Raw genomic sequence first — 235,053 nt, 5'->3', positions numbered from 1 at the left:
CGTTTTCTGAGTTTCAGGGAGTCTAATCAGTCGGGAAAGAGTCATTCAAATTGAATCTGAAACTTAAAATTTTTCGGCCAAAAAAAAAGCACAGCTAACCCCTTTGCATTTTTGGCGAAAATTTTCGCGATTTTAAAAAAAGCTGGAATAAATTCTTTCATGCACCATTCCGACGTAATTTTGCGAGAGAAATCGATTGGGCGCAGTCAGAATACGCTGCGATCAACGCATCAAGAGTTACAGCCGAAAAACGAGAACCTGTGTTTTCGACATTTTTCAGCTGGTGCTTTTTCCTTCGTAACTTCTCTCCTGTTGATCCCACGCTGTTTTCGCTGCGTTTTCTGAGTTCCTGGGTGTCCGATTGGTCGGAAAACGGTCATTTAAATCAAATCTGAAACCTAAAATTTTTCGACCAAAAAAAAAGCAAGGCTAACCCCTTTGCATTTTTGGCGAAAATTTTCGCGATTTCAAAAAGTGCTGGAATAAATTCTTTCATGCACCATTCCGACGTAATTTTGCGAGAGAAATCGATTGGGCGCAGTCACAATACGCTGCGATCAACGCATCAAGAGTTACAGCCGAAAAACGAGAACCTGTGTTTTCGACATTTTTCAGCTGGTGCTTTTTCCTTCGTAACTTCTCTCCTGTTGATCCCACGCTATTTTCGCTGCGTTTTCTGCGTTTCAGGGAGTCTAATTAGTCGGAAAAGGGTCATTTAAATCAAATCTGAAACCTAAAATTTTTCGACCAAAAAAAAAGCAAGGCTAACCCCTTTGCATTTTTGGCGAAAATTTTCGCGATTTTAAAAAGTGCTGGAATAAATTCTTTCATGCACCATTCCGACGTAATTTTGCGAGAGGAATCGATTGGGCGCAGTCACAATACGCTGCGATCAACGCATCAAGAGTTACAGCCGAAAAACGAGAACCTGTGTTTTCGACATTTTTCAGCTGGTGCTTTTTCCTTCGTAACTTCTCTCCTGTTGATCCCACGCTGTTTTCGGTGCGTTTTCTGAGTTTCAGGGAGTCTAAATAGTCGGGAAAGGGTCATTTAAATTGAATCTGAAACCTAAAATTTTTCGGCCAAAAAAAAAGCAAGGCTAACCCCTTTGCATTTTTGGCGAAAATTTTTGCGGATTTAAAAAGTGCTGGAATAAATTCTTTCATGCACCATTCCGACGTAATTTTGCGAGAGAAATCGATTGGGCGCAGTCACAATACGCTGCGATCAACGCATCAAGAGTTACAGCCGAAAAACGAGAACCTGTGTTTTCGACATTTTTCAGCTGGTGCTTTTTCCTTCGTAACTTCTCTCCTGTTGATCCCACGCTGTTTTCGCTGCGTTTTCTGAGTTTCAGGGAGTCTAATCAGTCGGGAAAGAGACATTGAAATTGAATCTGAAACCTCAAATTTTTCGGCCAAAAAAAAAAGCAAGGCTAACCCCTTTGCATTTTTGGCGAAAATTTTCGCGATTTTAAAAAGTGCTGGAATAAATTCTTTCATGCACCATTCCGACGTAATTTTGCGAGAGAAATCGATTGGGCGCAGTCACAATACGCTGCGATCAACGCATCAAGAGTTACAGCCGAAAAACGAGAACCTGTGTTTTCGACATTTTTCAGCTGGTGCTTTTTCCTTCGTAACTTCTCTCCTGTTGATCCCACGCTGTTTTCGGTGCGTTTTCTGAGTTTCAGGGAGTCTAAATAGTCGGGAAAGGGTCATTTAAATTGAATTCGAAACCTAAAATTTTTCGGCAAAAAAAAAAAGCAAGGCTAACCCCTTTGCATTTTTGGCGAAAATTTTTGCGGATTTAAAAAGTGCTGGAATAAATTCTTTCATGCACCATTCCGACGTAATTTCGCGAGAGAAATCGATTGGGCGCAGTCAGAATACGCTGCGATCAACGCATCAAGAGTTACAGCCGAAAAACGAGAACCTGTGTTTTCGACATTTTTCAGCTGGTGCTTTTTCCTTCGTAACTTCTCTCCTGTTGATCCCACGCTGTTTTCGCTGCGTTTTCTGAGTTCCTGGGTGTCCGATTGGTCAGAAAACGGTCATTTAAATCAAATCTGAAACCCAAAATTTTTCGACCAAAAAAAAAGCAAGGCTAACCCCTTTGCATTTTTGGCGAAAATTTTCGCGATTTCAAAAAGTGCTGGAATAAATTCTTTCATGCACCATTCCGACGTAATTTTGCGAGAGAAATCGATTGGGCGCAGTCACAATACGCTGCGATCAACGCATCAAGAGTTACAGCCGAAAAACGAGAACCTGTGTTTTCGACATTTTTCAGCTGGTGCTTTTTCCTTCGTAACTTCTCTCCTGTTGATCCCACGCTGTTTTCGGTGCGTTTTCTGAGTTTCAGGGAGTCTAAATAGTCGGGAAAGGGTCATTTAAATTGAATCTGAAACCTAAAATTTTTCGGCCAAAAAAAAAGCAAGGCTAACCCCTTTGCATTTTTGGCGAAAATTTTTGCGGATTTAAAAAGTGCTGGAATAAATTCTTTCATGCACCATTCCGACGTAATTTTGCGAGAGAAATCGATTGGGCGCAGTCACAATACGCTGCGATCAACGCATCAAGAGTTACAGCCGAAAAACGAGAACCTGTGTTTTCGACATTTTTCAGCTGGTGCTTTTTCCTTCGTAACTTCTCTCCTGTTGATCCCACGCTGTTTTCGGTGCGTTTTCTGAGTTTCAGGGAGTCTAAATAGTCGGGAAAGGGTCATTTAAATTGAATCTGAAACCTAAAATTTTTCGGCCAAAAAAAAAGCAAGGCTAACCCCTTTGCATTTTTGGCGAAAATTTTTGCGGATTTAAAAAGCGCTGGAATAAATTCTTTCATGCACCATTCCGACGTAATTTTGCGAGAGAAATCGATTGGGCGCAGTCACAATACGCTGCGATCAACGCATCAAGAGTTACAGCCGAAAAACGAGAACCTGTGTTTTCGACATTTTTCAGCTGGTGCTTTTTCCTTCGTAACTTCTCTCCTGTTGATCCCACGCTGTTTTCGCTGCGTTTTCTGAGTTTCAGGGAGTCTAATCAGTCGGGAAAGAGTCATTGAAATTGAATCTGAAACCTAAAATTTTTCGGCCAAAAAAAAAAGCAAGGCTAACCCCTTTGCATTTTTGGCGAAAATTTTCGCGATTTTAAAAAGTGCTGGAATAAATTCTTTCATGCACCATTCCGACGTAATTTTGCGAGAGAAATCGATTGGGCGCAGTCACAATACGCTGCGATCAACGCATCAAGAGTTACAGCCGAAAAACGAGAACCTGTGTTTTCGACATTTTTCAGCTGGTGCTTTTTCCTTCGTAACTTCTCTTCTGTTGATCCCACGCTGTTTTCGTCGCGTTCCCTGAGTTCCTGGGGGTCCAATTATTCGGGAAAGAGTCATTCGAATCGAATCCTAGACCGAAAATTTTACGGCCAAAAAATGAAAAAATAGCAAGGCCAATCTTCCGCATTTTCGGCGAAAATATTCGCCATTCCGAATCTCACAATGATTTCGACCAAACGATATTCAAGTTTTCGACAGTTCTTCAATCGATTGTCGATACTTGGTAACGACGTAAATTATTAAAACAATTCTCATCAGATGGCATCAAGTTACCTTAACTCTAGATTCCAACACGTGATAGGAAAACAGGAGATTTTGGCATATGATGAGGGATAAGCTAACGACCGATGAATACTTTTTTTCACCATTTCATAAAATGATATTTGTCTAAAATCATCTAACAGACATTTTATAATTGTATCGTGATAATATCCATAATATTAAGAGTAAGATCAATCATTGTAATGATAATCATAGCTAAGATAATAGTTAAACAATATTCCTAATAATAATAATCATATTCGTAACATTAACAATAGTATTCTTGTGGTAGAGTATATGCAACAATTTATCAATATACGCAATTATTTTATTCGTAGTTTACGTAAGTACGTATATACGTAAATAAAATCTATATTATATGTACTGTACAAAGCTTATGAGAGCCAGCACGCGAGTTGTAGCACAGCATTGTCTCATATTATACGATCTAAATTATGGATTATATATATATATATATATGTATATGTGTGTGTGTATGTATATACTGTATATATAATATGTATACTGTAATTCAACTTACAGGCTCCACTGAATTCCTCACACATACTTAGAGGCATATATGAAGTGTATCGGTGTAACAGTGGTCAGATAATCTTATCGTTAACAAGTTTTCACATTTGAAAAGCGGCGCGTGAAGGGGATACCTTTTAAATCCTTCAAACTTATCAACGAACATAAAATCATCGGTCGCCATTTCGAATAAGAAATAAGCTCAAGATAACCCGGAAAAATGTTGATATCAACCCCTCAACACGCCTTTTAGCTCGACAGCAAAATTGTTATCAATTAAGGTGCATTAATTATACTTAGTTGTAGGTATAAATATCGTATGTGTATATATATGTATGTATAATTATATCTTTATTTCTAGCATTATATATGTATGTATATGTATGTTCAACAATATTCACCAATTACGTGCACATAATTCGTATACGAGCATGGGCATGTATGAATAATTATCAATATGATTATTATACTTTACATCTATGTTACTTTAGAGATATAACGATCGTAGTTATAATAATAACAAAATGTTGCACCAGCCCCTCTTGATCGCTCTATTAAGGGAGACATTTCAACAATAATTTTTGTCCGTCGTATGCGGCAAACATACCATGGCTAAGAAAATAACAGACAATGAGATTCGAAGAATATTTGCTGAAGTTATATAACAATCAGAAAATAGTCTGTAAGCGAAATGACCAGCATCATGAGTTTATGAAAAACAGGATTTTTAATTTTTACTCCTATAGCGTTATTCATCCTCGCTATTTCGAACAATTGTGAGAACATAATTCACCGTGCGTATAAGTTTTTTTTTTTTTTTTTTATTCTTTGTTTCACCAAACTTAAATCGTTCACGATTATTTGTTCGTGCTTTTTGACATGATATAATTAATTGTGCGTTCGTACATCCATTCTATGGATGTAAATAGTGAGAATCGTTCAGGATATGTTGTGTATATGCATTGCATATGTATGTACATAACTATATCGATAGTATGATAATATACGGCAATATAATAAATCGATAATAATGAGCAAAATACTCGAGGTGCAAATCCGAACGATATCCGTTATTTATGGTTATTATTAATATTATTAATACAATTATTACTGTTATTACAAGACGCGTCATCTCCATATTTCATATCACGACCCGAGTTCTCGAAGCCTGTAAAACAACTCGTAGATCGTCGGAATATCCACATGTCGTGTTCATTTTAAAAACCGTAGCTTGTACATTTTCGTATGTATGATAATTTTAATAGAAGTCAAACGATAGTTAAAGTACGTTCAGTTAGTATCAAACCGAAACGTCACGGATACTCGTCGTCCGGATTAAATGCAGATTCACTACGTTAAATTGGATAAAACATAAGATATCGCGCGTGTTACATCAAGTGGTAAAATTTGACATTTACGCAATCGTCAAACTGTAAAAGTCGAAAAAAGAATATCGAACATGCCCGGGAATGGCGGATGAAAAGGAAGAAATATCGGGACCAGAATCGGACACGGGTTTCAGAGGTCACGATCGTTCGCTTATGGAATTTCGTCTATCACATATGTTCTGTGACACGTCTCTCTCTCTCTCTCTCTCTCTCTCTCTCTCTCTCTCTTTATCGAGTTGCGTCACGACGAAGGATAGACGGATTAATCACTGCTGCAGTCTGTGTCTCTTGAAGAAAAGAAACCAACAAACTAATCCGATGGTTTATAAATTTCGTAACGCGAAGTCGCGAACCATATTTTGGATATCCGCGGAGTTGGAAGATAAAAAAAAGCAAAAAAAAAAAAAAAAACAGAAAAAAACCAAGAGAATAAATGAAAATATGAACGAATAGTCTACTCGTGACGTGTAGCAAAAAAAAAGAAACAAAAAAAAAACGTGCCCGATATCTAATTGACACAGATTTCGTTCTTTATTATCACGTAGAGACGAACGACGAGATTCACGTCGGCAACGACGACACGGAATCAAACGTACGTTAAAGTACATATATATATAAATATAAATATATATTTATATCTTATGAGATAAAACTGGTATCGAAAGGGGAATAAGTAATGAGGCGGTAAAGTTGATTTAAAAGAAAAAAAATAAATAAAATCAAATAAATTAACAAATAAATGTAAAATAGTAGAAATAAAAAGTAACTTTCAGATAGACAAACGGAATTGCAGGAAGCGTAAGCCGTTCGCATAAGTTCAAGAATTTCAATAGAAACACCAAGAATCCTGTATTTATATTCTTGGAGCGAGAGTCTCGGCGTAGTCGGGTGAACGAGGGTAGGAAAGAACCGACCGTTCGAATCTCTATCTTAGCCGATGCCCGAGGCGATGCTGTCCGTTCCATTCTCCAGCTCCGATTCAGCAGCATCATGCACGGAGTTACAAAAACCGCGTTACGTACAGACGTGTTTGTAAGGTACTCTCGACTATGCGCGGAATAGACGGTCGATGGTAATTATTGTAACGGATTTAAGATGGACGAAAAAAAAAAAAAAACCGAAACTCGTCCGAAAGATATTATCGCGGTGTTGGGAATTGAAAAGAAGAAAATTAAGAAAGAAAAAAAAAAAAAGAAAAAAAGTAAAAAAATTACAAAGAAAAATACTAGGACGTAGACGCGTAGAAACCGCGGCCGTTTTTTTTTTTACAGCGTCCCGCGGTGTAAATGAAACGATTTTGATCCGATCGATTCGTGGTATCAAAGATTTTGCGTTGCGATTCCGGCTCGATGGTTATCATCGCTAGGCAAACGATCTAGATTTTTTAACTCCTGGTTTATTTATTTATTCATTTATTTATTTATTTTTATTCTTCTTAATCGCGTCAATTTTGCAACCAAGAAGGCGAGACGCCTCCGGCTTTTCTCCCGAAGGTCAAAGACGGGCAAAGACGAAGGCATATTAACGTATGAACACGGGAGACGCGGAGAGGCCGCTTCCGCGTTATAAAGAGAAGATAACAATTCGTTCGCCTTTCCTCCGCGTTGCGTTCTCTCGGCAATTACAATCATTCGTCGATACACGAGGACGAATTTTATGCCTGCTTGACTTACAGACGCGATGTTGCTTCTGCTGTTGCTGCTGCTGCTGCTGCTGCTGCCTACTCGATGTACCAAAAAATCAAATCTCTCGTGGCCTCGATTCGGCGACCATCGCCACGGACGTGCGTGACGGCGCTTCTTTTTTTTCAAACCGTTTTTGTTTTTTTTTTTTTTTTTTGTTTTTTTAAATTTTTTTTTTAAACCATTGTTATTCAGCAGAGCCTCGGAGTCCTGAGAGATTGTTGTATCGGGCGTGTGTACCGAGCTAGAGGAATCGGACGGAGAGATCGAGATAGGTAATAATCTTGGAATTTGGATCAACGAATTAACCGACTGACGGATCCATCCGATAGTGTTACACGGTTTTTATTTATTTATTTGTTTATTTTGTTGGCAGGTAATCTCTTAACGTTCCTTTTTCCACACCGAGGTACTTTTATCGTGGATTAAAACACCTGCGCGGGTGTTTCCTTTTTCTCTTCTACCTCTTTCACGTAACGCAAGTAATCATCGATCGAGAATCTTGATCTGACAGTGGGATTTGGAACGAGAAAATATACGTTTGCTACCAACTCGTCTCCGCTCCTTCTTCGATCCTCTTTTCACACTCCGAATATGGTTGGCCGATAAGATGTCAAATTTTATCACAGTGTAGCGGTGTTTTTTTTTTTTTTTTTTTTTTTTTATTCCTGCTTTTTTGTTGGAGCACCTCGTTTGATAATTTTGAATTGAATTTTGGGAATTTTGATCATCTCCATCCTTCTCTTTCGATACACCTTGTCAAACGTTGAAATTAATTTAACATACAACGCACGATTCTCGTTGTCATTTCGTACTTTGTACAAAGTTGTATCGAGTCGAGGGATTCCACGTGTTTTCAGATCATTGATAGTATAACATAGAACGGATAAGAAATAAATGTTTATTTCGTGTTCATAGCGAGGAAAGAAAAGCGACGTTTCATCGAAAACAAAACTGCCAAAGAAAAATCTACCTGCAATCGGGATTGACGGTAGAAAAATGAGTATATATAATATATAATTTCTATCTATAATATACATACAACAACAATTCTCGTGTAACACCGATGAAAATACATTTTTTTTTTTTTTTCATTTATTCGTTTACCCCTCTTTATTTTTTACTTTTATTTTATTTTTATTCTTTTTATATATATTTTACTTTTTTTTCATTTTTGTATATACATATATACGAAATACTGATCATAATCGCGGTCCGAGATTAATCCGAGGGTTGCGAAAAAACTGCCTCTTTATAACGTGGATGATCATCGATGCCGCGAATGAGAAAACAACAAAAAAAAAAAAAAAAAATGACGATAACGAAGATGAATACAGCGATCGATGATGATTGTAACAACGACGACGCACTATGAACGATGAATATAAATGTAGTAGAATAAAATCGCTCCAGGGTCTCTTCATTTAAGGTGCACATATATACATATATAAAATATGCGTGCGGGTTACACATAGGTATATAAATAAAATATTTATACATGCGTTGTGTATAATTTCTCGTATAAACTCGCGCGTGTGTGTGTGTGTGTTTGTTTGTTTGTTTGTTTGTTTTTTTTTTTTTATGAGTATACAACGATCAATTATGTACGCATGTATTAATATACTCGTCTCTTTTTCATCTTCTCATTGTTGTTGCTACTATTATTGTTATTATTATTTACTTATTTATTTATTTATTTAATTTTCTTTTCTTTTCTGTTTTCTTGCGTGTGTGTGTGTGTGTGTGTGTGTGTGTGTTTCACTCATTATCCGTTACTCAGAGGTGGGTGATGATTATGTCGTCGTCTATGTCGTCCTTCTCGTCGTCGGTCTCCTCGGGATTGTTGGCCTCGGCCTGAGCCTGGGCCGATTTTGGATCCTCGGCCAACGCCTTGCGTCTCTTCTGTTTGCGCCTGTGAAGAAGCTCGACTATTGTGTAGCCGATAATACCGAGGAAAAGGACCGTCAGCATCACGTAGAGCTTCATACGCTCGCACAAATGTGTGCTGTACGCGTAGGCTACGACGAAACCTGCGCTTTCCCACAAACGATAGTTTGAGAAGGCAGCCTCCTTGTTGCGCCTGAACAGGGTTCCGTAAAGTCCTGGAAATTGAATGGGGAAAATACGAAATTAAAAGGAGATATTTATTTAATTGTTAAAACGTATTTTTACTTTTCTTTAACCTCATCACGCCAAAGATTCGTCGAAACAAATAATTGTGTTATATTCGAAATTTAATAAACTTCTTACGCTATAACAAAGCGGACGATATCTTAAGGGCATGGATTTCAGTTAACTGAGATGCAAAATGAAAAATTTTATAAGATTTGGTAGAATTCAGTACGAAATACAGTTACGAAGCTACAACTGATCTTCGCAAAGCATCTTTTGAATTTTGAATTTTCCAAGAGTATACCATTTGTATAAGAAATATCTGAGCAAATTGTACGCTCGTGACATCCTTAATTTTAAGTATTATTTATTACGTTGGACAGTCACAGCGTTTAAACATACGAAGCATGATACATCAACGAATTTCAGACGGAGGTCACCCACTTTTTCCGTACTATTTATCAATGTGATATTGCAGAATCGTTTCGAACGTTTCGTCGATAAAAACTAAAAAATTTAACTAACAAAACGACAAGTGGACAAATATGTAACACGCTTAGTTTAATATATAATAACGCATATCCGAAGAAACACTCGAAGCTTGAAATTTTCAGAAATATTTAAAATATGATGTAACTGTAAAACGAATCTGTGACTCGCGGTTTTTCGGCTTATAGCCTCGTAAATTTTTTTTTTTTTTTTTTCTCGCTAAAATTTCGTTCAATGATTTAACGATCGGTATAAAAATTTGTTCGTTATAAATTAACCACGTTGCGTGAAATTTTAAATCCGAAGGGGACGCAGTTTGAGGCATTGAAAAAATCACGAACGTTCTTTCCGGTGTCCGGTGATATTTAGGTGGAGTAAATTAGTCGAATGCGAAAACAAAAATTGATTGATAAAAAAAAGAAGAAGAAAAAGAAAAGGATGACTAGCGAGAGCCAGTCGTGACCCCGAGAGTATGGAAGATGACCAAGGAGATCCAAACCACCAATTATGGAATATATAGGCTTCATTCGCCGTTGCCTAGACATATGCCAGGGTCCCTGAGGTTATTTGGCTCCAAGTTTCGTTCCGCAACAAAATGTCTAATGTCGAAACATCACGGTTGTTAGGATGAATAGTGAGTTCTGTCACCTCGAATCATGAGCATATCCCGCGCTCTCGACATTCGACTCGAAGATATTTAATATTCCATGTCAAGATTTATGGAAATTAAGCAATTACTTTGTAACCGCGCTGAATTAACAGCGACCAAGAAGATGGTCGTTAAAAGTTAGAAAGAGAAGTAGAAGTAGAAAAAAAAAAAAACGAACCAAAAAAATACATATATTATATATTTACCGCGTACAATATGATTTGCATAAAGAGCTGTACATAATAACGTGAATTTACAATACCGCAAACGGTAAATATAGTTTCCCGCCATATTTTATTGTCCCCCCCCCCCCCTCTATTTCGGTGATCCTTAGCTGAGTCAAGAACGTAGATTTCGTTCATTTTTATTTTATGTCATTTTTAATTTTTTTATTTTTTTTTTTTTATTTTAGCATCAACGTTCGCAAATTATCACTAGTGGCAAAGGTTACACAGTGCGTATATTCTATCGATCTTGGTAGAACATACGATCGAACCAATGGAACGTTTAATACCGCAATTTGAATCTGAATCGTGCTGCGAAAGGATGAGCAAGGCACTCCTAATCGGCATTCTTTGTCTAGTGGCCGACTCGAGGCTGTCTGGTGAATATATTTTGAGAGGAGATAAATAAAAAACGAAACGGAATAATAAGAATGAAAAATAATGTCAGCCTCTTCGACAACGAACTGGCCGTGCAGACGCGTTGATGAGCTACGACGAGAGGAATTTACCATCCTTGACCTGCCTTTCGTTTAAAACTAACAATATTACCTACCTGAACAGTGGACGTATGGCTAACTATTCTAAAACAGTGCCTGATGGTTGATGGAAAAATATAGTTCTGGGTAGAAAATGAAAATTAGTTTTCCAGCTGTTACCGGAAAGTCTACTATACGTTGCTATTCTTTCTCATTACGATCACTGTTGGCTATATTTTCTTGCAACTGTTGGGAAAATTTAATGCTTGTGGAACAATGAATTGACGTTAAAGCCTTATTTAACTGAAAAAGTAGAGTGAACCTCACAAACTGATTTTGCGTTGCAATGACCAAAAAAGTATCGACGATAGCGCAAAATGGTTAAGCGTACCTCGTTTTTCGTAATTCCAACGGTATTCGGACAGTTGTTTTAACGATACCTGTTTTACTGAATTTTTCTATTTACCGTAACGAATGAAATTTTTGTCGGTGTACTGTAATAGCGCCCGTCTGAATAAAAATCGAGTAATTCGCGATTTTCTATACTTGTCGCATTCGATGATACTTACGGTTTAAATGATAAGAAAAGAAAAAAACAACGAGCAAAAAATTCAAACAATTACGTTAAAAAAACCCAACTTTTTTACAACGTGAGACTCCTCTGCTAATCTATCATACATTTCTTTACCGTATTTATCTTTTCGCTTTTTTAGGCAAAGTGTCGACACTACACGGAATACCTAAAAATAATTTCCAGTCGTAGGCAATAATTACAACGATAATGATAATTGAAACGAGTAACGTGTCTGTCAATTTTTTTTATCTCCCGCTCACAATCGGCTAGAGGATTCCCGGTAGAGTAGACGCTATACGTTCAAATTACGGCAAAAAGAAAAAAAAAAAAAAAACGAAATCAAACGAAAATTTTTCTATACAAACCCGACGTCATACCTGCAACGAACTTCTCGTTTGTACCTGAGAAAGTTTTTTGCCCTCCTACTTATGCAGATTTCGGTATATATTAGCACTTGTTTAGTGTAAGAACGGAATAAATCTCGTGTGTGTGTGTGTTTTTTTTTCGTCGTCTCTGCGTTCAACAATCTCTGGTCCACGCTTGCATACATCGTACGTACAAACCTTCGCAATTACACGTACACGGGGATTCAGTTCTATTTCCTAGCAACGCTATGATAGTTAATACACCTGCCCACGGATATATTTTACACACACGCAAGTCACACGCAGCTGGCAGACTTTGAATCTCGAGAATAATTATAATCAGATAGTTACGGCAGGATGTGGGTGTCAGCGTACAACCGACTGACTACGATGATCGTTAATCTAATTGAATACCCGCATGTGTTATTGACATCCGTAAGGAATAATTTTACCATGTCGGAGAAAATGCGCGAACCTTTTTTTTGATACCGTCATTATTAAAGAAAGAGAGATCTGTTGTTTTTTTTTTTTTTTTTTTTATTTTATTGTTCACTATATATTTTAAATTTGTTTTAGACAAAGTCGAAACATCTTTCAAAGATTTCATGGTTTATCTGCAATCCAACCAAAATAAGCATCGCTTAGCCTTAATCTTTACTCTTGTATATCATTGAATAGGAACTAAAAGAAAAGACGTTATAAAAAAACAAAAAAAAAAGAAGAAATGAAAAGACGATGGATTGAATTTGAAAAGGTTTTAAACATGGCTAACAATTTACAATGCAACATTTTTTTATAACGTACTGATCTTATTATTAGCATTTTAAATCATTATTAAGTCACATCTGTTAAGAAGTAGCGGTAAGAGGTCCTGTAATGTGGGTTTGCCCTTTGTTTTTTTTTTTTGCTTTTTGGCTTTTCGGCATACAAGAACAATAAAGAACCGATGAATCAAAAGGGTCAATTTATTCGGTTACGTAAACGAGAAGTTAAATTTCTACATTCTATACTCTATAGCCAACATCCTGCAGGGCAATTCTAAGTGAGATATTGTGAAGGGGAAAAAAATCAAATACTTGAAAAAAGTTAACGCGCGTTTAATAATCAACGTTTTATCAACCGATTGAATCTAGCTGCTGAATTATTTCACATATCCATAGGTACATAATACGGCATTATGCATGGTACAGAGTATAACGATAGGAAAGAAGTCGAGTTATGCAACTGGGCGTTATACCCAAGCGTAGTACGTATCTATTTATACATACATATGCTGACGGATGTCTATCTCACGTTACCAAGGCGATACGTTCTTTGAAGGTGTTTATTATTCGGTGAGAAAAATCAATTCCCGCAGTAACGATCATACGCGAATGTTCAACAACCAGCTGCACACTTTGCGGAATTGGAACAATTAGGTTATATTATACACAGCGGATCTCTTCGCATTGGCCATGAGCATAAGTATAATGCCGCTGTTCGATTCAGTATTATACCTATGTACATATGTGAAGTGAAAAAAAAAATAAAAATAAAATAAAATAAAACAGCAGCGTTTCAGTTTTACGGATATCCGCCTCATTCAACGTCGACAAAACACGCCATTCACCCGTAAACCGGCACGGATATCACCTTTGACGTGATATTAATGATGTGGTAAAAATCTATCCACGAGACCCGAAAATTCTTGTACAATGTATCTAATGGAAAGATAGCAGAGTTTTGGAACTCATTGAATCACTAAATTACGAAGATTTGATTTTTCTCATAGCTTTCCATCCAAATAAATCAATATCCAAAGAATTTTATCACGAATTCAAACGCGCCGAACGCACGCTTGCACGATCTTCAAAACAATATGGCGGCGCTCTGGGTGATCAGCTGATTGTTCTAGGTGAAATCACACAAATGAAAAGACACGAAAACTTCGCGAAGACTGTCGGACCTTCGTCACGTTATGCGACGTGAAAATATGGAATGAAAAAGGAATTTTTTGCCACTAACGTTCGATACAACACCTCGTGGAGTAATATGATATTTTCTGCCGCTAGATGGCGTTGTCAATGCGCAGGCGCACCGGAGATGTGGAACAGGCGTAGAGTGCGCAACAGGTGAAGGAATAAGCGATAATGATGGCATTATTATACTCTATGATTCGGGTACAATGCGCGTGAAGGTGATGGTATTATATGTGAGGGGAAATCCGGGTCTCATCGTCAGTCGATACGCTGATCGTTGATTGATGTTTAGAAAGTTTTTAGCGGTATAATAAGTAATAAACGCGCTTACCGTACATGATGCATAACTCTGTACGTGCGTGATCACGGTTCGTTGTCCGACGAGATGAAATATTCAATTTATGTTAAAAAAAAAAAAAAAAAGAAAAAAAGTGTAATCGAAATGCGTGCGCCTTGGGCCTAAATATCAATATTATACTTACGGATATAATCTCGTCATTGTGCGTCAGAGTCGGCCGTTGTGACAACGCGGAAAACAAATTTAACTTGACAGACACATGTCATTGTTTTATTTCAGACTTGTTTTCTTACAGCGTATCGATCATACGGACTTTGTCGTATTTCTATTTCTGATCGATTTCATGAATCTTTTTTAAAAGATTCAGCCGATAAAAATGTACGTATATTCCGCTCGATGTTATTCCAAATAAAAACCTAACCTAACCTATGAACATTAAGCATTTTTTGATACGGTACATGCATCTGAATGTCAACGAATGTTGTAAAGAAATAAAATTACAATTTTTCATGCAAATGCATGAAGAAGATTGTGTAAAATACGATGTAAATATTGGTCAAGGTCCCGAGGAATTATCAATGTTCCAATACTTGAGCTGCGGCTACGATTCTTTGACCGGAAGTAGTGAGAATGTGAGAAACTCGAAAACGCACCTGTTTCGATTAAGTACTCGATTGTTCACGTAAAGGGAGACATATTCCACTAAAAAATTTCGCAAAATGGTTAGGCGTACCTCGTTTTTCGTAATTCGAACGATATTCAAACAGTTTTTTCAACGGTACCTGTTTTACTGAATTTTTCTAATTACTGTAACAAATGAAATTTTTCTCAGTATGTAATCCGATGGTACGTGACATAGGCGTGGCGGTACAAACGTTTCATCCACACACATTCGGGACGGAAATTTTTGCCTCAAACATTACCGAGATCAAGGTCAGTAACAAACTAACGGCTCGTAGTTATAGGAAAGGGGGGTTTCAGGAAGAGAGCAGGAAAAATAGCTGTTACACTACCTACACCGACACACACGAGCATGGCCGCGGGTCTCGAAACGATGAAAAAAAAAGGATCATACCCCCAAGTGCTAACAGGTGTTCGAACCCAGCAGCCATGCTCCAGAGATTGTTCGAGACGTCTGTAAGGTAGGTACGTGAGGGGACTTTTAAGTTCCTTTCAAAACCACAGATCACTTCTGGTCACTCGGTGATACGTACCTCTAAGTATTGAGTAAGTGTGTATCCGGTGATCCTTCTTTCACCTATCCGACGTCACGATCGTTATAGTATCAAATTCATGCGTCGAATGAACGACCTACCGTTACGACGTTACGTAACGGAGGTGTTTGCGATAAGCCGCAGTCACTCCCGAAACGGGAATAATCAATTTCCACAATATTTCCAGCGTTTCGAATGATTTTCGCAAAGTTTGAAAGACGGACGTCGCGTATGCTCGATAAAATTAACAACCGTAGAGTAGGCCGAGTCTTTTAATTGCCGTCTGACTAACAGACTTCCGCGACTTTCAAAATCCATTGATAAATGACGAACCTACTCGATTCTTCATGCCGCTAATGAGATTTCGTGCAACCGGATAATCGGACGTGATGGGTAACGAAAATACTTTATTCCGATCATTTACACTTAATGCTTGTGCACAAAATCACGAGTGGGAGATGGACGGAGATACACAACTTTCTCACCAAACAAATTCAACGCCCAATTTTTGTCTTGTCACTGTGCGGAGAGAAAGCTTGAAACGAACGCGTCGTGATCACGGCAGGAATTATCCTACGAGGATATTCTATACATTTTATGTCACGTTTTGAATGCACGTCCAACTGCACAGTCTGATCGAAGAATTTATGAAACTGAAAAATTTATAGCAAAAACTCGTGAGACGCTGTACACCGAAATTAATCAAGTTGAATTGCAAATAGGAAATGCTAAAATTTCACCTGAAATGATCTCTGAATTCAACCATTTTTTAAGAATCGCAAAGTTATCACGCATCGTTTATCCGTTCTCGACGAGGTGTTGATTCATTGCCACAGTTCATTGATAAACAACATTGTATGAAATCGATGTAACAGACCACGATTGAAAAATGAATGCTTTGTAAAGTAAAGAAAAAAAATGTCTCAGACGATTTTTCGAGAACCGATTTGCGAACGAAACGATGACGATTCGGTAACTTTGCTATTGTGTTTGAAATTTGTGCTCTCTTCGTTATCTATCCTGCGCAAAATAGGTATAATAATTGTTTTCATTCAATTCATTCGCTCTTTATGCGGACCATGATCTCATAACTCGTTTGCGTCGCTACTTTTTAGAGCCGTCCATACGTACCTACTCTCGATACATCCTTATTTTAATGATACGAGCCGTTCGACTTATAAGACGAGATTTTTTACCAGGTGGAGGTCCGGGTCGAGTGGAACAGAAGAGCAACCGGCATACAAACGACGTCTATGGCCACTGCTTGCGGATAAACGGGTATAATGGTAATGCCAAATTTGCATACATACGAACCACTCGGCTCAGTCTCACGCTACCGAGAGTACCTGATATTACTGACGGCATGCTTACAGTGAACGAATCTCAATAACCGAGAAAAAAAAGAATCCCGCCAGTTATTATGTGTGTAGTGAATTTTATTTTATTTTAATTTTTTTTTTTTTTACCTCTGATTAATTCTTACAAATTGAAAGAGACGAAGAAATGAGAAATAAATGAAAAAAAAGAAAAAAAAAAAATTCACGAGATGAATTACCATAAACAAACACAGTGGATCGTTTAACAATCCATGCTTGTATACGTGGGCGTGATGTATGTGAAAATCATGAGGCGAGGTTGATGTTCCGAATTTGAAAAGTTCGGAAAGTGTACACTTCCGAATTGTTTGGTAGCTAAACGTGAAGTAAAGAAATCAAACTTTGAAGAAACAACAAAATTTCGAATGGTCGCGAAAGAAGACGACTCGAAGTTCCGAAATGCAAGATTAAGAAAATTCAAGTTACGATAGAGCAAAGTTCCAAAAATTAATGTTTTGACGGAGCGAAATTCCAAAAAATAAAATTTAAATAAAGCAAAATTCCGAATGTTAAGATATACTCACGCAGTGTAGTTTACTCAACGAGTGGGTATAAAAAGTAAGAAAAACCGAAAATCCAAAACAAAGAAAGATTAAAGTTGTGAAATTTCACCTAACCAGAAATTCACAGAACTGAATATCTTCGAACCATTCGAAACTTTGCTGTTTCTTCAAAGTTTGAATTCTTTCAACCAAGTGTCCCCAGGAAAAAATTCGGAATTCGCCGCCTTCCAAACATTTTAAACACGGAATTTCAACCCGGCCTCAAAATGATTTCCATATGTAGCTAAAAACCATTAATTTGTTGAATAAAAAATTGCGAAGCGAACTTACCGTTAACCTGCGTCTGCCAAACGGCATCGCCGACTCCCCAGAGACCCGAAAGGGTGTAGAAGATGTAAGGATTGTCGGGATGCGGCCTCCAGACTAGAAGCACACCGATAAGAACGGCGTGAACGACGGCGCCAAGGGCCATCAACGGCTGTCTCCCGACGAACTTCATCAGGGATCCAAAGAGGAGAGAACAGCAGGCGTTCACGATGCCAAAACACATCATGACGTATCCTACCTTGTGTACTCCAAGCGCACATGATATGTAAGCCTGAAATGGAAACACAGATTAAGTCCATTTAATGTTCACACTACGGTATATAAAAAGAAACCGTCGGTTTGAAGCGCGTACAATTAAGAACCAAGTCGTAAATCACGAGACTTCTTCTCCTGTTATTATACATTCGTTTAATTTTATTTTCGAGTCGGCCGAATTATCCAGATGGAATTACGGTTCGAAACGAAACGGTTTTCTTCCTTTTGATAACCCGAGGCAAAGCGTTCTTCCTCTCATTACTCTTCCGCTTTGTTGGTACCAAAGTCTAAGTACTCGTCGCGGCCTTCGCTCGTCAGAATCGGACACTGACGTTCACGTTGACTTTGAAACATCATCCTTTGAGTCTCTGACACGAGTGACAGGGCTTCAAGTATTTAATGATGATTTGGCGCCCTGCCAGAAATATTCGCTGAAAAATTTGCAGCGCAGAAAAAGGCACCGGTGAAATAAACAAATCACAAACGCAACGAATCGGTTCGTTGTACGATAAAAATGACATAATTCAAAGTATGATTTTTATCACTGGCAGTTGAGAAATTGAAGAGCGAAATCCAGACCTTACAATTCTTCAAGATCAATGATTAACCACGGATTTGGCTTGTAAAATTGACTATATTATGAACAGGGCTTCATCCTATTCACGTTTTGCAAATTAACTCAAGACGAGCCGTGACGAGGATTTGAAAAGGGGCTGTAAACTTCTGTTTGACAATAGATGGAAAGATGATTCATACATAAAACAAGAAGACGATCGTTGAGTCACGCGTATGTCTGAAACCAATCTTACTCTCAAGTAAATGATAAAAACGAGCATATTACAGTGAGTCACGTGTATAACAACGTTTTACGCAAATTTCAATTGCAAATATTTTTTCAACACGTGCGTGAGTATTTACGTATAACATGCGATCAGGTTACAAAGTAGATCGTTTCATACCACTTATAAAAGCACAAACAATCCCTCTATTTATTGTTACCTCCCTCGCATATTTATCACAAGTTGCGGTTTGCGTATTTCACGAAAACTTTAACAGTATAATCGATATTAATTCACGCTTCTGTAACGTTTTAAAATTTATTTTTTCACGTTAAAAGAAAAAACAAATATATATATGAAACACAAGTGTCGTATGTGCGTCGCTGATCGTTTTTCCATCGTATTCAAGACTGTTCAGAATTTTCTGTTTCAAGCAGCGATATCTCGCTTGTTATCTTAGATACTGAAATATAGTTTTTTCGTTTTGCCGGGCAGGTTTAAAATCTTCTTTCAGAAGAGATTGACGGACGCGTCGGGGGACAGACCAACATTTATACGTCAGCTTTTGAATGGGAACGGAATTATATCTGCTGCGGAGTGACTGATTAATGCTAACGTTTTGAGCTTACGTAACGTACACAAGAGTTTCGTGACCGTAATTAAGGTGCTGGTTTTGCAGCGACCATGCTCGATCATCACGAATATAATAATTACAAAAATTGCGTTCATCGTTGTATCAACGGCGCAAAACTCTTGGAGATATCGCTGAAGGCGAGTTCGCGGCATGATCTTTACGTAATCATCGTTCATGCAAAGGAACGTCGATGTACCAGCGATTGAATAAACGTTAATACTCTTCCGTCTTGTAATTTTTTAAATTCTCATAGTTCATAAAATGATAATTCCACTCATAACCTCGTCCTTCAAGTTCTCATTCCCCACATTGTTGTTGCTGTTGTTATTGTTAACCGCAGATCGGATAAACAGCTATGCTGTCCGATGTGAGCTGAAATGCGAACAAGTGGCGGGGAGTGTGAGGCTGTTATACTTGATCGGGACACGTAGGTACGAGAGGAACGCGTTAAAGGAGTGCTTTGAGCCGCTGGTCGCGCAAACTTTCGCTTCATATCGCGTTTGCAAACAACAAACCAGGGACTCGACCGACCCACTAGAGCCTCCGGCCATGATGTAAGTCGCGAACGCGTTTCGTCACGCAAGAGTACCACACCGTCGACACAACCTGCAGGGTGCAGCCCCGCGGACGTAACGCATATGTCCTTGCAAGTCCGTGGGTGGCTGAATCGTGTCCAACTCGAAGAGGAACCAGAACGGCAGTAAGCCACCAGAAAAACGGTCTGAAATATAGAACTCGTACGGAGTCGAGGAGGACGACAGTCTGGAGAAGAAAAGAAGGCCAAGAGGTACCCAATAATTACGATTGCAATCCGTTACAATCTTTTCCATTATATCATGAGTTCAAGGATATGATATATACCCACGGCAATTCCGATTACGCAACTTGAATAATCCGACCTCCACGCGGTAAGCAAAGAGTAGAGTAAATGAGTTCAAACTTCCAGTTGCACTCCAAGTGGATGAACATATGCCGTATGTAGTTGTAATTTCAGGTTGAATTCATCGCGTTCCGATCGTAGTTGTCACAGGATACGATATCGAAGAACTCCGTACGTCGGGGAAATTGGAATCTTACATTTGGAACGGAGGCTTTACAACTAGAGATTCTGTAGCGAGAGACTATGGACTGGAGAATCGGGATACAGTGCTGAATCATAGACAAGTTGCAGGGTCCGGTAGATCAGAAGAGTAAGGTGCGTGCCTGGAGTCATCTGGGGATTGAAAAATCGACAACGAGTAGTGGTCCAGCGGTAGCTGCAGTTGGCAACAGGCTGGCAACTATCGCACCGATGGTGAGACCCTGTTGGAGACCCGGGCGTATCCGAGATACACTCGACTTCGTGCTGGCGCTCTGTAGGAGCGATAGTAACGCGATGAAAGTAGAGGGGCGATGAGATAGGTTGGAGTGTTGGTAACTTGCACACTTGTTCATCACTCGACCGTAACCAATGATTCGAGAACATAGTTGCATGCCTAAGTCGATGCACACCGAGCTGCGGTACCTACGTTGCATGTCCAGTAACTTCGTTCCACCGATACGTGTGCACGCGGCGCAGTGTTGACCATAGCAACTGAAACCTGGGAGATACGACGCCGTAGAACGAGATATTCCGGGGTCTATTTATACCTCGGGTCGTTCGAACCCCGACAAGGCGCAGCTGATGAAGAAGGCCGAGTACCCACCTCAACGTTCAGGCCATCGGTCTTCGGCACCCAGGGCGCCCTTGCGCCTGAAGTCAGACGGCGTTCCACTGGCGCCGGACATCGACGTACTTTCAATATGTTTACCGTTACTAGGTCTAAAAATAACCTTCTTTACTCCGTACCGATTGCAAGGAATATCCTCCGGCACCGGATCTCTGGTTTTTTCCATTCAGGGCTTTCCCGTTCTTCTAAGAATCTTTCACCCATCGATTAGGCTATCCAGACCCTGCACTCTGGATATTGATCGTTAATGGTGTTTACTTTCACAAAATTGGGAGAATGCGGACTTGGCTGTTTCGCAATTTTCACGATCGGCGTGGTCGTAGGGAAATGACTGAATGTCGTCGGTCTTTGGTCAAATTTTTCTATCCTCAAGGTCGCTGAGTATCCAGGATGGAAGAGGCAACTCTTTTTCAGGATCATCGTTTAACTTGGAACCATGTAACGTCCAACCGAACCTATCTTACTGATGAATTGCTATTCGTGCAATGATGATGCGTGAGATCATCGTTTCCGAATGATTGATGAACTTGAATGAGTATCGGAAGGCTACAGCCATTATCGATATCATTGACTTGTTGCCGTTTGCATAGACGATCCTAAGCAAATATTTATTCTTTCTTCCCAGCAACGTTGTTCTCTTACAACAAAGAGCGTCTCTGATTGATTTCCGGTATTTTAAATAAAAAGAAACATGGTTGGTTCCTGCAAGTTCCCGGCAATAAAGTTCAGCGCAGTTATATCGACAGGCGATATCCAAGGTGTACCTGTACGGCCATCTTGATTTGCGGTGAAGTAATGCGAAGGTTTTTACCGTACATATATTCTCCTACCTTATTTACAATTTCCAAGTAATTCCTTAACCGCTCGAAATAGCACCGGCGCGGCGGACTCGAGTCGACACGGTGTTAGATGGCGGGTTTCCGTTCGTTCCGCGAGTCGCGGACGCCGTGCGAGAAGTTGAAGAATAATGAGAGGATAAACAAGAAGAAGTGAAATAAAAAGAAAACCAAGAGAATAAGAGAAAGAAGAAAACTCGATAAGGCTACAGCCGCACGCTGCTGAGACTCCCGTCGAGTAACTCCTTCCACCTGCAGAGTCGAGGAGAGGTTACCGCCGACGAGGATCGCGAGGCCTCGCTTGCGAGTGCTGGCGCCACCAAGTCACGCAAAAGGAGAAAATGAGAAGACAGACGGACGTGGAGGGTCGAGAGCCAATCTTCTATTCGTTCAACTTCTTCGGATTTTGCGCTGGAAGTAGGTTATAAACAAGAAACTCTGATGTACAGTATATTTGCGGCGCCACTGCTGGCTAATCCACGCCGGTACATTATAAGTAGGGTAAGACAGGCGCAGGCCTCAAGGTGACAGTTTTTAGTATCGAAACTCCTCTATTTTTCAATGCGTCGGACAAGTTGCGGTCTTACAGGCGCACGGGAACTTCGCGAGCAGAATTTTTTGATTCCGTACTATTGCAGGTGGTAAAATTAGGCGCGAATGATTCTTGCCGTCGTTTCATTTCGCCTGAAATGACAATCTATAATCTGCGAGGAGCGAGAACCATATTATCGACGAAATAAAATCGCAAGCGTGCCAACGATGGCCATCTTGATATTATTCCATCGAGTTTATTTCATCACGTGTACATGTAGATCGGTATGTTTGCAATGAAAATTACATGCTGTTCGTGATGCGCGTTCGGCGAAAGAAAATGTCGCATACAATTGTATTCTATGTGATGTTTGAGGAAAATAAGTATTTTACACGTATGCTAACGTAAATATACACCTGCACAACAATCTCCAAATGAAATATTTTCGCCAAACGTTATTACCTACTAATACGCACGGCGTGTTGAACTCGATTATTAATTGACAGGAGTAACATAAAGAAACATGCGTACTTAACACTATACTTCGTCGTCGCTCCGGCATACACGTACACAAGGTAGACGTTCAATTTGTGTTCGCGGTAAAATACCTATCGGGAATCATCGGGTTACTGTTTGTTATTTCACCTAGATATATTTCCAACAAAGACAACTTACTACACGCTCGCAACGATACCGTACAAGTGTCGTTTGACGTAGCCACTAGTATTTGCAGTAGGGACGTCAATTGGGGGCTGAAGACACGTAGCGCTTATTAGTCACGTACAAAGTTATCTGAACGCTATTTTCTTCCGTAAAATCATCACGTATAACGCCGCTCAATTTGCTTAAACAATAACGCGGAACGGTTAAATAGAAATGGGAATTGTTCTTCAAAAGAGAAAACTTTTCGCGAAAATCCGCGAATGTACATTAAGAATTCTCCTATTCATCGAAATTATGATAGTAAAACTTGGAATTTTTCAAGGTGAAATTTTCCAAGCTCCCAGGAAATGTCGCTCACTGTCGCTCGAGTCTTCCTACCAATCGATTAACAGTCGAATAGCGAATGGCCACGACTTCGCGACTAGAAGAGTTGAAACAAAGCCAGCACGCGGAATGGACATTTCTGCAGAAACTGTCGAACATTCCGCGGTGTTCGTGAAGAGGTAAAAAGAAAGACAGCTCGCCGTGCACCCTGTGGCTACCAAAGATACGCGGACAGGGATTTAATTCCCTCAAGCCAAGAAGTTCTTCGTCTTATTCACGGGCATCCGCCCAACTACTTCTAACCACAGTTTACATCGAATACGGTGATTCTGCGCAAGGACTTGTACAAGTATGCATTCATCCGCCTTACCGTATTGCACCGCAGTTATATACGAACGGCATTAGAAAGTGCAGCCAAAGTCAGCCTCGTTCCATCTGCAGGCATGCCCATACACTATTATTAGACGATCTTTGCAATTTATAAAACCAACGTAAATGGCGAAATTCTTTAAACTCCCGTTCCCTGCAATTTACACGTCCGTGCAGTGTAAATCCACGCCACTTCAAGACGGGCAAACGCTTAGCTCAGACTTTCAAGATCACACCTGAAGCTGTTCCGATCATCGCCTCGCTTCACAGCTTCCGGAAAGCTTCGGACCCAATCGGATGCTTGTCAAAAATTTGGTAAAAATCAGCCGCACGGTGTGTTTCGATCTAACGTTGGACTCCTCGTCGACATTTACCTTCTTTCTGTCAACCTGTTGTCATGACATCGTCACTGCAAAGTGCGATAATTCTTACCTGGGTATACTCAGCGCCGATGAAGGCCTGTTCAATGCCGATGAACACCGTGATGGGAATGAGAAGTTGTTGGTAGGGTTTTTTGAGCTGATAGGCGGTGGCAGAGAGAAGTTGGATTCCACTGAGCTCCTGGCTGTCGGCTCTTCGCTGTTTTTCACCGTACCTGAAACAAGTTACGGATAAATTTAGCAAAAAGTTTTCTATAAAGTGCGTGGTGTACGAGGTGTACCAAAGAAGGGAAATATAGGGTATCTCGAGAATCCTTTACAACGGTACAAAACGCAGCGGCTAAACTCGGCTGGATAAAATTACACCGCTCGTATGCAACCAACGATCCATCGATCGGTGTTGGTACAGCCTTGCGACGACCTCGCTGATAGGCAGGATATGGGCAACCGATCGTTAAACGCGCACGCACACGTACACACATGGTGCGGTGTAATTACGAATTTATGCAAACTCGCATCTCTTCTCCTTTTCTAAGAAAAACACACGCACATGCTTGTCCGTAGACATGCGGCCACTTATATCGGCAGCCGGGGAAAAGTCGACTCGCTATTTGAATCCGGTATACGCGAGAACCCGCGAATTTGCATTAGTTACCATACAGCGTGTGTACATAAAGACTATCGTACGCACACGATCTCTCAAAAGAATCGAAGATTTATTCTTTTTTTTTTATCCGTTCAACTATATTTAGACACTCAGATTCGTTCGATGTCGATTCGGCGTGCAATAGATCTATCATAGAGAACTCGCTTTCGTTGCGTTGTGAGAAACAAAAATTACTTTAATAATAATCCACTGCATGTTCAAAGTTTTTATTAACAATCACTCTTTTGTCTGAGGTGAAAATTTTGAACTGTTCCATTGCAAGATCGAAAGGTAAAAAATTTGTAATTATTTTATTTTATAAAAGTTTCCAAATAAGATTCACTATCTCTAGATTAAACGAATAGAAAATAAGGACCAATAATTCGAATAAATAAATAAATAAATGGTTTCCAATGCGAATTACTTTAATAGTACCAAATTCTCTCAAACAGTACTTTCTACTTTATCCATCACGGTAAGTCTTGACCATGGGCGAAACTTTTCCGAATAAACTAATGACAAGATATTGTATACCAGCGGAATACTACTTCCGATAGTTTGTAAATTTAACTAGCTGCAGGAGTGGTAAAATTCACTTTTGAGTATCAAATTATAAAATAACGGCATATTTAGTTTCTAGTCCTTGACTATAAGCACTGTAACCGTTGTGACAGGTAGTTTGAGTTGCCTAAAAAATTCAATGTTATGTAACGAGAGAGGTGAAGACTATATAAACGTGCCAATTCATCCCCGCCCTCTCAGGGAAAGAAAAAAAAAAAAAAAAGAAAGAAAAACGTAACGTTCAGTCAAAAAGTTCACCTTACAAACGAAATTGAATCTGGAACATCAACAGAAAAACGACGCCTAGCGATAGGGTGGGAAATATTTGGCAGACACCTTCTAAGAACCTCACGTGCGGATCGCATCTCGGTCGAAGATCCCTGGAAACGGGTTGAGCTAAATATAGAAACGGTATAAGAACCGGGCCCGATCTCGCTTAAGGGTCTTGACAGCTACGAGCAGGGCGGCAAGGTGTAGGTCCGAAATTAGCCCAAAAAGGAACAAGTAAATCGGCGAAACGCGAATCTTGAGTTACGGGGGGCGAGGAGGGTTCCCTGGTACAAGGCAGGGTATAAGGATCGTTCAGGCGGATCGGATCGACGCTGCGGACAAGAGACCGGACAACATTCCAGAAAACACGTTTCAGTTTCTGGAGTCGAACCTGGACCTCCACCACGCGGGCTTATGCCTCGGCATACCTATACATATAAATATATATATATATATATATATATATATGTATTTTATATGTACGAGTATGCACGTACAATATCTCTGTGCAACAAGTAAACCTCGATGTATTAGCCGTCTACTAATGGTCTTGTCCGTCGAGGTGTGCACTGAGAAAAATTTCGCTTGTTACACAGTGACTAGAAAAATTAAGTAAAACAGGTATCGTTAAAGAAAAACGTTCAAATATTGTTCGAATTACGAGAAACGAGGTACGCGTAACCATTTTGCGCTATTGTCGATCCTTTTTTGGCAATTGCAACGCAAAATCAGTTAGCGAGGTTTACTCTACTTTTTTAGTTGAATAAGGCCTTAACGTCAATTTATCGTTGCACGAGCATTAAATTTTCGCAACAGTTGCAAGAAAATATAGCAACAGCGATCGTAATGAGAAAGAATAGTAACGGATACTAGAATTTCCGGTAACGGCTAGGAAAACTAATTTTCATTTTCTACCTAGAACTATATTTTTCGATTGTGGTAAAAAATGAAAAATAGTCAAGGACTGAGCGGTAACAGGAACTAAAAATTTCTCTCAGTGTGAGAGGAACTTTTTTTCTTCATAGTGCAGCTTGTACAGGTTAAATACTGTGATATAAAACGAGAATTCGAAAGCGGTTGTATAAGCGCGTCATGCTCTTGGCTGAAAAACAATCGTTTTTGTCAAGATTCATTTCAGGCTTCGAATCGATCATTGAATGCGGAACAATTAAGGGAACGATATTCTTATTATATGCCATGAGAATGACAAAAAACAATCGATTATTTTATTCCAAATTAATCGAGTATCATCGATTCATGAACGACGCGATACAGTATCGATTTATGTGATTGAAATTAATATAAATTATTATGATGGTCAGTCAGAAGTGAATTGATGTTCGAATAGCTTGAAAGTCGAAACAGTTGATAGCATAAACATTTCGCAACAGTAAAAAAATTTGTCGAACATCAATCGTACCGAAGCCGTAAAAATTTATACGTATAAGTCGAAAATGCAATCGCGCTCAGTTTATAAAAACCTTGTTCGACTTTTATTTTAAAATATGCTTAAAATTACGAGGCTTTTTTCGCGATGTCGATATCGCAAGTTATCAAATTACGAGAATTGTTTCTCAGAGCTATAAATCCGATTCTCAATAAAAAAAAAAAAACTGTAAAAACTGATCTGTATAAGACGACCAGGAAGTTTGTAAATCGAAATTACGATTTTCCCTTTTTCTCTGTACACACAACTTTTCTCTTGAATGAGAATTCCTTGTTTTATAGAGCTTTCGATCCCCTATAAAGCCGGCATCCAACGATCGATCAAAGTTGCTAGATCGCCGCATCAGCGGTACTAAAAGCGAAGTGCTGTACCTATGACACGATGCAGCATGCATGCCAAGGTCGCAGAGAAATGGAGAACCTGAAATGCTTGCAGTCTGCAAGGTGCACGATCGCTTCGAGCGTGCTGGAGGAGCAGACAGAAAAGAATAGGATTGGATTGGATCGGATAAGATTGGATACATCGATGGCACCTAATAAAATTCACTTAACTTTGGAGAGACTGATTATGGAAAATCTAACTGGCGTGATGTTTAATATTCAAATAAGGTGCGTGTCCCAATTATTGACCTATTTTGGATTTATCTGTTTGATCCTTAGTTCTAAAATTAGCAAAAAATAAATTCACAGTGTCTAACCTTCTAGCGATTGGTTTTATTTCAATTTTCATCCGATCGACTTGAAATTTTGACGTAATTGTTAAAACTTGCTTATCGATTCGAGATCGTGGCTAGACTTTGGAATTTCAGTCCCAAAATTTTTTTACAATATTTGGTCTACGAGGTTAAACCCGAAAAGGTGTTTTCAACTAAAAAATTGTTTCTTATCCGTTACGAGCTGGACAGTGATGTCAGGAGATGTGCCATCGTAAAAGCTGTCGAGTTTGGAGTCATTCGCTACTTATACGCGCCACGCCGCCATTTTGTTATCAATCTCAACGAAAGAATTCTAAAATCTTCTCGAAACTACAAATAACAAAGCTCTCAAATTCAAAGTGCATCAAGTATTTTCATTTTCTGTGAAAACAAAAACTCCTAAAAATCGAACCCCGATGATAAAACAGTTAGCACGGAAGATAAAAGTTTTACCATCATCGGGGTCCGTAGAGTTACGGCGATTATAATCGTCACGCCAAAGTTGGGACTTTTAAAATCAGCCTCTGTAAAGTTGAGTGAATTTTATTACGGGCCGTCGACAAAGGAGGAGGAATAAGATACGTGGATTAAACGCTCGCTTGCTGCGGCACAGTCGCAATTCCCGGATGCCCCTTTCTCCGATATAATATGTTAGTTATTTGCACCGTAACGGTACATGTCATTGAAATACTGTATAAATATACCCGCGCCAATGCACGCGTGGAAAAGCGTGTGTTTCATGCATCTATATATCTGTACAGCAGTTTTTTTTCTAGTGTCGGCGCGCTCACGTCGTCAATATTAAACATGTATCTAATACGTTGTTACAAGTATAACAAATATATACGCACATACACATTCGTGTCCGCTGCAGTTTCATTTTTACAGCTTTTATTTGTCTCACTTTCCGTAAGCGTAAAACGCATCGCAATAATATTGCAATAATATCATCTGTGAAATTATAAACTCGTACGCGTATACATGCAACGTTACAAGTTTAGAGATGACAGATAATCCGATGCAAGAAATGTTTTCTTCAACCTACTTTCATTGAGAAAAGAAATACAGTTTCTTTCTTTCTTTGATCTTTACGGTTTTGAATGTGTTTTTTGTTTTTTCTTGTTTTTTTGTTTTCATACTTCTACCTGTAACCGACGACTGCTGTGGAATATAACGCATCATCTCGCTGCATTAATTACAGTAATTAGTTATAATTTAGGACGAAAATCACGTCACGATTATTATACCGGGACAATCTCTTGAAAGTTGAAAATCAACCGCGCATGAGATAAATAATTAAATCTCATTGGTCGGCGAAATCTTCCCGCAGCGATATTTTTTTCTGCGATGCAGGCCTGCCAACGTACGCAAGATTTGAACGTTTGAATTTTCAAAGAGCATAAGCATTAAATTCCGACCGTTCATTGAAGAATCAACTTTCCGACCCAATAACAAATGCTTCCCAAACGTTTCCGAGTCGCTATCTCAATTATTTGAGATTCTAACCTCGAAAATTCGTATCAACTGCATCGTCGGTAAAAACAGTTTGACAGCTGAAACTCGAGTTGGCCAGCCTGCACGAACAGCCGATAAAACTCGCGCATGCGCGGTTGATTTTCAAGTTTCAAGAGATTGCCCCGGTATATGTTTAATAATTCTGTTCTATGTATTCCTTACTGAATCGTAAAGTGTGTACTTGCAGTGTGTGGATTTCACAAAGCCGTACTTTTCAGCACTTAAAACGGAAAAACAAGTCTGCAGTAAGGGTAATAAACAGTCTTGTTGAAACGGCGGATAATTTATAAGGTGAAATAAATTGGCCAAGTCGTTAGTACGTACTTGCAATAACGATCCGTTTTTACGTATATAAGTATAATAATTTCTATTTTATCTTCGTTGTAAATTATTGCCGCAGTATTTTAACCATCCTCAAAAGTATCGTTATTCTTTTTTCAATTGACAAAAACGTTTGGGTTGCTGCAGGTTTCAGTTTTAGAGAATGAATAATCATTTTCCTTATTTTTCCATTTTTTCTCTCTTTCGCTCACATTGTACATACATTTACTCGCAACACCTCATGGCTTACCACGAATCTCTGGACCCACGTACAACTCGAAGTGTGAGATTTCAATTTCCATCGAGATTTCTCTACAATCTGAATACAAAATTCCCCGTATTTTTCTCACGTGTCTGACGTGTTTTACACCCATGCTGATATCGTCCATTTACCGCGATCCCGCACGCGAGTATGTAATTTTTCATCTATTTATTTTTAAATCAATTCCATTTCTTCTTCTCCTCTCTTCCTCTCTCACGTTTAAGCAAATATTTCCTGTCCACGCACAGGATGTCGATGATATTCCACAAGCACAGAAGATTTACGTACACCTGGTACGTATCGACGCGACGAAGCGTGGATCGCAAAAAGAATTGTCAATTTTCTCCATCTCTCGCTATTACTCGTTTTTAATTTATATTCCAGCAATCGCACCGGGCCGTTTATACATGTGTGTGTAACATGCATATGTGTATACAACTTCGCACAAACTATCAGTAATAAACAGTTTGGTGCCATCCTGTGCCAGCCTCGAGACGCACAAGTAGCGTGTGTTTAATACATCCTTGGCCCCCTGCAGCAGCAGCAGCAGCAGCAGCGGTTGTTAAATTTATTCAGAAGACACCGACGACTCGGCCATTTTGAGCCGATTTTCTTTATTTCATTATTTTTTCCTCCTCTTTTTTACCCTTTTCTTTGGTGGAACCGAGGTGTTGTAAACCAAATGAGCTTTTGCACGCCGTCTGGCGAGGCGGAAGTGAACGTCGATCGTTGCGGAAAATCATAAAAGTTTATTAATTATCAAACAGAGCCAGGATAAATGCTCGAGATTCTTCGTAGTCGTGTGGCAAAGTGGGTGGTGGTTCGTACACGTTGGTATGGGATATACACGAGTGTCTATTCCCATCGAAGGTCGCTTGTATCGACATCGTGTACCGATCGCCAACGATTTGCCGTACGTAACTGCTTCACTACTAAAGAAGTGTCGGTCTGCTCTCTTGTCGCTAAAAACGTGCCGAGTAGTTTGAACAGACTTTGCACACTGGTAATAGCGTAATGGCGTTAGTCGGATCGTTCGTATACTCGGTGAACAATGGCAGGTATGCCGAGAAATCGAGTTACGAGATCACTCGGCAATGATACATATATATATACATATCAATGCGTAAAAATATACCTATATCTCTGACTTACTATGGTACAACCGGAGAAGGACGCCTGGAAAATGTTACAAGAGGAATGAAAAATTCGAAACGCGCTAGTCGTTCTGATACCATTTTATCTTTATTTTTCTTTCCTTTTTTTTTTTTTTCTACTTCTCTTGTTATGTTGAATCGAGTATAGTACCGGTTGTTCTCATAGTCCTGAGAAAATGTAATTCGGTTGCATAAAATTTTGTCTTTTTTCATTCAGAGATGATGAAAACAGGTAACAATGTTAAAATGTTATCTATTTGAGAATATGAAGAGAACGTTAGGTACGAGTGTATATTATCACTCGGTGTACATTTAATTTTGGATGTTGCAATACCGGAGTTCAAACCGTAAATCAGATTGTTCTCAGAATTTTTCAACGCGTTCTTAAATTTATAATCGAAAAATCTTGTCGATCGTGAGATAAATTTCTTTCTCAAATCTTCCACTTTCTCTGAACATTTTTATAAGTATGCAGCGAAAAAAAAAAAAAAAACAAAAACTGACTTACAAAACTAAAACCTTCCTATTTAGTCAGCTTTTTGCACGATAAAATTTCGTAATAAACGTGAAAGGATTCATCTTCGTCTAATGAACTATAGCGAAAATGTTGACGCGTTAATAAACAGCTTCAACTGCATTATAGGTATATCATGTATGTGTTTATATATATATATATATATATCACAGCTGAGAGATGTATTTTAAACTCTTGTGAGTAGGCGAGAGAGATTATATTTACATTCGTACGTGGATAAATTCAGTGAGTCAGGTTTCAACTTGTCACGTGTAGCATTTCGCGCGACAGGTGTGTGCGATATGTATATATATATATATATATTATATACATACACATATACATATATGTAATTGTAGACGCATGTATACACCTACTAAGTAAGTCTATCCGTCCTTGTTCTTATATCTTGCCGTTAACTCATTCAGCTCATTCACTACCTGTGTATTATACCTATATCGAGGTATGCATATACATATACACGTATATATATATATATATGTATATATACACACACCGATACTGTATACGTTATACATGTCAATGATATGCGGAAGATATTTTGCGGTTTGTTGTCAACTTATTCGTGGAAGAATGCGGCCAGCCTTACGATTTGACTGTTACAATCGGATCGCCCGCCTCGTAATATATTATATTGCGTAATAACGCAGGTTCATCAACCCACACTTTTTAGTCTAGTGAGATTTTGAAAGATGATTCGGCTGCATTTGACGCCTGTTGTACTCATCGCGTTATTAATAGGAGGAAAAGTTTTTGGCAGCTCGAATATGATGTGCCATCAAATTGTGCAAGCGATTAGTTTATTTCTCTACGGGATTTTGAAAATTTCACACAAAAGTGAAAAACTCCCCCCCCCCAACCCATTTTTTTTTTTTTGTCAACGAGAAACACAAAACTAGGGCAGGGACGAAGAAAAGAATCGCGGAGCGCTACTGGAATGACTAACCTAAATTTCAATACAGCTGCTCCCCGACAATCGGAAAAGAATAGAAACGGATTGAGAATTTCAATAGGATCTATTCAGATTTCTTTATCCAAACGGATGTTTCGTATTCTTTGAAAAGAATTAAATTCGGATAGAAAGAATTGAATCGTATTGATAATTGCCATCCCTTATTCTAAATAAACAATTGAAACGAACAAGCTATTAGAGGTGTACATAATTCGAGATTAGTCAAAACAATCCATACTGGGTCAGCGGCAAATGAAAGAGCAAACAGTGAGAGAAAAACATTCAAGGCAACAACTGGGCTGCAGGGAAATTAACATTTGCCATACGGTTTACAGGAAGCACGTTACATTGGCGCGAACTTTAAACCATGAAAACAAAGATAACGCCAAACGGAGACTGTGTTAACATATATTTATATATTGTTTGCTCCATAAGTTTGTAAAGCGACTAATTTTTAAACGCCAAACGAGATTGTTATTATTTCCTTGTTTCGTTTCCGCGGTGCGTTGTTTTCGGTATCATACGCACGGCAACGTTGGAAGTGAAATTTTTTTTTTTTTTTCCTTGCAAAACTACAGACAAATACTAAGATTTCGCGCGGATTTTTCGTATATGATCGTCCTTTGTCTAGAATTACCCCAATATTATGCACAAATATATATATATATTATCCCTCAAGCGTTCCTTGGTCTTAAATACTATATATCTGACAATGATAATGAATATGAAAAAATTAAGTGGAAACAAAAGAAAAACAAAAAAAATTAAAAATAAAAAATAAATAAAAAAAAAATTACATTCAGCTCGCAATCAATGACAACGGTTAATATAAGTATAACCAGAGTTTCTGAGGCAAGCTAATTATTAGCGTCAGCAGCGATCAGCTACGCGATGCAAACAACTGGAAGTGTACGTCCACGGCCATTGTAGTAAGCATCTAGACTTGTTAGCAACAGCGGTATACGTCAAGGAACACGGCAGTGTGCTCACCAATTTCGGACTTGTCATGCATTACATGAATCATGCATGCGATGCCGACGCGTTCGAATCGTCTCATCGCCGGTATACATAAATTGTAAAACTGTTGGCTTTCTCAATGATCGATGAATGAAAAGGAAGTGAATTTTTTTTCGTTCTTTATACATTTATAAGAAGAAAACAAGGAGGTTCGATTTTCCAAATTTACTTATTTTTAGAGGATGTGCAAAGCTCACAGGTTAACATTGCGACTCCCGAGTCACATACCTATTGGCACTGATAGATATAATAGGTGCATATGCGGTGTTGCCACTGCTTTCGAATACGATCACGTCCCTCCCGATAACAAAGCGAACGAAGGTTGTTCTCTTCGCCTCGTTTTCTTCATTGTGCTTACACGAGCATATATGGTACACATGCGATACATGCCTCGTTGTACGTGTAAAATAGAGTATCTGTTACGAGTAATGGGATGTACCTAAGTATGGGTACCTAACAGATTGAGTACCGCGATAATCGAAAAACAAATTATCTCAACTAGAGTTTCGCTCACGTAATCGCGATGAACTCGCGAAAGAGAGAAAAATAATTTTAATAATTAACTACAAACACAGATAATACACGAAAATAGTAGAAAAAAAAAAAAAAACTTTTCGACGAATACCAACCACTGCAGTTATATAAACGCATACGTTGTTCGTGAATATTACTATCTGCAGCGAAACCATGTGCAGACGAAATAACAACTGAGCGCGTTCATGCGTTGCCCATCGGATGTCCGCCATTTTGTAATCACATATCTCATATGATGATGAGGGAGGTTCTCTAGGTTTTGCTTAATGAACGACACACACACACACACACGTAATATTTCTAGGCAATCAGAGATCAAACCTGCGGCGTTTTGTTTGCATGTGTAGTATATGGGCATATACGACATATTTCGCAGTATTGGATAACAATGAATCATAGGGGAATTTCAAATGAGAACAAACATAGTTCAAATTTGGATTCAACGCTTCCTGTATGACAGATATAACGGAAAAGAGTCGGGGTGAATTCAACGGTTAAATTGTACGTCTAGGTTATGTTAACGAAAATTCTTGTTATTATCGTAACGTATTATACTCCGAGATGATGAATTGTAAATATCGCATATAATAAACCAGTGCGAAAAAATGTATGCAGAAAAAATTAAAATCGCCATCAACTCGTCTTTTATACACGCATATATTCAGAGTGAATTAGTAACGTCTGCGCGTGCGTCTGTCGTCTGCTAAAAATCTAAAAGCAGTTGTTTCCCAGGGTGGCCAACTGTAAAACTTTTTTTACAACTATAGGCTTCGAGTACAACTGCCAGCGACAAATGTCAAAGTTTTTGAGGTTACGTTCACGACGGTTGGTCACCCTGAGATACAACTGCTCTCGGCTTTTCAGCAGACGACGGACCATGCAGTCGTTAGCAATTCACTCCGTATATTAAATAATGCAGTGCAGCGTTTTCGTGAAACAATATCGGATGCGCGTAAAATTTTTCTTAACGTATTTGCTGACAAACAAAACCATACATATACATATGTACATCATATTATATAACATAAATTTATTTCCATATTCACGCATATTGCACATGCGTAATAAAGTTTACGAATGTGTTACTCAACCCGGGGATACCGTTTCCGCGATGCATAAAACGCGTAAATATGCCGCATGTACGCACGTGTAGTGTAATATATTGTACATATTTGCAGTTTGCTCGTGCAGTCTTGAATAACAAGGGATAAAAAAAATAAAAAATTACGTTTAAATCTCGTGTTTTGTCTTTAATGCTATTAGACGACAGACGTTTACATGACCAAATTTTAATTACAGGCTAATTGCAGAATATAAACACACATTGTAATACGCTCGCAACGTACGTGTTACATAATTGACGCAAGCAAGGAAACTGTTTCGTGTATCGGATGATTTAAGAAGTTCATCGATGCAACGAGCGAAGAGAACAGATTTTAACCTCAATAGGTGTTTCGAAACGAAATCTGACGAAATGTATTTAATTGACTAAAGAAAGCAAACGTAAGAGAAAAAAAAAAACTTTGATTATTAATGAACTTCGTGAAAAAGTAAGAAAAACTGTGAGTTTGCTCGGTCGGTAAGGGTAGGAGTACTACATAACCTACCGAGACCTTATCACGCCATAGTCGTGTATATTCAGTATTCATCCAATGATTTATTATTTGTGTATTCATTTATTTACATTATTTAGGAATACAAGAATAGAAAATATTGAATTCATCGAACTAGCTTAATTTTACTCAGAAGACTACATTTTCCAATATCCGTACAAATTCATCCAAAACACTTCATTCTCATTACTTTGGCATTGTCAAATATTCAATCTTACAACGTTGTAGGTACCAATATTTATCGCGATCGAAAAATGATAATCTTTAATTGACGACTGCAAAATAAAAAAAAAAAAAAGAACCTGTTTCAGTGAATTTGGAGAAAATAATCTGAAGAATTAAATGAGCCTGTGTTTCAAACATGAAATCGAACGAATCTATCAGATATTTGATAGTTTTGAAGTGATTTGAAACGGAACGTCAGTAACTGACCATTACTTTATAAACCAGTATTTTCTATTTTCTTGATTTTTTTATTTTTAAAAAGATCTTCGTAGCTTGTGAGTATAATAGTTTCATGAATATTGAATCTTCGACTATCTCTTACTAGAATACGTAAAAAGTATCGATCATTGGGCAACAAACTTTCTCAACCGCGTCAAACGACGTTCAATGTGTTTTGTAAAAATTGAGATAAAACCGCGTCCGTATCTGAGAATGACCTAGCATATAATACTGCAGCATGTGTGTATATATTATTATACGTATGCTGCGCGTTGTATTCGTGTAAATAAGTGACGAAAATTGACTCTGTTTCTTCATCTACTGCCTCGTTGAAAACGTATAAAGAGTACATATTTGCACACACGGGGTTTCGATATCGTTAATTCAAGGCAACGATCAATTCGACATCTCGTTCGAGCAAGTGACCGTGAAATGTACGTATAATACACGATATAGAGAGCAGTTCAAGGCTGGACGCGGAGTAATTCTGAATAATTTTCTTTGAAAATATGTGCGGCACTCGCAAGGACGCGTAAATTGTTACACCCATTTGTTCGCGCGAAAATAAATTTGTGTCAGTGATACGTGAGCGTGCAATTTTCGAAGCATTTATAGGTCGATGGTTACGAAAAAAAAGGGGTGCACGATAAAAGACGATTGAAAAAAAAAAAACACATCCATGTATTGTGTAATTATAAATAATAGGTAAAAAAGGATCAATAGTTGTTGACTTGATTCTCCTTCTTTGCTTTTTTCCGTCCGTTTTTTGTTTTTTAAATCTTGTACTCACGATACCGGATTAAAAAAACGTTCGTCTCGTCATCGCCCGTTTGTCGAAACACGAACGGACATTTGTTTCGTGTGAATAGCGCGGGTAATATGCGCGAAATAATAATAAAAAAAGAAAAAAAAAAAAAAAAAAAACAGGTCTTATTGTTATTATTACAATTATCTCGGTTTTCTATGCGTCAATCATTCGGGCTGTTTAATTGTTGTATATACAAAGCGTGCAGCCGCGATTTGTAATAATTCACGACTTAATACAGACAGTTCTGAAAAGCGAATTCCGCACAACATCGTTTTTTTTTCTCACTCTTTCCTTCTTTTCGTTTTTTCGGAGTATAACTCGCGTCGCTTTATTATTATTATGAAGCAAGGACTAATCTGTGTCTTATGCATAAAAGATTAGCCAAACTGACATTACCAAATAGTGTTTAAACGCGAAGGCTGCACCCATACGGAGAAAAATAATCCGAGGTCGTTATGTGTAATTCAAAGAATGATCAGCGCGAATATGCCGGGTTTTATGAAATATATATGGACGCGGAAATTTTCCACCATCCCGAAACAAAGAAGATAAAGCGAAGTCCGTAAAGTCGTTACTTCGCAACTGTACGATCGTGTGAAATTGAGTAAACTATTTTTAAAAAAGCAAAGTGTATCAAAATTTTGTTAAAATAAAACTCCTTCGAAGTCTTTTAAACAATTTTAACGATCTGTGATAAACTCACCTCGAAAGCGGGTCGACGAATAGAGCAACTATTATCACCGCGAGCACAACGCAAGCTAGATAAATTGACGATATCTCGTAGATTTCCGAGTCTGGAGGCCTCTCGACGACTTCGTTTGCTCCGGCACCGACGACGCAGAAATTAGCACCGCAAAGCCGGATCTTGTCCTCGTTAACGGTATGATTTCCATCACCGCTGCCGAACTCTCCGTTGCTCAATACTGGAACCAGAATAACGACAGGGGTTGGAGTTGAAATTTTTAAAAAGCAATCGATGATCGCTAAAGGTGAGAATTTAAAAAAAAACCTGTTGGTGTTTTTTTTTTTTTTTTTTTTTTTTTTTTTTTGAAACACAATTTTTCTTTCGGATCGATCGAATGTGTGCCTTGATCGATATTTTCTAAAGAAACGACTTTTACTTTTGGAAAAAAAAATGTCACTCATAGCGGTTTATGATTGTCTATTTCAATTACTCTACGAGATTACGATGAAAATATGAATATAAATTTTCTAATCGCAGATTGTCGTACGGTTGAAGAAAAATTGACAACCAATTGACTGTGATAAATTACAAGTTGAATTAATTATACTGAAAAAAACTGAAGCAATAATTTCAATTAGTAAGAATTTCGAGGAATCGTGATCGCTCGTTTTGCAAATCGCTCATTCGAACTAATTCTGTACATATATTGGAGTGCCATAAAAAAAAAAAAAAAAAATGGAATAAGCAGTTTTTCGATTATTTTGCAAAAATTATGAGTATTCGAATGACGCAGTTGTATAGAAATGATCAGCGATCGGTGATTTAAGCCTAATCGCTTCGGTTGGTTCCTGCTTAAATTGTATTTCGCAAAATAGACATCGCTAAAGAGAGTAAGACGACGCAATATGGCACTTGCAAAATGCACGTTGCTGCTTAAGACGCGTAATTTCCGTGCCTCCGAGTACTCTGAGTTGCAGGATAGAGATAAAAATATCGCGAAGCGTCCATTGACGTCCAAGGACGTCCAAGGACGTCACGTTGGCGACACGCCCGCTGAACCAGGGCTGATGGTTCCCTCTCTCTCTCTCTCTCTCTCTCTCTCTCTCTGTTTTTTTTTTCTCCTTTTTATTCTTATTGCCTTACTTTTCCTTCCTCGAAACTCGACGTCGTTGTTTTTTTCGCTGTTTATTCCCTTCTTCTCCACAAGGAACGCGCGTTTCAACATTTCGAATGGAAAGTATCTAAGAAATATTTTCCTTCATCAATGGTACGCGGTCTAGTTACGTTTTTTTCTTACACGAATAACACGAAAAGTATATTTATCTACTTGTATACCTCTTAATCACAAAAAAAAAAAAAAAAAAATACACGTCGCTCTAAATAATAGATTTGCGACGTTTCTTTTCTCACTATTCGCATTGATTACAATTATAATGATTTATTTTTAAGTAGGGTGTAAAAGTTTTTTTTTTCCACCTACGTACAATAATTCTGTTTTCACCGGAACTTTCAATTATGCAATGTGACTTTTCTTTTGTTTTTTTTTCTTCTCAAATACGGCCTCAGTGACTTTGTATATTATTTTAGGCATATGTAATTGGTAGTTATCATGTATTAGACACGCTTAATCTTCGGTCATAAATTGTATACCTTATCAATGAATGGCATATAAGTTTGAATGAAACTATGACTGTTGTTATTATTTCTACTATCATTATCATTGTTATTATTGAACACTGTTTATAATCAACTACGTAAAAATTTATGGCAAACATGCATTGAATAAGTTTGCCGATATATATATATATATATTGGAAACCGATGTAGAAAAATCATTTCTGGGAAGTTATCGAATTGTTATTATAATTATTATCCTTGTTATTATCATCACCATCATCTCAGCCGTGAGTAGCAACTGGGTCGGATTGTTTATTCGACCCTGTTCACACATCTATCCTTCATCGAGGAAACGATGCTCATATAATTATGAAAGATACAAATCGTAAGAACGTAAGTAGAGAAAGAATAAAAAAAAAAAAAAAAAAGAAAAAACTTCCAAAAAACTTACGCGAATTATAAACGTCTAGATCGGCAAAATAATACAATCAACTACACTTGTGCATATAAAAGTTTGCGCAAACAACTTGTGTATATGTATTTACTCGTATACATGGCTGTGGATACATATTCTTTGCATATATATATATATATGTACACGTAAAGATCATTAAAATTTTAGGTAAGAATCGGCCCGAGGCGTTATTCAAAGCCAAACGATTTTACGCGGAATTGTTATTGAACATTTTGCATTCTTGAATCGTTTCGTTGAGACGCGATACGTAGGTTTTATAGATATATACAGGTATACCGCATATGTATACCACATAATTTCTCGCAAACTACTTTCACCCGTTTTCGACGTTCCGTGCTAATACCGCGTTATACAAGGTATTAACTTTATCGAACAACCGTTTTTGCTAACGGTTCAACGTACAAATATATACATATACATACCAATGTATCTGCATGAGGTTATATATATACACATATATGTATGTATGTACGTATATGTGTATGTATAATGTTACACAGACAGACATGATCGCGTGCCATCGCGAAATGTCGCCGAAGAGCCGATTTCTTTTACGATTCTAAAACGTAGACACACAGATTGTAAATTGACGTAACATATACGATAGGTTTGTATGGAAAAGAGGTCGTATAATCGGAGAAAAATTTTTTTAAAAAATTATCCAAACGTAGAATATTTCTTTACGATATCAAAATATTTCTTTCAATTTTATGGTTATCAAAATAATCATTCAAGCCCAGTTATGAGATTATATCGGATTTTCTTGAGAAATTTTTAACAGCTTCGAGGCCTGAGGGGCAAATATGTCGGTGAATGTGTTAATAGATTTTTGAATTAATTATAATACACCTGAATTCATGAGTATTGACTGAATTAATGAGAATAAACTAAGGAATAACTGAATTATGGAAGATTAAGTCAAGTCAATTTGACTTAGTTTTTATTCGTGCGAGGATTATCTGTTTACGGAAGAACAAAAATTAAATTGAAACTTGGTTGAAAGATTGAATTGAAACTTTTTGAACCTCACTTGTATTGGAATGAATTATCGAGAACCATCGAGAAAAACATTGAAATTCATAAATTGAAATGTATTGAGTTGATCTAAAGAAATATATCTAAATTGGAAAAATTGAATTAAAATTAAAAAAAAAAATTAAGCTGAATTACATGAATTAATTTAAATTATTTCAACTGAAAAAGTAATAACGTCAGGCTAAAAATCATAATTGTATACTGCCAACACGTGTCTGATAATTTGTATTATTGTTATTTGTCGACTATATAAATTCATACAGTTAGTTTTGAGATTATCGAGCATTAGGATTATCATAACGATGTTGTTGATTCCTCTCAAACAATTAGGTACGTACAGCGCGCATATTTTAAGTAGGTATATATTTATATGTATACATATACGCACATACGGTTTTACATATATATTATATATATATATATAAGTGGCAGACACGGATCTAGATACGATGAAAAATACTCTGACGTCGGTTTATCGAACTCGTCGTCAGATTTCTCTTCCTTTTTCAATTACATCGTCATTCCCCTCGACGAAGTTTGATAGAACAATCTTAGAAAGTATCTATAATCCTTATTTTCCTGCTTAGAAATAGGATTTCGAGATCGAATTCTTCCCTCTTTTTTTATAACGAATTCTCTTCCGTTTCATTGTCAAAAATTCTTCGCTTCGCAGTTCGACAAGCTGCATTTTATATACATAATATAATCTTGCCGATTTCCTCATCCCGTATAATTTAAACGCGTTAATCTTTCCACAAAATACACAAAATTTTACAATCAAGGTGTAGGTAAAATAATTTTCTTCAATTTTTCATTTAAACGCATAACCTATTTAGTAATCCTCACTTCGCTCTAAAATATTTCTGTTAACATATACATGCTTATTTTTTTAGCGTAGTAAATTATCTTTCAAGTAATACATTATTACACAGTTTTACATAAACTTTCACAATTCTGGCAGAATCAAAATAATGTCAGTTATTTTATCACATTATACCTCTTTCAATATACATTAATAATATACAATGTACGTATCATGCAAAATAAACTTGTTTCGTATACAAAAAATGTCAAATTTATGACTCGATAATTATCAGAATTCCGTTTTCAACATTGGTTTTTTCATCTCCATTTTACGCGATGCATTAATATCTACAAATAGATGAAAAAAGAATCTCCGCCTCACTTCACACAGATCACGAGCGTATATTCCGATGATTGATTTTTTTTTTTTAACGTAAATAAAAAAATAAAAAAAAAAAGATAAGAAAAAACAACGTTATTCAATCTCTAACAAATAATAGGTATAATAACCAATGTAAAGAACACCGACGTGACGTAAGCCTGACTGAAACGTCAGTCGAGCGTCCGACCATGCATTGAACTCTCTACTGCAGCAGGGATAGGGCCTTGAATGCGATCAGACACGCGACGATCGATACTCGTGATCGAGCCACGTGCCATTTTTATCACGACAATGTCCTCCTTCTTACACTTGAATTTCATTATCATGCCCGTTCGATTTTTTTTTTTTACACAAATCTCGATTCACTAGCTTCGTGTAATAAAGTAAAAATTGATACCCGACGTCATAAACATTTGACGTGAAAGACAAAACCGTCCAACTTCCACATCGATCTAATCTATCATTATCGGGATGTAATATTAGGGAGAAGACGTATCTTCCTGCTATGTAAGATGGCAAAAGTAGGACAGATTCGTGTGCAAGGTTCGTAGTACCGATAACGCCACTCGTGGCGCTGGGTTCGTTAGTTAGATAGGGAATTATGCGCGCGCAGAAGTTTCACGTTTCAGCCATCGGTCGCAGTGCAACAAACGATAGCAGCGCTGCGAATAAACGCTACTGGCACTACACAAACTTTTGACCAAAATGTGGTCCACTTTTGCGAAATGAAGATATGTCTTCTCCGTAACATTGCTTCCTGCTTACTACAAATCGACTTTTGCGGTAAAGGTTACTGGGTAATTAAATTTTGCATAATATTACCAGTTAGTGTACGACATAATTTGTGATATATGCGATACGTTGGGATAATTAGAGGGAATCTTAGCGTGTGAAAAACAGGTGAGACCAGGGCATAAAAATATGAAATAACGAAATCGTTTCGTACGGCTAATCGTTGGCTAGCGAAAATATTTATTTTCGAGGTAACGATATTGGTGGCAGAAATAACGAGCGGTCAGGAAACGCGTAGGAGCGATTAAGATTCGTTTTTTCACTAATCATGGAGGAGCTTGTTATTCGAAACGATCGAAAACCGCGGCAAAGGCGCCTAATTGGTACATGGAACCAATGATAAATGCAAAAATACATATCTCGTGATATTCAGCCATAACATAAATTGCGTTGAACGCAAAAGAGTGCGTGGATAAAAACTGACAGTATACAGGAAATAAGCATGGGTGATACAAAAAATATTATTAATCATTGCGTTTATCGAACGAGTTAGCGGGTCAACAACCAGATAATTTCTTCACGATAAGTTTTCCCAATTTGCAAATTTCTGACAAATATCTAGCCGTGTCAATTCTCTGCGAAATTCAAATTAAAAATCGATAATCGTTTGACACGACAATCTGAGTAAATTTTGCAGTTTCGAATCGAATGACACCTATTTCTGGAAGTTTTCTGGAATTTAATTCCCCTTTTTTCTTTTGATCAAAAATTGACCCATCGTACAGAAAATTCTCGATCATATATTGCTTCCATGTCACATTTCAATTTGTGATAAAAAGTTATCGATGTTGTAGTTCGAACGTCGTTGCATCTTGAGAAAAAACAATTAGCTCAAAAGTTATTTTTAACATAAATGATGATACGTTTCTGATATGCGTGAGGTTGCGTTTCGATTAATCTTATATTTTCATCGAATCCTCTGAATAAAAAATCGTACCTTGCGAAATCGCCTGTACAATACGAAGCAAACAAAATTAAATTTATGCTGAGCTACGCGTCGTCGGTATAAACTACACGCAGGTTACTTTATTCCTCAGTTCACTTTCTCAATCGAGCTGCAGACACCGCACGTTTTATATAAGTTGCGCAATATGGCAGTGGATAAAAGATGTGTCAACTTTCGACGATCGAAAATTATCGGTCATTTATTTTTATTCTCCAGATTGCATCGACCATTGCTTTTACAGTATAACGCCTTTGACATTCAACGTATAATTCACGCTCAGCCCTCTGCGATAATGACTGATTGTATGCAAAGATGTAATATTAATCGCCGATAGTTTTATAAATAACTAATCACATTGATGCAATAAAAATATATACGTACATGTAGATATTCGTCAAATCGATTGAGTATAAATCGCGTCTATAACTTTGTCACGGTTTTGTTACGCAACCAAGATATCCAACAAAATTGTGCGGTGACTTTTAAAGTCGTATACCCACAACGTTCCACACACAATTCGCATACCAAATTTTCCATGAGGAGTTGTGGTCATTTTTTACCAACTCGCTATATGTAATTACATATTGTATACCCGTGACTCGTTTCTATGATGGGCGTTTCGACTTTGCCCGACGTATATTTTATCGAAGTTAACAGTTTATGGGCTTCTAAAATTTTCGCTTACGATTCCGCACGATCGGAGAAAAAAATGCCTGTGCGTTTTTTCCTCGAGTTTAAATATTCCAATCCATACGCGTTTTGGGTGTGAAATTTGTACCGAATAGTGTTAAAAATTCGCAGGAAAATTTACCTCGCCTCGGGTGAAAAAAAAATTTCCTACGCGAACGATCGTATCGAATGGATTTCCGATGTCGTGTGAATCGATCTTTTCCACATCTCGTATCAAGTAATCGAACTTCAAACGATTGTCTTCGGTATCAAATACTTCAAATTGTATCAAGTACACATTTTTAGTCTTGTATTACAAGTAGAGAAGAAACAGTTTGTTTGTTTCTCATCGATAATCTGAACAACTGGTGGACCAATTTTCGTGAAATTTTCCTAAAAGCTAAACGAAAGTCATGTCATCGGAGCCCCCGTAATACCGATCCCCTTGAAATTGCAAAAAAAAAGCGATCGAACGCCGATTTCAAAAGCTCGTACTCGGAAGGTAACGTGGAAAATCGTTCTTTGAAGGTAAGGTAGAAACTGAACTTACCCAAAGAGGAGATGAGGTTTCCCCAGAGTTCAGCTGTCTGCCAGGCAAGGAAAAAGAACCCGAAGAACCGTACGACGATGGCGTCAACGGGCTGATCGGTAAGCTTGGCGTAGACACCGGCGACCTGGGTGAGGTAGGTGGCCTTGGCTGCCCACATGGGCGCTGCACCGAGACCAAGAAGCACTCCGGCGGGCACGAGGGTGTAGAACTTGGGATAGAACTGGGCACCGATGTAGGGAACGTAGCACAGCAAGGACAGGCATAGGGTCCATTTGACGGTGAGCCTCTTTATGACGAAGGTGGGCACGAATATACAGGATAGAACAAGGGCTGCGTAGATGGCAGAGAGCGAGACGGTGCCGAGACCCTCGCTGGCGTTTATGGATGATTGGAGATTCGCGGTACCCTGGAAGGCGGTGAACTGGACCATGAAGGCGACCGATACGGCGCCGATGTTCTTCAGTATCCGCCATTTCTCACTTCGCGAAAGCTTGAACTTACGCGACTGAGTGTCGTCGTCGGGCGGCGCTATTTGCGGTGGCTTCGTTGGTTCAGGTGGTATTCCGTCGCTTCCATCCTCCTTGAAACCCTCGTTTCTGTAACCACCGCCGCTAACAGACACCGTGTAAACCGCGTCGTCGTCGGCCCCATTTCCGCCTCCACTTCTTCCGCCGTCGTTCTGCGATGCCACCATTATCCGTTTTCACTACCTTAATAACAGAGAGAAACAAAGTCGTTTTACATCAACCTTCGTCAACGTCGATTTCAACCAGTGCGCCGCATGTTGTTACGAATTATTATTAGGCTTGACTCTGCATTCTCACAGTCAGATTTTTACACCGATTAATACCAACCGGCGTAAATGGTGAACGATCGGTGCTCAAGAATGTAGTTTGACCCTTTCATTAGGGATGGGCGATATCAGTAAAAAACATCAACATCGAACTATCGATATTTTTTCAATTTTCGCTATCGAACCATCGATATTCTTAGAAAAACATCGAAACATCGATTGTCGATATCGATATTGAAAATGAGCGCGAAAATTTAAAAAAATTATAATTATCTCTAAAATAAACATACAAAAATAATAATTCTAATTTTCAATTTATTTTTTATTCAAATAATTAAAAGCATTTATACTATAACATAAGTAATTTTATCATAGATGGAGTTAAAAAAGATGGAGTATACCCTCTGCAGGTAAATCACTCGACGATGTCGATAGTTCAAATTATTCCATCGACTATCGATATTTCGACCTAGAAAAAACATCGACTAAAAATATCGATGTTTCCCCCGAAAACAATCGATAGTTGAAACATCGATGCATATCGCCCATCCCTACCTTTCATTCGCACATTTTTCAACTCAATATTTTGGCCCGAATTTTTTTACCAGGGAGTTTTTGGGGTCGGTGATCAACAATCTAAAGTCGGAATTTAATAACTTTCAAGCTCAAGATGGCGGATCCAATATGGCGGTTGTAAAGTCGTAAAAATTCTATGATTCCGGCCTGAGCTTGTTACTCGGGGGTTTTTACAGTTATACCTACGAAGTAACAAAGATCATTTCAACTTGTAAATAAACTGTTATAAGGCTAGGAAATGGAAATCTTTGAGGTGAGACCTCAAAGGTGAGAGAGATAATGCAAATTAATTGGCGTGCTAGGGATTTTCGATATTGTTAACGTCATTTTTAATGACAGGTGCAAGCAAGTGATAAGTAACAAAGATGTTGCTTCTTTTTCATCTCCTGCTTTTGCGACCCCGGGTGTTTGGTACACACACTGTGTTTGGTATTGTTGTAAAAAACTGTATGAATAGCTGCAGGTGCTTTCAACGCTGCAGTTCAGGACAACCCAACTTACACAAATGTATTGCAATTGCACGTCGTTTACAGGCGCGCAATAAATAAGAAAACATTGATTGTTGTCACGTCGTTTTTCATCATCAGCAGTAAAACCGATGTATACGCATATGTGTTTGAGTTTCTGTACTGCTACGATGCCCGAGACAGCTCTGCAAATCCAACGTTATATCAAGTCGTACAAAGTGTGAGATGAGGTTTAAAAATAAGTAATAAATTAAGCTCTCTCTCTCTCTCTCTCTCTCTCTGTTAAATGCCAAATATGAAAAAAATCATTGAAAAAAGGTTATATAAAAAAAAAGAAACAAAGAACTCGCGTAGTTTACTCCGAACACTAACGACTTCCGGGGTGAACACCTAGGATGGAATTCGAGGATCAAGCGTCGAGCGCGCGTGTACAATATATAGATACGCACTCTGAGGAAGGCGAACCGAGTTTGGGAGGATGAAAAAAAAAATCACCTTGACTCTTTCTTAGAGTTTAAAAAACGGTGGTGAACGTTTCGAAGCCTGCAAAATGTTGAGGTGTACAAGCCGTCGCGGCGTAGAACGATTGCGTCATACAGCCGTGTAAAATACGCAAATATCGCCTCAGGATCGCGAGTCAATTAACCGGAGATGGTACAAGTCACGAGTTATCGATTTACTTGAACTTCTCTGTACGCCGTTCTCATCATAAAATCACGTGACGGAGAAACATAATTTTAGGTACGTCGCACAAAGGAATCACTTTTTGCCTTAATCGTATAAAGTTCTAATAACCTATAAATGTATTATTATTATTATTGTTTTTTTTTTCACCGATTGCGACGACATACGTTAGAACTTTTTCAACGTTTAATACGTTCTTTAAGCACGTCAGCCGGTTTATCGTTTCTTCTTTTTTTAAATTTACAAGTCGAGCTTGAAACAAAGAAACTAAAAAAGACACGCAAAGAGAATGATTTTTTTTTTTCGGAGATTAGGGATTTTCACTCTTAGAATATTTCAAATTTTGAATCCAAGTTGGCCACCTGGACGTTTCAGGATGATATTGAAAGAATCGATGACGGCATAGAATAGAAATAGAACCGAAGGTATTTCGACGTTGCAAAAAATAATCTCTCGATATAAACATACCGCAAAATGAGGAAAAAAATAATTGTAATATACGTGACTTGAAGTCGGATAATATATATATATATAAAAAAAAAAATTTCCGTCGCTGTTATCACTGTTAAAATCTTTGCTGCGGAGTCGTGCAAATCGTAATTAGGCGACATCTCGCCGTCTTTCAGGTAGTAAAAGATGCTGTTTCACGGATTTGGGGTACGTATGCTAATTCAGCGCCACACATCGCCTTGCGAGATACATAAATTGTAAGTTAGCATATCTGGCCGTCAACTTTGCGGTTACAAATACGCAGGCATACGGAATTCTTGCGTCCATAATCACAACGTTCAACCTTTCGTCGATTGGTCGACGTTGCCTCGGTTGAATAGCGGATTTGCTTTAAGGTTTAAGAGGCTGTCAGTCAGGAACTTGAACCTCCGTGGCACAGCCAAAGCCAACGGGCATTGAGAAGACTAGTTTTGCTTTCCGAGAACTCGTATCGTACCGGATGGCACAAGTGACTGAAGTACGTTGGTACATGTCGTCGGTTTACGTGTACACATATACGTTTTATACCTGTATTCATATTACTTGTACGTATTTACAGTAACGTAAAATGTTTACCCGAAAAATATTTATTCTCATATTTTTTCAACCCTCTAGCAACGGAAAGTTTTTTTTTTTTTTTTTTTTAACCGTGCAAGACATTTTTTCTTGGTACACGACTCATTGGAAAAATTTGTTTTCTTATTTTCTAATTTCAAAACTGAATGAATACGAGGTTTTCTTGATGAGTAAATTATCATTTTTAAATAATCTTCGGGATAACGTACGTGTTTCTTTTTTTGTTTCCTTTCCTTGTTCTTTACGGATTATCATTTCTCTTAATTACATTACAAATTTATTCAAACGGATGGATAACTGTTTGATTAAATTGATTTCATTTATTTCTAATATCGTTCAAATTTTGCTGACGTAATCTTACTTTTGTAAACGCAGCGTCAAAGTGTTTTATAATTTTTTTTTCAACTAAGATAAATCGATGGTAATACCAAATATGTTTTCCAAAAGAAATGCAGGTTTGAATAGTATCGGAACAGATATTTTCAAATTTAGGATCACAGATTTCATCCCTACAGTGTTAAGTTCCTTTTTTTTATTTTTTTTCAACTACCATTCGCTTTCGACTGTCAATAACAGAAATATTGTTTGTATCCAGTAGTATCTGTACTGAATTTTCGGTATGAATAAACAAAATTATTTGAAAAGAAAAAAAGAATAATTCATAATCGCCAATTATAGAAATTTACGTTCAGATTTTTTATCCCACTTTTCTCTCTCCGCATCTCTACCGTAACATCCGGTTATATGTAGAATATACACGGATACAGGTGGACGAATAACGTCAATCGATTTCCGGGAACGGAAATGATCACTGCAGTATATATATATATTATACGTGTACAGACTCTTGCATAAGAGTATTTTCTCTAAAATGAAAGCCCAAAAGTTTGATATGTCGATTGGAGACTACACGTCGTACCAACTTGTGAGTACGACGTCAGTGATCAAGGATTTTTATTTCACTCGCTATAGATCTATGAATGCTAGTATTAAAGCTACCGACGGTGACACGAGAGATGGTAAATAAATAAAACCAAGGTAAGAGAAAAAATAAAGGAGAAAAAAAATATACGTATAAATTTTATATTCGTTGGTGCGAATATATTATCCGCACGCAAATTGCTACGTTATATATCGAATACAGATGAGAGACTATTTCGAGGTTGTTCGGAGGAACCAACTGAACGTTCGTTAGAAGAAAAAGGAACGATTTTCGGATTTCGTTATACTCGATCGCGTATTTGAATTTTTCAGGTAATCGCTACCCAGTCAACCGTGTAACATGTAATCGCGGTGGAGTAATTAAGCGATTGAGGAGATTCTGCAACCCGGGCAAGTTCGATGCAGTGTATATATTTTCACTTTCACGATTTCTACGTTCATTTCGACGAAAGCATGAGGTTAACCCGTCCGAAATTCGTCTCGGGGCGCGAAATTCCACATCGATAAAGAATATACACGCGTGCAGAAATATACCGCAGTAGCGAATCGTGAAAAACTCGATAGCTGAATTTAAGCGTAATCATATTCCTAGATTTCAAAATTTCACGCTCCAGACAATCGTTAGGAATAAATTTTCAACCGATTGTCCAAACAATTGATTATCGCGTGAAATTATCGATTATCTTATACAGACGTTACACCGAGTGTTTGAAATTCGAATACCGCATCGTCTGTCGTTCGAGTCTCGAGCGATGATGATGATGATGATAATAATAATAATAATAATAATAATAATAATGATAATAACGAAAACGATAACTGGGTGGATAGAATAATTTAATCCATTTGAAGCAACCGGTAAGAGCCGGTTCAAATCGGTTTGCACCGAAATCCCAGTTTTAATTGATCTGTGTATGTATCAGCTCTCGACGCTGAACGCTGCAGCACGCATCTTCACGTGCAGCACTAATTGCGGTCCGGTCCAAACTGGTTAGACTAATTTCATCCCGCATTGCTTGAAAGGGAAAGGGGAAAAATAAACAATACGAAGAAGAAGAAGAAGAATTGGTAATCATCGCGTAGCCCATGAGCAGAGCACAATGTGTGAGCCTGGAAATACGTTCAGATCGTGAATCGCGCGCGGTGTTAGAAACGGTAGATTTGCGATTTGCGGTTTGCGGTCTGCGGTTTCGATAGGAGAAAAGATTGGAGAGAGAGAGAGAGAGAGCCAAGCACGGATGAATGGTTTTCGGGTCATATAGTATATCTAAACGCGTCCGCAATCAATTACAACGTGCAATTTCATTCTGCGGCTTTGATTGAAAGAATTTATAAACACCGTTGATTTTTCTCTCGTTTTCTTTTCTTTTTTTTTTTTCTTTACATATTTAAATCGAATTTATACCTTCCTTCGCGTGTGCGTTATTTATATATATGTATATATTATATATATATATGACTTGCGTTCGTGTAATTCGCGTACTTGACCTCAGACTTGACGCCATGTGTTGTACCAGGTCAGTTATATTTACGGTGATAATTCATCTTCGTTTCTGTCCGAGACTGATCGTGAATCGCAGGCTGGAATGACGTAGATTGTACGTGCGATATATCGTTTAATTTTTATTTAGTGTGAAAAATGAAGGTTCAGAAATATCGATGACGTTTTCGTCTGCCCTTGGAATTTTTCTTTCTTTTATTTCTCATTAGCTCTTGCACGATTGTACAGTCGCGTAACTGCAATGCCGCGGTGAAGATGCCGAGAATTTTTTCAGGGAGGCAATTATCGTCGAAAATCCATGAAGAATAAAATGATAAAAATCTTGTGAAGCTTGATCAGCAGTAATAATCGGAAATCTTGTTTTTTTCTTTTTTTCTTTTTTGATCTTTTGATAATAATCATCCGAAATTTTTTTACGATATTTCACGCATTTTCGAAGGTTACACATTGTGCTGTATTTCATACATATTGCATCAAGGTGTTTAAGATATTGTATGAAAATAAAAATTATTCAATTTTCGGATAAGAACCAAATTCAAGTTTTTGCATGGAATATAAAAAGAAATGACAAAAAAGAGAACGAAAAAAAGGGTGCCACTACAGTGGCTTCTGTGTAATACGCATTTTTAGAGTTGTAATCGTCATATCCGCGGGTGAAATGACGGCTAAACATTTCTTGCTATCATTGTCTTCGATATTATATCGGGACCGACGGCAAATGAGTGCCAAAAAGGATTTTAGAGTCGAAATAAAATCGCAAGCGTGTCAACGGCACGGCGGCCATGTTGAAGAACAAAGTGGTTCTCATTTCCCAGTCATATGTTGTACGAGATGAAATTTTCACGACAGCTTTATCTACACTGCAGAAATATAAATTAAAACGTTGAGGTATGTAGAAGTTTCGCTTATAATAACACAATTCTCACATATACGTTGGGCATTTCAAAACTCGTGAATGGGAGACCGGAAACGTTGTGATACGTCAAACAAAAATGAAAGAAGATAAAAAAAAAAAGAAAACGGGTAAGAAAACGAAGAAATAAAAATTCCAAAATAACTTGAGATGCTTTACTCACTACCGTCAACACACTAATTGTCATTTGCATAGTCCCACAAATTATTCAGGCTTCAATACTTGGTATAAATTCTCTCACTCAGGAGCTCAAAATAGCATTTTATGTCTAGGTACCCGAAATGTACGTACGTAGATAGCTAATGAATATATTCCGGTCTTGACGGCGACTCCGTTTATATGTTTATTTCATTAAAACTATTCCATCTTCATAAATCTCCGTAAAATATGTAGGTTGGTTAGGATAAGTTAGGTTAGGTATGCAATACAACGCGTTCTATCGTTTGTTATACATTCTCATCTGAAATTTTCAATAAACATTTTCTCCTTCGTTACAATTTTTTCAACATCCTACTGTTTTTATAATTTTCCTTGTCACACATCTCACTTATCGTTATTATATAACGTATAATACCGCTGCAATGAGGCACTTTATCCATGTTTACTCGTTTACTCACATATAATCAGCATTTAACGGACATGATGCGAATAACTTGAATAAATCTTCGTACAATACCTGTTATGTATACCGGTGTACACGCACCGTCATCTTATATGTAACACATGCTCGAGTAAGACGCAAGATTCCGTTATTTGTCCGGGATTACACTGAACGAATCGGATCAAATGAAAATATATACCATATATATATATATATTATGGGTATGAAATACTCTGTATTGTAATGCGACAGTCAAGCGTATAACTTTACTTTATAAAACGTACTGCATTACGGGAACAGTTACAACAATTAACGCGTTGATTTTCAAAGAGCATATACACGATATGATCATGTCGCGAATTACCATTAATTAAAATAAATAAATTTATGCGAAAATCTGCATCCCGTGGAATTTGACAGAATCGTGAATATATCGGATGGCATAGATGTTCAATATCGAGTGAATCGAACGCCTGGATAAGCGAGAAGCGATATCTGCTTGGGAGTATGATAAATCTGTATGCACGTAGTTACGCGGATATAGATACATATTTATTTATCAGAAAAGCGGTCTGGCTACTTGCGTAAACGCGAGAAAGAGAGAGAGAGAGAGAGAGAAATAAAAGAGGCGTACAACTTGTGAGGTAGCTACAAATGGAGATTGATATAATCGAGTTACACGAGCAGGAGAGTTGGGGAATGTCCGAGATCGACGTGGAGTAAATTGCCTCGTCCCAAATGCATAATTTTCATACTGAGTAGCGATAGCTGTTGCATCTGTAACGAGATGCTGTATAATATAGTTTTGTATGTACGTACGACGTGCAACGCGTATAACGTAAGTATCGTGTAAAGGAGCATTGAAATCTCCGCGAGAGTTGTGTGTATAGATTACAATAGAATATTACGTACATACCAGTGCAGAAGAGCAATGCACATGTCGTATTAAAGTAGATTTTACTATTATTGAGAAAAATTATACGTGTAAAACGTGAAACGGGGTAATTATATTTGGACGATTCATTGCGATAAAAAGAACGAGATTCACGCAGACACAATAACGCAATTAACTGTAATAACGTAATAATAGAGGCGTGATTTTCTTGAAATTATGATTCTGTTCTGCTATTTTCTGTCCTGTTACATATCGCGTTTATGTATAATAACGTATGTATATTGTATATAAAAGCGCGGAAGATGTTGTATGCGCTCTTTTGACATCCCAAGTAACGCTGTATAATTACTAAGATATAAACTTCGAATTAAGCGCAAACAATTTTTCGCACAAGAATTACATTGGGTGAAAAAAACTTCTCTATACACGAGGAGGATGGTGAGGTATTTTTGGTTGACTGGTTGAGCGAGTAATACCTACATTGCATATAGATGTGACGATTAGACATCGGGCATTTGCAAAATAGACGCGTGGAATCTAACACAACTTGTATCACAGGTTTAACTTTTCCGTGACGATGTGAGCTGTGTTCCTGTCTTCTGCCAAGGTAAAATACGTGACGAATTGCCGATTGGAGAACCGATATTTGGCCATCGACGTCGAAAAATCTACTTGGCGAATGTACATACATTTATGTGTACCATACGTACATGCAATCGTCTATAATTGTCACAGCGTATAGAGACGGCCGACCTCCACCTACGCCCACATCGCCTAGGCATTCAGGATCCTATAAATACTCAGGACATTGCCTTCAGAGTCCGTGACAATGATCGGTAACTGCGCAGGTAATTAACCCGATGCTAAAGGAGTGCTGCAAAGTTTCACAAAATTACCAACGATGCACGTAACTCGGGCTTTAAACGCTTCGAGAAAAATGAGGCATTAACTATGTTCAAAGTTCAAGCTATAACAATAAGCATATGGGTTCAGATTAGCTCGAGAATCGGTACGTCTAATGATTTTTCTCCAAAGAAATAAACAAGATTAAGAAGTAGAAGCAGCAATGTCAAGGCCCATTTTAACCTTCACGGAATTGTGGAAATGTATAAGAAATCGAGCGTCATGTGCTTGCATATACATATATGGTTGCTCAAGATACAGCCTGAGTGCACATTTCGCCCACGCGATTCCTATCGGCACCTCTACAGACACACTTGACTAGCCATAAGCCACGACATAGATATATGGAGTAAGACACATTCTACTAACGATAGTTGGAAGCACTTAGTTTTTAGTATAGTTGGCACCTACGTGTAATCTAGCGATTCGATAGCAAACATTCCTATTTACATTGCATGAGACACTTTTGCTTGACGATGAAAACAGTCAAGATATTAACTGCAGTTTTAATGGTATCGTCCAACAGCCGAAAGCAGGATGCAAGTGAGCAGAAGATTTAAATCGTCTGTTCAGAGAAGTCAATTTCGTTTGATACCGAAATCCCAAGTTTCCCTACAACCTAATTTGTAGTCTGATCATGAACCTCAAATATCAATGATGCGAATTTTCGAAGCTTGTATAAAAACGGCACGAGTATTCAGCGCGTAAAAAATGCACGTCGCGTTGTCTAAAAGCGAATTAACATTATAACGATAAGCTTATGTGGCGTACACAGTACGCGAAGGAGTAGCTTTAAGAACGCGGATGCTCGACCGGCGCGATTAGCCGCCGAATTGGATGTCTCGCAGGTATTCACAATCCAGAGTACGTACGGTAGGCGGCTTGTGCACACGCTTCTTGGGTCACGCGTGTGTGGTGCACGCTTGTCATGCGAGACGCGTGGCGTGTCATTCTCCGGGACGGCGGGCACGCGGTGCGTTTGCATCGATTCAACACAGCTACGAGCGCAACGATATCAGCCATATGGGTTAGGTTAGGAGGATTCGTACCTGCGGCCCGAACAGCGCGGTTTACGACTTGTAACCGCTGACCACCCCCCGCGCCGACGCTAATTACGGACGGTATATCGGTATTCGACGCTTGTTTACACCGGTCATCATGCCGTGGATGTGAAGGAAAACGGAATTGATACGATTTAATCAAAGGGTTCTATACGCTTCTTTTCGTTTGTTTGATAGGACAGAAATCAACATGGCCGCCGCCCTGCCCGCTTCGGATTTTGATTCTGCTCTACGATCGTTCGCATCGCTTAACGATCATCGGTTGATATTTCGGGCCAAAGAAGACGACGGCAGGATTTGTTTGGCTATCGTTTTACCAGCGACGATGGTCTAAAAGCTGAAAATTTTGCTTTTTCACTTCAAGTTATTTGTTTCGAGAATTACGTGGGAATGATTCACGTCTTTAATGGATGCACGAGTTTAGTTGGACAGCCGAGTGGAGATTCCGAATGTTAGCGATACGTCGCAGAAACATAGCCTTGCTTACTACGTGTGATTAAGTATTGGGGAAAAATGTATGAGTCGCATTTCGTTGAAGAACTCTCAAAGCTGTTAAGGCACGTTGATTCACCTTATATTTTCATAGAAGAAAACACCAAATCGAGCCGAGCGCATGTGAGCTGAATGTATGGCAACAAAAATATGCGAACTTTTTTCTTTTCCGTTTTACGACCGTGAGACACCTTTAAAAGATAATTGAATGTCGCTGACTGAACACTGGTCATCATCGCGTTAAGCTATACATATCGAAGCTCGGTCTGGTGGTCAAGTATACCTATAGGTACCAATGTAAACGTTTCGCGCGAGGAAAAATCAATTATTGTCGTACCCGATGAATCACACGATACACGCCGGTTTTCTTAATACCAGATCTGTATAATAATAAGCCCCTTTGTGTGTCCGTATGGTCAGTGAGCCATAGGTCGTTCGTTGTACTCAGTCGATTTGAATTACAGTTCGTTATTTGCCACTCCAGTCATGTTTTCCATGGTTTATCTCACCTTCTTCCTTGAACAAGAAATTCCTCCTTCCTCATTCAGCGGGTCGAAAAGCAACAAGGACAAAGAAGCGAATTCCGGATGATCTTTGACGCACCGATTCAGCCCAAAAACACCGATGCGATTATTCAGCTTCAATGATTCGAGTACCTTCAGCTAATTGACACAGGCAGGCGGGTGTAACCGAAATCAATATACCTAAAGAGAACCTGAGCAGCAGCATGTACTTTCTTACATGCATACCTTGCGATTATTAAAGGTACGCGACAGTAATTTGACATATTACACGTGGTCAGCGTGTCATCGGCAAAGGGACATCGTACGAAATGATGTTTCGCGATCGTGCTTTGCGTCTTAACGATCGTTGCAGGAGTCTGACTCACCTCGCTGTAATGCTTGAGTTATCGGCGATTGTGTGTGCCGATTGAACTTTTCCAAGGCGCACGACTCCCCGGACCCGTACAAACAGGTACGCCTGAGCTAACGCAACCCAACCCAACCTAACCTAACCTAATCTAACCTCAACCACAGCGCATACCGCAAGAAAGAATGAGAGGCATGAGTCCACTCACACCAGCTGTCGCGTTCTCTGCGGTCTACAACTCGGCACGAAATTTCTTGCGACATTTCTAATTCGTGTTTACAATATCCACGCACGTGTTTATCACGCGGCGTCTCTCTCACCGCGCAAGGACGCCTTTGGTCGCCTGTCGCTACTATATTCATGTGTATAACGTATACAACGCAACCTTCGGACGAAGTTGACGCGATCGACGGTAACCAACTGATTTCCCCCCTTCGTTTTAGACGTTCAACATTTGGTCGCAGGATCATATGTCGTTTAGTTATTCACAGACGTATGATTTATGGGTGAGCTTTGCGGGCTGATTTTTCAGTTTTAACGATTTCTTTCAAGGTGAAACGACACCTTTAACCATTCCTGCCGTCCTTCGCTTCCGCGTGGAATGCCGATCGGTAACGGGCGAGTGCCGGAAATCATCCTGGAGGAAATATAAAATCCCAAGTGAGAGCCCCGGCAGCCATATTGATCTCGTTAGGCCATGGTCTCAGTCTGTCATTTTTATTTCTTGCTTTTAACGCAAACGTAACGCGAGACGAGTTTACAACAGTCTACAACTTCACGTTCTGTATTTCGTGTCTGACTTTTAAAACCGAATAATTATCCCCACGTTACAGGTAAAAAGACTATAAATTATCACCGATGTGAATGCAGGATAACATATTCCTTTGACTAAAATCTCAACTCAGTCATCCCAATGACGGAGAACGTGTTATTTGCTTAGATTTGCAGAATGTCAAACCCTCCATTAATCACTATATCCCGCACGCACGCACAATAACAAGTAGTTTGTTTAATTAGCTTCAAAAGTCACATTCATTGCCACAAGCACGTACATGTACGTACACCGAGTGACCCGTAATTTCCATTGTTTTTCGTCCCTCGCTGAAAATAATGGAGGAAACCGACCTTACATGTCTTGGCAGAATAAAATCAGCTTCCGCTTTTTTTTTTTTTTTTTTTTGCTTTTTAGTAAGAAGGAGTTAATTTTTCCCTCTCCATCTACGTAATTATTGCATAGTAATTCCAGAACACCGTGTACACTTGTATTTTTTCGAACCATCAATGTACCTGACCGATAAAAATTTCAACCTACACCTATTATTCCGCGTCAACAATACGGATGAAATACGGTCATCGTACTTTCACCATCGCGATTGGTTACGCATCTGTAAAATCCTGCATCGTCAGAGGCATGTATTTGTTTAATAAAGAAAAAAAACAAAATAAAACAATAAAACAATAAGAGATAAACAGGCGAGGGCGAAACACCTGTTATTAAGCGATCGACATCTGCAACTGAGTCAGAGTAGATCTACTCTGTAGATATGTGGATCGGCCGATGATCGTTTGCACAACTGCGTGTCCCATAATAATTCTGACACATTTTGTTTACCGAAATATATTATAATTGTCAAGGCTGTTCGCCCTGTTTCTCCGTCCAATATTTGGATGAATTGCACGGAATATTTCGATTGGCAAAATAGCATGGTAACGACGAAAGTATTTTTTGTGTCAAACGCGTACAAGTATAGTCGAAGAGAGCGGAACCCCTTTTCTTCTCTCGTACTTTTATATCCGTTTTATTTTTTTCCAAGTGAAGGTACGCGTGTAATGGATAGATGAAATTACTTTCGTGTACAGTTCTCGTAATCGTAAAACTATCAGGTTTGATCTGTGCAGAATGTAAGCATACGAAAGGCAAAAGAGAAAGAGAGATCCATGTTTACGAGACAAACTTCCTGTGGCGGTGAAAGGTCCCTGAATGGTATTGTCATCAACAAAAGCTTGTACTACACATTTCATAGATCGAAATTGACCGCTGCTGCTGCTGCTGCTGCTTTTACTAATGACGATTCGTCGAAATCGGTGTTTCATTCTTACCCAAATAATTATTCTCTCGTCAACGATTTTCTCGAACTTTTTTAGTCACTTTTTTCAACGAAAGAAAAACAAGATGAAATCATGAATCCAATTTTTTGCTCACTTTTTTGTAATACAATTCGAGCATCTCCTTCCACCACATTTGAGCCGCACCTGATCGAGAAACCTTTCTAAATTGTATATACACGCAAAACGAACGCCTATGGAATTTTACATTCAACTTTTTAATTCCACGACGCATATGAGCGGAATATATTCTTCTACACGGTATTTAAATCGCCTGTGCATTACGCGTAATAACTTCATCTTCTTTTCATTTCTACAACGGTACAAGCGTTAAACGAAGCGGAACTAACAGCAATCAACGATTTCAGTGTATTTACTCTCTCGGTGTGCACATCTGATCGATATTAAATTGTAAACTGATAACAGGTGGTTTCGTTACTCAACCTTCCTGCTTTCCTTGTTTTGTTATTAAAATTTCCGCAATTGTTAAAGAGGTTTTTCATCTGTTCGCGTCATCAATTAAAACTTTTATACAAGCAACTTGTATATTCATTGATAGAAGCAATTTAATTTGAACCGCCGCTGCTGCTTAGTGAATAAAAAGAAAAGGAATGTTCAATGATTGTAAGCGTTAATTATACATACAACCCAGGCAATATCGGCTCAGCAATTAATTTTTCCCGACGATAGCTACAACCATGTTAAATTTTAAGAACAAATGATTCCGGCCATCAGTCAGACTAATTTCAAAATTGATCGTACGATTTGAAGTAAGGAGTTCGGTTCAACGGAGTTGGGTTAAGCAAAAAAAAAAAAAAAAAAAAACATTAACGACGAGAAATTGTCACTTGATTAAACAGTGCGAAATTTTTGTTCAAATTGCATCACAGATGTACACATAACCGTACTATTAATCCACAGAATGGAAAATTTCCAGTTATCGATTCGTCGCGGCCGAACTGACAAGAGAAATATGTGTACAACGCTATGCAACATTTGTTTGTGCGACAAATAACACATGTCGCTAATTATGTGTCCTATTTGAGTCATTATTTATACCGCGGCTCATTTTCGCAGTGAAAGCCCGAGCCTGGGTCACAGCCTTGGCCTACTGCTGATAGTCGGATTTCATTTTAAAACGGCTTGTCCAACCGTCCGCAAATTTATCATCCGTGAATGATTTTGCAATTTCAACCCCTCCGCAACGAGATTCGGCAATGACAATTTCCACGCATTGCTCGGTCGAAGCATACTCCAATTTACGCGCAAGATGATTTTACACGACAATTTTCATTCCCGCAGATCGTCTCAACGGTTCTTCGATATCCGCGAATCCTTATGTAAACGCAAATTCGAACCGCAGAGCCGATTTCGCGAACTTGTTGGAGCGCTTATCGGCATGGCGACCACGTCGAATGAGGAACAACGTCAAGTTGCGCCGATTGATGTGAGGTGCCTGCGTACGTACGCCGAGGTGTGCAGACCCATCGATATGCAAATCACGTAAAAAGGCGTACACGACGAGATCGTTTAAATGTATCGTCGTGTATAAGTTAAATTCGAAACGATTGATATATATATATATAATATATATATGTATATAAGTTTGTACGCCGAGGAGGCACAATGGCCGACGAATCAAAGAGACCCTGTCCTGATTCCGCCTTTACCCATATCTAACGCTCTTGCATTAATCGCTTACATGGCACTGCACATACGTATGCAAGGGTCGTATGTCACCGCTGCTGCACGCGCTTGTTCGTCACGTGGAAAGGTGTTGGCAAACTTTGCGTTTAAGCTTCGAAGCTTGCGACAAGGAAGAGGAAAGGATAGATGTGGAGGAGCGGGGTAGAAGTTTCGAATTTGAAAAGTTCCGAAAGCGCCAAATTCAGAATCATTTTATGGCGAAACTTAATTGAAAGGCATCAAACTTTGACGAAACATCAAAGTTTCGAATGGTTTGAAACACGACGGTCCAAGTTCGGCAAGTGCAAAGTCCCGAAAGTGCGAAAATGAAAAAATTTGAAACATCCAAGTTCCGAATGATCGAAGATTTTCGGTCAAGTGAAATTTCACACTTTCATCTTTCTTTGTTTTGGATTTTTGATAGTTTTACGTTCGGAATCCGGATAATTGCGATTTTTGGTTCTTCTGATTTTTTACACACGGTTGTTGAGGAAACTACGCTGTGCGAGTATGTTTCAATTTTTCAATTTTTACTTTATTCTTCGCCATTGGGTCTCGCGACCATTTGAAACTTTGTTGTTTGGTAAAGGTTTGATTTCTTTACTCCAAGTTTCGCAACCAAACAATTGGGAATTAAGCGCTTTTGGAACTTTTCAAATTTCAAACATCAACCCAGCTCCGATTTGGACAAATTTTTTCAAAAGCCTTATAGAAATGGAACACACTAAACTGTATATCAATTGGGTGTTATTTCCTGAAAATTATACAACAAAAAATTATTGGAACATCATTTTTCCACTCTATTACATTGGGTTAAATGTAATTATTAGCGTCATGCAGGCGTACTTTCAAACATGATTACGCAATCGTCGATAATACGGAGGCAATATATATAAAAAAAAAAAAAAAAAAAAAAAACGACGTTTATAATTAACCGCGGACACGTGAGTTTAATCAATCTTGAACCGTGTGTCAGATCTTCACGTTTGTAATACGTAGAAAGAATATCGCGAAGTTGCGTGGAAGGCTGAATTATTATAACTAATTGTTTTCGTCGAGTACAAGATCAAAGCGAATAACACCGTCGTCTCGTAAGGCGTGTGAAAATCAGCTATTCCTCAATTAACCCGATCTCTCTCCATCTGTCTTTTTTATCGCCTCAGCCGTTATTTGATACAGCAAAATGATTTATCGCATTCCCAGGAATTCAGTGGAAAAAGTTGAGAACAAGGATTAAAAATAATTCGTTTTAAATACTCTCGAGGATTTTTACACTCTGTCTAATAACGTGTTATTCACAGTCTCACGCAGAAGCGTTTCGAGCTCTAATGGTCGCTCGTAAATCTCGTGCAATTTCGCAATAACGTCGATATCGAAATCTGGTGAAAATAAAAACGCCTCAAATGTAGCCTGCATTTTCGAACGATTTCCTCGGGTAGCGGTCGTGGTGCTTGTTTAGCCTTTGGGCCAGAAACTTGGCCAAGAATTCGCCGCGTACCCAATATTCGTTTGAAAAAAATCGAATCCACAACTCTTTTCCTTTTGGGAACACGAAAAAACTGCGCCGATCGATTCGAAAGTGAACGATGTGCAATCACTGATTAAAAAACACGCCCGCGCGAAATTATTTTTCATTTTTTGTTGCCGTTGTTTTTTGTTTTTTTTTTTTCTTTTCTTTTTTTTTCACAACGTCCGCTTGCCTTTGTTTGCCTCTTTACACGCGTAACACGAACGTGTAAATTTTTTCTTTTATTCTCGTCAAAAATGTTTACATCTGATTTAATCGATTAGCTTGAACGATTCTTGGCGATTTATAATTGTTGTAGAATGGCTTATAGGTGGGTATGTACCTACGTGATTGTGTATAAACGCGTCCTTCGGGATGAAATTACATTTTTTAACGAGCGGAAGTTGCATTGAAATTTCCACTTTTGATTCAATGCGAATAATATTTACAATACCTGTGTATATCCGTTATATCCTGTCCATATTTAATTATTATACTTGCAGTCTCGTAGTTGCATCTGCATTCTCCTCGTTCTCCTATACTATTTCGTATCTCGTATGATGTCTATAGTAGACGTTGTACACGTACGTTAAGTCCTTTGGACAAACGGATTTATTTTTCAAATTAAAAACGCTCCTCCGAGAGCAGGAAAAATTTAAACAATAAACGTAACAGTCGATGACAAGCTTAACGACTGTTTCCGTGCGTACAATTTTTTTTTTTTTTTTCTTCGTCCTCTTAATAAGTTTCATTTCCTTTTTAATCTTTTCTCAGAAACTCGAATCCATATATCAATGACTTGTTTTGTTATTTGATCGATTACAAAAAAGGAAATTTGTATCGATGCGGTGGAAGTTATTTTAATCGGTGCGTTTTTTTTTTTCCACTCAGAATTTCATCATCGGTTTAATTACACCGCAACTCCTGTACTTGAATCATATTTTCGTTAACAAAAATTCGAATTACGGTTCAGGCCTCAAATGCACACAGTATGAATTTTCCAGCATGTATATACATGTAATGCGAGTGCATTACGGCTCGTTTCAGGGTTATATATACATACATATTGTATATGTACATTATATATTGCTGAGTCAGCGCATTGCCCTCGCATCGCTTTTGTAAATTAAGCTATTTACGATGCACCAATGATACACATATCGCGATTGCAAATTTGCATTACCGATGTATAAATTGTTGTTGTTTATTTTTGGAAATAACTTTTGCAACGAAACTTTACGGTGACGAAAAACAATAATACATACCAGAGTGAGAAAATTGTTCGCACCTAGTGAGAAAGAAATTTCGATTCACCCAGTAAAAAAATCAATCCCAGAAATTCAGATTCGGTTCGGAAGATAATAAACCCCCCCGCCCCCCAAAAGAAAAAAAAAAATCGATAAAATGCGCCTGTTTTTTCTTCTTACTTCAAAGTTTTTACGACATGGCGTCAACTCGATCGCATGCGGAAATATTTAACGGTAATAATTGCATTAACCTGCAGGTAAGATATAGAAATTTTATGCGCTCGTGCTCGTACATAAGTTATATGCATAGTACATGTACACACTACGTATACTCTGTAACGAGCAATATACTACGTAATTATATATTCATCCAGATTAGAATTAATATCGCAATTCGCGGAAGAGTGATTGTAAAATTAATTTGCGCGTGCGAATTACGCGTAGATATTCGGTTTCTACAACCGCGTAGTACATGCATAGTATAAGTTGTATTAAAACGAACCTGCCTGATTCTGGCACTCGTGTGAGATTAAACTTTCTGCGAAAGAATTTCGCTCATCTTATGAACATTCGAATAAATAATCTTGACTGATAAACTTAGACGGCGTTATACAAAGAATTTGCACAACGTTGAACCGTGTAGAAATTAATTTATTCATTTATTTTCGCAAAAATTTCGCATCTACTTTTATATACATATATATATGTATTTATATATCTCGCAGAGGAGGAAATCAAAGACAGAGAAATTATAGAAAGAAACGTAAAAAAAAAATATATATATATGTATATATATACATATATCAGAGAGATGAAAATACCGCGTAGACGAATAGCGTTGGAAGGGGAGGAGGAGTCTAGTAGTTCAGCCTTTAGAAAGTCTAACAGCGCCGTTTCGAAACAAAATGTATATATATATACATTTACCGCATGTAGCCCCGAGGTATCGTTCAAATATACGTGCGAATGTATGTATAAGGCACAGGTATACACCTGACTTAGAATACAACGGTGTTAATAATACACACGTTCGTTAACGTAGGTCACCGTAGCTGTTGATGCATAGGACGCGTTTGATTGACTCGGATCGTATGGCTGGGTGAATTCTCAATTAATTGTTACACTACACCGCGATCTTTCCCGAAAATCGGGGGGGGGGGGGGGGAGAAGACAAAAAATCGGCAAAGTACGAGCGCGATATTGACATTTGCGGATGATCGGAGCGCGTTAAACGGTACGCGGAGTGAAAAATTTACGGTGAACTCATTTCTCGATATTAATCATTTTTATAATTTACAGAATAGGCTGATTTTAGCATTGCATTGAATGTCAATGTCTGCCGCACTGGAATATTCGAAAGTTTCACATGCTACCGAAAGTTTAAGGAGAATGTGAGTATTTATAATTTCTTCGAAGAAGAATTATGTTTTTTTTTTTTTTTTTTTTTTTTGCAACCGATCGGCACCGATTTTTTTATTCGATTTCGGGTAAACGTAAAGGGTGAAATTCCTTTGAGCTTATAAGGCAACGGTACACACACACGCGCACGCGCATTCAACAGCAAAAAAAAATCGGCAGTAAGATAAGTCAAACTACTCACGTCTTAGGGTTTTTTACGAAGTCTGCAGTAGTCCGAAGATCGGTAAATCGTGAACCAGCGTCGGGTTTTACTTTTGTCTCTGGGCTGCGGGGCGCGGATGACATACACACTTTAATCGGTTATTCACACAATTCGAATACAAAGTCAAGATCGGCAACGTCATAAACAATTACGACAGGATTAGGATCACCCCGAATTATTTATACGATATATGCGATGCGGATACGTCTACTGGCACTCGGTTGAAACGGCGAGGTGATAACACGTGTAATACGCTCGCAGTTTTGTGCAGTGCTGCAGTGCAGTATACGCGGTAAAATCGTTATGAAAAAAACGGTCTCTCTCGCTCCTCGAGTCGTCGAGCAGAGCGTAAGTAAGTCACGTCCGAACGGATCGGGGGTTCGGAGACAACTGAGCACGAGCCGGACGCACTTTGGAGTGCAGGTTTTAGTTTCCCAAGCCCGGAGCCTGAGACTACTCTCGATAACGACGACGAAGGCGAGCGTTCGCCTCGCCTGCCCGTCGCGATCGGCTACCGATTCGCAACCAACCACCTGCCGCTGCCGCACACTTGCTTATCGTACCTTGTTCGAGAAGCGGCGCGAAAGATCGGTTGGTTAATCGGTAAATAAAAAAAAAAAAAAAAAAAAAAAAAAAATCGGTTCGGTTCGGTTACCGATCTCTTCCGAAATCAACGTAGCTGAGAAGTCTCCTTTTCACTTGACCTTTTTTCGCAGGTTCGATTGCCGATCGGCAATTTTTTGGCCCTCTTTGCTCTCGAAATCGTTAACGTACGAAGGGTGTTCGATTTTACTTGATGCCGGTCCGTGTTCACAACGTTTCGTCGTTCTCTCGGATGCACTCGATCGCGATTCTCGTAAGACTCGACTCCTCGCGGCGAGCACGGCTATACTTGAAGTATCGGGGTTATGACGTCACGGGGAATCGAGGTGCCGATAGCGCACCCCCCACCTTACCTCGCAACGACGCCGGCTCTCCCCCGATTCGTACGTACAATCGGTTCCGAGGTAGGCAAACTTGCGAGCAGCCTCGTGACGATCCCACCAATAACCGCCGATCTTCGACGATTCCAACATTCCAAAGCACAACGCTGATAATTGGCACCCCTCTTCTTCTCAAGGCGGTGATTCGACGCGTCTCTTAGCCAGATGCCCGATGCCTCGCAGTCTCGTCGATCGTTCACGCGAATGTTATTAAATCACGATTTCGGACACCGGTGTTATAATATCGCCGACTGACGGGATCATCGTCCGTCGATCTTAGGGTTAGGTTAGGTTGGGTTAGGTTATGGACAAGAAACTATTAGCTCAAGGAACCGGGTGAGAAGTCGAGTCATCGCGTTATCGGAAATCGATTGTAAATTGTCAATGACTTGAAATTGAATAGCCGGCTTAAGGGAGTTGGTACGAATGTTGAGACCGATATTTGGTCGTCTCAAAACTTCAGCCGCTACCAAAATTTCGCTTTTCGTATTAACACAAGAATTATATTTGATGTTTGAAATTTATAGTACGAATTCACTTCGTCAAAATGACCTTTCACCTCTGTCAGAACCTGCTTATAATTCACGGTGTCATGTAAATATATATAATATATATGCAGCCACCGTGACCGAACTGTAACGTAATTTCGGTGTCATTTAAGGAAAAAATAAAAATAAAAGAAGATGACAAATTTAAAAAAAAAAAAAAGATGTTCAAGCACGTAGACAAAAAATTGCATACATTCATCATTGCAGATTTTACAAATTCCACCTCTTATCCTGCCTGCATCCTCGCGATATCAGGGATAAGGAAGAAAAAAGTTGGTTCATTTCGAAGTTGATCGAATAAAGGCAAAACACTAAAACACGAATGAATGAAGAATTACGCCCACAGGTCCGAGCAACTATACATATACATCTGTGTTTTACAAATGTTGCCGTTATGTTTTACAGCTAATTTGAATAAACTGATTTATCACTTTGTGTAACTGAGGAGTAATAAAAAAAAGAGGAAAAAAAAAAACAACACTGGTACCAAAAATTATTTAGCTTATCGACGAATATTGTGTGCGATTGAATATTATTAAACTGTTTCACGTTAATCTTCGCATTCAAATCCTTGTGGATTACAAAAATGATAATTACGCTATTTATCGTTATTCCCAAAGATAGGATAACCTCAATGAGCCAATTATGTATTCGCTGTACGTGCAATATGAGGTGAAAAATTTGATTCATTTCGATTTAACCAGTTTAAAATCATACATCGTGAATGCAAATTTACATTTCACTGCATTAAGTACGTGGAAAAAAACTGTCTTCCGAATTTTAGCTTCAGTGAGCCGAAGTCAAATTTTCAGGATGAAAAGATGTCAAGGCTGCTTGTCTATCTTATTTTCAAACTTTGCTCACGACTTTTCGCACGAAGGAAAGATGATTCTCGATTCCCTTGGACAAAAATCTGATCTCAAAAATATCAGAGAATCACCATAATATACGCAAATTTCGTACACCGGAGACATTGTAAATTTTTCGCAACAGTTTCGCGCTTCACGAATCGCACGGTTTATACTATTTTATTGAGAAGAACGACGAGGCGCATGGGCAAGGCGTACGCACACATAAATTAAAATGAACTCTCGATGCACCTACGCATTGCGAAAGGTAATGGTCGAGGTCGTCAGCAGCGGCAAGATGCGGCGCCTCCGAGACTCGCGTTGTGAGAATTGAACGAAACTTGCTTTTGTCGCCGCTCGTAGTCAAACACCTGCAGAAAAGAACTGGGACGATAAACGGGACGCAAGGTCGACGATATAATCACACCGCGATTTATCACCGAGGGCAATTATTTGTAAATACAAATCATTAGAATAATGTAAAATAAAAAATCCCTATATTTTTTAAATTAAAGAAACCTTCATAATTTCCGTTTGTATTTATTTTTTTTCCAATTCTGTACAACCAGAAGAATTATGTAAAAATAATGAAACGTGTATCATTGAGCAAAACGAAACTCTTTTGTATCATTACGTATGATCGAATGGAAAGCAATAAACTATATTATAATTATAATTTTACATACAAAATAGTATACTGTAATCCTTACCATTTTTTTTTTTCGTCACAGGTATTTTTCCAATTTTCAGAGCTTGTTCGCTCTTTTTTTTTCTGGATAAGATTCAGCCTTTGATTAATTACAAGTTGGCAAGAGAAAGTCTAGCTCGTCTCGGAAATCGGTGTTCTAATGTCATTGTACGAATTTTGAAAAATTTCGGAAGATGTGTATCAGGGCTTTTCGAATACCGCTTTCGAATTCTCGTGTGAAAAAAAGCTTCATCGAATGCGACAAACCGAATTTCAACATTTACAAATGGATTATCGTACGGTTCGCTGTATATTTGAGACTGACAACCCAATCTCTGACATCGGCAGAACCAAAGCGGTTTTTCAACGAATTGCGAAAAACTTGTGTTGAACAATCTTAATCGCAGTGTTCCAAACATTTCCCAATGTGTGATTACCGAGAATGTGCTCCGTGCGGTAAATAGATTGCTCAATCCGACTGCCTCCGAATCATACAAATCATTCTTCCCGACGTCAATTGCATACCAAAGTTGGACAATTATCCTATAACGTAATAGATTTCGTTCTAACGAGTTTTTACCTTGTACGGCGATATTTGGTACCCAATGGAAATTCCATGGCAGGTTATTAACGCCGGACTTTGTTCCGGCGGTGGAAAATTATTCACCACATTCACCGTTGGCCGACGAGTCACATAGAACATGACGAATAATTGGTGTAACAACGTCTGCGATCTGTCTGCGATATTTTCAGATTTTCGTGCCAGCTGTCGTTGCTTTCCGATTTCATTTTTGCCGAGTTTTGCGGTGTTTTTTATTTTTTTTTTTTTTTTTTTAACAGGTATTGTAAATCACGCGGCATCGTGAGGCGTGTGATCGAAATCGACAAGTTACTTCGATTGGAAATCTCCGGCTACTGCGACAAATTTCAGGGCCATGACCTTAGAGTCACTGCTGAATAACAACAACTTGCCAACTGAGACTGGTCGCTATTATACAAAATGCGAATCGCATTTTGAGTCGTCGTAAATTCATCATTATTTACGATATCGATTGATTTTTTTCCCTCTCATTTACGTACGTGGGAAGTGAATAACAGTTTTACCCTTGCGTGCGTTCATTTTCATGTAAACGGCGTAAACTTCCTCGTTCGCGGATTTCAATGCCGTCCAAAATCCTTCTCTCGTTTCGTATAATGCGTAATGAAAACAGGTTGAACAAATTATCACAGACCTTTAATTAAGGAAAATCTCAGGCTGAGCGCAACGCTTCTGCGACAAGGTTGTTTACTATTTCGACGTCACGTTGTTACGGGTTCAAGGAAATTTTAGATCCCCGTTATCGGGAGATGTCACGCCGTCGTTCCACTGCTCTAATTTTCCACGATTCACGGTGCAAATGTGTTTTTCTAACTTAACGCTACCGCTGTCACATTAGCCGAGAGGAGTTGCAGAAGCTTCAGAATCGTTGGGAAACGGAATGCAAATATTGGTCGTAAGCTCAACTCTGAAAATACAGACGTACACAGATGCAAAGAAACGAAGAAACGAGAGCGCGATCAATGTGGAAGGTTATAAGTCCACTAAAAATGGGTCTGAATTAAAAATATTCGGGTTATGGCTGCATTTTTGTTTACAAGAGTTTGCCACTCTCGAGAACACAAATCTCAAGTCATTTTTGAGCTGCGTAACCGGCGTTTCGAGAAAACAGCAAGATTTAACGTTTTTTTGCGTTTTTCTCAAAAACTTCTATCGATAGATGAAAAATTACTTGACCATCTTGCAGAGCGGAAAATTCTACATCGAATTGTGTCCTCGTATTTCAGAAACGGAGTCCGATTAACGAATCAAGATAAATGAAATTACTTAGAGTAAAATTTCCCAAACGCTGTCGATAAGTAAGATTTCTGTCTTAATTTGTTGATCCGACTTCGTTTCTTACATACGATGACATAATTCTATGTAGAATCTTCCGCTCTGCACGATGGTTAAGTAATTTTTCATCTATCGATAGAAGTTTTCGAGAAAAACACGAAAAACCCCAAAATTTGATGTTTTCTCGAAACACCGACTATGCAGCTCAGAAATGAGTTCGCGCTTTGAATTCCTGAGGGTAAAAAATCCCGATACACGACAATACAGCCGTATCCCAAGTAGCTTCAAATCAGACCTATTTTTACAAGACTATTATAAACAATCCACGTACTTGAATCGCATGAAAACCGATTTTCTAACGACCCTAATTTTTTCATTCCCAGCGATTTGTCGCCTAGAATTTTGCGTAATATTTTTTTTTTTTCTTTCCCCCGATTTCGCATCATCGCCTGGAAAAATCTCGCTCTGTGTCATTATCGTTAATCATTAACGAAACGATCCGTCATTTCTTGGCACATTCGCTAGCGTTATTTAGGACCTTGTCACTGCACGCGCTGAAGCGGGTAGGAAAAAGATAAGGCAGATCACGCATCTGAGACGAGAAATCAACGACGTAAATTCACAAACGCAATTGTTTATTCGCAAATAAAAGCCGCATCGTCGTCGTCGAATAGACGGCAATAATTCATCACTGAAAATTCTCTGTTATTTATTGCCCACATGATTGTACACTCGTTCTATGGCTGCGGGTACAAGACATGATGCATTATATACTATGGAAGTGTTACGCGATACGCGTTAATGTTTCTCATGTGACCCAGGTGCCACCTATTTTCTACATCTTGATACAACCGGTGAACAATAATCATTGTTCGTACGAGTGAATTAAATGATAGAAAGAAAAGAAGAGAGAAAAAAGAAATAAAAAAAAAATCTATAACCAGTGAATTGAACAGGACGGTTTTTCGCATTTGCAACAAGTGGAACAGTTTTTCATCGATTCATCGAGATCAATTTTTTTGCAAATTTTCAAATCGAACTACTCAAAAGTTACTCAACCTATAATATGTATAATAATGAAAATCTCAGTAACGACATTGAGTATGTTGTTGCTTTTTCAAAAGTTCATAGTGACTGTGATTTTGAAATGAAATATTGCGAAAGTTGCGACTCCGGTTCTTTGTTGAAATTTCGTACAAATTGAGCGATCGAGTTCTAATGTTTTCTACTCAATTCCGGTGGCTCAAAAATAGTCTTTTTAATAACATAATCAGCCCGGGAAAATTTTGCTCCAACATTTGACGGATTTTGTTGCGGGGCATAGAAAAAGTTGTGCAAAAAAACACAAGAAAAAAAAAAAAAAAAACTCGTGCAAGCTTCGCAATAACCGTCGAGTCCTGCAAAATCGCGGCAAAATGTAAATCGTTATTACACACAGCGTATAAGTGACTATGTTTGTAATTCATTATTATACAATTCCTCGATTTAACGATGACGCGTGTTTAAAAGTCGTTACACGTTATTGAGAAGTAAGTAGTGAGTATATAAATAATATAATTAACCAATTGAAAAATCGATGATCCGATCGTCGGCCGAGCAAAGAGTGCGCATCGGTTGCTCGTTATCTTATTACATTACTACAATCATATGCAAAGAATGATGTATCATTTCTCTATCATCGTTTCGCATTAACTCGGTAGTTTTTTTCGCGTGCAATTCAGCCAGTTAATAATTAACTAGCTTTTTTCTTTGGATTCTTGGTTCTTTTATTTTTATTTTTTTTTTGTTTCCTTTTTATACTTCTTTGTAATTCGGTATCCGCAAGCTCTTGGGTTTTACGGATTATTGCCGAGTTTATTCCGGGAATTCCATGTGCGATTTTGTATCTTATGACGTAGCGTCGAACCCAAATTCAATTTACAAATTTTGTTGTAACTGTGGCATACGATATACTACGTCGTTATCTCCAAAAAGAAATCACTCGGACTTTTTTCTGTACGTCAATTTCGCTTACCTAAGTTTCGAAGTTGTAAGCTGTAAGACTTGAAATTTTTCCAACGACTTTTTTGAAATCCTGAAAAGTTAGAGAAAATTCTTTTACTCGTAATTGCAAATATTTTGATACCCTACCACGAACAGTTTCTTGATTTGAAAATATCATTGCCATTTGTTTTAAAATCCTTTCCCTTTCTTTTGCCCGATTTCTTACAACGTTCCGAAAAATCTGACAGAACAAATTGACGCTTGACGTTCGCGAGTATCTTATTCATAATTTCCAAGCCAACGTCGATACGTCATTTTCTGCAACGCGGTTAATTTTCCGTAACAATTTCAGATTTTCAATAATTGCTGGACAATTATCCGAAGTAACCAGAGTAACAAGAAGTTAAGTTACCAAATATGTCGAAAGAAATGTTTTTCCGATCTGGAAAAACGTCACTTATTATCCGGGAAAAAAGTGGCCAGAACAATGATTCGTGTTACCGAGTACAAAAATGATTTATTTTATCGTCATACTTGGTATATTGTTGAAATTGAAAGAAACATACAAAAAAAAAAAAAATTCACTATCGTCCGACGCTTCAATATTAAATAGCACGGAATTCCCGGTTTATATTTGCGATCTTCTCAGCCAGCATTACGAGTATTCATTACGAGTATTTATACGTTTGCAAATAAATTAAAAAAAAAAAAAAAAACGGGGAGACTGCAGAAACAACCACATTCATAGGTGCAATTAGTTCTGGGATACGGAAAGGACGACGCAGTTGGTTCGCAAGCAATGAATATAGGATCGTAAGGCCATTGATGAATACGCGACGCTTCCTGTGCGTTTCACCCGCGGCGATCTATTAAACGTTTCATCCTTCTCTCGTCTGCGGTCTGTTCGCCATTTCCAGAGCCTTGCGGAAGTTTCATCTGCCATTGACGTTGCGCAATCGCGAGATATGCATATTTCCGTCCGTTCTGATCGCCGCGTTTGTTTGCCGATTCGCACCTCGTTATATACGTACAGTTGCTTCAAACTGCACAACACACTTTCGCACCTTAGCAAAATCGTGTGTATTTGGAATTGCCTCGTTTTGACTCTTCAATGAATACATTCGCGCAATAAGTATACGTACGTATGTGCTTACTCACGGTATTCCTCTGTTTTCACATTTATTTACACGATCTGGTTACACAAATTTTTTCACTTTTTATTTCCACCTGTTATTCCGACATTGACCAGAGTACCGGTCACGTGAAACGTTGTACCGGCAATAGGTGTAATTTACCAGCCTGATTTCACTCGTTTTTCAATTTCACCGAGGGAAATTTTTAGTTCTGGTTACCGCTCAGTCTTTAACTATTTTCATTTTTTATCATGATCGAAAAATATAGTTCTGGGTACGAAATAAAAATTATTTTTCTAGCTTTTACCGGAAATTCTAGTATCCGTTACTGTTCTTTCTCATCACGATCACTGTTGCTATATTTTCTTGTGACTGTTGCGAAAATTTAAAGCTTGTGCAACGATAAATTTACGTTGAAGCCTTGTTTAACTAAAAAAGTAGAGTGAACCTGACAAACTGATTTTGCGTTGCAATAACCAAAAAAGTATCGACGATAGTGGAAAATGTTTAGGCGTACCTCGTTTTTCGTAATTCCAACGATATTCGAACAGTTTTTTTAACGATACCTGTTTTACTCAATTTTTATAGTTACTGTAACAAATGAAATTTTTCTCAGTGTGCATCGGTGGAAACAACTTTCCAATGGAATTATTAATAATTACAGAGCCGGGTTTTCGGTAATTTTGCAAACATTTTTTGTTCAGAAAACTTGAGGTTTTCAATTTTTGAAAAAATCTCATCATAGTGTCGAAGAATATTAAAAAAACAGTACATTTTTCTCTCGCATTATACAATAAGAACCATATGTTTTGTCTTAAGTAGAGAGCCGTAATTGTTTTTCGTAAAAAAAAATTTCCTTTTTTATTTCGTAAGAGATCAAAGGCTGAACTGTAAAATATTTTGGTCAATTTCACACGTACGAAATACTGTAAAATAATTCAGGTAAGTGCTTACGATTAAAACGGGTACAAATTGTGACTGATTGTGAGGATGATCTTTGTAGGTAATTAACACGAACAAGTAATTTTTCGTATGCACTTAAATAAAACACATGCAACTGTCTTCCCCGTCTTTTGTTTAGAATCTTCTATCTTTTTCTTCTTCAACCCGTGATCCTGAAATCAGCACTTCCAAACGATCGGAATCGGAATGAAAAAAATTAAAAAAAAAAAATAAATAAATAAAATAAACATACATGTACACAGATAAAATGAAATAAAAAATAAAATAAATCGAACGAAGGTGAGATGTTTGCTAGGGTCGTGTAATTTTCCTGGGGTGAAAAAAAAGAAAAAGATCCCGTATACAGAAGCTGTTTGTAAACTTATAAACTTGCCTACATAACGTACGTATAAATAAGCTGCACGCGCCTCAAGTTGTTGGAATTGGTTAACGACTAGTTGATAATACGGCGATAATTGGCGGTAAGTGTTATTGTTAACTAACCTCCGCTATGTGCCGGCATGCCTATTCGGAATTCTGACAAATCTGGAATTCACTCGCTACCGCAGGTGTTACAGGTGGAGAGAATACGCGTAATTTATATTGACTCTTCAAGCGCAATTACAAATCATCGTCGTCATCATCATCATCATCATCATCATCATCATCACCACCACCTTCGGCGATCGTATTTAACCTATTACACGTTATTACAGAAAGCGTTTTTTTTTTCAACCTTCAATGAATAATTCCGTTAAAAAGGCGATTTCAAACTAATTACATTGATTAGGAGACAGTTAATTTTTCACCTATTGTTAGTATTATAATATTTAAACTCGGCTTAAAATCCCTCCGCAAAGCGCAGATGGAAAACGTTTTTTTTTTTTCATATATTTCTATTTTTCAACCGTATAATTAGTAATTACCTTACGCACCAATCAATTCCGTACGGCCTAGGCTTTATAGGATTGAATATGTACAACGTTCGAATATCGAATATACATTTTCTGTATATTGATACAGGTTTTTTTTTTTTTTTTTCTTTTTACCACTGTCAGTTACGTGTGCGTACAATACACATCTGCATTTTATACAAACTCATTGTTATTCCGTGACATTGCAGCGTAGAATTATACATCTTTGCGAACATTTTTTTAAGAAGAAAATTTAAGCGAACGATGATGATGATGGTGGCAATAGTGAGAAAAAAAAAATATATATATATAATAATAATAATAATAACAATAGAAATAACAATAATAATAATAAATAGAGATATCATCGTCAGGAGAAGAATGGTAAACGAAACCTATCTATCTAACTAGTTGTTTGTTTGCTTGAGAAAGAAAAGAAGTTAGATAAGGTTATTGCCTTGTTGTTGGATATATCACGTAGTGCTGGTATTATAAATATACGTACAGTCTATCGAAATACGCGTCACCCGGGTAAACAATACCCAAGAAAACTTGTAGGTACCTGTATACTTGTACAACAATTTTGTACATTCCCATAACGATACATTTACATATTGTAATCCGGCTGTTTTTCTTCGTCATATTTACTAGTCTTTCTTTTATTTGCAATGGTTTCAGAACCTTTAATATAAGTTTTGTAAGATCGAGGGAAATCACCAATCCTGTAGAACGGTAAAAGGAAAATTCAGTGTAAGGTTAAATATTTTGAGAAAAAAAAAAAAAAAAAAAATCGCGATGACGAATCGTCGATTTTAAACCAGAAGCCAATTTACTCGATGACAAGGATTTTATTGTTTGGTGAAAACGATTCGAATTACGTTAACGCCACGAATGAATGGACAAAGAAATTCGTATCTTGTAATTTCGAAGCGAAAAGTATGTTGTGATTTTCATAAGTATTTTGTGCATATCTTTGAAATGTTTCAATGTAACGCGGAAAAATTTCATATGATGAACAAGTATTGAGCAGTAGTTCAAAATGCACTCGATATTGATTCTCGTTAAAACAATATTTGATTTTACCAAAAATAGGATTACTTTTCATTTGATCACGTAATTACTAGCGTTCATCTTTGTTATTGTCTACACGTTGTTTTCCTTTCTTCTTCACATCTTCCGCAAAGGTCACGATAACAATTGATTTTAAATTTATTCAATTACGTTAATGAAACCAGTTGTAAAAATATATATCGCTAACGACATAATGGTCCGTCGTCTGCTATGGTTCAATGCGCATGCGCTACAATCCGAGAGCAATTGTTTCCCAGGGTGACCAACCGTTGTGAACCTAACCTCAAAAATTTTTACAACTTTCGGTGTTGAACACAACTGCCAACAAAAAACTGACAAAACTTTTGAGGTTACGTTCACAACGGTCGTTAGCAATTGACACGGTATATAAGGCGTTCACCGCCAACTCAGCCACTTTTTCTCTCTCTTTTTCTTCATCCTCTTGGATCTCATCCGTAATTGGTTATACATACAGTAGTACTAATTGAAGGTACTCTGTGAATATTTTTCATTTTTTCGATTTACTCGTTTTGGAAATGATTTTTTTTTTTTAACCCGTATATGATGGAATATTGAAGTCGAACAAAAAAAATGTTACATTTTTGATGCCGACATATATCGCATTGAATAGTTCATAGCAAAAGATGACTTTTTGTGTGTTACAATTTTTTCCCCGACTTCGGTATTCCGTGATAAGCGAGTTGAAAAAAAAAAAAATCCATTTCCGAAACGAGTAAATTAAAAAATGTGAAAAAATTCATAGAGAGTATCTTTAAGTAGTAATACTATATGTATAAACAATTATGGAAGAGAACGCCTCGTATATGCGTCATGTAAATACTAGTAGGTATAATTATTAAAGATGCATTCAACAGCTGCAGAGAAGATACAATAATTGCCAGATAAAGACATGTAGCTGGATTTAAATTACTGATATTTCCCGCAAAATCCAACGGATCCATTTCATAAATATTAGGAGCTTCGTTTTTGTTATCTTATATTTCTACAAGATATGGACAGTTGAAACAAAAGATTTGTGATAGAGCTAGTTTAACGGAAGAATTTGATGAGGAAAAACAGCGGACCTGACGTAATTCTTTTCACATATCAAGTTCCCGCGGGTCTCTTATCCGTAGGTAATTTTCAAGGTCAAGCTTAACCCGATAACTGAAGGTAGGGTCAAGGATATTCGACCCAGGCCGCATTAGCAAACCACCCCTATTGCAAAACTAAGCAGCGGAACGAACAAAAGCTCCTACAGTCGCACCTGAAAGAATTCATATGTTCATGTGAAAAAACAAAGGTTCCAATTTCACAAAATTATTTTGTAACAGTTTTTCATTGAAAGTCCGACTCTTGAGCTTTAATTTGCTCTTTTAACCGTTTCATTTCATACATTTGTCTCAGAGTTACGAATTTTTGAACAAAACAAAGTTTTTTCACGACTTTTTATGTTTATTGTTATCTATAGTTTAATAAATTATTTAAAAAAACTTGTATTGCAAAGTTACATCGTGAAGTAGAAGCTTTAAGCGTGGCGCGAGATTTTTTTCATATTTTTAATGAGACGTTTTCGAGGATTTTCAGCACGAGGAAGAAAAAAAAAAATACCGCTACAGTGATCGGGTTAAGATTTTGTATTTCCACAAATGAGAAAAGAGTTTGCGAGTAATCGGAATGATTTTCTTTGCTTATTATTTCTTGAATTGTTATGCACAGAGTACTGTTCAGAGAACAATAAACATTTTCACAACTTTCTCCGGGCTGCTTGCAATTAGTTAAAAATAATTCGTGGAATTACCATGAATCACAGAGCAGTACTGTGATTTATGAAATTTTCGGAAATCAGCTGACGCGGCGCTTCCATGCATTCGAATCTAATGGCAAATCACAAAAACAACCCCTTTTATCCGCTCAAACAAGATGTCCTCAGGTTGATTTTTAAATAGGTTGGTTGACCAAGAATCGATACTATTTATTCATTTTAGTACGACTTAGTCATGGATTATGTACTTATAAAATTACCGTAGGCATTCACAAGCTACGGCAAAATTTTTTCGAATATACAAGATTATAAAATACTGGAGTTATAAACAAACGTTTAGATGTCATCGAATCGTTTTAAAATCCTTTAAGGTAATTGAAAATCTTATCTTAAAACGTTTTTTTTTCTCAATGTTAGCATGTTAGCATCACTAAATATTTTTTTTACAAAACGTTGTGTCGATACTGGTTTTGATCGACAAACAGCAATGTGAACTTGATTGGTGAAGAAAAGGAAATCATTTTTAAGCGACCTTGTACAAGAAAATCGTCTTCTGAATAAATTGAGTCATCGCAGACTTTAGTCGAGCGAATCTACTCGAAATTTCCAGCAATTTTGAAGCAACTTGAAACGAAGCATCGATGTCTAATCTTTCGTTTATAATATTACAGCATTTTCAAGTCTCGTATTTTCCAAAATATCATCGTAGCCTGCAAGGATATAAAAATTTGACAAACACTTGACACGCGATTATCTCGCAACAAAATAGATAAAAAGTATGGATTTTCGGCCAACGTGCACAAAGGTTTATTTTTCCGCACCGCGATTATTCCACGTGGGTATTTTTCCGTGACCTTGAAAGTAATCGGCGCCGAGCGTCACGACGCTCTGCAAAAAAACGTGTGCAGTTTAAAATTTGCTGCGCACACAAGTTCGATTGCCTTTTGAATGTTACGCCGCGGGTGTACATCTCTACATACGTATGCATATGTATTACGTAAGAAAACGGAAGTGACGTCGTTTCCATTGAGGCGTCATGACCTTGATGCCGATCGTGACCTAATCGTTATTGTCTACAGGTTTGGACATAATTGCATCGGTTTATTATAATCACAATTACACAGGCAGGTGTTACGTAGGCATGTAGAAGAATTTAATTACGGACCGACGACATTATCTCGACGCGATATTATACGTATATAGTCGATGTCGATTTGCGTGTCTGCGTTTCTTGATCGTACACCGCAAGTTGCATCTGCGTAGATCTATGAACCAATGTCCGATAGAGAGATTGTATCATTCTCACGGTTTCAGTGATAATCGCAGATACGTACGTGTAATAGAATTGGAATATTTGCAATGTTTGTTTACCGGCGCTTCAACAACGCCGTTATTTTTATAATTGCACCATTGACTTTCAAATCCGCAGCAAATGTATCGACAGGATCGTCACGGCAGACTTGAATACCCATAAATCCAAGAAATGTCAGCGAAATTTGTACGACATAAGTTTATCCAAAACTATGGCAATGGCAAGATGTATTAAGCGAGGTATCAACGATGTAACTGGACGTCTGGCAATTATCGGATCGTAATTAAGTTCACCGCGTTGTGGAAAACTGACTCGAATCCGAAGTGTGGTTACATGTGTGATATAAGGCAAGATGGCGTCGCAATTGGCGATCAGCTGATTGTTGTCGGTAAGTTATCACGAAAGCTGCTATACTATTGTTTTTTTATGCCAGGTCGATGTGGAGAAAAACATGCGATACAAAATGATTAGTAAAACTAAATGCGACACGATTGAAATAGAATATGTAATAATTCGTTAACTATCGACTTCTGCCAGTTTCTGTCACAAATGGTTTGGCTAAATTGACTGTAAACTTTCAAGGCTTGAAGGATTTGCAAAGGAATTGATTTATTTCGAGGCAAAATCAATTCCAGTTTACTGAGATTTCAATTCAAGATTATTCTAGAACCTATAATTCAGCGAGTTAATGGAAATCTGGGAATTTCCAACGGAATAAATTTCTCATTTTCTGGCTAAACATAGAGTAAAAACAACGTTTAACAAGCTGGTTAATGGCGTTAATGGCGCCTTTAGAAGACAGGATGTAAGTATCGTGCGCAGCGATATATTTTTTGTTTTATTCACGTCCCCCATGTAATTCTGTGCAAAAGGCAATAACATCTTTTATCACCTCTTGCAGCATCTTTTCAAGTTCTGTTGTTTTAAGCTGGTTGATATTTTCTTTTTTCTCTCCGATGAGCACAATTACTCATTCATTATGTTCGATCAAAAAAATTCTCCTTATCGTTTTCAATCGAATTAATTGCACCTATCTCGAATAACGTGCAGCGATTCGGATTTGCTTTTTATCGACGTATTACACGAGCGTGTCTGTAAATGTTTGGTAAAAAATGGAAAATCCATAAATCCACCAGCAAAAAACATTGCCAATAAAATCACGTCTCTATAGTAGCGATAAATATATTGATTTAAATTAAATATACTTGATTTTTTTTTATCCAGAGAAATTCTCATTTAATCGTTTTAAGAGTTGTATATATACACAGTGATACGTTTCTTACTTTCGTCTATTTACGCGATACAAAATTGTGTCACTCACCTTTATTCGATTCTTCTGCAAGACATTCTTCATCGAAGATCTAGGAAGGAGATTTTTACGCAACACAATGACGCCGGATATCGAGGTGGGAGGAAATACGTCACGGGCACAATATGTCTGCGAAATTAAAGGGATACGAAATTATTTGGCAAAGGCGCCACATCACGTTACAAATGAGCCAATATTCGAAATAAAAGAACAAAAATATTTTTTCCTCCCATTAACAAACACATGTGAAATAGCTATATTATTAACTGCACTAATGAGTGGTAAACGTTTGATGAAAAAAAAAAAAAAAAACCAATTATATTAGTATTATTAAATTTATAATTTTCACTCAATTCACTGCTGTTTGATGACAAACAAACGATTGTTTAATTGCCAGATAAACCCAGCTATACCAACGTTATATACAACGAATCTTAAACTAAGCAATTATCTACCGTAATTAAGATCAGTGTTAAAATTATTCGCCACCTTCCATTACGGTCGATTTAAAAAAATTTCTACAATTTACTGCAACAACGAATCTTAATTAAACACCTTAGCTGGCGTATATTAATAGTTACATTCGTTTGTTGAAGGCGTGAATTAGACGAAATTAAAAACGCAGTATTCTCGACTAACGCTGAATTACAATAATTTTTATTTCCCCTCCCCACAAACAGTATACATTATTCATCCTATCCTATGAATGAATGGACTTCCACTATATTGACCGTACAGTAGGCATGATAAAAGGCGTGCAAACACGCAATTGTTTGACGGTTAAATTAACGGAGATGCGCAGCAGTACGGAAAGTCGATGTGACGCGTTTAAGATGCGGGCTGAAAATTTTTCCTCCCTCGAAAAGCAAGGTGACAAAAAAAAAAAAAATAAAAAAAAAAAAAAATTGCGAGAAATCTTCTCGACGTCACTCGCGGAGGTGAGAAAAATATCGCAAGTACAGCGGAGGGTGGTAAAACGCGTGCAAACACGCCTTTTACAATTGCACGCGTGCACAAGACGAGTGCAAATAGTTACGATAATATGCAAAAGCTTGCGCGAATCGTTTGGACAAACCATGCCCGTGGGTACGATATAACAGAAAGGATTATGCCTCTGTGGATAACTCGCGGGATTTTTCCGTTTCAGCTGGAATCAGCAGAAGATGCATTGTGAGGAAGACTATATTGTCGAGGAAACTATTAGCATCATCGATGCTATCTGTATAAACGTTCCCATCGTAAACTGGCATTATATACACACTGACTCATCCATTCTCCTCCGAGATCTCGCAGGTAGGTATAACAATAACGATACAGGTATGGTTAATTCTTATCAAACCACGGACACGTGCCGAGGGGAAAAAAAAAATACGACGATAATTCTCGTACTGTCAAAAAAAGCTCGACGTTTTCAACGGAGAAAAATTTGCCCATCGTCCTGGATGTTAAGGACGAGGATTTGGCGAACGGATTTTTCGCCAAATGAATCGTAATACCGAGAAGCGTGGTCGAATCGAAAATTTTCCGTTCCTATGAGCAGATAATACGTGTATATACACCGAGTAAAAAAAATGATTGGATTTAATATATAAATTGATCCAAATAATCCATGCGTTTGTATAGTACTGAGAGCACATTTATTCAACGCGACAATTTATGTAGTTTTAAATTGAAGAATTCCGTATTTCGGATCGATAAAATATAATAATAATAATAGCAATAATATTTACAAGGCATAATGATGGGATATTCTTCCGATTATAGAAGGATATGTCACATAGTACATATCAAACTGAAATCACGACTAACCCCCTTTTTAAAGTTCTCTACGATATACAAATGTTATAGGTCAATATTGGATTACAGTATCTGTTATCAACACGAAATACTATACAGTCACCGAACAAGTGTAGTAGCTTCACTTCGACATAGTTTGGAGAACACTTACCACGTCACAGATGGTTGACAGGATCGTATGAATCTGTATTTACGGATACAGAAGGATTCAGGTATATGAACATCTTTGAAGTTACTTTTCAAGTGGGAAAGCTTGCCGTCTAGTGGACGAAATTCGTACTATGTACTTCAAACGAATCATCATTTCGGTTGAAAAGAAGGGACGTGCAGATCAAAGAATCAGAAGACTGTCGAATCAACCGATATTTTAATTCGGTGAAATAATATTCATTTCGTACAACCAATGATTCGTATATTGTGAGCGCATTCAGAGATATTGAAATGAATTACAAGTGTGTATTTGCAATTTTCAACTACACGTGATTGTTTAAAAGTAAGAAAAATTATATTTCACTGTATTAGTTAATTACTTGAATCAAATGTGACACGTATAGCAATTCAAGAACTCTTCCTTGATTCCAATTAAACATATGCTCATTTGGTGGATGGATTTTCTTTTTTTTTTTGTTTTTTGAAGTAGCAACGTTTATTTTCTGGTTAGCAAAAAAAAAAAACTTCTCAACCGAACTGTACTCTTGTTTCAACGTATTAAACATTTTTTGATTATAGTTATCATTGATTATGTCGAACAAACATCACATTGAGCTAAATATACTGTCTGGCAATAACATTAATACTTCAGTAAGCGTGGGATTATTTTTTCCAATCTCTCTGTACATTTAAAACGACGTGTTCAGCGGTTAAAATACTATTCTTTCACTAATTAACTGAGATTAGTTGATTCAAGCAAAGATGTCGTTCCGAAAGTTCTAGTTTAATCCTACAAAATAAATATGTACTTGTTTGAAATACATTGAGCTCGAAAGCATTTAGTAAGCATTCAAATCAATGCGTAAATATTTTTGTTTCAACTGAGAAGTGGTTGGTTTGAGTAGAGAAATTGTTAAAATCAAATAAACCAGAAGTCAAATAAATGAGCTCTTTCGTTCGATAACTGTATTTGCTCAGTGTACGTGGGAATGTTCTAAGGCATTAAAAAAATTGTTTACATCCATGGGAAGGGGTCTGTTTTGTCAGCAAAAAATTGTCTGCAAAATTGTGATAAAAAAAAACATACGTACACACACGCATTCAAATATAACGACATTGTTAGCCATAAATTTTCGATCGAACAATATTCTACAAACTGGCGACTGATTGAAGCTCGTCACGCGAAGTTTGACACGAATCAACACAAGAATAAAGTGAGCGGGAAAGAAAAAAATAAAAATAGAGGAAATAAACAGCAGCTTCAGAGTTTTTTCGATTCTTATAATTGTTATCGTAATTTTTGGCTGCTGCAGATATTCGGCAGAAATCAGTCTGCAGAGTAATAATTGATGTTTGTACGATGCGCATGAACAACGTGTGCTTATGTATTATAACAAAGAAGAAAAAGAAGTTATATAACGAATTGTTGCTACTTTCTACACATTGTGTCTTCTCGTTGAAACTTGCGTCCTTGCACTGAAAGTGACGTACGTCAAATGACTGGAAAAATATACGACCGTTACCATTCGCGTCAACCATATTTAATGATTTATACAAAAGCTTACACGTCTAGCTGCGAAGGTACGAGACGTGATCGTAATATTTGAGAATAAAGGTAAAAGGAAGAAAGAAGTATTATTATCAGATGAATAAAAATCATGTACGAGACTACGTTATAAACAATTCAGAGATGATCGATTGCTCCTATTATTAGCAGCCACCATATTCGCAAGATAATTTGCAGCTTCGTAGATACGCGGTTGCACGTGTTAAACAGCGATGTGAATTTTGAATAAGTAAGTTGAAAAAAAAAAACAAAATTGCACAACCATCCTAAATTTGTATATTTTCTTAACGTTATTTACTCATGTAGCTTATAAATTGCCGTTGCATCGTGTTTTACGGTGTTTTTTTTATCGCTGCGCGATCCAACATTGCCCAATGTATTAACAAATGTTTATATCGATGCCTACGTACCCAAGTATTTCGTCAATTGTTCACACCCAGTGTTTCGTATGGATTTTTATTCGAATTTATCATTGATCGAAGACGAACTCAATCGTGACATGAACAATCGTGAAGACGCATGCATGGACCCTTGAATAAATTTATGGGAATGGCTCGAATTTCGCCAGCTGGCCTTACCTTCGACCAGTTCGACCTATTATTACCTAACACAAAAAGTCTGGCCCATCCTCGCCTTCTCATGCCAGCTACTTCAAGGCTGGAACTGATCGTTTCCAGGTGAATACACAAAATTTTCTACAAATTCACGATCGATCTTCAATACGATTCGCATATGAAATAGCCAACCCGCAATGCAAATTCCAAAATTGACATATGCTCATAAGCGAAGAGCGTAAATTTGATATCGCATATAATTACGGTGATATCCGTTTACGTAATTTCCGTCGAGATTTTTGGATCAACAAAACTTGGCAAAGGTTTTTTGAAATTTACAAAATTACTACCTGCCAACGTCGATGAAGCTGAAATATGATAATCAGCGTGTGAGGAGACACGAATTCAGATTACACGTAAATAGATTATTTACTGGTATATTTTATCACGCGGTAACAATAATTAAAATATGCGCAAAGACGTGTAACAATACCTAGAAATTTATCAGCTAGATAATATAAACAAACTCATCCATCTATCCCTACGTTCTGGTTGTAATTTTCAAACGTCTAGAAAACCTCTCATAAGCCCTGCGAGCGGTATGATTTATTTCTCATTTATGATACCTATAATCTGATTCTTATATTACGCAATAGAATTTATATAATAGTCAAATGATTCTCGCGTTATACGATAATGGAACGAGCGAAATTTTATTATTTCCTTCGGTAATTGTAAGAGAAATCGAAATGAGCGCGAAATTCAAATTCCCCATCAATGGGATTTTCCGTTGACAAAAGAATCAGAGAATTAGACGGTTGCCCCTGTGCAAATTTTCGTAGCCAGTACTCGGCAAGCAAGTAGACCTAGCTTTTTTATCGACGGAAACCGTTTAACACACAACCCTAGAAATACAAAATCCCACTAGTAACCACGGCTTTAACAACCTTCGATCAATGGATACGCGAATTCGATTCGATCCAGCACCGTGATCGATCGAAAGGTCGCGGAGGCTCGTCGGATCCTTGCAGATATAACGTAAACAATAATAATAATAATAGCAATAACCTACGCAGGTATTTTAGGCGCCAGGTAAAGCGTTTATACTTAGGTATACATATCTATACGTGTATTATTTATGCACATGCAAAACGTTCTCCTGTATCTACGTATGCGTGCATGCATATGTATGTACGTACGTTTACGTTATTTATATACACATGTATAAGATAGGAAAGAGGTGAAGTTGGAATTTTATTACCGCGATGATATTGACCCACAAAAGCCAGCATTGAATGCAAACTATTTGTACCTATATAATACTCATCGACCATCGGCGAATAATTCGATTTTATCACGATCTTGGTGTTCTTGTTCCTCGTTTCTTATTCGATTTCAGTCATTATTCATGTGTACACCATTTTATTTCTATCCTCATACGTTATTGATACTTTTTTGTTTTTTTTTTGTTTGTCAAGTTAGACCACCTGCGAAAATTTTTGTTCACTTGTAACGTCGCGTCGTTGATTCAAATCTCAAACCATGTACAGATTCGCATGGCTATACAATTCCACGAAAATTCATTATTCTTATTCTAGATATATTTTGATAAATGGGTTGAATAGTAAAACGAAAATTTGCGAAATTTCGCAACTTTTTTTTTCTTCTTATTGAAATTCTATCAATGTTATTTCGAACATTTGCACACAAATATTTTTCAGTATAATTTACAGGTGGCTCGATTTTCAACTCTAAACACGTTTACCGGTTCCGTGCAAGTCAAGTTGAATGTTAGCAGGTATAATTGATTTAAAATACGAAACTCTGCGTTCGAAACAAGATTCAAGTTGGCAATTTGTTTGAAGAAAAAAAAAAAAAAAACCGATGTTTCTGAAAATACGCATGGTTTCAAATAGTAGAAATGTCTTATATAACATGAAATCAGAAGTGTTGCAGTAAAGTCGATTCAAAAAAGTTGAAAAACCAACAGGATTTGCAAGTGGTCCGAATATGATTATTACCTAATTACAAATTACCTGTAGGTTTTCCCTGGTCATCTCATTCTTGTGTTTCGATATATGTGCGTGCAGACAAGTTTTTATCTCCGTCGGTTTCGGTTAAATTTCATCTTATTTACTTTGATCAGTTAAGGACAGGCGTTTAACTGAACATTGTACGTTAAACTTGATAACTTCACTTCGCGAACTGTAATAGCAACTCGACATGATATTCTTCTGAGAAAACGAAAAAGAACATAACCACACAGTATTATTCTTACGATTAACTCCGCGAGTCTTGATATTCATCTAGCAGCGTATCCGGATTCGGTTTATCTCTAATAAAATAAAATTATCTTATTTGCACAAAATAATGAAAACTAAAAAGAAGAGAAACAAAGAAACGATCGTGTATGAATTTACCTGTATTTATTGAAAGGAATACGTGCATGAAGCACGATAAATCACGCTAATGTCTGAAAAACTTGAACATCGTATAAAAACATAAAACAACCGTACAATTTACGAGACCGCATTTATTTAGCATTAAATTAAGTCACTGGTCAGAGCACAACGTCTGGATGATGAATGTTGGATTTCTTCCCACGCAAAACCAACTTGACTTCGTGTTTTAAATAATTTATCCGTTGCTTTACTGCTAATCCAGTCATAATTTGAATAAACGCTTTCAGTTTCTTCAGTTGTTCCTGTAAAATTTTCTAAGATTATAAAAATAAAAATGCACAATACTATTGCAAGAATATCTAGCTTTTTAAGTTCAGCTTCACCGGTTGTTCGGCATGGCCAATAAAAAAGTCATTGGGATTTGCTATTCTGACGCGCAGATTCACGATTATTGGTACTTCAAGACCTAGAGCTTTTACAGCACGTGAAGCCAGCAGGATATCACCTAGGATCAAGGAACCTGTTTGGTCGCCAGAGGGAGAAACGAGAATACCATTGGTTATTAGCAAACAAGAATTAGCGTTCATTAACAAAAATTACAATAATCGATGTATTACAATAATTGACTAAATGTTGAAGTTTCTCAGGATTGCGGATAGCTGTTGTGCCTTCTTCTCAATCTCCTGAAAACCGGAGTTCCACGGACCGTAATTCAGGTCCATTATCTGTTTAGCGTGGTCTAAAAATCTGCGGGTCTTCTTCAGCGCGTTCCTGTTAAATAAGTTGCCAAATTGTTATTCAAATTCACATACAGAAAGAGGCGTGTAAACGAAATTTTTCTATTTACTTATACTGCTTCGTTCTCGTGTTCGTTTCTTCCTGCAAATACGGAAGACAGATATCCGTGATCTTGTTCAACTCGTTCGCAAGCTCTATGCTGTCGGTGCCAAACCTTTCGCCAATACCGGTAATTACGTGTTCCAAGTAAGAAATAGAATCCAGCCATCTACCTGTAAGGTGATGAATTTACATCCACGATGAGCAAAGTTCAAAAGATTTTAAATCTCAAAGCTATCCTCCGTAACGTGATGAGAAATAATAATGGAAAAACTATAAAACGAAACAATTCCCGCACCTGATATAGCATAAACCTTTCCGATGAGGTCTAAAGTGTTTATAATGTCCTGATGATGCTTGTAAAGTATGCTGCGCCTGATGTTCAAGCACTGTTTGAGCTTGTTTAACGCCTCGTCATCGTTTTCCATCTCAATACAAACATGAGCCGCATCAAATAGGTTTTGGGCCTCGCGCAGTTCAGAGTTATGGTTCAGAGCAGGGGTTGCCCCGCAATCAAAACAGCTGAGAGAACTGGAAATTTTGAATACAGCTCCGTTGCATTCTAAACATTTCAACGAACTGAATCTTTCCTGTGGATAAAGATTGAGAGTCGTATTGCAGGGGTGAAGCCTTGTGGATATTTTTTAGAAACTGTATTCAGGGGTTACTATTACCAAGAAATACTGCAGTTCAGGATTTGTGCATGCCTCGCATGTGCACGTGAAGCAATACTGGTTTCTCAAAATTTCCTGTCTTTCGTCTCTTGGTGTCCTTCGAAAATGAGGGCCTGATAATATACATAGAATCAAATACCACTGAAATTGATGTTTAGATAGGATATCAGTGAAAGATATCGGACAGAACCTTCGAGCCTTGGCTGCCTAAAGCATATCTGTCGATGTTTTCATTGAGCATGAATGAATGCGTTACAAACTTTCATTTAAAAAGAGGATACATTAAACTACTCAGAACCACAGAATCGCGGTAAAATTTAACACACTATTCACGTACCGTAACAATTGAAGACTTCACCACCGGCAGGGATGTCTTTTGTTGCTTTAACAATGAGATACTGGTCATCGAAACTGAAAAACAATCGTAATGTAATGTAGTAACAATAGCGAATACAGAATGGTTTGACGTAACAAAAAGTAAATGATTACCTATTAATTATATTCGGATCACACGAGTGATTCATCATGCTCACAGCAGGATAAATTCCAGTTGCTATTCTTTCTTGATGCACGGTGGCCACTTTGTCATTCTCCTGTGCGTCTAGGCTCAGTTTTGTTATAGCATGTCCGTTACATATCAATTGCAGTGTGTGTCGAAGAAGAAAAGAACTAACGTATAACTGTTTGCCGCTCTCGGTTGTGACGTCACAGTTAAAGTCGATACTGCTGTCAATAAACTTATCGGCGAATGATTTCTTGAGATCCACAGTGGTGAAGAAGTCAGTGTACATGGAGAGGTACATAGTGAGCATCACTGCTGTCTGGAAATTGATGAATAATAAACTTGTGCATGACGTGATTAAGGTGAATACGTAATGCCAAGATGACGCTTGCATTGACGTAGCGGCTGAAGAAGGAATAGGAATTCTTATCGTCGATCTTTGTTTGAAAGATTATTAAAAACGAATTTCTTTTGGTCACTTACAATGCCATAAACAAGCAGATCGTCAGGGGATACTTTGTCGATGTTTGTGACTAGCTTTTGAACCTCATTGAATCTTTCCTTATCCTCTGTCGTTGACCCGACAAGTAAAACTTTCAGAGAAAGGTGTGCGATACCTATTTGTTGTCCCATTCGCATTTGAGCTCCTGGGCATTCCCATTTGTGATAACCAGACCACGCATTGTCGAGACACTCGCTACTGCAATAGAGCGTACCCACGCACGTTTTGCAGCTGGAATTGATAGTCACAGTTTGATTTGTCGAATCTGATAAATATGGGCTGTCTTTCACAACAAAAAAAAAAAGAAAGTACTTACGGAATAGGAATTGCGCCATAAGGGTGGCAACAATGTCTGCAGAACGAACTGGAATCATTTTGATCCAATACTACAAAAGCAAATGGTTTCTCGACAAATAAGACTTGGCCTTTTTGTATGTCTCTATTCGCTATGACATGTCTTCCTTTTTGTGGTGTGTATTTGCAGTCTAAAGCAGCTGACGCAAATGGAAAATTTGCATTGCTTTCAAATGCTACATCGGGTCTTTGGCATAATTGTGTCCTCGAGCTATCATTTTCTGCAATATTTTCCAGATTTGATGCGAGGGATTTTAGCAATGAAACTTCCTTGAATATATCGTCTGCAATCAATATGAAACAGAGTTGATTAGACTAGCTTGCAGATACTGCAAGTAAAATTCATATTGAAAAACTCCGAGTTCAAATTACATGTATAGCGTACATATCAATATGCGATTATCAATGGCTGACGAACGTTTCCTTCATAATAGTGATGCAATCGTTTTTCAATATGAATTTCACAGCTTATTCGACGCCATCTTTAATCAATGACGCTTTACCTTTTTTCTCTGCAGAAATCTCGTTGCAAGCATTAACAATTTCCTCAACTTTTTCGATAGCTACCTCGGCCATTACTCTATTTTTCAATTTAATGTAACATTGCGCATTGCGGATATACAATTTGTATAGCAACTTTTTAGGGTAGCCGATGTTTATCGCTAAATCGATATCTTTTAGGCAATCCTTTTTCAAATGAGAAATACATACAACAAATTTACCAAGTTACTCATCAATGTACATGTAAATGAGTAGAAAAATATGAATGTACACAACAAATGAGGTTGAAGTTAGTAATGTTAGCGTAACGAAACGTCACGAAGAAAGAAAATCGCTATTTTGCAATTTTCTAATGACTTCAAAGTGTTAAGTTTTGAAACTATGAATTACTTTTGCCTTATTATAATTTACTGCATTTCAGAGATCCCTAAAATTACGAAATAATGGGTTTTCGGAAACATGAATCATTATAATAACGTTGCCAACTTCAACCTCATCAAATTAAAGGCAGTACGATTCAAAAAACAAACTTCAATAAATATTCAAGTTCTTTCTTTTGTGCTCTCTAGTTCTTTCACAGGTCCAATTATAAATTGATTACAAAAATTACAAGTGACAATTACTTGCAGAAAATATTACTCAATTTCTGAATCGTACCATTTGATATTTCCATTACTGAATTCTTACTTTAAAATTATCCATATAATACAATGCTGCCGATCTATTAGCAATAGCTATCGACAATTCATCGGCAACAGCATATTGAGCACTTTTTGTATAAAGTGGAATGCTACTGGCGTAATTCTTCCTTTGAAATTCTTTGTTTCCCAGATCTTTAAGCTGTTTCGCTTTTGACGATGATTTCGATTCTCTAGATTGAAGCTGCTCCTGCAGCCATAGCAGCATCAATTTTCTGAAAAAGAAGTACAACTTGTTAATACAACTTATCAAAATACAAAACACGTTTCATGGGCAAAAGTATTATAAGATTGAAGTTAGTAACGTTACTACAATGAAATATTTCTATGATAACAGTCGTTGTTTTACAACTTGGATTTATCTGAAATTCAGTAAATCGCAATGAAGCGACACTCACACTCATAATTTTAAAAAAATTAACTCTTATGCTTGAAAACTGTTTTGATATTGAAAAACATGGATCGTTTTTTGAGGTTTCGTCACATTAACGTTACAAACTTCAACCTCGTAAAATTTTTAAATATCCAAAATGTAAAAAAGTCAAACTTCACCTGACGTCCGGGTCTCCAATGAGATAAGACATCACCTCGCACTCAGACCGTCTATTTCGTTTAATTTCTTGAAATATACGGCCATTTCTCAGTTTGCAATTAACGGCGTCCAAAAAAGTTTGCCACTGCATGATTCTTCCGTTTTCCGTGAAATACGGAATGACAGAAAGAAATCTCCAGATAGGTAGGTACGATAAACGGAACGCAGAAAAGAAGCGATGCAGGTTATGTTCCCCGTTGATTGTTGAATACCGCACACTTAAATTCGAGACACGCAGAAGTGAACAGCGACTTTGCCAGCACAAACCTGGGAATGGTAGTTACGAAAACAATGAGCGATTAAGTGGGTAAAGGATTAAAGATTGGGACTCTTTCACTCCCGGCAAATGTTTTTTACAAGACGTAAAACTCGCAGATACGAAATTATGATCCCGGCGACTGACCAGCGCGATCAACAACTCGTAAAACTCGGCTGACTCGGTCGATGGGGGGGGCGACGGATCTTCCGGCAATTTCTACGGAGCTCTCGATCCGTAGCGAAGCTCTATTTCGTTTTACCGAGACGAATTAAAACGCTCCGAAGACACAAAGAAGAGTAAAGTATGTTTGTAAACGCGTCGAAAAGGTCGGCCAAGACTCTCGAATCTGCAGAGGTAAGTTTGAGGAACGAGCAATTGATATTCGTCCGATTTCTGGCATCGAATTTTACGCGATCATATCTAACCTCTACAACCTACTGACGTGTTTTATATTTAAGGCTGACGTTCGCGAGGATGAAGAACAGGCTGTCAAATTTCAAGAAATTATCGATCTTCTTGTCGCCGCTGGATACTTTAGAGCCAGGATAAAAGGGCTCACCAGCTTCGACAAGGTTTGCCAGTGTTTGTTTCACTCTGCCGGGTTGGACTGGGTTTGATCCTCAATCTTATCGTCTGACAGCAAGTCAACAGCAGCAGTGAAGTTTAAATTTGACAACTCGATCTCCCCCCACCCCCCTGCTCATCACGCCAATCGTGTAGTTTTAATCGATCCGACGCTCCACCAATCACCGCTGTTGTTTGATCGGAAATGGCCAATGGAAGATCCCAGACTTACACTTCGATCCCAAATCCCAGCGCGGGCTTTTCGAAATGTCCTCAGTTTCGTTGAATTGATGTTGTTAAATTGAATCTAAAAATTTTTCAATCGATTGTACAACACATTTTTAGTTTCTACCTATAGGTGAAAATGAATTTGTAGTTTTGAAATGTACAGATACATTTTTATCTTGATTCGTGCTTTACGTTATTCTTTACATTTATTTCAATGGAACTTGTTCACATCTCTTCACTAGTCGGTTTCATTTCGCTTTTGTTAATCTGTATATTAATTTTGATGTGGATTATACAAGAATTTTACTTTGTTGCAATGTATCGACAAAAGTTTATTCCTCACTTGATGTTTCTTTTTGTTAGGTAGTCGGAGGAATGACTTGGTGCATCGAGTCATGCAACTTTGATGTTGACGTCGATCTGTTGTTTCAAGAAAATCTCACTATTGGTCAGAAAATGTATGATCATTACCATGTGATAATTAAAATCAACCGTCTGTAATAATGGAAAGTAAATATTTTTTATGTATGTTTTTCCAATATCATTATAGAGCTCTGACTGAAAAAATAGTCGCGATGTTGCCAAAAATGAATTGTCCGCATCGCATAGAACCTCACCAAATTCAGGGATTAGATTGCATTCACATCTTTCCGATAATACAGGTGTGTCTGTGCTCCGTCCAGTCGTACCAATTATCTTTGAAAAATCTATCAGTTTCTAAATTTCAATGATTTGTTTAGTGGCTGGTCAAACGATCGATGGAAATGCGAGAGGTGATGGGAGACTTTGTCAGGTCTTATGCTGTCAGTCAATTTGACAAAAATTACACGTTTGCCGAAGACAGCGAAATGGTTGCAAAAAAGGAAAGCATGGCATCTAATTTAAAAACTGTCAAGGTCCGTCTACCAATGCGTTTCAAATCTGAGATATTGAATATAGTAACAAGCTACTCAGATTTATTTCCAACTACTTATGTAATTCACAAAACGTCTTGCAATTTCAGCAAGTGTACAAGCCTCAGCGTTATTTTAGAAGAAAGGATCCTCCTCCGGAAGATGAGGTGGGAAGAGTGCAAAGCACACTCCTGGAGTATGGATCATCGTCCGTAGTATCCTTGTCACCTTCTGAAGTCATTGAAGATACACAGGCGGACGATGCCACCTCAAGTGCGAAGAAAGCGCAGGAAGAAGAGGTGAAAAATTTGTGTGTGTGGATCGTAAAGAATATGTAAACTCGTGCATGGTCTGTCATTTCACATTTCTATATTCTATTTGTACGATTTTTGATTTTGAAAAAACTCCTATACATGTTTTCTACAAAGGAATTTGCTGATATTATTTAATTGTCAGCACGATATGTACTAATTTCGCACTGAATACAATCGCTGTTTGCATTTTTGAGTGTTTGATGTTGTAGAAACGCATAGACGAGCTTATGAAGAACATGTCAGTCGCTGATGATAACGAGGTAAGTTTATGCATCGCGCACACTGCAACTATCGTGTGGATGATTTTTCGTGTTTATTTCGCTGTCTTTCATCAGGGCTTAAATTCAAATTGGTTAATCCCTATAATTTTGCATGAAACAGGGTCGGCTGAGTGCCAGTGCAGTTGGAACGATTGTCGGAATGCAGGCCCAGGAAATAGTTCAAGCTGCAGAACACTACGCAGCGTTGAGTGCCGACATAGAGGTATTAAGAAACAAACCTTTTGCGAACATGTTATGTCCTGAAGTTTTGTCTAAAACCAGGTGAATACAATACAGGGAAGCAGTGTGGAGGGTTCATTCGGCGCGTTAGCTGCTCTTGAAAAACAAAAAGCAACTCTTGAAGAGAGAAAATTGAAAATGGAAAAAGATAAGGAGAATTTATCCAGCAAAGTGTCAGAAGCCACAGAAAAACTCAGAGCTATCGAAATTAAAAAAGAGGAAGTGGAGAAAGATTTCCGCAGGATGGAAGAGTTGGAGACTGAAGAGAATAAGAGGTAGATTATATTTAAAAAAAAGTACGAGCTTGAATGACGGCGATTTTACTTTTCTCCGACACACTAGTTTTCCAACATTATTTTCACCTGGCCTTTTTCAGCGTGCTGCTAAGACTGCAGAAGCTTCTCCTCATTCATGATAGTCTGAAGGAACAAGAACACAAGTTCCGTGAACAGTGCAAATCTGACTTGGCTCAGCTCCAAAGTTTGGTACCGGATATCGAGGGTACTGAGCCTGGGGAAGCACAGTGCGATGTTTCCGATTACGAGGTTCAAAAGGAGAGGGTAAATAAGCTAAGGCTTCAAGTTGCCAAAAAGAACAGAGCCATAGCATCGCTGACCAGGCAGCTAGACGACGTTCCTGGTAGATCTGAGTTGACGCAATACCAGAGACGGTTCTTGGAGCTTTATAATCAAGGTAATATTGGATTCTTACCGTTGGCATCTAGTTTTCATGTCATCTGACACTTTGTTTTCAGTATCTGCAAAACATAAAGAAACAAAGCAGTATTACACTCTGTACAATACTCTGGACGACACGAAATTGTACCTAAGTAAAGAATTGGCTCTGCTGAATTCTATTCAGGACAATTACAACAAGTGAGTTATTATTATTTCTCTTGAGGCTTGTACTTATATTCATTTAGCTTCTGACCATGATAAGGATGTATTCGTTCTTCATTTTACATTATCACTTCTTGCAGAGCAATGGCATCAGCCAGTGGTAAGGAGCAGTTTTTGAAACAATTTGAAGCTATTGTTTCTGGAATAAAACAAAACAAAACGAAGGTACGCATACGATATTCTGGTGTTTAGTTATGTTAATTACTTGCGACAATTTCTTACTTGAATCGAGAAAAGATTTGAGATTCAAGTTCGTGAAGTTAACGTAACGACGCATTCTTACGAAGAATCGTTATCTCGCACCTGGTCCCGGACCATCTGAAATTCAGTAAACCATATTAAACCAGAGTAAAATCAAATTTCGCAAACTCAATTTGTTGAAAATTATTCTAAGGTCGCAAAATACTGCTCTTTTTTTTTGTTTTGTTTTTTCATGGATTCTCATCACGAAATACGAAAACCGTGCTTCATTTTGCAGGTGGAAAAAAGGTGTGCGGAAGAACGGGCTCGCAGAGATTCTCTGAGTCAACAGTTGGTTACTTTGGTGGAACAGCAGCGAAAATACGTAGCGGCAGTACGGCAATTAACCATCGAGTGCCGCAAAAATGAAGCATTGTTGGCACAGCTTCGTGGGCCGTAGTTTTTATCAGTGGGTTGTTGCTATTCTGCGTATTATTTAACTATATCGTAATGTGATACATGATGTATATAATACACCGTCGTAATTTACACCACATAAGATTATTATTGTTATCGGTAGCGAGTGAGTGTTGAATACGATTGTATAGCCGAAGTAAAATTGGTCATATCAATATTGTTGCAGCAGCATTTTAATTGAGTATGGACTGTAAAAGATGTCACAAACATTTCTTCTTTACAACCTAAGTTTTTGAATAATTTACGCCAATTTCTGCATAATATTCTCTACAACTGATTATTTAAAAATACATTTGCTCCTTTGCTTTGAGCACGGATTCAACAATCTTATCGTTTTTTCACTAAATGGCCAGCGTGGTCTGTTTGTTATCTGAAAAAAAAAGGGATACATAATTTGGATGAAAGATCATTTCAAGTACATAGAAACTATATGTTTGGTTTAAAATAATTGAAGATAAGAAATTCAGAAAATACCGTCGCTCAATTCTGGTTAATTTTCTTCAAATTTTGCATGTATTCTTGGTCAACCGCCGAAATGGTAAACAGGAGCAGAAAGAAAAAGCTGAAACACCGATTACATGATTTTAGATACAATCAATTTATTTAATTGATTTCTTACGATTGACATAATATTTTGAAACACAGTTTCAATATCTTAAGAGTTAAAAATGAAATTACATAATATTCGTACTCCATTTTTTTTTTTCTTTCTTTTTTGTAACGATGGAATAATTCATTTCATAATATTTTCTTACGATGTGACGTTTTTGAATGATGTATTTTTAAATCGGGAGTTACAGTCTTTTTCTAAGGGGTTTAAGGAGGGAGGAAATGCACATACGATCATGATTCACTCAATTTCTTTTTTTTTTTTTTTTATACAATTATTTGATTTGCACTCTTTTGTTCATCAGATGGCATCTGGTTTTATGGCATGAAATGAATTATATAAACTGAAATCGTAACGTTCTGTTTGTATGAAACGTCATCGAAAGACAGATCACACGGTATTAAATCTTTGTCCCGCATAATTGTATAATTATAATTACCATAACTGAGCATATGTATCAAAATTGGCAGTATATATTCGTAAACAGTAAGAAAATATACAAAATCACTCGATCAGCTGATAAAAGATTATTTCACGCAGATATAGATTTTCTTTCGACCGTCGAAAAATCTATACACCCTATATTTTACAAATTTTGATCTTCCGCAGTTATCCATTAACAATACACGAAGTTACAATATAACAAACCTTTGCAATATTACCGGTGTCAGAATCATAGCTGACTTTTTAAAAGGTCCTCCGAACAACGCGGAATCGTAAACCAAGTGATAGGCTTATATTGAATTATCAGAATCAAGGATATTTCTATACCTTTAATGCAACAAATATAATAAATCAGGCCATAAGATTTCGATCGACTGCAACATATAATTACATGGCGTTGGGGCGCGTGAGCATAATTTCCTACATCAGTCTCATTGCAAGAGTTACGTAATTAGTGTTTATTATATAAACTCATACGCGTTATATTCTCATTCGAGCCAGACATTCGTACAAATCGGGAATTAACATACAGCATAAATATACAGCAAAGTTTTGATTAGTATGTTGTTGTTTTGTGTTTTTTTTTTTTTTTGTTTTCTTTTGTTTTTTTCAATTCTTAGTCTTACAGTACTAATGCCTTATTATTAGTTATGGACTTAAAATAATCAACGAGTATATAAACTTTACAATGCAACAGAGCCCAACATTAAAATTGCTGATGCCAATTCAGAATACTCTTTCATACGTATATTTATATCATCATCGTCATTATTATCGCCGTCGTCGCATCATCGAAACACTATTTACTTCTATACTTTTCTTAACCGTTAGAATGCCATCGTTTTATCGGCACTCGTTTCCTTCATAATTTATTTTTTTTTTTTTTTTGAAATTTTTTTTTATCAATACTGTCAACGTAAGAATTAGCCAATCACCAGATGATATATTTTCGATTTAGTTTAACCGAATTTCGTTGAATATTCTTTTATATAATTTTACGAGCGCATAGCTCTGTCTCTGTTCACACTTCAGGAATGATAGCGGCAAAAATCCAATTTGTCAAACAATTATCCATAACTCTTTCGTCTATTTTTGCGCATCGCGGTGTGAGACTTGCCAATTGTTTCGAAAATCAGTCAATTTCACGTTAAAAATCATGTACAGTAATATTTTCATTTTAATTTGGTGCTGTGCTCTGTTTTTAAGTCTTTGGTCTCAGCCATGTCATAAAAGGGTTATATAAGCGACGTGGCTTTCTGAGCAAGTCATTGTTTGGCACATCGTACTTATGCGTTTTTTTTTAATTTTCAGCTATATTGTTCTCTGTTTTTCTTCCCATTTTCAAAGGTTTTTCCAGAAGACTTGTACATAGATTTTATAATGATTAGAAGAAAACAATTTTTTATTTATTTATTTTCTTTTTTTATTTATCATGGATTGTTTTCTCCCATTTACACATCTCTAAATCTGTCAGTATTATGCAATTGTATATTGCAGTAATTATTTCTATTCAAAGATGAATCACCTGCACGAATATTAAAAATTAACGAAATAGAATCAGCGTTGTAAAACAGTACATTTACAAATTCGAATCGTATTTGTTTCGATTTAAATTGATGGAATTAATTTTCTGGGTCGATAACAGCTTGAGTATTAGACTTTAATTGTGCAATTTATGTTGGCACGAGATTTTGGTTAATCATTTCATATAATACATATCTATCACGAATTAAAGTGCATGTAAATCAACATACTGTTTTTTTTCATTTTCTTCATTTCCCGTTTTGCAATTTACTCGAATGGCGCGAGTTAGCAACTTGATTCTGCCATTGCCTTCGGTATAAAAAAATGTGCTCAGCCAAAGTTTGGAATTTCACATGCTTCGTGTCTATTTGCTGCCATGAATTTATCCCTATTTATATACATACAGCGTAAATTGTATTTCATAGTAGTTTCACGTGTAATAAAGAGTGTGAGTGAGAATAGTGTCACAATCAGATTGATACCGCGCAATAAACGATACGTCATAACATATTTTTCATAAAATTTTTATCATTTTTCCCCTGTGTCATTGCAGTCTGCCTCATGTATTCCACATTGTAAATTCGTATCAACCGACTAGTTGTATTCTAAAACTGGAATGTCCACATTAGTTTTTGTGATTAGTTGTTTCAATATAATTAAAACGCGTCACGCTGCTGTTCAAGTCATTTCAGGAACAGCCTGTACATTATTTTCTATGATAAATAGAAACGATATGTGTAGAAAATATACGCAAGATTCGAGGTACGACTGAACAGAAGATGACAAAATCAATACTTTCTAAACAATGATTTTGAGGGGAAGAAGCGTGACGAAAAAATGGAAATTCTTTTCAACGTGACAAGATTTCTTTTAAATCGTGATTGAATTGAAAAAATGTACAGAATGTTGAATCACTTTGATAGCGCGCATCCTTGTGACTACTTTACTGGGCCTCACAGAGTATATATCTGTATGGATTTGAAACGCGTCGTTATTCGGTGTCTTCGAAACGAGTTTCAAACAGTGACAATACGCGATTACGAAGGTGTAATATAGATTGAAATATCGGGAATGGTTGATATGTCGATACTTTAAACTGCGATAGAGTAATCAGACGAAGGGTTGTTTTGTGCGCCGGGTCTGGACCACAACGAGCTTCGGATACCGAGCTTGAGTTTTTTCAATGAATCAATGTCGCATTCGGCTTCACTTAATTCTGGACGTTCACTACGTTCGTTTGGTGTTTGGCCACCGGTAAAGGTCGTCTCGGCGATCGACATCGGTGGTAACACGGTGCGAAGCGTGCTTTTGCTGGGGACGTGCCACCTTGAAATTGAGGAAATTTTGCGGTTAGCTAAAAGCTGCGGCGCGAAGTGTCAAGGCAATAGAAAAGATTGGGTCTGATGCTTGCTGTGCTTTTGACAAGAACGTACGATAAACTAGAGCGAGTGTTGAGGAGAGGGGAGAAATGTATTTGTAGTATAATGTATAATCATGGGGGAATTTGAAGCGTCCCTCGAGTATAAGATGATCATAGTGAATAATTGCGTATATATAATGTGAGATGAAAAAGTATTTATAAGTATAATTCTATGACTGACCTAAGTCGGTTGACAGCCGTGTTGACTGATTGAAATAGAGATTATGTATCAACGACTGGTAACAACTGCACGAGTTATTATACCGATATCTTATCGCAATTTATCCAAATTTATATCCGTGTTTTTTGGTAGAATTAATAATCATCTCACCTAGATCTTCCTCTTCGAGGAAGCGACTTCTGTTCGGACATTGGCGAAATATCCGACGAGGTGCTCGACGTTCCGTGGTAGATGAAGTCTGAAACAGCCCGAACTAACCAACCCCTATCAGTGTAACTCTTCCGCCTCTCAGCATCACGGTATTTTATCTTATTTTCCCTAATTCTAAGCATTGGCTGCGTATTGGCCTGAACTCGAAATGTTCGAAGCGTGTGACAACTCTCGATATATGTTATCAAAATTTTAACAACCAATTGTCGTTATGTAACAGGAGAATATTATCTGATACCCATATGCTGCCAGTATTTGTTGAAACGTCAACCGTTTTTCGATACGGAGTTTGGTCATCAGCTCGTTTCCACCGTCATAAAAGTTCTAGAGTTTTTATTTGATATTTGTTCCAAGGGGCTAGCCACCATGTAATAGTGGCGTACACCGATTACGATTACGTGGATTACACGTGATTGAAAATATTGTAAGGATTACCAAGAGATTCCTGAGATAGCAAAGATTACAATGATTATTAAAAGACTGTAAACGTTACACAAATATTATACGGATTGTAAAGAGGTTACAAGGAATACTAAGAGATTACAAGAATTACAAAGATTTCAGAGACAGCAAAGACTAAATAAATTACCAAAAGATTGCAAATATTTCAGGAATATTACCCGGATTTCAGTGAGATTAGAAAGATTACAAAGACTCCAGAGACAGCACAGATTACAGGAATTGCAAAGAGATAAGAAGGATTACAAAGAGATTCCAGAGATAGCAAAGATTACAATGATTATCAAAAGACTGTAAAGCTTACACAAATATTACACGGATTGTAAAGAGGTTATAAAGATTACAAAGAGATTACAAGTACTACAAAGATTCCAGAGACAGCAAAGATTACAAAAATTAGCAAAGGATTGCAAATATTTCACGAATATTACCCCGATCGCGGAAAGATTACAAGGATTACAAAGACTCCAGAGACAGGAAAGCTTACAAAGATCACCAAAAGACTGCGAAGATGACACGAAGATCACGTGGATTGCTAAAAGATTACACATGATTACGAGATGTTACAGAGATTACATGACGTATGTACACCAAATTGCAACAGTGAAAAACCCCTTGATTTGTTCATTCCGATTGGGTATCTATTACAAAAAATAATCAACCGGGAAATTTGTCGACTGTGTAATCAAGTTTTATCACTTTCAAAGACGACGACGCGAGTGTAACTTGAAGCGAACATTTTGTGCTTGGAACATTCGTGAACGTAATATACGAATTTTTTTGGACGAGGAGGTTTTTTTTACCACGCCAGTAATAATTTGTGGATTTCCTGGAGATGTCACCAAACTCCGTGGTCAAAAATCAAACTCCGACTACGTTTCAAAAAATTTATTTTCTTAACGTAAGGCGCTACTACACGAACAACCATTCCAAATTTGACAAAGACCTAGAGTTGTGGTGAGGGAGGGTCAGAATCTGCCGATGTCATAATAGTCAAACGTACTGTGCTTGAGCTTGCCGGCATCCAGCTGATTCGACGACTCGGTTCTGGAGCTGGTCAGCTGGTCTGGGTCAGACTCGCTTTCGTCGCTCTCCACGTCGCCCGGCGCTTGCTGCTTCCTCTGTTGGCGTCTCCTCGACGATACACTCTTCATACTCTGGTTGTTCGCAAATAATGAAAAATTCAATCAATGCCGGTCAATCGCAGTTTCATTGCTCCGTTGACTCTGTTCCAAATCGGAGATTTGGTACCAGAGCTACATCGCTGTTAGCAGAGCAATAAATTTTATCTATCGGAATTTGTTCATATTCACAATACTATGGTGGACATTTGGATTACGTTAGATCAGTGGAATTTTTACCTTCAAGTACTGATACTGTGTAGCATGAAAGAAAACAAAGAAATTTTTTTATTATTATTGATTTGTGAATAGGGATTACCTCAAGTATTTGGTAGAGCGTTTTTAACGCCTCTTACTTCAGTGTCGAATGCTCTAGAGGCGGGGGAATCAGCCGGTCGAGATCATTTCAGATTAATTAACTTCCCGTTTCTCTGTTTTCAAAGAAAAACGGAATTTATTGCATCACCCCGAAAATAAAAGGTTTAGCTTTCACCAGATTTCGGCGATTCAAGGTCTAGAGTATCATCTTCGATCATTTTTGTCCGACGATATCTCGAGAATGAGTTATCGGATTTTGATCATTTTGGTCTCAAAAGCCGCGGTTTTTCCAAACTTAGAACTGAGTAGATTTTCGATCTGATCGATTTGATTCTACTAGATTTATTTTAATAAATTTCTAAGATTAAAAATAAAAATTGCGATATCTTGCGAATGGATTAAGAACGCATTTGAATGAAAATTGGTACCACAAGGTTTTTTAGGTCGCTGATCACGGATCTAAAGTCAGATTTTCAGGATTTGTATTCGGTGTACTCAGTATGATCAAAAAAAAAAATATCTTAGGATTTCCATCATCAAAGGATTTCGGTGTAAATTGGCACTACAAGGTTTTTATGGTCACTGGTCATGAATCCAACGTGAGTTGAGGAAAAAACTGTACTTCATAGCTGCAGGTCAAATATGTTAGTCCAAAGCCCAGAATTCGCCTGATTTTTGTGTAACTAGTATGGTAGTTTGTTGCTTTCTAAGTTCAAACAGGATAATGACATTGTATTTAAGTTCGACACCAATATGAAAACGGGAAGTTCAAAGGCTGGCTCACGGCCAGCCTAAACCCGCTCGTTTTTTTCGCAACAATCTAAACACCTTTGTAAGCCAGTCTTTAAAATTTACGAAAAGCCTGTCACGTTTTTGTCAATGGATACGAATAAGACACTTTCACCATGAATGTGAGCAACGAGGTAAATCTAGATGCCTGTACCGTTGCAGGCGGTGGACTGGCGCATCCCTCTGTCATTGCGTGTTCGTGGTACATGAAGCTGTGAAGTAGGGTGTTGTTGGGGTGAAGTCCGGCCGCTGATGCTTCGGCGGCACCGCCCAGGCCTCCCAGGCTTGCCCCGCCACCTTCCGACAGCTGGAACGTAGCGTACGGCGAGATGTCCTCCGCTGTCTCTGTAACCCATCAAAGGTATCGCCTACCTTTTAAATTGTGTTATGGAAATAATGATTCTCCACCGTGTCGTGAGTAGCAGTCTACTTCTTTATCGTGTTGGTGTCCCTCGAGTATGAACACTTCGTTCGGTACGCAATTGTAATAAATGGTCACCTGGGATCTTGTCAGGTCCTCCTGCCGTGTTCGCCGCTTGCTGTAGGGCGACTTTGTGAATTGTTGCGTAGTAACGTTCGCGTTGCGCCTCCGCGTTCTGCTGATTCTCCTGAGTCTCCTTCATGGGCCTCTGGACTCCGTCCCCCAAGTATCCTGAAGGTGAAATACGACCATGATCAGCTGGGCTCCATGCGCCATTAGTCTGGGTCGAGAAGCTATACTACTGATTTCGTGACAAGGTCTGTTTGACGTCAGCGCGATAGACTTTAACGAATGATCCTACCAGAAATCTGCTACCCAAGGTTAAATCAGATGTGATGTGAAGCGAAACTACGTCCAACCTCCTCAGAACCATGTTTGCTGGGCACATGGAAGTCAAATCAATAGTGAACTCACTGTTTCTCCAGCAAAAAGCGATTGTTGCAGCGGCTGCAAGAAGAGCAACAGTAGCGACGATCAGCGGTAGCATGACTTTAAGGTCGGCATAAAAGGGGATCGGGATGATGCCTCGTTTCGAGAGCTCTGGCGGTGGTGGTTCTGGAACATCGTAAACCAAAAACATTTCCATCGCTGTTCGCCTTCCGGTATGCGGATGCGGAATGTCACCCGGTCACTTACCCCCGTCTTTAGTGAGAGTGACGAAAGTGAACTCGGCCTGACTGCTGCCAGCGACGTTATAGGCCTCGACCTTTAGCTGGTAGACCGAACTAGGCGAGAGATTAGGTATGACGAATCTCCGATTCATCTTAACGCTGTTCGAGACCAACGTCCAATGAAACTCGCTGATCGGCCTGTACTGAATAACGAAGTAAGAAATCGGACAGCCGTTGTCGGGCCAGACGTGAAGACGGAGAGCCAGGGTGGTTGAATTGGGTGCCAGAAAAGCGTCTGCTCTTGGAATACCTGGTGCTTGACCCTGAGTACGAACCGAAAGCGTAGGCGAGGCCGGGCTGCTGCCCAGTTTGTTGTGAGATGTCAGATAAAGATGGTACGCGTTTCCACACAGTAGACCCTGTTGAGTGCGATTAAGAATGAAAAGAAAAATGGCGGAAGTTATGGCATCTGGTTACGTTTCTGAAGCAGGATGAAAAATTGGTCATTACTTTGAGCTCGTAGCTGGTGGCTCGACGGGAGAGTTGAAGCTCGTCGAGATTCCCGTGAGTTCTACGATAGTGAAGGGTGTATCCGGTCAATGGAGCTCCGCCTGTGTTTCCTGGTTTCCAGTGAAGCAGTATGCTGCTAGACGTTGAGCTCGTCACGTAGAGTACCGGCGTGCTGGGTGGAACTGAAATTCGTTCAAGACATGGAGGCACAGGCTTTATATGAAGCATCGTAAAGTGACCAGTCTATTGCTGCCCATGTCATGCGTAGCTCAATAAAATCGAATGGATTCTTATTTTTAATACACCATTATTTCACTTCACGAGTGTAGATTCTAAAGCATTCATAACACAGTCAAGCACTAGCAATCGCTTGGAATGAAAGTCACGAAGTCATTTTAGACTTCGTGGCAATTTCTCTGCGCTTCAGGACTGCCTCTATTTGGCGGCCAAGAGAGATTTCCTGTATTATTTTGATTTACATACCTTTTCTTTAATATTAACCATTCACTTATAACAAAACAAATCGAGGCGTTATAACTTTTCTAAGACTGTTTTATCCTGATACCAAACTTGACTCAAACACTGCTGCGAATCCAAAACATTATTATCATGGTTCAATCAAACCATTTTGACCCGGTAAAATTTACAATTAATGTCCTAACAGCAGTACAAATAAGTAATTTCGAACAATCAACCTCTTTTAAACTAGCCACATAATGCGTGCAGACGTTACACAGTCAACGAACAAAAAAGTTGATCAGTTTTGCGGTAGGTATAGTACGTATACTCTTGTACCTTGGACGGTGAGTATGTACTGTAGACGATCGCTACCCTGGGCGTTTTCGACTTGACAAGTGTAGTTGCCACTTTCTTGAGTCTGTAAGCTTGACAGGACCAATTCGCCGGTCTGAAGTATCTGAATGTTGTGATTAGCACCGGGGTAAATCTGCTCGACACCCTTGAGCCACTCTCGTCTAGGGTCGCCAACCGCGTTGCAGTCCAGAGTGGCCGATCCTCTCCAGGGCTTCACGACGTGGCCGCCAAATGACGTGATGCGGGCAGGCACTCGGTTCGAAGGCACTTGAGCAGCTACTCGTGAACTCTGACCCTCGCCCACTCTGGTGCTCGCCGTCACCCAAAACTGGTATTCGACGTGTTGCTCGAGGTCCGTTGCCTCGAAAAAAGTGTCCGCGGCAGAGAGCGGTTTCTTACCATGGTTGAGTTCCTCACGACCGTTCACCACCCTGCAGTTCAAAGTTACTTAATTCCGGATTGAATTCAGTGGGCATTATGTTTTTTTCAACACTACACAAGGAAAGAGGTTACCATACTAAAATTTCACATAACGCGGTATAGTCACTGATGGTTATGTCGTTGCGGTACGAGGGTAAGTCGTATTACACTATAAATATCATACTGCGACAGCAAATTCATTTGGTTCTGTACCATGCGCAAATTTCCAGTATAAGTACCCTTTTCTCCGTGAAGGATTTCTCCACCATTTCATGGACGGAACAACACTTTTCCAAATGGATTTCGTCAATTATTATTTTCAACGGTTCAGGGAGTCGAAGCATATGTGTATATACGAAGCTTTTAGCAGCTCCAGATCAGATTCGCAATTTGCAAAACGTGTAACATAATACTCGACTGGTCTCGTTTACCTGGTGTATAAATTGTACTTAGTGATCACTCCGTTTGGCTCCAAGGGCGGTAACCACGATATGAAAAGAGCTTGCGGTGAGCTTACAACCACTTTTATGTCCGCGGGACTCCCAGGGGCTGTGAATAAAAGCGGAAACATTGATCGGGGCTTTTTCTCCGAGGGTGTAATACTTGAAACCTCAATTAAAAGACTGTATTATTAAAACCGTAGCAACATTGTAAACATCGGATAATCACACGCAGGATGATACTTTCATCGGGCCTGTATACCATAAAATATAATCTCACCATCTTCTTCGGTGTGACAATAAGTCATCGGGGACGCAACACCGTCGCCTATCCTCGTGTAGGCGAGTACGTGCATGCTGTAATTTGCGTAGCGTCTTAAATTGGTCAGAACCGTTGTTAAAGCGCTTGTTTTTCGAACCTGAAAAAAGGGACGAGAGTGACGCGCTCAAACTCAACTAAACGAAAAATGTGAGCCAATAGGATTTTCTAAAACTGACAAGTTTTAACCGTTACCTCCATCTCGTCAACTCCTCGCCAAGTCTCCTCCATGACTGGCTCGTAGTACAATTTATACCCCTGAACGATTCCATTGGAATGAGAACTGGGGGGCGGCTGCCATGAGACTTGTAACGACTGGGATGAGAGGGCAGCGCAGCGAACGTCTTCCGGTGGCATGCTGGGCACTGCACAGACAAAGTTTTAATTGGCATTGATTCCGCACCACATCCTTCGCCTCCCCTGTAGTTTTAAAAGCTTTTCCGTCGCTCAATTGCACGGTAAAAAATTAAAAATTCAGTATTTGCTCGACTTGAACTCAATCATAAATCGAAGTTCAATTCAGTGAGGATATAATTATTTCCATTCAAATACAGAACGCAACTTTAGGCCTTCCCGTGCCGCGATTTAACTTTCCAAGGTTCAGTAACTATCGGAAGAGCGGCTCCTCCTCCCGCGATCTCAACTTGAACAGGGTTCAAACGGTCGCGAGTTCGGTAAACTGTTTCCGGTTCCGACGCACCGTCATTCAGAGAACACTTCACTGAATGGCTTCGCATTCTGACAGTACCGAAAATTCCCTCAAAGTAACCACCACCCTCGCTAATCGGCGTTGAAGGGCCCCTTTTGACGGGGATGATCAGCTTGTCATTACCCGCGGTGTGGCTGAAGGATTCCGTCTCGTATCGGCTGTGAATCAATCGACGAAAAGTCGTCTTCTCTCAAGAATCACGTCACTCACCGTCTTCCAACGTCTGGGTGGTCAGTGGCTCTGACAGCGGACCTGAGCCAACCTGGTTGACGGCCTGGGCTACCAATGTGTAACGTGTGTATGCCCTCAATCCAGTGAGATGAAGTTCACCCCCTCCTTCCTCACCATCGCCGGAAACCGGGGTGAAATTGTAGGCCGGGTTACCCGAGCTGGGAACCCATAGATTACGGGTTGTAAGTGTTTCAGGATCAGAAAACTCGAATGTGGCTCAAAGCTTGGTTCAGAGGGTTTATCGAGTAGGTATATGGCTGAAGTAGTGGGTGAATTTTTGAAATTTACATCTCGACGTCTAATTATTCAATTTGATCAGGATTTGTTTCATTCAAAAGTATGTCGATCGAGCTTTTTTTCAGTCGGATCTATTTTCTGAACAAAATGGCGATCGCGTGAAGTCAAAATTCGATACTCCTGTTCGACTTTTACGACGTTTCTATTCAATTGACAGAAGAATATGACAGAAAAAAGTGGGATTAAACAAAGAGAATATACTATCCATGAATACGGTTTCCAAATTTGAAGTAAAATGGTTCAACAGTTTTCGAGATATCGTAGCCAGTACGAAAAATGACACCGAGCAAAATGGTTGACGTATTTGTTAATAATAATACTATTTGATTAATACTTATTGATTAACTTTGATAAAAATATTGAAATGAAGTTAGATCTACATATTTTTGAATAAAACGAAGCAGAATTAAATAAAGTAATTGGTTGTTGAGACACGAATTCTCAAAACTCACAACTGCTTTATTAGTGGATTATATTGGGTTATTTATGCGAATACAAAGGCATGAAAAACTCCGTGCCAACTGTAAGGTCTCAGCTTTTGCACATGAAATAAGTAAATCGTAAAAAATACGGTGAAATAGGTCTATTAAAATCAAATATATCTAGATACTAGATATCGGAGCGAAAAATTTGCATTCCCAAAATTGTTTTTAATAAAATTATTGGATCAAATGTAAACGTGACGTCTGACGTTGAATGAAAGATTCTTATCAAGGAAACTGTCAATTCTACAGACGAAAACTTAGCTGTTGACAACCCTCTATATTCACCACATACGTTGTTCAATATTAATCAAGCCTGACAGAATTTACATGGCTGGTTGGAGAGAATAGTTTCTCCGTTTATATCTGTCCCCCTTACTCTCCTGTTTTCGATTCGAAGCGAGGGGGTTTCATAAGCTAATCAATGTTCCAGGAAGTTGAGTCTGGGTGACGTTCAAGATGGAATCTCATCCGTCAGATTTACATGCTTAGTGTTCCACCTTATAGCCATAACCAAGTCAAAATGTACAAATTGGTTATAATTATCAGTCTTGTTTCAATTGGTTTGACGGAGTGAGGAGCTCTTGATGAGGCTAGACGCAGAGCCGGTAGTTTTCACAATCATTACAGAATTTCCCGCAATATCTTTGCAATATTTCCCTGCAACTGCGGTGCATCGAGATTCTTGTAAACTTATTTTACAAAACAATAGAACGCAGTGAATAGACGCGTGAAATACACTACGGCTCTGGTTGTAAGTTTCGAAATTTTATTACTAGTAATCAATATCAACATTAAATTCTCGGATTTCCGATCACTGCATATATCAACAGTAATGAAATCATGATCCCTTCGGCAGTATGCAATATTAGCATTTAGTATCCATGAAATGTCTATTATCGATTTATTAGCCGGATGCATGGTGGACATTCAAATTTGCATATATGGTATGTATTTTTAATGCTACGGGCAAAAAAGAACCAAATAAATTTCTTGAAAGAAAAAAAAAAAACCATCTTCACCGATAAAACAGCTTCTCAAATTGTGCATGGTTCTAGTTTGACATCCTCACCTCCAGCTTAATGCTTTTTCAAGGAAGCTACGTTAAAGCGATAGTTTCATAACCTGGATTTCGGAAGTTTTTATTTTTACCGTCGGAGCGTTTCAGTTTCAACTCACCTGGTTTCTCTGTAGCCAATATTGAAGCTCTGTATATCTCCGTGCCTGAGTTCCGGTATCGGTGGTCCCCAGGTGACGAGGATTTCGGTAGCAGATACGGACCTGGCGGCCAGATTGATCGGAGGACCTGCTGGCCTCTGGGGTTCCGTTCTCACAACCAGATCTGGGGACGGAGCAGATCGCCCTGCGGGTCCTTCGGCGATAACGCGAATGTAGTAGCGAGTCGCTGGCTTCAGATCGTCAATAAGGGCTGCATAGGGCAACGGAGGTCCGGACAGTTCCTGCTGCTGCCAAACTCCTCCTGTAATGAATCCGAGGTTAGTAGGAATACCAGGGCGGTTCTGGATGCAGTTTTCCATACCGACATTTACCGACACTTAGACAAGACACAAACCTTTCTCAAGAATCTTCTACGGTGGAGGATATCCCCACTCCGATTGATTTGAATTATTGATGAAGGTTTTTGTCTTGACTAAGTATCGGTAAGTGTCGGTATGGGAATCTGTATCCAGAATCAGCCTGATTTACCCACTGAGGCTTGCAGTTGTTACGAAATCAAATACAGGAAATACAATTCTTCCAATATCCTATTGATGATCTTCGACACTAGGATCTTGACCATTCTTGACATCTGTCAAACGCTTGATTGTTCGAAATATTTTACGATAATTTTCGATTTCTACGATAATATTCATACAAAATTACGTGAAATATTCACAGTTATCGTTAAATAATATGTGGCATTATCGAGAGCGTGTGACATTTTTTCAGCTAGTCACTTAAATTTTTCAGCAAATTATTGGCAGTATTAATTATAATATCTTTGATATCCTTGGAAACCATTGAATAATCTATCCATAAAAAATTTGCAGAGTCAGGCACCAGTTTTTTTTCTAACACCAATTTTATATTCTCGAAATGAATCAAAATCTACTGAAGTCAGCGAAATCTTAAATCGCGAAGACATGACAATTCTGACAATGAGATTGGATAATCGACTCCTGACGAAAACCCGAACCGTGCCCGGTAGAAAGTTGCAGACCATGGAGAGCAAGCAAGTGTGTTTTAAGTCCTGTATATATAAATCGCAATGGCGACGTTAGCCACGGTCGAGTGCTTCGACCGTCGATGAAAGGATTGATTGATCGAGTTTCTTGAAGCAGATGAACGCAATATCGGATACTTAGGGCCGTTCATTAAGCTGGGGGATCCATGAAGTTGTACACTGTATAATATCGCGCGCATCATGCCACACCTTTCATAATTTCGAGAAAAAAATTAACGAAGATATTTTCCATATAAGACAAGATGAATACCTGATTGTTTTTTATCGTCTCCCTTACTTTTTAGATCACGGTGTGCTCTTGTCTGTTTTTTTTTTTTTTTTTTTATTGCACAAACTCGGAGAGGTTGAGAAGTAAATGAGTAATGACTTAGCGTATTTATAAGTCTTCGGAAATAATCAATTATTATTGTATAGGCAACTACAGGAGCTGCAGCGTAATTATTTGAGGACTGTCATTCTTCTTATTCACATATTTACATATATTTAATCATCGAGTGAATTTATGCAACGATTAATCCAGTTTTGGCAGAGAAAATACTGTCGACCATGGCATCATTAATCAAACCTATATAAATTACGAGAAATTACACATTCTTCTAATCGAGTAACTCTTCTGGCAAAGAATTTGCTCTTGACGTTCAAACATATCATTTGCAATCGTATAGAATATTTCAAGAAGAGATATTCGTATTGCTTTTGATGCGTAAAAGTTTTCCAACACATCGTTCTTTGTCTGACATTTGAAATAATTTCGAAATTTTCAATTTTCAAATCTTCACATTACATTTAAAGTTTGTTTCAAACGATTGTTAAAAATTCTTGTCCATCGAATTCACAGAAATCTAACCGTAGAATTTAATCTTGCATTTTAAACGCCGTCGTTTTTCGATGATTTTCATTTAAAACACACGCAGTGCTTCGTGACCCATGTTTCGAGAGACTAACAATGTAATTCGCAATTTCTTCCCTTCTTTTTTTGCAAAACTGTGAAAACCCCGTACCTTTCGGACACTAGGTCAACCTCGAAGGGTCTTCTGGTGATTAATGAATTATTCAAACTATCGGGTCAGTCCGAGCGGAGCTTTCGGTATCTACAGATTTCGGGATAAACCCGAAATTGGATAGCCGAATGGTTTACTGTTTCCGCGCAGGGTGTAAAGTTGCTACAATGTAGATCCGGGCCTCGGAGACCCGCGAAAGTTTATTATTACGACCGTAACTCGGCTCGCTCACCTTTTAAATATAATTTATAGCGTCTTAATTGAACGTTAAAGTATAATCTAGGGCCGCCAGGCGTTAGTCGCTTCTCGATTCTGCAGGCCAATTTTCATCCTCCTCTCCCGCTGCCGTGATCACCGGCTCCGGGTATAACGTTGCAAATTAGTGGATATAATCATATTTCGTTTCGTGTTATACGCGTGAAACGTCGGGATATCCGACTAGCTTACAATGCTCTTCACAAGGTACTCGGATTTTTCACTCGGAAAATCGTGTATCAAAATATTCACGAGAGACAGTTTTTTAACAGGAAGTGTTGAAATCGAGATTTGGAAGAACAACATTCGATTCGTCATCTCGAAATGTAATTGAAAAGTCGTTTTCCGTAGTTTAAGGACTCGTTATTACGGTGATTTTACTTAAACATTTTTTGTTTAAAAAGATTGGTTGGTCAAAAATCGATACATTTTATTAGTTATATCACGATTTATAGTCGTCGATTAAGCATTTACCAAATTATTGTATTCCTAAGCTATTTTTCCTAATTTCTCCACATACAAAAGTTACAAATACTGGAATTACAAAGTGAAGTTTGAATACCAATGATTCGTTTCAAATCGTTTAAAAATTGTTAAGAATCTGATAAAGTCGAGCGTTCTCACTTATTGAACATTAGTTTTATTCAGAAAACTATTCTCTGCAAAGTTACTGAAACGGAATTTCTTTTTTTCTCAGTATTCAATTCATCACTGCCATTTGTTGATCGAAATCGGTATCGATGCAACGTTGCGTTAAGTGCTCAGTCCCTCTTCGCATTCTTCGTCTTTTTTATCTAACCTCTTCATGTAATTGGACTCAACAATTTCTTGCACATCCTGTGCACACCTGAGTATCTCCTTTCATTCCCAGAACCCTGATCATGCACTCTGTTTTTGCACTCATTTAGACTTCGTCCTACTCATCCCTAGTAACTTCATCTTTACCCTTCGACCTACGCACTTTTCATCTATCTTTTACACTGTTCGCTTCGTCTCCACCTTTCAAACCAATCAATAAACGTCAATCTCGTAGTCTAATAATACCAAGCATTTATTTAACCCTACTGCTTGATTTCCTGGATGATCTTAAACGCAAAAGCCCGAAGTTGAACTCAGTTGCAATCTATTCCTTACCGCACGGGTATAAACAACCCTGAAGTCGTCAAAGTTGTGAAGTTAAATATTCAATGATACCAACATGATAGAAAAAAGCGATTCCATGACTTTATAGAAAGACCGAACCAACTAGATTTTTAATCACATTAAATTGAGCCGAAAAGGCATGATTATAAAAGCTTTTGTTTATAATTTCAGTGTGATCAATATTTATATTTTTAAAGAGATTCTCGTACATTAGGAATTTATTAATAATTTGATAAACCTGAGTATACGAATATCTTGTATTAAAATTAGTTACAAAAAGCGTCAACTTTTGGCCAACCAGCCGCCTTCATTCAAAACATAAAACGTAACAAGAAAATATTGTTTTAATCAAATTTAACTTAATCCACCTCGATCGCGGAGGTTTTGAACCGTTGTGTCATAATTTTTTTTTTTTTTTTTGTTTTTTATTTTTTTGTTTCTGTTTTGTTCAGTATGTACAATAACCTTGGAGAAGCGAGCTTCGAACCGCTGTCTGCACAGCTAATAATTTCAGCGGAACTGCGGCTATACGCAACTATAAATTTGTGTAAAATTTAATAACAACTTTATAAAGAAGAAGACGGAGCCATGGCAGGTATCCTGCTCAAGTTGAGCTCAGGATAAACTTTGTTTTTGCAGGTTCTGGGTTCAGGGGTTGGTTTGGGTGCGACCGGATTCTCGGGGCGTCGGGACGCGGCTTATTTGAGCAATAGGAATCTAGAAGAGCCACGAACGCTTCTTCGCTCCATAAAACAGGCTTATGCGAGATTTTGGAAATCCCTACTTTCCCTTCCTAAAGTAGGACAATCTATTAGCCGTGCTTACTCTTCCGCGCCGTCATTCCATGGTGTGAAACGCGCTGTGATGACCACCGAATCTCTAAAATCTCACAAAGGTTTTCAAAATTCAAAAGCTGGGGTTCTTTTCCGCACCAACTGTCCATCAGGCGCAGTCTACAATTTTACTCCATCTGTATTATACACCTTATTAATCAGGAAGCAAGGAAGTTGGTGATGTTTTCAAAGAGGAGGACAGAAGATAGCAGCTAAATTTATACATGTACATTGAAAAGGGTAAAAAGTCCTAAAATTTGGCAGCATTTGTGCCAATTTTCGCTAATTTATGGGTCAATGGTATTCGCGCAGTTCAATGGCATTTATGGTGTAACCCGATGTTTCGTCTGTAAATTCAATTCGCTCACCTTCTCCTTCTTTGTACTGAAGTATGTACTTCGTGACTTCACCAGTGTCCTGAGCCTTGTGCTGCCATTTGACATTAATGCTCCTGCTGGCGACCATTGCAGTTTCGAGGGCGTTGGGTGCTTGAGGAGGTTCTGTAACACGAGTCGACTGATTTTTTTTAAGTCGCTAGAAGCTGGGATCCAAAGAGCTTATTTCGAGGAGATTGAATATGTTTTTGAGATTTTATTTTTCCCCTAGTTTTTATTTTTTCATTCCCCGTCCGCCGCAGTACTTTCGCGCAAAGGGTCGCCCAGCTCGCTTCAGGACGAGGCAAAAAAGTCAACCAGAACGGTGTAATTAATTACACTTTGGAATTAAATCTCTCGGGTGATTAATCGAGCGTCAGATTCAGCTTGAATTGCAGCCAACGTTCTCTGCCTAGCGTGTCTGGACTTCGCTGGCAATTCACACTAACTAAGCGTTACTGAAACGATAACGGGGAAGAGAAATGACATGCGCTTAGAAGCCCAGGGCAAAGTACTCGCGAAGGTCCGATTTTGATCCACCTAATTGTGTCTCGTTTCTTTCCAATCCCCATCATCCTCCCTGGACTTTAACTGTCCAACACCTTCGAGCGTGATCAAGCTTCGTTTCCAGAACACGCACTCGATCCTCTTGTAAAAAGACTGATACTACGTATAATGTGAGAAAAAACGGTTTACCTTGAATCAGAAGCTGCACCAGCTGCTGATCGCGTCCGAAAAGATTGCTGGCTTGACAAAAGTAAGCTCCATTGTCCGAAGCTTCGGCTGAAGCGATCTGAAGCTGAGCCACGACGCCGTCCGGCGTTATCTCTTGCTTTACAGTGACGCTTGAAGAGAAAATACGAATTTATGTTGTGAAAAATGATATCATGCAGGCGTTAAATTAGACTAAGCACGTTGTTATGGTTCCCTTCATAAGATATGTAACATTTACCGTTACTTAAGGTAGATTGTATATGGTTGGAAACCAAGACTACCAGCATATGATTCAACTTTGTCAAGCCGGAAAAGTGGAAGTTCAGTCAAGTTGTATGAAATATTTTTCATGAGAGTAGCTACATTCTCATTAGAAGTAAGGTCACCACTATTTAAGTTAACGCCGGAATCCAGTTAACGCCGTGTGTGACTTAAGGTTACACCGACCATCAACTTGGAATTTCATTATCAGATATGTTGATGGTTATGATGGCTCGACAACGATAACTTTAAAAAAGCGTGAGATTGGATATTAATACATTCGAAAACTCAATAACAACTTTTCTCACTAGTCAAAGTTGATTAAATCAACTCAAACCTCAATCAACGCAAACGGAGACTTCGGTGTGTAATAAAAAATGACTCGATATTTCCACTAAGCATCGACTAATTGACACTTTGTCAGGTCTAAAAGTCTTTTCTTACCGATAATTCGTCGAAGGATTGAGCTCGACCTTTCCACCCTTCAACCAAGTGACAGTGACCGGTTTATCGCCATGGACTTCGCAGTGTAGCGTCGCGGTATCGCCCTTCTTTATCGTTACCAGACGAGAAGGAGCCGCAAAATATGGAGAGGCTGTCGATAGAGGAGACAGGGTCAACTTCATTGGATCTCATGAGCAAGGTAAAGTGCATTAGTCTGAAGTCTGCAGGATGTGACACATAATTAACATGCAGAGACCATTGGATCCAGTCGAGTTGTCGCTGTGTTTTCACCGTGTGTTATTGTGCCACGAAGCTGGATCAAAGTTTGAACGGAAGTTTCTGAGACTCTGTGAAATTAGCTACAGTACTAGTTGCTGTAGTTGAAGTTCCAGCTGTTGGAAGATCGCGAATGGGAATCAGGTGACACAACGAACGCGATCTTCGTGCTTGTGTAAGCAATCGGAGGAATGGAATTGAATTGAAACGGGTCTCAAACTTGGCGGTAATTTAACCGAGTTGATTATACCGTCGAGGGTTTTCGAATGAATTTTAACGGGGTTAAAACCCCATTCAAGGACAAAAATTTTAACGGCAACGCCATGTTGACCTACTGTACGAAGGAATCTTACTCCCAGGTACAATAGTCGGGTGATTAAAATCCCGTTTGCATTCATTAAATATTCGATTAACCTCCCGAACTTCTTGGACGTGACTTTGAACCAGCATCGAGTAGTTCGGGTTTCCGTCGTGTTCTGCATCTAAATTCAATTCGCTGCATAGCTTGGTTCTTCAATTCCTGATTCTAGTTCGCAATAATCCACCGGTGACGACGCCAACAGGATTTCAACTTCTCGGACAGGACAGGAACTTCGTATAATGTTTAGAGAGAACTTCGTGGCGTTGAAGGGCCAGACGATTTTGCACTTATTGGCGGTATTAATAATGTGACAATATCACGGTTGGGCGGACTTCTCAGATTTCACGAAAATTGCACGAAATTTAATTCAACTCGACGCAGGACATTCCAAAGGTCCGTTTTAATTGTTTTGGGAGGGTGAAATTCGGTCTGGAAACTAATTATAGGACGCTCTAAGTATCTCGAGTTAGGCGGGATGAAAACTGGTTGCCAGCTGCCATCATCCGACGCGAATTGACGAAAGCCGCATTAAATATAGTTTGAGGATACTCATCACCGATTCTCGGTCATTAAAATCCCGCTAAATTAAACCTCAAGTTGCTTTAATATCAGCACAAATTTCAAGAAGCTTTTTGAGGTATAAATACACACAAACATTATACCGAGTCCAAGAGAAGAGAAAAATGAGAAAAGGAGAAGCTTCACTTCGATCACAAAGGAGCGAAAGCTTAATGAACAACGAGAACAAAAAAGCTCAGACGAATCATCGGCCTACTTTTACAGGCGGTGAAAAACCAACCGGAATTTCGATTGAAACTGGCTCAGACAATCCATGTAATGTGATCAGGTATAATAGCGAGTATTCTTGAATTCATACTCGGCAAGACGTTTTAAGTCAAAGCAAAAAGCTCCGAGGGTTTTCAACAATTCTTACTACTATAATTGCAATCGTTCAACCGTTTTGAAAGGATCTCTGACGCGTTATCATGGTTCACCAGATGCGCTTCGACTCGAAATTGGGTTTAAAATATTTTTTTATAATGCTAACATTTTTTTACGCGCTTTTCCACGCGTCACGTGAATTTAATCCTATGGGTAGGAATAACAAGAGGCGAAGAAATATAAGAAAAATAAAACGGAGTCGGCAGTTGAAATTGACAAAGAAGAGAATATGAAAGGTTGAAATGAAAGTCGGAAGAAAACCTGGAATAAGTTTTCTAAGTAACGAAATGGCGGGGAAAAACAAGAATTTATGTAAGTTCTGTTCGTTGAATAAGTATTCCCTAAATTTTGCAACGGTGTGATACTTACAGTTGACCTTGAGCTGAACCACCTTCCCGATTCCGCTACCAATACCGTTGCTTGCTTGACAGAGATAAAAACCCTCTCGGTCTTCCTTTACATGCTGGAGCAATAACGTACCGTTCGTTAAAAGTTTTGTGTACATTCTCTCACGCAGCTCTTCGTACTCCCCGGATTTACTTCCTGGAAATTGCATTTGAAAAAATGTTTGAAATGATATTGGAAGGCCCTTAATTAACGATTTATTAAATATCTTTTCAATATAAGCGTCTTGAAATACACCGAATTATGAAAGAAAAAGGCTTCAGGTCAGAGGCATGACTAAAAAAATTTGTTCAAAAGGATTATAATTTTTAATGAAGAAACTAACGATTATTGCAGCAAATAAACAATTTCCTTATTATTAAATGATTGTATCATGATTTTTGCAGTGTGTGACGCCTATTGGTTTACAAGTTTTAAGGAACAGATCATTATTTGTTCATAATTAATTTTTGATGAATCATCACGTACATCAAAAATATTTTGTAAGAAGCCCTAACTCCAATTTTACGTCGTAATTTGTAATCATTTTGTCAATTTTGTTACCTTCTTATTAAGCGAGGAAACAAATAACAAACATTTCCCTAGTAATTAATTTCCAAACAAATTGTGCTACATTTAATAAAATTAATTCTTTGCCAATGAATAATTCACTTTGAGCATTTCAAAACTCTTATGACACATGGTTCTTCTGATGTTATGGTTACGTTTGTTAGAATTTTGCCATGTCGACCAAAGTATTCACATTTATAAATATCATGTAAAAGATCCGTCTTTCATTCGAGCTTTTAATCGTGGGGTTCGCTAATGATTTTCGACTCTGCGTAAGTATCCACTCAGTTGGGAATAACCGTTCGGTTCAATTTTTCTAGTCCTTTCCGTTTACTTCTTCTCTTTTTTTCCTCCACGATCTCCCCCTTTTTTTTCTCTTTCGCTTATTTGCACTGAAAGAGGAGCGAGGAATTGCAATTTTTTTACCACACTTTCCACGGAAAATTTAACGAGATCATATCGTTTGATGTTAAGCGCTATTTTCCATCTCAATTAGGATGTAAAGGCGGAGAAAGAGAGAGATAGGGAGAGAGCTGGGTTTGGTTATAGGAAACTTCGCCGCCGCCGTTGCAAGCTCAAATATTGCAAAAACATATAATACGTGATATTAAGCCTGCCAATATCTCTTCGCAAATAATTATAATTGACAATATTAAATTTTCAGCTGTTTATAGCAGCGTGATTATAATCTGTTTGTTAAATTTACTAATTTTTTCCAGTCAAATAACACTTTGACATTAATTTGTTCTTGCATTAAAGTTGAATTACAGCAATACAGTGATAAAAAATACAGTACGAATGATCATATTTAAAAAGAATGGACACACATATTACTACAGATTTTCTGGTCACAGCTATAATTATACTTACTGATTTTCATTTTCTACCTAGAACTATATTTTTCGATTGTGGTAAAAAATGAAAATAGTTAACGACTGAGCGGTAAACGGAACTAAAATTTTCTCTCGGTGCGGCGCAAGAGAACAGCTTACGTTTTCACGATTTTAGACACTTTTTTGAAACTTTCGGAAAAAGTTTTCTGCCACACGTGATTCTGTACTAAAAAACGAAGAAAATCAGACTCTATAGGACACTTAACGTTACGATGTACCCGAAAAATGGAATTTGCAAGGTTGCGGCGTTTTACCATCCCCTGTTACCGCGATGTAAATAAGTAAAATGAAATAAAAAAAAAAAATGAAAAACAAAAATGTACTCCATACGACCGATATTTACGCACCCGTGGCCTTCTTCCAGACGATGGTGGGCGTCGGGACGCCTTGGGCCTGACAGTGAAGGGCGACGTGCTTGTTTCGCTCGACGCTGATGTCGGTCGGCTCGACTATCCATCGAGGAGGAACTGGAACGAGAGAGAATAGCGTTAGAATTTAATTCGGGGGGCCGAGAGGGCCTGATTTTTTCTTTAACTTACGGGGCTGAGGTATAACAGTATATATAGGTCTGATATAACATCAGTGTGTATAATAATGTGATAATAATAATATAATTATAAATATAAAAGCGCATGAACTCAGGAGGGCGACAAAATGGCGCCGATGCACGGACGGTGCTGTATTATAATAGTAATAATAATGATGATAACAATTTTATATGTATATACTCAAAAAGCGTGTGTCTTCTATAGTGATTTACTAACATCGCTTCGTTGTATAATTTTACTATATTTATGTATATAAAATTAATAGCATGTATATATATGTATATATATATATGTATATATATACACACACATATATACATATATGTATATATTGATATATCGAGAGATGTTTATATGGCGACATACAGGGCGACTTGAAGTAACTTTTACTTTACTCCTTATTCGTTGCGATCCTGAGCTTGGGCTGAGTTACGTCTTATCCATAATCGTTAGATATCACGTATAATGGAATCCAACGATCGATTAGATTCCTCTGCTGTTGATATGATTGAAATTTTTTGAAATTTTTTTTTCTTCAACCAAGACAAGAAATCATACCGGATTTAATAAAATATATTCTTGGAACAGTATCACATACCTCAAAACGTTGTAAAATTTGCTTTATACTCGTAAGTGATAGTATGCAATATGATACAAAAAAAAGTGATATTACAATTTGTTCGCTCGACTTATTTTTTTTTTTTTTTTTTCATCTCTTGCGTTGCTGATTTTAAATTGACTCACAGACGTCAGATAATGATGAAAAATTGAACCAGGGCTACCGAACGATTCGACACAAAAGTTCATTATTGTTAAGTGAGAAGAATCGATCAAGCAAAGGAACTTGTACGGTTCGAAATTGCTAGCTAGACGTATTTTAAATAAAAGAATTTCATAATCTCGATGTATTACATCGCACGATAAAGAAGAAAATAGAAATCGTTTTAAGAACACCCTGTACATCGTTAATGATGAAGGTCCGGGATCTACGTTACTGTGGTGATATAATAACGCTGCATAAGCGAGATACTGTGTAGATACTGTGGGGGGTGGTTCAACCTCTTACAACGGCAATAATATATAATAATCATATTTATATATATATATATATAATATAATAATGATAGTAATCCCAATAATAATAATAACAATAATGATGATGATAATAATATTTTACTTGTGAGTAACGATAATAATAACAGCAATAATGAATATCACGAGAACGATAATTCGTACTATTACTTTATGATACGCAACTTTTTACAAGTTTGGTTTGTGATTTTTTTTTTTTCTCTCTTCTCGTGAACGCGAACAGCAAACGAGAATTTCTATTCCAAATTCAATTACTAATATATACGTACAACTACCATAACAAATATCGCGGACAAGGCATTTGCAGGTGTTGTGTTTCAATTTTTCAATTTCATAACACAGTCTTATCTGATATTCCACAAGCTTGTGTAATAAAAAATCCTAAACAACCAGTTGTGCATAATTTTTTTTTTTTTTTTTTTTTTTTTTTTTTTTTTTACCAAACAAAACAACCCTCATTGCTTTGACCGCGTTACCAATTTACGGGGTGAATATAAAAAGCATGCAAAAGATTATGTAAAATACAGAGATAGAAAGTGTCCAACGATTGATGTAAAATAGTGAAAGAGTATAGTAAATATTATATTATATAATAGAAGATTAAAAAGTGAAGGTTGAGAGAAATAGGCGTGCAAAAAATTGGAGTTTTTTTTTTTTTTTTTTTTTTCTTGGTTGCTGTATGTTTCATACAGGTTATAATAACGGTAAATGAGGAAGGTGCAACTGTTACCTTTATGATTCTGTCAAGTCAAACAAACCTCAGAGGGGTCCACGAGATACCGACGCATTCCCAGAGAGCCAAAGCAACGTAAACTGAATACACGCACATTGTGTTCAAGGAGTTCTAGGTTACTGGGATCGAACGCGTCCACGCTAGGAATTTTAAGACCTACCCTTTTCCAATATTTCAAATCTTTCGAAAATGCGGTTGTCTTTGAAGCGAAAATCAGTGTGAATTTTACCGAGTGGAAGTTTAACTGGGTTTATCAAACCTGCAGGGCTAAGCCGCTTCACGAATCAGTGATAAAGATATCCGAGATCAGTTTTGAGGAAGATTTCTGCAATGGATAGGATCGCGCGATAAATTAGTTTCAGATTGAGATTAAAATTAATCGAGGTTTAATTACTTTCTCAGATCCAGGAGCCTCTTTTGAACCAAGAATCAGTTTGCAACGTGTTCTATGGGTTCGTAATACGATACGAAAACTCATCAACAAGTTAATTAAGCACAAGGTTCAACGAAACTTTGAGGAAAATTTTTGCAATTTTAGTCACTACGTTCGCCCAGCGTGCGAGTTGACTTTGATATTATGAAAATATACATTTCTATTTGATATCGGTTCCCGCAGCTGATGTAGAAATGGAAGAAAAGTTCTCCAGTTATTCAAAGCCTCAAGTTTTTTTGTTTCCTTATTTGGCGTTGATGAAGTGTATTATTGTTGCAGTAAAAATTCTTCTAATTAATCTTTGATAGTAAAAATAAGAAGATAAAAAAAAAGAAAAAAAAAAAAACCAATTGCCCTTGGAGTCGAAATTAAAAATGTTACGTTCGATTGGAAGATGGTTTTGCTACGTACTTTTAACTCGACGAACGCGATGCTAGATTAGCGAAATCAGCAGCTACTGTATACATATAAGCTCAATTAAATTGAAGGCTCGTGATTAATAATGTAATAGGATACTATACTGCGCTCGGGATGATAAACTATATGCGAACTGTTTACCTCTGTAAAAACTATACGCTTATTATCTTCAATCTACAGCTGTACGTATCGATATATCCTTAAAGTGCATTGGTGTAATTTTCGCATATTGCGAGTACCGTGATAATACAAGAAAACTGAAGGGTATGTAATATTCATTTTCAACAATTTTCTCTTCATTTGGGTCAGCTAAATTCCTAGCGGGAATATTTGGTGATTGCGGATGAATTAGGCGCAGGATTCAAACCGAAAGCGTATATAATGATAATGGCGATTATGATTATGACGATGATGGCGTGATGTTCCTTTCAATTTTGAAGGTGTGTCGAAGGTGGACGGGGACACGCGACTGCCAATGACAAACTTGAAATTTCCAGAGCTTAAACGCACTGTGTGGCGGATTATATTTTTTGTCTTTTAATCACACACAATGATTATGCCGAAAACTTTGCAGTTAATTACGTAAGAAATTTCTGCTTGATGTCAGTCGCGGATGGTGAAAGGTGAGCTTGTCACAATATACGCGAATTTACAATTAGCGTGTTTTAATTATAATTTAATTAGCTCCGCTTAATTAACCAACTTGTCACAGGAATACGGGAATTTTGTTTCAAGCTCATCCGTTTCTAGGGTTAAACTTTGTCCTGGTCCCAATTCCCCGTTTCGTCGGTGTTTCAACATTCAACCATGTTGGTATGAGAATTTATATACTCATTTCATGGCGAAGTAACTGTGACAAAAAAAAAAAAGAAAAACAACCATAGCAAATAAATTTGAAAGAAAATTCACCACTTGCGTTTGATCGCTCGTCGAATCAAACTTGAAGCGAAAACGCGAAAAAGTTGAACTGAGTTCGAACAAACCGCGGTACACTTCAATTAACTTTATATTTGTACAGCTGGTAGATAGAAATCACTGCAGAGATGGAAATTACAGACGGAGTTTCTTCGAAGACGGTCTCGTTTAATCACAGAAAATTGGGAAAGTTGCCAGGTTTTTTTAGATTCAACGATTCGGGTTTTTTATATTCGACAAGATTCAGTCCGTTTCTTTTTCTCTTCCTCTGAGATGAATTTCAGTTTTAAGTTACTAAAAATCGATACGGTCGACTGAATATCTATAATATTCAGTTAGACGGGGGAGCCTTGTTAAAATAATAAAAAACTATCTGTCCAGTGAAGGAACTTTTTATGTTACTAAATCCGCCTGTATTTATGCAATTCGGGATATATTCTCATCGGAATGTAACCTGCATTTCGGTAACTCGAAGTACGTTTTACCGATCGACATCCGTCTCTTTGTTCACAATTAGTAAACTCCTCATTGTATTTCTCAAATCACGAACCGTGAAAATTAAGAGAAATATCGATCGGTAAGACGTACACTCAGTTGCATAAATGACAGCGAATATTGGTAAGATGTACCTTGAATTGCATAAATGCAGGCGGGATTTGGCAAGATGTACCCAGAATTGCATAAGTGTAGGCGAATAGCGGCAAGATGTACCCCGAATTGCATGAATGCAGGCGGGATTTTGTTTAAATGTACCCCGAATTGCATAAGTACAGGCGAATTTTGGTAAAATCCACCCTGAGTTGCATAAAAGCAGGTAAAATTTTTCCCAACGGATGAAAATATTTCGCTGTGTTTACTAAAAATTGTCCACGACTCGACAGTTCGGACTCTATCAAAGATCCGTGTGTTCGGTTTGGGACCAGGAGAGAGTTTGGGGTTTTGAGGTCGACGGTGGCGGTGGTGGTGGTGGTGGTAGCGATTAGTTACCTTTTACCTGTAGCTTGGCCGTGTACCTGACCTCGGCGGCGGGGTTCGCGGCGACGCAGGTATAGTCGCCGGAATGCTCGGCCGAAAGACTCGAGATACTTAAGAGACTGGAATAGGGATCGAGCTGGGAAACATTGGCGGCGGATGCGAGCTTTGGGGGAAGCTGGAAGGGATTTTGCCCGTCCTTCAGCCAGGATATGGTCAGGGGAGGATCTCCCGCCGCGACCCCGCACACCGTCCGCGTGCGCATCCCCTCAGAGAGTCCCTCTTGGAAGGTAAATGGCTCAATTATAGGGGGTACTGGAAAAGGTCAAGAAAGAGCAGAGAACCATACGTCAGAGCGAGAAAAAGATGGTATGAAAACGAAACTTTGTACCCATAATATGTTTATATATACACATCGTTCGACTATTTGTCGTTTCGGTATATATTTACATGTAGTCCTGCGGACCGCGCGTTTCCAGGCTTCAACGGAATCACCCGACCCCCTTCTTTGGGGGCCGCACAACCTCTCGATGCCGTAGAAATGATTCGTTTTTTCGATACTTCAAGTTTTTAATAGCTATGCTAGCAAGCGCACTCACTGTCTTGTGCGTCAGTTCAAGAACTGCCAAAAAGGCACAAATCTACATTTACTCAAAGTTGATATCGAGATATTGTAATTGGTATCAATATTTCGAGTTATCGAAGTATTTGGAATTGATTTGTCTGCACGCAGATTTTCAATTAGAACGATCTCATTCAAATCAACACCGATGTCATTTGGAAATCACACAACAATCTTCACGACTTTCTTTACTGACGAAAGACGATCTCGTTTGGTGTATCCGGTGCGGCCTGACACGCGTTCAACACAATCACGGTAGGTATGTATATAAAGATATTACGTGTCATTCATATGCGATAGTATAATAGTGATAACAGTATGTATAGTTGATGTATATATATACAGTATATAGTACGTATAGCATGTAATAGTAACGTAGTTATATAGTGATACAACAGAGGGGTGGCCCCGTGCCCCCCTGCCCCCCGTACATCGCAGACCAAGGCGTTTGTATCAGGCATTCGCAGCAAGACCCAATTTAACGGAACCACCACGTTACTCTTGTCTAGCGTCGAGAGAAGCGTGGTTTATCTTTTTTCTTTCTATCAATTAGATGCAGAGTAAAGCGTTCTACCAAGGATGAATCGAAGAACCAGTAACAATGGTTTACGGAAAAGGTTAGAACGAAACGGTTGCAACCTGATGGAGTAAATCAAACATGGAGGCAAGCAGTGACGATGGCTCAGGTGGACGATGATGGGAAATTGAAACGATAGGAGAGAAAGAGAGAGAGAGAGAGAGAGAGTGTTCACAGCGGGTCATGCGAGGTGTGGATGTGTTTATGCCTATAAGCACACTAGACGCAAATCTCCTCTGAACTTGATCACTGATCGGTACAATTCATCCTAGATGATGGTACTTGGCTTATCCCACGCACGACAAGAGCACAGTGTTGGCCGCACAGACAATATACAGACTTATGTATGTAGTATGTACATCCATTCATACTGGGCGGGCAGGGCGTCGGGCAGTAATGAGGCCTAGTGAGTGATTACCATGAACCACAAGTCGCTGAGTGCGCGACACTTCGGCGGCCAAATTCCTGACCACGCAGGAGTAGTTGCCATTATGATCTGGAGATAAACTTTCAATCGTCAGTACGCTATTGAACTGGTTCACATTGGTCACGGTGACTCGTTCAGAGGGACCCATCGAGCGCCCGTCTTTGAGCCAGGAGATTGATAGCGGCAGATCGCCCCTTGTCACAGAGCAAGTCAGGGTCATCCGTTCACCCAGATGGAGGTCACGATCAGCGGTGAATGGGCTAATTTTTGGGGGAACTGGAATTACAACAAACACTTCTTTCTTTAATTGAACGGCGATGAACCTGGTCCTAGTCCACGTTTGGCTCTCTCTTCCTCTCCTCCCCTTTTCCAGTGTTTGCAGACTTCTTTTCCTCGGGAATTTTCCCTGGTTGTAGCAGCCTGTGATCTGCTTCGCAAATCCCTAGATCCGTTCTTTCTTGCGAATGGTTGGAATTCGTTCCGTTTTATTTTTTATTTTTTATTTTGATCACGAGTCCACCGCTCGTATTTATCGTTAATCGTTGATGAAAAATGTTCTGAATTAATATTCTGATATCTGCTGGCAGCGCTGATTATGCGGTATGGATATCGATTACTGCGCGTGGATAAACAATAAGGGACACTAACAGCTGACGCAGTTCAAAGGGCGCGATTGTCGAAAATAGGGATCGAGATTGTGTTTCGAATTCAAATTGCAGATGACACTGTAGCCGAATAATAAAATTTCAAATAAGGGGATCACAAACAAATTCGTATTGAAGGGGTTCCAGGATTTATCGCGACGATTCATCGACCATCCACTCGTTTTTAAAACTTCATCGAGAAGCTTTTCCGAGAGTAATCTTCGACACTTGACCAACTCAACTTGCAGTACCGACACTGCCAGAAGCATGCGATGGTAAAAACAAAATTTCAACAAGTTTGTAGAGACTTTCTCCAACTCAAACAATAATAAAATGCAAGAAAGAAGTAGCTATTCTTCACTTTAAGTTATCATTCGGGAAAAGTTGACGGCGTATCAAAAAATTTTCACCAGCGCTGATAGCAGAGATCGGAAGTTTTGAGACTCCTTCGTCTCGAAAGTTTCAATATAACGGTCATAAAGTCATAGATTACAAAGTTGAATATGGATGCTGGTCAAAATTCCGAACAGCCAACATTCAAGCTGACCATCGGATAAAATTTCGTGAATTACAGTGATCAAAATTTCGAAAGGTTCACATGATTTACAGGAATCGACAGTGAGACGGTCATTAGTAGTAATAGAAAGTCGGTTCAGGATACAGATTCCTGTACCGACATTGGGAGTGTCGGTATAACGTCGGTAAAGGAATCTGTATCCAGAACCGACTTTCTATTAGCTACCGTCATCTTCTGAGAGACTTCAAAAGACTAGCAACATTCGAATTTACAAATTTCGAATTCATAGTGAACCTGAATTTTGATCATGAAAAAATTCGGAATCACAAACTGTCGAAATGATTCCAGTAAATTGTTTGTCTTGTTAATGGGATCGAGGCCTTACCGATGACTGCGACTTCTCCGGACCTCCGTGCACTGTGTCCCTGTTTGTTCCTGGCCGAGCAAGTGTAGACACCAGAGTCGCCCTGCTTCTGGACGGTGGAAACGATGAGGGTCCCATCGAGAAGTACCTTCTGTCTTAGATCATCGGGAAGCTCTCTTCCTCCACGTTCCCACTTGATTTCCTCGATCGGATATCCAGCGACGGGACACTTGAGCCGAAAACTTTCACCAGCGACCGCGGTTACCTTCGGGATCATGCGAATGTAGGGGAGGCCTGAGGATGAGGAAAGCATGTAAGAGGTGAGACCACGCGTGGTGGAGATTTCAAAGCGAACTCTGAAGCTCCTGAAGGTTTCAGTTATACCGTAAACATTGAGTCGAGCTGCGTGCGTCGTTTTACCCGCCCGGTTCTCGGCTGTGCACGAATATTCACCACCGTCTTCAACCATCACGTGACTTATGTTTACATGGGATATCACGTCTCCGTGGACCGTGACGTACTGCCCAATTACGGACCTGAAAATACAGAAATGAGACGTTATTTTGCAACGATTGCAAGAGCGAATGACGGGGGGAAAAATTCAATTCCAGGCTTCGCGGCCACACTGGCTATGCTAATGCAATTTGCTCTGCGTCAATTTCGTCAGGTGATGGCTGCGTGAAAGATCGCAGACCCGTCAGGGTCCTACAATGTAACGTAATTCCACAGTTTGTTAAGGATAATACTGCATCGGATGAACGGTATCGAACAAAAGAGAACCCAAAAAACAGGTTCTGTCCTTTCGTTTTTATAATTTTCATAAATTATGGCGCATTTCATCAACGAATGAATCATTTGCAAATTCCCTAAAAATATATTCTTTCCTCAGCTCGTCAGTTGATCGCCAACAGTTTGTATAAAATATAAGGAACGATTGTAGGTCGTGATTCAAAAGCTCCAAACACCTCGTCAGAAAATGTATTGACATTGTCGTCAATTCGTTTATCGGGATTTGTAGATGTTACATGGTGATGTGGGTACAAGCCATAAGATACACCACAAAGTTCATACCTACAGTTATACTGTGAAAAAAATGTCAAAATACCTGCTGCAATCCTCTCCGTTCGCAGTTTTGAAATTATCTTCTTTATCGCGTTAAGTTTCCCTCACTTGAATTTCGAACTTTAATACTTTTCCTGAACTATTTGCTTCACACCTCCTGAATAAAGACCGCAAAACATGCGGAAGCAGAGACGAGAATAAAAGGGAAAAAAAATGAATGCATAATATGTCTTTTGCAACAATGGCAAGTAACCGGGTACAAATCTGCTAGTAGGTATGCCCATATGGACACAGTGTGCCTTGCATAATGCTGACTGGATGTCAGTTACGCCTGACGTGTCTGCTCGCAAGGGGGCCGTGCATATTATATAATTGTGTATTTTCTCTTTGTCTGTTTCTTTTTCTTTCATTTTTTCATCATTTTTTTTTTTTTCATTTTTCGCACACTCCAACTGCGGATCGTGGTTTAGCGAATGCAGGATCCTTCGGAATGTGCATACGTTGAAAAATACTTTATCTCTACCGCTATGCATAGGAATACATGTATGCATAATATGTACATACGCCTGCAGTCTTCACCCATTACTCATTTCATAAATATCTTTGTCGTTTGCTTTTTTTAAGTTTGAGTTTTTTGCTCGCTGTTCTTGCTTCATTGCTTTTATTATTGTTATTATTATGATTATTATTTTCTTTTTTTAATCTACATGTCCGGATGCTGGAAATTGAAACTGCAATTCCATCGGTCCTGTTACTACTGCTGCTGCTGCTGCTACTACTACTGGATTTATGGACGTCACTGCCACCGGCCTGACTGGAATTGCATTTTAATTATAAATTATGTTTTGGCACGCATACCCATTTCTCTACGGACTCTAGATTCTAAATTGCTAATAAATTCTCTGCCAATTTTCTCTGAGAAAATATATATGCGACGGTTTAATTTTATGAATAATATAGGTGTGTGTGTGTGTGCAGAGGAAGCTCGGATCTACGGACGTCAATATTGATTGTATTGTTTGCGAAAATAGACCATATAACCTAAGTTATTTTGTTAATTCCATTTTTACAGAACACTTATAATATCAGTCTAAGAACGTTAAAGTTGACTCAATCAATATGCTAACTTTTATCAAAAGACAAGTTTCGATCTTGAGTTGTGATTAAAAATCTGAAAGCGTGACACACTTTAAAAGTTTATTTGATTAAATTTTTACACGCAGTCAAAATATCTCTGGTATATACAAACGTGAATCCTGATAATCTGATAAAAAAATTTCGCGCTTGATGCGTCGAACGAAAAGAGGAGATACAGGTTGTGGTTTAGGCATTGAAAATTTCCATGGAATGTCCTCGTTAGAATATTTGCGCTACCATAAACCAGCGCGCATTAATTGGTTAACTAGACGCTGCGGGTCGAGTTGGATCGTTTTAACGAACCTTTATGCTCTCGCGCTTCAACGAGACCTATCGTATCTTCGATCGGCGGAAATGGAATATTGAAAGCACCGACGACTGAACCTATACCTGGTCCTACTCCTTTGTACCTCGAATCCGTCTCGCCGCTGCATCAACCTCCATTTACCGATTCTCCTATCCCACCATCTGACACCATATTTACTGTCACCCTTGTCGCGTTTCGTAACGGCGAACCCGACGGAATCTCGTCTGAGGTTTACGGAAGAACCTTATCTTCGTGTTTCAATTTCGCTTCTGAACAGCATTCGAGTGTACGTTATACATGTATATATGAGATATATATATGAGATATTCCCCGTCGATTCGACAAGGGTCTGACTCTCACTCTTTTGGATTTTGTCCGCAATTTTTCATATTTTTGTTCCAGTTCTAAAAAGTGTTCATATGATTTTTTTCTTTCGATAGTACAGGAAGCTATATATTTTCCATTGCAGCCTTTTACAATTTCACTTTGTCTCAATTAGGAATTAGGTACCTACTTTAGATGTGAAGGACAGTCTGCTTTTTTAAAACAAGCAATTGTTCACCCTTTGCGAATCCGATTTCTAGGATCAGATCGTGGAACGCTTTGAATAGCAAGTAAAGACTGTTTCTGTTTTTACTTTTTTTTTTATTTCTATGAGAGATATTTCTTCAGGTGAAATATAAAGAGCATTCTGGATAGTTCGCGTTCTACCAGAGAGCCGGTATAGTTTTTCGAACGGACGTGAATTCGGATGAATCGAGCGGACCGAAGGGTGCATTTTTGTTCAATGAATGCGCACCGAGTTGTGGTAACCATGCGGAACGGTCTACTGAATAAAAGTAATCGAAAATGGAGTAAAAAGAAGAAGTCAAAAAAGGGCGGAGGTGCAGCTAGCAGTCGAGATGCAAGAGCGTCGAACGTATTTTTTCAACATTTGCTGAGCCGGCAGGAACCAGGAATTTGCAATTAAGCGCCATTGCCTTCTATCGATTCGGCTCCACGGCTGTCTGCCCGACGTTCCCCGGGTGAAAAAAATTCTAGCAACTGTCAAATTACCCTTGAAAAAATAAAAGTCGGCTCGTTGAGCTTGGCGTCGATTACTACCCGTCCTGCACAATGTGACTTACGAACAAAAATACCGTACACGACGTACAGCCGGGATGCGTATAATTTGGTAAGTTTGAAATCGAGCAATATTATATTGTATAACAAGGAGGCAAACTTGGTATTTTCGGACCGAGCGTAAGTTTGCAATATGAGTAGTAGGTGAGCCAAAGACGAATATTGAAAATATTCCTTGTTGCACGCGATACATTATACAACAAGAGTATGTTTCGCGTTTTTTCTCGAAGCGCGAAATTAAGGTTAGAGTCGCTTATGGTCAGATTTGGCGCAACAGCGCATGCGCGTAGTACGGAAAAGACCACTTTCGACTCCTAGGACTTAAAAGTGGTATTTTCTGTACTCCGCGCATGCGCATTCGCAGGCTTACCGGATTGTCATAGAAACGTGTACTTTCCGTACGAAAAACACGCATGTAAAAACGAGGAAAACATGCTTGCTTTGTACAAACGATTTTCCGCAACGAGTTTCAGTCTTTGCTGGCCAAAATTTACCACCACACATAGAGTGGATTCAGCGGAAAAATTCAGAGCTAGTAAAACGAGAAGTGTACCGAGAACCGGACCAGAGAGCAAACGTACAATAAACAAAAGCTTGAGGCGAACGAACTTGCAGGTTTTGAGACAGGATGGAGGGGAGCGAGAATTCTGTGGCATCGTGGAGCTTCGTCCATGTCGTGTATCCAGGTGAGTGCAGGTTCATTTCCGAATTTCTCGAGGCTGCAGCCAGACCCGACTTTAACTTTTTGCGGTGACGTTGCAGGCGAACAAATAACAAGCTTTAAGCAAAATCTGACGCATATGTACGAAATGCGATTCGCACCTAGATGCAATTGCAGAGTTCGAGTTAGGCTTCATTTTGACAACTAACGCTGTACTGCTTCCAAAGTACACCAAAATTTTCTCTGCGAAATTACACAACAACGTTCAAAGGAAATTTCTTTAATTTATGTCGCATGAAGGATTCCATAAAAGAGGCTAAACAGTGAAAACTTTCTAGATTTTCACGATATTCAGATTAGAAACTGTTTCATTTGGAAGAAATATTTTATCTACTTCACTTTTACATGAAAATCTTGTTGTAAATGTAGCAAGAAAAGAATCCTTGCAAAGGAATAGCTATTAGATTCAACATTAAAAGATCGCACTTGTAATTCAAATTTTATAACACTGAAATAGCACGCTGAAGCTGTGTAATTTTGTGTTTAACTCACTCGACTTGATGCTGGAAGTATTTTGAAGTGAATTGGATTCTCTCAAAGAGTGTCGATTGAACGAGATCCATACGACATGAGTTCAAACGGTTATAAAATTATAAGCTTTGTTTAAAAGTCGTTTCAAAATGTTTTTAGTGGTTAAACTATTGACTTTAAAACCATAATCCGCATAACAAATTTGTAGTCGACTGTATGAGTTTCCATAAAAATGTTTATAGAGAAAGAATCAGTAGCTTCAACGATTGACGAGTAACGTTTTTTCTCATCTCTTTTTCAATTTAAAAATCCGTATTCGAACGTTTATAGTAACTAACTAATAGCGCTTAAACCAAAAACTGAAAGTACACTTTTGCAGAGAATTTAATTTTCTACGTAATGTTTCAAAATTAAGTCAGTCTGATCAAACAAGGCTTAGTAGTAACGAGTTTAAAAAAAAATAAATTACATATTTCTCGAGCTATTTAACGTACGGAAAAATTTGAAGTTCCAAAAACAAGCTTTTAGAATTCGAATAAAGAGATATCCTTTCAGGAGGATTATTTGTTTGCTATTTACAACAAGTTTTTCGGATTAGAAGGAGAAAAAAAATGTCGCTTCCAAACGAACGACTCTGGTAGGTAAGCGCATTCGATATGCTGAACGAAACATGGTAGTCGAGCTAATCTGGGACAGAAACGGGAGTTGATCAAGGCGGGGATGACAGAGGTACCCGAGGGAGAAAAGTTGCAGCGAACCAGACTGCAGGAGTTGGTTGGCCCGTCGTTCCATTGGCACAAGGCTTCTGTACCGCGTTCGATGTATCAGTTCGGTGGCGATTGTGCAACTCTGCTCCATTCCGCCACCCCTAACCGTATTTGAATAAACTCTGGTCAACGAGTTGACTCGCATACCGTATCAGGTAAATGGTACCGTCATTTTGACTCGCTCCGTTTTACCAGGAATTGTTGAATTAGCCGGAAGCCGGAAAGCAAAGTTTCACAAAAAACATATTCCTGATTGCGAAGAGGAGTGATTTTCAAATAAATTCTCCACATATTTTCATATCCGTTAAAACTGGTAATTGCAAAAAGTTATACGCAACTCAATTTCACCGTTTTCGATTAATGTATGTAATACAGATAACATTTTGATACTTTATTATCCGGGTCACGTTACACGGTTGTATTTTTTCAGCCTGTTGTCATTGTGGACTCGACTTTGTTTTAAATGAAAAAAGAAAACACGTGATCGAGTTATTCTTCTCTAAGCCATTAAAACGTGAAATGAAAAATAATTCTGTATTGCAATTCGATGCTCACGTACCTTCCGTTTGTTGGTAGTGGAAATCCATCCAAAGCCCAGGCTACTTGAGGTGTCGGATTTCCTGCTGCCGAACATTTCAGTGATACAGCTGGTCCAGGCTGCAGCGTCTGCTCTATAAATGAGTACAGCAGAACCGGCGGAGCGTCTGAAAAATAAAAATGAACATATCCAGGGTGATATTTTGAGCAAAGTTTTCGTCGATAATACGACAAATAATACATCATATCGTCAGAGGTTGCGTATATCGATAATTTCTCTTAACCAAGGTCAATTTGTGTGAAGTATTATATTTTTTTTAAATTTCGCGGGGTCAGCTTTTGCCTGTTAATTCAATATTCTGATACTAAATAGATTTTTTGATGTTGTTTATTTTGTTTAGTTTTGCTGGTATTGAAATTATATTTATTTGAATGAAAGGTTCCTCAACCAGTCGATTAGCAATAAAAAAGAAAAGATAGGAAGAGTTTTGAATTTTGAAAATGCTTCACCGGATTTGAAAAAGTTATTTGATTCCTGTAGATAAAGCTAAAAAATTTCGTGGTGTTTGGTCACATTTTACTTTTTGTTTTTATCGCACGGTTTTTTGGTTCAATAACGTATATCGGTGAAAGACTTTCCACCATTTCGATAAATAATTATGTTAAAAATAATACCTTACAGTACGAGTTTTATACAATATGAAGGCAGGGAAAAAGAAAACTAACGTATTAAAATGATTGTAAGCACAAATAGGAGTCACCTACGTATATAATACATGGGAAAAGAATTACCCGCTAATTGGTGTTTGTTAATAAATGACTTTAGTCCAGCGTGAGATTTGTCGTTTCATTGAATGATCTCCGCTATTCATTTATTTATTTATTTATTTTTTGTTATTAACAAAAGAAAAAAAAAATTACGATAGTCATTATCCCAGACAAAATCCGAAAGCAGACTGACATGAAATTCGATAACCACGGTGTATACTGGACGTAAATTTCTGGTAGCTTAATTTATATACGTGACCGATCGGAAAGCTGCATGGCGGAGATAATTTTTCAGGCTCTTCACGTCCAGGAAATTCAAATATTCCTGGCCCACCCAACCAGACTGAAAATCCGGAATTAACTTTTGCCGTTCGTGTCTGCATACATACGTGTGTATATATATATATATATATATATATATATATATATGTATACATATATGCATATATACCTGAACGTGTAGCAGCAGAAACGAAAGGGGTAATTTGTACCCCAGCGTTCGCAATTAGCGACATGCTCGAAGCGTAGAACGGCAGATGTAACACGGTGGGAACGTGCAGTTTGACTAAAACTGTGCCGGAGTGGTGTTTTGATTTTTCTCATTTTCCTTGATCTTCGTATCTCCCTTCCCTTCTCCATATTCCATACCTTGCTCAGGAGCTTTAATCTCTAACCTGACGCCGCCGTATCACAGCATCAGGCTGTTTTCTGTTTTCTTTTTTCTTCTGTTTCTTTTTACTTGCACCATAGCCTCTCAAACTTATGCTATCCCGTTACGTAAATGTATTCTCGTCTCACGTCTACCACCTACCTCTATTCTACGTTTACTCTACGCCTAGTTTACACTTAATCTATCTATCGCACTTGTACGTTTCTTTTTTCTGTTCTCTCTCCATTATATCTTCTAGGCTGTAACTTGTAACTTGTAACCTATAATTTATAATTTATAATTTACAATACATAATTACTCAACTCATATATGTTCTGTTACAACTCAAGTCACTCTATTCTAACTCAATTTAATTTTATAATGTACTACCTGTGTACTTGGCTCTTTTTGTGCTTGTGGGTTCTAACCCTAGCATAATAAAATTTGTTCTATTTGTTCTATCTATTCCCTTTCGGTATTTGACTGTGCACGAAAACACCGTCCAAGATTTCGGCGCTTGTTAGCTGTCGTATACATATATATGTATATATATACGGTTTATCTGACCCTCGACCACTTGAGATTGGTCCACGATTTTTTATATTCTTGTTCTAGGTTTAAAGAGCACTCATCCTTTTTGCAAACTTTTTTTGAGTAAATTTATTTTACTTATGATTTTTGAATGTTTAAGTCGTAGCTCCCAAGAGATTGACTATTATTTCTTATTTTTGTTAACTTTTTTTTTAATCATAGGCTCAAAAAAAAAGTATAATCGAATGTTGAGCCAACCTAAGTCTAGGCAAGGTTCTGAGAAATTATTCAGACTTTCGAATTACGTCTAACGACATCCTGCTTTTCAAAAATCATAAGTAAAACAGATTTGCTGAAAAAAGATTGAAAACAAATTTCAGTGCTCGAACAACTATACAAAAAACCGTGAACCAAATTCAAAAGGTCGACCCTGGTCGATTTGGCGTTGAATGTCGCATATACAGGGTGTTTCCGAGTAAACCCCGCGATATGTGGAGTTGCCTCCCACCTAGGGGCACAAATATCGGTAAAACAGACTTACGGAGTTACCGACAGTCAGCGCGTTTGAAGTCCTCAGGAGCGAACTGGTTACTGTTCGTATTTCCAAGTTATGTGGATTTGACCGAGCAGTTGTTTCGTTGTTTGTAACCTACGCTAAAGCGTTCGGCGATCGCGTTCCGTAGGTTACGTCAAAGTGATTATGACTCGGTAGGTCTGTTTTACCGATAATTTTTCCCCCGAGTGGTAAGCAGCCGAACATACCGTGGCGTTTACTCGGCTACACCCCGTATATACACACCTATTCCGAATACGAAAGCGACAGAAGAGGACAATGGAATCGTTGATACGTGAAGAGACGAGGAAATTCCGCAGTCGGCGTGCTAGCTTGGTGTACTTCGAAGATGGAGTCTACACCGTACCGACCTACTATTGGAGGACAGTAGAAAAAAGTGGGAGGAAAAAGAGAAAAGTGTACAAAGTGCGCCTGCACGACGATACGAGCCGACTCATTGTCAATTCTCCACATCGTCTGCGGAATCGCAATTCCGGAACGATTGATCCATGGACCGCAAGAATATAATCATCGCCATATTATCGCCGAATCAAAGGCGATAACGAGTCGCATATTTTCATAGTCTGCCGACTCTGTTCTTGCCCAGGTACAGACGACCTCTCAACGAGCTCTCTTTCGTCACTCCAGACGTTCCAGGTCAGAGATGATTTCTTCGCGCTGCAGAGAAAAAAACGAGTGAAATTTTTCCTCCTTATATTATTTTCTCTTTTCTCTAACCTCCAGGTGTATCTATACTCCCACTATTCGCACACGAGTTACTTCATCTTTTTACTGTTTCGTCTCCCGATTTTAATCCGGTTTGCGCCTCGTTATTTCGACTTGCGAATTTTTTTTCTTCCAATATTGTTCCTCTTATTACTTCAGATAACTTGACATTAAGCACAGTCTCTGAACTTTTGTCTTCACGTTTTCGTAATTTCATAAGTATCTGGTTTGTAATGTTTTTTCTTCTGAGGAACTGGTCAAATGACATGACATGTTTTATATTTTTCACAGATTCACCGATACAGGTCATTTCTTTTTCATCAACAGTAAATTTATTATTGCTGTTTTCCGATCAAACTCTATACGAGTAAGATCCTGAAAAATAAACCATTTACGGAAAGCAATGTGAAAAAATAGCGTCCCGATAAAATGGTAAAACATAGCTGTGCTCAAAAACTAAGCCGTCGTGGAATAAAATCTAACGAATCTGTTACATTAGTAACAATTTCGAAGTGATTTGAAATACAAAATCAAAACTCAGGCTCCTAGTTAATAATTTTTTAATTTTTTGTTGCCCAAATTTAAAATGAAATCCTCGTAGGTTACGAATACGTGAACTTGATAACTTCTCAAGATGCGACTGTCTCGCATGATAAAACAGGTGAAATTAACTCGTTCGCAAGAATATTGCTGAATGCAGCCAAAGTACAGACAGAAGTATCTTTTACACGAGAAATACCAAGCTTTTCGCCAAGTCACCTGAACTTTGATCAACTTCCGGATGTTCGTCACACACACGCGATACGAATACGTGTAACTGTCAGAGATTTTTCATATTCTCTCACACATCGTCCGTGATGCTAGCATAATAGATGTAGAAGGAAAGAGCGTAGTATACATATATACATAAAGGCGAGGAATGCAAAGTAGATATTAAATTCTTTCTCGAGTCAACCCGGAGGCTCCGTCTTCCGTCCCTTTCGCGGTGTTCAAACCCCCGTCCTCCCTTACACCTGCATCCCCCGGAGCACATCAGTAGCGTCCATTCCGCTTCTCTCGGGTGAAATTCTCTTTGACATGAATTCCGTGCATTACTGACGCTGACGAGCGCGCGACGCTAACTTCATTGTTGTTCAAAGGCCCTTGCCGCGGATACAGGATGGGGAGATAGGGAGATACCGAATCCTTCGTCTGGCAATGCGCACGCGGCGATGAGCCATAGATCATAATTTCACAGACCTCGGACCTTGATGACGACTGTGCGAGAATTCTCGGCCCTTCGAAGCCCCGAATCACCGTTTTCGCAGGAAAATCGTTCGCAGACGCTGAACAAAGTTGGTGTGAATTTGAGGCTAAGCTTTTTTGAGTCGTCTTTTAAGGGTAAGAAAATTGACCAACACTATGGAATTTTCCTGTCTTACAAAACTCAAGAATGATAAAAGTAGCGGTATATTAAAGAATAGTCAAAATACAGAGAAGTAAATTGTATCGAAAACCAATGTATAGAATCGTCAGACACGTTTTGGTTTTATAAAAATTTTACGTCTCTATATCTTGACTCTTAAAGTTCAATAAAATATACTCTCCCGACATTGATGAGTCAATTTTTTGACTCTTCTACTTTCCCATCTATTTAAATTCTTATCACCACGCCATTTTGAATTTTGTAATTACTTCATGATTCAGGAAAGTCAAGAATCAGTCAACATAGAATCGTATTAAAAACATATGGAATATTTACAAATTTTGAAAAAAAAAAAACTATTCGTCGTTTACACTGACAATGAGAGAAACTTTTAGTTCCAGTTACCGCTACGTACTTAACCATTTTCATTTTCTAACACAATCGAAAAATACAGTTCCAAACAGTTTTTTTTAACGATACCTGTTTCACTGAATTTTTCTAGTTACTGTAACAAATGAAATTTTTCTCAGTGTAAATCTATATTTCATACCATATATCATAAACGATAGGAAAGGAGTATGTATAGATTCCTGATTTCAAAACGATTTGCAACCGATTCCTCGGGCGATTTCAGAGATAATAATCTCTCGGTTTTTGTTGAAACGCGAGAGCTCTTTTTTATTCTTGCCAGTTTGTCATGGTTGTTAAAAGTTGGTTCCACCGTCGTTCTCTGTGACGGTGCTGCAAAGACATCCTCAGGCGTGGAGATTACGCGGAGTTTTAATGACCCGGTGGGTACGGCTCCGCCGTTATACCCTCCTCCAAGTTGTGAAATTTTTATTCGGAAGTTCACGTTGTAAAAAAGATGGCCTAGCGAGAATGGCCGTGCAACCGTAGCTCCTGCAGAAGCGAAACGAACTCGACGTCGTAACGAGAATTATGGCTAATAATCTTTTTTTTTTTTTCTCAGAAAGTAATACATTCTGGACCGTTGATTTTTTCAACCTTTATGTACGGTTTTCAAAATGTTGAACTCGTAAGCCAATATCGAGATATCCGATTCCGCAATTATTACACATGCTTTCGAATTTTGCTGAGAAAATATTAACGCGTAAATTTATTGAATGAGTTTGCCTAACGAATCGGATCGCAATAAAAATTTTAGGGACGACAAAAAGAATTTCGTCATTTTGAACACACAGTCGTGTCTGTAATTATTGATATTGGAACTGATGTCACTCGAATATTCTTAGATTCATTTCAATTACATAATCGAAATGTTGTTCCATTCATGTTCACTATCGTTACTGAAAAATAATATTGCTTTAGTTCGATTTTAAGGTTTTTCACTCTTTTCCTAAATTTCGATTCAAACTGTCGAACTAAGATTCGTCACTAAGAATAAATCCAAGTAGAAATCCAACCAGAAATCCACGAAAAAGACGATTCTCTATCATTTCAGAAACGGTGCGGGCTTGACGAGAGATCGAATTAATTAATTATTCACTACACAGCGATGAGGATTTTTCTGTATCATATTTCTCTTCCACAGTTTTAAATCGCCGAACGAAATTTCTCACCATTTCACAGAAAATTGGGATCTGGCTCGCAGCATAATTCGTAAAAAAAAAAAAAAAAAAAAAAAAAAACATTTCCAATCAATCAAAATGCCCTGAAATCCTTTTCAAAAGACCTAAGAACCTGAAATTCCACCAGCCCAAAACACTCACCGCCCAATTGAAGCTCCGCAGTGGCCTGAGCGGTGTCGCCTTCCGACCTCCTGACGACACATTGGTACATCCCTCTGTCTTCCCGACCGATACCGTTGAGCTGAAGCACTTCGGACAGTCTGCCAGTGCCTGGAAGTTGTCTGCCGTCTTTGTACCACGTAACAAAGTGCTGACCACCCAGAGAATGAGTGCCAACGACGCACCGAAACTCGGCGTTTCCACCTAGGTGAACGCTCAGCAGCGGAGGAGTGACTTCGACGTGTAGCGGAGCCGTCACAGTCAGTCTGTCGATTCCAGACAAATTCCAAATACTTTCCACCACCTTTTTTACCCTCAATTTAAGAGACCCCCGGTTACCTAAGTTCCGCGCTCGCCTCGCCTCCGGGATTCGCTGCCGAACATCTGTACACTCCGCTGTCTTCTGCAGTTACAGCTTCGATCGCCAAAACCGGACCCAAAATCCGAGTCCGAGGACCGGGAAGCACGAGCATCGGCTCTCCTCCGGTTTGGGAAAACCATCTGCGGGAGAAATATGTCGATTTAAAGAAAAAATTCATTAGACGCTCGTCGTAGAAATCCAAAGCGAAATTTCTAAAACAAAACTTTGTCAATGGAGAATCTAAGGCTGAAATTTTTTCGCCTTTCAGGATTGCGGATTTTTCATCGTACCGAAATATTTCTATGTACGTATGTACATATACTGAGAATTTCGGGTCATCGTTCCACAATTAAAAACCAAGAATTTGACATTTGTGCGCTTGCGTCTCACACTCGGAATTTAGGACACATTTTTAATTTTGAAAATTCTTCGCAAAGTTCTAACGCACTGTAAAAGAAATGCTACACATAAGTAAAAATCACAACATCACTGTTAACAAACGAACCGATATTCGATACAATGACATTATTTGCAATTCATAATTTCGCCCCTTTCGAATATGACAGCCATGTGTATGTTGAAAGATTCAAATTTGCCTAATATATGTGACATCCATTGACTTATCGATAATCACCGTGGAGCCTAAATCCTCACTTCCTCCTGAAGTGGGGAATTAACGACATCGTGCTGGTAGGATAGTCATAAATTGTAAACAATCTAATTAAATCGTAGTCGTTAATATACTTGATTTATAATCTATCAAATCTTCCTATATCCTGCCAACTCAACATGTGCATCTAGTTTGTAATTTAGATGTAAGAGTCATATTATGCACACGCAACTTGACCTCATTTACCAAGATTCAAACAAATGTCAACAAACACGCGTGTGTTTCGCACCATATTGTAATAATCACATAAATTAACCATACGACAGCACAAATAGAAAAGGAAATCTCCTGTCAAACATTTTTTTTGTTTTCAATGTTAACAGGAGCCTTACTAATATAAAATTTGCGTATTGATATCGTTGAAAATAATTCACACTCCCAAATTACGTACACGGTTTTCTGTCAGAATTTCTCTGCGAACAGGACTTGTCCGCGTTTGAAAAATCTTGCACAATAAGTTGTGCGAAAGAAGTCTGAAAGGTATGACAGGGCAGAGTGTCTGTACGTACGACTATCTATGCATACACACACACACACACATCTCGGAGATTAAAAAGACTCGTGAGAAGTCGCTTGGTTATACATATATACTACACTTTTGCAGAGTTTATACGCGCGCTATATTTTCTATGTATACACACACCCAGCTGTAATACATGACTATGTAAAGTGTGTTACGTATAGATCAGGGATTCGGAAAGTTCGCTGTGAATATAGCAAAACTTGGTGCCGATTGAGCAAGAGCCATGAAGCTACTTCCGAACAAAACTATACAAACCGCGACGACTAAATCAGAATTTATCCGTCGCGTTGGGAACATTTTGCTCAACTTTTTCTCTCCTCGTGAACTTTCGAGTTGAAACTTTGAATGTAATCTCTACGTGGCTTTTTACAATTAGAAGTATACGATATTGCGACAAGTTGCTCTGTAAGTAGAGTTGAGTAGTACGTCGTTTTTTTCTCAAAGGAATTATTTTTACAACCGTGATGTCCGTTTTTGTTCTCTCAACTCATGTCTTAGAATTTTATTAAAATAATTCGAAAAGCGTCGTACCGATAAAAGTGACAATCTAACCGGGTCTAAGTTTTGAAAAGCCGCGTCGATTTAGACCAAAATCATCTGAATCCGGTAACTCATTCTCGAGATATCGTCGGACAAAAATGACCTAAACCCAATTCTACATTTTCAGGGTGATTACAATAACTTTGATTTCTTCCTCTAAAAACAAAGAAGGAGGAAGTCAATTGACATTATAAAAAAATCATTCAATTTTCATCACATCTCGGCCGAAAATTTTTCGAATTTGAATAATATAATTAAAAACAATACTCATTGTCAGTTTCTGATAAGTGGAATAACGAAGCTTTAATGAAATCATGTAGGGAGTAAAAATGTATAAATATTAAATTTATTACATTCAAATTTATTTGATACTTCGATTCTTTACATTTCAACAGTTTTAAATTCTGCTAAACACATTTTCACGTCTATCGAAAGTACGATATTTTGATCCTCGTGTTTTTTGACACTTCCGGACTATTTTCACACCCACCCCGGCAATAAAATCAGAAGTATATTGATCGTTATTGCAATATGGCGTGCGTCTTTGTTGGAACGGCTAATTTCGGAAATTCGTGGTGAAATCTATCACCGCGATGAAACCGTAAAGGAATTTCTTCGCCGCCCTCCGCCGAGGTAAAACAATATTCTCGAATTACGAGCTCCGGTCAATCACCTCCGATCAATTGGGCTTGATTAAAGGGGAACGCCTCGTGCTGCGGTGCAGGAAATTAATTTTCCGATGAGATATACCCGATTTCAGTAATCAGGGCGCAGCTTTCCGCGGCACGTATATAACACACACATATGCATATTTTTCATTCCGTACGTGCGTCAGGCGTGAGGACTAAGCGCGCGAATTTTTTATTACGATTTACGACGACAGAAAGTAGGCATTTTTATTATCGTGCTAGTCTTTTTCCCTCGTTATTTTTTATTTTCACATTTGTTTTTATTTGTTTATTTATTTATTTTTTTTGCCCTGTACAGCAAACACGAGGGGTAAAAATGAAAGTTCTGGATCCAAAATAAGTAAAGTTGTGTGTAACGGTAATAATGGGTAGGTAATGTTGATTCAAAAAATCGCAACTTCGTTTCCGCTTCGTTCGTAACTTACAATTTGGAGTTTTTAGTACAAGTACGAATAACAATAAAAAAAAATGAATCGCGTCGCGAGTACGATTACGAGTTCTCATTTTGTCGATCAAAATTCTGACCAAGTTCCAGAAGAGTCAGGGATAATAGTAATAATAATAATAATAATAACAACAACAACAACAACAGTATAAGTACCGATAACATTTAAAAAATGAGTGTATTTGAGAAAAATCCTTTTCCCTTTTTTTTCTATGTTATTAAAGTCAATCGATTCATTGATTCTTTTCATCTTAATCCGAGTGAAGGGCGAGATGAGAAGGAGAAGAGATGAAAGATGTGAAGGAAAAAATTTCGGCACAATTGATTGAAAAGGCGACTATGGCAACAGGGTGAGACGGCGATAAACGGTTAAAGTTAGCCTGCGATGTTTCGTGACAAAATTTCGAGGGGGTTTACATAAAGAATCCTTCGATACAGAGAGGCTTATTATACAGGGGTGAAAGGTTAACGGGGAAAGTGTTTTGACAAGCGAGTGAACAGTCAATGGACTGTGCAAAGCAGGGTGAAAAGTTTGTGAAAACGTTAATCATATTCCAATAACATGAGCAATAATTGCCTGAAATCACATCGATCTATAGATTACGCACATTTGAGATTGCATAACGGAAAAGGATAGAGAAAGCAGAAATGTAAGCACTGGATGAATTGTTTGTTTTCTATTGAACGAAGAATGTTTAAACGTGATCCCGCTGAATAAATCCTCTGGAGCAAACACATCAAATTATTATATTCGTAAGTCAAGAAGATTTGGTTGAAAATAAAAAATAGTGATCACTGGGATTTGCCTCAGAGTTGTTGAAAATATAGTAGATTCGTTTGGTTTCATTCTGCAGTAGTTCATTTTATATATTCAGAAGACTATTTTCTACAAATTGACAGAAGTACTTTCTTTTTTTTTTTATCATGTCAGCAGAGTTGGAGATTGGATTTTACAACGTTGAACCAACATTGACTATTTTCAACAAATGGCAAAACTGAATTCACTATTAAAGAATCCGAGAATTCATTTTACAGAATTTACAGACGATAGACTTTAGAATAGAACGAGCCATCGAGAGTGAAATCGATTAAATTTATTATGCTCAATCATTTTGAAGAGATTTGAAACGAAGTATTAATATCTAAACCCAAGTTTATAATTCCATCATTTCATATTAATATAATTTCAAAAGGTATCTCGTAAGAAAATTTATAGAACCTCGTCAGAGACGGGGCTGAAATTCTGAATTTGAAAAGTTCCGAAACCGCCTGATTTCGAATTTTTTGATGGTGAAACTTAATGTAAAGAATTTAAACTTTGACGAGGCATCAAAGTTTCGAATGGTCGGAAATCCGAAGCTCAAAGTTTCTAAAGTACGAAAGTGAGAAAATTTGAAAATCTGAAACACCAAAATTCCGAATGATCGAAGATTTTCAGTTCCGTGAATTTTTGGCTAGGTGAAATTTGACTACTTTGATGTTTCTTTGTTTTGAATTTTCGATATTTTTACGTTCAGAATCCTGGTCATTCCGATTTTCCGTTTTTCTGATTTTTCACACCCACTCGTCGAGTGAACAATATTTTAACTATCGGAATGTCATTCTATCGAAACTTGAATTTTGGGAATCTTTCATTCCGGAACTTTGATCCGCTAGATTCTAACTACTCGAACCTTGTTGTTTCGTGAAAGTTCGATTTCTTCACTTCAAGTATCGCCACCAAATAATTAGAAATTAGATTCGCTTTCGGAACTTCAACCTACAGCTTAAATTTATACACACAAGCATATCACGGACACCGCAGAAATTAATAATGTATTATTGTCAATAAATCTGTAGCAAATCTTTCAAAGCTGCTGTATATATATTTTCTTTGAGAAGAGCCGAGATCCGTTGTTTAGTTTTACATGCAGTCGGTCGCTCTGCAAAGATCGGTCGTGTCGCCATACAGGCGAGGATAATTAATTACCGTCACTCGCGTTTACCGGCAACACGAAGCGACGAAGAAGAGTTTCTGGGTTCGGGTTCATCCGGGAACAATACCGTCGTCCCGAGGGAAACGAGTCCGGCTTGCCTGGCGCAAACAACTCCTACACTCCTTCGGTTACCCGACTCGCGTCTTGTTCCCTACTCTCAGGATCTGCCTTATTGAGTCTGTCTGAGACGTCAGTTCGTCTCCGCGAACGAAGCTATCTCCGACCTCCGACTTAGGCTCTGTTTGCTCGGCTCTTTAACCGAAAATCGAAAAGCGGCGTCAGTTAATTTCAGAAGAAATTGGAAAAACCGAGGAGTGATCAGGTCGTTGTTGTTTTCCGGTAAGCAGTTTCGAGAAGATTATTATTCTTTCGCTAACGTATGAAGGTAACAATGTTCTTGATTCGCGGATCTATGGATAAACCAGAAGGGTTAGTCACTGATCAATTTTGGTGTACACCTGATTCCAAGACACCAAGATTTCAAATGATTCCAAGAGATTTCAGGAGATTTTTAATGGTATTAAGGGAAATCAAATGATTTGAAGACGTTTGAAATTATTCGAAATCTTTTGAAACCTTTTGATGGAATTGTGAAGGAATGAATTCAAGGATTTCAAACTATTGCAAATTATTGAAATATTTCACTTTCAAATGATTTCATGAAATTTCAAAGATTTCAGAAGATTCAACCAGGGGTGTACACCAGTACTTACTCGAGCACTCGAACTATCCGGATAGTTCCGATATCCGAATATGAAGCGTTAGATCCGGTGGATCCGAGTTGTTCGGATAATCCGGATAATCGAGAGAGTGGTAGCTCTAGTGTACACCTGATTTCTCAAGTGACGCCTTGGATAATCTGGAGAAAGATTCGAGTTGCATGGAGACTGATCGTTCGTTCGTAATACGAATTTTTTTCTTCCTTTGTTCTTGTTCCTCTTGCTTTTCTAACATTTAACATTGGATTTTTCGGACAGTTATCAGTGCGTTTGAAACGTCGAGCTTTTATTCCCCCCGTTCGTCAAACTTGACTACGATTTCATTTACGTACCGAAACATCCAATTCTGATAAATTGCGTGGATAAATTTTGATTAACGTTGTGTGACACGGATCAAAATTTACTGATAGCAAATTTAGATACGAATTCAATTGTGAGGATTGAAAAAATATCGATGAAGAATCATATGTTTGAATTATTTTAGACGGGAAAATACAGTTTTATATTAAGAAAACTGTGAATCATCGCATGGCTTTCACGGTTCATAAAAACCGACCAGTGTTTGCAAAAATTGAAAAGTAGTCAAAGATTCTACTTTGTTAGCTGAGTTTCTTCTTCTACTGTGCTGATTTTCATTCTATCTGATGCATTTACTTTTACCTGCCGTTGGTTCAATATATCAAATTTTACCGCCAAGTACCCAAAAAATATCTGAATCGATATCTTTTCTCTTTTTTATAATTTTTCCGATAACCGAAAGAAAAGGAAAAAATGGTCGAGTTATCGTTGGAAAGTTATATCTACAGTCAGACTTTAATTACACTCTAAACCGATTCTGAATCGTTTTCTTCCTTCGTTTCTCTTGAATTTCGTTCCCAATCTTCGTTTTATATCGAATAACCCTGCGGTGGATGGGAAATTGCCGTTGAGATTGAACCATTATACGTACAATATATACCTATATTAAATACATATATAAACTCGGCGAAAAAAATACGTGCCTAATACAAATTTGAAAATTACATTTATACGATGAGTAGTGAAAATCGACTCTCACCTGTATTCAGGGGATGGGCAGGCCTGCGCCACGCAAACTAAAGAGGCAGACTCGTCCTGCGCCACGTGGACGATCCCCGAATGTTCCAAAATCACCGGAGGCACCACACCTCTGTGATCTGAAAGCACAAAATTTGATTACGTGTTACGTGTTATTATTTTATCATTTAAATACTCCCCTTTTTTCGCTCGCAAATATAATCATTTCATTGAAATATATTCTTCTACTGATGAAATAAAAATAAAAAACGATTCTGGCCATCATTGCTTTCATTGTTGTTCATTATACAGATGCAAATTGTGGACAGAAAAGCTTCAGTGCAATAACAATGAGAATCCTGAACACAAATTTTCATATCGAAATTTTACCGACACTTACCCAAGACACGAACCCTTTTCTAGAATGTTCGAGTATAGGGGATATCCCTGCTCTGATTGACTTTATCGATCGATCATCAGATCATTCAGTTGTCCAAAGTTGTCGACCGTCCCATAACTTCGTTGCTCTATATTACCAATAATTTGCTCTTTCCGGACCATTGATGGGGTAAAAACGAGATGAAATAACGATGAGGGACAGTAAATTGTTGGTAAAGTATAGAAACTAAAATATCAGTCGGTCGATAGAGTCGACAACCAAATGATCTGACGATCGATAAAGTCGATCCAAAGTAGGGATATTTCCCACTCTCAAGCATTCTAGAAAAGGATTTGTGTCTTGACAAACTGTCGGTAAAATGTCGGTACAAAAATCTGGGTCCAGAACGCTCATTGTTGTTTCACTAGCTTGACTGATTCTGATTTTCCGATCCGAAACTGCAAGTATTTGGAGTAAGTATGTTAAAATCATACCCTTGGTAATTTTATAAAGCTAAGACATCGTCCCTCGAGGCGAGAGAAAAAAAAAACACACCCCAATGTAACAGCTCTGAACGCGACAAATAGAACGAGCAAACAAATCACAGGTCGCGGGAAGTTGCCGAGGGGTTGCGGAGGGTTTCAGGGACGGGTAGAATCCGTGTTCCTCAATATTAGATCTAGTGAGAATTCTAGGTTTTCCGGACCTCAGCGTCGCGCGGTTGACTTTCCGAAGGCTAGGAGGCAATTGAATAGTTTAGCAAGTGAATAATTTATATTCAAGGTGGCTGTAGGTTGCACGAGTCGCCTCCCGATGAAGTCAACCTAGTCGAGTTCCTCATCCCTCACTACTCCAAGGAAACTCCAGCCAAGACGGAAAAACCAGGCCAAGACTTTGCCAAACTTTTACCAACTTTCAAGTGAGTTTAAATGTAGTCACTGGTAGATAAATTTGAAGTTGTCGTATTTTTAGATACGCTCTACCGTCAAAAACTATTCTTTGGATATGATGCTAACCACGATTTTAAAACCGGTTCTGCTATTCTCACTTTGAACCTGCAGCTTCGTGACAAATTCAATACGAGCGATTTTTTTAGGAATTCGCAAGATTTGAACAGATTTTTATAAATTGAAGACTGGGGTTCATGTTCTTCCATTAATATATCGAAATTACACAAAATACGGGCGATCTTTGATTCGAACGAAATAGTTTTGGCCTAAATTTGTTTTTTTGTCTCCGCCTTTTTTTAGTCCGATTCTTATCCTGCATAAGTGAGGCGCGCGCCCACCCCAGGTGATGAATTGTACCGTCTTAATTATGTCACGCCTCGTTAATCTTGGTGGAAACAAAGTGAAATATTCTGGCATAGAAATTATCAGCCAGGCAAGACTTACAGAGTAACAAGCTGCTATACGCCCATAAGTACAAAGGTGCTTTAGATTGGGAAGCAATTTTTATTTACTCTTCTTGTATAAAGTCTAAGCGTTAATTATTACCAAACTCTTCTTTCATTGAACTAAAATTTTCAAAATACAATTTTGTCGTAAAGTTTCACTGCTGAACTTGTTTCATTCTATCATATTTAATAACGTATCTACTTTCATAAGACTTAAAAGCTCGACTTCAGTCCTCGATTTGAACTCAAGTGTACAAAATAAGTCCTGATTTTACTAGTATCTCATTTCTGGTTATCCTAACGTCAACAAAGTTATCAACACTTCTGAAGGTAATTGACTCATTCCATACGATTATGTCCATACGAGATAGTGATTCACGATTATTTTGGAAAATATCTTGAATGAATGTATTTTTTAAACATCTTATTTGAATGGAAAAAAATTAAAATGAGAAAATCGAATTCTTATATGCGGTGAATTGTTTTACGTAATACAATAATACGATTTCGATTTCTTTGAGAATTTATATCACATTTATTATTTGTTATTATCGTCGTATAGTCTCGTTTCCTTGAGGAAACAACGAAGTATATCGAGTATTATTCGAGTATTCGAGAAAATATCATTGCATTCGTTATCTTCTTCTGCCTTCTCTATTTCTCTCTTGCTCTTCCTGTTTGCCCGGTATCATGCGAGTTGAAAGTTCGAAGTATATAACGGAATCCGTTGAATAAACAAACTCTCTGAGGGCGAGTGGTGCTCGGAAAAAATCGTTGGAAAAACATGAGGTCGTTATGTACTGCAGAGGTTCAAACTTTTCTATCGCGTAGGTATACGTATAGCAGGAGAGAGAAGGGCAGTACCGTGAATAGGCAGAATGAAAAAAGGAAAAAGCAATGCAACGACATGGCAGGAGGTAAAACAACGCGAGAACAATATCCGGTGTTGAAAATAATTAGATCGGACGAAAATATTATTAGAATTTCAAATTAATGAATTCCTCCCTCTGCTTATTGTATATATTATGTTTCGCGCTCTCGCCAACATCGTTATACATCTTATACCCTGCATATGGATCATGACGTTGTCACCGAGACGTGCTTTGAACTTTACTTTGAGAACCAGTTACTTGTTTTTTTTTTTTTTTTTTTTCTCCCCCTTGTTTCATCCCTTCGATTCTCACCCTTGCTCTGTATTCGTAAGAATGTCATGTATTATGCATCGCTAAATTTAACCCTTCTGTAGAATCACGTTCTCACCAGACTGGGGTGGTTTACACCCCAGCGAAAAAAATTGTTATGAAAAAATAAACTGTTGAAAATTTTGACTCGAAATTTTTCTAGAACATACTGGAAGTTTACTTTAATGGATGATTTAGTTAATATGGTGAAAAATTAAATTTAAATGTACTAAAAAAATGCAATGGAATTTAAAAAAAAAAATGGCAAACTTTTTCGTCTATATTACTGTTGTTTTATCTTTCTTTATTCTTGTTAATTTCAGTTAATTTGGGAAAATGAAGGCCTGGGTCGGTCTACACCCCTAGGTGACAAGTAAGGATTCAAACTTGAAACTCCGAACACGCTAGTCGTCAAGGATCGAAAGTAACGCGGTAATGAAATTCAAAAATCCTGGGGATATCAGTCACCTTCGATTCAATCAAGATTAAGGATCGGCTATACATTCAAAGTATATAATGATCGCGTAACTGAATCTGTATTCCAAGTTTTACAAATCGAACCAATACTGGCTCTCACGGCCATAATCGACTTATCAAATGTGTGAAAAGGTTGTCTTAAAAATAGGGGAAAAAAACGGAAAAAAAAGAGAAAAAAAAAAAGCTGAGGGTCAGAATCAGTCGACTTACCCGCCATTCGTACGTTGGCCACGGAGCTGACGACGACTTGTCGAGTGAGTCGATGCATCGTCCGGCATCTGTAGCGAAGAAATTGATCGCTGAATTCGAGGCCGTGAACCAAGAGTTCACCGGTCGGTAGTAAGTGGAATTTCCCATCTACGCGAGGCAGAAAAAATTTCACATTATTATACAAGCACAGGAATCTAGCGCTTAAGAATAACTTTGAGCCGACTTCATCGACGCTGCAACAGCGCGTACAGCCAACTTTCCAGTATCTCGTTGCTGCACGTTCGAAAGAAGATGATAAATAGAGGAAATAAAGCTTAACTGAGTTCGCTTCCGGAATTAAAGACGCTCAGGGTGTACAACATGAGCAAAAAACTGACTATACGGAACAAGAAAAAAAAAGAAGATTTATGAAACGAGGGTTGAAAAGTTGGGACTCAAAATTAATTGAATTGAATTAGATAATTGAAATGATGTCAAAGTTTTACGAAGTAAAAATCGTTTCAAAGTCACGAATTTCAGCGAAAACAGCATGGATTACTGATCAATCTTTTTTTTTTCAGTTTGTTTTGTAGAAAATTTTTATAATTGACTGATATACGATGTTGGGAAATCGATTTTTCCAGAGTTGTAACTCGATATACAACTAGGTATAATTATTTCGGCTCAACTTTCTAAATTACTTTATTTTGTCTTTCATGATAAGGAAAGATCCTTTCATTCCAACTTCAGTTTCGCTTTTCAAAACTCGATTTTATCATGATTCTGTTTCAATGATTTTGCTACTAAAAGACCTCGTATCTTCCTAACTTCAAGGGTTACAATTTTACCGGATTTGGATCACGACGCAGGTTATAAATTCATGCAAAAAACGAACTGCCAGGGTAAATTTTGTATGCCAATTTTTTTCGTTTCTGTTTTGTTCGCATCTTTTCTCCAAAGGGACAAAATTGGATCAAGGTAAAAAACCGTAACCTTTGTTAGGTTAGGTTAGATAAGGTAAATTTTTCGGACGACCAGTTTTCACAATCAATGGCTAACGGATTTTTTTCGCTTCTGTTTTGTTTGCATCTTTTCTCCAAAGGGTCAAAATTGGATAGAGGTAAAGAGGTAAAAGCTTTGTTAGACAACGTCCGTTAATCCGGAGGCAGGCTGTGGGTGTCCAGAAAGGAAGAGGCGAGGGGAGATTTTAAACCAAACTGGGTTAACGATCAGTCGAGTTCTGCATACATATATATATATACGTAAAAAGCACGTCAACGGATGTCCGAAAAGCCCGGTGCCCGGTGTCGAGGGGCGTCAAGTTTTTTTTTTTTCTCCCGGTTAATGTACGTGCCCCGAGAGCTTGCAAGCAGCAGCACAATCCGACCCGAATACGGAAGCCCGGTTAACAAGTATGACAATAGCTGGGAGAATTCTTGAATTCCGGCTCTGAATATTTAGCAGATAAGTCGAGGACGACTTTCCGTCTTTCTTTTCATTTTCTTTATTTTCTTCTTTCCTTTCCTCCTTTATTCTCACTTTGGGGGAATACACTCACGTGCATTATACCTATAGCCTGCAGGAAAGGAGGAACAGGCAGGATATCCGGCAGGGATAAAAAGAAAGGGAGGAAAAAGGCGCGGGCCCCGCAAGGATCTCTCCGATTCTTCAACGTAGCGAGTTTTCACGCACGCGGTGATCCTTCTCGCGGTATATGGAGTCCTGATCCTTTTCCAAAGATTCGACCTACACCCTCCGCAAGGTCCTTTTAGGTTCTCCCCCCCCCCCCCCCCCCCTTTGCCGGTATCGTCGTGTAATTACGTTTCGGCTGTTAATACGATCTCGTATTCAATTCACTCGCGTTCTCAGGCAGCGAGGTGATTATAATTATTACTCTTCACTTGCCTCATGGTGCTGAGAATAACCTTTTTTTTTATACAAAAAATCTATCAACTAAACATAGATCAAACTTCAGTCTAGTTGAAAAATTAACTACAGTACAAGTTTAGTTGAAAGTGAAATATCAACGATTATATTTGATTAGGTAAAATAATCTCTCCGCTACGGTAAAGTAAGAAATAAAATCCTGTAAATATTGATTTTCACATTACCCTACTTTATCCACTGAGAGAAGAAACGGCTTTTATTTTATTTAGTCCCGTGTTCGTCTTTGTTGAAAATATTGAATCGGAAAGCTGCAGGATTCGTAGCGAGAACTCGTATTATATAAATATATAGGCAACGAGCCGCATTGAGAAAAGGAATAGCGGAGATTTGCTTTAACGATTCTAACGTCAATATTTTCCTTGGAAAAATATCTCTCACGTTTTCAAATCCCTCTCGTTATACGCGGCTATTCATAAAAATTCATATAATATATCAGGAGTGTTCCGGAAGTTTGTTTCAATGCAGCGCGTAGTTGGAAATTTTTTTTTCTGCCTCTTCTTTTTTTTTTTTAACCCCTGCCATTTCCATTTTCCTACAACTTTTCAACGCTTTTCACGAGGAACGAGAAATATCTCGAGTGGGAAAGAACATTGTTGTACTCTGCCTGCACTGTACTACAATTCGGCAGCACAAAGGAATTAAAAATTAAATGAAACGATTTTTACCCTTGATATAATTTTTACTCTCCTCCCCTTCGTGTATTGAAAATCATTAACAAATATTATACCGCCTTTCTATCAAGATAAAACAAAAGTAGTTTTAAATAATGTTTACTGGTTTAAATAAGTTGACTAGATGCAATCGTAAAGCTGAATGTTTAAAACCCGCATTCCTGTTTTTATATATATATATATTTCTTTTCACCGCGTAATTCTTCACCGTGAACAAATGACATTATTTGTATGAAATTCCCCGTACCAAGTATCGTCGTTAAAGTGTTGGTAATAATTGTACCTTGAGTTGAGCAAAAGCAGTTTGAAAATTGCGGTAGAAATCTGATGACGATTATCGTCATTGTTTCGTAAAACGTGTCGAAAATTGTCGGTACGATTAGGAATAGCTGTTATACTCACCTCCTTGGAGCGAAGGGTAGATATAGAAGGAGGGTTCCTGGAGCCAGGAGACAACGCGAACCAAGTCCTTAACAAAGCTCGGGATAACGCAGCGTAGAACAGCTGTACATCCTCTGGAAGCACCGCCCATTACTTCGACGTCTACCTTGTAGGCCTGGGCGACGACTGGCGAGAGACGGAGAGAGAAAGAGAGAGAGAGAGAGAGAGAGAAAAAGAAAAAGATATTATTTTACAGTTTCCAAGAAATCCTCGGATTAATTAGCGACAGATTTACAGCCCGAGGAATAACCAAGAAAGCTGTGTCTCTCTTCCCGTTATCACTTAATCGGTTCAACGATTCGCCGACTGATAATTTGATACATCAATTTCTTATCTCGTAATTGCTTCCGAGAATATGAGTTCTCGAAGCAAGCAGACAGAGGACAAGATGTTTGCGCAGAAGCTCTGTTCAAAAGCACACCGAACGTCTTCGACACTCCGGTCACCCACCGATAAAGCCCGTTTGAAAAATTCATCCGTGAAAAGGGAGGAAGGTAAATTGAAAAACACGTTTACGATATCCTAACGAAACAAAGTTATAGTTCGGTCCAGTTCAGCGGATCCTGGCTGATTGAATCATGATCCAACCATTTCCGGGTCCGTCCTCTTCCTCCGAGTCGGAACGTCATCGTTGCGAAGTCCTTCGATCTAGAATGGAAGTATGTCGTCGTGTGTCGTTTTTTATTCTCCGTCTTTTTTCTTCTTCGTCTTCGTTCGTCTCACAGGTACGACGAGAAGCACCTACCCACGTGTATGTATCTCATAATGGTTTATGGGTACAGTGAAAGAGGAAGCGAGGCGAAGGGAAAGAGACAATGGGAGGTAGTGACGCTTCGGCAGATCCCTCAGGGGTAACACGGTGTGACGTGATGCCGCAGTAACGGGGCCAGACCAACGCCTGACACTCTGGGATCCTACCAGGAATCCGATACCACGACATCTCTCAAGTGAACATCCAGGGCTCGAAATGCTACTGTGTTTCCTCCTGTTCAGAACTGGGTTTCGTACCATTGGTGGGCGGTTGTTTGTGTCTGTACCTTGCGCCATCCTCAGCCCTCCAAGTCCCCAGGACAAACGGAGCTCGAAGCGCTAAAGGGATCCTTGTAGGGTGCATACGTACCGTGTACGAGTTCTGGTCCTGGATTAGCGTCACATCCACGGATCTTCAACGTCTCTGTTTCGCCACGGATTTACACGTGGGTATAAATGATTCTCATGGTGTATTGATAAGGGATGATGTTTTGTGCTCGAGCTTTTGGGGATTGGTTCACCCGAAGTCGATACGCTTTATGCTTTTCATATTTTATGCACCTATTTGTCAAATTATTGGATTTGTAAGTGACGGAGATCTTTGTAAAATACAAAAATATGATATCCGTGAATGGGAAAGATGAGCTTCGACATTGATTTAGAATGGTTGAAAATGTAGGAGTTCATATGTTTCTTGCATTTTTCGATCTTTCGTAGATCTTTTTCCGCAGAAATCGGTGAACAGCGGTTAACTTTTTTCTGGAACCACCTCACGTTTGACGTATGATTTTTTGAGTTGAGGTACCAATCAGAGGATCAATGTATAGGAATTTACAAATTCGTGCAAAGAATCGGACTAACCGGCTTACTTACGGCGTTAGCGTTGTAAAAATGTGGGAAAAAGGAAGCTCCCATACCGAGAAAGGAAGGACGAGGGCAAAAGTACGAAACGTCGGAGTCGTTAATCCGAGGTACCATGTGCTGTTTTTCGCTTCCATTTTTACGACGTTTCATTGACTGCCAGCTCTTAATGTTCCTACATATTTTTATGGCTTTAGGAAATTGAGTTTCGACCGAGGCCAATCCTCTGTCCCACCGGTAAAAATAATTATTGCATTCTTGGATGCTAGCCAGGGGCGTTTATATCCTCGAGCAATCTTTTCGCGCTGCAGGAAAAATGGTCTAATAAGAATGTATCAAACGGGCTAAAAGCTCGGCAGTCATAAATTTCTTCTCTAGCCGTATATACTATGAAATTTTGTTCGTTTTAACCATTCCCATTTGACGTCTAGGTAATTAATCGATGCGAGAACTCGGTTTTCTATTCCAGAGAATTTTCAATGTACCGTTGACCGAGATGCGGTTGAAAATTTCTGCGCAATTGTTTTCACGGATCAATTATTACCCCTCTGGAATCTGCGGACCGCCAAGATCAGAGAATTAAAGAACAAAAATATACCCTGAAAGAACCGCGGGGGATGAAGTATATAAAGTTATAATCGTAACTAGACTCCCTTCTTAATCTAGTTTATATACGAAAGCGGCATTTGGTTCAGGAAATCTCGAGCGTGCTCACAGGCGGTCCGGATTTGCATTCAGATTGCGTTTTAAAAAAGGTAATTAACCCGCTCCCCGTTACGCCGCTTCCCGCTGCTGGTGTTGGGTCAGCGTAGAGACTCGCTGGTTTTCTAATCGCTTTGTCACAGCCTGAAAATATTCATTCCAATGGCTGCCAAAGTGGATGGTCAGCAAAATCTATCGTTGCACCGAAAACTTCCCTTGGCTATTTCATAGGATTTACCAAACGAAAAGTATCCTTCAAGCTTGGTAGCTGACCAGTGATAATTGAAATATATTTTCGAAAGTATTTCAACTTGATCATTTTGATTCTGGTCACGTGAGGTTGACTTTTATGTGGATCCCTCGATCTTGAGGGGGTTACAGATGGCCAAAAATCAAGAATCTTTGATAATTATTTTACTACGAAATAGTCACGCGTTGAGTACTTGTCAAATTGTTATGTATTCGTAAGATACAAAGATTTTTTTGAAAATACAGAAACAACAAATATTCGAAATGTAAACAAAAGCTCACATGTCGAATGTTGATGACCCTGTTCAAATCATTTCAACATTCTGAAGAATTGGGTAGATTTGTACGATTACACTCTACAATGGCTCATTTTGTTCAGAGAACTATTTTTCTTCATGGCCCCTAAAACAGATTTTCTCATTTTTCAACAGCAAACTTAATACTTCCATTTACAGATCGTAACCAACAACGATGCAATGTTGTAAAATTAGTTACTAAAGGTCACCAAGATGATGAAAAAAAAGTTTTTGCAGTGAGTTCGTAGAAAATGATCTTCTGAGCAAAAGTAGCCATCGTAGATAAAAATCGCTCAAATCTACGAGATTTTCAATAATTTTCCAACATTTGCTTATGATTCCGGTATCTTTCGTTTTTGCGTATATACCAAAAATCTTCGTAGCTCACGGTTATGATAATATGATAAATGATCAACGTCTGACAATTTTAATTACCTGCAGCCTTCTCAAGGGGATACAATGCGTTGCAGACTTTCGAACAGAATAATACAGCTGCTCGAGTATTTCGAAGCTGTGGTATTTCCGCGGGGAAAAAGTCTCTCCCTGAAATCTGTCGCTATTAAAATGGCGAAGATCAAAGCAGGACTCACCGGCTCTGACTTGAACGTCTCGGGTCAAGACTCTGCCAACGGTGTTGCTGGCGACACACCTATAGGCGGTGCTGTGTACATCCTGCCTGTAGGCCGCGGCCGGAAACGGAAGTAGAACGAGGGTGCCATTCCTGAGTACCCTCCGGACACCGGGAACGTCACTGGCGGGAAGTCCGTCGGCTGTAACCCAATCGATGTTTGGTAGCGGACTTCCGGACGCTGCGCAGTCGAGCCAGGCACCACTTGAGTTTGAGAATTCAATTCTTGACTGGGGCTCGATGAGGAAACTCGGTCCTCGAAGATGAGCGTCAAAGCCACCGACCAAAGTCGCCGCCGCCGCCGCCCCTGCTGTATTCGGAAATAATAACCCAACGTTAGTCGAAGTCTTTCCAAGGGTGTGAAGGGAATTTTTTAGACACATACATGTCGAGAGGGTGCACAGGGATCAGCTTTTACTTTAAAGTATCAAGCTTCAAGTTAGAGTTATAGATGTACCAAGTTTGACGTTTCCATGAAAATAAGGAGCAGGCAAGCGTAGTGACTGACATTTTTCTTTAATCGCACAATCTTGGGCGTGAAAACATCACTGATTGCGAATTATTCCACTTGGCTTCTGGCATCAGCTTTATATCTTTAGATTCGTGTGCATAATGCAAATGACGATTCGCGATTTAAGGGGATGACGTAACGCGAGCCGAGAAGTTGAAAAATCTCGGTTATCTTAATTGGTGCGAAAAGTTTGAGCAGCTTTTTCATCCCTTGAAAGCTTGTCTGGGTTTGGATACGGGTGGCTGGGGGGTGGTTTAGCCAGCCTTAGAGAACGTCAGGCTTTAAGGCTGATTGTGATAAATTATACTCGTTCTATGCCTTTTGGCAACGTTTTCAAACTTCAAAGCGTTGAGCCGAGCTTTAGCATTGTTTATAGAGAATTCAACGCTGACTGAATGATTTTTTTTTTTTTTTTTGTAAAGGAAAGAGAAGTTTTCGGTTTGAACCAAAAGGATTAGAACAAGAGCAACTTTTTTTCTTTCATCTTTTTCCAAGAGTTTTATACAGCGAAAAATTATGGCAACTCATTTCTTTCAATAAAGTATTGTCAAGTTTTTTATTTTTGTCTGAGTTACAAATAAACTTGAATGGGTTTCATAAATCTGCAAAATTTCGTTGTTCGAAAAATAATTACAAAGTTAGACCGACAGGTGTTTTCCATAACGGAAACACCGTGGGTTCGAAAAAAAAAAAATACACACATTCGTCCATCTTTTTTTGTTCGTGAAAATTTATTTCCAGTTGCGATATGTACCTATCCGAATCTCCACTGTCATTAATTAGAACTCGGCGTGCTTTTTTCGTAGGTTATTAATCGTACGTCATTTACATTCATACCTGGACCGTATATTTTTCAACCCCGAAAAAAGATGAGAAAGCGAGAGAGAAGGAGAGAGCGAGGTGGCAGAGATTTATGGTGTCGCTATACCCCCGGTATTTTGTTTTAGGCTTGTTTCGCCCCCGTCCCCCTGCACCCCTGTCAAACTCTCGCGCTCTCTTCCTCTCTGCAAACGCCGTTACGTAATAACGAGGAAAACAAGCGGTTTTGGGCTGGCTATGAGCCAGCTCTCGAGCTTCCCGTTCTCGCACTGCAGGTTCCAAGTTTATGCCCAGTAAAAAAAAAAAGAAATAATATCCAATTTAAATTTGGAACTAGAAATTTAGATTTTTGATTAACGATTTAAAATCACTCAGATACCATGTTACATGAAATTATGACGATTTTTTATTTTTTATATTTTGAACCACTGCAATGGATCCACCATTACAAATTTTGGAAGTATGACCTTGGATTCGTGATCAGCGAACCAAAAAAATTTGTCGTACCTATTTTCATTTGAATCCATTCATTCGTTCTCAAGATATTAGGTTTGTGGAATTTTGTTATTTACATAATTGAAAAAGTAGTGAACCGATGAAAGCCAAATGGTATCGTCGGACAAAAAAATTGACCAGACGCATATATAAATACACACACAGACACAGTTGTCAATCCGAAAATGGTCGGAGATGATTTTCCAGATCTCGAAACGTCGAAGTCTATTGTGAATTAAACCTTTCATTTTCGGGATGATCACGATAACTTCCTTTTTATCTTGAAAAATAGAGGAACCGGAAGTTAAAAATCGACTTCGTGAAAAGAGTGATTTTTTGCAGCACTTAAACCGTCGCAGTTTCCATGTTTAATATGTTGTACTTGTAAGTCGTTGAAGCTGAAGTGATGTGGCTTGTAACAGATTGTGCCACACAGCGACGGTGAGTTCCTGTCAGATAAGGATACTTTTCACCGACAATTTCACGAGTCATTAAAGGAGGTGAGTGGTATTGTCCTAAAACCCTTCGGGAACAACCTGCGACCAAATCGAGATGAGGGTCCGAGGATGTGTACGTCTACTGTACAATACATGGGTAAATTTCCCTGCGTCAAAATGATTAAGTACGTATACTTAAAACGGAAATCCACTGATTCATTCGCGAGGAGGAAGTTGTTGGAAGGCAGATCATTGTCACCGTGTGAGGTAAATGAAACTTATCCTGGCGAATCACCTTGAGTCGACAAGAAACATCTGTTGGCTGAATGTTTATCCCAATACCATTTTTCAACCAGGATACTCAAACGATCGTAATTCGGTCGTGTCCGGGACAATTGAAATCCCATTTGAAAACCGGATACGCAGTTCGACAATTCATCGAGAAAAAGGTCGTGCCCCAGATTCTAGTTTACAGGGTCTGGGTCTCGTAAAACAGCGGTCTCCAGTAATCGGTCCCGTTCTACGGTGTATTCAAATCACATTATTCTTCGGCAAGGGTGTAGGGTTGGTCTCACCCCCGCAAAACGAGGGGGAGAAACCTCGCAATCAGATAAGATCCCATCGGCTGAGGGAGCCGCGAACGAGAAAGTGAAAAGCTCGATTCTCGAATTAGGCGAGAGACGGGGATGAAAATTCGTGGAGTCAAAGGCTTCTGTCTCTTGTCAAGCTCGTGTAGAAATATCAAATGGCGGTGCCTATCTTGTATCGAAGTGCCTGCGTCGCACAGGGAGTGAATTTTGCAAAATTGACAGGCATCCGTATCTTTCCCGGAAAATGTTCCTTCACTTGTATTCTAAAATATTGTATTTGCAATTTTTCCCGACATTTTTTGCAGAACACTGTAACACCTTAACTCCACGCACCGTGCGTTGGGATTAGGACAGCATCGCGGGGTGATCGAAACGGAGCGGCAGCTCTAATTGGGGCTCGTTTTGTCACGGGTGTCTGGCATTGTTCGTCGGTTCTTTTTTTCCCGTTCCCTCTCTCCGCGTTTCCCTTTTTTCTTTCTACACCGCCGCGCTCTCTTCTCTACTCGCCAAGAAGAACGTTAGTCGGCGTATAATCAGTCCGGAGGCTATGATTGATCAAACTTCCAACCCAACGCGAAGTCCTTCTCGTTTGTGTCTTTCATCCATCATCCATCCTTCCGTTTCTTCCCGCCCTGTCTGCCGGCTCCGAAACCCTCTTCGATTCCTTGTCCAAGCTACTTATGTCTACCCTGATAGACATCGTGCTCGTTTTGTTCAGAGCTCCGACGTTGGAACTCGCGGTTGACAATGGCGCGAGTTCAACAGGATGAACCGAAAAACGAATAAACGAACTCCGAGTGGTGCTGTTTTTTTTCTTTTTTTTTTGTTTTTTTCCTCTTCATCGCAATTCAATCATTGCGTTAGCAATACCAACGCCCGACAGGGATGGAAAAATTTCGATGGCGGATGGCTTGAATAGCTGCCTGGAGTTTTTCGTTCTCGCACCGTCATTTTCTTTGCTCTCTGGCAATCCTTTATCAATTATGTATTTCCATTGAACCTCAGGATGCCCCAAGCCCCAAACCTACAAGGTCCTGGATAGGACCTCTTATCCTAAACCACCTCGCGCCTTGTTCGCTCTACCTTCACGGTCCGCTACCTGTTTTTTTTTTTTTCAGCCGAAGGCAGTATCCGAAACACATTTCGATGTAGATGAGGCTACTTCGAGTTATTCTTCAATTCTGGAGGATAAAGTTCTCGGCAACGTTGCCACCGGGTGTTGTTTGCATGATTTTATACGACCACCGAATTGATTCTCGTCGAGGTAAGAATTTATTCTTGTCTCGCGAGGCGTTACCTCATTTTTCTTAATTTTACGCCCGAATAATTCTTCTTTTCAAAATTCATTTTAATGTTTCATATAAAGTATATGCGCAGATAAGATCGAATAAGAGAAAAAAAATCAATAGCTATTAAAGATCCTTCCGCCTCCAATTTATGTTCAAAATGAACGCAAGCGTCGAACTGTTCTTTATCGAGCGCATTGAAGCGAGGCAATAGATTGCAATTATCATTTCGGTCGAGTAAGCCTGGTAATCGGGAAGGCTTACGCCGGCTGGCAAATTATTATTAATTGCATTACCAGGGCTTACCTACGCGAACGGTTCTGCGGCACAGCCGATTGGTTACATAATTCAGGTACGCTAAGCTCCGGCCAAAATGCAAATAGAGGCTGCTTTCTATCAGAATGCAGAGGTATGCTGCTGCTTTATGCACTTTCGTAGTCTTTCCATTTTCCAATTATAATCCATCTCAACTGGCGAAAAATCTCCCACTAATTTTTGTCAAATGGTTATCATTAAAGGTTGACATTTTCTTTTCGCTCGAAGTATAAATTTAGCCTGATGTACGTAACTATACGTTATATTAGATCATTTTTCTCTTTGGAACAATCTCTCTCTGTCTCTCTCTCTCTTCTACCTCTGCTCCTAGAATTTTCCCCTTAGCTGACGGAATGAATACATTATTCATAAATGCCATCCCGTCTTGCGACCCACAGCTCAGATTCCTGCTCTCCACATACCCCAGAGGATTTTTTCAATTCTGATTTTATCCAACATCACATCGCCGTTCAATGATCCGAGCTTCGTCGTACCTGTTTCAACCTAGGCATCAATTTTTTTTAACCACTGCAAAATAAAATCGTTTCAAATTTCGCTGAAAAAAAAAGTGAATTGTTTATCAATTTTTCAACTCCAAATTAGTTTGGATACTTTCTTCTTTGCAGTTCAGGAACACGCTTTTGAGTTCATTATCAACCATAATTTATCGCTAGTCTGAACGAAGATGAGGTACTCTTCAGCGTTGTTGACAGATTTGACCATGCTTCAACCTACCTACGATATAATTTCGCAAACTGATCAGTCTATGAACATCTTAAACAAGTTGTAACCGAAACAGTGGATCGTTGCCTCGACATCCAGCACCAGCGCTCGGTTTGACTTGGATTCCAAGGACGACAAAGTATGACCAAGTTAAAGTCTGGGAAGTGAATCGCTCGCGCGAGGTCAGTGAGCCAGAGTGACCCTGTCGCGCTAAATGTATAGTATAATTCGGCATTCTGGAGGCATAACTTTGAATGGAAACTCCGCAAACTCAATGGCAGAAGGTGGGTGGGTGCAGGATAGGGACAGGGTCCTAGCGTATACATAGTGAGCTGGATTTGGTTGGATAGTAAGATTGAATTTGCGAACTTGGAGTTGAGGACGATGAGAACGGGACTGGGGATGGTTTGTAGTTGGGTAGTAGATGGGCGGGTATAACGGTGGCAGTTCGTGCCTACGAGACAGTGTTTGCCGATCGAATCAAGATGGCAATTACTTGATCCTGAGAGAAAATGGCAGGTGGTATATAGTCGGTGGATGTAGTACGCGTCCCAGCTGCTCGGCATCAATCGTGGATCGACGTAACGACGAATACACTTCGCCTGGTCGCCGACGCGTACCAGTCGAGTTTACACAGAGAGTTTACTTTCAATTAATTACACTCTCTTTCTTCCTTGCGAAACCGAGACTGGAAGATGGCACGTGAATATCGAGCTTGCATTAATAATCTACTCGTTTCCTTTCTATCCATCCACCTTGACGTAACGTTTATAGGTATACGGAAGCTTCATCTAACTCTCTGTAATGTAAATATGTGATAATCGGATGAAGGGAACTATTTTTAGGTACATCTGGACTTTATCGGCTCCAAACTGCCCTTGACGTCATACAAGGGACAGTCAGCGCACCGTAATGAGGAAGACCATGGGTGATGATCGTTGTTAAAATCCGTTAACTAGTCTCGAGCGAATCCATTTGGTGCGTACAAATCCGGCCTAGACTATTTACCAGGTCGTTACTTTGCAAGTATTAACATGTCTTTCGAACAAAGTGGGTCCATAGATGCGATGGGCCGCGAAGCAAGGGACGCTAGTCAGACGACTCGAGCTCTCGCAAATGAGGGAAAGGCCGAAATACTCGGGAAGGCGGAAAGAGCTATCGTATGCAGGTTGGCACAAGACGTGCTCAAGACGTAAACGAGTGTAAGATGCATGCCTCAGCAGTGTCGCAGAGCCGTCGCCCCGTGGGTCGATACCCTTTGTTACCCTCACCTGTGTGTCGGTGAGGACCGGCGATTATCTACTTCAGGAAACAATGCCCCCACAGTACCGTCTGCAGCAGTACCCTGCTAATTCGTGACTAATCACCCGCTTCAAATCTTCACCTGTACTCCGAATTATCTCTATTTTCGACTACGAGTTTCGACCACTTCAATTTGACGATAACGCGAAGCGTGTCCGCCTGTATGGCGTTCGTATGATCGCTGTCTTCGTACACTTGCGTTTGATTTTTATCTCCTTTTTCTTATTTCAAAAAGATGTTTAACACAAATTCATATCGTTTGCTTCACGTGTGAAAAACTAGTGGCATGAAAAAATGCACCACTCGCATAACTTGCGTATAACGTGACACAAACTGGTAGAAGAAAAAACGACAATCTTTTTAACAAGTCAGCAGACTTAACACTGGAGGTTGCGAAACACGTGCACTGATCTATAAATCTGTAGCTGCATCCTGCCTCGAAATTCAAACTGAATTCTGTGGTGGTGATTTGTCCCAGACGGATCGGCCCACCGACAGATCCCGTGGTTGTTTGTCCAACGCATACATTATACGTGCTTGCACAGCTCAGTTTTGCTTTTTATGATAACAAAAAAGATCCACCTGCTCCACGTGTCTGGTTGTTCGAGAGGATGATGGATTTATTGCCAATGTTTGTCTACTACCTAAGAAATTTGTTGAAAGTAAATTCACCGTATTGTTGTAATATGCAAACAATAGGCGATGGATACACAGTTCTTTTAATGGTCCAACTTTACTTTTTCAGTGGATGACTGGAGTTCACAGACAGACAGATTTCATCCGTGCAAGATCAGTAGGAAAAGTTTGCCTGGGCTGCTTTGTCATTTTTCTGTCCACATTGATACGTATATAGTCGTCCGGTTGGTAATAGGTAGAAGCTACGCGTAGTTTTCTCATTTTCCTCAAAAGTCTGGGAGTAGCTTTTAACTGATTCCAAGTTCGGAGCGTTTTGCTGCCCCTGAGGAACAAAGCCGGTACCGCTGGTTGGTAGAGTTGCAAATACAGCCCCGGAGGTTGGCGTTTTTATTTCAAAACTTGGCTGGCTTTTAGAATGTTTTAAAATGTCGAGCCGACGTTGAGAACAGGGTCGACGCTGAGGGGAGTCGAGGGCGGCTGGTGCCCGGAGGTCGTGACTCTGGAGTACTCGGTGTCACGGAGATGAGAGAATGGCTAACCGAGAGGACGGGGAACCGTCCAGGAAATGAAGACGACAAGGACACCCTCTAAAATGCTTCCAGGTTCCTCTTATCTTTTCTCCCTCCCGCCGCTACTTCTCGAGAAATTGAAAGCGCTTACGCTTTTTATAATATGGAGATTACCGAGACAGGTATATATATACGCCCTCTGCGAGAGTTTGTCTTCGTCAACATTGTCATCCGTTGTATGGCTGCAGCTTAAGAAAAAAAAAAACATCAAAACGTTGAACATAAATAGACATTTTACAAACATCAGCAACTGGCCCAAAAATCCATCCATAATCTTGTTTATATACAGACAACGTAGGGAAGCAGTTTCAACAAAACTATTAAAATACCTGCTGCTACTCAGCCTCAGGTCAGCCGCGAGAAAAATAGAAACAAAAATACTACTGGCGGATTCCGTTTTCTTTCCGAGGTGTCAAGGAACTTTTTCTTGATATTGGACCAAGTCAATCACTGTCCAACCAACAACTAATCGTTTATTAACTTGTTCGTGGGATTAGCAGGACGGCCGTAACATTTGGTGGCATGTGTGGGATGTGAGCAGATGCTATTAGCAGCGACCCTTCAAACGAGACGATACCATCGCGGACGAACCCCGTCCACATTTTACTGAAAACGCGAGACATGGCACTCGAGGGGTCTGGTGTGAATGGGGCTCGATTGCGATCAGCTCTATAACTCAGTTATAACGCCATCTCCTCTAGGAGTCGTATAGCACAGTCAACGGGGTGTAGCAGACGTCGGAGCCGTCGGTGTGGGTGCGAGAAGCGAACTCTCTCACATCTGCAAAGTCATGGCTCACTGAGATGGGCGGAAAACGATCAGACGATGGAGAAACTGATAACTACCTTTCAATCGTGGTTAGAACAATTATATGAACTCCGTTACTCAAGTCCCTAACGCGCTCACGTCGACGCGATGAACGGCTCACAACGAAGTTGAATTCTGCGCACTTTCGATTGTTTGGAAATTTTCTTTAAGACTCTACTGTACTACGTACAGGATACTGCGTACTATTTCGAAAACTTGCTTTGGTTTTCAATTTCACATTATTTGCACTTTTCAATGCTGAAATCGACGATGATGATGGTGTGAAGATACCAAGCGGTAACATCGAATGTTGGCCGAGCTCCGGGCTTTTGGATATTTTTCAGAATAGACACATCGTCTCGGTTTCAGAGCGAATGATAGTGAACTTTCGGAAATACACAGTTCAACTTCTCACGTGTGATAATTACCAGAAGCGCATAAACAACGCGTATCCAATCCTTGCTACGAATTCTACCAGAGACGGTGATTCAGAGGACCAGCTGACATGTTTTCGCATAACACGTGTGGACGGAGATTCCATGGGTCAAGAGATCGTCACCTTCAACGACTATTCATCACCCCGTCGCCAACCCTCAATTCCCGTTTGATCCCCGCTCTGCATCGTTGGCTTAGGCGCGGAGAGGCCAGAGCGCAATCCATCCGTCCACTATATATGTATAGCCATATATAGTACATATACAACATTGTGTATACGCCGAATGACACCCGTGACCCAGGCTTGGCATCCATATTTTGTGAATGGAACCGTCTGGAGTAGTGGGTATGGGACAGAGTACGCATATTTGCGTCCGGCAACAATGACCGCAATCAATGCAGCCGCACTTTGCTCTTCAGGCCTCTCGTTCGTCGCGTCGCGTCACGTCGCTTGTCCTGTCCTGTCCTCTTCAATCCTCCACCGGACTCTCGGACTGACCAGTACACGCCACTACCCTATTGGCCCCAATTGCCTTTTGTCAGCTGTCCCATTGTGCGCGTGTACGCCGTGCCTATACGCGTGTGACAAAGGCTATACGACCACGGTAGGCATCGGTGAGTCAAGTGAACGACAATCTTTTTCGCGTCATGTTTTTCGTTTCATTTTCTACGCACGTGTTCCCTACTTTCTAAGACGGCACTGCCGAAATTCGTAAGCTTCCTGCGTTTTGTCGAATCTTTTACGAGGGGAAGAAGTCTTCAGGTGTCAATGAAAATGCCGAGTATATGTGTGTTTCAATTCACCAACGCCTACCAAGTGGAACAAATTTCGTCGCGCGTCCAATGGGGTATATCGTTGGTAAAAAAATTTATCGGCGACCTTGTCCTAAATTTTGTATCCTGTGAAATGGTTCTGTCCCTACCTGGGGCATAAAGTGAGGTTCGTACATATACCTATATAACTACGTATATATACTATATAACCACGTCGACGAAAGTATTTGGCTTTTCAGCTTCACACGAGTTCAGGGCGAGGGGTACTCCTGCGGGAATAATAGGGGGACATGAAGGGACTTTCGTGGATGTCATAAATTTATCAACTAATGAAATAAAAAGAAGAAGAAGAAAAAGAAGAAGAAGAAGGTAGAAAAAAGAATAAAGGGGAAAATAGAGAGGAAAAACTACGAAGGTTCGATCCGTGGTGATGCTGAACAAAGGAAAAGCTTGTTAACCCAAAAGATGAAAGATAGAGCCTGAATATTTCAATTTCTGTTTTCAAACTGGAAAATGGTAAGCAAGTTTGTTAATTATTACATGTTAAAAAAAAATCATGTGCTATTGGATTTTTCAGGACTTGACGGGAAATCACAAAGAGGTTGCGGAAGAAATTTCACGGCAGCTGTGAGAAAGCGATATCGTAACAGGACTGCGACGGTTATCCTCAAATCAGCGTATTCCTTATACCAGTTGATAAATTGCTCGTCAGGTTGTCAGAGAGTTTGAGAAGGCTATGACCTCTGTGGCCTATGGGGTCTCGGATATGAAGGCTTTGTTTTACGAAGGAAGGGGATGCTGAGCTTGTCGTAAAATGTTTACTAGCAACAAGGGAGGGTGACGGTCGCTTGTGATCTTCGAACCCAGGCAGCTCAACGACCCGTTGTCATTGGGAGCAGGGCAAGCCATGTAGATTGACACGTGCAGACGACGAACAAAAGCAAGATGAATATATGAAGAAATACTCATTCTTGTTAGTCATCATTGCCAACATGGAACACCAAGGATTATTGCAAATAAAGCTTCGACGATCTAGACGATAAGTTCACATCTCCTATGAGGAAAAAATTTGCAGATTTCGGTACGAACTGCTCGGAATGATGACAATGGAGAAAACTAAAAGTAAGAATGAGAGTTTATGGATGTACATTATATAATATGGATACGTTCGGAGGAGCCAGCTCATCAGCAATTTAGTTACCAGATCGCCTTACTCGTAATTTTGCCACGGATCTTGTAGCTCATTAGTGTCAGTGCTGGTGTAGAGTTTAGGGCTTATGGTTATACGGAAAGCTGATGTGTACGGTATGCCACTGCTATATATACCTGGGAGTATTAGGCAACGGGATGTCTGGGAACGAGGAGCAGAGGACATCGATGATTTCCCAAGAGGACGCGTCTCCGTCTACGTCTTCGTCTCAGCATCAGCCTCCGCTACCTCCATCACCGCCCTCGTTCCGTCTCCCTTCAACCTCTCTTGTTGCTCCTCTACTACCTCATCCCTCTTTCCTCGTCCCTTTCTGATGAAGCTCAGCCTCTGTACTCGTGCACATGATTCTCCGCTCGCTTCACAACGATCCTCTCTTTACTATGGCAACGACTCCGTTAACGTTCTCGTTAGATCATCCTAGAACTACGCTCCCCTCTTAGGATCATTTTACAATATGTGTGAACGCACCAAGTACACTTGACTCTCTTCCCAATTAACGATGATCGTTATGCTTGGAAATGGATATAAAGGACGGATTTCAGTTTGTTTTGAGAAATAAAGGAAATTAGGATCCTTGTATATACACTGGTCTGTCAAGTCCATACTGACACTTTTCGACATGTCTGGAGGTTTGTCCTCCAGAAATGAATTCGCCTCCAAATCCGTAAATGGTTGATTGGATCAATCAACGACACGTCATCATTCGTTGGTAGGATTATGATTGGTGCCCGAATATTGCATGTAATTTACCAAAATACTGTCCTATATGTAGACTTGAAACAGTTCTTAAAAAGATTAACGAATGAAATCCATTCGACTTAGCATTTGACAGACGATGATTTTGAATTTCTGAAGATGAAAATGCAGTTCGGTGAAAAATGGTAGGTATTGCAAAGTAACGACATGAGCCAGCTAGTATGCTATCAAATTCCTTTTACTAAGGTATTCCATTAAAATCCACCCTGTCTGGACTCGGATCCTGGTGGAAGTGAACAGGGCATAAAGGAAGGGTGCGGACAGAGGTAGGAAGATGAAGGGAAGATGTATAAAAGGAGCTCCGCTGCAGGAAGAGAGGAAAGGAAGAAGCCCCGAACCGTTGACAGGCGGCAAATATTGACTCTTCGAAAGAACACACCACCTGCAACACAACGAACGTCGACGACCCTCACTGAGCTGGAACGGTAAAACCGGGGGAAAAACAATTGAGTTATTTATCGGGCTTCGCATGTTTTCATTCGCTAAGCAACGACTCGATTTCCTCTCTCTCCGAGGCGCGAGGAGTAACGGAAAGGAAACGGAAGCCTCCTCGCTTCCTAATTGGCAGTTACTTTTCCCTGATGTAATCGAATCAAACATCGACCGCCTTACGGCTTCTTAGTGCCATCATCATTTCTCTTACGCGTACTTTTTTCATCCAATTCACTCGCGCCTTGAACACAGGCGCATTAGTCCCGGTAATATAAATTGTCTCCAATTACACCCGACGCACCTCTCAATAATTAGAAACAGTCACTCCCGCCAAATGAAACAGACTTTTATTTTATTTTTTCCTCTTCCATCAATAAGGCGCGATCGACTTATGCGCGCGTCGATGCCTTCGTCCTGTAGAGACGCGGCACTTGCTCAATAATTAAGACGCGTCTGCAGGGCTCGATTTAATTTTCATTACTTCCCTTTCAGTCACTCTCTCCCTTTCACTTCGCTGTTAAGATACAGTCTCATTTCCCCCAGAACCGTGACTGGAATCTTCAATTCATTTTGTACCTACAGTGCCATACCCCTCCAGACTTCCAAATAGACGTACAACCGAACTCCAGCAGAACTCACACCAGGAATCGATTCAAACCTGGCTTATTCGTGCAGACTTTGTTTCGCTATTTAAACAACAGTCAGCTCTAGTCACGTCCCAAAACCCTTTCCCCGTTACCGTATTTTCTATCTTATCGTCAGCCGGCAGCCACCGTCATTCAGACGTCCGAAAAACCGCCTCCTCAACTTGGAACCAGTAATTGTACAACTTTCACTGCCATTTATCCTTTGAATTGATTTCACCAACTGTCATTAAGCTTTGGCCATGTTTATTCGCTCGTGTTAAGATACTTTAGGGCAAGTTTTGAGTCTTCGAAGATCATGAAGTCAGTCCCACACTTGCAATCTCCAAATTAGTTATACATCCGATACTTCTAATGCATCAGTCAACATGCGATGATGCGTACGGAATCGAGTGGAAGTAGGAATATCGTACACGTCAAACTTGGGTTCTCGCATTGGAGCTATAGTCATAAAGTTTCAAGCCGAGGGATAATTACACTGTACTTTATAGTATCCCAGTTTAGCGAACACGAACAAAGTTACAGGATCCGTCTGAGAAAGGTTTCCCTGGGTTGATTCCGCGTTTTGTGTAAGTTTAAGCGTGTGTACGTTCAGGAAGGTAGCGAAGGAGAGCAGGATCAGCAATATCTGGAACTCGTAGATAAGGATGGACTAGCGGAGCCTACGAACCTGACACCATGACACTTGCGCGTCCTCGGACAGTCACCCTTGCAAAATTCCTGTTATCCCGCTACCGGCAACGAGCCAACAAGACTACGCTCAGTTACGACAGCCTTCAACCTCAGCCGTAAAACTGTAAAGGCTTATTCCACCCGACCTGACATCACAGTCTTCGTACACATCTTGCCTGACACACATGCATAGACGGGGTTTATTGTTTCATGTCCGTGAGAAATTTATCACGATGAGACAAGGAGAATGTATGGGACATAATTCTCTGAAAGAGTGATGTAAAAATGCTGTCGTTGGATACTGGAACTTATGGTCACTGTTGGTTCATTCTCGAATGAGTGATAGGTAAACCTTGGTGAGCTTACACAGAATTTGAGTTTGACGTAAACTGCGGAAACGAGTCGTAATCTCACGTCGATAGTAAAACGTGCAAAAAACGGAAGCTTCACTTCTGGTTGGTTGTTCGAGCAACTTCTTGAAGGCGATGGAATCCATGAATTGATTGAGTGATAGTTGCCGGCGGATTCCTGTCCGTGGAATCCAGACTCCTTTAGAGCCTGGAACGATAGGTATATGTAAACAATCAATCTTCCAATCAAAGTTGGAATTCAGTACTCGTCGAGCGACACCTCTAACGACGCAATCTAAATTCCTAAAACAACGGGGAGTTTCCGTACCATGTACAAGCAGAGGAAGCCGGTGTACACACACGTAAAGTTGTGTTGGTCGGTACATATTTCAGTGGGAAGACGCTTTCACCCTCTGCAGGTGGTATACAGAGGAACAGACATACCTGATGCTGCTGGTAAACTTGGAGGTCTAATTGATCGTGGTGGAGAGATACCGGAACAAAAGTATACAACCCTCTCTGGACGACTCGTCGAAAACGGAATGCCTAGGCAAGTAAAAGGTTGAAAATCAGACAGCACGTACCCTGCCCCGGTACTCTTGCATTTCACTCCGTTCGTTTTATCTCTTTATTTCGGTATCTTTTGCACACTGTATCCCCAGAAAAGGGGAGCTAGAAACTCGTTATCATGTTCCGTCAGTAAAATAGATTACCATCGCTGCCAGTACTAACGACTACTGCTGGTGTATACGTGTCCGTGGTAATTACTGCCTGGCACGGTAGGACCACCGTGGTGGTACCGTAGCATGCAAAATATGTTCTCTTTCAGTTCAGAGTCTATCCAATTCCGCGCGAGCTCACCGTTCTTTGGATTTGATTTTTTCACATCCCTCCAGGGACTCGGAATTCAAATGCGAAATATTTTCATTCCAGTCCGTTATTACACGTAAATTGGCTTGTTCTATTCCATTCCATCTCCAAGAGATGATTATCTCTTGCGACTCTCTTCCTTTGTACGGCTGCAATTTACCTAATGGCTTTACCGGTCCGTGACACTAACGCTGGAGCTACATCGTGAGGGAAATAAATTTTGAAATATGAAAAAACTCAACGCTCTGTGAAAAGTTCTCAGCCTTTTGTGAGTGTGTCTTATTCGCTGTTGGAGGAAGGCTGAAACATCTAGTGAACATCAGTGGAAAAATATGCTTTCGAGCGTTACTTTGACCAGCGTTTAATATCAGACTTTGATCGATAAAAATCGAATATCCTTTTCAAAGCACAGTTTCTGAATACTATTCTGTTTACCTAAGCTATATCAGACGGAAATTTTCGAGTGCGTAGGCAGAAGCGTTCGAAGAGCAAGAGGCAGACGTTTCCATTTCATTATTGCAAATTTTCTTTTATTGCCCAGCCTGAGGCGGTGGTGGATGGAAGATATAAGACACTTTGTGCCCCCGGTAATAACACTACGTGGCAATATGGTTGCTTCGCAGCTTTGGAGCTTGCGGTGTGCCGACGTTATAGGGGGTCGCAGCATAAAAAGACCTCCCTGTTTTCCTTATGTTCCAACAGCTCTCCAGTAGCCCTCGTTCTGACATCAGCGCGCTTTCGAGCCCCGTTTTAAGGTGTGAGTGAGAAGTTCATTCCAACCTGCAAAATTGTCCGTGTCGCAAACAGAAGCCCGACCGTTCCACGTGTACACCAGGCTTTATTATTTCAGAGGAAAAGTTGAGAGCACCAAACTGAAGTTGTAAATTGCTGCGTGGGTAGGTTTCGGGAAATTTTCGTGGCATGCGGTCGAATGGTTGGAATTCACAAATTTGCCACGGAAGATATTCGAGATTTTGAAAACGGGAAACGGTTCCCTTACCTACTCTCGTACTTGTACATAACTAAACTGCTTTAAGTGAACACCGAGATTTTATCCGTTATCGCTGTGTTAACCAAGCCGCTTACGAGCACGATCTTATCTCGAAGAAGCATCGGAAGGGAGCAAAAAGGATTCTCAACTATAATCGGGCGATAAGAATCATCAGGGATTCAGCGTGGCTGGTGGGTTCAGTATATTTATCCACGGGCTACCTGCAGACTACGTTGCCTCTTGCTCAGGGCGAAACGATGACTATATCACATGAATTAAGATTATCCGCTACGATTACTATGGCATAATCACGACGCTCGAAACTTTGATTATCAAGATTCAAGTTTTTGTGTAATTGCTGAATGTTCAAGACCTTGAAAAACTTGACAATGAAATTTAAAAGGTATTTTCGGGTCCCATCAAACCATAACATGTCACTTTTAATCATCCTCTGCTTTCTGAAATTTCGTATTCATTTTTGTCCCACATCCGCCGCATATCTATTTCCGGTCTCCAATTACGTTCCCGCATTTACGTCACGTCCACCCTTTTCATCTCAATATTCCATCTCATTTTTTCCCCGCAGCGATGTATAATATTTCCTGAGGCATTGCGCATCATTGGGTATAACGTTGGAATACTATTGAAGGAGCGGAGCTAAGGGTCTCGTTCCCGTTTCTATTCATGGTTGAAAAGTTCCTCACCGAAGTAGGTACGAATCACCTTGTGCGAATGGTTCGTTGTTCATCACTGATTCAATTTACCATCTATTTCTCCACAGGTCATTCATGTCATGTATGATCCTTAGATATGCTTCGCAATATGTAGCAGGAAAAACTGTAACCGACACTTCAGTCCCCCATGAAACCTCCGTCAATTTTCGCATCTCGAGATAAATTGCTCGGCCAGTTTTCACGTGACTGAAGCACCGTCTATACACCCTTGTCCAGTAGTCAAACGTCAAGTGCACACATCGAGAGAGTCCAATTTTCCTTGTCCTTTCTTGTCCTTTATTTATTTATTTTTTTTCATTTTCTTGCCAAGAGATGACGGTCATCTTCAAAGGCGGTGAACCGTATGGTCAGTTCCGCACGTGGTGCGGCCTTTCGCGCCTTTTCACCTCGATATTGAGGCTGAAGGCATCTGGTTGAAAATTGTGAAACGAAAATTGCCACACCGTGACCGTACGAGACGGATATTTGCCAAAGGTCACAGGGCGAGGGGAACGAGGCTCGGTGTTTTACGATATTAAAGGGTTGGCGAATATATTCGTACAATTTTGTATAGAGGGTCACGGCTCTGTACGATGACGGGACATTTTCCCATCAAACATCCCTCGTATGCTTCAGGTCTGAAAAGAATTTTCTAAACTCCGTCTACCGTTGCAGCTTACCGCGCATTTCTTTCCCCAATCTTCTCACTTTTTTCTTCTGCATTTCTATCTATTCGCATTTACTTGATTTGATACATGTATGTATTTATTGAATTTGCAATGTATTCAGAAGCACAATCGAATCTGTAATACCCGTGTAAGACCCCGTAGGGCTAAAGTGCTTTGCACGGCTTGATATCCTCGTGACGACATGCCTTTGATGTTCGGTTCGGTGGGATCTTTTTTTGTTCTTTCTCTTTTTGTAGAACATGACTAATTACAGAAACTGGTATGTTCAAATGGCCGTCTCGTTTTTATACGGGCTTTCTGAAAGGAAAGACTGACTATAAAATGAATAAAATTTCCAACCTACCATGGACAGACCCGAGGGAACTCATCTACGATGAAATTTTCACCTGAGTACCATTTCAGAACGCGTCGTCCACGTGTTATTTAACATTCCAAAGCTTGACCCCGGCAAATGAGTTTTTAAATATGAACGTAAAACTGGATACTATTTTTACTTTCATTATTTTTACGGCTTGATCCTGACACTTTTTTCTGTGCATCGGTTTTAAATTCAGCTAAAAAATTTTAATATCTTTCTTTCGGATCCGTAATTTTGATACGAAATCACAGCAGTCGCGAGGCGATAAAATGAAAAATCATTCCTGAAATCAATCATCCTGTATTTCATTATTCACTGACGTTGTGGATTTGACTGGCTGATATTTGTTCAATAAAACAGACAGCCGGAAGATCAGTTTTAAAACACTTTTCCACACTTTTTACTCTGCTTATCAGTTAATCGACAATCAAGACAATACAAACATCAATAAAGCACAGAGGAAATTAATTTCCGAGGCAAATGGGTGAATGAATTTCATTATAAATTGAAGAATAATTTTCCGAAATTGATATTGATGAGTTTTTAATTGGAAAAGAAAATATTCTCTTTTGATTTCTGTAACAAAACCGATTATGAAATTTTCCCAAATTCCGGTGAACTGGATCTGTTGATCAATCCTAGGATTTGTGGAAATTTTCGAGTTCAGTGAATCATTCTTTGCAATTCATTGAACCGAACGTATCAAAATTGGCGAAATCATGTCGGTTGTTCGGAGTTAGTATTGCTTTACAGAAAATTTCTTGAAAAAAGAAAGAACTGGGAGACGGATCGGAGCAAAAAGAAAAACGAAACTTTTCGATATGTACAGCAGGCACGGGGTGCGAATTTGCTATTTTAGGATAGCTCCGAGAGCCGGAGGAATCTTACCAGAAGCGTAGAGGTATTGGAACTCGGTGGAATCCAAATAGCATTTTGATTTACATGATCATGAGAGGTATGAGAAAAATGTGAAAAAAATTCTCTAGGCTTAGAACGGGTGAGTCTTCGCTTATATAAGGGGCTTTCCACGCCAATTCAGTAAACGATTGATCATGACATTTTTTAATTTCACCAAGGATTTTTTTTTTACGTTAACAAGACTCCTGAAAAGCTTCCAAGAATTTTTACAAATCTTTTTAATCACTCATTTTTGCCCCATGATTTTTTAAACCTATCTCAAAAACTTTTGGAAAAATTCCTAAAAGCTTTTCAGGGGACGTACGAACGTAAAAAAAATCCTTGGTGAAATTAAAAAATGTCATAGTCAACTGTTTACCGAGTTGGCGTGGAAAGCTCCACAAGTACTTTTGCAAATTCAATATATTGTGTGAAAGTTTAGCGCGCTTATAATTGACGTGGGTTAAAGTGTCCCATTTTAAAAAGTGTCGAGCCGGCGCGCAGATATAGGTGACAGCATATCCTGCTGAAATTGACGAGGAAAAATGGAAAACACGAGCCGTTCAAATTGCTTCGAGCCTCGATTCGATGTACGTATATATATATGTATATATATACATATATATATACGGTATATCCGAGTGTGCTTGCAATGGTTGCTATGGTTACGCTCCATTGCCATCTCCAGGTTCTACCTCACACGTTTTTTCCCGCTACTTTTTCTTCTTATGTATAGAATATTTGCGAAGAAATTTTTTGTCAAATTTCACTCGGATCTAATTTCTGGAGTGAACAATTTTCCGTGAAAATTTTGAGACTGTTTGGATATCTTTCATGAGATTTTGGAAGTCTTATAAGCAATGTGGACTTCGCTGAAAAATCTGCTCAGTAATTGTTTGCTTATTGGAATTCGTGAGTTTTGAAAGAGAATTTTATTTTCTTCTGATTTGACGGGTGTGAATATAAATATAAGAAAATCAAAAAACCGAAGGGTTTATACAATACAGAATTCTCAGAAGTGTGAAAATCTGTTTTATAAAATTTGTAAAATATAGAAAGTCGAAATAGCGCGAGTCAAAACGTAGTAGAGTCGAAGAAAAGTAAACCAAAATTCTTCAAGAGTTCGAAATTTTTCCTGTCTGTGCTTTAATCTTTCTAAAAAAACTCTGCCTTCTCTTTATTTCAATTTTCTAAATTTTGAAACTCTGCAGCATAGATTTTTGATCTTTAGAACTTTGATACCGCGAGCCTTCCACGTTCTAACCCCTCCCCGAATAATTCGATCATCATTTGTATAACCTTTTTCTTCAGCTCCCGTACATTTCATCAAGACTACAGACACCCGACTAGGAAGTAGTAATTGGTTCATAAAATCGCATAAATTTATATTTTTCATCATCGGTAAAACGGAAAGAAAATTTCTAAGAAATCGTACGTCAAGAGAAAATTAAAAAAAAAAAAAAAAAAAAAACAACGCAGACGATGCGTCGAGTTACTGGGTAGTGAAGACCGTTCGTGCGTAAGGAGAGGAGGATCGTTGGAGTGGTTAGCGCAAGGCGAATGATTGCGTAGGACGAGCAAACGGGGAAGTCCGGGGCGTCTGACTAGCACGCAGCTTTTACTACTGCCACTTGTTCCGGCGCACCTCGAGTCTGACTGATTCAAAGGGGGGATTCCCCTAGACGCGAACTCTCGTTTCGTTCGGTAGACTACGCTTTACGAGTGCCGTTCATTCTTTTATCCAACCCCCCCTTCCCCCCCTTGCCACCCTTCTCTTTCTTGCCCGTTTTTCCTTTTCGCCCTGAGAAACTCCCGGAGCCATTACCTCCTCACCCCTGATCGTATAGCATTGAATCAAACGCTAATAGAACCGATCGGTTCGGATCTTGAGACGATTGTTTTCTCGTTCAACCCTCGCGCGGACGATATATTGGTAAGCGAACTCGGGTTCGCCGCTAAATAACAATACCACTCGGAAAATCAGCGCCAAGATTTCTTCGACGCGCTTCGAGAATCCGCGGGGATTGAAATTTTTTTTTCCTCTTGATGTCCGTCTTTCCGTTATTGGACGAAATTTTTCAGTTTACTCTGTACACTGTTGGTTTTCTTTTTCTGTCTCTGTCTCTCTCTCTTTTGATTCTACAGTTGTAAATAAAACAATTCTTTCTTTGAAAGAATCATTTTTCGATATAATAACGCTATTAATTTTTCTGATTTCGATTATTTTTCTTCAAGAAAAAGGATCCTGCACGCGAAATGAAGAATTGTAATTTATTTAGTCGAGCTGTAAGAAATCGGAAACTAATTTTTGCTTCGGAGTTCCTCGACGTCACGTACCGCATGCGGCAGAGCGACTCGACGATGTTGTAAATCGAATTTATATAGCTGGCTAGTTACGAGAGGAAGTAGTCGCGATCTAGAACGTGCCGATGGGTTCTCACCTGTTAGCTCGCCGATAAATCAGATGTTCAATTGCACACAACCCAGGATATATAAGATTTATTTTCAAGAATGCGACGTCTTCTGCAGTCTGCATAGACTCTATTTGCGTGAATGAATCAGGCTTGTTCATGAAAATAAGTCTTACATATTTTGAAGAAAAAAAAAAAAATTGGAAGAATTTTCCGACAATTATCATTAACTGCGAGCTTTGCGTTCGGTTTTTCACAGTAATGAACGAAATTTATTTTCTCTCATAACGGAGCTTTTGCGGCGAAAAACGCACCGGGGTGTGAATTTTTGATAACAACTGTATGGATTTGCGTCGAGAAGCTTTACAGCTCAGGCTTTTGCTGCAGGGTTTTTACGTTTCAATCTTTCAACTCACGCTTACATAACGTATGAAATTTTTATATACCTCTCAATACGCGATGCTTTGGACTCCCTCGGGTGTTTGATTTCAGCATCGACGTAGAGCGAGAAAAATATTTGTTAATCATTTTCGCACCCGTTCGGTCTAGCGAAAAATGAAAATCCGCACATTCATTTTTCCCCCACTCGCAACCTAACGCGTAGATACCCGCCTCGACTTCACCCTGTTTCAGTGTTTTCTAATGAAGCACGATTTTATGGATGAACCATTCCGCTTAAAAGAGGGAAAGAGGAACGAGAGAATGGACCGAAGGGGGAAAATGTCGATGAAGCAGGAGACGGGGTGTGCAGGCTGATAAACGCGCTTTGCGAGACCTTCCATTCAGCGAGAACGCCTCTTCCAACCACCAAAACGGGGGTGAAAAGTCCCCGACCTACGATATCGGACAATAAAATCGATCAAAGTTTTCTCTTGGGTGAAATTTGGATGAAAACTAAATGAAATAAATTTCCACAATTTGTCAATGAATTTTTCGATTCGATTCAATTTTTCCAAAATCAATACAATTCTCCTCCGATTCTACAAACTTCATTGACTTTCGCTGAAACTATAACGTAAAAAAAAATGTGCGGTGAAAATTCATAGACTACGTGTAATTTGGTATTTGTTAATCTAACACAATTTCGTGTCGAATTTCCGACTTAACCAGAAGAAAATTGTCTGTTTTCTTTCTTTGTTTTTTTTTCACATTTTAAAAATACGATAGCAACCTTCATGACACCAAGCACTTGCTATCACGTTTGAGTCGATTGTATTCTATCAATTCTTGTCTATATTCGTCTGATTGAATGTTAAACAAATAGTTGTTGAGATACTTCCTCAAATTGTTACGAATAAGAATGATTTCATTGCACATTAACCGAAGTATCGTAACATTTTCATCAAACAAAATGTCCAGCGTGATAAAGAACGAAGGAAGGAAAAATGAGTAAAGCCAAACAGTGTGTAATAAAATAATACTTGTCGCGAAAAATTTTATCACGTAAACAAAAGAGAAAAAAAATAAAACAATATAAAAAAATTGGTAATATCGTACCGCTGAAATAGCCAACGGCGAAGTTTAATAACTGCGTAAACATAAATTTTTACGAGATAGGAGAGGAGAGGAGATGAGAGGAGGTGGCTAGATACTTTTAATGAGTGCAGAAGCACCGAGAGTTCGCGAATGCCAACGAGAACGAGCCTGTAGCGTCCGCCAGAGCGACCGGAGGGTAATCCAAAATATATTACCAGGGCTTTGTGCCACCCCTGTTGCCCGGCCAGTCACAAGCCCGACTGCAACCACCACGGGCCGAAGAGTTATTGCTGGCCTAGCCGCCGTTGGAACGAACCGCCCGATGTGGAAGTAGATAACAAACCGGGGCTCGTCAAAATTAAATATTATTTCCTTTTTTTTTATACAACGTTGCCATTCCGTAGCAATTTTTTATTACTCGTTATTTATAAGGACGAATGAAATGTTAAGGAAGGGGAAAAAAGCATTCGAAAAACCACTAGCTATGTGTCATTAGTTGCTTCGACGACGAAGCAACAGTCATAGACTGTGTCATAGAAATGAATCTTTTCGAATTCGAATAACGCGAATAAGGATATCAATAATTTGATAAATGATTTTATGATTGAAACGTTGAAAATAATTCAATGCTGTTGTGCTTTCGATCCGATTGTAATTTTCTGAGCTTATTTTCTTCGCGATAGGTTACACGGAGGGAGAGGAGGATTATTTGCATCAAGTTATATTCGTTTGATTCGGCTAAATTCGGCGAACGCAATGCATATTTACTTGATTCTCAATTTGACATAGATTTGAATCAAACCTTTGAATGATCTGGTTGAGTGTCGATTTAGTCGAGATAACACGGAGCGAGTTCCTTGCAATAATCTGAATTTAGTATGATGAAAATATGTGACTTTAATGACTAAAAATTTGATTGAACGTACCTCAATCATTGTACCGACCATGGATAGAATCTATTGAATGATTTCCAGCAGCAAGTTTTGTCAGCAAGTAAAATGAGCGGAAAAAGACCAGAATTTAATCATTTTGAACGTTCTAATAATAAAACCGTTTCACAAATTTTTGATATATTGGCTTGTGTAATTGGAATTTGTCGAGATAGATTTTCAGTTTTTTCAAACGGTTTTTTCTCTTCGCCCAATTTTTGAATCAGGAAATCGGACCGATTGATCCTCAATCTAACCCAACGCATTCGTATATAATAAGTCTCTGGAAATATTTTCGATGTTTTGATTTTTATATTTCTATCTCTTTATCGTAGACTTGAATTAAAATAATACCGAGCAGCCACTTCAAGGATAAATATTTACGGTTTCTCCTTAGTTTTCTCATTTTTCAATCGAGTTTCCGGAAAAATATTTTCCTTTCATTTCCTGTTCCGAAGATGGATCGACACACGAAGAAAAAGGATTCGTGATAAAAAAAAAAACTGGTGTTCATTTTATCGAGACAAACATTAGTAATAACAAAGAATATTCTTCGGCGTCAATATAAAAAACAATACAGATGTCTCGACAATAAACTTATAAGTGATTTCTATTTGACATGATGATTTAGAAACAAAAATATTTTGCATTTTTTATATTGTTTTGTACCGTTTTTTTCCGAGAAATTACAAATATCCCAAATCTACTGACAATTTCTCTCCAGCTGTTTTTACGCATTCAACCTTCGCATTATTGAGCACTCAAATCAGTGACCCACAAATTTTGAGAACTAAATCTGTCCAAAATACGTTGTACGAAATTCAAGGCGAATTCTAAATTCTACGTAACAATTAATAATTCGAAATTTATTCATAATTGTGGGGCAAAATGTTACCGCACCAACTTCAGATAAGATTCATTCATCTCTGACCCCTCCAGCCCCGCAAAACCAACCCTAGTGGATCGGATTCCCTCGAGACTCATTCGCAGATTTAGGAGGGGTTGTTGGGAAAACGGCTCTTTAATAGTGCACGTTTCCCCTCCTCGAGGATTTGAAAATCGACCGCGGTTTTATTAAGAATTAGGCGAACGTTCCCGGCGAAAACGAACGTGTGAATGAATCGAGCGACGATTTTCTTTTTCTTATTTTGTTCAAAAAATTACGCCAATTTTCACGAAGCGAATTTGACCCTCACAGATTGAACGAATCTGTGCAACTTCGGATTCTTTTTTTTTTTTTTACACATTATATACAGATTTAGGTGCCTGTTCGTATTTATGAAATTGATAGATTCTTTGTTTGCAGTGGATTCATCGGCGTATCGCTGATTCCTAATTGCATAGTGCGAAATCTTGTCGAGCGCAATCAATTCGGAGACTGAAACGTCAAATTCGCACCATCCGCGCGTCTAATTAGCAGGAAGGTAATCAGCAGCAGCAGGAACGCTAATCAATATTAATCCTGAACTAAACTATAACGGCAGGAACGTGTATATATCTTTCCGAAATCTAATGATACCAAGATAATGAAGACGTGATAATCCGCGAAATGGAAATATTCCCAAATACCTGGAAAGAAAATTAATACCGTATTATATTCTCTATAATTATTCTTTTTGGGTACGACGAAAATTGCAGGAATTATACTTTGTGTAAAGTCCTGAGTTTTTGAGGAAATGAATCTTGACTTTCTGATTTGCTTGACTGGATCTAAGAACCCTGGTAAAAATAATTTTGACGCCTGATAACGAATTTGATTTCATGATTAGGTATGTAGAGAAATTCAGATACTTTCGTAGTTCTGGCATAAAATTTTTAGTAGCTTATCGCACTTTTTCGTAGATCATCGTCGTATCTCATACATAATTGTAGAATGGCTCGCGTTTACGCGATCATTTTTCTTAGATCAAATTTTGAAGCGGATATAATTTTTTGTAGAATATCGTGTAATTTCTCATTTGGAAAAATAACAAACGTTAGCTTTTTCACAAGCCTTGAGACAAGCTGGGTTCAATAACATGCGACAGATTCTCTAAATCCGTCTAGATCACACTCAAAAGATAAAAAGATGAGTCTTCGAATCAAAACCCAAATTTTGTTAGGTAATCAACTTGTCTGCCATAAGTTTTCCTTCTGAGAGTGACGCGACATTTATCGTTGTTTCACAAATGCATCGAGTTCATGAAAAGTTATACTATTCAGCGAAATTCTAAGAATACTGCAAGAAAAACTATTTACGTTGTCTGGATTCGAAGTTGTAATTATCATTTTTAGAAAATTGTGAATTATTATATAATATTATATAATTCCTTGTAGAAACTGCTAGTATTTTCCGAAATTCCACGACTTTCTACGAAAAAAAAAAAATCTATTTCCTCCGTACCGGAAATTGTAATAATTTTTTATTGAAAATTGTAGATTTGTATCAAGTTTCGTAGAAATTTGTCATTTTCAATCCAAAGCACTACGATTTTCGACGCTTTTTAACAATGTTCCACGCTTTTGAACTATTTTCTACAGTCTTCAATTAACTACACTTTATTGTAGTAGAATTGGCGTCGAAATTATTTTTTCATCAGAGTATAACTGATCTGCACTGGTGCAAATACCTTCCGATGATACTCGAGAGGGTGAAAACAGCCGGAGAAAATCTTGGCTGGCGTTAACGCGCCGCGTCCAACCCTCTTTTATTGTTAGTCGACCGTACCGCTGATTAATCTCTGCTACTTGTTGATTTCTTCCGAGGTGGACAGAGATTCCCTTATACGTGTGCCTGCAGACCTCTTAATCCCCTACAAAACTTTCTTTGGCGAAAAAACTGCCGGCCGCTGCACCGCCGAGAAAGTAATAAAATAAAAATGCCAGATCAGGCGTCAAAGCGGGGTGGAAGACTTTCGTCGATCAATCTGTCGAACTCGTTGAAAGCTTGAACGCCAGGTTTTTCAAATTTTTGTATCAGTACAAGCTGCGAAGATCTCTTTGAAAATATAAAAACAGAAAATGGATATCAACGCTTCGTGTCGAATTGCTAGATATTACTGAAAATTTAATAGTCTTTAGGTAGCTCGATTTTGTTCTAGTTATTTTATTCCGAAGACTATTTTTTACAAAGTCGACCAAATGGATTCTTTTTTGTTGAATAGTGAATCCAGCATTGCAATTTGTTAATTAATCATGACCAATGCAGGTGCGATGTTGTGAAATTAAATATACAACGATAAAAATTTTACTAAAAAAAGTTTCTCACACTAGTGAATTTGTAGAAAGTAGTCTTTTGAATAAATAAGTCGTCGCAGAGTCAAATCGAACAAATCTAGTAAATTTTTTAACAATTGATCTGAAGCTATTTGAAACGTAAAAAGCACCGACATTTGCACTTCGGTTCATTATTCCAGTATTTTTTATTTTCTCATTTTCTCAAGAGATATTCGTGGCTTGCGAATACACTAATTGATTAAATATATCGAACTAATATTACGACTATATCGACAATGAAGCTGATAAACACTATCGATTATTGATCAATCATCCACCTCACCTTCCTCCTCTCTAGATCTGACAATAAGAACTGTCGCTTAATTCTGGTATAAGCGGTTTGACCAAAAGCATGGTCCTAATTATCGGGATTTCGAGGCACATCGAACGACCCGGTAGTTCTGACCGGGACCCGAAACGCCGTATGAAGGGGTGTCGGTTTAGGACGGAAACCCGAGAAGTTGATGATAATCCGGCTTTTCACCCTCAGGATACGCGAACGGTCTGATTTAAGGCGATATAAATTCGGCCGAGATATCGGATTTACGATTCGGATTGAGTTGGCAAAATTTTTCTATCCATTTTTTCTCTTTACGTTTAACAGCTGCTGAAGCAAACCAAAAAGTGACCCAAGTCGAATAATTCGAACGTGTAAAATGAAAAATGAAAAGAAAAAGGAAAAAACCGTATAGATAAAAATTAAAAAATCGTCGCAGGTCAGAAACTCGGAATCTCCGTACCGTCACAGATAAGGGATGAAATCTTTGATCCGAGAATCCGATTAGTCTCTGTCCATCTGTGGAGATTCCCGCACATATATATACATATATATATATATATATATATATATATATATATATATACATATATACATATATGTATATACATACACCCAGCCAAAGTGCTCGAGTTCTTTCTTAGGGATTTTCTAAAGGATATACTCTTCCTCGGACTCGGATCCCGGTTCCACGTGTGTTTGCCTGTGTGTCGTTGACGCGAGAAACGGTTCTTGCGAGGTGTGAAGTGTTAGATCTATAGAAGGGAAGGAAGGTGCCGCGGATGAACGCGAGAAGAGTGATGTATTTTCTGAGGATTTTTGCTAAGGAATGGCTTTCTCTGACTGCTACGCGACGGGTCTCTTCGGAATATCGGAGGCGAAAAACGTGCGAGGAAAATCTCTCTCTGCCAGGATTGGTTCGTAGTGGCGTTTCCTCAAACGGGGTGATCTACCCTCTCTTAACCCTGGCCGGTCACACCTCGGTAGAATCGCGTAACGGTCAAACCGGATGAAATTCAGAGCAAGAGTGATTTTTTGCTTCAAAAATGAGTTGTAAGAATCTAACGAAAAATCTCGGATTATTCAAGGATCGCGGAAAAAGCTCGCTCACTTTTTCCAACCAAAATTGAATGTTTGAACATTGCAAAACTCATTAGGGTCAAGGCGGTAGGACTTGAATTTCGTTACAACCTACAGGACGAAATAAGTGTAGAGGAAGAATTAGCTGTGCATCTTAATTGGAAATTAGTGATCCCTGCAAAACTCGAAAAAATCCATACCGAATCTGTTGCGTGAGTCGCACTTTGGCAAGTAGGAATGGAAACTGAAATTGAACACTTGATCCTAAGGTGTACAGTTTGTGAGCAATGTAGTAACTCAAATACCAACGAACCATTAATGTCACGTGACATTTCAAAAATCCCATTTAATAAAGTAGCGAGTGAAGTTTTGGAATTTTAGGGTAGTGGTTATCTGGTTTTGCAAGATTATTATTCCAAATGGTTTGAAGTGACGAAACTGAAAAACGAGACTTCAACCGAAGTCATTAAGAAATTAAAAGCTGGATTTTCTACTCACGCGATACCACAAAATTTGACAAAATTACAGAGCATTTTGTAAATAAACATTCACGTCTTCCGTAGATATACACTTTATTAAGATTGCTCGTATAACAGAAATAACTTTTAAAAAGATACACTAAACTAAAAATTTCTTTCAGTGTAGTATCGATGTAATCAAACCTCGTGATCATTGCCATGCACATTTGCGAAAATTGCCACTCATGTTCATCTCACCGGCTTCCTTCTCACGCTTATGGCAGATTAAATCACCGTCCGAAATGGCGAGGATCGCGTGTCTCTGCTCAGTTTCCACATTCGTACGAATTTCGTCCTGTATTCTCGCAAAACAGGAAGAAAATAAGAAAACCCGTCGTACAAAGAACCGTCATTTCTTCTGATGACAAACGCCGTTTGTTTCTTTTCATTTTTATCTCTCATACATGAAGAAAACTCTAAAAATGGAACAAATATTTCAGCCCGTCTAAAAACAGTCCACATATTCTATTCGCTGATGGCTGGAACGTTGATGCGCAAACCTATCAAATTTCGCTGATACCGTGTGACTTTCACCCCAACACCGAGTGGAATAATCAAAAATGTGATCACGTCTGCGACAAAAATTGGCTTGGAAAATGATCAGGGATTTTCTCGACGAAGTGCGTGTTTATACGTCGCATCTTTGTGTGATAATTTGAGGAAAGGAAAAAAACCAGGGGGTGGAAAATTATGCACGAAACGTTATCCGTCTAACCATTACTGTATGAAATGATCCATGAAACGAGATATAAGACGTAGGAAAATTGACGCTGTCGGCTGTTTATCAAATCCGACATACTTCAGCACGTGAGTCTTTGTAAATCACATCGAAGTCGAGAAGAAGTTATTTGCTCGAGGGGCAAGAGGGTGAAAAGTTGAAAAGTTACAAGCCGAACGATTTTCCGCGAATTCTCCACGATCATTTAACAATTGCTCAGCTTGTTCGGGACTCTCGACAGCCGTTTTACGAGCCGGCCGAAGCTGTCTTGAGATCGTAAACAACCCGCGGAGGATTTAGAAGGCTCTTTTACCCCCCGGCTCCGCGACCCCTTCACCCCAGAAACTCGTATTCACTCTCTTCTCATGTTTTGGACAACTCACTGTCCGCCAAATTTGGTTCACCCAGAATTGGAGTCGGAGCGGGGTTGAAGTCTCGAATTTAAAAAGTTCCGTAAGCGCCTAATTCCGAATTATTTGGTGGCGAAACTTGAAGTAAAGTAATCAAACTTTGAAGAAACAACAAAGTTTCGAATGGTCGGAAAGCCGGCGGCTCAAAATTCCGAAATGCAAGAGTTCGAAAGTTCGAGTTTCGATAGAGCAGAATTCCGAAAATTAATATGTACTCACACAGCGTAGTTTACTCAACGATTACGTGTAAAAAAAACCTAAGAACGGAAAATCGGAATGACCAGAATTCCGAGATAAAAATATCGAAACACAAACTGACATCGAAGAAACATCAAAGTGATGAAATTTCACCTTGCCGAAAATTCACGGACCTAAAAATCGTCGATCATCGGCGTTTCGATACATCGGATTAAAAAATTTTCTCATTTTCGCACTTTCGAAACCTCAATATTTCGTCAGAGTTTATTGTCTCTACTTTAAGTTTCGCCACAATAACTCGAAATTTGGCGCTTTCGTAACTTTCCAAGCACGGAATTTCAACCCCCCGCCCATCCGAGTCCTACATCTGGACGGCAAAAAATAGAGTGAAGAAAAAAAAGTAGTCAGCCACAAAGGGCCAGAGGTAAAAGTAGACTCGGTGAGTGGCACTTGAGCCAGGGAGGATGATTTGCATCCTGAAGTTAGGTGACTATTTATCACGCGGCGATGCCCGGAGCGTCGCGGCGGCAGGTATCCGCCATTTTGGAATGTCTGTAACGCCGATAAACGCGAGCCAACATCAAAGGGAGAGCTTCTCGGCTAGGCTACCCTTCTTCTCCCCCTCCCTGCGCTTCTACCACTTTTTCTAAATACCTACGACCCATTTTCTCTCTGCTGTCCATGCTGCACGAACATTTCAGGCTGCAGCGGGTTGCTCAGGGAACTTCATACACGTATCTGTGTGCGCCTGCCTGTCCAGGTACCCTGCAGCGAAAAAGAAACGCTGGGAAAAAGGAAGCAGATGAGAAGAGCAGAGAACGGCTCACCTCGATAGCTCTATATTCTTCGTTACGTAAAGAATGTTTCGTGAAAAGTCATCGCAGTTGCTACAACTGAAACGTTTTAATACCGATTGAACGTGAGATGAAAAAGACCGGTAAAGAAAAATGTAGCGGATAGTTTGAGATAGTGTCAAGAAAAACGGATTATTCATTTATTTAGCTGGTTATTAACGAGTCGTACCGTCAAGTTTATCGTGTAACATAAAATGAATTCTTCCTACTCGTCGCAAACCAACAGACTTGGCATGATAGTTCTGAATATAAATAGACAGCACATACTGTATAAATAAAAGTATAATCGAATCGCAACAAAAACCGACAAATATTGGAAACAGAGAAAGATATTAAAAACAAAACAATAACGATTAAACTAGATAATTAATATTATTATGTGCTATTTATAGACTGTTGAAAATGATTTTCGATTCTCTTTCCTCTCTGATATTGAGCATCGAAATAAATCAGTGGCTGATTGATTGCCTGATCCGAATTTTCTTATAGAATTATACTTTCGGAATTTATAGTCTCGCACAGATTTAAAATGAATTGTCTTCTTCAAATGTTGTAAGTCTACTACTACTATTTATTTTGAATAGGATACATCGTCGCACCACGATCAGAAATTCAGTGTTGTTTTCAAATAGAGCTACCACTCTTTCGAGTATCCGGATTATCCGAACAACCCGGATCCACCGGATCCAACGCTTGAAAATTCAGATATCGGGACTATTTGGATATTTCGAGTGCTCGAGTACCCGTCTATGCGTACTATCCGAACTATTCGAATAGTTAGAGCGATTGATTTATTTGAATACTTGAACTACACGAATAATACGAATAGTTCGGTTTCCCACGCGGGGTTCGTGTTAGGATAGTTGTACCACAAGTATTACAGCTACGTGTTGGTTATAACTACTATTACACGTCTACTTTTTAAAATGTCTGCGAATTCACTACGGATTTTTTACGCAAAAACGGAGCAAAAATACAGTTTCTGTACAGCAAAGTGGAATTGCCATACGTTCCGGCTGAATTCGACAGCTAACTCGCGATCTTATAAAACTTTGTTGCAAAAATACACAACGGTTTTTCAAACTTTTTAAATTTGCGTGCGAACGTGATTTATTTGCAAGTCTTGTACAAATTTTTCTGGACATATTAAGTATTTGGATACTTGAACTATACGGATACTCACTCTCTCCGAATATCCGAATTACCCGGATACTCGAACCATTCGGGTACTCGAACTATCAGAATTTGAAGTTTCAGAACTTACGATTCCAAGTATTTCTGATATCCGGATTACTATTAATTCTGACGGTTTCAAAAAATATTTGTTGTTCAGACATCGACAAGCACATTATACATAATCGATACATCGGCGGTACGCAGAACAACAAATTTTCAGCAAAACTAGTCGGTTGTTCTAAAGTTGAAGGTACCAGAACCTACAAATATTTCAAACCCACCAGAATCTATACCAAGTTCTATGTAAAAAAAATTCACGTTTAAATTCTGCAGTCATCATTTCAAGCGACGTAACAGCCCCCTTAAATTCAACCGTGAAAATTTCCGCCTGCATGAAATTTACAAACGGTACAGAATATCGGGCAGAAACTGTTTTTCACTAGTAAACTTTTTATCTCGTCCACGATTATTTCCACTTATTCCTTAAATGCACCACTCATCGTCGTTTCCATTGCAATATGGGGTTCACTCTTGGACATGCGAATCTTGCGATGCGTGAAATATCGGTCCATGTAGCGACGCAAACATGTTGATGGGGTGCGTGTTTTTTCCTAAAGTACCCATGGCAAATACGGATTTTTTATTTCCATTTTTCCACCACCATAAATATGCCAAATGAGTTCCCGAATGGAGATGTGAATTTGTTGCAAGTCACGTTGAATTCTATCATTTGAGTTTCAGTAGCGCAACGCGTATTAACCTGGTCCTCGTACAAGCGAGATACTCCACTTTACTTTACGTTCTTATTTTATCCTTGTTCTTAACTGCTTCAACGGTTCAAAATACTCCCCCCTCTCTCTCTCTCTCTCTCTCTCTCTCTCTCCGTACAGAGAAACTTCAATCTTGGCTAAAACCCATTAGCCAATCATCCGATCTGTAAGTAAGAACCACGGTTCGCTCAAACTTCTGGGATTGGTTAGTGCGGTTAGACTGCGTTATACTAGCCAGTTTAAAACGAGAGATAAGATCTGGGCTGATACTCTCGATGGAACCTACGCGAAACTTTAACCACTGTTCCCATCCTTGTCAATGTCTCTACTCTGGCAATACGTGCCTTTACTTGAGGCGGGGTTGAAATTCCGAAATTGCAAAGTTCCGAAAGCGTCAATTCCGAACCTTTTAAAATTCGCAACTTCAGCCCCACCCCCTTTACTTTGTTAGTCTTGTGACGAAACATTTTGTTCGTTAATCTGAAAAGCCAACATCCCAGAGCATCATAAGTCATAAGATGATCTGTATCGTGATTTGGTTAATGTTTGTTCGAGTTACGCCTATTAAAAATTAATAGAACGAAGCTTGCAAAGATTACAGTTATAAGAGTAAACAAAAAAAAAAAAAAAAAAATTCATAATTGGATGTGTGGTAAAAACTACTCAACACTTTCAGACCTCCCGAGTAATTTTTTTCCTCCTTTTTTTTTTAGTTCGAGCAATTAGGGTTTGAAGTTATACATAAAAAAAAAGCTCTAAACTCGGTAGATTTATATTTATTCTGAGCTTGAAGTTGAAGTTGAAATTAGCACTCGTGAAAAAAATGTCACTCCGTCAGTTCCGATTTCTCGAGTTTGTTTTTCCGTACGAACAAACGAGGGGAGAGAGAGAGAAAAAAAATGAGGAGAAAAAGAAAAGTCATCATTGGGTTATACGCAACGCTGCGATGCGTATAAACGGTTCTCCACTTCAACGTAGTGAAAGTTACAAAGTTTGTTTTTCGTTTCAAAATTCCGTATATTAATGCGTACTTGTCAGCTGATCGAATGATTGATTTAACGACGCGGATTGAAGGCGCAGAAAAAAGTCATAGAAGGCACCAAAATTCCTCCGATCGTCAAAGTAAGACATTTTGAAAATCCAATTCAATTCATATGACAGTTACTGCAATTATTTTCCGGTAAGGTTTTTCAACGAGCACAACTCGAATATTATCGGACAGGAAATCTCTGGAAAATGATAAGTATAAGTAGCTTGAACAAAGTTTAGAGAAGAAAATAAAATAAAACTAAAGTCTCTATCTACATTTCTCTCTTGATTATTGCGAATATTTGTGCGAATCTGTGGAGAGAATCACAGTGCCACTTTTGTTTTCCTCAAAAACTGCCAAAGCAAGGTAGATTTGAATTTCATCTCAACCGGGTGTATATGAAATTTGTGCCTGAAAAATAAACCATTGTCTACAAAGTTTGAACCACTACAATTATCGAAAAAAATCAATACCACGGGTGGAAAGAGCAAGATGTGTAAAAAAACGTCACTGGTTCTATTTTCTTCGATAAAAAGTTGCAAGCTTCCGAAAATAAAGGTTCGACTCACGTGTCATTTAACAGAATGAAAAGCCAACTCACCGTCTTTCCACGTATTTCCCCGACACGAATCGTGACGTTTTTTGATGTACGAGTAAAAATTCATCCTCTGTGTCAAAACCCCGAGCTTACGACGATTCGTCGTTATACTCTGAGCGTAAAAGCTGCATATCCTGTACCGGTCCACTGCGGCTGAACCCATTTTCCGTATATCTGCCCCATCGAGCGCACAAGAGGTATTATATATCCGATAGCAAGCCGTGTATCCGAGCAGGCGTGGCTGTAGGTGCATGGATACAGTGGCCGGTTCTATGCGCAGATGAGTTTTACGGTAGGGTTATGGGGCCGGAGGACGGAAGCTCCAAGAGAGCTTGCACCATTTTCCCGCGTAACGTATCCGGCTCAAAGTGTTACACATGTTTCTGACGCGTTTGAGTTAGACTTTCTTAAAGGGTGTCCGATTATCGATACACTCGTTACTGCTCGCCTGTTTATTCAATGGTACATTACGTCACAAGGGAATAATCGACTTTTAATCCTGTTCTACGTGAAAGATTTTATTTCCGACTCGACTCTGGCCACATTATTGAACTAAAAGTGTTTGGTGTTTTCCTTTTACGCGTAAGTGCGATATATCAGTTTGAAAACTGTAATATTATTGAAAATGTATAATAAGATAGTGGGATGTAGTTGAAAATGGATGGGAAAGAGAGAAAACCGGTAAAATTGAAATATTCATTTGCGGGAAATATGATGACAGAAAAAAAAACGCACTTCACTGTTATAAACTCAAAAATTTACTGCTTCATTTGCAGATTTTTTTAATTTGTGAAGTGTTTGCTTTTTGTTTCTGTCTTTTTTTGATCGTCTGTCATCACTCCGACAAAATTAAATTCAACTTCATAGAAAAGCGAAACTTTTGGCAACCCCTCGGTTCATATCACTATCACTGAAGATTTTCATGCGATAACGTTTGGACTTTGATTGATCGCGCGACGTTGCCACGAGCAGATTATTATACCTAATTAATGTACGCGACGTGTGTCGTTTAGAGAAATGCGTAGACAATGTGCTTCGAAAAAGGGCTCATTGTATAATTAGTCAATTCATCTTAATGATAATGGAGTAATTCTGATGATGGAGGACACGCTGCTGCAGAAATTATAGAAACGTGAGGCTGGTATATTCACGTTGTATAGAAATCGTAAGTGTTAAATTATCACGGATAAATTCAAGGCATGATTTCGGGCACAAAATCCGTCATTCATGAATCGATGATCCAAAGACTTCGACGCCTGATTCGGTACGAAACCATTGAAATGTCGAAAGAAAATTAATCGACGATTCTTCACTTTAAAGACACGTACGAATAATCACTTGACGTTTCAAAATTAGCCGTATTTATCAAGGAGAAACAGTAAACTTGAATGAGCCAATAATTAACGTCCTCGCCAGGCGCTTCTAGCGAATCCCAGTAGCGCTTCGTAAAAGCCATAAATAATAAATATCGTTGAAAAACGGAATAAAGTAACATCTCGCCGAGCCGTTACGTAGCGCGGAAGGCTCGTTAAATTTCCACTAATTTATTTCAGCTCTCAAATCGCAGCGGGAACTGATATATTATACACCGAAAGAAAAAAGTCGTTGAATCAAAAAAAAAAAATAAATAAATAAATAAAAATAATGTCTTCGATCAATTAAATGCGGCGTAACGAATATTTGGTTATTAGAAAAATTTATAAGCTGCAGGAACTAAATGAAAAATACTTCTGTTGACTGAATTAATTCAATACAATCTGAATTGAAGTCTGTAACAGGACTGTTTTTACAATAATATGGCGTGACGCAGCAGCTTAATTAATTCAATTTAAACAATCGAAGATTTTTAAATACGTCTTTTATCTTATACGTTGACTACCAGATCAGAATGATGAGTATAAAAGAGTGATTTCACCTTTTGTAACACTATACATGCAGCAGAGGAAGAAAAAGTGATTGAATCTTATCGTTTTTTTATCCTTACGCTTTATAAAAACGATGAAATTTGATTACGGGTATCGCACCCTGATTGTTTTTATAAAAATTGGACATTTTCCTTGTAACCAAATTTTTACAATAATGGTGCTAATATTATAATCATATAAATGGTTATACAGATTAAGTTTATTTGAAATCTTTTTTGAGGCGTCATGTGTTGAAAATGAATGTTAATCCCGTTAACTTTGAGTCGTCAGTCATTACAGATCTCGTTCAACGTTATAATTGGTGTTAGGAGATTCAATGTACTTTCCCAGCAGGGTTCGAAGAAATGGCAAAAAAAAAAAACTCTATATCAATGGCTCCTCATTAATTTTGAGTCGTCACTCCCATAATTGGCGTTATTTGCAAAACGAAAGATTTAAAGTCCTCGCAGCCTCACGCGTGACCAACACCGCACGTATACCAAATTCTTACAACCTTAACGCAAAAACCGAATTCTCTTCGTATGTAGAACGCCCAGTAGTTACGGCCTTAGGTATTCAGCCACGTTTCTGGAGGAGGGTAAATCGAAATCGACATATCAGGTGTCGATATACTGTAAGATAATCGTGGCTCCCGGCGGCATTGATTACGCGCCTCGAACCCGATCTCCACGAAGTTGCAGCCACCCTCCACCGAATGTCCCGGCCATAATGATCAAGAGGACATTGATTGGCCTGCGACGTTAATAACTATAACTGACTTACTCGCCCTGTGACGCGATCGGTACACAGTTTAGTGTCTGGGTCCCCCTGAGCTGACACCTGCAAGTTCAGTTTATCCAAAAACCTTGGCCTCGAGTCCGATTTTGATGCGGATAAGAGCGAGATGTAAATACCAGATTGAAGTTAGTAACGTGAATGTAGCGAAATATGGAGGCTAAAATCGTTGTTTCAAAAGTTTAGAAAGACGTTAAACGAGATTAATTCCCAGAATTTGAATACACTTTATGTTTTAAAAGTAGATTACTCGATTCGAGACGATCCTACAGTTGCGAAATAATGATTTATCCAAAAATCAACCTTACTCTCTTATGGAAAGAATAATCCGCGCGAGGAATGGGAAATTAAAGGGACGTTTGAAACTACGTTTTTGTACGGAGAGAGTTTCGGTAGCAGTTCCTGAGAAAACCTGAACGGGACCTGCGACTGCATGTCGAGACTTCATCCACTCGAGCTTCCGGCTCTTCCACTTGTGCTTTTCACACGTGAACACTTGGCATCGCGTGCCGACAAGTCTCTGGACTACGGGCAACCGTTTATCCGAAATTTAACTCACTCTTGTACAGCTGAGTAACTAAAAAAGGAATAAATTAAATGAGGCAGAGTTAAAAAACGGAGACGGTAATGAAACGAATTTCAAAACCTCGGTCCTTGTTTCGAGGAAAAATTTCACTTCACCTTGGTTACCAAAGATTCGATAGAAATTTCAATCTTGGGAGGTGAATTTCGCTGACATATTAGAGATTTTTTTTTTTCACGAAATTCAACCGCCTGAAATGATTGAAGATAAAACAAGGACGGACAATGAGATCTTGGAGAACAATTGGCCCCGTATCTCGGTTCTCGGTTCTCAGCGAGACAGGAACTACGCGACCTGCACCCTCGTAGCCTCCGGGGGTGGTTGGTTGAATTTACGCGACAACATAATGTACTTCGCACAATGTCGATGTCAGCAGGAAATGACGTCGCGACAACACGACACGAGCCCTATTGCTTCGATGAGGAGAAAGTAGGCATATCTTGAAATACGGTCGAGAGTTTGGAGCGGGTGAATTTTGCAAGCTAGAAAATTGGCAGTTTCGACCAGGCTGCTAAATACGTGTTTCATTAATAACAATCACGCAACGTGTTAACAGTACTTAATAATACACTGTGAGAGAAATTTTTAGTTCCGTTTACCGCTCAGTCCTTAACTATTTTCATTTTTTACCACAATCGAAAATAAAAATTATTTTTCTAGCTGTTACCGGAAACTCTAGTATCCGTTACTATTCTTTCTCATTACGATCACCGTTACTATATTTTCTTGTAACCGTTGCGAATATTTAATGCTTGTGCAAGCATAAATTGACATTAAAGCCTTACTTAACTGAAAAAGTAGAGTGAACGGAAGAAACTGATTTTGCGTTGCAATTAACAAAAAATGATCGACAATAGCGCAAAATGGTTACGCGTGCCTCGGTTTTTTAAAAATTATATTACCGACTGTTAAATTGATACAGTTTACATGGGTAAACGGTCCGCAAACTAAAATCACTAGAAATATGTTTACAGAATTTTCTCGTCATCCTAATCGAAGAATAAGCTTGCAAAATTTCTCAATTAAATATGAGTAAAATAATTTGACAGGGATAATTACGTAAAGTAATATCGAAATACACAGAAAATTTTATCTTCTGCCGCGAGCTTTTTTGAAAAAGCGACTGGGAACTTGCAGGCTGACCGTTAATAGCCGAACACAAAGCTCTAATATGTGGAGACAGAACGTTTGACGAGGAGGACCTGCAGGATAGTAACGCAAACAGAAACATTGGCGAAAGCCAGCAACCCCCGAAGCTATAATTCATCCCCCTCCCGAAGCTAGCAAAAACTGACGCTGAACAAATTGTACCTGCAAGCCTGACATAAATCACACCTATTTATTATGTATCAAACTTGCCACCTTATACACATATATACGTACAGGTATGTTACATTATATATGTATACGCATCCAACGTTGCAGCACGTTTTTTTTCTTTTCTTGTGTATAACGGAAAAAAGTTGGATGAAAACGATTTTAAAGTTACGCGTGGGGGCCCGAAACAGTGTCGTGAAAACTTTCCCTCGTTTTTCCATATCGCAGAGTTTTATATATACATGTGAAAACTTATCGATTACAGGCACGTATAAATGTGAGAGAGAAATTCAAATTCGCGTCAACGTTGACGTTTCCGACCTAAACAGCTGTAATTAATTAAATTAAATTATCTTAGCGACGGAATCGAGCAATTTTGAATTAGAAAAAACACCGGAAACCGTAAATTTGAATGCAGGAAGCTTAGCTACGTCAATACTGAGCTACGTTGAATATTTTGCAATAAAGTTAATACATGTACAGGTATAAATTGTCGAGTCAATTGTGAGAAGTAAATACCTGAGATGAGTAAATGATGCCACAGGACGTTTACACGCCTGGAGAAGTGTCGATATTGAAAAGCAGCGTGTGCGTAAAGGGCCTATAAGAGTAGAGAAGGGAGAAAAGCGAAGAGGAAGAAGCAGAATAAAGAGCAGAGAAAAAAGAAAAGGAAAAAATGAAGAGAAAAAGACGCGGTATCTTCGCGAGCGACGCGACGTCGAGTTTGTATCATGCCGGTTCCCCTGGGATATTTCTCATTACACTGCCAGGCAGCGAGCTTTCCGTCTCTGTACGGCACACGGCGAGTGCACGCACCCATACTTTTTATTGCACTGCGACTGGGAGAAAAGAGACCCCAGAGCCACAGGAGAGAAAGCAAGGAACGTGAAAACTGTCGCTGGAGTCGGTGAAACCCGTTGACGATAAAAGTTCGCTAAGAACCATTCCAATTATCGATAGCATTATGCAAATTTTCGAACGTTGTTCAAAAGGTTTTACCCAATTTTTTTTAATTATACTCACGAAATTTTGTCTAGCCTATTTTGAACTTGTCAAAGACGTTCGTTTTCGTTACAGCATCGAGGAGGTGAGACAAATTGTTAATTGACGTGCGGTTTAAAAAGGATGAGGATAAAAGGACACCCGTAACGTTAAAGGACTCTAACCAAGGCTCCGCATCCGAGTATCGATCCTTGTGAATTACTTTCACGGCGATTTTGTCGAGTCGACGATATTTGGAAAAAGGTGATGGAATTATGAGGCGGGAATAATTTGTCGGAAATCGGTAACCACATCAGAGATATAATACAAGGCGTCGGGCAAGGGGCTGCAGGCGGAGCCTCTCTGCATTTGCATTAGCCAAATACCATCGGCATGGCGAGCACCAACAGCTACTTCACATATTATTCAAAAGCTAAGGCTGCCCCCCTCCCCTTCACATTCAAGTACGTGGTAAATTCCAATTACAAGTTGGTTTCCGCCAAGTTTCACTGCAGGTTGAATTCCCCTCGGAGCAAGAAAGCGAGACAAGCCTGCTAACGTCGTGCCGTGAACACACTGCTCAACCGTATAAACCCAACGGACGTTGCGCTTTACGGAAGGCCTCTTCGGAGACAGTTTCCTTTCCATTTTTAATTTTAATCTTCACGAATACACATCCCATCAGTCTTCTCCTCTCGGTCATAGTATAAAGCCGAAATCCACGTTCACGAACTCTGTTAATCACCATAATTATGACGCAATGACACGATTACTGGATAGACTAGAGAATTTTGGGACCGCCAGAATTTTCCCAAGTCCCAAAACCGCACATTCTATCTGCACACATTTCAAATGTCAAATGAGTTTAAAAAATTTTGTTGGTCTCGAAGCCCTTTGGCCCATCTACTAATCATCACTCATAATGGTCTTCCACGAAATTCCTCTTGAAGGGTGAAACAGAACCACGTGTTACACCAACATATATACCGGAGTATGTGTGCTTCCTTACAACTATAGATCAGAAGGTCTTTCCGGGAGAAACGGGAAGGTACTCGATCATCCGAGTTCGAGGAGCTGGCGAACGATTTGTACAACCCAAGGCAAACCAGTTCGAGCGAACACCATTCCTCCCCATATCTTGAGAGTGCCAGCCGCAAAACGCGGCGCTCGGGGATTCCAAGAAATGAAGACATTAACCCTCGCCGTTTCCCTCGCCTTTTATTTTCATTTTTTATTGAAGAAAGAGCCACGTTTCCGGCGGTTCTACGACATATATCCCTCGTAATAACAACAAAAGTCTCGTTAACGTTTCGGTTTTTTCAGGTGAGCCATTTTCAGAAATTACAAATCGCTGCTGCTTGCCTGGATCTTTAGGTACCATGACTGGGTACTAATTTTTTCAAAAATTAAGGACAACTTTTCATCACAACTCAGTACTGTGGTCATGGTACCTAAAGATTCAGAGAAGTAGAAGTGATTCTCATCTTATTCACCATTGACGACCTGGCTATTCTTTCCCGTACATGAAATGGTTCCGTGTTTTTCGAATTGAGGACCTAAACGTAAACCAGACTTTTGTTTCCCTGTCTGATCTACGATAATGATGAAATCGTTACTGTATACCCTGGAGGTAGAGAACCCTTTCCTACATCCGTCATAACTCTCATTCAGATAAAGTTTCAGAGTAATTTTTCAATAATTGATCAATATCTGCAATAAGACTGACAAGGAAGGCATCCTAGGTCGACTTCTCCGATCTGATTCCTTTTGCAGTATGCTATAGTAGACTAAAAATTAAGCGGCATGTTTTTTTTTACCTGCCATTGAACACTTTAAGGAGGTGAAACCACCCTCCAAAGTATAAGGCGTGTCAAGGGGCGATTTGACAGTTTCAGCCATAAGAACATACTATTTTTTAATCAATCTAACCGGAACAGTTTTCTCACAACGAGAAATGAAAAATGTAATGTGAAAATAAAACTGAATGATCGATCTGGGATACCTTCCTTGCAAGACCGAAATTAAAACATCGCTCGATGCTTTTGAGCTTTCTCTAGGACTCCGTTTATCTAGTTCGTACCAATTACTGGACCAAAACTACAAACACTTCTTATAGGATCGGTTTCAAATTTTTTTTCCCAGGAATGATCTTTGGTTTCGCTATACTTTGAAAATACGACTACAAAATTTTGGGAAATTCTGATCAAAACTGTGCGGAACCTCCAGAGTAAAGCACATGATATTGATTCTTGAGCTACCCCGACCGATTTACGAACGCGTTTGAAGTGTTTCGATCAACACTCGAGCAGAATCAAGCCATGCACAACACTTCAATTTCAATACATAGGTTCTTAACAAACAATGATAGGGTAGAGATAAAAAAAAATTCTCGTTCTTCAGATACACGAAACAAACCGTTATTCACTCATCGTGTAATCCATGAAACTAACTGATCCGATTCAACGAAAGTGTGACATTACAGACCACGTTGAAGTTAGTAACGTTATTGTAACGATTCATGCCAAGGAATAACCATTAATTCCCAATCTTGGAACAATTTGAAATTCAGTAAACCGTAATGAAACGAAATATGGTCAAATCTTGCAATCCTAATTCCTTCAAAATCATTGTAAAAATAAGAAAATAGAGATTTTTTTCTCAATGTTACACCTTTTCTCAACCTTGTCATTATACGCGTTTACACTTAGGATCGTTGGCATACCCTTTGGGCATACCTACGCTCCTTAAACACACACGCGTATATGTATACCTGTACCTATTCAATCGAAATGATTGAAACGCACTGAATATTCCTACCCCTGGCCGACTCGCAGATATATATATATATATATATATATATAATAATATATATATATATATACAATACGCAACCGTCACACTTGAGTGAACATTTAGATATTCCATGTCTGCAATATCCTTCGACGGCATGACAGGTTCTGCCGCCCGAGTGACTGACTGGTAATATTAGAGAACATCGATCTCTGGACTCGACTGCTTGCAGAGATATGTACATATATTCCATACGCATATATGCCTGTGCAAGATAGCTTTCCGCCACGTTTATGCGACGTATATTTCCCGGGTTGCCGAATTCCTCGCAATTTTTTTGTTTTTTTCTCTTTTTCCGAAATCCCCGACCCCCGCTTTTACCCCGTTTCTAATAGTCGATGATAAATTACGGTCACTGTGAACGACGCAACGTGATACCAAACGGAGAAATTAATCGAAGCTGAAAGATTCTCTGGACCGGAAGGACTACGTTTCTCTTATTCCAAAAAGCACGCAGAGTTTACCAACCAGGCGATAAATCATATCTCTCGATTTTCCGTCTAAGATTTGGAACGTTCGGTAAGACTTTCCGTAAAACGTTCGAGCTGTTCTTCCATCAATTCGCATCGACGTCGAAGATATATATTCGCGGTGAACGATTCAAGCACCGATTTTCCTCCACCGTGTACGAGTTATTCTCCCACCATCATCCGATCGAATGATCCCGACGGTATTTCAGCTCCTGAATCGCTTTTCTCTCGCGACACAGCTGGCGGATAAAAGAAGAACTTAAAATCGAGCAAAACAAGTATAATTTGGTCTCTAAAGAGGTGCCAAACGGCGGGCGATCCTCGAATGAGATACGACGAGTGGCCGTTAGAAAGGAATAAAAGAAACGGTTTATCCGAGGAAAAGAAATTTGCCTTGGGTGGAGGAGGAAGGATGTAGTGCCGGGCGATAATCTCTCGTCATCAGTGAGTCTTGCAGTACGCGAGGCAATTCGGTAGCTAGGCGGAAGTTTTGTCGCTCCGAGATATGGATCCTCCAAATGTGAGTTTAATGATTGCTACCGTACCTCTTAGATTTCCATTTGCGTATCTCGCTCGCTTTCCCCGATTTCTCGGTGTCGAGTTTAGACGAGAGCCAAGTAGCGTAGGATAACCGACACACCAGCCGCTACTGTCTTTCCCACGTTTTGTATCTTGCTCGTAAATCTAGCACGATATCCAACCGAGCTTACGGCACCAAAATCCATTCATGATCTCGCACGCGAGTCTCGAGCACAATCCTGCACAATGAACCATTGGAGCTTGATCGTGAGAAGCGTTGATAAATCGGAGGAACTGAGACTTTACGCAGAAAATCAGAGTAACTACCGAAGTGATATTCGGAAGAAAAATTTCAACGTGTTTGTAGTTTCAATCCATCGTGCTTCATTCTGAGTTCTGATAATGATCGACTTTCATTCGTCAGACCGTACTGAAAGAAATTTTTATTTCCGGTTACCGCTCAGTCCTTGACTAGTTTCTATTCTCAGCTGTTGCGAAAATTTTATGCTTGTGCAATGATAAATTGACCTCAAAGCCTTACTTAACTAAAAAATTAGAATAAACCGAACGATCTGATTTTGCGTTGCCATTACCAAAAAAGGATCGACAATAGCGCAAAATGGTTAGACGTACCTAGTTTTTCGTAATTCCAACAATGTTCAAACAGTTTTTTTAACGATACCTGTTTTACCTAATTTTTCTAGGTACTGTAAAAAATGGAATTTTTCTCAATTTCAATGTTCAACCGCAAGTTGACCATTTCGTGCTTTCGGATAGCTTGCCCAGTTTCAATCACTCTTTAAAAATTGTGCAAACGAATGGATTCTGGAATTCGAAGAACGACGTTAGTAAAAACTAAACTTGACATATCTTCGTTTGAATTTCAAGTTTTACATATTTCTTCGCGTTTATAAAATTCAAGAACCTCGACATCGGTTTCCTCTCCTCAACCTCTGGTACATCGTATTTCCGTCGTGGTTATTTCAACACCGGACAAATTGTTGGACTTGCGATTTACACCAGGACGTCTACTCCACAAATTTTTCAAAGACATCGGTGATAAACTGTCGTTCTTAGGACGACGAGAGTCGGATCATCGGTTGCGACGAGTATCTCGGTACCTTGTTTCAAACTTTTAGCCGGCAGTGCGAAAGAGGGTGATGGGGGTGGGTTGGGGGTGGGGGTGTCGCGAGACAAGAGTGGCGGGCAGGTTTGTCGGAAGAGGAGGAGGGCTTCCATAGCCGTCATCCACGCGGAGCTGGGAGCCGGGAAGGTACATTTAATCTTGCATCTCGGCAAGGGATTCTGCTGGGCTTCGTACAAATGAACCCGGCTGTATTACAACTGGGTTGAGGGTCAGGTTGGGCTGGTATATAGTCGGGGGCCGTTCCTGGTCTCAGGCTCTAAGAACCCGGGGGCTGAATTCAAGTCGCTCGAGAGAGTCACGAGGGGGAGAGACGGAGAGTAAGGGCGGTGTTGCGACACGGACGAGTATGTAATCGAGACAAGAGAAGATTACTGCCGTCGGGGTGCAGGGGACAACCCCCGAAGACAACCGAACGTCGTACGTAACTTGCGTCTCGCTTCGACTGCTTTGTTTCGGGTCACTTCGAGGGAGGGGGGGTTGAAATACGGAATTTGAAAAGTTTCGAAAGCGCCAAATTTCGAATTTTAGTAAAGAAATCAAACTCCGACGAAACGTCAAAGTTTCGAATGGTTCGAAAGCTGACAGTCAAGGTTCCGGAAGGGCAAAATGCCAAAAGCTAGGGCATAAATCCGACAAGTCAAAGTTCTCAAAGATCGAAAACGAGAAAATTTTTAAATCTAAAACATCGAAATTCTGAGTGACCGAAGGTTTTCAGTTGCGTTAGTTTTTGGCTTGGTAAGATTTCACCACTTTGATGTTTCTTTGCTCTGGATTTTCGATATTTTTACGTTCGGAATCCTGGTCATTCGGATTTTCGGGTTTTCTGATTTTTCCACCCACTCGTTGAGTAAACTACGCTCTGTGCGTATATCTCAGTTTCGAAATTCTAATCTATCAAAACTTTATTTTTCGGAATTTTGCGCTATCGGAATTTGAATTTTTGGAATCTTGCGTTGCGGAACTTTGAGAGGTCGCGTTTCCGACCATTCGGAACTTTGCTGTTTGGCAAGAGTTCGATTTTTTTACTTCAAATTTCACTTCCGGAGCTTTTCAAATTCGAAATTTCAAACCCGCCCCCAATTCAACAAGGCTCGTAATACGTTCTGTAGTCAAGCGAACTGATTTTTCAGGCAAATTATCACGAAAACTGTCGAAACGCTGTCAAAATTGAACGTGAATGGATTGCAATGGTCAAATCGTCTGACCCGATCAGAATTTTGACTTCCCGGTTTGAATTTTGTTTCTTGATGAAATATATCTGATCAGTTTCAAGTTCTTCAGTTGATCAACACTTCGAAACAATGCGGGATTGATAGATAATTTCTTCCGTCGTACCACTTACGGTGCAATCTTATATTTCTTATTTAAAAAAAAAAAAGAAAAAAAAAAAAACTGGATCAATAGCGAACCGTTTTCGTTTCTCTTAAGGATTGAAAATTTTTAACAAATTGAAAAAGATGGTATTCGAACATAACATTGAGACAAGTTAGGCTTCGAAGTCTTTGTAAGGCTATCTTCGTAAAAGTTCCTGATTTTCTCCATCGAGCGATATAAAAGTTGGTAATTTATCTGAAAGGAAACTATATACGATTGGAATCGGGGATGAAAAAAGAATTCCGTAGCGGGAGGATGAGGTATGACTGAAAAAGCGAGGAAAAAAAGGACGAGGAAGGAAAATATCTCGGTGGATGCTATATATATCAACCAACCCTCGATCCTCGAATATAATGAACGTTAAAAAGTTGAGGAAACGGTTTTTCTTCTTTCTACTTCTTCTTCTTCTTCTTCTTCTTAACTCCTCATATTTTTCCCTCTTTTTTTCTTTATTCTCACTCAGAAGTCATATCGGTTTTATAACCATCTGGATTCTAAAACTCATTACTCGGAGAAAAGTGATTACTCTAGTTCCCCCCGGCCCGTACCCGGTCCATCTCCCTAATTGCCGTTAATTTTACAACCTTAAAAGTTGAAACTCGTCCCCCTCCTCATTTCCTCCCCTTTATACCCACGTATACATCTTACAGACGTATCGTTTTCCACCCCGGACTTGAATTTCCTCCCTTGTGTATAAAACGTGGAAGGTCGAACACGTAGCCATGGACCTCGTACGTAACTATACGCCGGAGAAAAAAGAAAATTCATTCGAGAAAAATGCTCGATTATATTTCAACGTGACGAGCCTCCGGACGACTTTTCGCCAACTTCGTGCAGCATCCCTGAAAAATATTAGGTGAAGCAGGTTTTAGGAAAAAGGGGGCTGGTTACCTACGCGACTGTATCTTTCTGCGGGCAAATCCGCGGACGGTTTGAATCAAGAACGGATTTACCGACGTCTGCAACGTCACACAAATGCGCTCTTCTGGATAGGAGCCAAAAAATCCAGTCCTCCTCATCCCCACAATTCCGCACATGCACACGAAATGTGCATGGTCTCAGAATTCGCGAATTCATTTTGAACCCAACGTAAAGTTTACTCATATAACGAAGTTACGAGTTGGTATTTTTCTTTTTTTTTTTTCACGTACAATACATACATACGGTACGGGGATAATTAATAGCCGAGTATGAAATAGCTATTTCTATTCAAATTTGAGCTTCACCAATTGCATGCATAACGTGGCTTCCGCGAATAATAATCGACTAGGCGGAATCGTTTGCACGAAGGATTTTCCACAATCGGAAGGAACGCTGCCTGTTTTCTACATCTCTGCACGTAGATATTTCACGGCGCGTCTCTATTGTTCGCAGAATTGTGACGCTGCTACAGACTCGCTGCGACGGTGTTTTACATTCAAAATGGCCCGAGGCTTGCGTCACGTGCGATGGCGACTCGAATGCAGCGCGATTCTTCCCCGGTACTTTGAAAAAGAATACCAAAAGGATATCGAAAAAAGTTTTTTTCAAAAAATTGCCAAGTATAACGCGAGTTTCGCCGAGAAACCGCTCAAAAGTTCGAAGTAGAAAAATCGCAAATCGTTTAAAATTACATCTTCAAAAAAATTAGAAAAAAAAAAACTTTTTCGTTACACTTTTTTTTTCTTATCTTAATTTGATACCGTTTCGTCGATTTCAAAGTTGGAAAGCAGGGTGAAATAGAAAAAAAAAAAAAAAGACATCGTCATTGCACCAACTCGAGTTATTACAGTACTCGTTGTTAATCTTTAGATATGCAATGTAAACCCTGTTAAATTTTATGATGTCTGTCGTAGAGCGAAACGGCGACCGAACCATTCTCCGGAATATAACGCGGACAGGAACGCGGCATAAAAGGTGAACTTTTTCGTGCAGTTTCATTCTTTTATTTTCCTTTACTTTTGGTCATTTTAATTTCATGTTTTAATATTCAGCGCTGCACCGAGTCGCGGCGTATCGCAGGATGCAACTGCGTGCATGCTGCAGCGAGGACCGTCACCCGGTATCCAATTTCACGTTTAAAATTGCACGATATACCCGCCATGGAATTTCGTTTTTTCCCATTTTTCGTCCCCAATTTTATTACTCTTATACGCTTCTTTGATAGGTATAACGACATAACGACCAGCCGTGTGCACAAGTCTCGAAAATAAATTGCAGTCTCTCCCCCTTTGAAAAAAAAAAAATATATCCCACTTTGAGCTCTTTCAATTTCGACGGTTATTTTATTTCTACGATATTGAATGCAAAAAAAGAAAAAAAATAGAAAAACATATACATGTATAGATACAGCTGTTACCACGACTCAACATGAAATCGTACACCGGAAGTCTGGAACGTTTGCAAAGTTTGCAAAATTTTTTGAGGTACAAAAATTCACGGTTAAAACCTGACCAGGCTTCTGCGCTACGATATGTGCATATTAAGAGGCATCAAACTCTCAAAGTTCAACGTTCCAGGGTATTTCATTATCTCAATTATCTTCGGCGTGAATTTCTGACCGGAGAATTTTGTACCACGATTTCAGGGCAGACGTGAGAAACGGTTCAATAGCTGATTGAACGAATAATTTTTTGATTCGTTTGATTATTCGATTTCGGATAAAGGCCAAAAGTTCAGCAAGTAATAAGAAGGCTCGTTTATTTTTTTTTTTTTTTTTTTGCCATTCGGAATTTTCAATAACTCTACTGATTTTTTTTTTCTTCTGGGAAAAGTATATTAGCCGGGATTCTATGCATTATATACATTTAAAATACGCGAAGTTGCGTTCTTCTGTTTTTCAAGTTTCGCATTGCCGCATTGTGAAAGAATTAATGCGGGTAACGCTGCGGCCAGGATGGAAATTTTTAAATCAGTCGAAAGCTGATTACCTCCTGAATTTTCCACCACGCAGATGACATTTTCGTCCTGGTATTATATGATTATCCGTAACGGCTCCAGACACGGTTCCGAGCTTTCAGGCTGATTCGACAAAGAGAACTCTTCACTTCGCTTCGCCTCCCCCCTTCGCTCCTCGCATTACGCCTAGGCATCCATACTTGTTCGTTAATCTCCCTCGTCGAAGACAATAAACGCCGTGTTTCCAGAATCTCGAATTAATCTCGAGGGTATTACCTACTACTATGAGAGGAAATCGGTTAATCTCTACGGTTAACAGTCGTAATCCGAGAACAGAAATTATCCGAATACCTCACGGCGGTGTAATTTACTGCGAAATATCGTTGTGCAACTCGCTTAATTTTCATTCACACCACGGACACGGTATTCTCATGAATATTTTCATCGTCGAGTATCGGAAAAAATTCTCAAACTCGTCACCGAATTTCCAACACTTACGATAAGGATGATAAAGAGAAAAAAAAAAAAAAAAAAAATTTGCAGAAGTCAAATTCGACGGCAATACGTATGAAAAATTATTGGAGATGATATTCGCAGAGAAAAAAAAGATATCCGGAAGTAATTGAAAAAAAAAACCATAGATCGTTGTTGTTTTTATACGTTTTAAATTTGAAACACTTATCGCTTCTGGTAAATCGGATGAGACGTATTTGACAGTCACGTTTTCGCCTCAAGTTCCACTGTTCGCTAAGTCAGTAGTAGACAAGACAACGTCAGTGATCCTATGACATGGGGGAAGGTAGATAAAAGGCCAATTTGGTGTCACGAGATCCCCTCAGAATATCAAGTAACGTTCCCGAAAATTCCGAGGTGAATAAGGGGGGGGGGGCAGGGTTTGCGTTCGGGCGAAAGATAAGAGAGGCGAAGAACGGAGGTTGAGGTTTTCTTGGGCTTCTTCTTCTTCTTCTTCTTCTTCTTCTTCTTCGGGACGCGCCCCTTGGCGACGTTTTAACAAAACATTTGAATCCTGCGTTATATTGCCCGGCGGCAATTCTAAACGCGCGGGAAGGGAGAAACGATTCCGTTTTATCGTGACAGCCACCGTCCCCCGTGGCCTCTAAAATATTCAAACGGTTACCCCGCAGCGTTTCTTCCGCGTATGTTTCCGCCGACTGGTATCATCTTTGAATCGACTCTCAAGTCGTGGTATCAAAGAATCGGAAATTACTTTTTGACGTAGAGACTAATCGCTCTTCAGGAATTAAAATTTCATCACAACAGCCCCGAAATTAGGCACATCAGATTTTTTCGAAACCATCTTATGAGTATCGGCACAAGTTCCAATATCTACAGTTTAAATACAGACGTTTTCTCTTTTTATAAAGAAGAAAATACTTGAAGATTTTCAGAAAAATCATAACTTTGATCAATCGCTCAAACTAGTCTCGCTGATTGAATAATTTCTGCTATTTCTGAAAGCTTAAATATGTTACCTTATAATATTCACCACGAGATTTGTGGAATCTCTTCAACTCCGGAGTGAAATATCATAAATTCTTGAGAAATATCTTGAAATCAATATTATCAAAATTCCCTGAAGTCTTAGGAAGTTTCTGAAAATTTTAACCAAACATTTTGCAATCCATAGAACCCCATAGAGTATCAAAAAATCCTTTACTATCTCAAAAATTCCTACAATACGAAATCTTAGGAAATTTCACGAATTCTTCAAAGTCTTCATTGTAAGTTCGATGAAATCTTTCAAGTATCTATATTTCGAAAAGACTAACGCCACGATTCCGCGGGGAAACGAGTCCCTCTAACAATTAGGCAGAGATTTTTCTTGCCATTCGCACAGATTCGTTGGCGTAATGAATAACCAATCGAACATCCGCACACGATGCAGAATTTACAGGCTCGTCACGTAGCTTGACGGTATCGGAATGAGCGACTGGTTCTAGTTCTCTAGTTCTTAAATGGAAATTGAAAGTATCTAAATTACACCCTACTCTTAAATCTTTCAAATGTAATTTCTAAATTATCCCGCGAACTTTCTATATACAAGCTGATGAATATAATATATTTTCTATATACAAGATTACCGAGGTTACAATAAATCGTAATTCGGAGTTACGTACAATCTTTCCATGGTTTATCTTTCTCGCGTATATCACATAATCGACAAGCGTATTCGTTAGCGGGAACGGCTTTCGAGGTCTCGCCACCTGGCGGAAGATCCGGAACTGCAAAGCGCCAGCTGTAAAACTGCCTACAATCACTTCTATGCCGTTGAAAATTATTTCCCTCCCTTTTTTTCCAGCTTCTGGTATCGAAGCAAATTAAGTTTGTGTAATACCATCAATGACACTACACAGAGCGTGTAGCAGCTTTTGTTAAAATTTCGTGAAAATCGATCGAGCTTTTCTTTTTTTTTTTCATTCTGTTAGCAAAGCTCTCTCTTTACGATAGTGGTGTAGATTGTTTGCGAGAATAGCGGCATACCGCCTCCGTTTTCTTGCAGGTACCTAATTTTCAGTAACCTCCGTGTTATCCTCTACAACCTCGGCCAAAGCCGTTATAATTAAAGGTCTACTTAGCTATTAAAATATTCCATTAAAGTGCGAACCACCGCCCGAAGCTCAACGGTACGCGTCTTATTAAGGCAACACGGTGTCACTCATACGATTTCTCATCCGAGGAATATGAGACCTTTGTGAATTATTTCCTATCCTTGAACGTCGGTTCGATATTCTCTTCGAACGACGGATTCTTCGATTTTCAGCTCACTTTATGCGCAACACGTAATCTCGTACCTATAAAGCTTTTCGAGTTCCGTTTAAACCCCCCCCCCCCTCCCCCCCCAGGTCCAACCGGAAATTGCGCGAATTTGACATTTTCAAAACCAGCGTTGATAGAGATTCATCGATCATCCTTACAAGGGTATGGACGCATAGTCTGACCAAAAATAGGTCAAACAAAAGCGTAATGAAACTAAGGAACGAAGAGTCGCACCGAAGATAATCTACAAGTCACATTATACTAAAGAAGTTTCTATAACATCGAAAAAAAAAAATTTAAATATTGAATTATGATTACAAACATCTTAGGTATAATATTAACGACGCCAGAAGAATTATATTATCCTACCATACTTTCAGCCAAGACAAATCTATGCTGCCTGTACAATTTTTATTAACAGTATCTCATTTCAATTATCAAACGATCTAATAAATGATCTAAAAATCGTATTATTAATTGTTTGTTAGATTATGGATAACATTATAAAAATAATGTATCCCTTGTTACCGAGTCTTAAATTTATCACTCACAAGCTCAATAAAAAAATCAGACTCAAACGATTTCTAAAAAATACGCTCGTGAATGGAGCGAACTATTTATAATCAAAATCGTCTAGACTGTACGGATTTTTCGGCGAAGCAATCGTATAATCGTGTAATTTCTTTATAACGAACACATGTATTATATACAATTAAATTAATTCGTTTATAAAGAATTTTCCTAGGTCAAAGGAACTTTTTCAATTAGAATAAACTCGACGAGCTTCAGTTTCACTTTTCGTATCTTTGAACGATCCTATCGCCACGTTTGTGTTTCTGCAAAATTGTTTCACCACAATACGAAAATTGTTATCCAGTTTTCTCAGCAAGCCTTAAGTGGAAATTTTTTCTATCAGAAGGAAAACTAGCAGGTCGAGAAACCGAAGCCGGCAATAATAGCTCGTGGATTGGAAACTTGATTCGAGAAGTCGACCGCGAAACGTCGAGCAGCACCGTAATGTATACACCATTCTGACATTTCTAATAGAATGCATGCAGATAGGAAAGCTCGGAAAGTTTATAATTGTGTAATTGAAATTTGGCCGTTTGTGTGAGAGAGTAATGCACCTACACCCACGTCAAGCCTCGGTTCACGGTGCGTTGAAGGTTGTTTACGAGCCCCGCTGTGAAATCAGTGGTCTGTTTCATGCTGTCTGGAACTACTAATTCGGTGTATTACCTCGCGGTATTATTATTACGTTTCCATGAAAACTGTTACCTACCTACTCTAACAATAACTATACTTACTTCCCGGGTGCTCGTTTCAGACATTATAATCCCAAGGTAACGAACGATCAACGAATAGAGTCAAAATTCGTCGAATAGAGTGAAAACGACGCTGAGACATTTGTTCGACGTAATAAACGGAGCTTTTTCGAAAGAAACGGAAACTCCTGGTCTCAAAATTGATCTCACTCTTAGCGCTCGCAGTCTTCGCAATCATTCAACAGAAGTCTCATTTTTATAAAAGCATATTATACGTGCATTATATGTATGTATATACATATATATACACCTTGGCAAGTTTCGCCAGAGTTTTCGCGTGACTTATCGCAACATCGTGAGTAAAGTGCGTGGAGGGATGATATTCTTGGGTGGACATTCGAATTATGCATCACGAGGAGAGCCGGGCATCTGCGACGCCTGAATAAATGTAAAAAGTTTGACATTTCCCAGCGACTGAGGCGATTTATATGGGGGTGTTTGCTTTCTTTTTATTTTACATCTGTTTGTTTGGTTTTCCTCTTTATTTTTTTTTTTTGTTTCTTCTTCTTCTTCTTTCTTTGCTTCATTCTTACCTCAGAAATGTTCTCTACCTTTATAAGAATTGCCAAGAAATGGTAACAATGAGTTACAGACGTGTTACGTAACACGAACTTGGAGTAAATAAAGTGTGGATATATACCTGCCTCCCTCAGGAACGCGAAGAGCTAAGGGAACTTTCTTCGTAACTCTCATCGCAGTTACTCAATTTCGAAGGGACTTTTCTTTTTTGTTTTTTCTTGGTACGGTGAATAATTTGAATACGTGTATTATTGTTCAAAGATGTGCAGGATTACAAGAAAATTTGTGTCGGAAGTCTGTAAGAGAGTAAAATGAAAAGAAATCTGAACCAATGCTTGACGGTTGAAAACTAGCCAGCCGATTCAATTTTTATATCGAATCTATCCATCTGTTGATATACTGATTTATATCAACGGCTTAGAAACTTTAAAAAATCATTCAAGTTTATTTGAAAATTGTTCGAGAGTGTTCTTGAATATTTCCATCATCACGAACAGTGGAATCCGATTTCTCACATCAAAAGATAAAATGACAAAGGTTTCGTACAATCGATCGCGAGTGAGGGTAAAAACTTTTTTTTGCCTGCTCTGAATAATTGTGAGTAAATGTCGGTAAAACGGGGGATGAGAAAAAAAACCAAGAGAGCACAACATAACGTTTGTAAAACAAGTACGTGTAACATTTTCCAGATTTGTTAATTGGATTCTCGGTTGAAACTCCGATAATTCATAATTTCAGTTAGAGAAGCGTCGCCGTAAGTGGGACAAATTTATATTCAAGTTTCTGTTTGCAAAGCAGAATATCAATTGGGGAGGAAAGCGGCAGAGATGAAGGGAGAGGAAGGGGTGGGGGGGGATGACGGGGTGGTTCGAGCAAAGACCCAAATCGATTTAAGTCTTTATTTCTATTATTGTTTCAAAGTGAGAGTTTCGGCTGATCCCCGGACACCCTGTAATAACGTCCAAGTAATTTTAAAGTACCGTCGAGATCGGCGAGAGGAATAATAAGGGAGTAACCCTGAAATAAAACCGATCCTGGTATCGTTTCATATCTACCGTCTACCGCAAACCCAGACTTTGAAGTATCTTCGCTTTTGTCCTTCGAAATCAGGTAAAAGGTACTAAATTTTCATCAGATATTTATCGTACACAGGATGGTTCGATGTAGATTTTTGTTCTACATTATTAAAACAGCCTTCCAAAAATTGACCAGAAACTATTCGAACTGCTTCAATTTCGTCTGTAACGAAAGATATCGTATGAGAATCTCGCGAATCTACGCAAGCTTTTCGTCTTCGGTCACATTCGTTTTTCGAACTTTCACTCGGCACCCTGACCCATAACAACTTGGCCCAAGTTGAGCACGTACGAGATGTATTCCGATTTTTCGCTTAAACTTGATTTTCCAAGCACCGTAAGCGTGTCAATCTAGGATGGAATTGAAAACGAGGAAAAAACAAGTTCCCCGGTAAACGCAAGCACAAAAATGCACCGCGTGGCTTCGCAAGGCACGAACAACCGGAAATGCTGATCAAATGTTGAATATCGCTCGAAATGTAAAAACCGGAATACACGAAATAACAACAAGGGGTCGGGGTGAAAATATTTAAATGTCAAAAGATCTGAAGACCACAGTACTGAATTTTTAAAGAAGCTGAAACTTGATTTATAGAATTTTAAAATGTTGAAAGTCAAAGTATAGCGCAGTAAAAGAGCAGAAAGATCACAAACACAAAATGTCAAATTCTAGAATCGTCAAAGTATCTCTAGATAATACAGAATCGTATATAGATTCTCGATTTTTCCATTCTCTGTGTTTTAACCTTCAAATATTTTCAATGTTCTATACTTGAACCTTCCACATTTTCAATTCTCCGTATAAGATTTTCTCGTATACATGAAAATTCGACACATCGATCCTCCTATCAAACGGTAATTCCAGTTTTTCACCCCTGCCAAAAATAACGATGCAATAAGTTACTCACCGGCAATTAATAAGCAGCAGGCGAGCATCCCTCGACCGCGAGTAGGGGTAGGTGGGAGAGCTTTTTTGAATCCAGATCGGGCCCCCGCCTCAGCGAGTGTTTTTAATATTATTGTTATTATTATGCGTGTTCAGCGTCGTTGATGCTGTTTCTCGTTCTTGTTGTTTCTTTTTTTTTTTTTTGTTTATTTGTTTATTTGTTTATTTGTTTTTTGTTTTATCGTCGTCGTTTCGTCGTCTTTCCTCAATACCGCCGTATTATCGGACCGGAAATGTTTTGCGAAACGTGACCGGAACCGGACCTTGTCGCGATCACACGGGGCTCATCGTCACGCGCGCGTCTTCGCCCCCGGCACAACCGACTACAACTGATCGTGCCGTCGGAGCCTCGGGCTAGTCGCGCAAGCGCGCAGCCAAGATACGGACAGGTGCGACAAAGAGGAACAACAGGCGGACTCCATCCTCCCCTGCGGTGTTCCCGGCGCTACCCTCGATCCGTTCTACCCGGCAGAAATTTCATTTCGAATTTTAATGCGTCGAGGGATCGGGCTCTGCTGCCAAATTCGACTAACTCGCTATTTTTATCGGGGCTTTAACCCTTTCGATATCACCGTTCCGCTTACATCAAAAATCTTCCATGTCCTAGCCTTGTCACAGTTTGTTTACATGATTTTTCTTACTTTGTATAACCCCAAAAACTCCCGGGTAACGAATTTTGGCAAGGATCATCGAATTTTGATTATTTTTACCATTTTGCATCCGCCATATTGGGTCTGCCATCTTGGGTTTGGAAATTATTCAATTCTGATTTCAAATTCGTGATCAGCGACCCCAAAAACTCCCTAGTAACGAGTTTTCGCAAGAATCATCGAATTTTGATTATTTTTACGATTTTGCATCCGCCATGTTGGATCCGCCATCTCGGGTTTAGAAATTATTCGATTCTGATTTCAGATTCGTGATCAGTGATCCCAAAAACTTCTGGGTTATAAAATTCAAGCCAAAATATTGAGTTGAAAAATGTGTGATTGAAAGAGTTAATGTCTAATAATTTTCGTCTTGATACCTCGTATTAAGGACGGATAACACGAGTCACACCAAAAAGAAGTGTCAGAATTGTCCGATTGTTTTCAGATTTTCGCTATTCCTGCCTGAAAAATTCGTTCGTCCATCTCGAGCATTGCAAGATTTTTCGATGCAGATGTTAGAGTGGTATACCTCATATTACATAACTTAAAATCTGGGGGTAGTGAAGCAATTCCAATCATAGATTCAAATACAATTTTCTGCGGGTCTGTATAATCGGTAACGAAACGAAAATTTCAAAGAAATTACTGTTTTTGGACAAAGCATGGGGCCAATTATCACTAGTTCTTTAAAGAGGGACTCTGATGAAATATCGTTGATACCGCATTTTTCGTTTTTTAAATCACTCAAAAAGATGTAATTAAAAATTCGTTCCGAATGTCGATGTCAAAAATTACTAAAGCTATTGCACGCATTCAAATAGAAGCCTGTAGAACCCTGTGATAATGATATGACAATTTTTGACACTTTTTATACTTACTTGATCTGTTTCCGAATAATTTCAAGCTTCGATTTTTAGATTAGTTATAATTTCTCGGCTAAAATTATGATCGTCTTCGAAAAGCGTTCGGCTTGTTTCCTGAGAAACGTGACAATTATCGTATGGAAAAATTTCGAATCGACAAACAAAATCGAAATCTCACAAATAGCCGTCAATGATTTCCTGAAAAATAGCTGAAAGCTCGTTCAATAAACTGAGAAAGACGATTATATCGAAGAGTTTTATTCTTCGTTTGGAACCAGAAATTTTTCCGATTCACTGGAAATTCAAACTCTTTGGTAAATAATTACCGAACGTGACAAAGTCTTTGCATTCTCCATTCGCCTGAGATTTTCGTTAGTCGAACGGTGAACGAGGGTCGGACAAGCTCGAACCACGAAATGAGGGTTCTCGCGTTACCGCTTGACGACTTTCTCCTGTAATCAGCAGAAATAAAACGAATCTAAATAAGCCTAGTCATCGATCGAAAATCAATAAAACCGCATTGATTTATTAAAATTATTTCAAATAAAGTTCTGTTCATCCGATTTACGAGTCGTAAAAAAAAATCAGCATAATTATGCAAGGAACTGAGGTTGAAAAAACTTGTCAAGATTACGTTTCCAACTGTAAAATCCTCAGCAGAATCTCACGACAAAAATCGAAAACAGAGGTGGGGAATAACTTTTTCGGTACGTTTAAAAATCGCAAATTACACGAAAAGCTCGCGCGTTTCGAAGCAGCAGGGATGCTGGAACATCCGAACATTTCATCCCCACCTCTCGCCACGGCTCCACTTTCATCCCCTACCTTACCCTCTCATCTTCCCGTGCCGCGTGTAACCCTCGAAGTATAACGGCGGGTGGAGAGAAAGCGAGAGAAAGAGAGAGACATGTCTGAATAAATACTTCGGACTTGCGTACGATGTACGGCTCACGTATTACTACGTGTGTACACTCAAAAAAGCTCGAGGGGCTGAAAACGACGATTAAGAATATGCTCGTCAGAAAAAAAGGGATTCAAAAGTTACAATTAAAGTCAAGCCAGTTCGATTTAATAGAAAGAATATCTTCTGTGACAAGTAAAAAAAATTTGATCGATCACACAATTTTCAACTGTAAATAATCTCGCTAGGCATATTATAATTTCACAGCAACGACGTCGTTATTTCACCACTTTTTCAGCGGCGGAAAGGAAACTTTTGTTTGTTTTGGATTAAATCAATTTTATACTTAATTGGTTTGTGAATCTAGTCTTTCTTTCCACAACGTCTGAGTTAGCGATATTACTGTGGAAAATCATGTCATTACGTTTTAAACTACAGCTGTAGTTGATAAATTTATACTTCATTCAGAGTCGTGTAACGGTTATTGAAGTTTCACACGTCCAACGAATTAATAAGAATTCATTATAATTACAAAGAAAATTATTTATCTAATCTGTAAAAAATTAACAAACGATACGATCCTGGTATTGCAAAAAACACACACACACACACACACACACACAAATAACAATGCGACATTTGTATTAAATTGTGATTTTAAAATTAGATTTTTTCACACTCAAGATAGATTAAACTGAATACTTTTAATTGCGATTCATTTTTTAACCCTCTCTTTACACCGCTCCTTTTTACACCAGGTTCGTTATTAATTTCTGCGGTTTTACTTCAAAATTTACATAGCTCGTACGAATACATCCCATTTCGAAATCACCCCCTCCCCCCGCCCGTCATTTATCCAACAGCCTTTTTTTTTTTTTTTTTTTGTCACAGGATCATATCACACGTAGCGCAGTTTCGCGGTCGAAAACTGTGGTGAAATCGAGCGTTACGGAATATTCTTTGGAGGTCGGGGCTGTATGCCCAGATCGAAAAACGATTTCATGGCTATACTTTATCGAGCGCGAGAGCTGAGCCATTGTGAGCTGCACGTACTCGCTCTTGTACACGCCCGAGTCTCTCTGCAGCAGCGAGGGGATATCCATATATAAATATATCCGTATACCTACTAACGGGGATGTAACTGGCTGCCGGAGATAAACCAACGGAAAACAAACGGGCGAAAAAAGAATATTTGATACGGAGAATGAGTAAAAACGAGAAAAAACAAAAAAAACAAAAACAAAAAATAAATCGAATAAAAAACGAATAGGACGAAAGCGGGGGAAAAAAGAACCGAACAGAGTAATCTTTTCGTACCGGGAGTTTTCCGTGAAACTTACCGCTTGGAACGCCGCTGGATAGGCAACCGAAGCTACATTTTGAATCGTGTTGCCTGTTTTCGGGCGTTGAGTGGTCAGTTTTACAGAAAACTTGATAGTCGGTTACGCACGGCAGCTTTCGGTCTCGAAAATTAAAGACCAAGGCAAAATTCGAAGATTGAAGACGGGTAGATGAAACTTTGTCGATAGCCCGATGGATGTGAAAAATTAAGGCGGCAAGGATGAAGGGTGAAAAAGAAAAAGGAAAAATTTCAACGATTAGTTCCTTGTGCTCCGAACGAGACAATGGGACCATGTTAAAGGAAGAATGTGGGAAAGGGGGGGGAAAGACCGAGCAGCAAACGCTAATCTCCCATTAGCGAAAGAACAAAGTGTTTCGCGGGGTTGTCCCCTGGGGTTTAACGACTCAAAACGGGGGCACGGGACACCCTGCGAAGGACAAAAGGAAATCTCGAACCCGTGTACACGGATTCGACAAGCCTTGATCAGGAGAGGGATGGAAAAAAAGCCTTGCTATTATTTTTTTATTATTTTCTTTCTTTCGTTTTTTTTTTTCTCTTCTTTTCTTTTGCTATTTACTTTATGACAGAACAGTGGAAAGTACACGGTGTAACTCGCGTATCGCGAGAAGCAACGACGAACGGGATCCAGCCCGCTGCATGTAACTTGTTTCGCGCAAATTACATCAATTTGCGTTAGTCTGAATTGAGGCGGGTTAAGCCGCGCGTGCCTGCCGCCCTTCCATCGCCGTGTAATGTTTACAAATACATATGGGGTAGACTCGTTTCGGCGAGAGGGTTGATGTTTACCTTCCGAGCGTAGGCGTACAAAGCCCACCGTGCAGGTCAGAGCGTTTGAAATTTCATCTATAAAGTTCATCGGTATGATACATAACGCCGTTTTACACGGATCAGATTTTAACAAGATCCCACCACCGCGCGATGGGGAAATAATCTAGATCAAGTTCAGACTTTGTGATTTTCGTAGCTTACGACTAACTTTCACGGATCACAGCTGTGGTGAAGATTGAAAATTGCGTGACGTGCTGAAAGGAAAGTGATTTTAAGGAATTTTCTCGGAAGAAACTGTACAATTGATTCTTGAATAATATTTACCTAATTTATTGTAAGTTTGAGCATACAAATTACAAATTTTTTTTACCATCAAAAATACGTTATCACGGTAGTTGGAAATTAATTTCAAATTGAAAAATGATTTGACAACTTAAAAATTACTAATCTGATTGACTTTTATTCGGTATGCGTCTTCGTTAATACTTTCCTCGTGATTTGAACCAATATTTGTAATGCTATTATCCGGTTATATTACTGTAATGGAATAATTAACGTGGGAATTTTTCTTTCGGAAACATAACATCTTGCCAAAAACCATAATATTTTGTATCCGTTCCAACTAGAAAATGATTCCCATAAAGAAACGAGAAAGATGTAATTTTCTCAATTGAGAAAAATTAAAAAACAATAAAATTGTCAAAAGGTCTTTTGACATGCCTTGCTTTGGAGGGTGGGTTCAAACCCTAAAAACGTTCAACGGCGGATAAAAAAAATAAAAAATAAAATACGTGTCGCTTACTTTTCAGTCTACTACCAACATGTTACAAATAAAATCAAATATCGGAAAGATCGAGCTCGGATACCTTCCTTGTTAGAGGTGCTGTTTGAGTGTCTCTATAATATCGCGAGCAAGTCACACGCGTGTCTATTCCCGTTTCTGGGGATAAAATCCCGCAGCGAGGATGTACATTGTACAGCTATACCTAATGGAATACGACCGTGTCCTGAGCACGTCGTTAAAACCGAACCCGAGGCTGTACGAATACACCTAGAAACGTTTGCCTCCCTAACGGATGTATTCCGCGCAGTCGTCACGTAACGAAATCCCTTTCTCCCCTATGGCCAATCGTTGAGCAGCTCGTATTTGTTCATTGTTTTATTCAAGTACGTCAAGAAAAAACCGTCCATTTGCTCCTCCCAGTGCCGCGACCGTTCGAACGGATGTAGTTACACGTACACCGTACAGTTATCGCGAGGGTGCGGGAAATGTACATCTCTGACAAGAGGGAACTGCGACAATTCCCCCCACCCCCTTTTATCACCATTTCTAGAGCATATTTTTTAAGGAAACAAACTCGTTTCGACCCGCTGACTGTCTGAAAATTAGCTATTTTCACGAGGGTGACGAAAGATCAATTTTTTGGATTTTCAAAGCTTTCATTTAACGGTTAGTTCGAATAAAATATGGAATTCTATTTGAATTTAGTAGTAATAAATCGGCCAGAATTGATAAACGGTTTTGGACGACTTTCACATCACGATCAGTCGTAATTATAAGGGGGTGAAAAAATCAAAGAATCGAACTTTTCCACGCGTAGTATATATTAAAAACAAACCTTGCAACTGATTTCGATACTTGGGACAATTAATAATCGAAGTAGAAAAGTTTGATGAGTTGAGGTTTGAAGATGAAAATTTGAGTGAAGTAAAGATAATCGTACGTTTGCAAAGAAACCGAATTTTTTCCTCTGGTGCGAGAAGCTCTTGGTTTTTGGTAAAACCCCTGATGATTTTTCTTCACAGGTACAAATAAGAAGGGAAAAGATATTCCGAGTGTCATCTTTGACGGATTTCCTCGTCGGCGATAACGCCGTGAGTGAAATCCGCTCTCGACGTGTATAATCAAATGATCCCCCATGGGATTTGGGGAGACATCCGTTCGAATCTTGCGGGAAGGATTACCAAGGGTATACACCGTAGTAATATCCCTTGGAAGATATCGACCGTAAACTCGCATTCCTCCCTTCGACGCTTGTACGTGAACCTGAACTTTCAAGGCGGACGCGAATTCGTCGAGGAATCGATTCGTCGCTACTGTCATGGCTGGAATCCCAATCCCCGTAAATAGCTATTGATTGTTTAATCGGATCCTAACCGACTGCGCGAAGACTGAAGACGAATTGACGGACATATTTACCTGTACACACTAAACAGACCCATGTCGGAAAATATATGAAAGATATGGAGTTTGATTACCTAGCCTTACATTATTGTACGAAGCAGTGTTACGAAAATTGTTGGTAAAAAAATTGACATGCTGTAAGAAAAAAATAAAATAAAATTTATAATGCAAAGCCGATTGAATCGAGTTTCAATTTTTTTACTTTCTCCGGATACTCTTGATGTAAGAAGAATTCTCAGAATTCAAACAGGGTTTCAAACTTGTAACGTTTCTATATTCCCTTTTTTTTTTTTTTTTTTTTTTTTTTTTTTTTTAGATCAAAGAAAGTATTGCCAGTAGTAAAACGAATTATATTTGCAGAATTTAAACTCGAAGTTCGAGGAATAGAAGAAAGTTAAAATAAATGATTAAACAACTCGATTGAAACATCGTTCAGCTTCAGTAAATGATTTTACATGGTTTCGTTCGTTCCGATCAGGCTTCAACTTTCAGTCACGATTCTCCTTCAACACACAAAATCGTATATTCGATCGACCCCTTTTTGGTTTTCGTCAATGCTTACGACTGTAATTGAAGGCAAGAATGTTCGGTCCGTTGAAAAAAGTCACGTTTGCAGTGAGTAGTCACGTGTGAATCGAGATCTGGGATTGACGTCCCGCAATTTTGGTTGCCCTTCGAGGGGTTTGTTCGGCGACGTTCAACGTTTGAAATTCGACGTTGACGTTGACGTTGACGGTGATCTTGATCGCGGCGCGGCGTTGAGACAAGATTTCTCAACTAGGTACGAATAGATTTTGTAACGATTTCTTGCGCGAGTTAGGTAATTATTGATAAAAAGACATCGCCGTTCATATCCCGAACGCAGAAATATAACACAATCAGATCAACAAGACGACAGTTTAATCATTTTGAACGTTCTAATAATAACCCCTTTTCTCAAATTCATTTCCATCGTGTACAAGGAATGATGTTTAATTTTTTTGTTCGCTATCGCTGTGTCAAAATCTTTCAAACGGTTCTGACTCTCTTCACAAATTTTCATCGTCCTTTTGACGGACCGCGTCTATTGATACGCATCAGAGTCTATAAACGGGGCAGCGGAGAGAAGGATTTTTTATCGCTTTTCACAACCGCCGTCAATGCTCGATCGTAGATATTTCATCCCCTGGAATCCTTAGGATATCAGAAGCTCATATACCGTTGTTGCGCATTGGCTGCATCGAGTTATCCGATTGAAGTAGCGACCCGTATCTGGATAATAAAACAAGAAATCTCTGAGTAAAAACGCTTATCGTCGTCGCGTGACAGCTGCTAGGTATATTTATGGAAATCCTAGTAATCTTGTCTATCTATTATTCGCAGAGAATCGCGATTCGGGCTTCTTTCAACCACGCAGTTTCGCGTCCGAACGAATCAGGGGAAATTCGTCGTGAAATGAAAACTGCAGGGGATGAGAGAAGAAAGGCACTTTGTCCGGTTGGCTTGAACGTTTCGCTAAATTCCATTTCATCTCGTTCATCCTTTTGGCACGCCCGCCAAACCAAACCGTAAAGTACTGAATTTTTAAATCCATGGAGCAACGAACGCGGAATGAAGAAAAACGAGCGATGGCAAACAAATAACCTACCGTTAATTTCATACCGTCAGTGTAAACATCACGCGGTAGAATCGATGGAAATTTTTCAAGTTAAACATTTACCACAACGCAGATCAGTTGAATCCAATTTCACTTGTTATTATACAAAAAAAAAAAATAAAAACTCTACTTTGAAAAAATTCATTTGAAAAAAAACACCAAAAGCTCAGACTCGAACCTTGAATATCAATATTAATATCCTTCTCTTTCAGAATTTTCTCACTAAACAAACCGCACGTAACTAAAAACTAAAGTGTGTCCAATGGATTCTCCCGGTAAATGAAACTCTATTCTCTGTATGGGAGATTCTCGCCTCTTTACAATCGCAGTTTCTACCCGAATAACGATTGGCTTCAACTCTCTTTGAGCGTGCAATTACCGACCGATATTGAATCACGTCTCGCGACATGACTTCTGGATGCTTCTTGTCTTCTGCCGCGAAATTTAATCGGCGTCTTTTCCTAGTTGACGTCACGAAACGATTTCACCGACAGATTTGGCATCAGGGAAATTATTCATCGCTAGTGGCTACTGTCGTTGTTATTATTATTATTATTATTATTATTATCAGGGTATATGCGGCAGGTGAGATTGAGCAGCGAAGGTCTCCTCGCGCCTGAGATAAAGCACGAACGTTGTGAAAAAAGCTACGTGAAGCGTCATAATTAAATTGTAATTTACAACGAGGTAGAAAAGCTTCCTGCAGGATATGAGAGGAGGAGGCCTTCTCGAATAAGAATAATAGTGATGATAATAATAATAATAACAATAATAATAAGGAAAAGTACACAGGCGAGGCTTTTCTGCGAAGTGCGTAGAAGGTCGTAATAGAATTGAAAATTTGAATTGAAATTTAAATTAATAGGAACGAGTGCCGTCCCTTTCGCCGAGGCTTGAAAATCCCCCCGGAATCCCTTCGTCTTATTCTTTTCTCTTATCTTCCCGACAGCCGCGAGGCGTCCCGAAGTGCGATGACCGTTCAAAGACGAAAAACCGGAGCTTTTTAAGCTCGGCCTGGTGCAGAGTTGAGCCACCTCAAGTGGTCATTGGTTAAATCTCGCCTCGCTACCGCTTCGACACGCCTCGACACTTCAAACCTCGGGGGGGTTGGCTGTCTACTCGCCGTATCTCGATGCCGCGAAATCCTCGAGTTGCATTCGACACGCTGCGAATAAATCAATGCCTCGCTTCGTTAGTCGTTCGTGGCGTAAAAACTTGGGTATCGTTTGATACAACTTTTCCCCATCGAACATCAGTCATTCCGTGTATAATCCTTGATCTAATATCGCTTCTAATTATTTTTCCAACTACTCGCGTGAGGTACTTCAAGATATGTAAAATCCTGATAGGGTTTTACTTCGGACTTTTTCCTGATCGACAATTCGTTCGGGAATAATCGCGAAATGCGAAAGTGTTGAGTAGCTCTAAGTAAAAGCTTGTATTATATACACGAGTCATCTAATTGCTGGCGAAGGTGACTCGGCTTGTCGGGCCGACGGTTAAACAAGAGTTGAAAACTTTTCCACGAAGACGAGAAAGCTTTTTGAGAAAATAATTTGATCGATGAGGCACCCTTATATACATATATATACATTGTTCGAAGGAATCGCGCTCACAACGGCAGCGGATCACTTTATTCCTTTACTTTCAATAATATAATTGGATTTACTTCGGAACAATTTATTTTCAAGAGATGTATCCTTTATAGAAAATGGCCTGCGCAAAGCTTACACTTACATTATACCCGTTTTACACGTATTGCGGATGCTGTACGTATATATACATTTAAATGTGTATGTGTTGGGTATTGTATGTACACGTTGACGCCTCGACGCGAACACTCTTCGGAGCTTTTGCTCACTTTTTCCCTCCACCTTTATTCGCCCTTTTTTCCTTTTCCCCGGCGTTTATTTTTCGCGTTTTTTTTTTATTTTCATTTTTTTTTTTTTTCGCATCTTCTTTTTCATTTCATTTTCGTCGTCGACTCCCTTCCGTAGCCTTCATTACAGCGTTATTATGTTCCAGCATCGAGTTGGGAACTCGAGTGTATACGTTCAGAAAGTTTATGACAAGATGAGAGTTTCCAAGTGCCACGCCTGCTAGGAAGTCGAGTCGGCAGACAGCCAAATATGGAAAGCAAAGGAGTGAAAATTCCAAGATTATCATCGTTACGATGCTCGCGTAGGCCAGCATTTCCTTCTCAATACGGATCCCACAAAGGCTTTTCAATCATTTTTAACCCCCGATGACAAATCTGCATAAAAAAATCTTCCTTTGAATCTTCGCGGTAAGTATTCTTACAACCATTTTATTTATATTCACATTTTGTATATTTGGGGAACTTTGCAACATACTTCTTTCCGGTTTTTTTGCCATTTCTTACAGTATGCTGACGGGTTTCCAATACTCTAGAGTAATTATTGCGATGGAACGTAAGTTATTATTGTTAGAAAAAAATTGATTGAAAAAAAAATCGTGAAAATTGATGAAATAATTCATTTCCGAGAAATTCACCCCTTCGCACATTGCGTACACGTTTTACATAAATTATAAATTTTTCGGGTATCTGATTACGAATCTGATATCAGATTTTTAAATTTTAGTATTGCAAATCCAAGCAGCGACCTTGAAAACCCCTGCGCCAAGTTTTTCGATCTTGTTAGATCAAACCTGAAAATTTTCGTCCACCGTATTGGATCCGCCATTTTGAATTATAAAAATTTGATTTCCGGACGAAGGTAACGTTTAAAAAAACGCAAATGAACAACTACTCGGCTTACTTCGTTCTGAAAAAAAATCACAGTTTGTTTTGTGAAGAATATTGCTTACCAGTGACAGGACACAGTTTTTTATTAACATCCAAAGTCGTCAAAAATGGAGGAAAAAACAACGTTTCGACGGTTTTCACTTCGTCGCTGGTCAAAAACATGTCGTCTCATGCCTCGATCCGTAATTCCCCGTCTTTCTTACCTCGTGAAAATATAATAGGTGTGCGTGCAAACGCTGCTTTCAATACAAACTGCAGAGGACGACGGAGGGCTTGCGGAAAGTATGAAAGACGCGGCGGGAGGAAGAAGAATCGCGTTGATTCAACGAGCCGGATTCATTCCGGCTTTCCTTTTGTTTTTCACCATACCGACGTGGTTTATGTGTATTGATGCTATCGTGTTCGCGAATAGAAATGCACGCGATTATCGTGCCTCGCATACGAGTCACTCGTATTTGCTTTATCAAGGACTTTTGCGAGTCGCTGCCACCCGGCAACGGAAAAACCTCTTATTTGTCTTTTAGTCTCAGTTCACTCGATGCGAATTTTTTAATTCGCCCAAGCCTGCGCTTTTTACAACATTCAACAGTTTTTCGAATCACCAAATTCGTCGATATCCTTCATTTAGGAAAATACTATCTCAAAACTTAAGGATATATGTGATTTTCATCAGATTTACTAAGCTTCTGAAATATGACAATTATAGTTGTAATCAGACTTGATGAATAAAATACTCAAAAATATTTGTTTCGGTTTTTCGTTAGCTGAATAATTGAAATCGTCGATATTATTCAATTTTAAATAACACTTTCCTGGCTGCAAAATCAAGCTTGGTAGAAAAATAGTAATTTTCACCTTTTTTAATATCAAAGATCGTATAATAATTACGTACGAAAATCCCAGGCACAAAATCTCTGCAGACTAGTGATAACAAAATTATTAAATCGTTATTATTTTTCCCAAAACCAGAGAAGCAAACTTTAAAGGGGGTGTATATATGTATATTTCTCCGTTATTTTCACGCATGACAAATACAAAAATAATTAACTCAACCCACGCGCAAAAACAAACTCTTGTCTCGCTGAACCGTGTAATTTGAGCTGTTTTTCAAGGTTTTAATCCTACTTTTAAACAACCTCAATTCCGATTGATTCTTCGTGCAGCAAACTGCTTCAAAGGAGGTTTCACATTTCAACAATTGAAGAGCCCTTCGGACAAATCCCGTCCATTCGATCAACCCTTCTATCGAAACTGTCCGAGTGACCTACCTGCACCCCTACGAATGCGGGTTTGATGGGAAAATCATGAGTGGAAATCCGTCGTTATTTCGCCAATGAATCGCGTCCCGGTTTACAATTGTTGGGTGGGTTTATACATGAAAACGGAACTGGCATCGAACAAGGCGAAATTCAATTCTCTCGTTAACCGCCCGTTGTTTAAAATTACAAACTCTGCGTAATGTATATTCGTGACCTTTGCGTATTATCGAATACCAAACTTATTTGAAAATGGAAATTCGACGCAAAGCTGATTCAGTCGTTCTTCTGACGTTTAAATGGTAATAAATTCAGAATTACATCGAAATATTGATTCGTGTTTGCAACATAAAAATGTATCGGTGCTGATTGGATGGCGTGAAAAACGAGACGGTACAGGTATATAATCGTGAACTGCGGGATTTTCATTCACCGACCGTAAGAATTCCTTCTTGTATAAAGATTGGCGTTTTTTATAACCCCGTTGTACAAACTGTGATGTCCATTGCATTTGCATTCGTAGAATGTTTTACTGCTTCGAGCTTTGATCTGTAAATTACGATACATTTATGCGCTATCAATAACATAGAAGCCGCGGTTTAAGCCGGTTAAATCCGAGTACCTGCTATAAGCTAGCAATTAGGCGGGAAAACAGGATCGTGTCGAATTCACAGCAAAGCGATACGAATCAATGTTCAAGTTCCTGTTTTTCAATACCGCAGTAGAAAGAGATAAATGTGTCTCAATGATACCCAATCGCATATCCAATTCCGCATCATCGTACAGAATTGAAATTTACAAATTATACAGTACCTACGAAAATTACAGTCCCAAGATGATTCGTCAAAATTCATCGTCAGTCTCATCCTTGCTTTTTTGTCTCGCAAGTCAAGACACCCGAACAATGAAAACACGGTTTGAAAAGTTGGTTTTTTCCTGTCCGCAGCCGTTGAATGAATATCAAAAAATGAGGGTCACGCCAGCGCGACTCGTTTCGCGAATACGTGGGTCTAAAATTTCGTCGAAAATAAAAAGTAAAAGCGCAAAAAAAAAAAAAAAAAAAAACTCCTCCGCAATTTACAAACTGTCCGTGTTGAAGCCCCTCGGTTGCAGAGCTGCGATTTTCTGCTTGCTACAGTTGTTCTCGTCGGTGAGGAATTTCCAAGCTGAGCTTATCTCGAGTTCCACAGGAAAATTGCCAAATTTCCGCCACCCTTTTTCCTCCGTTCGTAGGTCACGAGGGCATGACAGCCGGCCAACCGTACCGGCAAAAAACGACACAAAGCCTCCTCAGCCTATATCCGAGTGGCTAATAGCTTACGCGACTTGAAACTCCTTTGACCGAGCATGCATGGGGTCGTTACGTTCGATCCGTTAAAAAGCCCCGGCTCCTAATTGCTAACGGTATAACAGATCGACCCTCGGCTAGAGCGCAGCTTACGCCCAATTGCTTGTGGATTTACAATTGATTCGTACACCTCTGATTCTACGTATTTTACCCCTCAAGTGTGTCGGGTGGTTTTCTGAAAGAGGACACATGACGCGAAACTTACGATCATGCGGGGAAGAAAGCTCTGAACTTTGTCGCGAATTCGAAACTAAAAAAAAAAATTACGGCGCGACGCAGTGTAGAAATTATTTATTTTATGGATAATTTTCAAATTTACGATACAAAATGAATTTTATCTTACGTTATGCACTGACGTTTATAGCACAAAACGTTTGAGAATGATTCGAAAATTAAATAAACAATTTTGATACTTTCAAATTCGAATAGCTTTGTGTTTAATCTATGCTATTTTCAATTGTTGAAATTTGACAATGTGAACTGTAGACATCGTTTGAAAAACATCTGACGAACGATTCAATTCAGGGTTTATCGACTTTACAGAGGAACCGGAGTCGCAAATTGGTTTGGTTTGGTAAACCACGGTTTCAAAGCTTCCGCAGCTTTCGATTCCGAGGAAGGATTAGATCGTCAACGTTACGACTTTTAGAGACGTAACGAAATTGCTGATGTTTTCTAGACTACGGAAACTGAAGAAATTCAAGAAGATTACATTTCTAATTGTTATAAAGCAGATATCTGAAGCATAAACATGACTTTATGATCAAATGATGGCAATTAAAAATTGCCATGTCTCTTTTTCTTTGACCGCGTTCTTCTGTCGGAACAAAAATTAATGAAACTCGAAAGACTCGAATACAGTTCACACGACGTTTATGAAAATTTTTATATAAATTGCAATAAAAACGGATACAGTGATGAAATAACAAAAATTTTCATGGAAAATAAAGGAATCGTTTTATAAAGGAAAGAGAATATTAATGACAAAGGATTTTGATTATACTCGACTGCTTCCAGTAATTGAATTTGTTTCTAAAGTGATGAATATTACCGTGATAAATATTGTTTTTACGGCTTGTTTTTTTTTATAACGGAATACAAAAAAGAGCAGTTTTTAGTACTAGGACGTAAAAGTACACTTTCACGTAATGCGATGCTCTTTTTTTCTACCGACGTTAAGATGATTACTTTTTGCTTAAGAAACATGGGAAAAAAGATGCTATTAATCCACACTAGCGTTACATGAAGAGTTTTTTTTTTTTTTTTGTATGATAATATTTTCCTACATTTTGTATTACAAAAATTTCATAAGCATTCAAGCGAACAATTTCTACACTGCATCACGCCGTAGTGTCAATGTTACGCACAGCGCAAAGAATATTTTCAGAATATCCTCGAAACGATCTTGCGCTATTTGGAAAGTTGTAGATTTAGAAAATTCGCTCAAGACGTGCGAGAAGTCAAAATAACTGCGATTGGAAAATTTGTGGTCCACTTTCAGACGCTTGTTCATTTATTCATCGATATGTGATCGAAGTCGGTACTAGTGGAGTCAGCCAATAGCAACGATGATAAATGATCTATAACGAACACCGAAGTACCGACAATCAATGATCGATACGATGATCATTGCGGTCGGTAATCTCGGTCGGTAACTCTCACGTGCAAAATATCAAGATTTGATTAAACATTAACCCCTTCCGTTAATAACAATAACCATTACAAAAACCATACTTGGAAATAATTGAAATTCTTTATTCTTACGAGACGCGTTATAGATGCTAAATTTTAAAGTACTCGTAATTTTGGGAAAACGTTTATAGATAATAATAGAACAACCTTACCAGGATTCCAATATCTAAATCGCGTGATTTATTGAAAAAGTGCAAAGCCTTTCGACGACGAAAAAGAAATCGCGGATAAATTGGTAGTGGAACGTGATTTCAGGGTGCATGCCGGTTGAAGAGGAGAAAAATAAGGATCACATTTGTCGATGCAATTGATCCAACAGGCTGCTCGCCGCTCGTGTGCAACTGCAGCTGCCGATTACCTCGAGGTACAATGGATTAGGAAAAAGAAACTGGCGTCCCAAGAGTCGTAATTAGCGTTACACAGCGAGTGGAGAACTCGATTCATTGCGGACCAACATGCACAGCTCCTGCAGGTGAAATGGAAGGATTTCCTGACCGCGTCTCCTCGCCGGGTGTTGGGAAAATGGACGTCGCAATTTGCGCTAAATGAGCGATCGCGAGCATGAACGCAAACTGAATCCGGGTCATCAATCATGCCTGTGGTTGTCACAGTCCAGATTTCCTAACACCTTTAGATACCCTGAAGATGGGGAGGAAATTTTGGAAAACAAAATAGGCCGGTTCTTCGACGAACGCCTTGCGCAACCTTATAATCCCCGATGATGATGATCGATGATCGAGCAGCTATTGCAAATTCCATGATCTTGTTTGAGTTCTGGCTTCTCAAGCAACGGAGCATTTCTTACGAATTAGACTGTTTAATTTCATACTGTTGCATCCACCAAGTAATCTCCAAATTCACGTTCTGAAGAGTTTATACCTAGTCGGGATTTTTCAAAGGTCGATTTTTTTTAATTTACTTTTTGTCACGTACCTACATACATTCGAGTGTGTGCACCGAAAATTTCATGTCGATCCGACAAATGTTTTCGAAGTTACGCGCACGTTTGCAAAGATGCCCCGGAGCGTTTGAAAGTGCTTGTGAAACTTTGGACGCGTCTTTCTCAAAAAATTATGTTTTCAAAGTTGGTGAGCTGGATTTCTCGGAAACTGCTGAACCGAACAATCTCAAATCCTTACAAGAGCTTTGTGAAAATATTTTTCAGGCCTTGATCGAAGGTTTTTTCTCGCCGATAAATATTTCCCATTTTATACGCAAATTGGAGCGAAAATCTTTAGGAAAAACGATTTTTTTTTTAAGTAACCGCCGTTTTGTTAAAAATTAATATTTTGCTTATTCGTTCGATCAAAAACCAGGTGTAACCTTTTATCAACTAAATCTTTTTTGGTTTTTCATTTCGGACGATCCACTCCAAAAATATCTTACTCGCCTTTTTTTAAAGGAGCTATCAGAGATCGGCTTTAGCAGCTTTGAAAATCATTATTTTTACAAATAAAAAATATGAGAATGAAGTTCAATGCTACCCCAATATGCATATAAATTTTTATATCAATATATTCAAATATCTCTTCATAAAAAATCCTTCAAAAATCTCTTTCTATCGTCCAGCTGACTAGCTACCACCCCTTAAATAAACAACATTTCGACCAACATCAATCAGTAATCGATAACCTTTCCGTAACCTTCAGGTGTTATCACTTCAAGCGAGAAGAACCCATATCATTGTCGATAACGGGTGTAACACGTAATACGCAACCTTTCCAAACAATGATAATTGCTAGGGAAACTCGTCAAGTTGATATCTTACCTCGCAGCAGTCACGGATCCACCGCTTAGTTCCAATCTCGTAGAAGAAGAAGAGCAGAAGATTATTGGGTCGTGTTCCACTAGACCGAACCGAACGTTTTCTTCCACTTGACACAACGCGCACTTCGACACTCAAGTCCTTTCCCATTAGGGAGTCGAATTTGTTCGCCCCGTCGTCCGGGGTGGAATCGCTCTCTTCGATATTAGCAAGTGTGGTACAATATCACCCTGATCCGGATATGGTTTCGCTTTACGTCACGCGAAGCCTCGAGCCGGGAGCAATTGGACTCACTTCACCTCGATTATACCCCATTACAGGATCAACCGCGGAGATTTCAAGAAGCCAATTAGCCCCGCGCGTTGCGACGCTGAGCTGAGCTTTATAACTTTCTTTGAGGATTATACACGGCGACTCGGTTCCGGGGCCATTGGATCGATAACGATTTCGTCCGCTTTAACGATCTCGGTTGGCTTGTATGAACAATCGGCACAATTCCTCGACGGCAAATATCCTTCCGGGCTTTGTCGTGGTTAGATTTTTTTTTCTTTTTACTCTATTCACGGCTAACCGTCACGAATTCGCTTGTACGGCTAATTGAAATCGGTGGTAGTTCCATCACCGCGAACCGTCACACGTCGACTGGCGTTCGGTGGGAATTTTCAATGGCGCAATTGAGAGTCAGAGGCCTCTGAAGCAAATTGTAAACACATAATAAGGTCTGGACGACCAGCGACGCTCGTAACTTGAAAACAATACTTAGCTGGATTACAGCTCGGATCGAACAGTTCAACAGGGCTGACTTATTTCTGACTGAAGTTTGGGGTTTCCCTGTAGGTACGAGGAGGTCGCCACGTGCCTAATGTTTACCAATTAATTAATTTCTACGGTCTGCTCAATTAAATTTAAATTAAATTACAGGCCAGATTCGTATTCATACCCCAAGCTCTGTACTTCATCCCACCAATGAAAAGATTTCAACGGTTCCGTTTGTGTAAAATCGCGATACGTTTGTTATCATTCGATTTCGAATTTCGTTTCCGGCTTTATACGTCGCAAGCTCGTCGACATTAACTGTATTTCAATTATCGTTGACGCGGTCAATTTGTTAAGCTCATTTCCATTTCAAAAAATAAAAAAAAAAAATAAAAAGAAAAATTAAAATTAACAATACGGGCGTTGTGGGTAGAAATATATGCAAAACACGATACATGTATAATTTATAAGAAGAGATTTTTACAAAACTTTATTACAAGAATGTACATTGGTGCGTGCGTGTGTGTATGTGTGTATGTATCGGTGTGCTTGCAAAGTTTTAAATTGAAACTCGCATAGGTTACCGAGTACACGTGCGTGTGGAAAAAAAGGAAGGAAAAGAAAATAATAAAAAAGAAAAAAATTTATCAGAATAAATCAAAAGAAATACCTGCCTTAATTGATACGTAAGAAAAAGTTTCGACGAATACTAAATGGAAAAACTACAAAAAAAATCAAAGAATAAATTTTCCATCCCTTTTAACATACAAAGTAATCACAGCTGTTTTCTTGGTGTTTTTTTTTTTTTTTTAAATTTTTTTTTTAATTTTTTCTTTTTCTTCTTCTTTCTTCTTTTTGCGAGGAGGCGTCGTCGCTTGGATGATTGAATCCCTCTTCGTTATACTCTTTCCGATCGATAGTACATAATTACACATCGGACACGAGGAATTATCGATGAAATTTTCTCACTGGATGTTTACCACCAGCCTGTAATGTATTCGTAATTATTAATGAATATGTAGATGAGAATTTCTGCCCCGTGCTACCGCATAAGATACAAGAAACGCGAGCACAGCTCTCAAGAGGAGTTGCTGACCAAAGTCTGACCGCGTGCGCGACAAGGTACGAAAATCGAGACGACAAACTCACCCGCTTACATGTCAACATAATTAAACATCGAACAAAAATTAGTAACCTTTTGTACATCACTCTCGCTTTTCCCCGTTGATCTATTCCCGCTATGATTCAATGACACGTCCCTCCGACTATCCAAATCTTCCTTCAATCCCAATCAACCCTTCTATTCATACTCGAGCCACGGGTGTTGTTTATCCCTCTCAAAAACACACCCCCCCCCCCCCCCCCCCAATTAACCCTGCGATATCCACGAACTCAGTCCTCCTTCACCCTTGACACTTACCGCCACCGCCTCCGCTCTTCCAGCCACCACCGCCGCTCGACCATCCGCTTCCACCTCCGCCGGACCAGCCACCACCACCTCCCGACTTCCATCCACCTCCTCCGCCGCTGGGCCAGCCACCCCCGCCGCCTGAGCTCCACCCGCTGCTGGGCCAGCCGCCTCCACCGCCGCCGGACCAGCCACCACCGCCTCCCGACTTCCAGCCACCGCCTCCACCGCCGGAACTCCAACCGCTACTGGGCCAGCCTCCTCCGCTGACTTTTATGATCTTGATGATCTTTCCGCCGCCGCCGCCACCGGACCAGCCACCACCGCCACCGGACCAGCCACCGCCTCCACCGGACCAGCCACCGCCTCCACCCCCGCCGTAGTTCCACCCGCTACCTCCGCCGCCGCCGCCGCTTGACCAGCCGCTGCTTATGTATCCTCCTGGTGGATGAAACCGATTGTGAAATTAGTCGGAGGAATGGTTTTGAAAGGAAAGTGACGAAGGGAGACGGAGTGTGGATTTTCATTACCGTAAGCACTGCTGGCCGCAGCCAAAACCAGGGCAGCAACGAACAACTGTAACAGAGAGGCAGAGAGGTTGATTAATTCTGTGGCTTTGGACGATCCTTGTTAACGCCATGTTCGGTTTGTTGAAGAGAATAACGAACAGGGAAAGTATGCAACGGAGGATCGTGTACTACTGTCGGGTAAAGATGATTCAACGGTATTGAATCGAACTCGACTGGTATTCCTTCTTTCAAGAGAAAGATAGACGCGTTAAATTCCTACAGGTAACGACCGCAGATTATCCTCCGACAAAACACGTTTTACGATATAATCTTGGTGGTTGTGTTCCACGGGTGTACAGTTCAAACGCCGACTACGTACCTTCATGCTGAAGTGTGATGCTACTTGTTGGTAGACGAACTCTTTTATACCTTGGTTCTGAGGTCGGTCCCCGCCCTGGAGACGACGGTGGTATCCCCCCCCTAACAAGAACGAAAACCCCCTACCCTGACAGTTCGAAATCCCTCCACATTTTCAAGCGCGGTCTTGTAACCTCGCCGGTGAGACGAAACGTGATGATGATCACCGAGTTGCGCACCACGTACACGGCACACACTCGAAGAGGACTGTTTTGCAGCCCGGCGGGGAACAACCTTTCACCAGAAAGGCCAGCGCGATTCACTTTCGAGGTTTGAATCCAGCCGGGGCTTGACCAACTCACGGGAAGCTCAGAGCCAATTCCAACGTTGTACGCACTGGGCGTCTCTCGCTTCGCAATTCCACAATCTTACCTCCAAGGTGAAGTTGCCCTGACTATCATCTCTCGCCCACCACTCGTCGATCCTCGATCCAACTATCACGGAGACTTCCAGGGGTCACCGAGGTGTCGTGGCCAATGGCAATTAACCCCCGTCCGATCTCCACGATGGACAATCGCTCTGTCCGACGTTCCTTGGATGTCGGAGTTGAACTGGACCTTCGAAGCCCAAAAACGAATCCGATATTGTATGAAGTAAAGAAACACTTGTACGGTTCGATGTAAACAATTTCTCCTCGGGATGTTCTCGTATTCATTTATGCAGATCGATTTTCTGACCGACGTCTCATGTTAGTCCAAGAGGCAGGAAGGATCCACTGCTTTATATTCCGACTTGATATTAACATTTTCCAATTTTCTTATAAATTGTATGCTCACGTTGCGAAATTCACCGGTGTGACAAACGAGCTAGCATTGATCGTGGGGGGTATGGGATTTCTAAACTCGGAGTTTATGATCGAGTGACGCAATTGACTTGAACATTCGTGAATAAACTGCCTGTATACGAGAATCGAAGTCGAATGAGTCGAGCGTTTCTCTTTATCGATTCGATTCAAATGTGCCAACAATGAATACACCTATCATCGACTAACTTCGGAGGCTTGCCTGATTCGAATCACTCGGCCAAGTAATTTTCGAGGATATCGTTAAATCGAGTCAACCCCAAACATCGGAGCAATACTCAATTTCAATCACTCGCTGCTTACGCATCGCGTACGGAATGTTTCGCTGCCGCATAAACTTTTCTTGGTTGCTTTTTTTGAAGAAATCGAGGAGACAAAGGCTAGCGTGTTGTACGAGGGTTAATTCAAGGAAAAGCAGAATTCTGCACCGGTGCGAGAATCTTATCTCCCGGAAACGGAAGTCGGTAACTTTGTTCTTACAGCTCCGGCTGCAGTGCATCCTCAGTTGCACATTTGTGCAACCGTCACACTTTTCTGACGGTGTTTCCAAGCAGGCAATCACCCCGAGTAATATACCATCGACCACTCAATTAACGTCGAGTTATCACACAACTGTTCGAAAATATTTCTTTCGTGTTACAAAGACCTTTTCCCTGGGTCAGCACGGAAGTTCGATGACTTGTTGAAACCATTTAAGAATATTTTACACCTTAGAATCAGGAGTTATGAAATCGAGTTACGAATTCTGCATTCCTTGGCGCACGGCAGGCCTTCAGTCGTCGCTATTTTCCGTAGAACATCGATCTTTTCTAATCATCGATCGTCCCTCATTCAAGTAAGAAGCATAACATACGCATACGCGTAACTGTTATGTAGCAGAGCGTCGAGGATGTTGGTGAAAGGAAAAGTCCGACTCGTGCTTCAAGTACTCCCTCATTCATCGCCAAGACGTTATTAGCGACGGTTTTCGTTCCCTCTTTTTTCGAATATCCTCATCATCGTCTTCTTCTACCTTTCATAACTAAATTGCAAGAAACTACCCTCGATGTGTAAAGCACGAGTGCAAGTTTGCTTTTCTATCGCACCTGCTGGCTACAGGTTTCATTTTTTGCCATGAAATGAATAGCATAATGTATTTCTTTCCCATCTTCTCGCGGTTCGGTTGTATAACCAGAAATTAAGTCCGCTAGTTCCATTGAGTGTGAGTATTATACGCCTAACAAGGTACTAAAATGCTCGCTCTTTCGTTCGCTTTTCCAAGAGTCGATGATTACCCAAGCCGGTTTCATCCTGTAACGCAGCATCGATGTGAAATCATCGGACGCCTCTTGTTATGCACACCCAATTGTCTTTCGCAAGAATTTTTCATCGGAACACCTTCGGTATGCTCCAGTTTCACATCGCGAATATCCATCCGCATGACGGACAATTAAATAGCCTGGACAAAAGATTCGACAGATTTCTTTGACCGTTGTCATAATACCATTTAATTCTTGTCCGCAGCTCGTAGAATATTAACAAGTAGATTCGAATGAGAGGAAATCTTCGCGACCACATTTTGCCGAACAATTGATCTGATCCCTTCACCGGTCGACCGGTCCACTTTCATTTCTTTTGAACCGAATCGAGTATTACTTTTTTTTTTCTTCTTTCGCGCGAAGTGTACGGTTGAGACCGCAGCGAAGCTGCATTTTCTTCTTCCATTTAATGAGCAGGTGATAAAATCGATGAGTCCGTTAGGAAATTCAGGTCAAAGGTGCAGGGGTGGATGTTTGATGCTGTGCAGAGGGTGCCCTGCAAGAATCGACTAGGATATTATAATATAAAAAA

General features: G+C 39.1%; 5 protein-coding genes and 2 long non-coding RNA genes across 18 annotated transcripts; 3 read left to right on the top strand and 4 right to left on the bottom strand.

Moving 5' to 3' along the window:
• Positions 1–7,842: 7,842 nt before the first annotated feature.
• Positions 7,843–65,778, bottom strand: LOC124299358 (UNC93-like protein). 2 transcript variants are annotated; one of them, XM_046752540.1, is made up of 6 exons: positions 64,887–65,778; positions 44,978–45,687; positions 37,726–37,945; positions 24,302–24,464; positions 17,772–18,039; positions 7,843–9,305 (listed from the first exon to the last, which is right to left on the bottom strand). In XM_046752540.1, exons 2-6 carry the CDS (start codon positions 45,669–45,671, stop codon positions 8,980–8,982), a joined length of 1,671 nt encoding a protein of 556 aa, XP_046608496.1. In that variant the 5' UTR covers positions 45,672–45,687; positions 64,887–65,778; the 3' UTR covers positions 7,843–8,979. The 2 variants fall into 2 exon arrangements, with proteins under 2 accessions (XP_046608496.1, XP_046608497.1); XM_046752541.1 differs by having other exon boundaries at positions 65,612–65,778.
• On the top strand, positions 64,319–66,880 carry LOC124299359 (uncharacterized). Its single transcript, XR_006906983.1, has 3 exons — positions 64,319–64,520; positions 64,586–64,677; positions 66,646–66,880. It is a non-coding gene; the product is annotated as an uncharacterized LOC124299359 (long non-coding RNA).
• Positions 66,881–79,133: 12,253 nt separating this feature from the next.
• On the top strand, positions 79,134–82,336 carry LOC124297467 (uncharacterized). The gene is made up of 3 exons (XR_006906618.1): positions 79,134–79,355; positions 81,424–81,569; positions 82,143–82,336. It is a non-coding gene; the product is annotated as an uncharacterized LOC124297467 (long non-coding RNA).
• A 4,434-nt stretch (positions 82,337–86,770) lies between these two features.
• Positions 86,771–91,858, bottom strand: LOC124297115 (SET and MYND domain-containing protein 4-like). Of its 2 annotated transcripts, XM_046747767.1 has the most exons (13): positions 91,764–91,858; positions 91,367–91,673; positions 90,804–91,029; positions 90,119–90,302; positions 89,578–89,899; positions 89,243–89,492; positions 88,747–89,078; positions 88,595–88,668; positions 88,258–88,370; positions 87,882–88,173; positions 87,594–87,756; positions 87,364–87,517; positions 86,771–87,266 (listed from the first exon to the last, which is right to left on the bottom strand). In XM_046747767.1, the coding sequence occupies exons 2-12, from the start codon at positions 91,495–91,497 to the stop codon at positions 87,373–87,375; spliced, it is 2,232 nt and encodes a 743-aa protein (XP_046603723.1). In that variant the 5' UTR covers positions 91,498–91,673; positions 91,764–91,858; the 3' UTR covers positions 86,771–87,266; positions 87,364–87,372. The 2 variants fall into 2 exon arrangements, with proteins under 2 accessions (XP_046603723.1, XP_046603722.1); XM_046747766.1 differs by lacking the exon at positions 86,771–87,266 and having other exon boundaries at positions 87,302–87,517.
• Positions 91,859–91,877: 19 nt separating this feature from the next.
• LOC124297117 (coiled-coil domain-containing protein 93) lies at positions 91,878–96,884 on the top strand. Of its 2 annotated transcripts, XM_046747768.1 has the most exons (13): positions 91,878–92,019; positions 92,124–92,237; positions 92,821–92,915; positions 93,008–93,119; positions 93,198–93,353; positions 93,461–93,649; positions 93,874–93,924; positions 94,046–94,147; positions 94,222–94,439; positions 94,541–94,857; positions 94,919–95,039; positions 95,144–95,228; positions 95,542–96,884. In XM_046747768.1, exons 1-13 carry the CDS (start codon positions 91,969–91,971, stop codon positions 95,701–95,703), a joined length of 1,773 nt encoding a protein of 590 aa, XP_046603724.1. In that variant the 5' UTR covers positions 91,878–91,968; the 3' UTR covers positions 95,704–96,884. The 2 variants fall into 2 exon arrangements, with proteins under 2 accessions (XP_046603724.1, XP_046603725.1); XM_046747769.1 differs by lacking the exon at positions 93,874–93,924.
• Positions 96,000–212,445, bottom strand: LOC124297114 (Down syndrome cell adhesion molecule-like protein Dscam2). 9 transcript variants are annotated; one of them, XM_046747765.1, is made up of 32 exons: positions 212,100–212,445; positions 156,658–157,005; positions 153,171–153,335; positions 150,172–150,318; positions 146,551–146,668; positions 139,910–140,071; positions 139,553–139,836; positions 133,213–133,357; positions 127,451–127,602; positions 127,088–127,360; positions 125,533–125,817; positions 123,931–124,230; positions 119,153–119,272; positions 117,328–117,501; positions 115,380–115,530; positions 114,657–114,805; positions 113,955–114,086; positions 109,289–109,589; positions 107,310–107,488; positions 106,586–106,755; positions 106,352–106,490; positions 106,063–106,180; positions 105,194–105,642; positions 104,399–104,580; positions 103,914–104,307; positions 103,692–103,832; positions 103,296–103,448; positions 102,951–103,141; positions 101,930–101,944; positions 101,572–101,725; positions 100,050–100,152; positions 97,342–99,624 (listed from the first exon to the last, which is right to left on the bottom strand). In XM_046747765.1, exons 1-32 carry the CDS (start codon positions 212,125–212,127, stop codon positions 99,390–99,392), a joined length of 6,057 nt encoding a protein of 2,018 aa, XP_046603721.1. In that variant the 5' UTR covers positions 212,128–212,445; the 3' UTR covers positions 97,342–99,389. The 9 variants fall into 9 exon arrangements, 6 of the variants coding, with proteins under 6 accessions (XP_046603719.1, XP_046603721.1, XP_046603716.1 ...); XM_046747761.1 differs by lacking the exon at positions 125,533–125,817 and adding an exon at positions 99,900–99,924 and having other exon boundaries at positions 99,484–99,624; XM_046747763.1 differs by lacking the exons at positions 97,342–99,624; positions 125,533–125,817 and adding an exon at positions 96,000–96,090.
• Positions 212,446–230,545: 18,100 nt separating this feature from the next.
• LOC124299247 (glycine-rich protein 5-like) lies at positions 230,546–234,643 on the bottom strand. The gene is made up of 5 exons (XM_046752320.1): positions 234,565–234,643; positions 232,794–232,867; positions 232,026–232,071; positions 231,508–231,936; positions 230,546–231,074 (listed from the first exon to the last, which is right to left on the bottom strand). Exons 1-5 carry the CDS (start codon positions 234,641–234,643, stop codon positions 231,064–231,066), a joined length of 639 nt encoding a protein of 212 aa, XP_046608276.1. The 3' UTR covers positions 230,546–231,063.
• Between the last annotated feature and the right edge of the window lie 410 nt (positions 234,644–235,053).

This window comes from Neodiprion virginianus, chromosome 2 (assembly GCF_021901495.1).
Source record: "Neodiprion virginianus isolate iyNeoVirg1 chromosome 2, iyNeoVirg1.1, whole genome shotgun sequence".
NCBI lineage: Eukaryota > Metazoa > Arthropoda > Insecta > Hymenoptera > Diprionidae > Neodiprion > Neodiprion virginianus.
The sequence above is the reverse complement of the archived record's forward strand: the minus strand, read 5'-3'. Positions and strand labels throughout refer to the sequence as shown.

What these genes read in the sequence shown, in the direction of transcription:
- LOC124299358 (XM_046752540.1), bottom strand. Translation starts at nt 45,671, where the DNA reads ATGGTGGCATCGCAGAACGACGGCGGAAGAAGTGGAGGCGGAAATGGG. An exon ending in AAACCTCATCTCCTCTTTGG is followed by an intron (nt 37,946 to 44,977) that starts GTAAGTTCAGTT and finishes TTCTGGTTCCAG; the next exon opens with TATTGAGCAACGGAGAGTTC. An exon ending in TTGGCAGACGCAGGTTAACG is followed by an intron (nt 9,306 to 17,771) that starts GTAAGTTCGCTT and finishes TTCAATTTCCAG; the next exon opens with GACTTTACGGAACCCTGTTC.
- LOC124297115 (XM_046747767.1), bottom strand. Translation starts at nt 91,497, where the DNA reads ATGCAGTGGCAAACTTTTTTGGACGCCGTTAATTGCAAACTGAGAAAT. An exon ending in TGAAGTCTTCAATTGTTACG is followed by an intron (nt 88,371 to 88,594) that starts GTACGTGAATAG and finishes GTATATTATCAG; the next exon opens with GCCCTCATTTTCGAAGGACA. An exon ending in CTGAACTGCAGTATTTCTTG is followed by an intron (nt 88,174 to 88,257) that starts GTAATAGTAACC and finishes CTTTATCCACAG; the next exon opens with GAAAGATTCAGTTCGTTGAA.
- LOC124297117 (XM_046747768.1), top strand. Translation starts at nt 91,969, where the DNA reads ATGTTTGTAAACGCGTCGAAAAGGTCGGCCAAGACTCTCGAATCTGCA. An exon ending in ACATCTTTCCGATAATACAG is followed by an intron (nt 93,120 to 93,197) that starts GTGTGTCTGTGC and finishes TGATTTGTTTAG; the next exon opens with TGGCTGGTCAAACGATCGAT. An exon ending in CTTGGAGCTTTATAATCAAG is followed by an intron (nt 94,858 to 94,918) that starts GTAATATTGGAT and finishes CTTTGTTTTCAG; the next exon opens with TATCTGCAAAACATAAAGAA.
- LOC124297114 (XM_046747765.1), bottom strand. Translation starts at nt 212,127, where the DNA reads ATGCTCGCCTGCTGCTTATTAATTGCCG. An exon ending in CTGCTGCTTATTAATTGCCG is followed by an intron (nt 157,006 to 212,099) that starts GTGAGTAACTTA and finishes TTCCGAATACAG; the next exon opens with CAGGGGCGGCGGCGGCGGCG. An exon ending in TGCGGAGCTTCAATTGGGCG is followed by an intron (nt 133,358 to 139,552) that starts GTGAGTGTTTTG and finishes TTTATTTTTCAG; the next exon opens with ACGCTCCGCCGGTTCTGCTG.
- LOC124299247 (XM_046752320.1), bottom strand. Translation starts at nt 234,643, where the DNA reads ATGCGGATGGATATTCGCGATGTGAAACTGGAGCATACCGAAGGTGTT. An exon ending in TTCTTGCGAAAGACAATTGG is followed by an intron (nt 232,868 to 234,564) that starts GTGTGCATAACA and finishes GACCCCTGGAAG; the next exon opens with TCTCCGTGATAGTTGGATCG. An exon ending in TGCGGCCAGCAGTGCTTACG is followed by an intron (nt 231,937 to 232,025) that starts GTAATGAAAATC and finishes TTCATCCACCAG; the next exon opens with GAGGATACATAAGCAGCGGC.